The sequence below is a fragment of the Rattus norvegicus genome, chromosome 7 (assembly GCF_021556685.1).
Source record: "Rattus norvegicus strain SHRSP/BbbUtx chromosome 7, alternate assembly SHRSP_T2T, whole genome shotgun sequence".
In the NCBI taxonomy this organism is placed as follows: domain Eukaryota; kingdom Metazoa; phylum Chordata; class Mammalia; order Rodentia; family Muridae; genus Rattus; species Rattus norvegicus.
The window spans coordinates 131159920-131448277 of NC_141540.1; the positions used below are offsets into that span (position 1 = coordinate 131159920).

The 288358-nt window shown below is 41.1% G+C and overlaps 1 protein-coding gene across 4 annotated transcripts; it reads right to left on the reverse strand.

The window, feature by feature from the left end:
* Positions 1–62309: 62309 nt before the first annotated feature.
* Cpne8 (copine 8) lies at positions 62310–236333 on the reverse strand. Of its 4 annotated transcripts, NM_001108750.1 has the most exon segments (20): positions 62311–64016; positions 71666–71739; positions 73308–73365; positions 74790–74892; positions 82977–83104; positions 91397–91578; positions 96644–96690; positions 106334–106395; positions 107335–107388; positions 118049–118124; positions 132068–132109; positions 133487–133591; positions 135951–136054; positions 148932–148995; positions 165596–165672; positions 178867–178906; positions 186257–186360; positions 205237–205283; positions 205910–205950; positions 236068–236333. In NM_001108750.1, coding segments are annotated over 20 exon segments (1734 nt in total). In that variant the 5' UTR covers positions 236205–236333; the 3' UTR covers positions 62311–63827.
* Between the last annotated feature and the right edge of the window lie 52025 nt (positions 236334–288358).

Genomic DNA, 288358 nt, shown 5'->3' on the forward strand with positions numbered 1-288358 from the left:
TCTTCTGTGTGCAATACACTTCCCAATGTGGCACTCAGTGACATTGAGCTGAGTCTGAACAATTCGATCAGAATTTGTCCTAACATAGAGACAACATGACCCAAAACAAAAGGACAAACAAGTAACAAAACAAAGCCGTCCACTCTCTCACAGTCAGGCTCTAATTGCTTAGTTCTGACCCAGTGACTTGAGGAGTACAAACTACCATAGCCTAACTCCCATCGGGCCTTTGGGGCCTCATCCCAAATTGCTAATATGGGAGACAAATGATGCTATAAAACTGAAGGTACCAAGACAGTGTATCTCTATGACCCCTTCCTCATAGTCCAGGAAGCAAGGCCAGCTAACTTCCCTTAACAAACCCATTCCCTTCCTTGTTCCCCTCCCATTCCCCTCCCCATCCCCCTCCTCGTTCCCCTCCCCAGGGTGCCTATTCACATTCTAAGAATGTTTCTGCTGTTTGTGTTCACAGCATCTGTTCTCTATTAAGACATTTATAAGGGCTGGAGAGATGGCTCAGTGGTTAAGAGCACTGACTGCTCTTCCAGAGGTCCTGAGTTCAAATCCCAGCAACCACATGGTGGCTCACGACCATCTTTAATGAGATCTGACACCCTCTTCTGGTGTGTCTGAAGACAGCTACAGTGTACTTATATATAATAAATAAATAAATCTTAAAAATAAAAAGGCAAAAAAACAAAACTAAGTCATTTGGGGGCTGGAGAGATGGCTTAGTGGTTAAGAGCACTGACTGTTCTTCTAGAGGTCCTGAATTCAATTCCCAGCAACCACATGGTGGCCTGCGACCATCTGAAATGGGATCTGATGCCCTCTTCTGGTGTGTCTGAGGACAGTGACAGTGCACTCATATAAAATAAAATAAAAGTCTTTGTAAAAAAAGACATTTATTGTTAGTTCAGCCCTGGTAAATACTTTCCCACCTCCCCTCCCCTACACACACATCCTGTAGGCATGGCATTTGGTGGTCTGGGCGGGGAGATTTCTCTTTTCCTATCTTCATCTCGGTGCTTGTGATGCTCAGGCAAGCAGAGTATGGACAACTGAAAACCCGTGGCTGGGGCAGCAGCTCTCAGTGAGTCTGAAGGTCTCTTGGCTTGGATGGACCATGTTTTCCTGTCAGAGTACAAGCTAATGAGTCCTTTCATCTCCTCCATAAGATTAAGACACTCGGCATTAGTTTTGTCAGGGAGCCCCACTCACTGTCAGCCTTCGTACAGAGAGTGACAGCTCATACTGTGAACATACACTCATCTCTCTCCCTTCCATTGTCCCTGAGTGCCACTTGCCACTGCTCTGCAGAGTTTCCATTCCCAGCCAGACTTCCTGGACTGAGGAAACCATGGACAAGCAGGTTTTAATTCTCTCCAGGGCAGAGAGCTTCCTTTACTCTCATGGCTGAGCTACAGCCAATTCCAATTAGAAATGTCCTTTCTAGGTCAGTCTAGTTCAAATAATGGAGCTGTTTGACTCCAGAATTAAGCTTGGTTTGTCTCCAAAACCGGGGAAGTCTATATTATTGAGAGATAACTGAACTCACAGAACACCTATGTCAAGTCATCCATAAAAAAAGAAGCTTTGAAGGTAATTGTGAACTTCTTATAAAATTAATGATGGTCTCATGGCCTCTGTCTCGTTCCACTCTGGCTAGCATGCATTTAGAGAGAGAGAGGGAGGGAGGAGAGAGAGAGAGAGAGAGAGAGAGAGAGAGAGAGAGAGAGAGAGAGGATTCATCTAAGTTTGATTCACAGAATCTCAAATATTTCCCCTTGTAATAAAATTGGGCCTTTACACCAGCTCACAGACCATTAGCTACCTGATGGCATATTCAAACTATTAACTGTGCTCTATAATTAGAACTCTTTTTGCTGTACTTCAGGAAAGAATGTCAAGATTCTTATATCTAAGCTTTCATGTCCCTGTCATGGAACCTTCAGCTGTGGGAGGGGTGTGGTACCAGGTCCCCTCTCCATGCTCAGCTCCAGAAGACTTCCTTCCACTCCAACCTCTGAGAACACACAAGTCCCTGCTCAGTCAGCTCCAGAGCTCGCACCAGTCACCTCTAGCCACGTCTCTGTCTACGAATGCTACTATTGTCTTCCCCTCTCTGACCTTCCCTTTCTTTGGGCTCCCCTCTTTCCTCTTACCTACAAGAGCTTTCTTGTAGAGCTCTCCAACTCTACAGAGACACAGCCTCTTCACCTCACACCTTGTCTGGGAATTTTGTACAAGGGAGCTCTATGTGGATAAAACAGAGAGCAACTAAAAGTCATTTCTCCCATGAAAAACAGCCCCCCCCTTCACATGATGGAGAATATTTGAAACACTCCGAGTAAATTCTTTTATTTCTTTCACGTCTCGCTAGCCCCGAATATAATCTAGGTAGTGTTGCTTAGCCAGAATCTCCTCATCTTTATTAGAGAATTCTAAGGACTCACTGTAGCTTCTGACCTAACCTAGCAGTGCACGGATGCCATCCTGACATCTGCTGCACACTTGAGGAAAGACACCAGGAGAGATGAGATTCACACTCACAGTCAAATACAGCCAAACACAGGGGCTTGCCGGCCATATCAGGCCATTAAGTTGATAACAAAAGATGAAGAGCTTACTAGAATGATATGATTATACTTGTTTATTAGAAGAAAGGACAAAAGACATCATTGACCTAAATAACGATAATAACCTCTGAGAAACATGCAGGGGGTTCCTACAACCCTGCTCTCTTTCCATCTAAGCCAGCTGAAGCATCAGGCAATTATACCAGTCTGGACCCCAAGAGTACAGAGGGCCAAACCCCTGCATGTACAATTAATAAGTCAAGCCTTCGCAAATAGTAGATGAACACTTCAAATACATGGCCTTCAAGGTCCTTAGTGATTTAGAGGAGACCTTCAGAGTCAAAGGGACAAACCAGAAAATGAACTAGAGATGTGTAATACTTTAAGAAAAAGCAATAGCCTCTTTCCTGCCATTCTCAGCTATATCTTGCTGCTCCTCTAGTAGCCACCCAGGCTGGTCTAAGGAAACCAATCAAACCTTAGTGGATAAGACTCCTTCCTTCTTATGCTGTTTCATGGAGCAGATCCAAGGCCTCTTCCAAGACCACATCCAATCCTAAAGTGAGGTTGTCTGGAAGTGAGAAAATCCCTCTTTCTATGAGAAGGGAAGGACAGCACCTATCAAGAACATCAAATTCAGATCAAACCTGAGAAAAAGCAAATGCACCAGGCTTTATTTATGGGCTATTGCAGATGGAAAGGGTCTTGTGGGTAAAGAAACGTACATCTTTTCTACCTCTATGGACGAGACTTAAACAACACTACATGTGAGAGGGAACAAAATTCTTTTTCTTTGGTACAATAGGAATAATTTTTCAGCACTTACCACCTTCCCTACTTTGGACTTTCACCTTTTAATACCCCTTTCCGGTATTGATAGCACACCAAATTAGACTCATTTACATCTGTTTTAATATGTATGATAGACAAGTATCATTTTCCTTATTTTTTTCTTGTTCCACCTAGTTTCCCCACTCTATTTCTAGGTAGAGATATTACCTCTAAACTGCAGACCCATTTAATTTTCTTTGAGACCCCAGAAGGACAATAATGGCATGGTTAACACCCAGATCCCTGTCTCATTACAAGTCAGAGAGATCTGGAACCTCAAAGATCTTTGGCATAGACCCCGAATCCCCTTACAATCACCTTGAGGTATAGGACTGCTGTTTCTAGGTTCTCACCAGAATCCTCTCCTGTCACAATTCCACTAAGGACCCAAACAATATTCATGGAAGGCTCTATATCCCTTAAAACTCAAGGCGTTGAAAAATTGCAAACTTTCTTTGTTAAATTTCTGGCTATTGGACAGGGTTCTACACATCACATCAGTGAAGCCACTGTGTCACAGACTTAGGGTAGATGCGCGCCCTGCACTCGTTGTCAGGTAGCAGAGAGCAATGGATATTAACGCTCAGCCTCACTGTTCCTTTTCCTAGTCTTGAATTCCAGCCCAGAGAATGTTGTTACTCACAGTATGTCAGACCTCTCATCTCAAACAACATCATTAAGATAATCTACCCAGGGTTGCCTAAGAGACCTATCTCCTACACATCTCATAGAGTTGCCAATTCATGTTAACTATGACAAATCTACCTCTTGTCAACTTGATTCTCAAACATACCCCTTTGACTCAGAACCTTTGACAACTAGACTCATTTTAGAAAAGGGAATGTTAATTGTGGAAATGACTTTGCCGCACTGGCTTGTGGGCAAGCCTGTGGTGCGTTTTCTTAGTGGTTATTGATGTGGGAGGGCACAGTCCATTGTGGGTGATGGCACTGCTGGATGGTTGTCCTGGGCGCTATTAGAAAGTACGATGACCAAGCCATGATGGAGCAAGCCAGTAAGCCAGCATTCTGTAGCCTCTGCATCAGCTCCTTCCTGCAGCTTCCTGGCCTCTTTTAGTTTCTGTTCTGACTTCCCTCAGTGATGGATCATGTCTTGTATGGACTTAGAAACTAAAATAAACCCTCCCAATTTGCTTTGTGTCACCATGCTTATCATACTAATAGAATCCTAATTAAGACAACAGCTGTGCACCAACACATCTGGCGTGTTCAGTGCTGAAGACTGAACTGTGGGCCTTGTGCCTGTTATGCAAGCACTCAACCAAACCTCATTCACACCACTCAACTCTGTTGGAAAAAGTGCTGTTATCATCTCTATTTGGATGGGGGAGGGTGGCTGCCTGGATCTTCCTCACACCTTATAATTTCCTAAAATGAATGCCAGGGGAGTCTGATACAGCCAGAAAGCTCTCTTTAAATACAGATCTTTCCACTCTGTTTCTCTATCGAGCTCGATTTAGCCTCCTTCATTTCTCATAGCTCACGGAATTTGCCTGGCTCAATTGGTTTTTCTCATCTTGCAACTTATCAGGAAACACTTTCTCAAACCTGTTTGCTAAATTTGCCCTTGAGACTTTTAGATAAACGAATTCCTCAGAATCCTCTGCAAGCTGTGTTAGACTTCATAGAAACTAACCAAAGGGTCTTTTTTTTTTTTAAATACATTTAACAAAAATTACATATATTCATGGAGTAAAATATAATTTTGATGCCTATGACATGTGTAGATTATTGAATGCCAAATAAAACAATTATATTATTTTGTGTGAGTGTTGGTGACACTTTTAAAACTAACTTTCTGCAATTGTCAAGTATACAATATATTGTTATGAACTACAGTCACTGTAGCATAATCAGTTCAGTTGGACTTATTCCTCTCAACCAATCTGCCTTTTACCCCCAAATTAATTTTAAATGCATGTAAGACAATTTTGAACGTGTGATCACTCCTACAGCCTTATTTCCCTAGAGATAGCTATTAAAGTAGATGCATTTTATGTAGGAGGTAGGGTGAAAAGTGAGGTAAAATTAAGCAAATGAAAACAAACAACTTGGAGTTTAAAGAGGGAAAACTCTTCAGTAAGCATGACAGATGACAGAGAGTAAAGCATATGCAGGAAAACAGACACACACCCCAAGAGTAACATATTCTATGCATAAGATTCCTATGACCCTGGGATTTAAATCCCTTTTCCTTTGCAAGTCATTGTCTTTGAGCCTTTGATCATTCCCTATTTCTGGTCCTCATCGACCCTCCACAATGCTTAGCTTTCTTAGTAGACTAGATCTTCTTTTGCTGTCACTCATATGTATCTGTCCAAAACCTCCCTCAGGGTCAGAAGATCTTGGAAATCCCAGCATATACCTCCCACGCTCAATTCCCTGGTTCCTCAAATCGGTCTCCTTGACCTGGGTTGAGTTGTTCATAGGTTTCAAATCTGTAGTTGATGTCTATATGTTGTTGTGAAAATATAAAAATAAAAGAGTATTTGTTGTCTTTTACCCTGCTAGGTCCGCACCGCGGTGCCCCAAGATACCTGCTAGATATCTTGGCGGAAACACATCCCAGCTGCACACTTTCCTACACTCAAACCCTCACATAAAAGAACACACAACACAATAATCTTAGATCCAACTGATAAGATATAATTGCCCACTTAAACATACAAAGCCTGGTACCATCCATCCCTTAGGAACATTGATAATAACCTATAAATACACAGAACAGAATCCTAAGGTCACCTGCCATATTGTCCTGCCACGGCCTCTCTGCCTCTCCTCCTCCTGTCTCTCCTCTCTCCTAGTCTCCTCCTCTTCCTTCAAACTTATCTCCCGCCCATCCTTCCTTCTCCTCCAATGACAGGCCTCCTTCTATCCTGTACTTGCCTCACCTGTGACATCATCCTATATCTATATGCAGGTGAGGGCAGGCACAAGATAAGGCAAGGCCTGTGATTGGGCAGTGAAAAAGAAAGGCAGACAGAACTTTTCTAAGACGGGAGAGAGGAGAAAAAGAAAGAGAAGAACCAACATGGAAGGACAACCCAGATCTATGTGGCCTTAAAGGGCCACAGGTAGTTATGAACATTTCATAAAGGATGGATCTTTATTGGCCAATTTGTCTTATCCAGGTGGGCAGTTTACATTAATATTAATTGGTTTAGAGTGTATTGTGTGGACTTTTTATGGAGTGAGGATTTATTGAAACAAATTTGATTGCTAAAGTACAAGCTTATTGAGTTTTGATTTTAACGGGTTACTGGGAGTTGTGACCATAACCACAGGGGGCTGATGCTGGGAATGTGCACAGAGTCCTTAGCAAGAAAGTTGCAAGAGTGCAGCTGCTGCAGGGCTCAGAGAGTAGCCTGCAGCAGCATGGGATGGAGATTGGGAGCTTAGTGTTCGAGAGACTTTGCTGATTGAGATGAAAATACCCTACAGATGCCATGTGGCCCACCAGAGCCAACACTAGCAAGGGGTGGTAGGTTCCTTTTTAAATTTACTGTAACATAAATCATTTTGGTTCCATCCATTTTGTTCTGATTCCCACTTTCCCCTCATTTTTATATCCTGTGGAATAGCCTGTAATCTCAATAGAGTTGAATAGGCAAAGCATTCATCTCATATCCTTAGTTGTCGCCTACATAAAATGGCAAAAATAGGTTCTACCTTGAGGGTTATTATTCTGTTTTAAAGTTTACTTTGATTTTTATTTTGGGGGTTGGAGTTTTTGGAGAGGGGAAAAATAAAGTTGGTTGGTTAGGGAAGTAGGGAAGATCTGGGGGAGAACTGGAAAAGGGGAAATAACTTTATCCAATATATTATATAAAAGTATCATAAATAAAATGAAGAATATAATTTTCAAAATCAAACCTATGATAATCCTCATGTTGGTAGGAAAAGTCAATCTATACTAGAGCTTCTAAGAGTTCATTTAGTGGCTTGAGTTTCGATTTTGACTAAATTTCTTATTCTTTAATTGCTTTTCATCGTCAGGGTTCCTTGCCTGTTTTGATATGGAAATTGACACGATAATAATTCCATGTTTGTAGACATGATCCCATTTCATATCGCCAGCTGCTTTTGCTTCACAGGTGGTGGGTGGGGAAACCTGCCAATCTCTAACAGGAAGACTATGAGCGTTTGATGGAAAATTAAGTAACTTCTCCCTGGGTATTTTGGAGAGAATATTGAATGAAGCTGGGAACTTTTAGGCCACAAAGCACCTTTAGAATATCCTAGTTCTAAGACAGAAAATTTCCCTTATATTTCTTTCTTCGAGTTTAACTGATAGTTTTGCCTTCCCTTATAAAAAGCCCTGATACATCCCATTCTTGAATTCAGAGGATACTAGAGATGTCTCAGGATTCTGGTGTCCATCTCTGATTTCCTCATTGTTCCATGGGCTTGCTAACCACATCCCCTTACCCACTTCTGACTAATACAGCAGTTTATCTGTGTCTATCATCCGCATGGCGATTCCCACTAAGACTGTTTTAAAAGCCTCATTCCACACCAACACAGGAAGTAGAGAAGTGCATGATGGGTCAACGCTCATCTACTCAAGGCAGAGATGAATTTACCACCTCTGAGGTATGTCCCATCTCGACCTTGCAGAGATGATCTCATCTACGATGTTTGTTCCAAAGAAACAGGTTGTCCAGTTACAAAAATTGCAGAGAGAGAAAAAAGAAGAAAGAGCCAATGATGTCTTAAATAATTTTATGAGTGTTGGGTTGGGTGACATTCACAGTTGTATAGAGGTTCTGGTGATCACAGGCTGAATATCAGACATACCTGGAGTTTCTCGTTGTCACAGAACTCCCCAGAACTACACATTGTCTAAATGCCCATGTTTACTACATTAGGCCACCTTTGCTTTTTTTCCACACGTTGTCTCACAGCGACGAGAAGAAACTGTCACAAAATGTGCAATTCTATGCACATTAAATTAATAAGGAATTAATCACACACCCCAGTCTAATTAATTTTTATTGTTTGACCGTTGTTGTTGTCTGACAAAAGGGAACTCGAATCTTCAGAAAGGTGTGTGTACAGCCCCAGGGACATTTTTACTCCTGTGTGAAGTCTGAAGTTGAGCAGATGGTACTATCTCACACTAGGTTTTGTGCAAACACAATTAAATCAGAGCATACTATTGTCTACCGAATTAAATAATTATTTTCTTTACTTTAATTAGCAAAGTGACGTGCTTCATTAGGACATTTTTTATCATACTTGGTTTTGGCTTATCCTGCCGATCGGCACCCACTCCTTTCTCATATCTCTTTGCTTCCCACTGGCATTTGTACACTTTACCTACTGAGCATTAACATGTTAAATGTGTTACAGTTAAATGTCTTCCCTGCGTTCCTTTTCTAAGACCTCTTTTTATTCTCTTATGATCAAAGATATAGTTTCCTCTCCTATTTCTAATTTGGCCCTGCATAAACAAGAAGATATCCAAACTGGAAACAATGCTCTAAGCTGCCTCCAGAGATGATGCTTATTGGAGCAATCAGGAGTGAATCCTGACTGATCAAAGTGCACCAAAGGACGGTGGATTACTCAGCAGTGTGTCGTCTGTATCATGCCTCCCAAGACTCAGGAACCATCATGGCAAATGGAGCAGACAACACAGAAGAGGCTACCAAAGAGGTGTGTAACCAAAGGCGTCTTCCAGAGGTGACATGGAAAACTGCACACATGAATTCATAGCAGCTGTGATTTTCTAAACCTGATCTGCATGGCGCTGTGCCCAGCAGCGTTTCCTCAAGGAGGGGGAAGTGCTTAGAAGCTCCCATTCCTTGCTCCCTGCTGCATTTGGATTTGGCATCTTTTTAACTTTATGCGTTTTTTCAAAATTTATTTTTATTATTTTACAACCGAATCACTGTCCCCACCCAGTCCTCCCCTCACAGAGTCCCTCCCCACATTCATTCCCCTTCCCTTCTCCTCTGAGAAGATGGGGGTCTCCCTTGGGTATCCCCCCCCAACCCCTGGCACAGAAAAGTCTCTGCAGGGTTAAGCGTATCCTCTCCCACTGAGGCCAGATAGGGCAGCCCTGTTCAGGCATAGATACCATAGTCAGGCTACAGCTTTAAGAACAGCCCCTGTTCCAGCTGCTGGCGGACCCACATAGAGACTGAGTGCACATCTGTGACATATGTTCTGGGAGCCTTGGTCCAGCCTGTGTATGATCTTTGGTTGGTGGCTCAGTCTCTGAGAGGCCCAAGGGTCCAGGTTAGTTGTCTCTGTTGGTTTTCCTGTGAAGTTGCTATCCCCTACAGGGCCTTCAATCCTTCCCCCAACTCTTCAATATGAATTCCTGACCTCTGTCCAATATTTGGCTGTGGGTCTCTGCATCTGTTTCAGTCAGCTGCTGGGTAGGGCCTCTAACACGACAGTTATGCTAGACACCTGTCTGCAAGCACAACAGAGTATCGTTAACAGTGCCAGGGATTGGTGCTCGGCCATGGGATGGATCTCTAGTTGGGTTGGTCATTGGTTAGACATTCTTAGGTGCATCTGATTACTTGTTTAAGTTCTCCATTCTGTTTTTGTTGTTGTTGTTGTTGTTGTTATCATTCTAACTTTTTTTCAGTATGAATTCCACCCTAGCTAGCTTCGATTGCTGTGATAAAGATCATGACCAAAAGTAACCCTGGAGAAACATGATTCATTTAGCTTAGAGGTTACAGTCCCTTCCTGTGTATGATGGTGATAAACATGCACCATGGAGACAAGACACTCCACTGGAGAGCCAGTCTGGATCTACTAACACATTCTTATGAAAAACATACTGACCACAGACTGCTTACATTATGTGCCTACCCAATGGGAAGAGGAGTCGTCCTATTGCTAGCAGAATTTGCTCAAGAATGCTCTGTTTCCAAGACTCTTCCGCGGTGAGATACACTTTCTTCCTGCCCTTCCTCTTTTCACACATCAGATTTGATTTTCAATGTGGAGCTTCTCCTTGCTTCTGCTCTTTTACCTTTAATGGATGATCTCCCCGATAAAGCGATTGCAAACCAATTCTTCTTGTCACCTGCTTCTCAGAGGACCTGACTTAAACAGGTTGGTTGTCTGGGGGGGTGGGGTGGTCCAAGAAACCAGTCACTTGCTTTCTTCTGCTAGGTCGCCAGAGGAATCCGTTCTGTTTTCACAAGTCAAGTGTGGCTAATTCTTGGCTCAGGACTATAGTCTTATTGATGTAGAATCCCAGGGATTATGATATAAAAATTATCACAGAAGAGGGGAACAGGAAATTTAGCTAGGGAACTCAGTGTGGGTTTTATACTAGCATAGGTTGGGAGCATAGAAACTGGGTATAGGTGCATTTATCCATTCATACTTTCTAAGCCACTCATTATAAATCAGTTCTGCTGGATCCATGGAACCACAAGTGCAGGTCCTTCTAGTAGTAGTCTTGTTTAATATGAAAACTGTACATTTTAGGAGTCAACCCAAACTAGACTAGAAGGAACGAATAAAATTCCTTAGTAGGTATTTGAGAGCCCTTGATATTAATTGACCTGTTTTTATCAGCACCTTCCCTTTTGTTGACACCCACGGCCTCATGTTGTGTCAAGTGCGCATGAGTGAAAGGAAAGCAGGTAGGTCTTGGTACATGTTTACAAATGAAAATTTAATTACAGTATATCTCAGTCCCATTTAGAAGAGCCATTAAAAAGAGTGGAGAAAGAACCTACCTAAGTAGTTAGGTTCTGAGCTATGTTCTTGGAAGTCTCATTTGTATAAACAGTTAAGTGAATCGGTATCTTTAGGGGGATCTGATGTTGTAAAAATATAAAAAATAAAAAGGTGTCATTTGTCACCACTAGGTCCGGCACTGCAGTACCCCAAGATGTCTGCTAGATATCTGGTCTGAATCAGCAAAGCGTCTCACCCACTCTGCTCCATCCCATATCACACTACTGAAGGCCTCTCTCTGAGCCGTGAGCACTCTCCCTACCCATCTAGTTCCCGAGGCAGGTTTCCATGCCGGAAACACACATCCCAACGCTGTGGCAGCCCAGACCAGCTGCCCCACACTCCATTACACTTAAATCTACACATGAAAGAACACACAACACAATAACCTTTGACCCAATTGGTAAGACGTAATTGCCCACCCAAACATACAAAGCCTGGTACACGTCCATCCCTTAAGAACATTCATAACAACCTTCAAAGGTACAGCGTGGAATCCTAACGTCAGCCTCCATGTCGTCCCCACCACAGCTTCTCTCTCCCAGTTTCCTCCTCTCTTCCGTTCCTGTCTTCCTTCAGTCTTGTCTCCTGCCCATCCTTCCTTCTCGCATCCAATGACAGGCCTCATTCTATCTTGTACCTGCCTCACCTGTGACAGCATCCCACAGGGATCAGCCACTGATGTAACTTGATGAATGATTTCTATACCTTGTCTGTGTACATATAGGAAATCCTACGTTTTTTTTTTTTTTTCTCAGAAACAAATAGGAGACGTGAGGTTGGGAAATGGTGAGGGTGGGAGGTGGGTGAAGTGAAGAAAAGGTTTAAGTGGTGGATCTAATCAAGATACATTTTGTGTGTGTGTGTGTGTGTGTGTGATTATCAAAGAATAAAAAATAGCTAATAGCTAATAATTAGAACATAGAAAGTTAAGTGACTCAAAGTGACCAATTAGAGAGTCCTATGCAGCAGATTATCTTTGCCTCTTGGATCAAAGGCCTGGGAAGCGAAGCAAGATAGGAGAGCGATAAAAGATGGAGACTTCTGGTTGGAGGAACTTGAATGGGTGCAGACTTGCAACTATGATGTGACAAGGCTCCATAGAGCAGCCTCCACAATTGTGCTCTTGTTGAAATGATTTAGGAAGAAATTTTCTTCATACTATTCAGGCTGTCCTTCCTTGAGCTCAAGTCTCCCAGATATTTGGGCCTCAAGTGTGGGATGTCATGGCTACCTGGCTATGGAGCTCTCAATCTAGCATTTCATTTTCCTGCCCCTCACAGAGTCTGCTTTTTGAAACATTGTTCATCTAGGGAAATTCGTTTTGCTTTTGATGGATCACCTATTTAATTGAGAGAGGGGAAAAAGAAAGCCATACCAATGACCGCAATTTACCTGGAGGTTACTTATCTTTTCCTACTACTTTTCTAGAGCAACAAGGATGTTTCAACCTCTCCCTCCTCTTAAGAGTGGCAGTCCACAGCGACACCTTACACTTCTGTGTCTGCCCTTCAGCTTCAGTAGAGTTTTTTCTTCTGCTTCTTTCTAGATGATACAGCTCCCCTCCCAACTCAGTCTTCCTCCTTTCTCTACTCCATGTGTTTAACTGTTTGACATCTCTCTGTGGAGCACCAGAGTTGGGAAGATTTCACATCTTCTTATTGGAGATGAATAATTCCCAAGAAAAGGTTCGAAACCGACTCCTGTTACAGTATTGAAACCGGAAGGCCAAAGCATCATCCAGTCATCCATTGACGGCAGTGGTTTTCAACCTTCTTAATCCTGTGACTCTTTAATGCAGCCCCTCAGTTTTTTGGTGACCCCCAACCATAAAATTATTTTTGTGACTACTTCATACCTGTAATTAGTTACTATTATGAATTGTAGTGTAAATGTCTGTGTTTTCCGATGGTCTCAGGTGACACCTGTGAAAGGGTTGTTCAACTCCCAAAAGGGTTGGCACTCATGGTTGAGGACTGCTGATCTATGGACATTTAGTTCTTGACTTTGGCAACAAGGCTACTACTCCTTTACTTGGTTTTCTGTCGTCTTTTTTGACTCCTGTCTGTAAATCATCAATTTTGTTGATTTACTGAGTATCCCACATTATCTACTAAAATTACACATTTGAACTCTTAAAGCAGGCTTCTCAATTTTGGGAGCTGACTAGGGTTTTATCTCTGTTTCAAAGTGTTGTTCCTTTAGATTGTATTTCACCTTTTCTGTTCCTGTCTTATCTCTTTCTCAGAGGAAAAAAGGGGGAAGCAAACCAAGAAGAGGGGAATTTGCTTTCTTTCTCGCCTACTAAGTTCTCATCTCCCCTCTGGGTTCTCCTTACCCCAGAGAAAAGGAAACATTGATCATAAAAGTAAAGAGGTTTTAAAAGCCTTCATTGTTTTTAGGGAACTCAGAATTCAGTGACTGGCTTGCCCCCAACAACCGCTCCTTCACAGGAACTCATTTTTAACATCTGCCTGGATGAATATGCTGACCGAATCGCAGATTTCCTTCCCTTTTCCCAGGATTCTTCCCTGAACTTTAACCCCACGGCCGCTGCTGTTTCTAGGCTCCTCGGGCCTCCTCACTGTGCCCCAGGCTCTGATCCACTGGATGGTCTTCCTGCCTGTCAATGCCTTGAGAGCCTATCTGGAACTATTTGCTCTTAACTATTTATGCTTCTCTCTGCTTTTCATCTGGATTATTTTTAACCTGTGATTTTTTTTTAATATTTATTTCATTGCACACAATGAGGGATTTCCCGGAGGCGCTGTTTTAAGTGTTTACCACTCACCTCTGAATTTTCAATTGGATTCCCACAAGTGCTGGATTCTAATTCATTAATTTGTGGTTAAACTCCTTTGCTTCAAAAAGTCTCTAACTTTCTTTACTCTTTCCCATAAAAATTTTTTCAATTAAAAAGAAATCTTACCTTCAAACAGAAGTTTAGATGGAAGAAAAATATGAAGTGGTTAAAGTAGTTGAAAGACTTTGGACAGAGGTTCAAGAGTAATACTGAGACAGATTATAGAACAAGGGACTTATTAGAGAAGTACTAGTCCCATGGACAGACAGAAAAAAGAGGTAACAACAGTATGGGGCTGTGACTCTGAGGAATGTTCCCAGTCCCAGTATGAGAGGCAGACAACAAGGCAAGTGTTCTAGACAGAGGAAATCTGAGTTCATATGAAGGTCTACACCTTTCTGAGGATGAAGAAGGTTTCCTAGGCTCTCTGATACTACCAGCCAGGGCAAGCAGTAGCAAGCCTTATGTGTGGCCGCCAGTGTCCACTTTGGTAGAAACTCACTTCGCAGATGAAGGGTCTGGGAAATCTGTTCGCTAGGGACTCACAATGCCTCAGGAGGACAGTCTTTACAGTCTGTGAGAGGGGACGTCTCTTGCAGATCCAGTGACCTGAGCAGTGGCTGGATTCTAACATTACATTCTTAAAATTTTTAAAACTTGTGTCCCAAATTAAATTCTTTACCATGAGCAAGTTTGTACCTCCTTTCTTCTCACAGTCAAGGGTTAAGAAGGCATGGTCACTCCATCAACAAGGACAGCAGTCTCCCGGGAGGTAGGTGCTTAGCAGTGTGTGCTGAAAGGACGGAGACAGAGAGATCTGGGGTATGAAGACCTGGTGTCATTGTCCTCACAGGGTTCAGCTTGGTGAGGCAAGCACATGAGTCTTTGGGGATGTACATAAGCAAGGTGGTTTCCCCCAGATTCATGCACTGCCCTCCAAGTAAAGCTCTGTACCAGCTGGTTCTGTCAGGAAAGGCTGCTTCTATGTGGCTCAGGAATGTTTGCGCCTTTCTCATGCCCCTGCTAGTCTTTCTACAAAATACTGGGGCATTTCCTATTATCCTGAAAAGAATTCGTGGTAGTGGGAGGTATGATATTACTGAAGATGGCATTGAGTGGGTGCCCAACCACAGACCAGAGGAAGTAGATAGCTGATAGCCAGAAGCACCAAGACAAGGAGGAAATCAGCAGACACATTCGGCTGCCTAGAACTCATGAGTGCCAGCTAAACTGAACAGTGCACCAGCTTCTTCAAGTTTATCCTCTGTTCGTTGCACAGATAGAATACCCATTGCAGCCCAGAAGATGACAGGATGACCTAATGAAGTAGTGACCCAAATAAAACATTGAAAATCCCCAAGTTTGTATTTCTCTCTCTCTCTCTCTCTCTCTCTCTCTCTCTCTCTCTCTCTCTCTCTCATCTCAGAGTAAGTGAAGAGGAAAGAGGGAATTGGAGAGCTCTTTATCAGACTGAATAGATGTTCTGGAGCAACCATGCTAAGACAAATGACATAACACATTGAATTAAACACATACATAAACAGGGTTTGACTCCTTTGTGTTATCCAATTAGTGGGCGTGCTCATCGGAAAGGTCAGAGAAACTTTAGAAAACCAAGATGCTATATGACAAAGGAGGAAGCAGTACTTTAAATGAAAACAATACTTTTAGCAAGGTGATAAAAACTTAAATCTGTTATTATGAGTACATGGTAACTTTCTATGTTTCCAAAGTATGTTTTTATCAATAATTATGTTTTAGTTAGTTTTCATTTAAAAATTTATCAAATATTCTCCACATAGAGAAAAGGGAGGCACTATATAATGACCATCAATCTTTGTGCTTTTTTCACTGTGTGTATGTGTGTGTGTGTGTGTGTGTGTGTGTGTGTTGTGTCAGTGATTTTTAAGTGGTCTAGTCCCATCCTATTTTTCCCTGAAAACTGACACTTTTCATGTGTTGTTTTATAATATACATGTGTATCTCTTTCAGGAGCCCTGGTGATGTATAAGTTGGTAGATGTTGGCCTACAGTTAAGGAAGGGGAATTGGTTGGTTCGGTGGCTATATCTATGCCTGTCCTCATACCCAAAGCAAAAAGATAAGTCTCAGGATCATGCGTAAAGTTAGTTACTAACGCTGAGCTTCTCTGAATTTTCTTTCTGTTACAAAAAGAGTTCTTTCTACACTGCCTTGTCCTCTCCCCTTTCTAAAAGCTCAACAAAGTAATGCCACTTCCTTCAAACTGTGTGCATGTCCTGGAGCATGTCCTTTTGTAGTTTTTCCCTATTAGTCCAAAGATTTGGTAAGATCTTGGTTAATGTATGGCAAAAAACACATCACAGGTCTCACAGAGACACCTCAAAGCAATGATATTCTCTTTGGTGGTTCAAACCTTGGGCCACACTTATAGACAATGGTGTGACTCTTTATTTAAGAAGTGTGTCTGTGTTACCACATACTAAGGTTCAAAGCCTAGCTCTACTCTAAGGCTGGGAAACATCGCATGGCAATTCTTGTGGAGATTTCCCTGGAAGACTTTCCAGCAGGCAGGAAAAAAAATGATTGGGGTGAGGTGAGAATGAAACTCAGTATATATTAAAAAGTTAGCCCTGGAGTAGGTCTTCTAGAGTCTGACCCAGATCCTTATACTTTAGCCACAAGCGCAGCCCAAGTTTGGGAAAAAAAATTCAGATAACAATTATCTTAGACCCATGTTCACAACTATATAAGATTTGTTTAAATTGAAGTGTTTTACAAAGTACATATGACTTCATCCTTAAGATGGTTTCTTGTTGACTAGAAATGTCTCTCAAGATAAAGGTCTGGGGAGAATGACTAGGTATACATAATGCCTGTGGAAGTCAGGATTGGCTTGGTCCTAAGATAACATAGAAGTCACTTAGGCTGTTGTAAAGTGCAAGTGACATCATTCCTAAGAATGGGCTTTAAGGCCTAAACACATCGTTCAAGATTTACGGGGAAAGGATCTGGAGTAACTAAAAACAAAAATTCTGGAAGAAATGGGCAGAACCTGTCTCATCAGACAGCAAAGGATCACTAGGTTGTAAAACTGCATGATTCCTGGCGCTCCAGGAAGCACAACACACACCTTACCTCTTCAGTGTCACCAAGGAAACCATACATGTGTTAGCTCAGATCCCAGATCCTGGTTGGTTTTGTGTGTGTGTGTGTGTGTGTGTGTGTGTGTGTGTGTGTGTGTGCACAATCACCTGTGAAAGGGTAGAAGGAACTCTAAAGGATGCTTCATGAACGTCAGTTAAAGTCTAACCAAAATATATAAGCTGCACCAAATGTTAGACTATGACAGAAGTGAGATTCATTTTGGAAAGGCGTTGCTGTGGTTGTCCTCTCATTCCACATTTATTTTTGTCATCTTAGTTGCCTTTGCTTATGGATCCATACTAATATTTGTTCAGAAACATGCTACTTAAGAACTAAACACAGAGCACTGATTATGGAGTTGGTTTTGGCAGAAAGGATATGGCACCCTCAAAAAAAAAAAGACATGTGCTCATTCCAGTCTGGATTCTGTCTTTGACACTTCCTCTTACCCAAGCATAGACAAGTGAAGAAATACATGGTAAAGATATCCAATGGCAAGGATTTGTTTAACCTGTGTTTGTGGTAAGAGTCCTAGTGCAGATTAGAAGCTAGAGATATCAAAGTCGCCTAGGTGTGTTTTTTTCATTCAGTTCTCTCTCCATGGAGTACTGTGCAAGTTGCTAACAGATCATTCTGTTATTGTCTTGGGTAGTAGCATATCTGTTACACATCTCCCTCCACCAATGTCCTTGTCAGCTTCTACTCTCTGTTTTCATGGATAGAGCTCACTCTACTCCAAAATCAAACATTTACTCTTACTGCATCAGCCAACCATGGAATATGAATCTTTCAGATTCACCTTGAATGAACAGTTGTACTAAGCAGTAATAAAATCTTTGTTAGAGTGACAATGTCTGTCTCCTCAGCAAAATTCAACTTCAGGACTAATGAAGGGAGTCCTTGATAATTTGTATCTTAAACACCTGAGTTAGAACGTAGAGTTCTACTTGGTTTGTAGATTGAATGCTACAAAATGAAAGACTGTATTATCACTCCAATTTACTGAAATAACAAAGTCTCTTTTCTAATAGCTTTTCATATTCCTAAGTAATAAATAACCCATAGTAGTTATAATCTGATTATAGTTACATATGCTTTTCACATTAATATTTTTGGAAGACACAATATTTATTGAGCTAAAAATAAATTATTACAATATACTGGAAAGGATTTAAACTCCAAGAAAATCAAGTTATTACTGTATCAAGAACTGTATCGTGTCCAGATACATTAGTATAAACCTGTCAGAACCATAGACATTTAGATTTTAGGTTGAGGCTTTTAATGTTAAATTATTGTTTGTGTATTGTGTGGAGCACATGAAAACACCACTGTACCCATGTGGCTATAAGAAAACAACTTTTGGAAATCCAGTCTTTCCTTTTGCCATGTGGATCCCAGAGATCCCACTCAGGTCGTCAGGCTTGGTACCTTTTCCCACTGAACCATCTCCATGGTACAGTTGTAGTGGGTTTTAATAAATCTACTGATACATTTGATTATTTATATAAGTACAAATAGAAAATTACAAAACACTTTATGGTATTGGGCACTTACATAGCCAATAGACAGTGGAAAGTCAAAGATTGACTATAAAGTCATGCTTTCATTCTAGATTTTCTTCTTTATTTTTATTTTATATGTATAAGTGTTTTGCCTGCATGTATATGTGTACCACATACATATTGTGCCCGCCAAGCCAGACAGTGCCACTGGATCTTCTGTAACTGGAGTTACAGACAACAGTAAGTTTCTATGTAAGTGCTTGGAATGAAACTCAGGTTTCCTACAAGAGCAATAAGTGCTCTTAACCATTAATCTATCTCTTCAGCCCTTTCTCTGGATATTTAAAAGCACTAATTTTCTATCTCTTTGTCACTGTCTCTATGTGTGTCTGTCTGTCTGTCTGTTATCTATCTATCTATCTATCTATCTATCTATCTATCTATCTCTGAGGATGATTGACCATTTCTACCAATCTTTCATAAATAACTATGAAGGTGCATAGTTTTAAAAGATCTGAGAGGATACCACGCCTAGCCAAACTTCTCCTTTCTATATAGCATAGATGATTTAGAAGCAGAAATCACGAACACACTGCACTTTATCCACCAGAACCTTCACACTGTAACATCTGTAAAAGGGAGAAATCGTCAAGCATTTCAAAGCGGAAGAAAGGGGACATTAGGTTTGTCTCTAGCAATAGAAAAAAGGAAAGGGGGAGGAAGGAGTGAGGAAAATCTAACAAGCAATGGCTAAGAAAATCAAGAGAGACAAAGAGGGAGAGAGAGACAGAAAGATAGAGGGAGAGAGAAAGACAGAGACAGAGAGAAGCAAAGAGAGGGAGGGAGAGAGAGAGAAGCAAGTTTATGACAGAACCAACCACCCCTACACACACACACACACACACACACACACACACACACACACACACACACATACACACACACACTGAGGTGAGTACACAAACCCTGACTCTATAGTCTGTCTACAATTATCTTTGTGTCTGGGGTCATGTCCCTTGTTCTAGAACACGAACATCCAGACATCACAACAGATAGCCACTGGATCCTACCTATAGCTTTATTTCTGTCCTGGACAGTTACCTGTCCATTAACCAACTTTCTAGGTTATGAGGAAACCTAGATCTGGATCTTATTTATTTACATTTCAAAAGTTATCCCCTTTCCTGATTTCTGGTTTCCCCTCTGGAAACCCCTTATCCCATCATCCCTCCCGCTGCTTCTATGAGGGTGCTACCCCACCCATCTACCCATTCCCTCCCACCTCCCCACTCTGGCATTCCCCTACACTGAGGCTTCTAGCCTTCCCAAGACTAAGGGCCTCTCCTCCTTTTGGTGCCAGGCAATGTCATCCTCTGCTACATATGTGGCTGGAGCCATGGGTCCCTCCATGTGTGCTTTTTGGTTGGTGATTTAGTCCCTGGGAGCTCTGGGGGGTCTGGTTAGTTGAAAGTGTTGTTCTTCCTATGGGTTGCAAACCCTTCAGCTCCTTAAATTCTTTCTCTAACTCCTTCATGGGGACCCTGTCTCAGTCCAATGGTTGGCCACAAGCATCTGCCTCTGTATTCCTCAGTCTCTGGCAGAGCCTCTCAGGAGACAGCTATATCAGACTCCTGTCAGCAAGCACTTCTTGGCATCAGCAATAGTGCCTGGTTTGGTGTCTGTATATAGGATGGACCCCTAGATGGGACAGTCTCTGGATCGCCTTTCCTTTAGTCTCTGCTCCACACTTTGTCTCTGTGTTACCTCCCCTGAGTATTTTGCTTCCCCTTCTAAGGACTGAAGAATGCTCTGGTCTTTCTTCTTGAGCTTCATGTTGTCTGTGAATTGTATCTTGGGTATTCAGAGCTTTTGGGCTAATATCCACTTATCAGTGAGTGGTGATTTATTGAAGATTAATGTCAGGAGCACACAGAAAGGGATCTCCTAGTGAAGTCACTTCATTGCTCTTTAACACAAACTATTTAGTTCTCTTCAGTCTCCTAGGGTTTTGAATTTAGAGGTGGAAATCTATGGTCAGTACAATTCTGTAGGGTGATTTTAATCACTAGACTCTATGAAAGACTGAAGTACCCCAGATTAATCACTCATAATGTCCCCCTCAGTCATCCCACTGCTCTGTGGTATTCCTCAGTCATCCATGCTATGGATGATGGCCTTGTTACCTGTCTGTGGTACTGTCAGCTTGAAGCACCCCCTTCCCTAGCATCTCTAAGGAACTTCCAGTCATTCTTCCTATCCCATCTGTGTTCCTCAAGCGTTTTATGCAATCCCAAACTAGCCTGCTCCTACAACTTTGAAATATAATTTGCATCTGCTTTTGAGGTGAATTAGAAAGACCATGGATTACCGTGGCATGAGGAGGAGCACGGGGGAGCAGAGATGCTCACTTCCTAGGCTCAGCTGCTTCCACTGCTTAATAGAACCTCAGATTCACCGATAGGGACTAAATGGCTCATTGAGACAACCTGTGTTCTCCAAAAGGCATCTTATCAAAGATAAATAGATTGCTTTCACCTAGAGCCAGGTGATACATCTGCAGATACATACAGCCCAATCAAGGACACCAGTGACAGTGATTAGGCTGTGCTGATGTCGGGCTGAAAGGTATAACCCCATGGTCCTAGCACTCCCCTTTCCTAGACTGAAATCATGTATTGAGAAAAATTTGTTTAACTTTTTAAAACTGTTAAAATAATATTCTTTGGGTAATGTTGATAAGGAGGGCTTCTTTACCCTTAGAGATGTAAGTTGAGAGAAGTCTTCATTTCTCCTAGTTAACATCTTTTTCTGTTTTTAATTAACTTACCTCTGTTTCATGTTTGGCTTGCCCTAAAAAAGGTGTTCATTGCCTGTGTGGACATCCATGAGAAGAACTCCTCAGGCAGCTAGAGCTATATTCCTGGCTACTGGCGCACTTTCAATCAATTGTCTGCTCCTTAGGATAATGTACGGGCCATAGTTAATCTGGCTTCTCATGGCTTCCTACTGTTGATGAAATATTTAATTGATGGTTTAAGATGGATTTATTCACACCTCCAAGTGTCCAGTGTCTATGTAGAAAGAAGAAACTTGGAGAGGAGCCCAGATGAAACATACTGAGAAAGTTGATAGCTCTGAAATTTGAAGAGAGGAAGGCGTTTTCTACAGCTTAGTATCAGTTCATAAATAGTTTCTCTTAAGTTGATGAGGTCCAGTGAGGTAAAAATAAAATACAACTTGCTGTAGTCAAGGACTATGTAAGTGGGCCAGATGTGGAGTCACGCGTTTAATCTCAACCCTTGGCAGGAAGCAACTGGGGTCTCTGTGATTTCAAGGCTAAGCTGGTCTATACAGGGAGTTCCAGGGCAAGCAAGGCTCAACAATAGAACAAAAGGAAGGAAGGAAGGAAGGAAGGAAGGAAGGAAGGAAGGAAGGAAAATGAAAGAGACAAAGACAGACAAGTTGTGCAAGACCCCTGAAGATATGAGTCGGGCAGGCCAGCATCATACAGTGCTGGTGTTCTCACAGCAGTTGTGATGTAATGTGCTCTGACTACTGGCAGTGACGGATTAAGTTCTTCATAGTTCCCCCATAATTTTGTACTTCCAGGTAGACTATCTGTTGTTAACAATAACTGCGCATGGTTCTGAACCATAATACTTGATTTACTAGTACTCAAAACTCACTTCCGTGAAGAAGAAAAGAATAACTTGATACCATATGAAGTAGTGCCGGCTTATCGCTCTACCTGGTGTATGAGTTTCCTACTTACTGACATTAAAAAAAAACAAAAACAAACAAACAAACAAAAAAAACACTTGGAACTCAGAAGCTTACATGGCACATTTTCAACCTATAGTGTCTATAGTGTAGAGGTCAATTTAGGATAAAATCAGCGTCAGCAGACAAGTATGATGGTATATTCCTCCAATCGTCTTAGCTGAGGTACGAGGATCACAAATTTGAGGCTAGCCAGGTAGACTGGCCTAAAGAGTCAGAACTAGCTCCAAAACAGAAAAAGTGCTAGCAGAAACACAGACTTCCTGGAGACCTTAGAGGAGAAAAGGCTCCCTTTCTCCTGGAAATCAGCCATATTGTTTGGTTGTCAACTCTGACCCCGGTGAGATGATATCATCCCCCTCAGAGACAGTCCAGGATAATCTTTCTATTGTGAGGTCAAGTGATTAAACAACATTAACCCCTTCGAAACATTGGTTCTTCTTTGCCAAGGATCTTAACTTATTTAAATATTCTGCGTTACAAGGTGTGCAAACCTTAGGAGCCGCTATTCTATGTCACACACCTGTAAAAGAACCTTGTTTACTCTCAACAATCAAAACCGAGTGTATGGCATATGACAATATTTTGAAGTGGCCTGTAATGTTACGAAAGTGCACTTTAATATGCGGTTTCTCAAATAAACTAAAGTAGAAATACATCTTGCATTACTACTCAACCCAGCTATGCCATATGACATCCATTGTTATGAAAATAACTCTTACATTCGAGAGACTGGAACTTTTTTGTTGGACCTCATAGCCAGACTTATTAACACACCTAGATATTACTTAATACTTAAGACAGCTATGCTACTGTTTATCCAACCTGTTTAACCTGCTTTTGAGAGAACAGTGTATCAGCCAACCTTACTTGCCTAGGATTCCCAGGTAATCAACTTTTACAACCTAAGATAATATGTAGCTGTAATCTTAAATGCTCCTGGCCAAGAATTTTGTGTGTCCGTGTGTGTGTGTGTGTGTGTGTGTGTGTGTGTGTCTGTCTGTATGTATGTATGTATGTATGTATGTATGTATGCTGTATGTCTGTGTGCTATAAAAATAAGTTTGGAAACAAAAAATATAGGTTGAAAACCTTATAAAATGAATATCTATGCTATAAATGTTGAAGACAAAATATAAATATTAGTTGATAGCATTTATCTTGGTCAGTTGTTATTTGGGTCAGTTGAAGTTAGTTGAGTCAATGACCTGATCCCTTATAAAACTCAAAAGTTGGGGCTGGGGATTTAGCTCAGTGGTAGAGCGCTTACCTAGGAAGCGCAAGGCCCTGGGTTCGGTCCCCAGCTCCGAAAAAAAAAGAACCAAAAAAAAAAAAAAAACTCAAAAGTTTCTGTAAAGTATTCCTCATTTCTTCCCCCACACGATGCTTTCTGTGCTGTTCAATAAAAGAGAAAGTAAACCTCTTTGTTATAGACACCCAGGGACAGACCCACAGAAAGAAAGAAACAGGGACAGACATAACAAGACACCATCAGAAAGACACAGATAGAGTCAAACAGTAAACAAGCAAGGGGAAGAGAAGACACAAGGAGAGAGAAGTAGGGAACTCAAATATGGGCTTGCTCATGGCTAAATTATGGAAGCTGCCTTTGAATTTCTTTTCCTTAATGTGACAGTGATGTAGTTTGAGTGCTTTGAGGCTATTATTAATGCATTCAAACTGATGCAATACCAATTCTGACTATTTCCCCAAAAGATGCCAAGCCAACATATCCAGACACACTTCCACACCAATCCTTTTTGCTGCAGTACTCATCATAGTGAAATTATAGGACCAATCAAGATGTCCCGCAACAGAAAAATGCATGTCATATTATATATGATTAATATGACATATATCATATAAATGTTTATTAATATAATATGTATTCTGTTTGTATATATGATTTATATTGAATTATGTATTCTTCTAGGTATATTTTCTCTGGTGACATTATTCAAGTTTTATATAAATGGAGAATCAACCGAACTATGAACTTTGCAACAATTCCTTTACAGCTCCTATTATATGCACACCTTGTAACAAAAAAATCTATGAACAAAATAAGATACTTGGCAGAAAAATCAGTGTCTCAGAGGGGTTAAAGTTATAATATAATAAATATATTAATATGATTACATTATATATCACACATAATGTATATATAATATATACAACATATACATAATATATACTATATACATTAATATTTTATGTGAGAATCCAAGGCAATATGTTTATTATATATCATACTATATGTTATATAATATAATATTACATCATATAGTACATAGTACATACTGCACATTACATATTCATATTACACACCACACACTCATACTACATACATGTTATGTATTATATGTGTATATATATGTATTATTCATAAATACATATGCCTACATACACACATATGAACAGGCACAGAGACATATACATCACACACACACACACACACACACACACACACACACACACACACACGCACACACACATACAAACTACCCCTGAGTTGCAGGAACCAACTTCAGCTTGTTACACTCTGTGGGCATCTCAACTAGTCTTCATGTTTATACAGTTAGACTTCTCCTTAGATTCCCTCTCATTTTTTTCCTTTTAAATTTTTTCTTTCTTTTAAATTTTATCTATTTTAAAACCTATGGCTTGGTGTCTATTATATGCTAAGAAGATTGACACCCTTAGCAATTTCTCATTACTCCTCCTTTCATCCTTTCTTTTTTCCATTGGGATAAGTACACTTCACTTTTAATAATATATTCATAATTTTGTGACTGTATAAAACTCATAACTACAGATGAGGGAAAATGCAGTGTTTGTCTTGACTATCTCCATCTGTATCCATTCTTTTCTGCAAAGGACAAAACTTCTTTTATGGCTGAAAACCATTGCAATATATCACATTATGTATAATATTTATATAATACATCATATATGATATGCAATATAATACAATTTAAATAAGGGCTATAATAATAAAAAGAGCACCAATTATAAAATTATTAACTTTGAGCCATTGTTTTTTAATTTAGAGGCCACCACTATATTGTGTAATACGTAAACCTGAGTATGTTATATTTATAAACACTGTGAGCAGTGACTTTAGGCATGTGTATGTGCTAGTCTCTGGATGAGTTGTGATGTCATGAGTCTTGAGAGGTTGAGAACTGTGAACTGCAAGCTGTGGTGGATTATAATTAAAGCTGATAGCTATAATACAGCAAAAGACAAAGAAAGGGGTCAAAGAGCAAATTCTATGTCCTCTGGTAGCAATTCAAGGCTTGGAGTATCAATAAAACATGACTTTAAAATATGTGATATCTGATTCAAATAATTGCTGCCTTGTCATTGAAATGTAGTATCCACATCCAATGTTTTCAATAGATACCCGAGAAAAAATTTCAATAAAGAAAAACATTATACATCATGCTTCAAAATTACTTGATAATTACCATTACAAAGTTCATAGTTTTGTTGAGTCTCCATTTATATAAAACTTTAATATTGTCACCAGAGAAAATATACCTAGGAGAATATAATTCAATATAAATCATGTGTATATCCAGAATTCAGGCTGTACTGAGTAATACAGTGTTGTTGTGGGAAGGGGTATGAAGGAACAGATTTCAAACCTGCCTATCTAAAACACACCCAAGACTGATACAGTGACTTGAACCCCCTCTGCACCTACATGGTTCCAGAAAACCTACTCACATATTGCCAACTTCATGCTGTCTCACATGTTCTCCCTTGACTTCTACATCTTTCCATTTGCCCTCGTCTGATGACATCCTAATCATCTGTCTCTATGCCTTCTCTGTTTGTATTTCTATTCTGCCTTTATCATCCTATCTCATGCACTCATGAAACTCAGAATGGGAGCTTTGTGGGTCAGGTAGTTAGAGCCACCAGAAACATCCTCTTCTTCTGTGGGCAGGGTTCTCTCAGAGGTCAAAGTCAAGAGCTTCTGCTGTTGTTCTTAAAGTCTACTTCAATTCTCTTGTTCATTCTTCCTCTAGTTTCCTTCAAACTCTTTTTTTTTTCTATTTTTCGGAGCTGGGGACCGAACCCAGGGCCTTGCGTTTGCTAGGCAAGCGCTCTACCACTGAGCTAAATCCCCAGTCCTCCTTCAAACTCTTAAATATACAATTCAAGTCCACTTGTCACCTACTACAAGACTTCCACATCCATTACTGTTACATTTTTAAAGGATGTAAAAAATACCAGAGACCTGTACCAGGTGAACTCTAATGATCATCTTTTCAGTGACTGAAAGTTTTAACTCCCTGGAAGATGCACAGGCTCTTCATTGTCTTTGAGGTAAGTAAATAGTTTATTTAAGAGATGATAGATACACTCAAGAAATTTTCACTTTGTGTTTTCTGCAAGTAGAATCATTAAACATTTTAAATAATGTATTGATTCGATTATTTTTAATCCCGAGTTAGCGTAGTTTTAAACATGATCAAAAATTCCCTGCCTTAAGATCAAAAACTCAGGTGACAGCAAATGCTGGCGAGGATGTGGAGAAAGAGGAACACTCCTCCATTGTTGGTGGGGTACAACCACTCTGGAAATCAGTCTGGAGGATCCTCAGAAAATTGGACATTGAACTGCCTGAGGATCCAGCTATACTTCTCTTGGGCATATACCCAAAAGATGCCCCAACATATAAAAAAAACACGTGCTCCACTATGTTCATCGCAGCCTTATTTATAATAGCCAGAAGCTGGAAAGAACCCAGATGCCCTTCAACAAAGGAATGGATACAGAAAATGTGGTACATCTACACAATGGAATATTACTCAGCTATCAAAAACAATGACTATGAAATTCGTAGGCAAATGGTTGGAACTGGAAAATATCATCCTGAGTGAGCTAACCCAATCACAGAAAGACATACATGGTATGCACTCACTGATAAGTGGCTATTAGCCCAAATGCTTGAATTACCCTAGATGCCTAGAACAAATGAAACTCAAGACGGATGATCAAAATGTGAATGCTTCACTCCTTCTCTAAAAGGGGAACAAGAATACCCTTGGCAGGAATAGAGAGGCAAAGATTAAAACAGAGACTGAAGGAACACCCATTCAGAGCCTGCCCCACATGTGGCCCATACATATACAGACACCCAATTAGACAAGATGGATGAAGAAAGAAGTGCAGGCAGACAGGAGCCGGATGTAGATCGCTCCTGAGAGACACAGCCAGAATACAGCAAATACAGAGGCGAATGCCAGCAGCAAACCACTGAACTGAGAATAGGACCCCCGTTGAAGGAATCAGAGAAAGAACTGGAAGAGCTTGAAGGGGCTCGAGACCCAAAAAGTACAACAATGTCAAGCAACCAGAGCTTCCAGGGACTAAGCCACTACCTAAAGACTATACATGGACTGACCCTGGACTCTGACCTCATAGGTAGCAATGAATATCCTAGTAAGAGCACCAGTGGAAGGGGAAGCCCTGGGTCCTGCTAAGACTGAACCCCCAGTGAACTAGACTGTTGGGGGGAGGGCAGCAATGGGGGGAGGGTTGGGAGGGGAACACCCATAAGGAAGGGGAGGGGGGAGGGGGATGTTTGCCCGGAAACCGGGAAAGGGAATAACACTCGAAATGTATATAAGAAATACTCAAGTTAATAAAAAATAAAAAAAATTCCCTGCCTTTCTTCATAAGGGAAATTTCTTATTTCACAGACTGGTGTGGTCCGTGATGCTGATAGTGAAGGAGGAGACTTCATCCTAACAACAGGCAGCTGGTTCAGTCAGCAACAGGAGTGATGTACTAGGCAGAACAAGGCCTCCCGTTCACTCACTGAACACGGGGAGATGCAGAACACACAGAGACACAGAGCATATGTAGAAACAAAGAACACAGGGAGAGACCGAACACATTTAGAGACACAGATACAGGGAGAGATAGGGGATGCTGAGAAAGATGCAGGACACAGGCAGAAATATAACCCCTACTTAATATCACTCCATAAAACTTTTTGTTAAATCACACAATGGCTAAAACAAACTTTTGAAAAAGTATTCTGGACAACCATGAATCTGGATGAAACGAGAATTAAAAGATATTCCAACATATAACAAGGACACATGTTCCACTATGTTCATAACAACCTTATTTATAATATCCGGAAGCTGGAAAGAACCCAGATGTCTTTCAACAGAGGAATGGATACAGAAAATGTGGTACATTTACACAATGGAGTATTACTCATCTATCAAAAACAATGAAATCCATAGGCAAATGGATGGAACTAGAAAATATCATCCAGAGTGAGATAACCCAATCACAAAAGAACACACATGGTATGCACTCACTGATAAGTGGATATTAGCCCAAAAGCTCAGAATACCCAAAATACAATTTACAGGCCATATGAAGCTCAAGAAGAAGAAAAACCACTATGTGGTTGCTTCAGTCCTTCTTAGAAGGGGAAACAAAATACTCAAGGGAGGAAATATGGAGACAAAGTATGGAGCAGATACTGAAGGAAAGGCCATCCAGAAACTGCCCTACCTGGGGAGCCATCCCATATGCAACCACCAAACCCAGTCACTATTGCTGATGCCAAGAAGTGCTTGCTGACAGAAGCCTGATGTGGATGTCTCCTGAGAGGCTCTGCCAGAGCCTTACTGATACAGATGAAGATGCTTGCAGCTAACCATTGGTGAGCATGGGGACCCCAATGGAGGAGTTAGAGAAAGAACTGAAGGAGCTGAAGGGGTTTGCAAACCCATAGGAAGACAACAATATCAACTAACCAGACACCTCAGAGCCCCCAGGTTACTAAACCACCAACCAAAGAGTACATATGGATGGACACATGACTCCAGTCACATATGTAGCAGAGGATGGCATTGCCTGGCATCAATAGGAGGAGAAGCCCTTGGTCCTGTGAAGGTTCATTTCCTCAGTGTAGGGGAATGCCAGGGTGTTGAGTTGGGGGTGGGTGGGTGGGGAGCACCTTCATAGAAGCATGGGGAGAGGGAATATGGAAGAGAGGGGGAACCAGGAAAGGGGATAACATTTGAAATGTAAATACATTAAATATCCAATAAAATTTCTCTCATATATCCATTAATATTTTTTTTCTGTCTTGAGAGAGCATCTGTGATGTCAAGGGTCCAAGTAGTTTTCACTGAATTACCATCTTCCAGAGGTCTTAGACAGAACCAACTTTGTTTGCTCTTCTTCTAAATTAATGAAGAATAGTGGTTTAAGTAAAAAGAGAAAGAGAGAGAGAGAGAGACAGACAGACAGACAGACAGACAGACAGACAGACAGACAGACATAGGGAGAGGATCATGAGAGATGGCTCAGTGAAGAGCACTTGCTTCTTTTGCAGAGAACCCAAGTTTGGTTCCTGGGACCCACATGGCAGCCCACAACCATCCGTAACTATTTCCAGAGGATGCAACATTCTTTTCTGGCATTTTCAAGTGCTAGGCACAAAACGTGGCACATGTACGTACATGTAGGCAAAATACTCATGACCATAAAATAGATATCATTACCCAGTCAAAACAATTCAATGGTTCTCCCACAGGAATTATGCTAGGTTAATTTTCTAGTCTCCTTGTCAAATGTATCTACTCCTTCACCTATCCCATCTACGAATAAACTTAGTCAAGTATGTATTCGCCTTCAAATCACATCACTGAATTTTGCTTTCTCTGATCCAATTCGTCTCTGAGACTTGAAGAATTATCAACAGCTGGGAACGCTGCATCGATTGGAGATAAGGGAAGTGTAAACAATGGGCTTGAAAGATGTATTTTGATGTGGCATGTGGGGGTCAATCAATAAGGCTTTGAAGCGGTGTCATGCAAGCCACAGCCTTTTTGCTACTACATAATGTACTTGGTACTGTTCACATAAAGGCTGTTGATAATGTCAAATCAGTACCAGTGATCTAATGAGGATAGCACAAGAATATCTCATCAGCACCAGAATAGTTCCTTGATGAGAGCCATCATTTTACAATATTTCCTATTTTGAGCTAAGGGAAGAAATTGATTGCCTTTATTCCTTGTAAAACTCACATCTCTTTATTTGCAACAAACTCTTAGTCATCAGGGCTAGAGATGGTGGATGCAGTTCTTGACTGTTTTTCCTAAAGTAAGCAAGCAAGGGCCCGGGGCTGCTTCCTACTGTGTGTTGGTACATATTTCGCTCGTTCACAACTAATAATGAGTTTATTATTATGTTTAGATGCCATAGGTACCTACCTGTAAAGCATATATCTGTATACAAAAGTATAGAGACATGATACTGCCTGTCTTCATTGTCTGCTAATGACCTGTTCCTGCAGCCACTGAAATGGTTAAGCATCAGGCAAATATGTCTGCTTTGGGAAGGTATTGATAATTCTAGCAGAATTTCATCAGCAAGGAAATATCACATTCCCCTTTGGGTTTGCTTATTAATGTCACATCAGATCATCAATGATATACATCCTAAGGGAAACAAAAAGTCTGGAGGGCAGGATTACGTTTGGATAATGTGGCACTGACATGGATTATCCAAGATGGTTGATGCCAGACATCCAGGGTGCTCCAGGTCAACAGGAAATATGACAATCAATGTTCAAGGAACTTAAAAGCAAGCAGTCATGTAATCTGTATAGAACTATTTCTGGTAGAATGCCTCTTTTGCTTGACTCTGTATGACTAGACACTTGAAGTCAGAGGTGATTGTCTTTTGCTCTCGCCTTCTCTATCCTACTTGAATAGTGACCTTTGTAGGTCACTATGTCTACCCAGCCCTGTGAAGCCTGTGTGCTCGTCTATGTGTCCTCCTGTCTGACTGTGTATGGCTCGTATGTGTTGGGATATGCCCAAGTACCCGGTGATATCTGTCTACCTAGTGGTCTTTACCCAGAGTGAATTAAGTATGTAACATTTTCCTCTTGCAACTCCTTGAGTTCTCCTCGACCTCCTTGCCTCTACGACCCCTCACCTTTGTTTGTAGGAAACCTCAAACTCCTGAAGAGTAGCACAAGAAACCTATTGGCATCATTTTCAAACCCCTCATGGACTCCAGGAGAGCTATTCTGCACCATAACAAATGAATATATTGCTGCGTTGGAAGGTCACATGAAAACTTCATAATATAGAAGTTGTTGAGCCACAAGGAAATCTATAGAAGGGTGACTTTGAGCTTTAGCTTCTAGAAATGATTACCAGACTCCGTTTTCAGGTAGAGTTGTCTGCAAACTCCCACCACCACTGGATGTACGCTAAGTGATCATGTGATTGTCTGCTCTCGGGCAGTAGTAACATGCCAGAAGGAGGTGAGGCCTAAGTACTGGGTAGGCACAATCTTCATGCAAAGCAAATTTTCATTTGATAAGCTTTGAAAGATTCCATAAGGTACTTTATCGCATAAACACGTCCATCCAGGCTCTTCATGCCCTTGTAGACCGCATCAAAATTCTCTACCCAAATTTTTCTACCTCCAAGGATTACTTTTCATAGGGAAAAGCTGTGTTCACTTCCCATAGAATGCAGTTTTTAAAAAATGTTTTTAAAATGTTTCCAAGCTGCCACTGTTCACATTTGTCTTCTTTTATTGCAGTTTGCTCCACCTACCTGGAATTTTGTCTCATCCTTTGGTGATGAGCCAAAAGGATCAGCCTCAGAGGTGACTGACCAGAGTCAAGAATGGCATTCCATTTATGATGGGAGCATATGTGTCTCAAATGTGATGCCATCTGGGGTGTGCTTCTTGATTGAAAACCTTTGTGTGTCCTAGTAGTGGAGAACTGTTACTGTTCCGCAGTGGCACTGGCATGGTAGGACATTTGAGTGGGTCTGAAACTGGAAATCATAGAATTGGCTTTGAGCTGACCTTGCCTTTCTCCCAAGGCACTGGTTTTCAATCCATTGGTCCTGACCCCCCTTGGGGTCACGTATGAGACATTTACATGATGATTTATAACAGTATCAAAATTACAATTATAAAGTAGCAATGAAATAATTTTATGGTTGGAGGTCACCACAACATGAGAAACTGTATTAAAGGGTCACAGCATTTGGAAGGGTGAAAATCACTGTCCTTAGGTATCAAGTTCTAATTTGAAGGGCGTCTTGGAATCCTCCAAACCCTCTTCCTTACCTCTCTGTGAGCATCGCCTCTGAGCTTACCTACTCTCTTAAATTGTTTTGTTTTTGTTACTAGTCTCATTTAAAAGGATAGTTTATTATCTGATTCAGGTCTTTCTTAACTGCTATTTCATCCATCTGATTACAAAGTAGGTAACGAGGTCAATGTGATGCCATAGAGGAAAATGACATCATCAAGTCCCACTTAAGTTGCCTTTCAGTTGACAACTAGTTACTTGCAGCACATCACAGATGTTCCTGAAGAATTGAAATTATAGCTATTATATGATCCAGAGACCCTGCCTCAAGATAGGAATAAAAGAAGAAAGAAAGAAAGAAAACAGAATTTTGAAGAAATGAAAGCACTCTCACCCCCATTATATTTATAGCACCATTCACAGTAGCTAAGGTATTCAAATTCTCTAACAGATATGTACATTTGTTTAAGTGTATAGCATATGCATATAACAGAATAGTTTTTAAGCCTTATAAAAGAAGGAAATTCTTCAATATCTGACTACATTAATGAACATAGAGGGCATTATCCCCACCCCCCAAATTAAATAAGTCAATAACAGAAAGATGTGTACCTGTTTACATGAGTTATATAAAATAGATTCCCTGAGTAGAAGAGTGAGACCCTTTTGGGGCAGAAGGAATCAAGAAAGTTACCAAGTAATGAGCATCAGATTCTAGCTGAGAAAGATGAGCAACCTCTGGAGACACTGGACAATATCATCCTAGAGTCAACAATAATTTGTCGTACACTTAAATATTTAAGAAGACAGGACTTATACTAGATGTTTTTGCTATAACAATACATTTTATTTTAATTATTTTTTAAACATTTAAAATTACTTGAATCTATATTCTAAAGAAGAAGAATCAATTCAAGACAGATTCAGTGATAGATGGATATTTGGATAAAATATGTAAAACATGTTATAATAAGAATTTGTCATGTTAGCGAGGAAAGTTAATTCGGTTTTTTTTTTTTATTAATGACATTGAAAACGTTATAGACTGAGGCACGTTTATGCGTGGTCAGGATACCAAGTGGCTGATTGTATTACACAATAAAGGTGCACGGATGCTCTTTGCCTTCCTGTCTCTCTCTACATTACAAGAGTTCATGGATTAAAAGGATTCTTCCTCAACGTGAGACTAAGGATGCAGCTTACCTCTGGAAAGGAGATGGGGAGACTTGTACTGTGGGTCAGATGCCGTCATGCTATGGCACGTGCAGGATGTGACCGGCTGTGGGGCACTTGTGACTCCATAAAGGCCATGACCCCAATCACTGCTTCATCCCTAGACCACACCTGAACTTGCTTCATTTGCTTGCTTGCTTATTCTTAGTTTTGACGTTTTTATCCAATTTTCCAGGTTTTGACTCAAGACCTTAAGGCTGATCATGTGATCATTGTATCGCCAAGCACAGCCTGGGACTTCTGATCCTCCTGGCTCTGTCTTTGAGTACTAGAATCACAGGTTCTTGACACTGTACCTAGTTTAAGTGGGGCTAGGGATTGGATTCAGGGTTCTAGGCCAGCACTTTACCAAGTGAGTTATCCCCAGCCCTTTGTTTTATTGTTTGGAATCATCTTACTCAGGTATGCTTGTCTAGAAACCTGATGTCCTTGGAAGTCCCAGGCTTATATTTGCTCTGTATTTTCAACACACCTCAGCAAGTCTATCTTTTTTTTTAACAGTATCTCTTGCTGCTTAAAATTCCCAATATGCTTTCTCTTTCCTGAATGATGCATTGCTTATAGCAGTAAGGTCCTGGCTGTGTTGACCTGAAAAAGTTGGGAGTTGAAGCCAGGAGAAGGAATTAATGCACCGATAAATGTAGGTCAAGATGAACCACTTTAACAGTTACCATTACTTCAGCCTCTTCCATTTTGGTTTCTTCGTGTCTTAAGAGACCAATGTTTAAAAAAAAAAAAAAAAAACTTAGTCGTCGAGTCCACGACTTTGACACAACTATATAAATGTATAGTTTTAGGCTGATATCTGAATAGAAATGAGACTAAATGTTATAGAAAAGAATCTTGTTGGTAACTGAAGTTAATCTGGTAGAAATTTAAACTCGAATGCCTTAGCTTTACAATGTCGAACCTAATATGGTAAGCATAAAGAAAATAGTTTTAAAATAGACACAGAAGGGGAAAGTGTCATGGTTTGAGTGAGAATGGCCCCTATACGTGGTGGAAAATAATAAACAAATTCGAATAGTTCCAGACACCATGCATTGCTACTTCCTGCTACTCTCTGTCTCTGGAGGTCTCTCTGCCTCCATGGCTAGCCCCATGAGGTCACTGGCACGCCAGCCCCATGCACAGACTACCCATCTCATGGTTAACTGTCACAATTCCCAGTAACCGGCAAAATCAAAACTCTTAAAGCTTATAATTTATCAGTTAGATTTAATTCTCACTCCGCAACACATCCACACAGTAAACTCAGAGCCAATTGACATTGATATAAACTGCCCTTCTAGATAAGACAAACTCTCCTGTAATAATCCATTGAGTTGAAAAACTCTACCCAGGCCTTTCCTTTTCACTGCCCAATCACAGGCCTTGCCTTATCTTGTGCCTGCCCTCACCTGCATATAGACATCAATCCACACCCACACACTCAGGTTTGAAACCTTGGGCTTTTGTTAGTGGGACTGGTGTGACCTTGTTAAAGTAGGTTGGCTTTTTATTGGAGGTGGTGTCTCTGGAGCTGGGCTTTGAAATTTCAAAAGCCTATACCAAGCCCAGTGTTCTTCTCTGCTTGCTGATCAATATATAAAGCTATTAGCTATTCACCCATCATTCTTGTCTGCTACCCATCATGATGATCATGATGTTGGACTAACCCTCACCCTCCATGAGCCCTCCACACCATTCCCCTTCCCCTTAGTCCCCACCCACCTACCCACTCCCACCTCACCCCACTAGCATCCCCCTTTTCTGAAGCATCAAGCCTCCACAGAACCAAGTGCATCCTCTCCTACTAAGGCCATACAAGGCAGTCCTCTGCTACATATGTATCAGGGGTCATGGACCTGCCCTTGTATATTCTTTGGTTGGTGGCTTAGTCCATGGTAGCTCTGAGTAGTCCAGTTAGTTGGTACCGTTGTTCTTCCTAGGGGGTTGGAATCCCCTTCAGCTGCTTCAGTCCTTCCCCTAGCTCTTCCATTGGGGTCCCTGAGCTCATCCAATGGTTGACTGTCAGTATATGCATTTGTCTCAGTCAGGTGCTGGTAGAGCTTCTCAGGGACATCCATGTCAGGTTCCAGTCTGCAAGCACTTCTTGGCATCAGCAATAGTGTCAGGGTTTGGTGAATGTGCATGGAATGGACCCCAAGTTGGAGCAGTCACTGGGTGGTCTTTTGTTTAGTCTCTGCTCCGTGTTTGTCCCTGTGTTTCCTTTAAACAGGAACAATTCTGGGAAAAATTTTTGAGATTGGTGAGTAGCCCCATCCCTCAAATTGGGGCCACATCTATCTACTGGAGATGGTCTCTTCAGGTTTCATTTCCCCATTCTTGGGCATTTTGGCTAAGGTCACCCCCATTGGGTCCTGGGAGCCTCTTGTGTTTTCTAGAGGTTCTCCCTGTCCCCCATCCTTCACTGCTTCATATTTCTATTCATTATCCTGGCTCTCTGGGTTTCTCTCCTGTCTCCTCCCCATACCTGATCCTGCCCCCTTTCCCCTTACCCTCCCCTCTCCTACCAAAGTCCCTCCTTTCCTCTGCTTCCTATGATTATTTTGTTCCCCCTTCTAAGTGGAACTGAAGCATCCATAGTTGGGCCTTTCTTCTTGTTAAGCTTTATATGGTCTGTAAGATGTATCATGGGTATTCTGAACTTTTTGGAGAATATCCGCTTATCAGTGAGTACATACCATGTATGTCCTTTTGGGTCTGAGTTACTTTACTCGGGATGATATTTTCTAGTTCCATCCATTTGCCTGCAAATTCATGATGTCCTTGTTTTTAATAGTTTTAAAAATCTGGGGTGTTTTCAGCTTCTGGATACTACAAATAAGGCTGCTATGAACATAGTGGAACACATGTCCTTGTGATATAGCATAACATCTTTTGGGTTTATGCATATGAATAGTATAGCTGGGTTGTCAGAATTATTTCCAATTTTCTGATGAACTGCCAGACTGATTTCCAGAGTTGAAGACCCAGAAATAAACCCACACACCTATAGACACTAGATCTTTGACAAAGAAGTCCAAATAATACAGTAGAAAAAAGAAAGCATCTTCAACAAACAGTGCTGGTGGTCTGTGTATAGAAGAATGCAAATTGATCCATATTTATCACCTTGTTCAAAGTTCAAGTCCAAGTGGATCAAGGACCTCCACATAAAACCAAATACACTGGATCCAAAGAAGAGAGTGCAAAATACCTTCAAACACATTGGCACAGGAAAAGTTTCCTAAACAGACCATCAATGGCTCAGGCGCTCAGATAAACAGTTGACAGATGGATCCTCATGAAATTGTATGGCTTCTGTAAGGCAAAGGACACTGTCAACAAGACAAAATGGCAACCTACAGATTGGGAACAGACTTTTATTAACCCTGCATCTGATAGAGAGCTAATATCTAAAGTATACAGAGAACTCAAGAAGTTAGACTCCAGAAAACCAAAGAACCCAATTTAAAAAATGGGCAACAAAGCTCAACAGAAAATTCTCAACTGAGGAATCTCAAATATCCTAGAAACATTTAAAGAAATATTCAACACCCTTAGCCATCGGTGAAATGCAAATCAAAACAGCCCTGAGATTCCACCTTAAACCAATCAGAATGGTTAAGTTAAAAAACTCATGCGACAGCAAATGCTGACGAGGATGTGGAGAAAGGGGAACACTCCTCCATTGCTGGTGGGATTGCAAACTGGTCCTATGTCATTTCTATTTAACCTGTCTATATTCCCAGTCACTATACATTTTATGTAAGAGTTGGGTCCAAATGTCACTTGTCAGCTAAGTAGTACACCACATATAGAACTCACTTGAAGATTGCTCAAGTTGGCAGAAAAGCATTGTCTCCATTTGGCAACTGAATACATCCCTTTACTTAATAGTTTCTATTCTCAAAATGACCCTATGACAACATCTATTTTCTGGAAGCATTTGGAATTTAGTTAATACTTATTTCAAGTCGCTTGTTCTCAAAATTACCTTTCTTGTAAATTTAAGTTAGTTTATGTTTATTCTTTCTCAAATACGTTCTGCATCAACTCTTAAATCGCTCCTCCCGAGCTTGGCCATGTAATTATGCTGATTGCATTCCCATTTCTTTCTCGCCAAGTGCACCAGGTAATTGCAGAGGTTCAGCCAAGTCTATGCTAGGCTCAGATTCATTTACTGTGCTAATAAAAGGTTTAACCCTTTGGAGTTGGCAGCTTAGCAGCTCCCTCTGCACATGTTCCTACATTTTTGTAGTTTAAAATCCCTATCACAGTTACAGGCTAAAGTTGTAATCAAAACGGAAATATTTTTGGTATTTCTTAAAGATTAAGGTATTTAGATATGTTGCTTCTATCACACTACCATGAAAATGGTCCTCAAAACATATGTAAACAGTTCATATAGCACTTAAACACACACATGTGCATGCGCGTGCACACACACACACACACACACACACACACACATCACATTCAAACACGAAAACTGGACAGCCTTTGCTGACTTTGGTTACTCCAAGGACTTGTCCTCTACAGTCTGCTAGAGATGCCACAGCTTCCTCCTTTGCCAACAGCATCCTGGCCCCTCATTAGGGATTCTGGTCTTGTGACTTGGTGTCAAGCCTCAGCCTTTCTCCATGATATCCTTAATTCTGGGCTATCCACCTTAGTCAGTGTCATCTCCTGTCTCCTGTTTTCCCATAGTGTTGAACCTCAGTTGTTCTCCATGATCCATCCATTGTCGGGTCTCCACTACAACCGAGGTTTCCCCCCTACCCATGGCTTCTCTTGTCCTCTTGTAGTGCTCCTTGTGTGCTCTTCACGATCCCTTTGTGCCTTCAAAATGAATACCACATGGGGAAACCTTAACACATTATGAACTCCAGGTACTAGTAGGAAATGCAGCCTTGGCCCCCTCTCGATCACAGCTTCTGGGTGCTAACCCTGAGGAAGTATTTCTGGGTTTTACTAAAGTGATCTGCTCTCTTCTGTTACTGCTGATTTCTCAAAGCCAACCAGCATCAACTGTCCAAGTAAAGCAGTTTTTGGAGTATTCATCTCCTGTTAATCACAGCTGATACTTCAGCTAAGCACACACCATAGACTCTTAACTCAAGTCTTAACTCAAATATATCCATGAACTACCCTGAGAGAGTCTTTGAGCGGCTCTCAAACTTCTTTATGAAACTCACAAACCAGGCCTTGATTATCTCCCTTTCTCATGGTATCCATATCTTCCAAGCTCTCACAGAATAGCCCATCAAACTCTGCACATTCAAAAACCTTTCCAGCCCAAAGTTCTTCCACAATCCTTCCCAAAGCAGCATGGTCAGATCCTTCACAGCAATACCCCACGGACCTGATTCCAATTTTTGTTTTATTTTGCTTTCTGTTCCTGTGATCAAGACACCATGATCAGAAGCTACTTGGAGAAGAAAGTGTTTATTGCTAACATATCTGGATCACAGTTGATCACTGAGGGAAGCCAAAATGGGAACACAAGGTAAGAACCCAAAGGCAGAAACTGAAGTAGAAGCCATGGAAGGACATTGCTTTCAGCCTGGCTCCTCTTGGCTTGCTCCCCTGCCTTCCTTCCTATATAACCCAGACCCACCTGCTATCTGGCTATTTCACTCTTTGTACTTCCTATTTGGCAATGTTTCTTGAGCCTTGGTCATGGTGGGACTGATATTGATGTTCAATTTAGAGCTCAACATTCAGTCCCTTGCTATTTTGACAAACTATACATCTCTCTATTAACTGCTGTCTGCTGCAAGGAAAAAAAAAAAAACTCCTGCTTCTCTCACCAAGGTTGAGAACAGTCCAGGTCTTGGATACACATAAATATTTAGAAGACAATTTGACAAAATCGATTAACAAAATAACAACCAAAGACTCAATCAGAAAGCCTTCCAGCAATGGGATTTTGACTGAGATTACACACAAAGAAGGGAATTCCCTTCTGTGAAATCCAAGCACCAAGTGATTAGTGACCACGTAAGAGTCACGCTGCTGTTGCACCAGTAGGCACGCCTTGTCTGGGCACTTAGTATTGTAGTGTGTAGGGTCTGGTGCTAAGTAAGAACACAAATATCTTTTCTCCCAAACAGTCTGTATCCACTTTCTAGTATGAAGAAAACAAACCCTCAGAAAGGAAGTTTCTTCACAATTGATGTTTCTCAGTAATAAGGTAATAATAATAATTACCATCTAAGTTTGGTGGTTAAAAATGAGAGTGGCAGTAGCTTATGGTTTTGTTTTTGTTTCTGTTTTGTTTTTTTTGTTTTGTTTTGTTTTGTTTTTTGAGGAGGGATCTCTGGGGCCTTCCTGAACAGTAACACCTAGGAGAGTATCTTGTGCCTTGTACTGTGATTTTCATTTAATAGCTCATATGTTCTACGGGGCAACTCTATCCACACGCACAGGATAGTTACATTCAAATCCTTCTTTAAAAAGTGTTGCATTCATTACTTTCTCATTACTGTGATAAAATATCATAACCAAAAGCAAGTTATAAGAGGAATTTATTTTGGTTTATAGCTCTAATGGAGAGTCGATAGTAGTCGATAGTAGTCAGGATTACTAAGAAGACTTTTTTCCCTCTTGTCTAAATGCTATAGCTAAGATTTCTGATACTATGTTCAATAGAAAGCAAGAAAAGGCATGATTATCTTGTTCTATGTGTTCCAGGGAAGATTCTCACCTTTCACCAGTGATCACGCGCACACACACACACACACACACACACACACACACACACACACACACTGGACTTATTCTATTGGGAAACTTTACTTCTATTTGGATTATGGTCATATGATTCTAAATATAACCAGTATCATTCAAATGTATGTATGCATATATATATATACACACATATATATATACACATATATATATGTTGCTGATAATTTTATCACAAAAGTATATTAAATATTATCAACTAATTTTTCTATATCAATGGAGATGATCATATAGCTTTGTCTGCATTTTTCTAACATCGTACACCATATGCACTGATTTACTTATTTTGACCCATCCTTGTATCTCAGGAATAAATATAATTTGAGCATCATGGATAAACCTTTCAATGTGTTGTGATTCAGTTTGACAGCGCTGTGTTGGCATGTTTAATAAGTATTTTCATAAAGAATGTTCACCTTAAACTTTATTTTATTGTAGAGTTCTTATCTGGCTTTGGCACCAAGATAGTATTGACTTTGTCAAAAGAATCTGGAAATATTACTTCTCCATTTTTTTTAGAGAAATTGAAAGGGACTGGTGTTTGTTCTTTATTATTTGGTAGAATATTTAGTAGACGCTGTTAGGTCCAGGAAACTTCTTTTAATGATAAATGTTTTAGGACAGACTTAATTTTCTTAGCTTTGTTTTGTTTTTTCAGAGTTCTGTTCATTATTCTGGCTTTGCGTAATTTGTCAAGAAATGTATTTTTCAGGGTAAGAGCACTGGCTACTCTTGCAGAGGTCCTGAGTTCAATATTCAGCAACCACGTGGTGGCTCACAAGCATCTGTAATGGGATCTGATGCCCTCTTCTGGTGTGTCTAAAGACAGCTACAGTGTACTCGTATAAATAAATAAATCTTAAAAAAATAAGAATCAGACATTTCTTTAAAAATATTTTTTTCTAGGTTCTCCAGTTTTTTTAATAGCTGTCTTTTAATTGCATATAAGCAAGTCAATGAAGCACGAATATCTTTTTATTTAAATTGATCAAATGAAACCTCTGGAGGCAGAAGGCCATTGAATAGACTTCTGTGAACATCTGTTTACAACACAAATTTATGCTTTGCTGAAATCATCAGTTCTCTTGATAGTGTTCTCTTGAAGGTCCTTGAAGATAGGAAGCACACATTGTTTATCTCTGCTTTCTATGATGCATCCATCATGACCAGAAGGTAGTGCTGGTCAGTCTGGTGCTGGTCAAAGAGTTATGGTGCAATTCCCTGTAGAGGACTATGGATTTAGATCCCTTGAGAAGCATGTACCATAGGTTTTCCCAGTTAGAGTCTGTCTTAGGGTTTCCATTGCTGTAAAGAGACATCATGACCAAGGCAACTCTTATAAAGGGCACCATTTAATTTGGGTTGGCTTACAGGTTCAGTCCATTATCATCAAAGCAGGAAAATGGCAGCATCCAGGCAGACATGGGACTGGAGGAACTAAAAGTTCCACATTTCCATCCAAAGGCAAACAGAAGACTGGCTCCCACATGGCTACGAGGAGGGTTTCAAAGCTCAGTCTCACAGAGACACACTTCCTCCAGCAAGGCCACGTCTCCTGATAATTCCACTCCATGGGTCAAGCATATTCAAACCACCATAGAGTCCATGGCTCCTGGAACACAATGTGCCTTCCAGTTCCTGAGAGACTGATTCACTCCCTTAGGCAGTGAACCATTCAGGCCTCTTTATGTGTCTCTATATGTTTTGTTGGAAGTCAAGGAAGCATGAAAGCTTAGTAGGACAATTGTTCTTAGATGTTAATCTTGTGTACCCTGCTTAACTTGCTAACATCTTTGTATCCTTGCAACTGCAACTGTGTTGACCTTGGCAATTGCCATCATAGTTGATAAAGGTATAAAAAGTCTGATTATTCTCAATCAAATCGTAACAGCCTCAGTCGTCTGTGGCCCTTCCAACCTGGCCTGTTGTAGTTCTTTGTGGCCGTATGAGGTGACCTAGGCCTGCAAGTAAGTGCAAGCACTTACAATTCCCAAAGGAAAGAGAAATATTTGTATAATTTTGTTCAGTAGAGGGTCCAGCTCAATTATTTGAAGGCAGCTTAAAACCTTTCTTTCTGGTGACACTTGTTTGATTACATTGACACTTCACTGAAGTGCATATTGAATGACTACATCCATCAATGTATGAATAGCAGGAATTGGGATCAATCTATTGAGGATGCATCACTTCTCTTCAGGTATATCAACCAGCTTCTTAGCACTCTGCATGTGTTAAGATTCTACTAGACAAAAGAATTCCCAATGGAGGGTCCAATTCGGAACCCTTTACAGTCCAGACTGGGAGGTGTTATCCACTCACAAGATGTAGAATCAAGTGAATTTATTAATCATATGGGTGTCTTAATAGAACGCTGAATTTTCAGTATTTCTCATATCTAGTTGTTACTGACAAATAGACTACCTCATATTCTAGCAATAAAGGAAAATAGTGTTTGCTTAGCAATAAAATAGGGCTGGCAACAGCCTGATTGCTCTCGGTTTTTATGGTTACCATCTCCTCACATAAATTTGTCAAAGTTGACAAGTTTAAAGAGACCCCATAGGTACAACAATGCCAAGCAACCAGAGCTTCCAGGGACTAAGCCACTACCTAAAGACTAAACATGGACTGACCCTGGACTCTGACCTCATAGGTAGCAATGAATATCCTAGTAAGAGCACCAGTGGAAGGGGAAGCCCTGGGTCCTGCTAAGACTGAACCCCCAGTGAACTAGACTGTTGGGGGGAGGGCGGCAATGGGGGGAGGGTGGGGAGGGGAACACCTATAAGGAAGGGGACGGGGGAGGGAAACCGGGAAAGGGAATAACACTCGAAATGTATATAAGAAATACTCGAGTTAATAAAAAAAAAAAGATTTTTTTTTCATTCACGGGAGTTAAACGTGTCCTATTCTTATTTTCCCAAGAGGTGAATGCCCTTATAGCAATTACATAAGCCTTATTTTTGCACAGATAATCACATGAAGAAATATCTTATAAGCAAGTATGTCATTAGAGGTTCTGTATAATACGGCTACTACCTGAAAGGATTGCTTGTCTGTGCACAGAACCCTTCCTCTGCTCTGGAAAATGAATGTGCTGCAAAGAGCTCTGGGATTTATTAACCTAGAGCATAAACACAAATGTAGGAATGCATTGTTCAGTTTGACTGAGGAAAAAAATGAAATAGAACCCTTTGATGTTAAAGACAGACAATCCTTAAAAGACATAAAGCATGCTTACTTAAAATACATATATGGGAATGTCTGGAATAAAAATTACAATAAATATAATAAATATAATACTGTTTCAGGATGAAAAATCTACTAAATAAAGGTGCATTGAGAATGTGAACCTGCACGAATTTTGTTTTTTTTTTTCTTTCCCACAAAGTGTATGCTTTCTGTATTCATTTTCCCAATCTAATTAGCAAATAATCAAGGGAATCATTGATGTTTGAAATGGATTAGAACAGCAAGCAATTTTGGGAACTATGTAATTAATTGCCATTCACACTAAAAATGGCAGATGAGAAAAATATGATTTTCAGTCATTTTCTTCACCATCGAATCCTCATTGTTTTGTGAAGCTTCATGTGCATGAACAGACACACACACATACACACACACACACACACACACACACACACACACACACACGGTTCTCATTCAATATCTGGCAGTGTTCTGAGATCAAAGATATGGAGGCTAGGAGTGGAAAACAAACCAAACGCTGTAACTAACCAGAAATAGCCCTGCTCCTATTTAAGTTAGCCAAAAGTTTCAACGTGTAACAGGGGATTCTGAACATATTATATCTGCACAGTAATAATTTTGTGTTATCACTGGAAAAATGTGCATTTCCTAAAAGGGCAGCACAAAGTAATTTTATCATGGTGAATTGTAGAAGGTTATGCCAGACTCTTTGGAATAGATAGATAGATAGATAGATAGATAGATAGATAGATAGATGGAAGGATGGATGGATAGAGATAGATAGATAGATAAATAGATAGATAGATAGATAGATGGAAGGATGGATGGATAGAGATAGATAGATAGATAGAGAGAGAGAGAGAGAGATAGATAGATAGATAGATAGATAGATAGATAGATAGATGATAGATAGATAGATACAGACAGACAGACAGACAGACAGATAGACTTAATACAGGAGCTAAGCAGATGGTTGAGCCTCTCAAGACTTGTTGTGCAAGAACTGAGTTGAGATCCTGGGTACCCAGCCACATAAAACCCAGGCATGGCATCACACACCTGTAATACAAGCAGCAGACATGGAAACAGGACGACCTGTTGGGCTCGCTGGCCAGTCAGTCTAGCTAGTCGGTGAGCTCTAGGTACAATGAGTGACTTGTCTCAAAATATAAGGTGAAGAGCAATTGAGGAAGGTACTTAATGTCCACACTACTTATGTGTGTAGTAGTGGGCATAAATGTAGATATATGGGCATAAATAAAATATATATGTATGTATAATTATGCACACATGCACACTCACATATATACATATACAAACACACACACACACACACACACACACACACACACACACACATAATTTACAGAGTCAGGTGGTGTTCCTGAGAAAGAGCTCACCTTTGGTACATACTGTGACCTCTACTTCATTAATTATTTGCTGAGCAACTACTCTACCCAAGTCAGGGCCTAGGATGTTCGGCATAGAGCATCCAATTGTCTTCTACTTCTTCCTTTAAAAAGCTTTGTGTGCACTTTTCTTTTTCTTTGCTTATGCTGAAGGAGTCAAATAATCCATTTCACTTTGTCATACTGAGGTGACACAGGGCTACTTTAAGCTAGTCCAAATTTTCAGAAAGCTCCACATACTTTGACTTCTGTAACGGGTCAGTCATACTTGGAACACTGCCAAACCACATGTTGCGTGATCTCAGTAAAGCGTATCACAGAGGTTGAGTTTAAATTAAGATGTTGCGAGCAGAAGTCTTTTTGTGATGCTGGGTGAGACTATTGTAACAGTCTTTTTTTTTTTCAATCTTTATTAAATTGGGTATTTCTTATTTACATTTCTTTTTTTTTCTTTTATTAACTTGAGTATTTCTTATTTACATTTCGAGTGTTATTCCCTTTCCTGGTTTACGGGCCAACATCCCCCTAACACCTCCCCTTCCCCTTCTTTATGGGTGTTCCCCTCCCCATCCTCCCCCCATTGCCGCCATCCCCCCAACAATCACGTTCACTGGGGGTTCAGTCTTAGCAGGACCAAGGGCTTCCTCTTCCACTGGTGCTCTTACTAGGATATTCAATGCTACCTATGAGGTCAGAGTCCAGGGTCAGTCTTTAGGTAGTGGCTTAGTCCCTGGAAGCTCTGGTTGCTTGGCATTGTTGTTCATATGGGGTCTCGAGCCCCTTCAAGCTTTCCAGTTCTTTCTCTGATTCCTTCAACGGGGCTCCTGTTCTCAGTTCAGTGGTTTGCTGCTGGCATTCGCCTCTGTATTTGCTATATTCTGGCTGTGTCTCTCAGGAGCGATCTACATCTGGCTCCTGTCTGCCTGCACTTCTTTCTTCATCCATCTTGTCTAATTGGGTGGCTGTATATGTATGGGCCACATGTGGGGCAGGCTCTGAATGGGTGTTCCTTCAGTCTCTGTTTTAATCTTTGCCTCTCTATTCCCTGCCAAGGGTATTCTTGTTCCCCTTTTAAAGAAGGAGTGAAGCATTCACATTTTGATCATCCGTCTTGAGATTCATGTGTTCTAGGCATCTAGGGTAATTCAAGCATTTGGGCTAATAGCCACTTATCAATGAGTGCATACCATGTGTGTTTTTCTGTGATTGGGTTACCTCACTCAGGATGATTTTTTCCAGTTCCAACCATTTGCCTACGAATTTCATAAAGTCATTGTTTTTGATAACTGAGTAATATTCCATTGTGTAGATGTACCACATTTTCTGTATCCATTCCTCTGTTGAAGGGCATCTGGGTTCTTTCCAGCTTCTGGCTATTATAAATAAGGCTGCTATGAACATAGTGGAGCACGTGTCTTTTTTATATGTTGGGGCATCTTTTGGGTATATGCTCAAGAGAGGTATAGCTGGATCCTCAGGCAGTTCAATGTCCAGTTTTCTGAGGAACCTCCAGACTGATTTCCAGAATGGTTGTACCAGTCTGCAATCCCACCAACAATGGAGGAGTGTTCCTCTTTCTCCACATCCTCGCCAGCATTTGCTGTCACCTGAGTTTTTGATCTTAGCCATTCTCACTGGTGTGAGGTGAAATCTCAGGGTTGTTTTGATTTGCATTTCCCTTATGACTAAAGATGTTGAACATTTCTTTAGGTGTTTCTCAGTCATTTGGCATTCCTCAGCTGTGAATTCTTTGTTTAGCTCTGAACCCCATTTTTAATAGGGTTATTTGTCTCCCTGCGGTCTAACTTCTTGAGTTCTTTGTATATTTTGGATATAAGGCCTCTATCTGTTGTAGGATTGGTAAAGATCTTTTCCCAATCTGTTGGTTGCCGTTTTGTCCTAACCACAGTGTCCTTTGCCTTACAGAAGCTTTGCAGTTTTATGAGATCCCATTTGTCGATTCTTGATCTTAGAGCATAAACCATTGGTGTTTTGTTCAGGAAATTTTTTCCAGTGCCCATGTGTTCGAGATGCTGCCCTAGTTTTTCTTCTATTAGTTTGAGTGTATCTGGTAACAGTCTTTTATTAACCAATCTTTCCTTAGTTATTTGTAGGTGCATCCTGTGCCTGCTGATGAAAATCCAGGGCCATATGGTTAGAGAAGAAATAAAGTCAAACTTTCAACTAAAGGCAAGCTATTACAGAAAGCATGCTCATTGCAGCAGGCTGTCCTATCAATATGAATTCTGAGTCTTGAATGGATCATTAAGCTCTTAGATGTTCCATAAGTGCTGAAATTCCCAGTTAGGACTAGACCTTCCACAGCTTTGCAGTTCAACGCCTCAAAGGAAAAGCTCTTACACTGAAATATAATGTAGAAGTATATTGTCCTTCAGGTACATCTAGCACTGTGCTTCAGGAGGCTCCGGTGGTTTGTGAAGGCAGAAAGATTTCCCCCAAACAAACACTGTATGAAAAGAAGAAGCCAGACAAAGCGAGGGAGGCAAAAGCAAGCCACACCTACAGACCTTAGAATAAACTAGATCATCAAAGGAGTAATGTGAATACAGGAATTGAAAGTGTGGCCAGATTCTGTATCAAAACCACATGTCATTTGTGATACCAATGTAGAAACAAAGGTTTTCTAAAATTATAGGTAATGGTGCAGGCATTTAATCCCAGCACTCAGGAGTCAGAGACAGATGAATGTCTATATGTTTAATGCCAGCCTGGTCTACATAGATTTTTCAGGCCATCCTGAATTACATAGTGAGTTCCTGTCTCAAAAACAAAGACAATAAATGTATTTACTTTACCAGATTACATTGGTCTTCTGGAATATTTTCATGTGAAAGAGATCTTCAGTACTGCTTTGACTTGTTGTAATATATGTCCTATAAATATTAATACATTAAAAATACAGCAATGGGTCTTCAGACACACCAGAAGAGGGCATCAGATCCCATTACAGATGGTTGTGAGCCACCATGTAGTTGCTGGGATTTGAACTCAGGACCTCTGGAAGAGCAGTTGGAGCTCTTAACCTCTGAGCCATCTCTCCAGCACTCCAGCTCCCATTTTTAGTATGTTAGACAAGGACTTACTATGTAGCCTTGGCTGTCCTAGAACTTGCTTTAGCCCAGGCTGACCTCAGACTCAGATCCCCCGGCCTCTGCCTCCCCAGGGCTGGGATTGAAGTGTTCGTTTTCTCATTTAGTGATCAACTCTGGAGGGCCCAGCCCTTGGTGGGTGGGGCCATCCCTCAGCTGGTGGTCCTGGGTTTTATAAGAAAGCAGGGTGAGCAAGCCAGGGGAAGCAATCCAGTAAATAGCACCCCTCCATGGCCTCTGCATCAGCTCCTGCCTCCAGTTTCCTGCCCTGTCTGAGTCCTTGTCCTCACTTCCTTGGATAATGAATATGGAACTTTAAGCCAAATAAACCCTTTTCTAACCAAAAAAAAAAAAAAAAATACAGCAATGGTTTGATGCTCTGTGTGTGTGTGTGTGTGTGTGTGTGTGTGTGTGTGTGTGTGTGTAATGGAAATTACAGAACACAGGACAATGACCTACAGCTATGTTAGGACTCATGGGCCACAATTACAAATGCAGACTTTTTCTGAGGACAATAGGGTACCTCTGGAAGGTTTAGTGTAAGAGGAGAGCATCTTCACACTGATAAAGGTCGCTCGCTGTAGTGGGGAAAGGGTTGCAGCTTCTGAGAGAGAAAGAAAGGCACTAAGAGAGACTGCTGTCATCTGAATTACAAATAACTCATGTGGGAGGAGAAAAGTTGGTAGATTTGGAAGGCATTGGAGGCACAGAGTAGATAGAATTGAGAAAGTGACCGGATATGGAAAAAAAAGAAGGTTTAGAAATGAGTGGTCACTGGGATTATATATATACACGTAACATGATTCAGATTTGAGTGGGTTGAAATACATACAAGTAACATGCAGATTGAACAGGATGTATTTAGCAAGGTGGTGTGTGTGTGTGTGTGTGTGTGTGTGTGTGTGCATGTGTATGCGTGCATCCTGTGCATGTATGTGCCTGTGTGTTTGTGTGCATACGTGCTCGTGGATCCCCGTTTACATCCCGGGGTATATGTCCTTCAGGTAAACAGTGTAAAGTTATAATTAGACCTTGATGCCAAGAAAATGTCCCCACAGTCGTGTTAATCTCAGACACTGAGGGAAAGCACTGAAGGTATAAGGGAAGCTTATTAGGTCTTTCGAATTTAATTGCCTATGTGACACATTCGCATGTGCTACTTTCTCCAGTGTCTATCTTGCAATCCAAAAGGCTAAGCCGCTAGGCTCGATTTAGTAAGGCTTCGGGCAAGCTGTAACTGAGAGATGATGAAACGCTTTAATAATCACAGTGGCACTTGGGTATCCCAATGAGCTTACTTACCTCCAATGTAGGCTGTATGCTTATTGACTCAATGGTTTCTAGTACTCCTATGATTTACTCAAGAAAGATGTAAGTGTAAGAATTTGAAATTTTGTCAAAAAAATTCCTAAGCAAATATTATCAGGTGAGATTGGTTTTAGGTGAATTACTGTGAATCAAAAAAAAAAAAAATACACGTGAGAATTGCAAATAGCTCATGATATCTTTTAATCATTTTCTGGCTACATCTGGAATACATCTTCTGTGTATTGATGCTGAGGACACATTTACCAAAAGACTTTACCTCAATGATGTTGGTCTCTGCTTCGTTATGGCTGACGACTCAGACTCAGCTGACCAGCATCCATTGTACCAGCAAAGCAAAACCACTTTAGTGGTTCTGGTCTCTTGGTACTCACAAAACATTCTTTAGCTCAGCTTACCAGACACCATAGACTCTTCACATGAAGGACCCATTCCAAGCTAGGCTTCCCTCGTCTGCATTCTTATCTTCCAGCCCACTGACCTCTCAACACTCAATGGCTCTTTCAACCCCATGTTCCTACTACAATCCTCCCCTAAAACAACATGGTACCATTTTTTTTTCTTTGTCTTACTTACTTAGTTACTGTGTGGTGAAACACCAGAACCAAAGGCAACTTGGGGAGGAAAGAATTTATTTGGCTTATATTTTCAAACCATTGTTCATCCTTGAAGGAAGTCAGAACAGTAACTTAGCCAAGTAAGGAAGCTAGAAGCACGAGCTGATGCAGAGGCCATGGAGGGATGCTGCTTACTGACTCGCTCCTTAGGTAAAACCCTAGGTTACCAGCCCAGGGATGGCACCATCCACAATGGGCTGATCCCTCCCATATAAATCACGAATTAAGAAAATGCCTTGTAACTGGATCATACGGAAACATTCTCTCAGTTAAGGTCCCTCCTTTCAGATGATTCTAGTTTATGTCAACCTGACATGAAACTAGCCAATGCGGGATGATAATTACAATTTCAGAAAATAAGAAAACAGAACAATAGAAATCTAAATCAAAATGATGTGTACGAAATTTTCAAAAATAATGAAAACTTCAATCTTTACCATCCAAATAAAGCAAATGAAAATAAACACAAGGAAAGCCATAACTAAGTATGACATAGTACTTGGCAGAAAACCAAATTAACATTTGCTAAAGAATGAGTATAGATTTTATGAATCAAATGTAAATTCTTGAGCCTTAGGTTTTTAACAGTGGGGGTGGGAACAAGATGAAATGGCGGCTCCATTAGCTGCTTTCCTTCTTCCAGAGACAAAATACTTGACAAGAGTGATTTAAGGTAAAAGGGGGTTATCTTGGCTCATAATTTGGGTAACGTCATGGCAGGATACCACAGAGGCAAGAGCACGAGGGAGTGTCACAATGCACTGCAATCAGGAAGTAGAGAGAAATGGATAAGCTTAGCTCGTATTCTCCTCAAATTCTAGACAAACCTTACCTCCTGGGATGGTGCGGCTGAATTCAGGTAAGCCTTGTTCTTTTAAACGTTTCCTAGTAGCATCTTCACAAACACACTCAGGAGTTGCGTGATGGTTATCAGGCCCATCAAGTCGAAATAAAGATGAGGAACTGAGAGAGAGAGAGAGAGAGAGAGAGAGAGAGAGAGAGAGAGAGAGAATAAATGCTAACTTAAAGCATTTGCACAGAGCCATGTATGAAACACGTTTGCAATCCCAGTTCTTGGCAGGGTGAAGTAGGAGGATCTTTTCGTGCAGGTGACCATACTGGAATGCCACAGCCAGACCCTGTCTCAAGGATGGTGGAGGGTGGTACAACATTGAACTTCTTACCAGTAGACTCTTCATAAGGAAAGAAGGGAGGGAAGGAGGGAGGAATGGAGGGAAGAAGTAGCAAAGGAGGAAAGGAGGAAAAAGCTTTAAATGCAAAAAAAAAAAGATCACAGATGGAAAAAGAAATACAGGAACTAATGTAGAATAATATAAATAATAAACTGTGGGTGTATTGTGAATTAGTATTAATTTCACAAAAATAAGAACTCTATCTTAAGGAGTTTGACATATACACAGACTTGAAATACATCTCAACACAACATAATGTTCTTCTAATATCGTCTGTGATCTTGGCATTGCCTAAGAAGTATTACATGTATTAAAATTTAATAAATTAAGTATATAACTATAATGTCAATATAGAAAGGCAACAGATGATGAATAGGTTAATAGATTCATAATCATAGCAATTAAAATACTAATAATAACAATGTCAACTAAAGAGACAAAATGAGTGATTTGATGAATTTCAGAACTTACTGAGATGGGTAGACATTACTGAGATGGTAGATATTACCTTATTATATTAGTAATTACGTCAACTTTTTTGGACAAAGACATAAGTTTTATTGTACAAAGATAAGGGTATCAGACTTAGCAAGCAAAATCATAGACTCTTCAGCTGAGTGTTAATCTTAGCTAGAGACCTCATAATGTTCAATGTTCTTTATTAAGCACTGTGTATTTGGAAGTAAAATTTAATCAAGTTTGTACTTGATTTGGCAAACACTGATGACTTAGGCATACTTCTACCATTAATAATGATTGCCAACCCTTATGTCGAGAACATAAATTTGGCAGCAAGCTTACTGAGTTCTTTCAGAATGGGGCATGTTGAACCCAAGCACGATGCTAGCTGTAGTTGTGTCTGGAGAAGCAGAAGTTCACAGTCCACCCAGTTCTGTACCTAAAAGAGACAGAGTGGTGCCTTTCCCCAGGTTAAATATGGCTTTTCGGACTGTGCCTTGCCCAGAGAGTGCGTTTTGCAAGGGTCTTTGGCTCCATTTTGAGTCAAAGAGTGGCTCTGCCCCTGGATTGACATATGAACGATGTAGCACCACCTATCCAGCGCAGACCGATGAATGACTTATTCCTGGGAGTTAAAAGCCTGCCTCCCAATACATTTGTTGGGGTTAACTGAAAGCCAAGGAGTTGATTAAATCATATGAGGAAGATCAGGAGGAAGACGTTGAGGGCACAATAGTCACATTAAAGGATGTGACCCTTTCATCTGGACCCCATGGAAATACGAAGGGTGTGACCCCACATGTCCTATGACCATCTGGTGAGGACATCAAAGGACCGTCAGGCTGAGAAATCCTGACTCTCCCAGGGACTTTAGTTTGGCTTGTAGTCCCCGCTGATGAGGACCCTAGAAGTGACATCTGCCATCATGACCACTCTTTTTTCTCATTCACCCACCTGGATCTATCCAGCCATTAATAGACCCAGAGCTGCCCCCCGCCCAGCTGTGCACACCTGGCACGACCTTTCACTTGACTTTGTCCCTTCATCTTGACTCAGAGCCTGAAGCCTGAAGCTACAACGTGTAGTCAACAGCCTGAGCAGATTCTCCAGCTTGGCTTGATTTGCCATCTGACCCTGCAAAGAATATTCACTTTGTCTAGCTCTAGCTTCATTTACCTGTTTGAAATTGCTTGCTTTGGGGACTTTTGGTCATTATCCTGTAACTTGCATATATAAATAAGATATGAAGATTGTTTTAGATTGTGTAAATACCACCATCCCCAAAAGCAAACTGAAGAAGAGAGGGTTTGTTTCATCTTGCGTATAACGATCCACCATGAAGGGAAGCTGGGGAAGAAAGTCATGAAGGAACCTGGAGGCAGGAGAGGATGCTAAGGCTGTGAAGGGATTCTGCTTACTGGCTTGCTCCTTGCGGCCTGCTCAGCCTGCTCTTCTATACACTTCAGGGCATGCCGAGGCACTGGCGAGGTCCTCCCAAACTAATCAGTAATGAATAAAATGGTGCAACAGGACTTTCCCATGGGCCAATCTTACGGTGGCAATTTATCTATTAAGATAAATTTATCCCACACGTACCTAGCTGGATGTCATGCTGACAGAAGCCAAAGCACACAGATACATTTACGGAAGGACGTGAGACTTAATATTAGTGGAACAAAAGAGCCTTTGTTTACCTGGCCATGTCTATCAAGGAAGGTAGAAGTATCTGGCAAATTGCTGCCAGTGAGACACATCCTAGAGAAAGCTGGCTTTCTGTCAGCGAGCCCTTCTTCTATATCGATTCTCAGCATCAAAACCACCCCGTGCAAAAACCACATCAGCTGTCCCAGAAAAGGCTGAAAATATTTCTATTCAGATTTATGAGAAAGAGCAAGTGAGTGGCGAGAAAGCCGTTTCGTGGAAGTATTCGACTTGGAGCGTTGAAAAAAGTCACAATGTGGGGGGTTCTGTGTGAAGTAGCTTTCCCCAAGCGATTAAGTACTAACGGTCTCGATTATTTTGCTGCTTAGGAGAGACTGATCACGTGACGCGGGATGTGGGCGGGATTTAGAATATTTATTTGTCCTCTGTCAGAAAGTTTAATGGGATTTAGTCTTCAATAGCATGTGGGTGGGTGGAACGCTGAGCTAAAATGTCAGTGTATTTAATACCCAAAGTCCTCTACACCACAGTTAAATCCACAGGCATTAACTACTTCAGCCTTGTTGCTAAGCAAAGGATGCAAGAACACATTAAAAATAACACACTCTGACACAGTGGAATATAAGAGTGACCGCATCCTGTTATAAATACATCTGTAAAGTTTTATGCCTCAGAACTGTGGCCCACACTCTGTAGAGGTCACACATATTTCCCCCAGGATGGAAAAATCAAGAAACATAGGAAATAGGTGTTAAAGAGCCTTCATTTCCTCAGGTTCCTATGTCTTGCTTACTGGGTCCACTTTTCATGTCACCCTCCCACACATTGTGGTGCAGACGCACCAGGGAAGGCATGCGTCTGCCCCATCTACACAGCCGTCACACGTCAGGTAGACAGAAATGAGGCAGAGAGCTGAGAATTTACTGCCTCTCTGCTTTGCCACATAAAATCTTGAAATTTTCAGTTTTAAGCAAGGGTCTGGGTTTTCGCTGAGCGCAGCCTCTCACGTCTTCATCCCTGTGTGCTTTGTGTTGCTATTTATTTAGCATTTTGTCCACGAGAATTTCCGGCAGAGACGAGATAGAATAAGTCGGCATCTGGTGAAGGCCTTGGCCGAGTCTCTGCTAACCTAGGTCCACACAGCCTTCAGATCATGTCAACGCTTCCAGAACTCTTCCCATCCCGCTCTCTGCCTAGCTTTTGACCACTTTCCTGCCAGTGTCTCCCAGAGAACACGAGCAAAGGGATTAAAATTGGAAAAAGTGAGAAATGGGGCTGCTTTAAATTTGTCGCTGTTGATCTTTAACTCATTTCGTTCCATTTTAACAAATTTGCCTACCATCAGCTTGAATGGGAAGCTCTCAAAGCATGTCAGGTGTTGGTAACGGAAAGCCTAACACTTTCCTTACCTTTCACCCTCCATTAGCCTGGCGTGAGGCCTAGAGAGGATGATGGCTGCTGTTAAAAGTAGTCCTGATGTTCTCTCCTTCCCTTTTGGAAAATGGGATTGCCTTACAGCTGGTTTTGTGTGTCAGATTGGCCCAAGTTAGAGTCATCAGAGGGGTTGAGCAAATGCCTTCAGCTGTAAGACTCACTCAGTGACCAGTGGGGGCAGGGGCAGCTCACAGTGGTTGGTGCCATCCCTGGGCATGTGTCCTGTGTGCTCTAAGAGAGCAAGCCGAGAAAAGCAAGCCCATAAGCAACACTCACCACACCCCATAGCCTCTGCATCAGCACCTGTATCCAGGTTCCAGCCCTGCTGAGTTCCGGTGCGGACTGCTTCCAGTAATGGACTACGGATGTGGACGTGCAAGCCAAATAAATCCTTTCCTCTCCAACTTGCTTTTCGGACATGGGGTTTTGTCGTGGCAATAGAAACTCTAACTAAAACTAGATATTTATTCTTTGAATTTTATATGTATGTTCTGTGTTTACATTGTTTCAACCCCTCTAACCCCTCCGATGGCCCTGTACTCTCTCACAAATTAATAACCTTTTTATAATAGCTATGTATGTATATTCGTATATAGCCTACTGAGAAATTAAGTTTTGTTTGTATGTAGGGCTCACCAGTTGCGCTTACGTAGCCCTCTCTCAGCGTCTAATGGCTAAGCACATCTCTTCATCAAGGCGCAATGTCTTAAATTGTCCTCATCCAGGCTGGCAAGTCAACTGGTATTGTCATTAAGCAGGTCTTGTTTATGCAACCACATTGTTGAGGCTCCATGGGTGTAGCTTTCCAGTACTGTCTAGAAGACACTGTCTCACAGCAGACATCCTGGTTCTCTGGCCCTCACGGTCTTTTCCCTCTCTCTTCCTCACAGTCTTTTCCCTCTCTCTTCTGAGATGTTCCTCAGAGCCTTAGGCATAGCGCTTGCATTACAGATGTTACAGATGTATTGATTGGCGTTGACCCGTGATGATCACTTACTCTTTGTATCTTGACCACTTGCAGATCTCTGTAATGATCTCCAATTTAAAAAGGAAGCTTCTTAAATAAGGGGTAAAAACTATACTTATCTGCAGGTATAAAAGTAAGTTTTTGGTATGTAGTTAGAAATGATATCAGCTTAGGAAAATGGCAGCAGTAGTTTCTCTTCTAAGGTCTATGATCCTCCCACCCATGAGTAGTTGGCTAGGTTGATAGTACTAAACATGTGTTCCCTACCAATTAGCAAACCTTTTAGACCTTAGACATCCAGTCAGAGTTTATAGATCTTCTCTCTCAGTCTGAAGACTCTGAATAACGGCTCACTTTGTGATAACAAATAAATAAATCTAACAGTTTTAGTAATCAGCCTTTTATATTCAGTTCACGTTTTAATTAACTTTTTAAAAAATGATTATTTATTTATGTGCATCCCAAAAGTTGCCCACTTCTGGGTACCCCCTCCCAGAGTTCTTCACCCCATCCCCCTTCCCCTTCTTCTCTGAGAGGGTGCTCTCCCTAGGGGGGAATCCCCCTTCCTTGGGGCATCAAGTCTTTTTAGGTGAGAGACCAGATCTTTTGGGTTCAAACCCCATCTTAGAGAATCTCACCTAAAGTTGAACTCAAGTTAACTAATAAGCCAGCACCTAGCACCAGTTTCCAGAATACTCTCTAACAAATCTGCACCCCCATGTTACAAGTCTGCCCCTGGCACTTCACTTCCTAAAAAGTTTATGGTTTGGCTCCCAGCACCAGCCAATTATGTTAAAGGTCATAATGCCCACCCCCAAGTGTGTGGAAGGCTAGAAACCCCCTTACTTGTTTGCTTGTTTGCTTGCCTCTATAAATGCTGGCCTAAAATTAGGCTTCCTGTCCTGCTGTGTCAGGGTTGGCAGGGAGCCTAAGCTTGAGCTTGTCATAAAAAGACTCTAATGGGATTGCATGGGAATCAGCTCCTTGGTGGTCTTTTTGGGGTTAATAAATGCTTCCTGGTACAACATAGGATCATCCTTTCCCACTGAGGCCAGACAAGTCAGTCCTCTGCTAACAACTAGGCCATGCGTCATGTGCTAGAGATGGGTGAGTGAATCTTGCTTGCTTCTTTCTTTCATAGATTTCATGGAGGAAGTAGACAGTGAAAGCAGGAGAAGAGTCAGATGCGACAAAAGGATTGTTCCAGATGTCATTAGAGGAATCTTAGGAGAGGGTTTGAGGTGCAAGGGAAGCAAGAAGTCAATGTAATTATAACCAAAGTGCCAAGGACCAGCCTTGGCTTGGAGAGGGGTTCTGAGAGAAGGGGTGTCTGGGAGCAGTGAAGCAACTCAACATCAAATCCTGGACAAGCTGACGGCCTATATTCTGCTCAAGACAGCTTCCCAGATGACTCTCTTTGTGTTCTGATTGAGATCGTGTTCTCTTACTATTCTAAAAACCCTTTGGATATCTCTTCTCTTGAAAATCAAAAGCCAAATGTTTTTATTTACATATCAATTCAGTCATTACCTCAGGCTCCCTTTGGATTATCCCATGAATCAGCATTCTTGATTCTTATAAAGAGGCATCAAGCATAAACACAGGAAATAACATAGCTGGGTAAGACCCTGCCCTAAAATTACCATTCCTACCAGAGTTGAGCCTGAACCTAAACTCCCTCTGTCTCAGGCTGACCTCAAACTCAGGAATCTGCCTGCCTTTGTAAGCATAAACAAAAATAAATTATCTGTGTGATGTCTTGCCCTGTTCTTCCTCAATCTCTTTATCTCATTCCTTGATATCTTTCTGACAAGCTGGCTCATAGGTGCAGCTGCCACTGTTCCTTTAGATCTGTGAAGCTCCTTATACAATTTATATTGCATCCTCACATTTAGCATAGTTGACAAAATATAATTTTTGATCTCATGCTTTCAGATTATTTCCCACAGCCTTTAGGGTTCTCCTGAAGGTCATAACATCCTACCATTTTGCTGAGACATTAACCATACCCTCACCTATAGGACTTTTGCTGTCTCTGGTTAGCCTAAAGTCATTAACCTTGACAGAGAGGACATTCCTCAAAGAAGGAACATGAAAATATGTACACTATTAGACAAACAAGCCTCACGCCCACAGCATCAATCAATACTTGTGGAAGACCATGCCCTGCTGGCTCTGTTCCAGGGGCAGGAACCATGTCGTTCTGTCCCTGTCATAGCCAAGCAGGACCCAGTACCAAAGTAAAAGTTTGATAAAGGGATCACGGGCCTGGTAAGTACAAGATCCTAAGTGAGAGCTATGAATCCTCGCACAAAGGATCCATTTAAGGTTTGAAGATCATTTGGGATGGAAAAGATATATAATCCACCAATTTGACTTGTTTGCTTTAAGCAGCCAATTTTGTTCAAACCACTCCTTGAATATAGAGAAAGCACCTTATGAATATTCACAAGATAACCCGGAATGTGTGTCCAATGGTGATCTTTGTGAAGACAGGACACATGCACATCAACTTGAAGACCTTTCCCCTTCTGTCCTGTATCCTTTGAGCTTGGACATGAAAGAAAAATGGTGACACCTCTGCTTTTAAAACTGAGAAGTTGAGATTTTCCACTTGTACAATGCTTCAGAGGGTGCATCTCAAAGCTAAGTACTCAAGTTCATCCAGTAACTCAATATATCTATCTGGCTCTTAAAAGAGTCATGCTTCAGGAATGCAAAATCCGTCTTTGAGAGGCTAGCATAAGAATTCTTGAAGGATCCTTGAAAATATAACATCAAATGAATAAGATTTCTAGTCCATGGAGATGTTAATCCAGGTCTTTGACTACCAATACGTGGCATCATGGTAAGCCACACTCTCTTACTGAAACCGGTGATCAGTCTCTAAAGACACCAAATATAATAAGTCATTCTTTAGCTTTATATTTAAAATCATTGATATGAAATACCAAATGGCCTCCCTCACAAAAAATGAATGAAAATTAAAATGACTTATAATTATTTATCTTTCAAGACTTCCATTTGTTGACTGACCTCAAGAGCTGACTGATAAAAAAAAATTTAAAGATGTATATGCAGTCTCTGAACAAAGGAAAAGAAGACTCTTCTGTGATGTTTTCTGTGTCTTCTCATGGCCACACTGAGAACTCTAAGTGAAACCCCAAATAAAGGATTTATCTCTTCTTATCACTGGCAATGATAGGTAAATAAGTTTATTACTTTGAATATACTAAAATTTAAAAGGTGTTTTAAAGATTTGAAACTTTAAAGTCATCTTGTAATGCAACCATCAAATAGTGGGGGAGACAGAGTCTCAATTAGTTACCTCTCACCACCAAATAAAACCTTCAGTGCCGGGAATGGCTGATAGCTAAAGTTGTTGGTGAAAAGGGCCCTGTAGAAACCCCAAAGAACCCATGCTTTTGCCAAAGCTATTGGTTGCTCTGCACAAAATGCTGGCAAGGCCCTAGTGCTGGGGACAGTTCCTTCGCACCTTATTAAACGTGGAGAAGTCAAGCTGATGCTTATCTAGATCCTCAACTCTGCAGACTAGTCTTCATGGTACTGTAGGGTACTCTGCATCTTACCGGAACAGACAGGTAAACACCAACTCAGGAACAAAACCTCCCATTTATAATGGTGACCCGCCTGCCAGATATACCAATCCAATAGTGGCACCGAAGTTGTGAGAGCAAGAAAACACTATCTTCTTGGATTTAAGGCCCAGTCCATAAGTTGAAACCCATGTCTGACACTGGCCGGGTAACCAAGAACCTATATAGTCCATATAGTTTTCACAAAAGTCCATGGACCTTTGAGGAAAACAAATATTACAGTTCTGCTAAGGAAATGTAGCAATAATATAACTCCTAACAACATTCTGCTATACTCATAGATCTGTGTCTTGTTCAGCCATCATCAAAGAAGCTTCCGCCTGTAGTATATGGGCACAAATAAAGAGAGCCACAGTGGACAAAGTAAAGAGAGTAAAAGTCCTTGGAACATTCATTTCTAAATGGGATGTCTCCTTCGCCTGCTTCTAGGGGTCAGGGATTTGATGTGGAAAAGGAGGCAGAAAAACAGTAAGACCCAATTAGGACGAAGGACACCCAGGAAACACGGCTCTCTAGAACAACAGGACTGATGCGTATCTGATGCGTATGTAAACTCAGAGAAACTGTGGCAGCTTGCACAGGGTCTGCCAAGATCCAAGCCATAGTTCCCCCATGCTAAGAGGGGAAGTAGACACGAACCCCTACCCCTAACCTAGAAGCACTCTCCAACTTATAACTGCTTGTAAAGGAAAATTTAGACCACCCGATGGTCTTTAACTGGGTATGGAAACCACTAAGCATTTTGCTTATCTATCATGGGTTTCTGGTTCTGTGTCTTTATGGGACTTCTATGTGTGCACATGTGTGAGTCTCTGAGTCTAAATGTGTTACTTAGGCCTTTGCTTTTGTGCCCAACCCCCTTTTTAGTTTATTTTGTCCTATTCAGGTATGGTTTTATTATATTATTACTGTTTTTCCTCCTCTATTTTGTTTTTAGATGCCCGTTTGTCTTCTAATGAGATAGGGCAAGAAAGGGTATGGATTTGGTTGGGTGCAGAGGACCCGGCTGTTGGGAGAGCAAGGAAGAGACAAACACCAAGCTGTCTTATGTGAAGAATTATGAAGGTGACTTTTTGTAAGCACAACTAAAGCGTTCTTATAATTTACTAACTCATTTGTTTTGAAAGGGGAGGGAGAGGGGGTGTCAGTATTTTTAAGTCAGTTCTAAGCACCTTTTTTTTTTTCCTCCACCTGTCCTCCTGAGTTATAAGGTCAATGCTGTGTGTGCCTTCAACAGTGAATCTTATCTATATGAAATAAGCTCAGCTAAATCCATTATGAATGCCCAGCAGTCGCACTTTATGGAAATTATATCAGTGAACGACTTCCTGATGAGAAAATCATGAAGTCCTGGCTGCTGTTGCTTTAGATTTAAATATACGGAATTTTATATAAGGTTCCATTTTCCATGGTGAAATGTAAAATGTCTCCAGAGCCTAGGAAATAAGTGTGTGGTGACTTGTGGGGATTAGTGGTGCACTATTGAGGAAGTGTAGGGTAGGCAAGCAATTCCTTGTGTCATATCAATGACTGTATATAATTACAAATGAGATTCCCTAAGCCAGACTCAAATACAACCCCTCAGAGGCAGTCTGCTTGCTTGCCTATTCACTGGCCATCCTATCCATCCCACTACCTAGGGACCAATTGACATCCTAAGCACACCACCCACAGGAAGCCTTGGAGACATCGGTCTGCCACCTGTACTGTCTGAGAAACACATGACATCCCATGAAACTCATGTCAGGAAGGGACCCCAATAGCCAGGTTATCTGTGGCCTGAGAGCCACCTTGACCAACATACATCCTAGGAACATGTGGCATTTTTGACTTCTAGCCCCATGTCTGGAGGGTCAAGCCTAGCTTCCACTTACACACCTCTTCCATAGGACAGCTAGGCATCCTGAACCCTACCTCCAGGGAGCACCACCCACTCCCAAAGTACCTGCCATCCAAGTCATATTCCCTAAGGAAAGGGTAATAAGATGCTCTAGTAAGTAGTTATATCAATGATACAACTTAATTATGGAGAGCAGTACTATGACTGGGAATGCGGACCTACTGGATGGGTAAGGAAAAAGCACAGGTCTATACAGGTTTAATACTCTTTTGGGAAGCAATAGAAATGGATGGCACATAACTTGTGCATCTGAATGGTAAAAATAATGGAACAGAGGCCCGAGAGTTCATTGTGCAGATAAAATGGCGAGTAATGTAAGAGTCGCAGTTTGGTGGTTCGGTTCTGACACTTCTCTCAGCACACCCTCTGTCTAAGGCGTAAATTGCCTTGAGGTGCAGTTTGTGCAGCTGTTGACATGCGTTTGAGTCTGTGTAACATGCTCCTCAGATTTCCCACTGCCCCACACCTACTAGCAACTCAAAACATTAGGTGGTTACAGCAAACGTTTCACAAGGGCCAAGAGCTTGAGCCCAGCTTTGAATGAATCACGGTGTTCTATTATGCATTCGGTCTTCATTCTCAATGAGGAGATGAGACTTTCCCAATCTTACATGGAGACTCAAGGCTATATATTTTCCCCAACTATTCTTCTCAGCCACAAGGACGATGCATTAGAGAGGTCATTTCATCCCTGGAGTCCAGTCCCACACTATGGAAATGCGTTATCGTTTAGACAAGAGGGCATACTCTCGTCAGTACAAGGAAAATAACGTTGATGTCTTGATGTTTGACCAGAAGGAACAAATAGTGATTGTATTGACTGTTGTCTTTTGGGCTGAAGAATGAAGGTAAACAAAAAAGAAATGTGTTGGCTAATAAAATAGACCAGCATACACGTTTAGGATCAGTAAAGGTAATTATGAGACTCCGCCACTCCCAGGAAATACACAGAAGACAGCTATCCTTTTAAAGATTTTTAATAGGTACTTAAAAATGGACAGTTCATATCACAGTTACGGAACTGTGATCCTGTTAGCTATGAGGAGTATGCATTTTTTTCCAGTAAAACAGTTTCATGCTTATAAAAGTCACCGAAGGTCAAGTTGTGGCAAGAGCACGTACAATAGGACCAATCCAAGTAGCAAAGAGGGGGAGGCAGAGAGGTTAGAAAGCAGTCACACCGTTGACACGAAAAGAACAACGAATACACATTTCTGTATTTTGAAGGCAATTCACAATCATTTCCAGGAATTCTGTGAGAATTTAAGGCCATTTGTTCTAAAGAAATGTAGACATGACTTCACAAAACTGTAGTTTGTATAAAAACTGTACATTGAAAACTATTTAGAATTGATTGTGAGCAGGCAGATCAGGGCGGAGGGGTGGGCTATTTCACACACAGGCAGGTCGGGCCACAGGGGTGAGTTTATTTCACAAATGTGTTGTGCGCTGAGTCACGGGGTCGTGTACGTGGAACTGAGGATTCACAAGAGACTTCAGCCTGTGAAACCCGTGAGTCGAGGTGGGAGGGTGAGAACGCAAATCCCGAGCGAGAGAGGCAGTATCCCTTTGAATTAAAATATCTAGACAGGATACAACGTAATACAAGGTTCAAAATACCTGCTACATGGTTTGGAGTTACAGTCTTGGTTTTACTCATTAAATGATAGCATCGTAAGGATGGTGGTTTTGATACAACGTGTATTCTGTGCATTAACAGTTCACAATGTTTGCCTGTTTGTTGCTTCTAGTTTGCATTGCGAAAGACAAATTGACCGCAGTCTAAATTTAAACCCAAAGGCCATGAAAAGATGCATATTACAGGGCCTCATCTGTTTATAAATAGAAACTCCCGCTATTGGCCAAAACTGATGACGGGTATTAATCGTGAAGGAGATTGCCTTAGTGATCTACCTCCTTCTCTTCCCTCACTCATACTGCAAGTGTCCAGACAGTCATTCAAAGAGATATTGCTCCTGTGGTTATAGCTATTGCAATTTAGAAGACAAAGGATTCAATATTTAAAACTTAGTCTTAAGAACAGTTATAAAAGTATTGAAATTTAAAAAGTAGTAACGTGTAAACATCGACACAGAGACTGCCGGCCTATATATGTAGCAGTCAAGGACAACATTTGTGTTAAAAACGTAGCTTGTGCTTTTTCCCAATAATACATTGGAAATGGACTATTCCGTCGAGAACAAAACAAAAAAAATATATTCAAAAATTAGAGAAGACATCTCTACTTCGCTTCAAGCATTTAAACCATTATTTCCCCGGTTGCTCATGCAACAACCATATTTACAGTTTTGGTTTAGGAAGAGAATTAATTTTGGATCCAAGAAAGCACATTTTCCCCAGTACTGCTGAAACCACGCTGAGAAAGTCCCCTTCCCTGGTTCATAGCAGAGCACCAGGATCAAAGAACAGGCTTCGCAGTTCTGACTGGCGTGTGAGGGACGTCGGCATCAGGATGCGGTCATATCTGCGTCTGCAGCACGTGTGTGGGAGGGGTGTAGGGCGGAGGTGCGGGCGATGGCTTAATTCCTCTGGCTCTCATGTAGGAGAGGAACTGCTCAGGGATCTCAGCTAAGACATCTTTGGCCAGTCTAGCCATGCTCAGGATGTGGTTTCCACTTCGGTCAATATAATCCCTGAATGGCACAAACTAGAACAGAGGGGAAAAAAAAATGATTCTTACAACTTTCAGCTATTAATGTTGACAGACAGAAAAACGGCACGTGCGGATAGTTAAATTTCTTTTTTCAACATTTTACTTTTGCGAGTGGTTTTCGAGACAGGATCTCGCTAGCCTGGGATTCTCCCGCTTCAGTTTGGGGATATCAGGTGTGCATTACCATGTCTGGCTTATTTTCATCTTCGGCTGCCAATTTGACTCAATCTAGAGCCATCTGAGGGAGTCTCAAATGAGGGAATGCCCAAATGAGATTGGCCCTCGGCCACGCGGCCACGGCTGTAAAGGAATTTCTTGATTGAGGATTGAAGTGGGCGGACCCATCCCACCGTGGGTGGTACCATTCCTAGGCTGTGTGGGGAAGCCGGTTGAGTGACCCAGACACTGAGCCAGCAAGCAGAATCCCTGCTTGGATTCCTGGCCGGACTTCCATCAGAGACGAAACTGACCTGAAATTATAAACCCAACAAATCCTCTCCTCCTCATACTTGCTTCGTGTCAGAGTATGTTGTCCCAGCAACAAGGAGAATCCCGAGTGCCCCGGATGATCAATACACATCCTACCTTTAAAATATATTTGTCACTACATCTGACTATCACAGCAATCAGATCCTCATAATGTGCGTTTAGCAAAGAGGATGCGATTCTCTCCTTGTGCCTTGCTTTGGGGCACTTCCTAACTGAAGCCCAACATCCGGGGACATTTAACTTCTACGGAGCCTATTTTCCTGTCAAGTAATGCTAGCCCATGCCTGATACGGTTTTGATATAAAAGTTAGCTAATGTGGAAAATGGAGAGATCTTACATTTTTCCACATAGAAAACAGCACACATGACTGAGGAGTCCTAAACACATTATATTTAATTGTAGTGAGAACATCACACCCTAACTTTTAAATAGGAAAAGCACACAGTACCTACGGTGGGAACTTGGACCCCAGGACAGCATACACTCGTGTGTGATTTGTGAACGCAAAAGATCTCAGCATGACATACTGGAATCATTCTTACTGGAATGATATGATTATTTTCATATTTAAATGTCATTGCTTTGCCTTTATCTAACCATTATACAGCAGCCCTTATCAGTTCTACACCTGTGTGCTCGGCCAAGGGACCGTCCGGGTCCATTGTCATTTGGAATGGTAACTTAGTTAATAAACACAGTAGTGCTGAGTACAGCAGTTCAATTTCTCTATAAGGAATAATTCTGGAAGCAGCTTGGAAATGTTGAAATAATTCAGGATGTGACTAGTTTATAAGCACATCAGTCTTCGGCCTTGAAATAAAAAGGAGAGAAGACGTAATTAATTTAGGATGAGAATAATTTCTGCATATAGGATTTATGTATAAATGTGTGTGTATGTATGTGTGTATATATAGATATGTGTGTGTGTGTGTGTGTGTTTAAATAAATGTCTTTCTTTCAGAGAGACCAAGAACATCCCCTTTTCATATTGTAGTGTAACTTTGACAAACGTGTTCTGAAAACTCTCTTTGGATGGGAGCCATTATTCAAAGCATACTTCAAGAATTCAACTCTTATTTGTGCACTCAAAACAACCCAGCTGCTATGAGGAAAATGGGTTAAAAAGAGAGAAGACCGAATAGCGGGTGTAATTTTGATGGCACGAGCAACCGCTTCTGCTCCGTTCACTTTCTACAGACTCTAACTCAGCTTTCAGACACGTGACAGACAGAAGGCTTCGCTCACCCCTGAAGGCTGCTAAGCCAGGACAGGAGAGAAAGCTCACACTGTGTTCAACCTTAATGAGGAGAGCGTGGGAGGGCATGACTTTGTAATTACTTTGTATAAGTCCCATTTCTTCACTAAAGGCCAGAGGTCACTGTAAACAAAAACTTGGAGGTGCAAAGAAACAAGGCAAATTCTGTTTTTCTCTCTCATTTAATCTAAATCAATAATTAAAATAATTTAATTTTTTAATTTAAAAAAACATTTAAGCCTTTTTAGCGAGCACTATAAGACAGGCTTATTCTCTCTCTCTCTCTCTCTCTCTCTCTCTCTCTCTCTCTGAAGATAAAATTACTTTTTTATTAGCATGGGCTTTCTTATGCATGTCCTATTTGTTATATGTGTATAGACATGCATACAACTTAATTCACCACATGCTTTATTGGCATTTTTTCTACTTCTGTTTTATTAAAAATGTATTTTTTTTCCTCATACGATGTATCCTGATTACTGTGTTATCTCCTTCTGCGCTTCCTCCTGCTCCTGCCCACCTCTCCTCATTAACTCATAGAGACTGTGGGCACACGCACAGGGCTTGCACAGGTCTGTACCAGGTGGTGTCCTAGAGCAGAGAGAAGACGTGGACAAAGGCTTCCATCCTTAACCTAGATGCTATCCTCAATCGTTAACCACCTGCAAGGAAAAAATTTGTTTTCCTCAAGGGAGTCTCAGTGGGGAAACAAACTATGCTTAGGGTAGGCTGTGTGCCCAGCAGTAGATGCCCCCCCCCCAAAAGGAGCTCAATGGTATCTTTGGTTCTTTGTCTCATAATATTATGTCAGGGATTTTTTTCTTTTAATTTTATCCTTTTAATTTTTATAATTACACACACACACACACACACACACACACACACACACACACACACCTCTCTACAGGTCCTTCCCATATATATCTTGGCTTCCGGCTTTGCATTTTAACCGGCTTCCAGTTGGAGCATGCAAACAAATGGGTTTCCTGTCTTTTATCAGTTTCTTCTGTACTCTTAAGCTCTTTTACTTCAGCTTGGGTTTTGAGAATTTTGCCCTATTCTAGAAGTATCAGAACTCTTAGGAGCCTGTTTATAAACAATGAATAAAACAACAACAAAATACACGTAAGATTTTTATCCCTGGATTAAAATTCATCCTTTCTAACTCAAGTTTCTTAGATAGCCACTCCCTTTGATATGTCACCCGAGCCCCAGTGGAGAGCCCTGTCAGAGAAAGTCATTGCTACCAATAGGGTTTTAACTCATCATGAAAGTATGTCGAGAGTAGGAAAAAAAGCTGAGAGCTTTCTACTTGCTAATCCTGAATTATCTCAATGTTTCCCCGAGGGGCATTTGTTCTTCCATCCCGCTGCCAGGTACATTGTCAGCAAGCAGGGAAATGCCAACAGCTCCCCACTGTCATTACCTCTTGTCACATCAACTTGACAGCTCTCAGGGCAAAAGATCCTTTAGTTGTTTTGCCCATATCCTCCGACCCTGACATTTCGCTACTCAGATCACCCTCTATTCTATGATCTAATCTCTCGTTTCCGAACACTCAGCTGGGGACATTTGGTTAAGAAAATAAATAAAGCAAAACCAATCCCCACATATGGTAAAGGCACTCCACCATCTCTGAACTCAGAGCCTTAAACAGGTACGTTAAGAAAGCATTGTCCACAGTGTGCTGACATAACCTATCGGTACAGCGAATACAGTGGACGTGGGTGTTAAGTATTCTGCTCTGCAGAAAACATGACATGCGTGGGGTTCCGTGTCTTCTTTCGACTCTTCCCCTATGTCATGTCCCCGGTGTGGAGGGACATTCCTCACAGCTGCTCCGGATGAATGTGTTTGCCTATCTGTGAGAACAAATTTGAACGTGTTCAGGCCAGTTGGCTTTTAGTTGATGTCTACTCAATTGCGTTTGATTTGTCTACAGGGTAGAACTCCATTCGTGCGTTTTCAAGTCTAAGACTTCAAGGCTCTTATGTCCCTTTTAGTGGGAAATATAATTTAATTTTTTTTAAAGGAAACGAAAGGCTGGCCGGCAGCTTCATGCAGCCAGGAAAAATGGCACTGCATGTAATGCAATGGACAAGTCATAGCACAACAAGCATCCTCTGTATCTACTGAACTATGAAAATAAGCACTGCAGGAACTCATCCTGCCTACTGTAAATACAAGACAGAGTCTCCCGGTAAACGGGATACGATCTCACGCAAGACGGTCAAATCAAGGCACAGCTGCTATAAACTAAAGACCGGCAAAATGCCTGCCCTACTGACACTGTGCTGGTACCTAGCAGTGAGATGGTTTCTGCTTAGGGATTAAATATAATATGTTATATTAATTTGACTGAAGAGGAAACTGAAGCTTAGAAAACTTAACTTAGGGGCTGGAGAGATGGCTCAGTGGTTAAGAGCACCGACTGCTCTTCCAGAGGTCCTGAGTTCAATTCCCAGCAACCACATGGTGGCTCACAAGCATCTGTAATGGGATCCGATGCCCTCTTCTGGTGTGTCTGAGGACAGCAACAGTGTACTCATATCAATCAATCAATCAATCAATCAATCAATAAAAGAAAGTTTAACTTAGCAAGGCCAAGCACCAGTCATTGTTGCCTCTGACTCTGACATGTCAGATTCTACAGTTATGTGGAAAGATGGCTGCTCAGAATTTTATGTTAGTATAGAGATATATTATGATAGAAGTCAATTTTGGAATCAGAACTTGATTTATAGTCAAAATAACTCTGTGTGGCTTACTTAATTCTCCCTCTTGGATCGTAGTTGTTTCATATGGAAGGGAGTGGAGCGAAAGAAAGGGGGACGGACACAGTTCAAGGCAGAGGGCTTCTACCTGCACCAGCGAAAGGTGAGCGACCCAGCTAAATGACAAGGCAGACTAGAAGGAAGTGTGTGCTGTAAAGACAGACAGGATGTGGCTTTCAGTGTGTTTAGCAAAAGAGGAAAACTGAGGTCAGGCTGTGGAGGATTTATGTGGCCCAGATGAGCAGTAAAGAATTGTCTAAGACATTTTAGGATTGCATCTAGTTTCTGGCTTCTGCTGGTCAGCTGGGGATTATGGGCAAGAAGTAACTGAAATGAGATTTACTTTTAAAAAAATATAGTAATCAAGTGTCGGTCATAATGTTAACTAAGGGGTCAGTGATGAAATGCTACGGGTCTTAGCCTGCTTAGACCTATGTAGAGCATGTAACAGACTCAAATATTCTGCGCAAATGCAGAAGCTGCTTAATACCTGACAACATAAGAAAACGTCAAACTACTGTCCCCAACTTCCAGCTGAATATCAGCTACATTCTGTAAGATATAGCCTTCATTTTTCCAAACTGAGAGACCTGAGGATTTATTAGTAATGTATCTAATAACTTGATCAGCTTAAGAGTAAAATAGTCTGCAAGAAAACCAGAGCCTACACAGCATTTATTCTGCCTTCTGATGCTATTTTACTGGCTTGTTCAGACTATTTTTTTGAACAATGGAAGATACAAAATATTATCCTACTGTCGGCAACACTCAATGTTTCCATATAAATAACCGATCTACAAATATTTCAGCAGAACATGGAAAACTTTGAGAGCAGATCCATAATGTGATTCAAGGTGGTAAGGAGAGATGATTCATGGATATGACTGGAATGCGTTTTGCAAAGGTGAATTTAGGAACTTGTCTGTGAAATTAGAGGAGTGTATAAAGTCCCCTCCCTGTATTCAGAAATGTAAGAAAAGACGTTTTCATCCAGGGGCTCCTAATTCCAGGGTACATGTCAATCTCTTGTTTAGTATCTTTAAGACTCCTTCATTCTTCTTAAAGTTGGGGTTTATGTGGCAAATCTTGAGTCTCTCTCAAGGTAAGTTTGATTTCTCAGTGCCACAGTCGTGATAGACTTGCCTCAGAAACGGGTTTTCAAAAAGAGGAGATTTCCCTAAATACGTAACTTGTATCTGAATGAACTTAGGCCAATGGATCACAGAGTTTTATGCATACTACAACCTCAGAGAAAAATCAAAGACAAAGGAGCTTGGACTCTACCGACAATAGACGAGGCTAGAAGAGCCTACCCACTGTGCTTTCATGGACCATCTGGGCCTAATCTCAGTCAGTATCCCTTTGCCACCAGTCCATTGGGAGACATGGCAGTTCTTATTTTCACAAATGTCAATAGGTATGGTTTTGTGGTAACAGCATAAAGTAATGGCCCTTTAAAAAGAAGTTTTGGTGAGGTGACCAGCCTTGATTCCTCAGGGATAACGTTGTGTTGCCTCTCTCAAACACTCATTTTGACAGAACAAGCTATGAGATTCCCTTGTTGATTTTATAAAGAAGCTTCACCATGGCAACAGAGCACATCCTGAAGTCCTTCACATATGAGTTTCCTCTCAGTGATTTGATTTTTGGAAAGTGTGGGCTAGACATTATGTAGGGCTTTCAGATAAAGTAAAATAACTTGGACCCATCATTATGATGATGAGGTTAAGGCAAATAATTATGTGTCTAATTATGGAGATGAGCACCGTGAGACACTTAAATGATGCATCCCCACGGCCTCTTCCTCAGCTACTTTTGGCTGAATTATTCACTTTATGTGTTTGTGCCTTTTACCTTATGCCTCGTAGAGAAGTTGAAATCATATTTATTTATCTTTTAGAACAATTATAGTAAAATTGTCTTGGTGTTAAGATGTAATTTTATTGATTTGGGAGGAGTAATTTACAATCCTTTTAGTATTTCTAATTAGTACTATTAATGATTAGGAATTATTATTTCTTTATTGCATTGCTGCAGATCAAACCCAATAGAGTTTAGCATCAAGTTCTCTAGCACAGAGAGACACCACGATCCTGGTATTTATCAGCTTGTGGCATTTTCTCCCCATAATCATACTAATCATCATTTTGTTTGGCTACTCCTGGGATGTACGTCAGGGACACATTTTATGTAGATTGTCTCACGTCACTTCACAAGGCTGCTCATCGCTCAGAACATAGAAAATTAGTTTGTCCAAGTTATCACAAGTTAGAATTTGCATCCCGTTCTATGGGATGCCAAATTGTAGTTTTTACAGTAGTTACACTAGGAGTAAGCATACAGGAAATTATTTAGAAATCATATTGGTGACCACTGTTTGTGCCCATAAAATGTGCATACCACGCCCTTAAATGGACTGAGGCTTGACTGCTGCCTCCTTAAGAAGGCATATATCACAAAATCCTTCCTCTTTTGCATCTTAAAAGACGCACACACTCTAAGTAAAGCATGCATAGATTTGGTTGTACTAACTCCCTTCTCACAGTGACAATTGTTAACTGATCGTTTTCTTCTTCTTGCTCCCCAAACAGCAGGCCATACTTAGTTAAGTAATTTTCTCAAACATTTTCTACATGTAAAATTTGTAGATAATAAATCATTTATATGCCATGGACCATAAATTCATTTATGTACAGCTCATTTCTATATATAGTTTTAACACGCATGTTTTCACGTTTCCAACCGTAATCCTAGAAAATTCTAACAATGGTTATAATTTTTTAAATGTTTTATTAAACAGTTTATTTTTGTATATAGCATGTTTTTAAGTGGTCCATCTACATGAAGACTAATATGTTTACAGCTTCCTGTTTTACTAAAGATCATGATCAACATTTCTCATAAGAGTAGATTAGGAAAAGATAACTATTGATACTTGCTCTTTACATAGAGTGAACCTGAGACAGAAGAAAAAGCAATTCCATACAGATTCTAGTCCCTGATGTTTAAGGTATACCTCATAGACAAGAGACCAACTAAGCTAATGGAACCCAGCATTCCTAATTGCCATTCAAGTTGCTTCTTCTCAACGAAGGAGACAGACAACGTTTATTTCAATCCTTACCTGTACAATGTCTCTTTCGGCATATTTCCCTCTGGAGGAAACTCTCACATCATCCCCATCCAGTTCAACCATTGCTTGAAAAGGAAATACAGTCGTTAATTGAATACAATGTAGTGAAATCAAACTGTGAACCAAGAAATCACTAGGTATGTGTGCAGCAGGACACCCCTGTGACGTCCCAGGAAGGGGCCGACAATCTTCATTTCTTTAACCATTGTCTCCAAACAGCCTATGGAGTACACCATCTACTGCTGACGAGAGCCATGAGTATGAATGACTCCCTGGAAGTCAGAGGAGTCAGTGCACTGGGGAGAGCGCTCTGATTCTATCTTTCCATCTCATTTAACAGCCCACAGGATCTAAACCTGGGCTTATGCTTAAATGATCAAATGGGCATGTGGCGCTAAACCCATCAATTTTAATATTTTTCTAATCTGAGAAACAGCTGCAATTACTATCTTCAAGTTGAACCTCACACTTGCTGACATTTCAAGCCCACACTGCCCACGTTTTACTTCATAGATCACTGCAAAAACAAAGTGGCATTTATTCGGGTCCCAGATAAAGTATGTTTTTTTGTGAAGGATGATAATTCTGCGAGTTGAGAAATAATTTCAACATTGGCTGCCACAGCTGGTATTCACAAATCCTGTCCAAAGAGAGCAGCTGCTGATGTCTGATGCTGCAATTAGAAAGATCTCCCAGAGTTTATTAAGTTTGCTGTGAGAATTCTCTAAATAATTAATTGTATGAGTGAACTGGCTTGGGCTTGAAGTGTAATTCTATTACTGAAAATTCATTTTTCCCACACAGGACAATCAACAGACTCCAAAGAGGCCCCAGAAATTAGAGCACTGCTCAGCTAGAGCCCCATCTTCAACTGCAATCTTCCCTTCAGTCCCTGTAATGAATTTAGGTTGGGAAACACTGTTTTTGATTTATCTTTCTACATATGTTCATGAGTCAATGTTTTGGCTGAAGCACTACTAGTAATTATAATTAACAGATTTGCCTGTATACACAGTATATGCCTTAATTCTCGAAAATGTGTGTGTTCTACCAAGAATAATGCCAATACCTTATTCTTGGGTATGCTCACATATTTGAAACAAATAATTTCCAGTATCATCTGGGCTCATTTTTATAGTCAATCAGATCAGTTCCACTGCCATTGAATTTTGTTCTTTCCCGTGGTGGGGTTCTCTGTTTATAAAGATAATTCTATCAACTAACTAGAGGCTGGGCTCACATTCAATTAGCATATTGTGCTCATGTTAGTGTTTCAGCTGGCAACAAAACGATCCATCAACTTATCGCCGTTCTTTGAAAGTTGCCAACATTCTTCACCCACAAAATGTGTGTCCCTAGAATGTTCTTGGCCTTACAGACCAAGTCTCAATTTCTCTGTCAGTCTTACATAGTATTTTGAGGTACAAACTTTAATAAAAGGTCAGAGGTGACTGTTCAATTAATGTACAAACTAGAGGGAGGTGTCTTACTCAATGGTGGTCTTTTAATTTGTGCACGAGCTATACTTATACAGATAAGGACATTATACATAAACTCAGCCATACTCTCCAGCACAGGTCAAGCTGACAGAAGTGTAATGCCACAAGAATACCACTGAAATCTTGCCACTCACCATCAAATTCTGCAGGGCCAACACCTACTATAATTATTGACATGGGGAGCTTGGAGGCCTTTAGGAAGAAAACCATAATTAGATTTTAATTAAGACATTTAGTTCTTAAGAGAAAAAGAAAAGAAAATGCGTATAAACATTTCTGCAGACTTTGAATCTGGCTATTTTTACTTTTTATTTGCCAGTCCTTGAAATACCAATATTTTAAAAAAAAAGCTTAAAAAAAAGAAAATCATTTCCTGATTTTTCTGACATTTTCACAGATGCTCATTAAGACAGTTCTTAATGACATATTCAAATTGTTATCTGAAGTAATTATCAGGGTGAATTATTATCAGAACTAACTCGTACAGCGAATTAGCAAGTGCAAACACATGGTAACTAAGCTATGTTTAACGTTATTCATTTATGCATTCAATATCGACGAGCTGTTGAGACTGAATATTTGATGTTACAACACGGGTTTCACCATATAAAGCACTTAAATTAGATTCTATTTAAGGTCCTGAGATGGGGCTGGGAAGATGGCTCAGTCCTAACGGCTCTTACTACAGACCCTGATGGACGGATGAACCCAGGGACTCATGATAGAAGAAGGAACTGACTTTTTCAAATTGTCCTCTAACCTCCACGTGTGCACTGTAAATGCCTGTCCATACACATATACACAAATAATACATATAAATGTTATTCTTTAAAACTTCAACACTCAGAATCAGTAACAGGCGCATAGCACACACAGAGGGGACATCTTGTGCTGGGAGTTGGTGGGCTATAAACAACTCTTTCTTAGTGCTGTGTCACTTTTTACCTAATTATGAATCATTAAGTCATTAAACCAAAGTGAAAACTAATAGTGCTCACTAGAAAGGAAACAGAAATTCAGCGTATGTGTAGGCAAAAAAGTGTTCCCTGCATGTACTGATTTTTTTTCTCCTATATATTTCTCTGTTACTAAAATTGTGAGGTCTGACAAGCAACCCATCTATTCAAATCGCTTTTAATTAGATATTACTCTATTCCAAACAATGCCAATGGTAGGCACAGAAAAGATTGGTAAACTGACGTAATTTTAAGCCTAGACTTTATAGCTAATTTTTGAAAGGAGATAATAACATCACTAACTAAACACCCCCGGGATTTTAATGCACAGGAGGCTTTAAACCAAGTGCAGAAGGAAAGAGTGACTACAGCATCTCCAAGGAGCCAGAATATTAGGACACGACAGGTCCTGCTCTTAAGAGTGTGCATGAGTACAAACCAGTCTACTGCTTAGAGAACAAATAAATCTTATGAGTGAAGGAAATCTCTCCCCTCCTGTCCTCATGTGCTGGTCTAAGTGTGTAATTGTTTCTGGATAAGTTAAGGATGGCATCATCTTCAATGGTGTGGCCATTCTGTTTCTCGGTGAAGTCAACCGAGAAAAAATAGGCTTCATTCTCAACCCAAGTGGTACTGTGGGGAGACCCCGGCACTACTCACGTTTACTATGGATTCTTTAGTCTGAGCCATATCTGAGATGACGCCGTCCGTCACAATGAGGAGCACAAAGTACTGGGAGCCATCTTTTACAGAGGATGCATATCTACAAAACAACAGGAAGATAAGAGCAGCATGTGAGACACGAGGACCTCCAGATGTGTACGGCGTAGCCAAACCAGCCTTCTACTATCGAGAAAATACTTATGCCTACACTGGAAGCCTCTGGTATACACACTTATGTACATATTTTTCTGAAATGACAAACAAAATTAACTACAGTGTTGGTGCCTGTCAGGACACCGAAACATTTAGCTGTCTGCCTCAGAAGTGGTTTCATTAACAAAGGATATCAGAATTTTTTTTTTTTGGTAAAAAGTAATATTTGGATATAGGTTTGAAAAAAAGACCTATTCTGACAGCAATGTATAATGTTTAAGCTCTTCAAAAATTAAGTCATCAGAACTTGATTTTCCTGAAAATTGTCACCGTAATATTTAATGTTAGCATTTGTCATTATGTGTATTAATTGTATGCATGGTACTCAGTGCATATGACATCATTTTGTAAATTTAAGCAGTGGTTAAATCATTACTTTGAACTGCACACAGGTCATCACCTGCTTAACACTGTGAATACATTAAATGTCACTGACGTGTACACACTGAAACAATCCTTTTATACATCACTGAGCCTTCACCTCAATAAAAAGAAAACGCCTTCACAGTTCTAAGTGTGCATGTGTGCACAAGTATGTATGTGTGTGTGCGTGCATGTATGTACAAGTATGTATGTGTGTGCATGTTTGTACAAGTATGTATGTGTATGTGCATGCATGTGTGCACAAGTATGTATGTGTGTGTATGCATGTGTGCACAAGTATATATGTATGTGTGCATGCATGTGTGCACAAGTATGTATGTGTATGTGCATGCATGTGTGCACAAGTATATATGTGTATGTGCATGCATGTGTGCACAAGTATGTATGTGTGCAAGTTTGCACAAGTATGTGTGTGTACGTGCATGTGTGCACAAGTGTGTGTGTGTGTGTGTGTGTGTGTGTGTGTGTGTGTATGCATACTGGCACACATGTGCGGGCTTTCTCTCTGGCCTAGAGCTGGCCACATAAACTAGTTCATGTCCAGTAATGAGTGAGTCTTCCAGAGCTCTTAGGAGACAGGGAAGGAAACAAGAAGACCTGGGCCTGCGTCTCTAAAAAAATTAACCAGACCACAGAAAAAATGATTTAAAAGATGTATTGGGTGGCCAAAGAAATTACTCCCACCATGAAGGACCCTAACTGACCTGCTTGAACAGTTTGGATGCTGACAATCTATCGGAGCTGATTTGGAAATCATATGACTAAGAATATTTGCGAGTTTCTTAGGTACAAAAGAAACTAGTATCTACTCGTGCTATTTATAAGTGGGTGTTGACAGAGCTCACTCACTGACACTCGTAGAAGCAACTGACCATGAACACCAAGGATTCCACATCGGTATGGCAGCAAGACAAGCAATGGAGAACCCCAAACAGAGAAACCCATTATCCTTTCTACTTAAAAAATGAAACAACAACAAAAAAAAAAAAACCCACAATCTTAAAATTTCCAGCTGGAATTCAGTATTTAATATCTGAACAGTCATATCTTTAAAAAAAGAAAAAGCATCTATTACCAAGTATAATTCAAGTTTTATACTTTGTGTGATTAGTGTGAGGTATAATGTGATGGAAATAGCAATAGGAAAGCTTCTAGAAGCTCACTTCTTTCTATTTTAGACAAATCAAAGCTGCTAAAAATGGAAGCCTGCTAGCACATTGCAGAAGTGGAGTTTTATGAATGTAAACTCCAACTCTGAATGACTTAATCTCACTCAGCAGACAGGCTGTGCTCACGGGATGAAGAGAGGGGGATGACGGCCGAAGCAGATCACAGCAAACCTAAAACGTCTCTGTAGTTTGTCGTCCATCTTAAAATCCATAGAAACCCAGCCGTTTATAATACTTAGAAAATTTTAACACTTTATAACTAATGCTATGAAAGTGCGAGCATGTTTGAAAGGCTTGGTAAACTTAAAATTACTGTAAATTATATTTTCTATGAGAGCTGACCAATTTATTGTAGCACTTAATCAAAATACTAACTGAAAATTAATGTTTTGAAAACTACTCTATTTCTGTGTCATTTGCTCTATAATTGCGTCTTTTACTTGAAGAGTAAGTTTCAATTTCAGACAAAATCAATCTCATACTACTATTCTTTTTAATTTGGCCTCTTTGTAAAATACTTAGGATAAAAATAATTAATATATTTACAGGCGGTATGGAGAAGGAAGTTTCTGGTGAGCCACACTCCAGGCTCCTTTCAAGTGACAAGGAGACATGGGCTTGTAGATAAAATTACATTACAGAAGTTTCCTTCCTAATGGAGCCTTCAGTGAACTGGATAATTAACTCTTATTAAAGCCCATATCACTACCTGTTCTGGAGTACAGCCAATGTATAATTTATATGTTAATATGACTATGATAAATCTGAGAGGAAAATTAACTTTGTCAGAGTTACGGAGTTTAAGTATATCCATCTGACGTTTCTTTCCTGGTTCCTGGTGAATTTTACATAAAAGTTCAGAAATGGCTCACTCAGATTTGTGAAGTATTCTTCTAGCTTTTTGTTAGCTCCAAGGAACGCAGCAGGCATGAAGAAAAAAGAAATGGACTAGGGCACTTTTCGGTTGAGTAATTAGATTATCATATTTTACAATGGATTGGGCCCTCTTCTTAATATTGAGTAAAGGGAGACACACATTTAAACGTTTCATAATGAGAAAATTCTACATTGCAAAGTTGCCACCCAAAACTGCCTCTGTGATGAAGTGAGCAAGAGACTGTGCAAAAACGGGGAAGCGCGCTTTGTTTCCATCTGTGTTTATTGTTTTGTCTGTCTGTCTGTGTCTCTGTCTATGTACACATCTGTCTAGTGTGTATGGATATTTTGACTGTCTATGTAAATCTGTCTGCCTGCCTGCCTGCCTGTCTATGTACCTATCTATCCAATGTGGGTGGATATTTTGACTGTATGTGTACATCTGTCTGTCTGTCTGTCTGTCTGTCTGTCTGTCTATGTACCTATCTATGTAATGTGTGTGGATATTTTGCCTGTCTGTGTACTCTGTCTGTCTATGTAACGTGTATGAATATCTTGCCTGTCTGTGTACTCTGTCTGTCTGTCTATCTATGTACCTATCTATTAATGTGTATGGATGTCTTGCCTGTCTGTGTACTCTGTCTGTCTGTCTGTCTATCTATGTACCTATCTATTAATGTCTATGGATGTCTTGCCTGTCTGTGTACTCTGTCTGTCTGTCTGTCTATCTATGTACTATCTATTAATGTGTATGGATGTCTTGCCTGTCTGTGTACTCTGTCTGTCTGTCTGTCTGTCTATGTACCTATCTATGTAATGTGTATGGATGTTTTGCCTGTCTGTGTACTCTGTCTGTCTGTCTGTCTATCTATGTACCTATCTATTAATGTGTATGGATGTCTTGCCTGTCTGTGTACTCTGTCTGTCTGTCTGTCTATCTATGTACCTATCTATTAATGTGTATGGATATCTTGCCTGTCTATGTATCTATGCACTGAGGATACCGACAATAGGCATCGTCTGTACTGGGACTGGTGTGGGAAATGGTTTTGAGCTACCATGTGTGTGATAAGCATCAAACCCGTGTCTTCTAGAAGAGCAGCTAGTGTTCTAACCACCGAGCGACTTCTCCAGCCTTCTGCGTGTTTTTAACCTCCGTGGCGGAGCCTAAAGTCAAAGGTGCAAGATATAGCAACGCGTGTTTTTTTGGGTCTGGTTATTGTGGTTACTGGGTTTTAGTCCACATGAATGGTCATTGCACATGTATGTTGTATCTGCACAGCAATGCTGGTGCCTCCTGGAGCTCCAGTGAAGAACAAGAGTCAATCTGTGCTACGGCACGGAGGCTGTTGCCAGAGATGCCATCGTCTCAGCAACGATTCCTGATTCACTCTGATTTCACTGTCTGTTCGCACAGATGGAAGGGATCAAAACAGGACGCATTTCTCAAATGATTTTGAGATTAGTTATGGAAAGCCCCGAAATAAAAATGTCAGCATCTAACAAGTGAAAAGTAAACTTAACTGGTTATCTTGATCCTACAATGTTCTCACCGTTGAATACAAACAAACAAACAGAGAAAGATGATGGATTGAAAATGGAGCGGGGTTACAGGAATTTCACTGTGAACAAGTGTGGGGGACGTGGCAGAATCAAAGCGATGACAGTGGTTCTCTGTGAGGGGAACGGGGCTAGACTAGTGGGATGGTAGCTAGAGGCCGGAACCTTCTGATGTCGGGTTAAGGCGCTTTTATTTAGATATACGTAAGGCATCAAGAGATGTTGAGATGTATTTTTTATGGTGTATGAAACAACCTTGAAATTTACTTTGTAAAAACCTCTGGGCGTGCATGGAATTGGAAGCAGGGCGCGTGAAGTCCAAAGGGACACAGAACCATAAATGCTGTGAATTTGATTTCTTTGCGCTTTCCTATTTTGTGTTTTTGACAACCCATTATTATCTCAAATCCAATTTGATACCTAGAAATCGGTCAAAAACTGAGCAATTGTACAGAATTGCTATTCCTCAAAAAGAATTAAAAATGCCGACAGATATTATATTATAACAGCCAAGCTTTCGCTCACGCAGGGAACTCCTGAAGGATACCGCAAGCAAACAGACGATACGGATACGTATTTGCTCCGACATAGGTACAAACAGGCTCGAATGGGGACATCTGATACTAGCATATCAGAAATCAGCCAGGAGACACCTTTCCCCACCTCTGGAGATATGGTGTATTGTATCTCCATTGGCCTCAAACTCGCTATGCACCTGAGTATTAATTACCTAAGCCTTCAGAACTATTGCTTCCTCTCCCAAGAGCTACGATTACACGAATGTTCCCCATACTCAGTTCGTGGGATGCTGGGGATATACAGAGGGCTTCGTGTATATTAGACAAGCACTCTAGCAGCTGAGTCCATCCATCCCAGTTGCCACTTAGCCCTTGCTGAGTGTTAATTTTTGGTATGGGATGCTGGGCCTATCTCCTGTTGAAATGCATTCACTAGAGAAGGAATATTCAACCTTTACAGGAGTGGAGCTTATGCACACGTTAACTAGGCTTTGAACAAAAAAATCAAACAGTTTTGTCTTTCAGCGGATGAAGCTTTTGGACAATGATTTTCGATCAGCCAGAAATTACCTATCTTAAAAAAGTATTAGAACTAAATTAAACATAATTTTAAAGGTAAAGAAAATGGGAAAAGCATTTTAAGACATTTATATTAAAAAGTGGTGAGATAGGAGTTCTTACTGTCCTAGAAAGAAAAGGTCATAAAAATCTACCTTTGTCTGTTTTCTTCCATTTTAAGTATAACATTAAATAATGATTAGATTGTGGCGTATTTTTAAATACAGGAGCTGAAACATTTTGCTAACAGTAACTTCTGTGTTTGAGATTTGGCAAGTGTCGAGCTTCACGTAGGAATGACAATAGCTTGTTGCAGAAACTGTAGAAGCGTTGTTTTATTGTGTTGAACTTTAATCCGTCTCATTTTGCTTTGCATGCATGTGGTGTGTGTGAGCGAGGTGTGCTCACCTGTGGAAGTGGAGTGGAGGTCAGGAACTGATGTCACGTGTCACCTAACTCATTTGGCACATTTCCTCTTTGACACAGAATCTCTCACTGAGCCTAGAGCTCACTGGTCTAGCTAGGATGCTGCCCAATGAACTCCAAGCATCCTCTAGTCTCTCAATCCCACCCTTAGCACTGGGGCTGCCGACACGAATCATGGTTCTAGAGGTTAGAACTCAGGCCCACATATGTACATGAACAGCAAGTACTTTATATCTCCCTAGTCCAGTACTATGCTTTAAATAGAAGTGGAGAAGCATATAAAATTTTTTTATATCTAAATTTAACTTTTGTGTTACCGGGACAAAAAAACACAGAACTGATTCATAAGTACTGATTAGCATATTTATAACAGTGGGCATGAATCCATATAAAATAAATTCTGTCATAAATTTTCACTGTTTCTTTTATTAAAAACTTTTGTGCGTGGTTGTGTCAGGGAATTAATTAAATTTCTTTTCCCTCAGTGTCTTTGATCCTGTTTTTCTTGGCAGCCATCAATACACTAGGATGATTTAAAGTGAAACATTCCTTCTATCAGCAACTTAAATTCAAATTATAAATAATGACCCAATAGTTGATTGAGACATGGATGGCTTGGGAACAGAAGGGTATGTAGCACACCATGGAGAAACAGAGAAAAGGGGGCAGAAATTAATTACCACTCCATTAAAAACCAGTGTTTGTTGTTATGAACAAATGAGGCCGAAATGCAGATTTTTTACGTTAACAGAAATCATTGAAGGAAGTGTTTGAGAAGTCCCCGACAAAGAGTCACCACAGAGAAGAGTCTCGTACATCTTTAGTCACTCCCGGATCAACCCTGACTGCTGAGATAGTCTGCGTATTTTTCCGTACCCCATGTGAAGTAAAGCGTGCTCATTTTCTGGTCACGTGTAGTGAAAAACCAAAATTCATTTCCATACTAATAAAACATCAATATGTATAAACAGAGTTTATGTTTTTACATTTTTTTTTTTCCGGAACGGGCAGTCTGAGTCACAGGCAAATTCTTCTTTCAGTAACATGTACTATCTACCGGCAGAGTTCTGGGAATTTATAAAATTAGCTTCTACATTAACACCAGCGAGGTTATAAGAACATGCCCCACATATCTCAGAAAGAAAGTGCTTCACATCTTAATGGGATCGTCTCACTATTTTTAGGCCACCACAGGACGTGACACTGATATGAACGAGTTAGACATTGTGAGACTGCCATTAAATGTGTTTGCAATTCACATGTATTTTCAAAGAAAGCACTTTCTTTGGTTGGAAAGGACAGGTCCTCACACAGCCTGGTGCACGTTTCTCCTGAGTTAGAGGAAGGGAGGGACCTAGGTGAGGAAGGAATGGCCAGGGCATTAGTGGGGTGAGGTTAGGCGGGGTCAGGGGAGAGACAGAGAGTGTCTCAGAGGGATAAGCGAATAAGTAGAAATATGTAGCTGCTGGATGGGGTGGAGGACGGATGGGAGATTCTCTAGGACGTTCCAGAGATCCTGGATGAGGGAGACTCCCAAGAGTCAATGCAGGTGATCTTAGCAGATACGCCCAACAGTGGGGATAGGGAACATGAAGAGACCACCTCCGGTAGCCCGACAGGGACCCCTAGTGGAGGGACGGGGACACGAACCCACCTACAAACCTTTTAACCCAAGATTGGTCCTACCTACAAGATGGAGCGAAGACTGAAGGAACAGTTGGCCAGTGACTGGCCCGCTTTGAGACTCATCCCATCAGCAGGCACCATTCCCTCACACTATTAATGGCGCCATGTTGTGCTTGCAGACAGGAGCCCGGCACACCAGCCCTCTAAGAGGATCTACCCAGCAGCTGACTGAGACAGACGCAGGTACCCAGAGACAAACATTCGAGAGACGTCTGGGACCCTTGTGGAAGAGTTAGGGGAAGACTCAAAGGCCCTCGAGGAAATGGCAACTCCATAGGAAGACCAGCCATGTCAACTAACCTGGACCCGTGGGAGCTCCCAGAGACAGAGCCACCAACCGAAGAGCATACTCAGGATGGTCCAAGGCCTCATGCACATAGGTAGCAGAGGGCTACCAGGTCCTCAGTAGGAGAGGATATGCCTAATCCTGCAAAGACTTGATGCCCTAGGGTAGGGAGATACGGAGGAGAGCTACTCTCTCAGTAGTGAAGGGAGAAGGGGTTGGGGAAGAAGCTCTGAGATAGGGGACCGAGAGGGAGGGGCAACATTTGGAATGTAAACGAATAGGCAAATAAATAAATAATTAAAAAATGAACTTGTGTGAAGTTCTCCGTAAAGTATTACTGATTACTTGGTGGTGACCACCTCACATCTACCCCTTACCTTTCGTAGAGGCACCGAGCAGTAAATACATTCATTGATCCTGGAATTTTGAAGCAGCGATGGGGTAGTTTCCACACAACCCTGAACATCAACCTGCACTAGCACAAACCCCTCCCCTGCTCTCTACTCACCTTGCTACGTGGTTTATTACGGGAGCAAAGTTGGTTGGCCCGTACAACTGCACAGATTTCAGACTTCTATAGTAAGCTTCCATGACTCCTTCAATGCCGTCACAGTAAGGATTCTGAGGGTTGCCATTCTTGTAGAAAGTTATGGGCAAAAAAGTTAAAAAGCAAAAACAACAACAACAAAACAATTAGTCTGCATGAAAACCAGCTAAAAAGATAAATTAATACACAATGACATGCAGAAAGATGATTTGAACTTAAAGTTTTCTAGTAGCAACCCCCTGTCACTAGTGAATTAATTTCTCAACAATAGATATTACACTGATCATAATATTAAGATCTAACACACACATACACACACACACACACACACACACACACACACACACACACACGCACGCATACACACACAATTTGAGGAGAGGGTGTAAAATTCAAAATGACCAGAGAAGCACATTAGACATTATAAAATCAAAGGTATCTCACTTCCACATAAATTTTTGCACACATTTTATTTAAAATCTAAAGGAGAAAATTGATAATTGCATTTATCTCTGGATGGCTAGGTATCTAGTCATTTTTCACTCCATATCCTTAACATAGTCTATATTTTCCCAATTTAATATAGGTAGTAATCATGTATTACAATCAGGAAAAAAAATAAATGTTATTAACTTGGTTTCCCTTGGAAACCGGAAAAAAAGCAAAATATTTGCTATGTATACAGTTTTCAGGGCACAGCCATCTTACCATGCCTAGAGTAAGGGTCATAAAAAATATAGCTCGAAATGAGAAATAGAAAAACAAGAAAAAGATTCAAAGAGGACATCCATGTAGTTCAAGTGAATGGAGCTGGTTAGTAACAAGTCCTTACTCCAGGAACAGTGTCTGTATGGAGACCACATCCTTCCTTCCTCTTATATTTTTGGTTGTGAGCTTAGCCTTTAACGGCTGAGCCATCTCTCCAGTCGAACATTCTTTCTCACACTACCCGTGCCCAGGCAATGTCGAAGTTAATTCCTGGTCCACTTTTCAAGCTATTCAAGTAAGACCATGTTAATTACTGATTTCTTATCTATTGGGTTTCTAGTGCTTTCCCGGTTGAAGTTTGGTCTTTTGTTATGCATTGTAATGTTAAGTGTGTGGGCCCCAAGACCTGGCTGTCCCGGAGATGAGAAAGTCCCAAGTGACACTATGGACCTTGCCCCTAAGTTATTTCTGATTGATGAATAAAGATGCCAACAGCCAATAGCTGGGCAGAAGAGATACAGACAGGGTTTAGGGTTCCCAGGCTTGGGGTTGGAGGAGAACCAAGAAGAGGAGAAGAAGGTGAATGGAGGAGGAAGCATGGCCATATGAGTGGGTCAAGAGCAGCCCAGAGGAAATGAAGCAAATGTTCTAATGGTATCATTGGCTGGGAAATAAACACAATAGCATAGAGTGTAGATATCTGCCCAGCTCTTGTGCTGATTAAGGCTTATTGTAAATATAAAAGTTGTGTGTGTGTGTTTTAACTGGGGTAGAAACTCCAGATTGGGATTAAAAGTTTCTACATCATTTACTCCTTTCTATTAAACAGAAATCTCCATGGTCTCCTATCTATGCAGAATTCCAGAGCAGCTGAGGTAACCTGTTCTGTAGCTTGTTCTGGAGTGCATGATGCTGTGCCAGGTAGGATTGAAGCCGTCAGAAAGCCTGACATGAGCTAAAGTAAAAAGCAAATGGATGCGCCATAGGGGTGTTTCCAATGACATGGCAGCCAACGTCCCCAGGATGACTAACCGAAGAGAGAAGGACAAAGCCTCTGTAGCTTCAGCGTGGTTTGTCCTCTACCCTATCTGCTAAGACTGAGCCACAAAAGAACATCCTTCTCAAGAAAGGATATTTTAGCTTCATCTCTGAAAGTGGGGTATAGTGTACATAAAATTATAGATAACAACTATAATTTTAAACATTGATAATTTAAACATATTAAACATCAGTAATTCTAGTATTCATGCCTATTTCCTAGACTATCAGAATAAGTCACTGTTGTAGATAAATGATAAATAGATCATTTACAACTGAAGTTTATTCAATTTTTTTATACTGAAGGGTTGGGGTATAAAACGTTAATAGTTAAAATGTTAGCAGCGTGCTGTTAAACTTAACACACAGAGAAATGGAAACACGGGGTTGTTAGCTCATCCAAGGTCACACAACGCCAGGGAGATAGAAACCGTGACTCTTGGGAGTCTGACTTGAGGACTTGATCCTTTAATCCCTTCATGTCACCGTTTATGACACAGCCAATGTTTTGCAAAGACGGGGAAGCTTAGACAATAAGTCAGATGTGATTAACACCTTCAGTCTTGTTATTTATGAACAAAGGGATTTATTCTCACTCTTCCCTCTCGGTTTTATGTTTCGTTAACATTTTAATTAATTAACACTTATACAGTATTTTAAAACTGCAAGGGTTTGAATAAAAATGTCCCCTATAGGTTCCTATACTCAAGTTCTCAGTCCCCCATTGGTGGCGCTGTTCGGGTAGGCTTAGGAGGTGTGGCCTCCATGTTGGAAGTATGTCACTAGAGGTCGGCTCTAAAAGCCACACGCTATTCCCATTTTGTAGTCTCCTCTTTCTGTTTACATTTTAAGATGGGAGCTGCTATAGCATGATCCTGCCCGCTGCTATGCCTCCCCACCATGATATAGTGAAGGACTCCTTTCCCTCTGGAACTGTAAGGCCCCCAATAAATCTTTTCTTCTCTAACTTGCCTGGATCACGGTGTCTTTTCACAGAATCAGAAGCGTGACCAATACAGAAAGGAAAAAAAAATAAACAAACAGAACTAATTTAAAACCACCACCCAGTAAAACAAATGCTACACAGTCTCTCTGATAGGGAGAACCTGGCTTTGACCCTTTTGGTTAGTTTTTTTATTTTGTTTTTTGTTTTGTTTTATATCAGAGAGTGCAAACACAATCTCCCACTACTATCTGGCTGTGAACTCTGCAAGCTACTGTAACAATGGGCTTGATAAGATATACCCATTGATGTAATAGTGGTATTACACTTATGGATGTAACCACCTACTTTTTGATTGGTTATAACCCATAGGAAGAACAACATCAACTAGCCAGATCCCCAGAGCTCCCAGGGACTAGACCACCAATCAAAGAGTATGCATGGAGCAACTCATGACTCCAGCTGCATATGTAGCAGAAGATGGCCTTGTCGGACATCAATGGGAGGAAAGGCCCTTGGTCCTGGGAAGGCTCAATGGCCCAGTATAGAGAAATGCCAGGGCAGGGAGGTGAAAGTGGATGGGTGAGAGAGCCCCCTCATAGAAGCAGGGGGAGGGAAGATAGGATAAGGGGTTTGCGGAGGGAAAACCAGAAAGGAAATAACATTTGAAATGTAAATAAATAAAATATTCAATAAAAAAAAAATAAGGCCTGCTCTGCAGGAGGGGACTTCATACCTGCTGCTACAAACCTGGTCCATAACCCAGGAAGGTCACAGGCCCTCAGAGAAAGCTTACTTCCCATTATTTGGTTAAATAGACATAATATTAAATTTCCTTCTAAATATTTATCTTTATCCCCACAAACTGGTGCAGCTCTCAGTCCTCATCAAAGATGCTTCTTCTCCCACCACCCGCACACCACAGAGGACAGTGGTTGATCCAGAGACTGTCTACTGGCCAAAGTGCAGAGAATAAGGAACTAGAGATGGCTCAGTCCTACGTGAGACATTCACATCAAATATCCTTCCCCAAAGACTAAGGTAACCAAACAGAAGAGGGGTTGAAAGATTTTAAGAGCCAGAGGTTAGGGGTGGGAGGGGGCAGGACTTCTGCAAGACAGTATTCTCTGTATTTAACAGGACCACTACACTCCTGAACTCAGAGCAGCTGCTGTTGCCAGCACAAGACCTTCACAAGGTCAAGCCAGTCAACATTCCAGCATGGAGGACAGAGAGACCACAAAGCTCACCGAGGAGCGATTGGCAGTGATTTCTGCTGAGGGAGGGACAGTCAATTTTCTTCTATGTTGAGAGGGACATGTTGATATGGGGGGGATTTGAAGAGGGGAGTGGGTGTGCATATGTTAACATATACTGTAAACATGTATTTAAATATCAAGGAACAAATGAAAAGATTATAGTAAGATAATAAAAGGTATCTTCATTATGACATTAACATTTAGCATATCTAAAATTTAAAACACACAAGTTTACCATTTAACACAAAATGGTGGTTTGGATATTAATTGGAGGTTACCTAGATTGTGCGAATGTGTGGCTGTGTGTGTGTGTGTGTGTGTGTGTGTGTGTGTGTGTGTGTGTGTGTGCGCGCGCGCGCGCGCGTGCATGCGCATGTGTCTGGGTCAGATAGTGACACTAGTTATCTTCTACAGTAGCAATGTGCCTTCTTTCTTGTGACAGGGTCTTTTGAAGAACCTGGAAATCACCATTCCTTGCTAGCTTGGCTGGCTATAATGTCTCAGGGATCCTTCAGTGTGTATGGGCAGTGCTGGGATTATGGGTATACCCCTAGGTCCAGCTCTCTGTTAGTGATTTTACTTACATGGGGGTCTAGGGATTTGAACTCAGGTCCTCGTGATTTCACAGCAAACGCATTTCTAACTTAGCCATCTGTCCAGCTCTGAGCTGACCTATTTTATCTTCTTTTAAGTAAGAATTCATGATGCTCTTTTCCCTTGGAAGGGATAAGCTAATTAAAATTAAAACTCATTACTGATTTTAGGCATAGAAGAAAGTGTATTATATATCTGCCTTAAGGGAACACTTACAAACTCGGATAGTTCTAAGCTACTTTTTATGATCAGTATTTTCACCTTTTCACGGGGGCTGGTATTTCTGTGGAACTCTTTCTTCTTCACCTCTGGAAATGAAACTACAAGGTCACAACCTTCCCTCCTTTGGTAGTGGAAAGACGGCTACTCTGTGTTCCGCTTATCATGGTGGATTGACAAATGACTGTTTTCTGAATTAGTCCTCCTGCCATAAGAAGTGGCAGATTTCCTCACAGCCCGGGATGATAAGAATGCTTTGGAATGCAAAGTCTTATCTTTTTAAGAATATACAGTTTGGATTAATCAGATTAGTTAAAACATTTTAGCTATTACAAAGATTATATTTCCCCCTTAATGACTAAGTTGTAAGAAGTTATAAAAAGGATTTTAAAACTAATTTCTTCAACAAAATTTGCGGGAGATCAAGTTTCGTCTCTTAAAATCGACTAGAGGGATATTGTATGCGTGCTAATATTATCTCAGAGAAGACCTATTAACTAGTGTTTATTTTAGCCAGGAAAACAAACTGCTCTGAAAACAGAGAAGGTAACCATTGGGCAATACTGACTTTGGTTTACTACCATTAGAATCAATGTTACTCCTGCTTCTTTAACAACATACAGGGCCATTTTTTCCCCTAGATTTCACAGGCTATCATGGCTGTCTTGGAAATTTTGATAAATTGGGTTTCAAGAAGAGCTTATAGGTCAAATATAATGAACAACTCATTCTTAGCAGTAGATACTTTTATGGCTTGGGTTTCAAGGATGAAGAAGAGTAAAAAAGAAGCAGAAAAGGAGATAAAAGGCAAAAATTTATGCACAAAGGTGAGAGCTATGTAGAAAGAAATCACCAACCTCATTTAGTTGAACACAGTCACTCCTTCTCTGGGCTTTAGAATAGATCCAGGCCTTGATGAGGCTTACTCAAGTGATTTCATGACTTGTTAAGTTTCTTGAAGATTTGAATTCTCTGAGACGCATGAACATCCCAAAAGGTACTCACTTTTAAATGATGTTGGTAGTGTGATGTGTGGAGTAGTTCATGAAAGAAAACAATGATTCCCTCCCTATAGTATCTTTTCCTAATATTGTGTGGATGATGTAATGGAAAAGCACTCACTCTGTGGGAAAAGACTAACTCTGTTCATATAAAAGCTTCCGTGGGCGTGATATATGTATCTGTGTACATATGACACATATGTGCATATGTAAAGATGGGTGTGTGCAAGCATTCTCTGTGTTTGCATATATTCATGTATATATATGTATATGTGTGTACATGTATGTTCATGTGCGTATACGTACATGGTTCCATGCACATGTATGTGCACATATATGTATGTATTGGTGTGTGCATGTGTGTCTATGTGTTTGCACGTATGAATGTATGTGTGTGCATATATATATACATATATATATATAATTCATGTGCATATATTGAAAAACACATCATCTTACAGAGGCCTATGGGGTACTCTTGTAAGCTATAGTTTAATAATGGTTAAGAGCAGAGACACATAGGCAAACAGTGGAGGGAAATGGGAATTCTTTTGGAAGAATAGGAGGAAGGATTGCAGGGCTTGAGGGGGACTCTACAGGAAGACCAAGAGAGTCAACTAACCTGGGCCCTTGGAGTTCTCTGAGTCTGAACCACCAACCAAAGAACATTCACATGCTGGTCCTAGGCTTCCCCCACTCACATTTAGCAGATGTGCAGCTTGACCTTCATGTGGGTCCTGAACAACTGGAGAGGGGGCTATCCCAAAAGCTATTGACTGTCATATTATCCAAATACTACCTTAGAGAATGCTGTGAAAGTTGGAAGGCCCTTGTTGCATTATAAAAACTCATCTTCTTCAGTCAGAGGGCAGAAACTGCTAGATAATCAAGATGGCAGAAGGCAGGAGCCTAGCATGGCTGTCCTCTGAGAGGCTCTACCAGCAGCTGACTTAGACAGATACAGGTACTTTCAGCCAACCATTGGGCTGAGGTCAGGGACATCTATGAAAGAGTTAGGGGAAGGACTGAAGGAGCTAAAGGGGATGGTAACCCCATAGGAAGAACAACAGTATCAACTAACCAAGAAGGGAGCTCCCAGAGGCTAAGTCACCAACTGAAGAGAAAACAGGGGCTGGTCTGTGTCCCCCCGCACATATGTAGCAGAGGATTGCCTTGTCTTACCTCAGTGTGAGAAAGAATGTGCCTATCCTGTAGAGACTTGATGCCCCAGGGAAGGGGGATGTGGAGGCGGTGAAATGGGGGTGGGTGGATGGGTAATGGAGATGGGTAGGGGAGCACTTTCTCAGAGGCAAAAGGGAGAGGGAATTGGGTGAAGAACTCTTGGAGGGGACACCAGGAAGGGGGGCAATATTTGAAATGTAAATAAATAAAACAATTAAAAGAAAAAGGAAGGTTGGGGTGTGATCCTGTTAAGACTCTGGGCTGCCATCTCTTAGTAGGTTTGCCTCTTAGCTCTGTCAGTGCTGGCAACACTAGAACTTTAGACAAGATGCATTCAGATCACAGCAATCTCTGTCTTAGGATAAAACTGAGTTTTAAAGAATCGGATTTAGGTGTAATTTTCCTTAAGCCATCTGAAACAGTGTATAATAACATTGCTTTGATTCCATGGTATAAATGTAAAGATGGGGAAATCAGAGGAAGCCAGATGAGAGGGAAAGAGAAATGAGTAATAATGCACAAAGGGGGAGGGGACCTTGGCATGGAAAATTAATAACTTCATTTAGTTTAATACAATTACGCCTTTTACCGGGCATACAGAAGGATAATCAGTTAAAGATAGCCACACATCCCATGATAGTCTTTCCACGGAGAAGTCAAAATTAATTGCCCTACCTTGAAACCTGTGCCGGCATTAGTAATTCACTTAATTGAAATAGTGTAGCATTTTAATACCTCTGAGCTTGTGATCTAACGGGGCTGGAGTTTCTGTCCCAGAGTTCAGAACACCCAAGAAAACTACATGTGGGGGACCTGAAGACCACGAGTCTGCTACACCAGAATGAAGCCAGTGATGCCCTGTATGTAAGAGGCAACTCCAGCTACTTCTGCCATCTCATCTCAGGCATCAGATGAAGAGCCCAGGCAAAGAACCCATCATGCCGTACATCCTCCACAGAACACGTGATGCAGACAGGACCTGAGAGTCTGAACCAACATCCAGAAGGGAGGCTCAGACACACCACCTTAGGCAGATCATTCTTGAACTATTAAAAACATCTAGGCTGAGGCTTGATACTGAAAACAAGCAAACAAACAAATGTGCTTATCCAATTACTTTGTGATCTCCGTTCTGATGCGTAGAGCATGTGCTTAACACACCTGTGTTATTCCACATCTCTTCACTTCAGGGATATTTGTCATAGTGATGAGTACCCAGAATAGACCTACTGTGTGTGATGAAGTTTCTTTAGCCAGACTTACTGATAATCTGTCATTTTTATACGAAGGTCATCCTACTAAGAGAACTACTATGAAAACGGAGAAGTTTGTAGTCAACAAGACTTCCCACACAATCAATCACAGGAGAAACAGAAAAATCAATACTGAAATATCTGGCCCGTTAGTTTTTGTCAAGTTCTTTCAAGGCATCATTACCAAGGCAAACTCGTGAGATATCCTTCCATCTGGAGGGAGCTTTGCACCGAAACCAAGGGCTGGGAACATCTTGTCGCTGTCATAATCTTGGACGATTTCTCCTACAGCCTTGAGGGCCATTCCATAGGCATTCAGTTGATAAGGGTTCATGTAGTGGAGAGAAGTGGGCTGGGCAGGGTTTCCTAAGGACAGGAAATGGATTAAAAGGTTAAGTTGTCAGGCCACAGATTTGTAACAATATTGCGGTTTTTTTATTTCAGATTCAAATGCTCACAATTATCATTTCCTGCCTCTCCTTACACAGCATCTTTGTCCAGACCTGGATCCCCACTCTGTATCATCTTTTCCCTCTGTACCTTTTACCCAGTCCTGAATTCACTCTTTTTATAGTTATGCCTCATACACAGCAAGCATTATTTCTTATTTCTTTTGGCTCTTCTTGCCTTTCCTTTCCCTGCCCTCGTGTCTCTTTTGTTCTGTTCCACAAAACTGGCAATTAAAAATACTCAGCTCCTCGAGTCAGTGACCTTGACGGAATCTGCCCTGTGCCTTCAACAATGCCCACAAAGACGCAAGCACTCGTTGTTGGAGGACACCGAGCTTCACTAGTAGCAGAGATGATGATAGTGGGCAAGGAATCGATCACAGACTGAAGGTCTGACCTCATGTCCCCCAAGCTTCTCACCAAGTGTTTTTCTCCCTACATCTTGACTTCTAGCTACCATGCTTCAGAGACTATTCACCTACATGTGTTCTTGCTACATGTTTCCATTTCTCTTGGTTACATATCGTGGAGTGAAATTTCTGGTTTATACAATGACTCTGAATACTACAATTTGAGTGCGGGCCAAATTGTTTTTTTTTGTTTTTGTTTTTGTTTTTGTTTTTTCCGAAGCAGCTACACAGCCAGCACCCACAGTTGCCAGGGGTCCAGTTGCTCTAGTTCTCAGCGACAGAGGTCATCCTACTGTGATTTGTCGTCTTCATGGATGTGGAATGGTATCTGTCTGTAGTTCTGGGTTATGTATCCTGAAGTCTAACTATGCCAAGGATAAATTCTTATGGGCTGGAGAGAGAAGAGCACTGACTGCTCTTCCAGAGGTCCTGAGTTCAAATCCCAGTAACCACATGGTGGCTCACAGCCATCTGTAATGGGATCAGATGCCCTCTCTCTTCTGGTGTGCCTGAAGACAGCGACAGTGTACTTATATATAATAAATAAACAATTCTTTTTAAAAAAAAAGAATAATTCTTATATATCTCATTTGGAGCAAGAGTGTGTTCAGCCTACTCTTAATTTATCTTATTTTAATTATTTATTTATGTGTTTGTGAATGTAACACTGTGTGTGCATGCACATGTGTGTGTGTGTGTGTGTGTGTGTGTGTGTGTGTGTGTGTGTGTAGGCCAGATGACAACCTGTGGCAATTGCTTTTCTCCATCTAGCATTCAGGTCCTAGGGACTGAACTCAAGCTTGGCAGGAAGCACTATCTACTGAGCCATCTTGCTGTGTCTATTTGCCTATTTTTTAAGTTCTGAGTATCTTTTTATTGAATTTCTAAAGGTTTTATGGGCCTTGCTTGCTATACTTCTGGCTTGGGTAGTATCGCTTGAAACATGAACATTGTAATTGGGATACCAATTCACTTTATTTTCCTTACTTTGCTCACTTCATTGCTGTCATGTGTAGGAACTGGATGCCACACCCACAGCCATCAAGGCTGTTCTGCATTTTGTCATTTTGTTTTGTTTGTTCTTTTGTTTTGTTTTTGGTTGTTGTTGTTGTTGGTTTTTTTTCTTTTCTGAAGATTTTACCATCACAGTTTGGAGCCTGTCTGTCTGTTCTGTCACCCTTTTGTGAGTGGCTAACTACTTGACGCAGAACTGCTCAGGAAAAGACCATTATTTTTTCCCCATCAAATCGCATTTTTTTTTCTTTCTCATTTGTTTTGACTTTTCACAATCCTTGTCAATACCATATAACTTTATAAGTTAAGTTTTCCTTTTCTAAAATAAAACCTTCTGGATTTGGATATCATATCAAATCTGTCAATCAATTGGAGTAAAATGGTCTCACAATCCAAAACAAAAATTTTAAATTTTGATATGTAATTTCTCTTGACATCTTATGAGATATAAATTTGTATATTCTTGTATGTTTTTATTTTTTAAAATATTAGCATAGGTGAAATTATCTTCCTATTTTCATTGTGTGATTTTTGTTTTCTTGATGAGGTGTAGGAAAAGAATTGATTATGGATTTATCTTCTATCCTGTGGTGTTGCTGGACTCATAATGTTTTCAGTGGATTTATCAGTATTTTGCATACACAGGTTATCTGCAAAGAGTTTCATTTCATCCCAGCTCAATATTTTAAATGATTTTTTTGTATCTAACTTCCACAACAATAACATCTGGTACAACGTAGACAAGGGGCTGCCAGAGACCTCATTTTGTTTCCCATCTCAAGAGTAGGTTTTTCACAGTTTTTCTCCACAAGGTTAGAAAGTGTATGCCACAGACATATAGAAATATATCAAATGATTTCTCAGTTCCATCGGAGAGGTTCATTTTCAAAATTTTAATACTTAAAAATCAAGTAATATATTGTAGTACTGTGAGTACAAGAAAATTGGAAAACAAATGAGCGGACGGTGTATCCTCATACGTCGCTGGCTTCGGTTGTTTCGCTATTTTTATCTACATGTGTACATGAAAGGTGGTTTTCTTTTTAGGTTTTCTTCTTTTATGGCGTTGTTGTTTTGTTTATCCTTTAAAGAAGTGATGACCTCCCAGCAGGAATGGGCAGATACCCTTCCTTCTCTGTTTTCTGGGACAGCTTGTGACAGGCTGGCATTAACCACTGTTTAAATATTTGGTGGACTCTCTCCAAGAAGCTTCTTGGAACCAAGGTTCAGAGAAGGTAGATCTCTTAAATGCTAATTGGGTTTCTTGTTACACATTGTTTGGATTGTCATTGGCATGGGTGAGCTGTGTCTTTCTGCTGCATGGACAGTTGATTCTCTTAGTTGGGCTAAAATCCACAAGTAGAACAATGGCCAGTTATTTCACCTCACTGGACTTAAGTGAATTACTTGCATGGGCCATGTTTGATAGACATCAGTGAACATCACTATCTAAAGGCATGACGCCGAAGACTAAGTTTTCAAACACAGCAAGAAGGGAGCTGGTAGAATTCGGCCTTGTGAACTGTAGTTCTCGCTTTGTTATGAATAAGTCACCATGCATTATTAGTAAAATGTGTTCTAGAACTAGGTTCACTCAATTGTGTCTGAGGAATTGGATTCGGGGGCTTTTTGGATGCTGATTGGTCCCTAAAAGGATGATTTGTGAGATGTGGGTCAATGTCAGAGAAAGGTAAAGAGACAATAGGAGAGCTGTAGACACAATGAGTAACTAGAAAAAACAATCTGCAGAAGGCCCCTCAACATGCACTAGGGCATCGCGATGCTTTGGTTTAGGTCAACCTGACCCAAGTTAGAGTCCACGGAGAGCAGGGAGCCACAATTAAGAAAATGCCCCCTAAGATTGGGCTGGAGGCAAGCCTATAAGGCATTTTCTTAAAAACTTACTGATGTGGGAGGATCTAGCCCTTTATGAGTAGGTATACTTCTTCTGGGCTGGTGAGTCTAGGTTCCCTAAGAAAGCATGCTTACTGCAGGGTGCTAGAGGCACACCTTTCATCCCACACCCAGGAGGCAGAGACAGGTGAATCTCTGAGTTTGAGGCCAGCCTGGTCTACAGAATGAGTGCAAGGAGAGTTAGAGCTACACAGAGAAACCCTGTCTTGGAAAAAACAAAAGCAAAACAAACAAACAAACAAATGCAAACTGAAAGAGCAGGATGATCGGGCCATGAAGGATAAGCCAGTAAGTGGCACCTCTTCATGGCTTCTGCATCAGCCCCTGCCTTGTTTGAGTTCCTGTCCTGACTTCCTCCAATGACCACAGTGCTACGGGAGAGGAAGCCACATAAACCCTCGTCCCAGACTCGTTTGGATGGTGGTGTTTTATCAGAGCAATAGTAACCCTGAAACAGGTATTATAACCACAACAGAGACTGAAGATACAGTAAATCCAAAGTACACTTAGCATTCCTAAACCTGCAGCCTATCTCAGCAACTCTACATTGCACAGGGCGGCATCAGCCTTCCCTGTGAGTCTATGTCCCAGGGAACTGCATTTTGCTGCTGCTGCTGCTGCTGCAGCTGCTTGATGTCCCAGAAGACTATGGCAGAGCACCACCAAGTTCAAGATAAAGGGAATGAAACATCCTGAGCAGAGCCTCTAATGAAACCTCACCGCCTTCTTGCCTCGTAGAGTTGAATGGTTGTAAGTCAACTATGGTAGTCTGGAAACCACCTGTAGGTAAGTATCAACTAATGGAAGCTTTTGGCATAATTAAATGAAGAGGGCTTGCAAGATGACTCGGTGGTTAACAATGCTTGGCGTGTTAGCCTGGATCTCACAGCTGACTGACAGAACTGAGTTCTAAGAGTTATCCAGTGACCTCTGCCTGTGGGCTCTGACATGTGCCCACTCTCTCTCTCTCCCTCTCTCTCTCTCTCTCTCTCTCTCTCTCTCTGTCTCTCTCTGTCTCTCTCTGTCTCTCTCTCTCTGTCTCTCTCTCTCTGTCTCTCTCTCTCTCTCTCTCTCTCTCTCTCACACACACACACATATGCGCCATACACATGTACACACACAGTGATGGGCGAAATAAAAGATGATAATGAGGGGCGTGGTTTTAGGGTATAATAAAACAGATTCGAATAGTGATATCATTCAAAGTCTTGGTTCAAGATAAAATTAAATTTCTCTTCTTTAAAATATTTTTACATTAATGTCCGTACCAAAACATTAACCCTATTTAGGGAACTAGATGTAAAGATGTTTAAAAGTGAGTTTAAAAAAATATGGCCGAACCCCCTTTACAGGAGTAAGCACACATACACACTGAGGGGGAGCTACAGTGAGACGTACTTCAGAAAAATGTCTCGGATACAGAAGGGGGTTAACTCCATCTAAAATATTTATTCCTCTGAAAGAAATGTGAAACAAGATGGATCAAGACGTAATTAACTTGTATTTTTTATAGTTTCTGTGTATCTTCTCATGTCTAGACCGTTGCAGAAGGCTAAAATAAAGAAGAATTATATGAAATCTCAATGAAAACAAAAACTTGTCACTTAACTGGGACATCTACCAGACACTGGTGGTAGCACTCACCATTTGATGCCGTAAAATCAATGGCCACCGTGAAGTTGATCTGTGTCCTAGAATGCGAGCAAACGACAACGCCAAGTTAGCAACCGTACCAAGGAGGTCATCGTCTATTTGTGTCACACCTGTAGTGTCACAAATCGTCTGAACAAACAGGACAAATATTAGGCCACATCACATAGGCAGATGTACCAGGCGAGAGCGTGTTAGAAACAGCCTTGTTGTCCTAACACTGTGAAATAAAAACGTCCTGTCCGTTGGATTAGAGTAGTTTGGTTTTGAGTTCAAGAACCTTGCAAGTGGCTGAGTGGAGAGTCCACACAAGCAACTGTGAGGTTTCAAGGCTGGCACTCATCTGTAATTGCTGTCTTAGAAGCCATCATTAAAGCTACCTGTAGCCTTGTAACACCTCTACAACACCAGCTCTGGAGATGGGACCCTCCTCTATGTTCCTGAAAACTGAAGTACTTCAAGTGGCATTCTATAGCAGGTCGACATAGTACTCTCCACATTCATATATATACACACATATACATATACACATATATATATACATATACACATACATTTATATATACATATACACATTTATATGTATATATAAATATATATTTTCAGCAGTTAGTCAATACATACATTTATTTCAGTTGGTCAGTTTAATTTCTCTTTAAATGAGTGAGCTATTATTTCTTTCTTTCCCTCTCCTCTTCCTCCTCCCCTCCTGCAATTCTTTTGTTCTCTTACAAACTAAGTGGGTGGACATTTCCCTTTCAGATACACGTACGCTATTTACGTTTGTGACACCGTTCCTTTCTTTCCAATAGCATAGCCATAGTCAGAGGCAGTCTCATAATCACAGCGACCTGTTACCGTATCTGTGAGTCTTGTGCTATTGAAGTAGCACTTTAAAAAGGAAAAAGTGAGCTTGTGTTTTAAGAACATAGCATATTTTAACAACTTATAGCATTTCTTGTAAAAAAAAATACTCTTGGCAAACTGAGCTACTCAGTAGCTAGTCTGGAACTGATGATGGTGGTGGTGGTGGTGATGATGATGACACCACCTATCATGATATCCCTATTAGTTGGGGAGAGACTTACACATCCACGGTCTCTGACCCTAGAACACCAGGCCCCACATATTACCCTAACACGCAGACCTTGCCTTCTTCGGATTCAGTATCAAATCTCCTGCATACACTTCTGGGATTGAATTAAATTCATACCCCTCCCAGAGGAACGATCAACTTTTCATATTTAGATAAAACAAAGTCAATGCGGATTCCTTTTTATAGCCGCACAGTAACATTTCACTCAGAGCAGAAATCAGGTTTAGAGGCTAAGAACACAGGCTTCCCGGGAGCTTCGTTCTGATCAGCATGAATCAAAATGAGTACAACTTTTAGAGAAGTAATGGAGGGAGACATTTGGGAGAACATTCCAGAAAACCGACTCCCTGTGAGGGGCTGAGAAGAACACCACCCCCAGCCCAGTGGTATGTCACAGCAAAAGTCTGTAATGCAGGGTGACAAGGTGACACGGAAGGAATAGGGCTGAGTCTGAAAGAACTCGATTTGAGTCTCAGAAACTCACTTGCGACCTTGGGCAAATTTCAATACTGGGAGGGCAGGTTCCCAAGAATAGCACAACAACAGAAAGAGACAATACCGTATACATAAAATATATTCCATAAAAGTAACACACACATTAAATGTACACATTATGATGCCCAGTTATATATGCTATCTAACATTAATTTGCAAAGGAATATTAGTTCTTTATTTTTTTTATACATTTTACATGTGAGAAAAATGATGCTCACAAAATTCAATAGTTTTCTATACCGACAACAGAGGCCAGCATTAGAAGTAAATTAATACCTTCCCAAGGACAGATGTCCTCAATAACAAAGATATTAGGACATTATCATATGCTTAATGTAAATTTGCCCTCTACCAACTATGCTGTCAATACTAATCTCAGAAGCATCTGCGTATGTGTCTGTTATTTATTCAAATGGAGACTCGTTAAAAATGAAGTAACCCAGGACTTTGAGAACACATCGTTTTAGCATATTTTAAATATCAAATTAGAATCCCACGATTCCGAACAACTTCCCCTAGATTTTTAGGAACAGACAGCTTCTGCTGATGCTGATCTCAATCAATCAATCTCTCTCTCTCTCTCTCTCTCTCTCTCTCTCTCTCTCTCTCCCTTTTATTTTTCATTTTTCTGTATGTGAGTGTGTCGTGTGGTGTGTGTGTGTGTGTGTGTGTGTGTGTGTGTGTGTGTATGTGTGTTGTTCACCCATTCTGTGTGGTTGCTACTGATTCATTGTTTTCCACTTCATTTTCTGAGATAAATCCTCTCACTGAACTTGGAGCTCACCATTTGAGGTAAGCCAGAAGCCAGAAAATTCCCCAGGATCCCCCTGTCTCAGTCTGACATTGTGTTACAGGAGTTTGCAACCTACCATGCCTGGCTATTTTTATGAGGGTGACCTCACTTTCTCACACATGCGCAGCAAACGCTTTTCCCACGAGCCATCTCACCAGCCCTGTAACTCTCTCTGCACACTGGAACCTCGCTGTACTTTCACACCCATGAGTAATTTAATTCTATGGTGGTGTCTATTCGTGGTAACAGAAGGCACGACACATAACAGCTTAAATTACTCTCAGGACAGAAATTGCAGCAGTCACGGCAAGAAAGGTCCTTTCAAACCAGTTGCATCTACCAAGGCTACAAAGAAAAGCTGTGACTATTGGCTTCCTGGGAGCTATAGAATTAAAGCAACTTACCCAAACACGAAACAGATTCTGTATAAAACACTTATCAACTGTTAAAAATAATTAGACTAAAAGGGAAAAAAAGAGAAAGGAGAGAGGCACATAGGGAGCGGGTTAGAGAGAGAGAGGGAAAGACAGAGGGACAGAGGGAGGGAAAGACAGAGGGACAAAGGAAGGGAGGAAGGGGGAGGGAGAGATGAAGGGGGATAGAGAGAGGGAGGGGAACAGAGAGGGGGATAGAGAGAGAGGGAAAGAGAGAGGGAGGGAGAGAGAGAGAGAGAGAGAGAGGGGGGAGAGAGAGGAAAGAGAGGAGAGAGAGAGGAGAGAGAGAGAGAGAGAGAGAGAGAGAGAGGAGAGAGAGAGAGGAGAGAGATCTTACAGGTCAGTTATTTAGACCAAAGATTCCTCCAAAGACTCCTCTAAGACGGATAAAGATTGATGCACTTAGTACTAAATGCTAAGCAGGGCACCTTGCTAATAGTCACGGAGTAGCAGAGACACAGGAGGAATCCTTGATGTATATTCACTGGCCGATGGATGATGGGGTTTGACTAATTCCTGCTTCCCTCAGACTCCTTCCCATCATTTGCCTTGCTTCATCAGTGCGTTCAGGTCAGAAAAGAAAGACTATGCCTGAGCATGCAAGTCACCTGGTGACAGTGACGTGACACCTACCATTATCTTAAAGATGATATCAGAGTTAAACAAGACAGAAACGCCCTAAAGTTTAACACTCATCTCTCAATGGCCAAGAGCTGTGTGATGTGACGGAAAGGCCTGGAAGCCAAGGAAAAGCCAGCTGTGAACTTACCAGGCTTACGGCTCCAACATTACTTTCCTAAACTCAACAACATGAACTGTCCAGCACCCATTCCCACTGCTTCTGGGTGCATGTGTGCATATCATAATGTACGCTTAATACGCCGACGTCACAGTCTCCATGCTTACAAAACAGTAACGATCCATTTCTTAAGGATGGCGGATGCCTTTACAAGCAAGAGGTCTTGAAGGCTTTAAGAAATGATCATTTTCTTCCCCGTCAAGTAAGGCAAACCGTGCTGTCAATGACTGCACCACGGTCTCCACTCTTCACCATTGCTCAGAGCATATCAGAGAGGAAGAATCAAACATAAATTCATGCATACAAGATGCCTCCTTGTGGGATATCCGTATGAGGACCCTGTCTAAGTATGTGAAATACTTCATGGAGCAGTTCTGTTTTAAAAACAGACACGAGAACGAACGTGAGATTTCAAGGACTTCACAGGGTTGTGCTGTTCTGGAATGGAGGGTCCTTGGCACAGGGTGACTGTTACTAGGAACACCGTCTACTCACTCTAGCTCTGTGAGGGTATACACTTGATGAGCATCCCTCTTTTATTTTTCCCACCTTTCTGAAGCTGTAGATGTCAGAAGCACCTGCCGGCATGGTGGGCAACGGAAAGAGCTGTGAGCATGACCCAGAGTGACAGCCTCTCAGATAGCTATAGCCGTTATTATGTACTAGCAATCACAGGCCGACATGGGCACGTTCAGGACGGTTTGGATCTATTCACCAATTAAAAATCTTCAGTGACACAAGCTAAACATTATGAATCCTGGAGGTGGACTCTCTCATCCTTGTTTAATTGTGATAAACACATTCTGTAGCTGTTAGGATCTACCCACTGCCTGTAGTTATCCTAGCTGTGAGACTGTCAGGACCGTGCTTCTGTGTGGATTTCCTAACACGCTCTCTAGCATATACTTTGCTTCCATTGCCTGCTCTGACCCTTAAGCACTAGTATGCAGCCTAGTCCCTGATCCGATTTCCTCAGCTTTCTCCTTTTCTTTAAATTAAAAGTAATTAACTGACAAACAGAAAACTGCCTGATTCAAACAGGGCTTCATCTTTAAAACTCTTGCTTTGCTTTGGAGGACGGGAGAGAGGGTGCAGTGTTTTGGAGCGCAAAATGCTCTTCCAGAGGACCCAGATTCAGTTCCCAGCACCCACACGGCATCTCACAATCACCTCCAATTAACTCCAATGCCAGGGCATCTAATGAATGTCCTGTTCTGTCTGCTGGGGCCACCAGGCATACCTGTGAGGGTCAGCCATACAAATGCTCCTTCGTACACATAAAATAAAATCGAGAACCCCTGCTTAAATAAAATAAAATTGAGAACCCCTGCTTAAAATGTACTAATCACAACCAGCCGGACAAGAACAGGTTTTCTGTACAAATGCAGATTCAAATGTATCTCGGGAAGACAACTTCACCTTTGAGTATCCTCCTCTAAGAAGGCATGAGCTCTCGTAACCACTCTCGAAAGGAGTGAGTTTTACATTCTTTAACGTCCCTGTCATTGACTCTGACTTCCAGCGTCCGAATCTAACACATTGCGGTGAACACTAGAGTGTACTGTGCTGACCAAGCTACCGAGAGCCTCAGAGATTGTCCTTTAGACTTTGACAATTTGACCTCCCATGCTAGATTTCCTTCCCTCCACTTCAATTACTACGGACGGAATCTGCTCGATCCAAGATAAGGCCAAAAATTCTCTGTAAGACACCCAGGTGCTGCCCTCGACAAATGAAAGCAGAATGAGCAGTGAGGGATGATGTCATTCTCTGCCCACAAAGACACAGTCTCGTAAATGAACAGATGCCATGCTTTTTCTGGACTTTGGGAGTTGAACTCACTGGGTTTGTTTTTTATTTTTAATTAAAAAATTTTAATTGAAATATAATTATATCAACTCCCCCCTTCCCCATCCTCCTTCCATTCCCTCCCATGCTCCCCTCACTCTCTCAAATCAACAGCCTCTTTCTGATTATTGTTACACATATGTGCGTATGTATGCAAAAATAACCTGACAAATCCCTTAGTGTGACTTGTGAGAATGCGATTTCAGAGGTGACAACTTTATACTGAATAATCAGTTAGGAGACTCATCCCTGGGAGGGGTTAATTGCCCCTCGCTCAGCTCTCAGTAGATACCTGTAGTTCTTGGTCTAGGGTTTGAGACCTGTGAGCTTTCCCTCTCCTATCTATTTTCTACCTAGAATATCTATTGATCTTATGATTTAGGTCTTGTTTAAGGAGCCCTACTGTTAGGATTTCCTACTGTTAGCTTCCCGGTCATTTGTATAAGATTGCAGACTTCCTGGTCCTCTGGTTCTTCCAGTCAGTCCTTCGTCCCCCTCTTTTGTGATAGTAACTGAGCCTTAAGTGTTGGGGTTACGTTGTAGAGTTACATGTTTTTGAACACATACAGGGACGACAAAGTATAATTTCACAAAGTAATCCCCTCACCTTTTTTATAACCAGTAGAAAAACAACAACAACAACAGCAAAAAAAACCAAAAAACAAAAATAAAAAAAATTCACAAGTAATATCAAAATAAACCAAGTAAACACTTGTTCCAAAATTACAAGCACTGCTCAACAAACAAATTTGAAATGAAGTAGGCAATGGAGAGAACTCTTTGTTTAGTAGCAGATGCTTGATTGAGCTGTTCGCCAGAGAGCCTGGATCTCAAAACCACAGCAAACTAGGCAGTCGTGAGAACAAATCCTTACCCAAACTACTGTCTCCCCCCAGGCGCCATTTTCTCATATAATAAGTAGGTACCAATTCCTTTACAGGGAACAATAATGAGAACCTGTGTGTGATAAATCGTCCTACAAGTCCAGGCTTCTCCAGGCTCCCCCTAATCCTTTCCTCTCAGGACTGAAGGTTCTTTTCTTACTGCCTCAAGGTTTGTTTTTCTTTATCCTCCCTGTATTTGCTGGCTAGTGTACAGGGTCAAGCAATGAATTACAACCACTGCATTCAGCGGAGGATGAACTTCAAAACAGCACACCCGTGACCCACGGTCCGCACTGTGGCAGCCAACATACGCACATCAGGCACTAGAGAGGACACATTTTCTGCCCTCTTCTGCAACCTGACCTTCATGAGCCCCCCAACCCCCCACCCCTTCTCTCTCAATTTTACCTCTCAAACTTCTAATTGCTCTCCAGAGTGAAACTCTTTCAGAGATAGAAGCAGGCTTCCCACAGCTGCTTTTCTTTTCTTTTTTTTCCCCCCAAATCCATGATTGCAACCTTCTCTTCAGAAGCTCGGGCACTTCAAAGAGAGGAGGTGATTGACCCCAATTAGCAGAAGAAGGTTTCCAGTGCTTTGAGAGCCCTCTGCTGGATCTGCCCTCTTTTCCTTTGCTCTTTAGTTCAGGGGCTGTCTGCACTCTCCTTATGCACCATGACTGAGAAACTGCCCAACATAACTGTGATTGGCAGTTAGGATGAAACACTTCCGCTGTTACCCTGAGTATGGAATGGACCATGTTAACTGTGGAGAAAGAGACAGGCTAAGGGTGAAAGACCACTCAAAGCCTGAGGCTGGATATCTCCTGACTTCCAATCCCATATCATATTTATATTTTGTTACCTCTACATACTTTGCACTTGGCATGCAAAGAAACAAGACTTTCATACAGGACTTTCACATATATGCTTGCTTGACACTCTCCCGACTTGACCCTTACACAGACTTAGAATTAAGCGTTAACGAAGATAAGTTTTGAGATTGTCTTTTAACGTGTGTAGAAGTCTCTTTCCCAAGTGTTGACCTCGATGAGCTATGAAAACCTTCCCTGTGAGTTTATAGAGGGCAGACTGCTTTTATTAGATTTCTATCTCCATTCCAAGCTGCCGGGTTTGGTTTTCTACCACTTTGATGGATACAAATCACTTGGATGCTCCTACAAGGAACCCTATTCAAAGGGGGAAAAAAAGGCCTAGGCATGCATATTCAAACAAGAAATCAGATTAAAAAACACTTATAGTGTTGCCTGCTCTGGCGAGGTGTGCTCCCCGAGGCAATCTGCAAGCTTGCACCACGTATTTTGTAAAACCAAGGTGAACGGTTGACTGCATTTGTGAAACTGCTTTAAGAATATTTGGGGGGGGGGACTATCACGGGGCTGATTTGTCGATCTTTAATTTTATTTTTTATTCTATTTAATGATTTTTTTAAAAAATTTAATGTGCATTGGTGTTTTGTTTGCATGTCTGTCTACCTGTCTGTCTCTGTCTGTCTATGTGAAGGTAGACCCCCCCCCCCCCGTACCTGAAGTAACAGACAGTTGTGAGCTGTCATGTGGGTGCTGGAAATTAAGCCTGGATCCATTGGAAAAAACAGTCCGTGCTCTCAGGCCCTGAGTCATCTCCCCAGCCTTCATGTGTAAAGGCTCTGACACTCTGCTGGCTTTTCAAACTAGCAAAGTCGAGAAACTCCCATTGGCCTTTAGAACGAGCTAATGACCCATGGGTACACTGTCTGTCCTCTCTTCTCCCATAAAGACTCTTGTGTTTCCTTTAACTGGGATAGAAATCCTTTATCTACCTATAATCGGTACAAAGGCTTAGCATCCTAATTAAGATGTGGTAGGGCGAACAGTACTGTCTGGAAACAACAGTTACCTTCAAGTGGACCTTAACCAAAAGATGAACTTTACTGACTTTATACATTTAAATTTATCCTTTCCTTCCATTTCTTTGGGAACTGAAAATTACCACTGCTAACATTACGGGAAGCCAGCGTGGTCAAATACTGGTATTTCGAACCCATCGAAGGTTTCAGACAACAGTGGCTGATATTCACTGAAGGCTGGAACTGTGAGAAATCTAATCACACAGCTCCTTTAAGGCAGACAGCATCTTTATCCCTACTAATTGGAAACAGAAATAAGTTACAGGGGGGAGAGGCAGGCCTACTGTTTGAATATGCAGCTAACTTGAGATTTACGACTATAATATTCACGGCCGTAATCACCATCACTCCTTTCTTAACTCTCTGAATGATTTAAAGTCTGGCTGTCCCAGAATTTATCCACGTAATACCTCTCCAGTGACACTCTCTCCCACTCTTTCTATCACCAGAAGAAAAGCAACACTTTACGCTCCAGTTTCAGTATCCCTTCCTCCACGCAGCCTTAGAAGAGAGGTCCAGTAACAGTGATTTCTGGTAGATGCAAGAAGCATTTTATACTTTAATATTTAATGATCTCATTGTAGATGTGCACAGAGTTCTCCAGGAATAAATTTAAAAAATAAAAAGAAATTAAAACAGACCACAACCTACTTAATTTGTAAATTTGCAAAAATAAGAAAGAAGGGAGGCTATTCAGTAAGGATTTGGGTTTGATAAATGCTTATACACAGACGTTACTAGTGTGAATTAGTAGAGCTTTGTAGCAATGGAATAAACGTGAAACAAATGGTAACAGCCCATCCCATGTGGTCTGGTAGCATCTATTCTACACAGCGAAACTGAAGATGTGCTTGTTGAAATGTAGGAAATGCTGTTCACCAAGGTTTTACATTGTAGCCTCATTATTATCTTTTTTGAAATAGATTTCCTGTAAGTATCTATCCTTGCTAATTTTATGTCAAGCCGACAAACGCTAGAGTCACTTGAGAGGAGGGAACCATAATAGATAAGGTCTTCATAAGACTGGCTATAGGCATGCTCGTAGGACATTTTCTTAATTAGTGATCCATGGGGCAGGGCCTAGCTCATTGTGAGTAGTACCATCCCCGGGCAAGTTATTGAAGTAAACATATGTATGTATATATGTGTTGTATATATGTGTGCATGTAAGTATGTATGTGTGAATATATGAATGTATGAATGTATGGATGTGTATATGCATGCATGTATGTATGTGTGTAATATGAATGCATGTGTGTGTATATGCATGTAAGTATGTATATATGTTATGTATGTATGTGTAATAGTCAAAGGTATATATGAATGTATGTATGTATGTATGCATAATAGTCAAAGGTTGTCCTTGGTTGGTTCCATGGCAATGGGAACAATCTACATACACAGGATGCAAGTTTTAAAAGATGACTTACCCTCCTTTAATATAGTCCAGGAAGGAGACTTCTGTTTCTACCAAGAAGGACAATAAGGTTACCTAGAGAGAGGAGGGAGAGAGAGAGAGAGAGAGAGAGAGAGAGAGAGAGAGAGAGAGAGAGAGAGAGACTATTACCTGTCAGTATTAACTGTAATCCCAACATCCCAGCATGGAATGGGTACAGAGAGTTTTCCACAAAAGAGAATGTGATGTTCCCTTGCACTTCATAAATAACCACAGACACCATTTATTGAAACCTGCCAGGATGCGCATTTGACATTATCAGAGGGGAAGGGATGAAAGACAGCATTAATTATCTACTTCTTCTCTGTGGCTATGAAGAACAGTTTTGCAGTGATCTGCGGGACACTGTGCTGCTCCCCACTCTATATTGGGAAAGATAAAAGGTCTGGAAAGCATCAAAAGGTACATATGGACTCTCCAAGCTGAGCTGTGCGAGAAATGGCCTTTTCTGGCCCTGTGCTTGAATAGGGCCAGCTAGTATTTGGAATGTTACGATGAGTGCAAAACTTTAAAAGAAAACCACAAAAACAAGTTTCTTCCAAGTAAATTACTTTTAGAATTTTTTTAATTTGTTTAATCTGAAAACAGGGTGGCCCTGATTATTTTCATCATCCCACAGCTGATATTTGATATGCCATCTGTGAGGACATTGATTCCCAAGGTCAGCGTTAGGAGCCACTGAAGAACGTAGCCATTCTGAGTTTGGTCTTTGCCAGATTCGCTGCACTGAAGTTTGCCGAAGAGAGAGGTCAGAACAGTTAGTCAACCTCCCTTGGAAGAAGCCAGCAGCAAACCATCCAGGGCCTCCATGATCTCTTCTTCAGTACAGCCCTCCCTAGGAAGGTACGTTTCCAGCATATGCCTTTGTTTCCATGTTTGGAGTGAAGTAAATGTCTTTGAAAGATGATGTATGCTCCCAACCATTCAGCCATTTTGAATATGAGTCTTTAACAAATATCATTAAATATGACTTACTGTTCCTGAATTAGTGTACTTTTTCTTTTTTCCTTTCTTCTTGGGATTCACCACCTTGAGAAAGCAAATACAATAATTAAAATGCTAGGTAGGCTTCGGCAGATTAAAAACACGTGTATTCCAGCTTGCTACATTCGCTTCCTGCACACTCTCAGGGCAGCCCATTACTGCTTGCTTCTGAGATATGCTTCTTGCCTTCAAAAACCTTGTGCTCTGGATACTTGGGGCTAAACCTGGGTCCCTCAATACCTGAGTGTGGTCCCAGCCATCTGGAATAAAGATTTTCAATTAACTGTGCCAGAGTGGTCGTCTCTGGTGGGTTCCCCGTATCAGTTGGAATGTTGCAAGTCCAGAGACAAACTACCTTGGCTCAGTCTTTAGTCCTCTCCATAGATGTTTATTGGCCTCCACTGAATTTGACCTAATAGCTTTGTGACCATTAGGTAAATCATTTGGTATGTATGAACAAGCCACCGTTTAATCCTTTGGAATGTGTTAACTCCCAGATGTCTGCCTTCCAATAAAGACAAAAAACTAAGAGTTCCATCGACTCATCAACTCTGTCTGAGGCCTAGAATGCAAATGTCTCCTGTTTACTGTACTCTCTGATGCTTCTGTTGACATATTTTCTCTTAACCGTGCATTTAGTGATGATACAAGCATACACACACACACACACACACACACACACACACACACACACACATCACTAAAGTTACTATTATTCGGCAGGCCAACCTGCAACTGAGTTTTAGTATATGGTGGGAAATTCAATATGGTGCAATAATAAAAACTACATCTACAGAATTTATACACACATTACTTAACATGCACACTACCAAGTCTACCAATGTATTCTTTTTTTAAGTCTTTGTTTATGACTTTTTTTGTTTTTATAAAAACTTCATGAACTGTCTTCCGCCTTAGAGCATAGAATCTGGGCTAAGCTGAACCTACGTTTGTGGGCTACAGTCACTTGGGCTTGTCTCCACAGTAAAGTATCTCCTTTCACTTTCAGGTGGCAGCTGTGCGTTTGCAATGGGAGTCCTCACAGAGACAAGAAGAGGACATGGCATCCCCTGGAGCTGAAGTTCAAGGCAGTTGTGGGTGCAGGGAATAGAATTCAGTTTCTCTGGAAGACCCTCAAGTGTTCTTAACCACTGAGCCCTCTCTTCAGTCTCATACATATCTTCTGGATTTAAATGAAATCTTTAATATCAAAGTACCCGAATAGTAATAATTTTCTTGGAAAGAACCATGAACTTCAACTCACTGGTGGCAGCACGCACCTGAGGAGGACAAGACAGGGGGATTGGGAAACTGAGGCCAGGATGGGTTACAAAAGGCGGGACATGGCCCCTCACCAAAAGAAAGAAAGGAAGAAAGAAGAAGAAAAAAAAGACAAGAAAAAGAAAGGAAGGAAAAAAGAAGAAAGCAAGGAAAGAAGGAAGGAAGGAAAGAAAGAAGGAAGGAAACAAAGGAATAAAAGGAAACCATAGGTTGCTAAAGAAAGTAGACCTGAGAGTCATAATTTGCCCTTTATTAAAACATCACTAGCAAATGAAATGACCTAATGTGTGAATATTAGGAGACATATCAACAAAACTTCTGTTTATAATGCTAGGAATCACACTGCTACCCACTCCACAGTGGCTGGTAAGGAACAGACATGTGGACACATTGTGGCAGGACAGCAGAGTGAAAGACTGTAGCAAAGTAAAAATGAAGAAGCAGCAGCAAAAGACAGGAAGCATCCCTCCCCCGACCCAGCTAGTTTCAGGGAAAGATCCAGAGCAGCCCCTCCCCACCTGGGTTTCATCTAAGCAACACACCGGGCAAGAAAAACGCCTTCAGTATACACAGGGTTGGCTGGAACTGAGAAAAGTAAATGTTCCGAGCTGGGGCAGACCCTCGGTGGCCACACTTTTTGGGTTTTTGTTTCACTTCATTGTTCCAATCTAACAAAGTGTTGACTAAAAATTTCTGTTAAGTTTCCCTTTCATGTGAAAACTAACAGAAACATAATTGCCATAAGCAACAATGTTCGGAATCTTGGTTGACTAAAGCATACCTTATGATGATTTCGCATACAGTGTATCTGTGCACAAGGGTCTCTGGTTTGTTTTGAGCACAGTGTAGTGAGAATTTGACTTATAAGTAAGCAGTCTTCTAAACTAAAATAGGTAACTTGGCCCAGCTTCCTTTTGTTCAGAGTAAAACTAAAATTCAAAAACAAAACAAGGATTGCCTAATCAGAGATGGTTACTGGTCCTGAGTCTTTCTTTCAATTAGTTTGAGTTTTTAAAATGAAAATACTTAAGGGCATGACATAAGTAATCATACAATTCTGGGTCAAAACAGGCTTGCTCTCCTTGATCCTTATCCCAATTCTGGCTCCAGAACATGGCCCCTATTTCTCCATGGTATAAATTAACTTAATTGACTAATTAAGAAATGACTGTTCCTACTCTAGGAAATGCTTTCCTATTGGACAATTGCTCTCCGTTTGGATAAGAATAACTTCTGTCTATGGCTTAAAATGGGTTTTATATTTAAACGAATTCATATATCAACATAAGCATGTTGAGGATTTTAAGGAAATCTTTTGAAAGCTATAGCTTCCTTCAAAGCAAATAAATGGGTTTTTCAAGAAATCATACAGAGTCACCATCCTATCTTCTAAGTTAAATGACTGTCAGTGGCATGCCTGCAACTGCCCTGGCCTAATAGGATCACAGCAGGGCTTGTTAAATGCGAATACTCCATAGGAAAAAGAAGAAATGAACATGCCAACATTACATATAGGTATACTTATATGCAAACATATACACATACATATATACATATACACATACACATATGCATATGCATAAACACATACACATACACATATACATATATATGATAAGAGATGAATGTATGTATATAATGTTTATGTGACTGTAAAATGTCCTCATACTGAATGAAAACGTTAAGCTTCACTGTTTCTGGACCACCACCCACAGTCCCATCATCAACCGCTTTAAGTCCAGTAAACTTACTGGTTCTTCAGAGTGAACTTTAATGAAACTGAACTTTGATTTATCATTGGGACTTGTACTGACTGGTTTTGTGTGTCGACTTGTCACAAGCTGGAGTTATCATAAAGGAGCCTCCGTTGAGGAAATGCCTCCATGAAACCCACCTGTAAGGCATTTTTTCAATTAGCAATCAAGGGTGGGAGGGCCCATTGTGGGTGGTGCCATCCCTGGGCTGGTAGTCATGGGTTCTATAAGAAAGCAAGCTGAGTAAGCCAGGGGAAGCAAGCCAGTAAGTAACATCCCTCCATGGCCTCTGCATCAGCTCCTGCTTCCTGACCTGCTTCAGTCCCAGTCCTGACTTCCTTTGGTGATGAGCAGCAGTGTGGAAGTGTAAGCTGAATAAACCCTTTCCTCCCCAACTTGCTTCTTGGCCATGATGTTTTGTGCAGGAATAGAAACCCTGACTAAGACAGGACCTTACAAAAAGAGATAGACATTGCTTAGTTTCCCCTCCCCTAGGGAGGAAATTCTCACAGCAGATAGAAAATTCACTGTCAGTGCTTCTGTGTCTCAGGGCATTAGGAAGAAAAATGTTACAGAGGTGTAAAGATAGAAGTTGGGTGACTGAAGAAGGATTTATGTATGAAGATTAGGTAGGATGGATATTTACGGAGTGGTAAAAAAAAACCTAAAAAACCTTTTGTGTGTTAAAGTCTGAGTAAGTTATTTAAGGTACGTAAATGAGGAGACGAGATGATACATATGATATTGAGGTTTCTAAGGTTTAAAAATCAACAATCACTAAAAGTGGCTAAAATATATGTCAAATCAAAGTGTATTTAAGAATATTTGTCTCTTCAAATAGTATATGCTTAGTTAAAAGTACAGGACTGGTGTACTGATCTTCTGGGTCTTTAGGAACCAGATTTGGATGCTGTTCCAATGTGGTCAGAGGGACTAAAGGGGAGAATATTTTCAATGAGGTCAATGAACTTCCAGGGGACTGGGGGCCATCTTTAGAAAAGTTCTACAACTGTTTAGAGTCTCTTGGTTTTTCTTCAGGAAGGCCATGGAGCAGGCCCTCAAAATCATTTAGAGAATGCAGGAAATCAAGGAACGATATGATTCCAAACAAGAATTAATGATTTTAAAATTGTGTCGGCAATGCTGTGACTAAAACCATCCATCTAGCATCCAGCTTTTAATTTGGGAGAAATGGGTTTCCCTAGATTAAGGAAGTAGATAAGAACCTCCAGTCAGCCTTCAGTGGAATGCCAGGTACATACATCTCTCTGGCTCCTAGGACATCATGACTAACTTCATTACAGAGGGATTAGTTCAGGTAATGTGATTTTGTGATTAAGTTCAACAAAGATTTGTCATCTAGGTCACATAGACAGGTTCGACAGTCAAGAGAACACCTGATATTGTATGTAACTATGATCACATTTGTTACTTCAGACACTGAAATGAACTAGAGAAGCTCATTTAAAATATGGGAAAAAAGGCACACCATTGTGTGTGTGTGTGTGTGTGTGTGTGTGTGTGTGTGTGTGAGTGTGTGTGTGCAAGGTTCATTCATTCAAGGAAAAAAACAAAACAATCTCTATGTACCACTTTCCCCTTTCTCAATCTCCTCTTTCTCAGATTGGTAGCACAGAAAAGTCAGCCCTGCAAAGAGAGTAGCAGAGAAAAACAGAAGTCTAAAAAGCCACTAACAGGTCAAACCCTCCTTCCTCAGAAGGTGTTATTTACAAAGAATTAGCATTAACAGACTTGTCTAAAATCTCTCAAAGAAAGCTTCTTTAAACAGCGTTTGATTTGTCTTCATCTGACCTAATTCAAAGCCTGAGAGCTGGGAAATACTTTATCGCCCAGACATTTATTGAAAACAGTTGTGGTAACTGTTAGCCCATGGATACCTGCCAAGGGAGAGAAGAATGGGGCTGATGTGCAAACCAAAAGGGAAGATCTGAGATACAAGGTGTCTTTAGAGAGTTGAGTTTTTAATATATATTGTTTTATTATGTATACGTGTGTGTGTGTGTGTGTGTGTGTGTGTGTGTGTGTGTGCGCGCGCGCGCACGCGCGCACGCACAACAGAGTTCTTCCCTCAGCTGGAGCTGAACACAGTTGTGAGCTGCAGGATGTGGGTGCTGGGAACTTGGATCGTCTGCAAGAGTGGAATGCTCTCATAACTGCAGAGTTATCCCTGCATATACAGACATTTTTACAAAATTCAAGCGGGATGGAGCAGGAATTGGCAGCCTGGCAGTGCAGCTCTGGGACCTGTAGGCTTCCCCTGTGTTTGCCACTGAACTCCTCAGGAAGCTGAAGAGAATGGGCTGGGGAGGAGGAGCCCAGGAAGGAGCCTAAGTAGGCCAGGATGGAGGCAAAGCAGGAAAAGGCAGGGGAAGGGATAAATTATAAGAAAAAAAAAAAAAAACAGCAAAGGGGAAGAGGGGAGCAAAGGACAAATAGATACCCCCTGGAACATTTTTAAAAATCAAGTATTCAGTAAATGGGAGGTTTTGGTAGCTCTTAGAAATACTTTTGGATTGGGGGGGGGGGGGTTGGGAATCTACTTCATCTTATTTTTTAAGTATAATTAATGGGTATTTTTGTTTGTTTGTTTTTTAAGAGATGAAACCATTCACTGCTTGTTTATTTTTTGGAACAACCAGGAGATAGGGAGATACTGAATTAGGAAAGACTGCGCCTACCTCCGGAAACATTCCATATGTAACATTCCACGGAAGCGGGGGGTGGGGGGGTTGTTTTAGACCCTATGATACAAAGCAAACTTAACTGTATTTTGGATCTCAGTCATGCACTTACACCTGGAATATTTTCAGTCACATCTGGTCTCCTGTTTCTAGTAGAACAGAAACAGGACTACAGATCCACAGATCCACTCCTGGGTTCTTGCCCTGTCAGCGCTCTGATGTCTCTGGTTGTCCATTTTCCTGACAATTGTGATGTGTGCTCTGAAAGATGGGAAGTTTGAGTATGTGCTGCATACGGTGTAAAATCTTCAAATCCGTGGAAGATCATTTGTAGACACTGAAGTATGAAGCCTTATCTATTCTTCTTCTGGCTCCCAAGGAATTGACACAAAAACCCATTAGGTTTACTAAGATTTCAGCACTGGGACTGGGCAGACAGCCATCTGTTCTAACCAGTCTACTTTCCAGCCACAGGCTCCATGTTACTTGCAGTCTGTTTCTTGCCCTTGCTTGCTCTGCTCCATGTGTGTCCTCATGGTGAGCCCCTTGGTCTCCCACCCATCAGGACTCCTCCTGGATCCTGTGCCTCAGGGCCACCCTTCTCTCTTCACTTTCATTCTCTTACTTCTCTCTAGCTGGGACTCCTGGCTGGGATTGGAAGTCTAATCTTCCTCTCTCCGCTTCAGAGTCAAAAGCAGCATCAGCCCTTTATTGACCAATCAGAGGTGATGGAACACATTTTTGACATGACACTGAGACTGGAGATGATTGAGCATACTCATTGTCTGGACTCTGGACAAATGTCTGAGCATAGAAATCAGCATCTGAATGCATAGTGCATAAGACTGACCCCCAGCAATCATTAGGGGTTGGCTATGTCATGGGAGGTCTTAAGGGAAACTTGCTGCCATGTTTGAGGCTGAGACATCACTGGGATAACTTGAAAAAGAAATGAAACATGGCTCTGTGGGAGGGTTCTGGTACCTGAGCACAACGCGTGACTTCGGAATTTTGGTAGTGTGTTAAGACTGTGGATGAATTGGAACTTCTGTATTCAACCAATGAAATATCAGAAAACTCAAGCTGGATGTGGTGAAACACAATCCTAACTCTTGGGAGAATGGAGGATTGCCACAATGCCGAATCAGTCTAGGCAACTGAAGTGAGACACTGGGGGGGGGGGGGGAGGAAGAATAAGAAGAAGAAGAAGGGGAAGAAGAAGAAGAAGAAGAAGAAGAAGAAGAAGAAGAAGAAGAAGAAGAAGAAGAAGAAGAAGAAGAAGAAGAAGAAGAAGAAGAAGAAGAAGAAGAAGAATGAGAAGAAGAAGAGGAAGAACAAGAAGAACAAGAACAAGAAGAACAAGAACAAGAAGAACAAGAACAAGAAGAACAAGAACAGGAAGAACAAGAAAAACAAGAAGAAGAACAAGAAGAACAAGAACAAGAAGAAGAAGAACAACAAGAACAAGAAGAACAACAAAAAGAAGAACAAGAACAAGAAGAAGAACAAGAACAAGAAGAACAAGAAGAACAAGAAGAACAAGAAGAACAAAAACAAGAACAAGAACAACAAGAAGAAGAACAACAAGAAGAACAACAACAACAAGAAGAACAAGAACAAGAACAACAAGAAGAACAAGAACGAGAAGAAGAACAAGAACAACAAGAAGAACAAGAAGAAGAACAAGAAGAAGAACAAGAACAAGAAGAAGAACAAGAACAAGAAGAAGAACAAGAACAAGAAGAACAAGAAGAGCAAGAACAAGAAGAAGAAAGGAGAGAGATAGACATAGAGACAGAAATAACAACAAATTATGAAGGAACTCCCAAGGAAGAAAATGTGTTATTAAGCAGAAATCTGCTCATGAGGGATGTATGGATAGTCACATGTACCAGAAAGACCAGACAGGCTGATAGCCCAAGTCTCTAATCAGAAAGCAAGAGAAAACTAAAGCAGTATTTTATCCTATTGGATCATTCAATGTGTGTCCTGATATACACAAAATCATCTACTGATTGCCATGCTAGAAAAACAAAGATGTCCATAGACCACAAAAAAATTATTTTTTAGGCTTTATAGAGCTAAATGGTCAAACTCACGCAATAACTAACAACATCCACCCTCTCCACCCTACCCTCTCTCCTGCGTGAGTGTGTGTGTGTGTGTGTGTGTGTGTGTGTGTGTGTGTGTGTGTGTGTGTGTGTTGTAGATGGAACTTGGGATTTTTACTTGCTAAGTTAGTCCTTTATCACTGAGGACATCCTAAGCACTTGCTTTTTAAAATACAGTCTCACTATTAAGAACAAGTTAAACTTGAACTCATGATTCTTCTCTGTCTCTTGGTGCTACCATAGCCAGATGTCAGCTGAGACCTCGGACTGAGATCTTAGAACTACTTGTACACATGCACCATGTTTAACTTCCTTCAGCCTGATATTATTGACAGTGCTTTCTTCATAGAAAGAAAACATGTACACTGAACTAATGCCACCAACATCATCCCAGGACAAATGATGATGATGATGGTGGTTGTGGTTGTGATGGTGGTAGCAGCGGCAATGATGATGGCGATGATGATGATAAATCCCTATTTAACTTCTTTGTCATCTGATCATAGGTCACACCCCAGGCCTCTCAATAAAGCTGTCTTCCTTATGTAAGAGAGAATGATAACTGGCTGAAACCAATCTAGATTGTGTCGATTAAGAAAGTTCAGAGTAGCAGATCTCTGCAGAAAAAAACCTGGAAAGGGCAAGCAGAAGTTGTGTGCATAATCACTCCTCCTCAGCCTCGAGGTCAGAGAGACTAAGCACTTACGTGTGCACAGACTATCTGATACTTCTTCCATTGCCTGTATAGACTTAATAACATTTTTTTGAAAGATTTAAATAGAAAAGATTATTATTCAGTCTAGACTAGAATCTTTCTTGGCTGAGTTTAGCCTCTATAATTCCCTAGGTCAATCAGCACACCATGGCTTAGAGCTCAAACTAAGGACAACTGCAAACACTATGTCTGTCTTGCTTTTACACACTGAAATTGTCATTCGTTTCTGTGTGCCCAGAGGGATGCAGAGCCCAGTAAAGAGCATGGAGTGCAGAGTGATGAAAATATGAATGAATTATGAGTGAATCGCAACTATTTCAGGCCAGTGAGAAGGTCAAGGAAGAGGAACCTTCACTCTCAAAAGAAATCAGCTTTAATGGCCTCTGGTGGAGAAGTGGGGCACCATCCACTACACTGATACACGCTTTGGCTAGTCATAGCCATTAAAATTTTAAAAGTGTAGAGAGCGAGCAGATAACCGTGATCAAGGATCAACAGTGCTAATTCCAGATTTGGTGGTTGAGGGCAGGTGTGATTTCAGTACGTGCTGTAAATCTGTGTTTTGTTACCGACTGCATAGTACCCGGCTTTCCTTTCTGTCTCTACCTAAACGAAAATGAATGTGCTCAGAAACACTATGCAGGCCGACAGCTTACTTAGCCTATGTTATGCAAATAGTAGAAAAGCAAATTAGTAGTTTATTAGAGGTGGGCAGGAAAGCAAAGGATTGCAACTGAAGCACAACTGCTTAGGATTTGTATAGAAAATAAGAAAACATTTCCCAAGATCTGAACCGGAACTGCATGGGCAGACATGCTAAAACAAGTGGGGTGCTCTGCCAAAGCCTCAATTCTACAGAAAAAACTGCAGGCAACAAAGGAAGACAGAGGGCAGGAGGAACAGCCTTCCTCAGAGAAGAGGACCAAGACCCAGTAGTCAGCCCTGAAAATATATGCATACAAGTAACATTATGCACATCGTAAAGACTGTATTTATATATTCAAGAACACGCACGTAAAAAAATTAAAGAAAAAGAAGCTGGAGGTTACAGATTCGGAAGAGAGCAAGGGTGAGGGCGTGTGGGAGGGGTTGGAGGAAGGAAACAGAAAGGAAAAAATAGTGTTAGTTATAAAAGTTCCTGAGGGATGCAGAGATGGCTTAGCACTTAAGAGCACTCCTGCCATTCTAGAGGATGCAGATTCTGTTCCAAGCATCCATATCCGGCAGTTTGCTACCACCGTAACTGTAACCACAGCTCCCAGGGCTCTGAGCTCCTTGTGGCCCCTAAAGGTACACACACACACACACACACACACACACACACACACACACACACAAACATACACTTAAATATAAATTAAAAATAAGTAAAATAAAATGAAAAGATAAAGCTTCCCAGGCAAATGTTAACAGTTCAAAATCAGTAGATCACGTGACTCTAGAGCAAGAATGAAGCTGATCCAATTGCCTGTAGCACAGTAGAGCTTTAGACGCTAACCTAACAGGGGATAAGGGAATGAAGGAAGGACAGACACACAGACATTCACGCAGAAAGGCTGGGATGAGGTGGGTTGTACTTGCTCTGATGGAGGACACCAAGTGAAGCACACACGCGCACACACACACACACACACACACAGAGAGAGAGAGAGAGAGAGAGAGAGAGAGAGAGAGAGAGAAAGAAAGCTCAACAATTTACTTCACACATTAGAATCAAGGTATACCCTAAATAAGGAGGCAGGTGCAGCTAACCTCAGTGGATTGGCTGTGGGGAGCAGTCTCAGGCTGCAGTCCTTAGGGAAGGAAGCTGTGTTGAAAGACTCTACAAACACTGTCCACATTTGCACCAGAGGAAGGCTTTGCTGCCCCTCGACAATGCATAGTCACTCACAATTTCATCTACTCTCCATAAATACCTTCACTTAGTGATATGCCAAACCATTTGGTTAATGAAAGAAGTAAACTACTACTAATTAAAGGGCTAAGTAAGTCAGTCCAAATGTAAAGATTATAAAGGTATGGTTCTATATACTTTCTCAAGCACATGTACGCTTATAAATTCCTGCCATCTGGCAATGATACTCTGAAAAGAGCATAGATCACACACTGCAGGAGGTTAGTAGCAAAGGTAGTTCTTTTTACCTCATAGACATTGAATTGTGACTGTCCTCTTGAGAGTTCCCGATAGCTTGTTGTAAATTCCCCAATGAAATCATGACTGAAAATGAGAGGAGAAAAACGAGTGCAGCATTAGCTTTGTGCAATTCTCATTCATGTTTCAAAACATTTTATAAAGGAAAAACTTGCTGATTATGAAAAATGTTTACTATATTTATAAATAAAACTTTATGACTTAGAAGATCCCTTGAGAAATATATTTTATTGTATTATATTAATCATATTATATTAATAAATGATTTTCCTTAATCTAAATTTCATAATCAACAATCTTATTTCATTAATATTAATAATTCATCAAAAGAAGGACATGCACATTATAAGAGCTGGAGAGGTTACAAAGAGCTTGACAAAGGTTAGAAACACTTTTCTTTTCCCATGCCTGAGGAGGATTATCTTGATTGTGTGGCTTGAGATGGGAACACTCGCCCACTGTGGGCAGCACCATTCCCTAGGTGGGATCTGGAGTGTAAGTAGATAGGGGGAGCTGTGGAGCAGCATGAATTCCCTGCTCAGTACTTCTGTCATTGTAACTAAATCAGCTGTGCAGCAATACGCATCCACTAATACTTCTGTGTCATGTGACCAGCTGCTTCAATTCTGCCACCTTGACTTTCCTGGCATGATGGACTGGCTGTGCCTTAAACTGTGAACTAAATTAAATAAGCCTTTTGTCCTTTACGTTGCTTTTGTCAGTTTTTTTTTAAACCACAGTAACATGAAAGGAATCTAAGACAGAGCTAAAATATTAGTATATCAATATTAATAAATATCAATGAAAGGTATGCCACAGTAGTTTTTGTGTCACGGAACTTGCAAGCTGTTCGTTGTCATAAATGGATGATAAACCTTATCAGAACTTAATGTTTAGCTGTGAATCCCTTAAAAAGTCAAGAACCTTCCCTAGTGAACAGTATTAAGCAATGAATACTTTGTGTTTAACCAACCGTGTTGTTGTAAAAATATAAAAAAATTAAAAAAAGTATGGTTGTCTTTTATCCCCCACTAGGTGTACACCTCAGTGCCCCAAGATATCTTCTAGATATCTTACTTCTCAGTCAGCAAAGCATCTCACCCACTCTGCTCCATCCCAAGTCACACTGCCAAAGGCCTCTCTCTGAGCCATCAGCAATCTCTCTACCTATCTAGTTCCCAAGGCAGGTTTCCATGCCAGAAGCACACATCCCAACTCTGTGGCGGCCCAGAACAGCCGCTGCACACTTTCTTACACTTAAATTGCTAAATGAAAGAACACACAACACAATAACCTTTGACCCAATTGATAAGATATAATTGCCCACTTAAACATCCAAAGCCCTGTACACATCCATCCCTTAAGAACATTAATAACAACCTGTAAATACACAGAGTGGAGTCTTAATGTCAGCCTCCATTGCTGTCCTTCAGCTCCTCTCCCTGTCCCTCCTGTCTCTTCCTCCTTTCCATTCTGTTTCCTCTCCTCCTCTTCCTTCAAACTTTCCTCCTGCCCATCCTTCCTTCTCGTCCAATGACAGGCCTCTTTCTATCTTGTACCTGCCTTACCTGTGACATCATCCCACACAACCAAAATCCTAATTTCTGAAAGTAAGGTTTTTGGAGAAAAATAAAGCCAAGTCACAAAGAAAAAGTACATAAACATTTTATTACAAGAAAATTGTTTCTTTATAAGCACTTGAGGCGCAATTCATTTTGATGTCCAGCATCCCCTTATCTGAAAGGTCCTGCATATACAACACTCTATTTTATATATGACAAAACCCTTGGAGCAGTCTAATCTTGACTCTACACTCTACACAGTTACACATGGAAAGGAAACCTTTACTACTGGCACTTCAGTGTTTTTACATGTCTTAAGAAATGTGGAAACATGAATTTAATCAAGATACACAAAACAATTCTTTTGAACATGGGAAGCCCACCCTCACATCCACGATGCCTTTTAAGAAACCTTGTAACTCTCTTGAGTCCCTAGCGATTCTATGTAGAACCTTGCCTCTCCCTTATGCAACACTCAGGTGTCTTAACTAGTAACCATGGAGATGATGAAAAGCTGTATGTACTGAAGCAATTCGACTCTGCTCTGAAAGATGCCACACGTTCTAAAATGCAGAGAGAATTTGTGATTTCTTCCTAGCAAAATGCAGCCTATGCTATTTTCTACAGAATCCCTTTTCCTACCCTTACTGTTGGAGCCCAGGGTCCTGACCCTACCTCTTGGTGTTGATGCCCCTCTTTAAGATGTAATTGTTCAGAACAAGGCAGACCATGAAGAAATGAAACAGTGAATGTAGTATTGTTCCCCGTGTTAATATGATTCAAGACAGCCATCTTACAAAAACCAAACGCTTGTGAAACTGAAACATCCTTGTATTGTAGCAGATAACATGCATTTAGTCAAAACTTGCATGGCAAACCCACGACAGTGATATATAGGGAAGAGAAAAACATTATTTTACCAATGTAGCCCCGGAGAAATAAGAATACAAGACTTGTCAAAAGTTGCTCAACCTAGACGCAAGCAGATAGTCTCAAGAGGACCAGGGATGCGATGAGAGATGAGTGGATTAGTGTTAATGCACAGATTTGCTTTATCATTCCCAGGCTTTATGAACGGTACTATTTCAAATACTGCATATTAAACTATACATACTTCAAGAACATGAAAATTGTTCCGAATTTACTTTTTAAATATTTGTGGGTATGTGCATGTGTGGTTGTGTGTATGTGTGCCAAGTGTGTGTGTGTGAGCACATGTGGTGTGTGTTATGAGTATGTGTGTGTGTGTGTGAATGCAAGCATATGTGTGATAGAGAGAGCGTGTATATGTGCTTCAGTGTGTGTATGTGTGTGTAAGTCGTGTGCATGCAAGTGTGTGTGTGTGTGAGAGAGAGGATGTGTGTGAATGTGTGTGTGTGTGTGTGTGTGTGTGTGTGTGTGTGTGTGTGTGTGTGTTTAGACACATATGCCTGGGCGCCCACACTATGGTTGCTTACAAGGGTATGGAGTGTCCACCTTTATTACTCTCTGCCTATCCCTCTAGGTAGTACCTCTCTTTGTACTCCAGTCAAAGCTGGCACTACAGGTATCTGTGGAATGCCTAGACTGTGACACAGATGCTGGCACCCAAAGTCTGGTCCTTATGATTGCACAGGTCCTCATAATTGCCATCTCCTTACCATATATGTGTATGTGTATGTGTATGTGTATGTGTATGTGTATGTGTATGTGTATGTGTATGTGTATATCTGATCTCCATTTTTTCCTATCTACTATTACTGGATTCTACTAAAATAAAAAGGACATTAAACTTGCTTTAATAATTTATCTGTTTGTTATGTTCAATATAATACTGAAAATTTTTGCTACATATAGAAATATGGTGAAAATCATTTGAAATCAAATCATAAGCAACAAATTCCTTGTAACTTTAATAATAATGTTCTCAGTATGTTGTATTGATTTGATGGTAACTAAATACTTTGTTCTCTGAACTCATTTCCAAAGCCAAGTTCAGTTTAGTGCCTTCTGTATGAGTTACATCTCTTTATGTGATTATTGCTCACGTTTTTATAATACATATTGACCAAAGGTGTCAATTGTGTTAATTCCTGAAGCCCTACAATCTGAACACAACTCTGACTGCTACCGCCCCACAGGTCGTGGGGCTGTTGGATTATACTGAGGGCTCTGTCTTCTGGGGCAGTTCTGATGGTTTTCATGCTTACTTTCCCAAATAAGAACTTTGTAAAGGTGTAACAGTTGGTTGATACATCCCATTCCTTTCTCTACCATGCTGTGGGCCTGAGTTACTTTCAATTTCAAGACATGTATATATACATACATACACATATGTGTATGCCTTCACCTAAAACAATGTCTGTCTTATTTCAAAATTAGATGTTCATTTTTTTGAAGCCCTTAACACAGTGCTTTCTAATTTTTTCCTATAGTTCAAAACACCTATATAGGTAGTCAGTTAAAATGGTTTAGTCATATTAAGCATATGAGTTTGAAGTGTCCAATAATATAGCATGGCATTTTGAAGTTATATACACAGATGAGGCCTGCATAAATTCCAGGAGGTTCACTTCTGCAGTCCTTCTCTTTGGGTCAATGTCACACCTGCAAGCATTCCCTTTAGGGTACAGCATGGTGTGGAGTCTTCAGGTCTGAATCCACACAAATGGGTAGAACTTGTTAAAACCTGAATATAAAAATGTTCCCCAATGGGCTCACGTTTGCTTGTTCCTAGGCTGTTTTTCCTATTTGGGAGGCTGTGGAACTTTTAAGAGATGATCTGGGTCCTGGCTGGCAGAGGTTAATCACAATCCAGTGTCAGTTCTGTCAGTCTGTAGGCTGATCCTCTGGGATATACAGGACAGCATCTTCACATGGAGATGGAAATGGACGGAAAGTCCCCAAAACCCTGAGCCAAAAAGAAGTGCACCCTCTCTTGTTTCTGTTCAATACTTCAGTCACTAATACATCTTCCCTACGAGGGCAGCCTCTATCTCCACGTCTTCTCGCTCCATTTATATGCCCCGTGTTTTCCTGTCTTACTTAATTTCTGCCAGCGGCGGCAAGCATTGTATAGTCTTAGGAAATAGTAAGGACTTGAAATGTGAGCGGCCGCGGCAGAGGCCGTGGCAGACCTCTCCCACTCAAGTGCAGGGAGCTAGACACACAGCTGCAAACACTCCTCCTGTATAAACCCATGCTCACAGAACGACAGTAGTCTTTGTCCCCAAGTGTTGACACCAAACAACGACAAGTCACGTGCACGTCAGACTCGAGGTTGCCAATAACCGAAGCAAAAAGCTGTCTTTGTAAGTCCACGGGACAATCTTAAGGCTGCTCCCCATTTTGCTAATGGTCATAACACCTCTGACTTTAATGCACTCACTGTTGCGTAGTTCAGATACCCTTACGGTTCATCACTTGGTCTCCAATTGTTGGTGCTTTGGGGCTAGGTTTAGGAGGCGTGGCCTTGATAGAGGAAGTACGTCACTGGGGGGCGGGCTTTGAGGTTCCAAAGCCTAGAGCATTTCCAGTGCGTTCTCTAGTTTGTGCCTGAGCTTCAGGTTGTGAGTTCTCAGCTTGTTGCTCCAGATGCCCTACCTTACCCGTGTCCCATCATAAACCCTCAACATCTGAAACCAGAAGGCCATATAAACTCTTCATTCTACATGTTGTCACAGTCATGGTATTTTATCACAGCAACAGAAACACTGACTTTTTTTTAAATGCTATTTAGACTCTAATGTTTTTTTATTTTTTATTTTATTTTATTTTATTTTTGTAGCTTCCTGAAATTCTGGAAAACACTATCTAGAGCTCCTAAGAAGTCCTAGAATGGATGTGAAGCATTCCCGGGCTATATGCTGGCCTTGTGTTGTTATCTGTGGAATAAGCATACATTTCGTGGAGATGCCAGAGGTCCAACCTAAATCTGTGTGCTAGTCAAGCACTCTGCCACAAAGCCACAATCTTAACCCATCGTCCGGGTCCTAGATTATAAGTATATTCTGATAGAAGTAAAATTGTCTTCATAAGGTATATTTTACCTAGTATGATAGATATACAAATATTGAGGATAGAAACGCTGGGCAAACATTAAGTGACCCTACTGCATCTCTCATCTTCGCACCTCTGTGTTACAGGTGAGCTTCTCCGTCTCCATGGAAACTGGATGGATGCTAACACTCTCATTAGTGCAGCAGAACTAGCCTAATTTTATCAGACTTGCCCATACCTGCCCCTCCATACATTTCTAAACAAATACAAATTGTAAAGGTATATTTAATACACTTGTAGTATAAACAAATGTATAAAGATATAACTGTGCTTTGGAACTTATATATAATTAGATGTAACATATTTAAGTAAGAAGAAGTGTCAATACTTACAATTTACTTTTAACATTTATTAACTATTTTGTTTATAAATTTGATTTTACCTTATTATGTCCACACAAAGACTTGGATATAATCACATATTTTTTCTAAGATGAAGAAATCGTTTTCACACAGTTCATCACGACATGTAAGTGTCACACAGAGGCAAAAATTACATTCCTCTACTGTCACAAGTAATTTTTTTTGAAGAGAAAGTACACAGAAATGTTTGAGCATTTGTTTCATGTACACCAGATATAATTCAAACTTCATACATTACAGACAAATCTAACGTTTTAAAATACCTTGAATTCCTTGCCAATGGCCTGTATCTTAATATAGTAAAAAAAAAAAAAAAAAAAAAAAAAAAAATCAAGCGAAGGCATTACACTCCCATTAAAACCTCCTTGTTCAATAGCAAGTATGTTATATATCAGGAGCAAAAGTCTTTGATATGAAATACCTTTCTAAAATAGACTTTAAAATATCACTTTTCTCCTCTCTAGGACAAAATACCTGAAATACAACATCTACTAAGATGAGGAAGACGTGGCCCCAGAGGGCTTTAGGATGGCAGGAGCTTGTCCTCTGCTCCTCCCATCACAGAGGGGCAGGAAGGAGGAAGGGGAGAATGCTAACAATACTCAGGCTTGCTCCTTTCCCACCTTTTATGCAGATGAGGTGCCTCTCTTCTGGATTCTCTTAAGAATGCCCTCACTGAAACCTCTGAAAATGGCCTCACAGACTCAAAGGGCTTGCATCCAGCCAAGGTGGCATCGACAGAGACCTAGCAAGCTCTCTGTTACAAAGCTCTCTGCAATACAGAGAGCTCTGGTTTTGTTTGAACTGCACCAGAGGCCCTGGGTATTTGCCTAGGATTACACAGATTAGAAAATTGTTGAGAGAATATCTGAATTTAAAATCTTTACCAACATCATGGGCATTAAAATATTCATACTGTGTATATCACTTAAGTTTTTCGCTATAATTTGAAAGTAATTGGATTCTAGACTTAAGCTCAAGCATTAATATATAGAATATTGAGTTTATGAGATTTAGTAAGCACATGGTTACAAAAGTTGACACTATCGGCTACTGATAATGTTGTTATAAAGGGCAAAACAAAATGTCATTAGCGGCTCTAATAAAAAAAAAGACAATTTTAATTTTAACCAAAGGACTGAAAAATGAAATTAAAACAAACAAACAAATCCGGATACAGCCCCTGTTCAACTTTTCCATTTGTTCCCCTGTCTGTCACTAGTAGATAGCTATAAGAATTCAATTCTATGACATCAGTTCCTTTCTCGAATACTTGCAAGTAATACATTTGTTCAAGAATAGATAGATAAAGCAGTTTCCGTCGTGAAAGGATAAATGATTCAATATTTAATCATTTTCACCTTAGCTATGCCTCATGCATTTTACATATTGGAATATTTCTGACTACTGTAGCATACAGATCCACTCTTTATTTTGTGTGATCAAATTTGTGTGACTTCATAAAGGTAGATTTAATAATCTATATGTATGTGACATTTGATTTCTAGGTTTGTCTTTTTCTGTCAAAACACACTACCTGTACCTCATTAAAAGACAACGATATTGTTTGAGTTTAGTTTTGTGTTCACAGTGACTAACTGCAGAATGAAGCAGTCCATCACTTCTCAAATTACCATTCATATTTTGGTAAGAAAGCCCAAGGGGAAGGAAGAAAATGTAGCAAGAATACCATACAAACAAACTTACATAACAGCATTTCCAGCCTGAAGCAAGAAAGGAACTGGACCATTCGAACAAAGAATATGAAAATAATTAAAAACATGCAAAACCAATATGCGGGAAATTTTTGCAACATCATTAAAATAACAAATCAATGAGTTGTAGCCAAAGAACAAAACACACTCAGACAATACAAGAAGCTCACTAAACACCAATTAAAACCAGAACAGAAATTCCCTATAACATATTACAGTGAAAACACTCAATAGTCAGAACAAAGAGAAAATAATGCAAGGTACAAGAGAAAAAAAAAATACAGAAGCCATAGATAAAGAAAAACCCAGTAGAATCATAGCTGGCTTCTTGATCAACACTTTAAAAGTGCAAAGAAACTGGGGCAAATTATTACAAGTTCTAGAAGACCCAGACTACTACACCCAGCTAAACTGCTTGCCACAGTAGAAGGAGGAATCAAAAATCCACCATGCTGTAAACAGGCTGAGAGAATTCAAGTCCACTAAAGCAGCCCTCCAGAGACTGCTGGAAGCCATACATGGAATGCAGAGAGGAAACAGCCAAGAGAGAATGGGACAAAATAATTGAAAATGTAAAGCCTCAAATACAAGACAGAACACAAACAGCAAAACGTCAAAGGTCAGATGACGTCAAAGGTCAGATGACAAAAATAGCATCAATAAATGCACACCTCTCCATGATGACCTTAAATATCAGTGGCCTCAGTTCACCCATCAAAAGACATGGGTTACTTAAATGGTTTAAACAAAAGCTATCTGTTTACTGACTATAGGAAACCCATCTTACCTTCATGAAAGGACCGATCTCCAAGTGGAAGGATGGGGTTGGGAGGGGGGGTGAGGAGTACCCTAAGAAATGAGGTCACCGGGTCTCAAACAAGCAGGTGCCGTCACCTCACTATCTGACAAAATAGACTTCAAATCAAATTCATCAGAAGAGATAAAGGGCACTCTGTTCTAGTCAAGAGAACAATTAACCAAGAAGATATTACAGTCCCAAGTAGATATTCACCAACATCTCAAACACACAGTTTGATAAACAGTATACTTCCAGACTTGAAGTCACAGGAGAACACTACTCAGTCACACACAGTAGGGTGGCTTCATTCCACCCTTTCTCCAGTAGATGGATCTTTGGAACAAGAAATAAATAAATAAGGGGCTGGGGACTTAGCTCAGTGGTAGAGCGCTTACCTAGGAAGCGCAAGGCCCTGGGTTCGGTCCCCAGCTCCGAAAAAAAGAACCAAAAAAAAAAAAAAAATCCAAGAAATAAATAAATAAACAGAGAAATAGTCATATTAAATGACGTCACATATCCAACAGATCTAGCTACAGATATCTGGAAATATTTCACCCAAGCATCATTCTACTCTGAAGCCCACAGAAAATTCTCCAAAACAGACCACATAACAGGCACTAAACAAATCTCAACAAATACAAAAAAACCAAACCAAACCAAACCAAAAAACCCTGAAATGATTCCATGTATTCATCTGACCACAGTGAAACAAAGCTTGGCACCAACAAGCAAAGAGTCTCTAGAAATTACATAAACTCACAAAGATTAAACATCATACTACAGAACAATGAGTGGGTCAAGGGAGTCAAGAAAGAAATGGTTCCAAAGGTGCTGAACAGGGAAGTGATGGGCAAATTAATTACAGGTGAAGTCTCTCTAGCGCTCAGACTCTAATGTACTAAAGTCATTTGAGATAATTTCATATTTCAAGTGAGGAGATGCCACTAACACCTGTGCCAGTTGAATGCTCACAGGGAAGACATCAGCTGCTCCTTCAAGGTGTTCCTTTCAGCTGTGCAATGGATACAACCACTGGGTGCAAGCCTGCGGGGGCACCTGACTTGCAAGTACTGTGTGAGCAGTAAAATGCTCACATAAACCCCGTGAGCTTGCCTTAGCATGGAAACCCAGCAGAAAGAATTCATTAAGTATGCTAATAAAAAAAGACTTGAGTGGATCCAGGTGTCTAAAAAGCTTTCCTGTGGTTAATGACATTTCAACGGGGCCTGGACAGAAAACCTATGATTAGCAGAGCATGCCTTCTCAGATGGGGAAGATGCTAGGAAAGTTTTGACAAGGCAGGGTACACCAGGACACTGTGTAGTTGAAAATGGCTGACAAATTTGCTGACACGTCTCAGAAGAGCACCCATGGGAAATGCTTATGTAAGTTTCTCAAATTTTTTATTAAGATCTAAAGATTCCAAAATCTTTCAAGGTAGAAAGATTAAAAAGACAATTAAAAATAATTAAAACGTTTTACATAAATATTGGAGCCCTCAAGTGAAGCCACTATAATAGGTCAACTGTTCAACATACAAGTGCTTATGACAATTTATTGCTAACCTAATTGAACAGATTTTTTTTCTTAACTCATTCAAATAAGTGAAGGTACTCAAGAATTAAAAATTGATTAAGGATCTAATAAACACATAATTAAAAAAGCTCGTCTTGAGCATCATAATTGCAAATTAAAAGGTCAGGGGACAGAAAGTCACATGCTACTTTGAAAAGAAAAAAGTAAGTAGATGGAATTAAAAAAAATAGATTTGCCTGAATAACACTGTTTGTACAATTCCATTTACAACATTAAAATTAAAACCTCAAAGCTTGTGGCCTGCATACACAGGGCAGTAGGATTAACTGCACGCAAATAATGGGCTAATTTTAGGGGAAGATTAGAGACAGCGAACGAGGAAATTGAAAATCGATGAGGAAGTCATGAAAGGTTTATAAAATGATCTAAATGAGGTCTCACATCTCACGGTAAGCACAGGAAAATTCTTAAGCCCTGGGCTTAAGATGGCAGAGAATGAATCCCAGAACCGCAACCTTCAACAAGCCTACAAAACTTACCAAAGGGAACAGACTAGAAGGCCTAGCATTTGTGTAGCATTTCACAGAAAAATAAAGTTCGTGCTTACTTATGATAAGTACCATTATTTGACATGAGAATGCTGGGTAGCGTGCAGTGGTCCTAATGTCACTTATCATCCCCTACTTAGCAGTCTGAAGCCGGGATGTAATGACTGGCATTTCACTGGCTCAATCTTGTCATCAAATCATCATGGAAGTGACTGCCTACTTAGTCACCTACTGCAATCAGTCACACATTACAGCTTTGCAGATTTTATGCAGAACTATTCCATTAATGGGCCCCTATTTTAAATCAAACCAAATTCAGCTGAGGTTACTTCTAAGAAATTGAGGCTTTTCAAGGACATCACCGTTGATGGTTTTATGACCCTGACAAGTCTGCTCCTTAGCATGTTAACTTTCATTTTTTAAAACGAAGTTTTAAATATTCTTCCACGTCCCTTAAAGACATGACAGTTAGGAGACTAAAAGGAGCACTATGCTGAGTTTAACTTGCTATAAATTGAAGACATCTGAGTTGATTCCATATCAACTCATATAGGAGATGACATAAGACAATTCCCCTCTCAGGCCATTGTCACTGTGCTTGAATAAAAAGTCCAGATAACTACATTTCTTCTAGACGGGATCAGGACAGGACATTCAATATGAACTAGTAACTGCTGGGCAGTATTACAATAATCTTACATAGACTTCATACCCACAAGGCTTTCCTCACAGAAAGAAATCCAATGTCACATGACTGTTTGAAGTACCCATTCTTGTGACATTATTATGACTGCAGTCAACTCTAACTTCCTTATGAGTAAAACATGGGTTTGTGAGAAATCAAAAGAATCTTCCACATTTTTTTTTGAGACAGGGTTTCTTCATGTAGCCCTGGCTCTCCTGGAACTCACTATGTAGACCAGGCTGGTCTCGAACCAGGAGATCCATTTGCCTTTGCCTCCAAATTGCTGGTATTAAACATGTGCACCACCATTGCCTGACTTCCACTTAAATTTTCAGTTGAAATATTACCTCTCAACCAGTGGTTCTCAACTTTCTTAATACTGAAAACATTTAATATAGTTCCTTATGCCGTGGTGACACCCCCAAACCATAAAACCATCTTCATAGATACTTCATAACTGTAATTTTGCTACTTTTATTAAACTTAATGTAAATATCTGTGTTTCTTGATGGTCCTAGGTGACCCCTATGAATGGGTGGTTCAACCTCCAAAAGGTTGTGACTCACAGGTTAAGAAATTCTACTCTGTACTATATAAACTAATTAGTCTTGTATGGTTAAGTAGCCACACAAAGTAATACAGACAGAGAGTGTGTTTATAATAGAGGTTATTAGTCTCAGGGTCTTATAATTAGGGAATTGCTTTATTTCTAAGCTATATTCCAGACGCTTTATTTATTTTTATTTTTAGACAGGACCTCATTAATCACCTAAGGCTGGCTTTGAAATAACTGTATAACTGAGACAGGCCTGGAACTTCGCTTCTTCCTGTCTCGGCCTCTTGAGTATTGGGATTATGAAAATGGACACCATGCCCACGTGGTATAATATCTCTTACAATTCACATCATATAGATGACATCATAGCCAAAACAGTGCTATGCAATGACGCATCCCCCGCATGTGGTTCTATTAGTCACTTGAAATATGAGTCTGAACTGAACTGTGTCATAAGCAGAACACATATGTTGGATGTTAAAGTTGTGTTAAAAAGTGCACTTGCTACCTTAACCATGGCTATATAACTCTGAATTAAAAGGTAGCATTGTATGTACCTAAGAGTGAACCATTGGTACAATTAAGCCTGAACCACTGTTACATTGTATGTACCTAAGCCTGAACCACTGTTACATTGTATGTACCTAAGCCTGAACCACTGTTACATTGTATGTACCTAAGTGTGAACCACTGATAATATTGTATGTACCTAAGTGTGAACCACTGTTATACTGATGTTGTTGGTTTACTTTCACTTCCTAATGTTGCCAAAAGAAAATTGAAAATTATCCATCACCTGACTTGGATTATTTTCATTGAGCAATGACAGTCCGACTGTTTAAAACAAAAAGATGATCCACTTGGCTGAGCATGATGACACAAACCTTCCATCTCAGTACTCAGGAGGCAGAAGCAAGTGAGCCAGAACTATATAGTGTTTCAAAAACAAACAAAACCAAAAAAAAAAAAAAACCCCACTAATAATCCTTTTATTAAAAGAAGCACCAATAGTTCTGGCTACAGGAAATGGAAAATGAGAGAGATATAGAATTTCACACATCAAAGATGGCAGAGAGGAAACAGCCATGTACTAGAGATCTTTACACTGTGTTGTAAAATGTGGAAGTCATACTGGGAAACTGTTCGTTAACAAACACATATGCAGTACCCATGTTATACAGAACATAGGCTATCTATCAACTGGCATAATGATCGATTTCGGTGATTATTATTAAACTCTAAAATTAGCATTAAAATTAAACACTAAGTTTTATTACCTGTATTATTTTATTTTAGAGCCTAGCATGCTCTTTTCAAGTCTCATTGTTTATTCAATTGGGCATGTTACTGAGACTTTTAACATCAATAATTTAATTTAGCTTTTTATAACTCATCCATAAATTGAAAACATAGTTAAAATTTAAGCAGCTACGTCTGGGCACATATATGATATAGAATTATGTGTTAACATTTTAAATCAAGATGCTGATCTATATTTTAAATGAAGGCAAAGACCCATTGTCCTAGAAGAAAAAGGAATCCACTAAAGAGATTGCAACCTTACTGACCAGTCTGTTCACACAATTCATGTCCAAGGAATATTTAAATTTCTCCCTAAACATCTTTTAGTTTTCTAACATCATCCTTTTTTTTTTTCAGTCTTCTTGGGATCAGATATTTTCTTTGGCTCTAAATCTCTCAAAAGTCAATGATTGGCTGGGGATGTAGTACAACAGGGCCCATAATGGGTAAAATTCAGGTTTTAATGCCATCATCATAAAAAATTGTGTGTTTTTTAAATTACTTTTTAGATGTTGTGATGTGATATGTGTGTGTGTGTGTGTGTGTGTGTGTGTGTGTATGTGTGTGTGCATTCCCTTGAGTATCATATCAAACAGTTTATAGGATTCTCCACAGAACCTCTGAGCTAGAGCAGTGGAGATCCCTATTCTATCGCAATGACAATAGATGCCTCTATGTTGAACACATTGACAGAGCATCAAGACCAAGCGTGGATCCTCATATAACTTCACTTCACCCCAAAGCTGAAGAAAATGCACGGCCCTTAAAATCACATGTAAACTCATCAGTAATGAATTTTTAGAGCAGAAAACCATGAAAGTAGAAAAAGATCACAGACATTTCCATGCATTCTGAGTAGACTGCATGGCATATCAAGAGCTGGGATGGCGCAGCACGAAGACTCACCTTCCGTCTCGGTCCCAGTCATAGACCTCCACTTTGATTGTTCTACCGGGAGAAAAATACACACATGAAAGCGGCTTAATAAAATGATACGATCTGATAATACAATATGAAAAGAATCTGATCTTAACCTACAAAATAAAATTTAGTTGCTTATTTTTAGAGCATATATGCTTACAAGTTTCACAAAGTAAATTGAAGGTGATTAAGCTAATTTTATCACTACAATTAAATTTACACGTAAAGTCGGTTTCAAGAATCTATATTGGTTCTTCAGTGTCTGGAGAAAGCATGTGGACTACATAGTTCCTCAGTGGAAGGTAGACAGACCCTCATCTCCCCTCTTGGAGGCAACTGTCTTGGCATGCATTACTTCTTGCATTCACACAGATTAGAGTTGCCTGAAGAGCTCATCGCACTGTGGCTTGCTAGACCTCTTTCCAAAGGCTCTGGTTCAACGGGTCTGATTTGGGGCCTGGGAACCTTAATTTCCCAAGGTGACTAGAGAGCGTTGATGTTCCTAATCAGAAAACACCTAAGAACTGCTTTCTTACAGAAATAATAAACCAGTTAAATAAAGTTAGACTCATCCCTCAATTACCATAGGAAACATGATAACACATTGCTTACAGTTCGTAGTGGGATATTGGTTAATAGAATAACCACCCTTGGCTGTGGTGGTGCAAGTGATGCTGGGTCAGCGACATCAAGCATTCTGACCAGCCTGGGCTCCATAGCAAGGCCCTGTCTCAGCACTACCTAAAAGTAGTTTTAATTTTTTTGCTAAATACAAGTAGTAAGACTAGGAAACAGAAAAGAGATCGGAATTTTATTTTATTTATAATTCTAGTTTTGATTCTATAGAGGTGGGGTTTTTTTTATAAAAATAACCTACAATAAGCTTCCAATAAAGAAAAATTTCAGTATTATAAATCTTCAAGTGTGCTGGAAGGATCACAGGTTAGACCTTGTTAGCATGCCTTCTCTGTATCTCTGGGACCGTTATGGGCACAGTTATAGCTGAAATGCTTTTGAGGGCATCTAAGAAGTACGCTAGCCAATCAATGTCCTGCCCATAGTGGGCACCATGTGCTGCACTCTAGTAAGATAGAGGTGACGGCAGCTTGGGTCAGTGAGAGTTCATGAACCGTATTTAAACAGGAGGAGGTTAAAAGTTAAACTAGCATTCAATCTATTTTTAGCACTTACCACATGCTTCATGATCTTGAAAACAAGTCTAGTCAATCAAGTTTTAATTAGCTAACATTATGTCTATGGATTATCTCTAATCATTAGGGATTAAAATCAAGTTTAGTTGGGTGAAGATGTCACCTTCATAAAAATACAGTGCAGACTAGATCCGAGTTCCATGGACCATGAACATTCCCCATGCTCAGTCTGCATATGTCTCAGCTGTCTTACCTGTCATAATCCCCATTGCACAAGGCTCTCACTGAGATCTTGAAGGCTTGCCACACGGGGTTGAGAGTGTTTTTGACCACTTCTGTCTTGTGACAAATTGTAAAGCTGTGAAAAGAATTTTCAGTTATGAAGCTACATAGATAGATAGATAGATAGATAGATAGATAGATAGATAGATAGATGTAATGACACAAATTACATATGTGCACATGTGTGTGTGTGTGTGTGTGTGTGTGTGATTCAGTTATGATACATTATTTTTTTAGCCTTTCCTCTCCATTGGCAGAGTTAGTGTTGCACATTCTGGGCTGCCGCCACCTGTTTTAATACACAGACAGATTTACAAAATTGTGGGATTAGTTCTTTATAATATAAACAATGAGACATGTCAGTGTCTACCCTAGATAAATTTCTACAACTTCAACAAATCCCAATGCTGTTTTATAAAACCTGGAGGCACACAATAATCATTGGCTTTTGCAAATTTGCTTAAGGGACAGTCAAAGTTGATGTGACAATCCTAGAGTCACCAGAAGTGGAATTAAACAGCTTCACATTGGGGATTTTTCCTCCAAAGAAAAGTCTCGTCTGTTCAAGGAGACATTCATAATCCAGGAAGTGTTATGTTTTCTTTTAGTAATTATGTTCATTTATAGCACACAGTGTGTGGTTGTAAACATAGAACTCTCACTAGTTCAAATTCCACTGCCAGCAGAATGAACAACCTGAGCAGACTCTGTGTGGTCAGAAGTCTAGTCATGTAAGTGTAGGGCTGTGTACATGTGTATATTGTAGACAGAGTCCTACAAAAACATTCTGAGTAAACAGCCTGTCAGGACGCCTCAGTTGAAGTTCTGTATCAAACACACTACTTGGAAAGGGAAATTATTACCTAGTTATAAACAGAGGATAATGAAATCAACAGGAAATCAAGAAAATAGAAATTTGAATTATATACTGGAAAGACTTTTAATTACTGTTTCTGGTACTGAGTGTTCTGTTAGCTGAACTAGCAAATTTAGAAGTAGCTTCACATTTAAATAATCATAAAAAAAACAAAGAAAAAGATCTTGCACGGGAAAATAAATGTAGAAGTATTTAAAATTTACTTTCACTGAACACTTATAAAAACAAAAGCTATACATATAAATGTTTTCTATGTTCATTAACACATGTTTTAATCCACATGATAAACTAGTTTTCTCTAAGTATAATATGTGAAACTACGTCTGAAGTGAGATTTGTCAATTTTAAGAATTAAGTTTTAATAATTTGCACATTGGAATGGTTTTACTTCTGAAAAAATAGATTTAATTTTATTAAAAATATCCTTTGTCTAAGCAGAACATTTTTTCATTAAAAAAGCACCATTAGATGTGTGATAAGCTGAAATCTTATGAATATAATTTTTTTTTTTTAGAAAAATAAGAGAACTCAGGGAACACACAGATCCATCAGAAGGACACAAGACATTAGGACTGACGAAGTTCTGTCTGCCTGATAACTTCTTCCTCACCTGGGAATAACTAACAGTTATGTTTAGAATGCCCTTTAGAATTTCTGTGTGGATAAACGATGTTCAGATGCAAAGTGCACACAACACTGACATCTCCAGCCATCTCTGTTATAAACACAGAAATAGTGGAGCAGGCTTAAAATTCATTTCCTTTGCTTCCAATTTCTAAGTAATGTTTTTCTCATTAACTAATGTTTTATTTTGTACTGTTAACAACAAACAAAAATAATGAGTAAAACAATATTAAAACTAGATAACAGTTAAGATCTCCTCACTCTTTGAGACTTAGGCATGAGTTCTTATCATAAGTTGCTCCTCTCAGGCCTGTGAGGTGGATCACCCCATTGATAGATCAGGAAACTGTACATGTTACCAGAGCCATTAAGTATCACATGATTTATTTCTTGGCAAGGGACTCTCAAGCATCTTCCTAGCTAGTAAGTTTTCTTGTAAATGCAGACAATACAATATCTATCACAGGAACCCAGAATCAAGCATTGATCCATAAACACACTCTGGACACACTCATCTAGTCATGGCTGGCAAACACACCACACTGAAACACTTCACTGAGGTGTAGACCCCAAGGACCTAAGAATATCATGGTAGGGGAGAATGCCATCCCCTCCCCCTCATCCAAAGCAAACAGTTTCCACTCAGTTCTATAGAAAATACATTTGTTAAGTCGGGTTTCTAAAACATGCCATTATCCTACGCTGTTGGAAGAAAAGCAAACTTTTATAAAAGGCAAGGAGGAAGCAGAAACTAATTCATATATTAAACATAAAACACAAATGGTTATCAAATTAGTTTTGAAATAGAACATCACACCCATCTTTAAAATATCAAGTATCGTATCCCATTGACTCATTTGAAGATCTCTGAAGGAAATAACAGCACAGAGAAGAGCATCAGCCGGACACTGAGTGGAGTCGAGGACACACCTACCTTCCGTCCTCATTGCTTCGATAAAATACAAGGAAAGGATCTGACTTCCCAAAGAAATCCTTCTTATCCAATTTGTTTGCACAGAACTGCATCAGGACGGCATCCTAAAAACAGAATTAATAATGCAGCTCAAAATCTGAGAAAGAAATAGCTAGAAACTACAGATCACAAACGAGGTTTGACAAGAAAACACATTTGTTACTTGGATGCCAGCAGCCAAGTGTCAGGAGCTGTAGAGGAAAGGCCATTACTTATTGAAGGAATAAGAGGCATTCAAACGTCCTGGAAACTTCATTCAAATGCCAGACAACTAGGATTCAGAAAGCTGCCCTTGCTGCTACCCACACCCAAATGATCACATGCCAGATGACTCCAGGTTTTCACTGTCACACTGCCCTGTCTTCAGCCACATACATCATTACAATTCCTGATGACTCAGGACCTATTTAATGATCATCTGTGACATGGGAAATATTTAGTAAGCCGCTCTTACAGTCTAGTTGGGAGAAATTAGTTATAATACAGAAGCAGAGCACGATGTATGAAAACTACACTACAATCACTTCTTTGGTGCTTGGGTTCAAGAAAAACAAAGCACCTTTCTTCCAGTGTGCAACATACTTATACATTTGTAACTCTTCCAGGCTGGACATTGTAAGTGTATTGCAAGCACTTAAACTCTGAGTAATCTCAAGGTACTATCGGGCTATCATTCGGAGGACATTAAACACCATTAAATGGAGCAGACTAAGTGTTTTTTTTTTTAATGGTAGAAAATCTATAAATTTTAAAACCCAAGTCAATACGTTGAAGGCTTTAGTTTTTTGTGCATGTGAACTTCATATAGAAGCATTGAATCTATATGACTCTTGTTCTTCCCTCCTCCAACTTCTGTGTCCTACCCCTCCCTCCCCAAATATATATATATATATATATATATATATATATTTTAAATTATTGTTACAAGTATACACAAATGTCCTTACATGTATAAAAGCACATGCCTACGCATTTATGTAGCTCACTGGGTCTATCTTGCATTACTCCTTTGCACATATGCTCAGGGGCTGACCACTTGAAAATAGACAAAATATGAGGCAACTCATCTTGAGGAGAAAATAACTCTCCTTCTTTTACAGCTATTGATCGCTGGTAGCTCTTCCTCTAGCTGGCGCCCTGACTGGTGCTATCACTAAGACAGTCTTGTTTAGGTTACCATATTGTTGGAGTCCCAGTATTTTTCGTATGACACCCATTTACCTGAAAATTTAGTGATTTCATTTATTTTTTAGTACAACTAAGTAGAGTTTCATTATGCATTTGGATCACGTTTTCACTGTACACCGTGGGTTGAAGGACGGGCGAGCTATTTCTACTTCCTAGTTATCGCGGACACAGCAGCAATGAGCATGGCTAAACAAGTGTCTGTGGAGTAGAGTTCCAGGTCCTTCGGGTATGTGACAGGGAGTCTTGTAGCTAACTCATAGGCTAGTTCTGCCTTTAGGCTATTGCTGAAGTTTACCTAACATTAACAATTGTGTTAGAAATTTTATGTCAACTTGACACAAGCTAAAGTCATCTAAGAGAAGGGAACTTCAATTAGGAGATGGCCCCAAAAGATCATGCAGTTAGGGAACTGTCGAGCATTTCTTAATTTTTGAGAATGCTCTATGCTGATTTCCATAATGGCTGTACAAGTTTGCTCAGAGCAAATGAGCATCCCTCCGCCCCCGATTTCCTCAACATCCATGCAAACATCTGTTGTCAGTTGTTTACTTGACCTTGGCTATCCTGATCAGGATACGATGAAATCTCAAGGTAATTGTAATTTTCATTTCTCTGCTAAAGGCGACTTGCACTTTTTGAGATATTTCTTAGACATTTTTCGCTTCTCTTCTTGGGAATTCTATTCACATCTATTTCCCGTTTTTAATTGTGCCATTGATTTTTCTTGAATCTATGTTTTTTTGAGTTCTTCATATAGTCTGGCTATTAATCCTTCATCAGATGTATAGCTGGCAGAGATTCACTACCATTCTGTGGGCTTCCTCCTCAGTCAATTAAGAGTTCTCTTTTGGTTTTACGTGGTCTCATTTGTCAATTGGTAGCTTTAATTCCTGTGCAAATAAAGTCCTATCCAAAAAGTCATTTTCTATTCCTTTTGGGTATTACATTTTCCTAGCATTATCAATTTTGCTGGAAATTTTATTTCAATTTGATATAAGCTAAAGTCATCTGAGAGAAGGGAAGTTAGAAGATGCCCAAAAAGATCATGCAGTTAATGAAGCCTGTAGAGTATTTTATTAATTAGTCATGGATTGGGGATAGCACATCCCATTTGTAGATGGCGCCACTGCTGGGTTAATGTTGCTTCTGGATTCTGTAAGAAAACAGACTGAGCAAGCCAAAAATGGCATGTCAGTAAGCAGCACTCCTCCATGACTTTTGTATCATCAGCTCCTGCTTCAAGTTCCTACCATGCCTGAGCTCCTGTCTTGACTGCCTTCAATGATGGGCAGCAGTGTAGACGTTTAAGCTGAATAAACCCTTTCCTCCCCAACTTGCTTTTGATCGTGGTGCTTCACTCTGTGCATAGTAACCCTTAACAAATATGCCAGTGTTTCGGGTTTCTCAGAGAGGCCTTTTATCCACATGGGCTGATCTGTGTGTAGAGTGTGAGATATAGCTTTGATGTAATTATTTTCAATGTTTGCCTTCATGGCCAAATACAAGATGGCTGCAGTTACGTGCACTGATGTTTGGGCCTTCTGTATCGTTCCATTGATCTACATGCCTATTTTCGTGGCACTGCCATTTATTTTATTACATACTATCTGTAGCGTAGCTTGGAATACGGCATGGTGATCCTCTAGCATGGTTCTCTTGGCTCAGAATTGCTTTATCTATCTAGAGTGTCTTGTGCTCTCATGTAGAGTTTAGGACTTTTTGTTTCTTTATATGCGGAGAATGTCGTGGGAATTTTCATTGGGATTGCACTGAATGTATAAAATGCTTTTAGGAGGATAGTGGTTTTCATATTAATTATACCAACCCATGAGCATGTGACCTTTCTATCTTCTAGTGTCTTCCTGAACCTATTTCTTCAGAGATTTAAAGTTTCCCTTACAAAGGTCTATTGCCTCATTGGTTAGGATTATTCCTAAATGTTTCTTTGTTGAGGCTATTAGGAATGGGAGTATGTGCACCATCTCTCTCAGGGAGATGATTGTCTGGATATGAAAAGTTTACTGACTTTTGTGACTTGAGTTTGTATCCTACTACGTTACTCAAAGTGCTATACATAGTTTCTGAGGTAAACCTTGGGTTTTCATATAGAGTTATCTAGAAATAAGGATAATTGGACTTCTTTTTTTTATTTATATCCCTTTATTTCCCTTCTTATGGCTGGTTGCTCTACTTAATCATTATACTAAAAATGAGTGAGGATAGTGGACATTCTTGTGGACATTGTTGTTGATGAATTTTTTTCATTTTATGATGATGTTAGCGATGTGTTTGTCTTATATGGCCTTATCATGTTGAGTATGTTCCTCCCAGTCCTCTTCTCATGTTTACCATGAAGGCATACTGATTTGTTAAAAGCCTTTCCTGCATTTATTTAAGATGATCATGTGATTTTTGTCTTTGAGTCCATTTATATGATTTATTGCATTTTTTGAGATACATATGTTGAGGCTTCCCAATATCTCTCCAATAAAGCTGACTTGGTCATTATGGGTGTGATCTTTTTCTGGAGTTCTCAACCAGTAGGTTACAACCAATTTGGGGGCCACATAGATAATCTATATATTAGATATTTACATTATGATTCATAACAGAAGCAAAACTATAGTTATGAAATAGTAACGAAAATAATTTTATAATTGGTGGTCACCACAGCTGATGAAAGGCATTAAAGAGTTGCCGCATTAGGCAGTTCACAAGCCACTGTTAGACATTGACTGGTATTTTCAAGTTGTTTTTTTTTTTTTTATATATTTGCAGATAGAGACCCACTGTTTTCCTTTTTTTGTTATACTTTAGCTGGTATTATTATTAGAGTGATATTTCATAGAAAAAGTTTGGAAATGTTCTCTCTGATTCTTTTCTTTTTCTTTCTCTCTCTCTCTCTTTTTTTTTTTTTTTCTTTTTTTTCTGAGTAACTGAGTAAGTGTTGTTTGTAGTTTTTGGAAGTTTGGTAGAAATCCGCTTTGGATCCAGCTGGGCCAGGCTTTTTAGTCAAAAGGATTTTATTGTTGCTTTAATCTCCTTTTTTTATGGGTCTGTTTAGGTTGTTGATCTAAGAAGCCTTGGATGAATCTACAAGTTTTTCACCTCTTTTATATTTTCTATGTTACCAGAGTGTAGGTTTTTTGAAAGTATTCCCTTAAATATTCTGAATTTCTCTGGCATCTGTCCCTGTTTGTTTCTAATTCGGTGAATTCAGGTCTTTTGGTTAACTGGGCCAAAGGGTCTGTCGATCCTCTTAATCTTGTCCAAGAAGTAGCTCCTAGATTCACTAATTCTTCATATTGTTTTATTTGGTTTTCTTTCATTGACTTCTGTTTATTATTCCTTGCTGTCTACTGGGTTTAGGTTTGGTTTGACTTGGCGTTGGCAAAAATCTTAGGTTGCACCATTAAGTCATTATGTGCGTGAGTGCATGCATGCGCATGTACACACATGTTTATGCGTGTGTGTGTGTGTGTGTGTCTGTGTGTCTGTGAGAGAGACAGACAGAGAGAAAGAGAAAGGAGAAGGGGGGTCTATTTTCAATTTCAGGATATCTCTTTCTTTCTTGACTTCTTCATGGGCCCAATCACCTTTCAGTGACGTGTTGTTTAATCTCCATGAATTCATGAAATTATTACAGATACGTTTGCTATTGATGCTTTAAGCCCTATAGCATTATGGTCTGAGAAGATGTGTAAAATTATTTCAATTTTTTTAAAATTTGTTTTCTGTTTCCATCTGTATTTATTTTTGGTTCTTTTTTTTTTTTCTTTTTTTTTTTTTTCGGAGCTGGGGACCGAACCCAGGGCCTTGCGCTTCCTAGGTAAGCGCTCTACCACTGAGCTAAATCCCCAGCCCTGTATTTATTTTTGGAAAAACCCCTTGGGCGGATGATTAGGATGTACACTCTTTGGTGTTTGAGTGAAAAATTCTGTAGATTTCTGTTGGGTATATGTGATGAATGATGTCACTTCATTCCAACTTTTCTGGTTTTTTTGGTTTTTTTTTTTTGTTTGTTTGTTTTTGTCTAGATAACCTTGGTGGACATTGGAAGTTGGGTATTGAGGCCACGTAGTAACAGTGTCTTGAAATTGAATATGCCTGATTTTGGTCCATATATATTTAGTATTGTAATGTTTCTTGGTTAATTTGGCCCTTGATCACAGTGAGGTGTCTTTCTTAATCTCTTCTAATTACTTGTAAGTTGACAGCTGTTATCTTTGATGTTATGATAGTAAGACCTGCTTGTTTCAGTATTCCTTCACATCTTTTCTCTATTGTGACAATCCTTGAAGGTGTTTTTTTCATATTCCTTTGCTTAGGTGATCCAATTCCTCTACTGTATCTTCAAGTCTTGATGGTGGAGGTGCTATTTCTAAAAGCAGCTAATTCTACTAGAGGGTAGCCATGTGGATTGAGTACATTGGAAAACCTGTCGAGAGATATCAGGAGAGCAGAACCACTGCTTTACATTTTAAACTTTGGTGAGGGACAGCAGGTCAGCTGCAAATATGACTAATTTTGCTATTTTTATTAGAGTGCTGATGACAAATATGATGCCACCAAAAGACTGAGCTTTTCAATATTGTTAGAAAGACACAAATAAAATTATTTACAAAAAGTAGTAAAGATGTGCTAAAGTGATTTATTTCTCCCCTGTCAATACATCTGGTAGAGTTACCAGTGCTGCTCCAGTGATCGCACATAAAAAAGTGGGCTTGTAAGATAGATAGAAGAGAATGTAATTGCCACAGAAAATCCAAGCTGAATTGAGCATTTTTGCATAGTACATTGAAGACCTTTTATGCCGAAAAGTCTTTTAAATGCACAGAATCATGTAAATCATCAACACTGATTTTCCGAAGAACCAAAGGATTAAACTGTCACCAATTCCAGAAATTTCTTTAAAGTGTTGGCACTCACAATTATCACATCATATATTCGGATGCTGGAAGATGTCTAGGTAAGACCAAATGTGGACACTATTTAAGATTTATGACTCGTTAACAAATCATTTGAAGTTCGAAAGAAAATTTCATTTTATTATCAGAACTTGACAATGAAAACTAGCTTCAAGTAGTTTGCAGTTTTGGTAGAGTAGCCACTCATTTGAGTTGAACATGAATCTCCTCAAGATGAAGACTTGTTGAAGAAAAGTTTGACAAGCTCTAATGGAGGCAAGCAATCTTAGGCACATTGGGAGGTTCACTAAACACCACCCTATGAACAGTGGAAAAGATGTTGCCTTGATTGATCCTCTAAGCTTTTAGCTTCTCCTTCTAGGCGATCTCCTTTCCTTTGTGTTGGCTGCCAACACCTGGAAACACCTTCTACCATGTTTTCCAGTGGTCACACTAGGCTTGGACATGGGTGGGTAATATTCACTATTCTTCCAGTCCTTCATGATTCTCTTTCTAGTTTTCCCCTCAGCCTTGTAGCTTTCAGGTAGGTGTCCCTGCTCATGCCCTATGGATTTCACTTCTTGTTACAGATACAACTTAGCTGTTTCCCGGAGATCCTCTCAGCCTTCTCTTATGGCCATATCTATTCCACCGATACCCAGAAACACATTCTACCTGGGACCCACAGAGACTATGGTGAGCTGGGACTCAGGTGGGTGATTTTTGCTTTCCTTCAGTTTCTCCAATACTCTCTGACCAAACTTATGCTTAATTCCCATAGCAACCTGATTCAGGAGCTCCTTCTCCCCCAATTCCATTCCCTGGAGTCCCCAGCTCTTGTTGTATAACTAGAATCCCCCTGGCCCTTTCATTCTTGACTCACTAAACTTATTCCTTATCCTTTCACACCCTACATACAGGAGTTTCTCCTCTCACCAGGCCTCTTCCCTGGGGACTCTGGCATGTGGTGTGTGGACCCGTTACCTCAGACCAGTTCATACCCATAACCAATCTCACCTGTTCCTCTTAGCTCGTTTACATTCCTTCCTGCCATTTAAGACCTACACATAGAGACCCCACAGCCTTATCTAGGATTCAGAAAGGGCATCAAGAACCAAGGATTGGAATGCCCACCCAATAAAACAAGACCATATATAAACACCTGGAAATACCTCAATATTTAAAACACCAGAAGCCTAGGCCAAAATACAAACACAGATACATGAACAAGAAAGACAACATGCCTTACCAGAACTCAAGATACCCTATCAGAGGAGACCTGGGAAAATGCAATGTCCGTGAAGCACAAGACAAGAACTTCAAATTAAGAAATGTCCAACAACCTTAACAAGGATATGAATTTATTACTTAATGAAGTCCATAAAACAAACAAAAAGGCAAAAAAGAACAGTTGAATAAAATAATGAACATGATTCAATGCATGAAAATAGAATTTAACAAAGAAATAGAATCATGAAAAAAAATACCCTGAAATTGCAAATAAAAGAAAGAAAAAGAAAAGAAAAAAAATGAAGTCACACAAAAACACCTGGAAGTAAGCCTTGTTTATAGACTACAAGAAATGGATACCTCAGTCAAAAAAAAAAAAAAGTGCTAAATCTAAAATTACCCAGCGCAAAAAATTCAGGAAATCTATGTAGGATGCTAAGAAAGGATCAAATCTATGAATAATAAGAGAAATGGGAAGAAGCCCAGGTCAAATGCACAGAAAAATATTTTCTACAAAAATCACAGAATCAAGTTTTCCAACCCAAGGAAGAAGGTGACTATCAAGGTACAAGAAGCAAACAGAATACCAAATAGACAGGACTAGAAAAGGAAACTTCCCCAAACACATAATAATCAAATCACTAAATGTACAGAACAAAGAAAAGGTATTAAAAGCTGCAAGGGAAAAGACCAAGTAATATATAAAGGCAGGTCAATTAAGATAACAGTCAGTCTCTCAGTGGAGAGTCTGAAAATCAGAATGACCAAGATGGATCTTCTACAAACTCTGAGAGATCAAAAATGTTACCCCAGATTACTACATTCACCAAAATTATTGGTCACAATAGATGGAAAAAAATAAGCATTACAAAATAGAACCAAATTCGAGCAGTGCCTGTCTACCAATAGGGCTCCACCGGAGGTACGGAAAGCAAAATCTCACTGTGGAGAGGTTGACAGCACTCAAGAAGACAGCACAAATAAATAACTCCAGAGCGCTAAAACCAAAGAGAAGAAAAATCATAAAAATAAAATAATAGGAATCAATAAACACTGCTCATTGACAACTCTCAATATTGACAGTTTCGTTGTCTTGTTAAAAAGACACAGACCAGCAGATAGGATTTAAAAAATAATCTATGTTTCTACTGCATCCAAAAAAATACAACTTACAATCAAGGAGAGGAATCAACTCGGAGTAATAGGATGGAAATGGTATTCCAAGATAATTAACCCAAGAAACAAGCAGGTGGAGCCATTTTAACATTTGAGAAAATAGACTTAAAACCAAAGCAAATCCAAAGAGAAGGAAAACAAAAAAGATGGGAAAGTGCACCACATCTCATCAAAGGAAAATCACATAGGATATTGTGATCCTAAACATGTACCAAACACAAGGGTACCCAAGTCCATAAAAGAACCACTAAACCACATATGGGCCCTCACACAATGTCAGTGAGTGATTTCAACACCTTACTCTTGCCAATAGACGGGTCATGCAGAGAGAAACCAAATAGAGAAATGTTGGAACTATATGATGTCATGAATCAAATGGACTCAAGCAGAGATGCATAGAACATTTCATCCAAACACAAAAGAATTTACCTTCTTCTTAGCCCCTCATTAAACTGTCTCCGAAACTTACCATGTACCAGAGCAAGTCTCAAAAGATACAAGAAAACTAAATAACACCCTGCACCCTATCTGTCCACCAGGAATTAAATCTGAATATCAACAACCACAGAAACAACAGAAAGCTTACCAATTCGTAGAAACTCACTATTGAATAAAAAGAAAAAAGAGAGAGAGAGAGAGAGAGAGAGAGAGAGAGAGAGAGAGAGAGAGACCAAACAAAAGTCAAGGAAATTCAAAACATTTTAGAATTGAAAACACAGCCTGCCCAAACCCGTGGAACATAATTAAGGCAGTTTGAAGAGACAAGTTCATAGCACTAAGTGCTTATGTCAAAAAAATGACGAAGATCTCGTTTTAGAAATTTAGCAGCACACCTGAAAGCTCTAGAAGAGTATGAAGAAATAACACCACAAAGAAGCAAATGGAAAACTCGGGGCTGAAATCAATGAAACAGAAACAAAACAAGCTAACAAAGAAGCAAAAAGGAGTTGGTTCATTGAAGAAACAACAAAATTGACAAACCCTTAGTCAAATTAACTAAAAAAACACCGGGAGAAAAATCCACATTAATACAATTATAGATAACAAGCAAGACATTACCATAGATACTAAGGAAACACAGAGGATCATTAAGGCGTTTTAAAAAATCTGTACTTAATGTATGCAGCCTGTCATATTTAATCAAGATCAAATAAGAAATTTAAACAGACTCATCACCACTTGTGAAATCAAAAGTCATTTCCACTAAAAGTTTCTCAACCAAAAGTAGGAGAGAAGAAAAAAAATTATAAACTCACATCCATAATTAACACAGGTGGGAACATTCTCAATAAAATAACTGCAAAGCAAATCTAAGAGCACATCAAAAAGATCAATAACCAGGATGAAAATGGCTAAATCCCAGAGATGACTCAACATGTGTAAACAATTACACACAACCCCATAACCTGCCCTACGAGTAGACGAAAGACGAAAGTCATAGGACACTAAATTTTATAGAAGAGAAAAAAAAAAGCCTTTGAAAAAGATCCACCATTCCTTCTTGATAAAAACCCTAAGGAGACTATGAACCAAGGGACATACCTCAACCTAGCAAAGGCAGTTTACATCAAGCCCACAGCCAACATCAACATAAAACAAGAGAAACTCTTGAGGAATTTAGACCAAAACCAAGAGATAAGGATGTCTACTCTCTCCACACCTGTTCAACATATTACTTGAAGTCTTAGCTTAGAGCAATAACACAACTAAAGAGAGTCGAAGGAATTCCAATAATAAAGGAAGAAGTAAAAAAATTATTTCTACTTGCAGATGATAGGATAGCACACATAAGTGACCCTAAACATTCCACTGGGAATCTCCTACAGCTGATAGATATTCTCATCAAAGTAGCAGCGCCTTTCACAATCATCTCAAAAGTAAAATATATTTTGGGATAAATAATTCTAACCAAGCAAGTAAATGACTCATATTAAAACAAACAAACAAACAAAAACAAAAACACTTAAAATTGAAAAAAAAAATTAAGCCATTAGACTGTAGAACGATGCCCATGCTCAAAGGTCAGTATGATAATCATTGGGAAAATGATCATCCTAATAAAATCAAATACAACTTCCATGTAATGTCCATCAAAATTCCAACACAATTCTCAGAAATTAAAAAGACTATTTTTAGTTTCATATGAAAACACCCATACACACACACACACACACACACACACACACACACACACACACACACACACAAATAAGCAAGCAAACAAACAAAATCAATTCTAGGATAGCTAACACAATTCTAAAAGATTAAAATAAAAGAAAATGACCTTCTGTAGGTAGTACTATTCAGATTTGAAGCTGCAGTACAGAGCTAATAACAATAACCTGAATAAAACAAATCATCTTTAAAAAAAAAAAAACAGATGTGTTGATCAATGGACCTAAAATCCATCCAGAAATTCCCAAGTCTATGAACACTTGATGTTTGACAAAGAAGGCAGAAATACACCCTGAATAAAGAAGATCATCATCAACCAGTGGTGCTAGAGAAATCAGATGATGGACTGTATAAGAAGGCAAATAGATTAATACTCATCAACCTGCACAAAACTCAACCCTAAGTGCATCAAAGACTTCAACTAACAGAAGGCCAGATACCCTGAATCTGACAGAAGGGAAGGTGGGGAACATAGACGAGATCTGAGATGGCCAAGAAACAACTAAGAAATGTTCAACACCATTAGGAAAACACAAATCAGAACTACTTCGAGATGTCATCTTATCTTGTTCACAATGGCCAAGATTAAAAAAAAAAAAAAGACACAACAAATGACAACTCAGGTTGGCAAGGATGTGGGAAAGGGGTGGCATTTATTCATTGATAGGATGATGCCAACTCTTATAGCCACTGTGAAAATCAGTGTGAGAGGACCTAGGGAGTCTGGGAAAGGGTCTATCTCAAGATCCAACAATACTACTATTTGGAGAATAAGCAAAAAGCTTTATATCCTACTACAAAGACATTTGTTCACCCATTGGTGCTCTATTGACAATAGACAGACATTGGAAACAGCCTAGATATCCATCAGCTGATACATGGATAATGAAAACATCACATACATACAAGGGGATGCTATTCGGCTATTAAAGATGAAATTATGAAAATTGCAGGTAAATGAAGCCAGGAAATATCACCCTGAATAAAGTAACACAGGCACAAAAAGAAAAATACTGTATGTTTAGCTTTTAAATCTTCAATATGTTTGCTACAGTTAATATAACCATGGAGGTTAGGTGCATATTAAGGGGCTACGAGAGATCTCCTGTGGAAGAAGAAATAGAATATATATTTATATAGAGAAAGGCAGGAAACTGGAGTAGGAAGGTTTAGAAGGGGATGGAAAAGAAGGATAAGGGAGGGAACATGAAGAGAAACATCTAACGCTAAAGACCCCTTGAGGGGCCACATGGAAACCTGCTCCTAAAGAAACTTCCTAGCGTATGCCTGTATATGAAAGAAACACAAACAGACTCACCAAATAATGGGAGAGACAATGCCCAACCTCGACCTCTGATGCCATCAAGTGAAACTTTCCGTATCAGGAATGAGTTACAACTAATTGAGTTGTTGGCCAAAGGGCCCCCCCGGAAACTTAAACATCACATGCTCGTTCCGAGGCTATTGGTTGCTCTCCGGATATGGATGGTAAGCCGGATTACCAAAGACAGCATTTGAAAATGGAGACATTGAGCTGGTGCCAAACCAGAGGTTTCACTCCTACTGACTAGCATTCACCATACTGGGAGGCACCTTGTACGCTACCAGATGAGAAAGGTAACTATCTACCTAGCCGCAAACCAATGGTGACCTGCCTGTGAGATATACTAAGGGCAAGAGTGGCACAAGTGCTGTGGGAGTAACCAACCACTCTAATTGGACTTAAGGTCCATCCATCTACAACTCATCCCAGACACTGCTAGATCAGACAAGAACCTGAGCCAGGAGAAGACTACAAGGAAACGGTTCTCTGGACAGAATAAGGCCAGCTTCACCTATGAGCTCACATTAGTTGTGACAGCACGCACAAGACTAAGACAAGCTCAAGCCAGAGAAAATCCGGCGTAGAGATAGGAAATAGGTATAGAGTCTAGATGAGGAGCTATGGGTGATGAATAATCACTGGGTCGGGGACAGTCATTTATCTTTAATAGTGTGACTGCCAGCAGCTCCACCACCCACCAGAGGACAGACCACATAAACTCAAAGTATGAGGACAGCACAGACTGGACTCATGCCTTTTTCGGTTCGCCTTTTTTTTTTTTTTTTTTTTTAATTTTAAAGTGGGCATAAAATTGGTATCTAAAGAGAGCAATATGGAATCGAGGGAGGGAGTATGATCAAAGTACATTATATGGAATTAAAAAAGAAAACAGTAAACTAGTGGCAAATAAAGAGAATTTTGAACAAGAGAGTGCTTGCTTACCCTGCAGCAGTTGAGCTCCTCCGCGGTTAGTATGATTGTTCCACATTTCCTGCCTGGAATTCCTCTACGACAATAAGATCAGAGTTAGCCCATTCAGATTTATAATAAGGAATTATATTAATTAATATAGCTTTATTTCAGATAATCATATAACTAGCCTACTACTGTTATCGGCTTCTTCCCTAGCAGAGTACATTCCCGGTCTCACCATTTGCTTCATCCTTGGACCCATATTTCCTAATGAAGGCAATGTCTTAACATCACAGGCCTCTGAGCATCTTCATGTTTTATTGTCATCTAACATACAACATAATGCAATACGACAACGCTTTCTCCTGCAATGTCTATGTTGTATGGATATACATGAGAAGCCCTGGTTCGTGGCATCTGTCCCTTCATTCACCAAATGCTTACTCGTTGTCCTTGTCTCTCTGCCTGCTCGTCCCCAAGTCGACACACTACGGTTTGTCCCTTTCAACTATTTTGCTTCAGACTGCTTACACCCTTCAATGAAGTCCCATATATTGCATTTATTGCAGGACTGCCATTACTCTGTTACGTATTATGAAGGTCTGAACCATTAGAATTAGCATTTAATCATCCCTAGGTAGTTTGGAAAACAGTTTTTGTGCTTTTTCTTTCGAAGTGGTAAGTCTTCCGAGAACAAAACTCAACTCGAAGTTCTTGTCAACTCACAATTTAAGAGCTCTATGTACCACCAGGTTCTCAATATACATTATCAAGGATAAGATACATACGCTAACTCAGTAAAACAGTGTCTCCACTCAAACTGTCTCTCTACAGTTCTGTTTTATTTATGCTCGTGTACTTTTAAAGACACAGAGAGAAATGCCAAATAGGAATGCACGGGGTGTGTACATGGCTCCTGCTATGGGTTGGAGAGATGTTCCCCAAAGCCCAAGTGTTACATTCTGATCTATGGGGGTTACCACTGGGAGGTGCTTTTAGAATGCGAAGGTGGGGAGAGAGTAAACATCATAGAGAGTTCATATACTGAAAGGATAGCGGGACCAATGTCCCTTCTAATCTCCTCTGCCTCCTAGCTAGTGAGATGTATGTTACAGGTAAGGGATTTTTGGTTTTGGTTTTGGTTTTGGTTTGGTTTGTTTTATAAGACACCCCACATCCATTGTCTTTTTTTGCCAGAGGCAAAGTACTAAGACCCGAGATCGAAACTGTGTGCCAAAAGACACACTTTCTTTTTAAAAAGTAATTGCCTCAGCTATTTTGAGAAGTAGCTGATCTACACAGTTTTCGGCCTAGAAGCAAACTAAGAGGAATCGTTGCCAAACCTCCAGAAAAACAGGTGTGTCCTATGACACACCATGCAGCCAAGGTCTTTCTGGGTGCCCTACCCACTACACAGGTAGCCTCAGCCCGAGGATCGTGTCCTTACAAACACAACTCATTCCTGATAGTCACAGTATGTATGCCACCAACTGGAGTCTTCTTATCTTCACAGGGGGAAAAATGTGAGGAAGAGGGCAGTTAAAATCTTAAGAGTTGCACATATATCAATATAAATTATATTCACTCCAAAAGTCTTCTGTGCTTTCTTCCTGTTGGCAAAAACCATTCAGAGAAGACTACTCCAACTTCTTCCAATGAAGGTGTCTCACTGCTTCTACAGGAAGCTGCCCATGCCTTACGCCCCATGAAGTGAAATATATATACATATATATGTATGTATGTATGTCAGGATGGTGGCATCCATCATTTTAAACATCCTTCCTTTTTTTTTTTTTTTGTTTTTTTGTTTTTGCCCATATGTCTTTTGAGACACGGTAAGGGTTAACATCAAAGTCACTGTGCACCTAAGAAAGTGTTTTAACCCCTGATCCTCCTCTCTTCGTTTCCCACCTGCTGGGACTGCAGGCTGGTGCCACCAAACCTGATAACAGCTTCCATTGTTCCAATCCCTTGTTATCCTTTTCTACTGTGAACCCCAAGGTTTAAATATCCAGCATAAAGGCAGATGAAGTAAGCCTCCTCTCTGGAAATGCCAAGTATCAACTGTCTTTACAGACACACATTCCTCTCTGTGTAAAAACCAAAGACAAGTAGACCTCAATCCTAGGGACAGGTTCACAGCTCCTTCACTAGACCATTCTTTCTTCTCCATGCAACACAGCAAGAGGTTGCACCTTTGTCTTGCCCACAGGACTCAGAAGGCTACCCGTACCACACTTGTAGGCCTTGTCTTTCCTTCTTATCAGTGTTATTCATTTACTGAAAACCCTGGTGGCTCTCCCGCCATTTCATAGGCACGAGGTCCCTGACCAGATCCTTCCTAGATGAGTCACAATTATTACTAACAGTCCCACAGCAAGTGACTTCCAGAAGCCTTTTGTGTGACTTTTTATTGGGAATCCCGATCACGCCGAGATTTTATCTGGAGGGGCACGCCACACCCCAAGTCTTCTTGCATAAAGTTGCCTGAAACTGAGCCTTTTCTAGCACTTCCTATTGCTTGAGCAGAATGAGAGCTTCTCAACTCACCAAATCTGTTCAAAACACTCTAAGGGTTTCGTTGTTCTTCAAAATGCCCCTGTTCTTCACATCCTCGCAGACTTAGAAGCTCCTATCAAGCAACTACCTTATTACAATAGTCCAAATTCCAGCTAGCAAAATATGCTTTCATTTCCTGTTGCTTTTATAATGAATTCCCATCAACATAGAGAGTTAAAATATCATTCACTGTTGAACAGTTCTGTAGATCAAATTTTCAGCAGGGGCCGGTAGACACTCTGTTTACATTTCCTCATAGCTGAAGCAACCTGTCAAGCCAGCAGGCTGGGCCTTATCCTCATAGTTAGAATAGCTGACGTTCCAACTGGGCATCTCTGACTTCGTTTTCTGCGTCTCCTGTTTTCAAGGGCCCACATAATGGCATTCAGTGTAGAGAACTGAGTACACTGTTGTCAATTCATGATAACCTACACACAGCAATGTATTATGACGTTTACCCCCTATGAAAATTTCCCCTGGTGACATGCAAAGTGGCATCACCAACTCAGTTTAAACTCAGCTGACGGTTACCCCAAGTAAGCTACCTGATCATGTTGAAATTCAATTTATTTGCTTGACAAATCAAGGTAATGAAGTCATGTTAAATATCACAGGTATGTCTATTAATCATGGTACAGAATAGGCAGTGCAACTCAATGTAAGTGTTGCCTAGCATGTGCAAAGGTCTGAGGTCAAACAACAGTCACTACTGAAAACAATGAAAGGCAAACCAAGTCAAACAATGCACAGGTCAAGCATTCAGGACATTATAGTTCTATTGTGTGTTCACGTGATTTGTTTAAAGCCATCTGTTAATTCCAAATGTGGGATTGAAGTAGGAAATGTTAATCTCAAATAGTGTAGGGTCGAAGTGAGAAATCAAGTCTTCTTCTGGATTTAGGACGTGACACTGAATTATCTCCGACCTCACTCACCGCATCTGGTGAATGACTGCACCGTGAGGAGGATATAAACGCTCAATGTATATTACAAACTTGTCTGAAGTCTCTTTCTGTGTCAGAGTACTATCTATGATGAGCGTGTGCAGGGAACTTGTATGATAGTTAAAGGATGCAAAAGTCCGAAATGTTCAATGCATGTAAAGCTCTTAGCACAGCGTGACAGTAACAGTAGGAGCTGACAATTATTACAATGAGGGAGATGTGGAAAAGATGTGCATATGAAAGAATATTTATGACCGAACGGTGAAATAATGACTGTCACAGCCCAGTGTGTAGGAATGGTGGCCTTGAAATCGAAAGAGTCTACAAGGCTCATGAGGTAATTAGAATGTCGGTGATTATAGAGACTTGCAGTATCCCCGGCCTGGAGCCAAATTACCTCCAGCTCTCATCAGGTCCCTTTATAAGTCATTCCATCCTTCACTCACCTCAAGAATCTTACCTAACATTCTGTGACTATCAGATAAATCCTTTGGAAATGAACTTCCACCAGCCCTAAGGCTAAGGATGCCATCGGATAACATTTGAAGCCTCTAACAGATCTCCCAGGCTGGCTGTAACCTGCCTATCTGATGCTTCCACCAATGTATTATAAAAGTGCCTTGATTTTATTTTTAACTCTGTTCTGTTACTATAGAAACTGTATGAAACAGTTACCATGTTGGAGCGTGGAATTCGGGTTGACATGAATCAGTATTTCTGGGCCACAACCATTCTTACTCAGCTCCAGAATAAACTAACTTGTTCTTTTAGAGGTAAGGGTGTGATTTGAGCTAGGCAAAATCTGTCTGATCTGCCCTTGTGATTGCTATATACTATGCTCCGACCGCTGTTAGGAACAGAGAGGGTGACAAGGATTATAGTGCCTCGTGGAAGACACTAGGGGCAAAAGACAAATCAAACCGGAGGTTCTAACTGGACAGAAGTGGGAAGGGAGGGGCAGAGTACGTCATAGATACATTAAACCTCATCTTGTCACCTTGACCCTCTGTTGAAGCCCTAGTAAGGGTTGTGACATTCCGGACAGGTTTTTCTGTCTTTTCCTGCTACGTGACCTTGATTCCCTGGCTGTCAGATTACCAAACAAGAACAGTAAAACAAAGAAGCCCATATGACTAAAACTTTCCAGGCCAGACAGATGGCTTGGCAGGTAAGACTACTTTCTGGTTCAGTATGACGGTCTGAATTCCAATGTCAGCCCCCATGTAAAAAGCAGAGTATGGCCTCTTGGACCTGCTGTGGAGACAGGAGAGTTGCTTCAACTTGCTGGTTGGAAGCCTAACTCAAGTTTCAGTGAGAGGCCCTTTCTCAAGTGAGTAAGGCAAAGACAGAATAAAACACTGGTTGTCCCTGGCTTCCTTGTACATATGCACACAGATGCCTATACCCACAGATGTGTGGTGTGTATACACACACACACACACACACACACACACACACACACACACACACACCAGTCTGTTCAAACTTTCTGCAGGAGCCCTAGGCTTGGAGAAGAAACTGAAAGGCCTCAGCACGAGGCCACCAGCCAGAAGAAGTGCCTGTCTTTCAGGAAAACACTTCCCACCATTCTCAGAGCCCATCACAGGTCACCAGCCCTGCATATTTCCCCGCCTTGCCTCTTCTCTTCTCTAAAACTGTAGCACTGTCACAAGCAAAAAGGAGAAAAACTGTGGGTTGTAGGGGCTAGGGATGTCCTCTCCTGGTTTGGAAAAACTGGGATAAATCTAATTTCTATTTCCTAATTTCTTTTAAAATACATGGAAACTAAGTGGCATCCAACTTGGTACCAGTGTAACTCAAGAAGCTAATACATGAAAATCTGTAGAGGACAGAGCATAGGAAATGCTGTTGTTGCTATGCTCAGTGTACCTGAACTTTGGGACAGAACACAGAGGTTACAAAATGTGTACTGCTCAGGACTTGTACTGGTTGGAATAGGTTTGGCACCCAGAGGCTCATGTATTTGAATGCTTGGTCCACAAGGGGTGGCAATATCAAGAGGTGTAGCCTTGTTAAAATAGGTGTAGCCTTGTTGGAGCAATTGTGTCACTGTAGAGGTGGGCATTGAAGACGCCTAGTGCTCAAGGTCTGCCCGGGATGGAGGAGTCTCCTCCAATGGAGAAGGCCATGGAGAGGAGTCTTTTGCTGTTGCCTTTGTATCAAGATACAGAACTCTTGGCTCCTCCAGCACCATGTCTGCCTGGATGCTGCCATGCCTCCTGCCATCATGATACAGGACTGGAACTGAGTCAGCCCCAATTAAATGCTGTCCTTTATAAGAGTTGCCTAGGTCGTGGTGTCTCTTCATAGCAATGGAACCTTAACTAAGACAGAATGAGTAGCTATGAATGGAATCTGCCAGAGCGACCAGCACCACAACCTAATTGTGGTTCAGTGAGCTCTGAAGCCCTTCTAACACATCACAAGAGCACATCCACACAAAAGTCTAACAGGTGAGAGCATGGGAGAGAAAAGAAATGTACTCACTGTGTATCAGTATTTCTTAGATGTGTAGTTATGGGGGCAAATACATCATTGCCAAAAGAGCTGTACAAATGCAATGTTTTAAAACTAGTGACAGATTTAACTTAATTGTCATACATGTATCTTTTCCTGCAATATACTGTATTACCAACAAAATTTCGGTTCCAGAAATTATAGCAAATTGGTTATCAAAGCGAAAATAATACTAATTTTCACTTTTAAAATGTATCATATGCCTGACAACTGAAAGTAAAACATTCATTTAAATTTTGAACTGTTGTCTACATCAAAAAGTTCATTTGTCACACTGCAAATTTAATATTGGAACAGCTCATGACCTTGTGTTATAGACACAATGTCAGTGTTGAGATTGAAAAGAGAAGACACTGCAATAGTATAGAATGGTAATTCGTAAACACCTCATATGCCACAAGTGTCTAAGAAGTTATTTTATGCGACTTTGATGAGCTAATCTACCTATATCTTTATAGAAATCTTAAGCTAATAAATATTACTGAACCCTACTCCCTGTCTAAGTATGATAGTTATTGCACTTGTAGCAAGGATTTGATAGTATAAAACTGGCATTGTGATTCCTGAGAACCAAATGTAAGGTTTTTACACGCACAAGAAACACTGGAGGTGTGGTTCACTGGTACAGCACTTTCCTAGCATGGACAGGATCCTGAGTTTAATTCCTAGCACTAAAGAATGTAAAACAAAGTGAAATACTTAACCAAAGACTGCATATAAAGGTGACCATCATTCTACATTATTCTCTTTAGTAAACATACATCGAATTACTCCTCTTCAAAGACCCGCAGGTCTCTGTAATCGCAGGGCTTTGGTGCTCTCCTTTTATAGCGTTTGGCAGTTGTTATTTAGGGCAAAGATGGGAGCTTGTTCAGCCTCCAGCCTGTGCTAAAGGGATGCTCTTGTTTTGCCCCAGAGAGCTATAGGCATCCTGCTCCATGTAAGAATGCAGAATACTGAGACGAACCATCATTGATTTGTCCTGTTTGATTTCTCTGTTGTCCTGTTTCATTCAGAGTTTGGATCTTTGTGCTTAAGAAAAGGCAATAGAGAATTTAAAGCAAACAAGCAAGTAATCAAAGATGATACACCGGGAGGGGAGAGGACTTTAAAAAGATGCTCGGAGGGGCCAATGCTGTCAAACAACATGCTTATTATTAAAACTACTACAACTGAAACCATTTGTGCAAAGGTCTGAAAGTGCATGTTGGAAGGGATTTTCCTTGGAAATGCCAGTTTGCTCTGCAGTTATTTGTGTCTGGAACCCTGCATCTGAACTTACTCAATTTGAATTAAGATCCAATTGCTCTACTCCTGTGATGACAGAGGGCGGGATCGATACTACTCTCAAGGCAGACAAAAGGCTTTCTGGAATATTGAAGGTTTTTACTTACTGGAGTGTGGGCTCACAGACTGATATCCTGTGACTCTTATCCACTCCTAGAAATGACAGTGCACCCCAGTGAAGGCTGATATACAAAGTCCACGAACCAAACAAACAAAACTTAACCTCATGTTCGATCTCCTCCACAACGGAGGAGGGGTTGCTTACTAGAAACTTTGAAAAAAAAAAGAACATCTCCTGATGATTGTGGTTGAAGTTAAGCATTCCCTACTCTTTTAAGTTACCCAATACTGTATAAAACGTCCCTCGTTTGAACCAATCTTTTGCTAACAAACCATAATCAGTGTCCCAACCAAGGTGAATGAACCTCTTTGAACATCAAAAGTCGTGAATTCTCTTCCACCTTCCTAATAAAATGCATACTACTAAAAATGGCCTACACACACCAGTCTAAGCTAACCTAACTCCCACCTAAAGAGAAGGATGGGGCTATGTACTCAGTGGACAAGCAGGGAACTTGGCAAGATCAGGAGTGGCTGTCAATCTGCTCCATTCACACACGGCTCTCGTAGTTTCTTGACCATAATTAGTTTCCAATAAAGTTTTTTAGGTGAACTAGTATTTTATAAAAATCCCTCAGACATTTATCAAACCAATATTTTACCTAACAGAGAAATAAAACCTCTCACCGCTCTTTCATTTTTCTCATAGTAGAAGGCCCACAGGAGGGGGTTGGGGATTTAGCTCAGTGGTAGAGCACTTGCCTAGCAAGCGCAAGGCCCTGGGTTCGGTCCCCAGCTCCGAAAAAAAAGAACCAAAAAAAAAAAAAAAAAAGAAGGCCCACAGGAGTTACAGCCAAGCCTCATGTGATCGAAGGAAACGCCACATCTCTGCAGAATGAATGACAGACTAACCGTTCTGGGGTTTGTCTCTGAGGGTGACAGGCAGAGCCACTTTGATGCAAGTGAATTCATTTTGTCTACCTTTTTCGCGACTCACCCTGTGGTTTCTGCACCTCTCCATCCAGAAGAGCTCATCTACCTACGTGACACTAGCTGTAGCTGTGAGAATCTCAGACTAGCACAAAGCACCGAGTCAAATGTAAATATCCGGCTGTTTGGGAACACATGGCTTTTTTGAAATAAATAATTACGCTTGTGGAGCTCTTTCCAGAGTTTATAGAGAACACTGAGCAGAAGAAACTGCTTCAGCTAACTGTTAACCTTCTGTCATAATGAGGTTCACAAGGATGTAGCAGACACACAGGAATTGACAGTAGAAATTACCACCCCCTACCCCAGAAGGAGACAAGTTCTGTTTACTCTATGCAGCTACAGCATCTAATGTCCCTCTGAAATGCACTAACTTTTAATATATTGGGTTACATTGTTTTAGTTTCTTTTGTTGCCCTGATAAAGTCTCCTGACCAAAGCAGCTTAAAGGAGAAAGTGTCTGTTTTGCTCACAGGTAGGACTACAACCTACCATTTCACAGACTTCAAGGCACCAGGAACATGAAGCCTCTGGACACAGTCCATGCACAGAGCACTGCACTACTGCATGCTTGCATGCATTTCCCATCCCCCTTTCTGTATTCATACAGCCCAAGACCTCAAACACAAGGTATGGTGCTACCAAGAGGATCTAGGTCCTTCTACACCAAGGACTAGGATTAAGATAACGTACCAGCCATTCTCAGAGGCCCTCCTGCTGGGTGATCCTAGAATGTGCCACATATAAATATTACTAATATGTACATACACCCGTGGGATCAACACAAACACAAAGGTTCTTAACTGACACCAAACTGGAGACTGGGTTTCCTTGCCATTGTATAAGAGCATAATACATGCATCTGACACTGTAGGACACTTAACAGCAACCAAGCTGCGGTATAAAACACAAATAATAAAATGTGCAACCCATCTCATTGCCCCAGCATGACATGCAGGCACACACACTTAAACCAGACAACATAACTTCAGTACTTAAGATAACATTTACATAATAAAATCAAGGTTGGTTTCCTGGTGTCCTTTCCCTAAATTGGCTGAATTTCTACCTTAACGCAGAGAAAAAGACAAAAGCAAGGGAGAGAGAAAAGGAAAGAGAGGAGGGTAGAGGGAAGAGATTAACCGATTGAACATTAATGAGTACTCTGCTAAGTTACTGGATACTTTTAATAAAAGTATGAACAGTAGCCACTAATTTAGTGTTTATCAAACCCAGTGTTCTCCGAGACAAATTTACCACACAACGCATTGCTATTTCCTTCAATAACTATCCTAAACGTGTATTATTGGGGTGTTTCAAAATAGGAATTGGACCTAAGGAATTCAGAGCAATTTGCTCAAATTGCAAACCTGAGAAATCGTGAAACACAGTTCTGATTACCTCCAAAGTTTAGCTACACCACCCTCCCTTGCAAGAGCTGTATATTTTCCCCTGCGCCAAATTAACTGTTATGTCACTAATTTAACCCAAGGCAGTAAGATTATAATATGTCACAGTTAAGATCTGGCCTGCTGAAAGTCTACTAGTTTAAAAGGCCTGGTTTCTAGGGAGCACAGATTAGAAAGTGAGACCTACTAAGGGTCTTCAGGAGGATAGAAGAGCCTTGCAACTGTCCTCTCTTTCTTTTGTTTGTCAGCTACACGCTAAAGGGCTCTGCATTCCTGCCACAGTCTTCTGCCTTTGTATAAACCAAAGCAATTCAGCCAATCCATCACGCAATGGAACTATGGCAGAGGAGTCCAGTATTTACTTCCTCGGGTGCTAACTGTAGTGATGGTTAGGGGTGGTGATGTAGAAACACGAAATTATGCACCATGCTTGTACAGCTCTGACTCTAGTACAGTGTACGGGCCACCAAAGTAAATTACAGAGCATAAAAATATTGAATTGGTTTGTTGAGCTTACAGTCAGCATCTTGGTTACTTCCTACTGTTAAAAGACACCATGACCAAAGTAATTTAAACAAGGAAGCCTTTGACTTGGGGCTCATGGTTCCTGACGGGAGTGGAATTCATGACCTTCATGGTGGGGAACATGGCAGCAGTCAGGCAGGCAAGACATGGAAGTAATAACTGAGACCTTAAATCTTTTCCACAAGCACAAGAGAGACAGACAGACACAGAGTAGACAGACAGAGACAGATGCAGAGAGATACAGAGAGAGACTGACAGAGATAGACAAAGACAGACAGACAGACAGACACTGGGGACGTCGTGGAATTTTGAAACTCAAACCTCACCCCCACTTCCCCAGTGACATATACCTCATCCAACAAGGCCGCATTTCCTAACCCCTCCCAAAAAACTCCATCAATAGGAGCCAAGAAATCAAATACATGATCCTATGGGGCCCATTCTCATTCAAACCACTCACATCAGATAATACAGTCACGGATATGTTTGAGATAATTTTACAGCATAAACTATGTCAAAGCTGGCTATATTTTAACATGCAGAAAATTACACAATAAAAATGTGGTCTTTTCTTACTGTAAATTTTTCAAAATTCACCTTCTAGACAAACTGTCCTTGACTTAGCCCTTCCTCCTCTTCTTCCTCGTCCTCCTCCCTGTTCCCCTTTCTCCTCCCTCTGCCCTCTCTGCCCCCTTCTCCTCCTCCTTCTGCCCCCTTCTCCTCCTCCCTCTGCCTCCTTCCCCTCCTCCCTCTGTCCCCTTCCCCTCCTTCCTCTGGCTCCTTCTCCTCCTCTTCCTCCTCTCATAGTGATAGGTGATCTCCACAGGCATTCAGACAACACAAAGATGAGTCCTCACTGGAGTCAGACCCACATGCCCACACTGACGAGCTGAACTTCAGATGCTGTCAGGTCCTCTCTGTGTCTCAGTCTTCTCATCCCTCAGCTTCCCTTCAGCCTTGTTCTTTACCCATCCTTCCTTCAGCACCCATCTGTCTCCACCTTGAGGACTATGCAACAGTTAGGAACCCTGTGTCTCATGGATAGCCTCAGTCTGGTTTTCAAGCCCCACTTGCCTCAGGGTCCCACCCTGTGCCCTCCACAATTCACTTGCCGTCCTCAGAGCCTCCCTTTATCCTCCACACAAAACCCACCGCCTAGACCACAAGTCACTACTTTCCATGACCTTTCCCCTCTACTTCCTTCAGCTAAAAAGCAACTGGTCCATTACCACAAGGGCTCCCTTTCCTTTCCAGATCAAGGACCTGCCTTCCTGCCACTGACCTATGCATTCTGGTCCCATGTCCTTAACCAGATGACCCCTGTTGTACCCATGCTTGCTATGAAAGGGACAAAACCAGAAAGTCTATTGCTTGAGGAACACAGCCCATCCTTTCTCCACAGAAGACAACGGCATTCCTAAACTGGAGCCGACTCTGGTGTTTTTTGAGACTGCTGAGTCCATCTCTGCACTCCTCGCCGATAGAAGCAGGAAGGCTCTGAGACCATCATGAAGAAAGTTGGATCCAATCTAACAGCATAAAAGCAAACCAAACAACAACAACAACAGACCACAGAGCTAAGTGGAAGCAATGCTTATTAATTGCTAATTAGCTGCTAATGAAAGGGGGCAGGAGTCACAGACACACAGCAAAGGCTATAGACAAGCAAACATTGCATCACCAAAAATGTACGGCAATAGAACATATATATATATATATATATATATATATATATATATATATATTTATATATTTATATACATATACATATATATGAATATAGAATATAGCCTATCCAACAAAGAAAAAAAAAGACTCTCTGGGAGCTGCAAAAATGCAGAACTGCTAATAAAATGAAAGCAAAAGTTTTGAAATTTCAAATCACTTCACTTTTGTTCTTAGAGACTATTTTTTAAATAATCATTTTTATTAAAAAAAAAAAAAAAGAGCTTAAGGCTTCCAATAATGGCCGTAACTAAAGCCCAGAAATACAATAGCTAAGTCGAAATTCAGATCCTGATTGTTTAAAAAGACGCGTGGCTACACACAAGTAGCCTTTTCTGCCTTTGTGACAAAGCTGGCTTAGTTGTCAAAGGTTTGATTAATGAATAATTTAGAGCGCTACTTCGTCTCCTCTAAATCCCCCAATTCTACGGTTATTATTCATTTAAAAGTGCTTGTCTTGGGAGGTAATGATAACTCGGCTACAATTAGGAAGCTGGCAAAGAGTCCTCTGAATATTTTATCAGCACACAAACCAGGCCACTTAGAGGGAAGAGAACAAGAGGGTACTTTGAATAACGTAGAACACGAACGGGAAACCAGAAGCTAAATCTCTGATCCAAATGAACTAGTAAATAAATGTTAAACCCATTTGGATAATGCAATGCAAGATAAATAGCACATGAGACACAGGAAGAATTTTAACATTCGGGATGAATCAATTCTGTTTGCTGTGGGAGTATTTCCTACCCCAGGAGGTACTTTGTGCTGCATTTCAAAAGTGTGTGTTCAGCAGCGCCCTTCGCCAGAGCCCTTCACACAATTGCAAAGGAGCTGCCTGCAAGCAGGAGCGGGCACAGACCCCATCTCCAGCCCTAGCCGTGAGGGACAGCCTGAAACACTGTCCATTTTGAGTGGCTGCGTGGCCAGGGTAGAGAAAGGTGGTCCAAGAGGGAGGGGACTGTGGAGAACAGATACTCACATCTTCGCTTCTTAGGAGTCTGCCATCTCCTGTGTGAACCACATCATCTGTGGCTCACTTTGTAAATTCCGGTTTTATATACCTCATGATGAGATGCACGCATTCTGAAATCTGCACGTCAGATTAGAGAGGCAGCTCGATGGTCAAGAGCACTGGCTGCTCTTCCAGAGGTCCTGAGTTCAATTCCCAGAAGCCACATGGTGGCCCACAACCATCTGTAATGGGATCTGATGCCCTCTTCTGGTGCGTCTGAAGATAGTGACAGCGTACTTATATGTAATAAATAAATATTTAAAAATAAAAAGAGCTGTGTGTCACTGAACTTCCTATGGGAGAAGCACCTTTCTGACTCCATATTATTAATGTTTTCTTACCTTTGTCCTTCCATGCACAGCCACTCTCTTCTACTAAAAGCAACATGTCCACTATCCTCAGTCTTTTTCATCTCTAGGGGATTTTTTTTTTCCTGTTAGAAGGATTCATGGGAAACAGTAAAATACATAGAAATGGTGTCAGTGGGTCAGCAAGGACGGGTATGAACCTGGGAGAGGATGTGGAAGGGCCAGCTCCTTTGGAGAATGCCTTGACAGTACAGGCGGCCCAACGGAGCTCTCAGGAAAGGTGAAAGGTGTGTCCCTGGCTTTCTAATACAGCTGCGCTTTTTCAACAAGAAAACTTTCATTTGCAGTTGACGTAATGGAGTAAAATGTCCTGTCTAGAAGCTGCATTATTGCCAGAAGACCCTGAACTTCTAGAGTAGCCTGTGGAACTCGTTTCTGGTCTATTCGTGCCCTCCAGACACACATGCACAGGTATAGATTTTCAGGAAAGCCAGTTTCTGAGCAGGAGGGCCCATGACTACATGTAATCACTCCAATCCCTTGCTCACCTGAGGGGAAGCAATGACTGAGGTCACAGAGCATGAGTGTTACCTGGTACTCCTCTGACAAAATCTAGCAATAGTAGCATTCCACTAGCAAGCCCATCCAACGTGCCTTCACTCTGTTGACTGGCTGTGTCTCAGCTCCCTCGCCTTCCTTCTGCTCCGTTTGCTCAAGTACTGAACGAACGCCTTCACCTCAGACACTCGTTACCTTCCTGCAATCTCTAAAGTTTTATTTCTTGTCATCTTTCTTTATTTCTTATCTTTTGTGACCAGTCTCTGTGATATTTGAATTCTGGATTTCATCACCCACTTCTACTGGGGCTCGTTGCCCACCGTAGCCACTTTCTTAGAGACCTCTCAAATTCTCACACTCAAACAAGAAGAAGCCTCTTGTGGCAGCATTTTTCTGAGTGCTTACCTGAGAAAACTGTTCAGTAAGGACGTATGTATATTTAGACATTTGAGTAAACTGTACTGTTTTCTGTAACATACATGCGACATCGAAACAATGAAGTTGTCTACATTTTCAAAAACCCATAAAGCACAATGAGTGGAATCCACCCTCATGGTATCAGTGGTGATAAGACTCTGTCTTATTAGCTGTCCAGCCTCAGAAACCACTTGGCAAACCCCATGGACAACTCTGCAAAGCCAATACAACTCAACTGCTACTGAATTCTCTCTACATCTGAATCGTGCGCCAATCGTTACCCTACGTCCTGTTACCTCTTAGCACACACTGACATTTGTTGGTCTCTTCCTGCTGAACCAAGGGTACAATCGGACGCTCCGCAATTGCCATCCCACACCCCGGTGAGTATAATAATCCCAACTTCTAAAAAGATGTCTAAGAATTCATAAAAACACTCTGTCATTAAAGCGTGTTTTAAAACTGGAATTATGGTTGCCTCTTGTGGAGGGAATTAAAGCAGTTAAAATTGTCCGATAAGATCACCAACTTGATAATGTGATCGCCGGCTTAGAAGAAACACCATTCCTAGTTCTCTCATCAGAAATGAAAACTTGATGCTTCACTGTGTATGCTTTCTCTTGAAAAGTACTAAAGATATATTTAAGAGAGCAGAGAGGGTAATGGAATTTTTTTTTTGATTGAAAAAATAAAGTTAATTTCATGCTATTCTAGGAACCCTTAGGAATGTCACTTGGCTAGAAAATGGCACAACAATTAAAGGCACTTAGTGCTATTTTCTTTGAACCTTACTTACAGCTTACTGTTCAATGACATATTTGGTGGTTTTATTTTGTAAAAGGATCTCACATTATACATGGGCTAACCTGGAACACGCATTACATATCCTAGGCTAGTAAGGAACACAGTCATTATGTATCCTAGGCTAGTCTTAATCATTGGCGATCCTCTTCCTCCATTAAATGCCATACCTGGCTTTATTAAGCGGACTAAACTGAGAATAAATAGGTTTTCCTACTAAGCACTGAAGTTCTATAACTATGTGGAAATGTATTATTCATAACAGGAATGTTTAAAAGGGAATAGCTGAATCGAAGTCCTCAAACTGTTATTTGGCAATTATTTCAATGAAAATCATGGTAAATAAAGGAAGTTAAAATGAATAGTCCCCCTAGTTTAGTAGCTAAGAGGTTTCATATAACACTGAGGTACACACGGAGTTAAATTTTATACAGAAACACGAGAAATAGGAAGTGGCACTTTCATGTACCTGGGGCTAAAGAAGAACAGATCACTTTGACATGTTTATCTAGTGAGTTTGAGAATCATGAAGATAGGGGTTAAATTTTTCCTAAAGTTTAGGCATCGTGGCTAGTTCTTAGTTCTTTAACTTTTTTTCCTACATCTCCTGATTTTTAGAAATAAGATAAGTGAATTGAAGTGATCAGAATGGCACACTGCTCCCTCCACCAACTCTCACTAGCAAAAGCAATTATGGAATTCCCATGTATTGGGTGCTGGGGATAGCAGGGCTGGTAGCCTCTCCAATTAGAATAGCCATTGACAACATAGAATCTGACTGTTTGATCTTCCCTCATGGAAGGAGGGAACCCCATAAATGTAATCAGAGCTTCACTTGACAGGCCAGCCACTTCCCCTGGCTCCACAAGTGACACACTCTGCCTTTCCAACTGCTGTTGTCTCAGGAGGTGCTGGTCACCCAGGACCTGGAACAGCATTCAGAAGTCTCACGCTGAGGTAGGACTTCTCATTGCTTTGGCTGTTTGGGCCTCAGTGGAAATCTAGTAAGTACCACCAGCCCATGCTTCTGTAAGCTCGATAAACTTACTGGTTCACTGGCAATCGCTTCTTTGGTTTGTCGTTGATGCTCTATTGGAACGAACAGATTGTTTGCATCCCCACACCCCCCAGCCCCCGGGAAAGTCACATAGCAATTAACTCTTAAAATCTCAATAATCAAAAGTACACATTGAACAGTTTGAAAGCAGCGTCACACATACTCCCTGACTTTTGTTTTCCAAACCCCCTGACTTAAAGAAATATTTTGTTCTTCTGTAAAAGTATGAAACCTAATGACGTAAGCAAAAGGAACAATGTGCATTTCCTTTCAAATCTGACCAGTTCATCATCTGACTATGATTTCTTTTTTTTACATAACATATGGTAGCTGGTTCACATTCTTCATTAAAATGTCAAAATTGGTCACTGGAAGAGAAAAATCCCCATTAAATAAACGTAAAAGTCTCTTTTGTCCCTCACCCATCTATATTTATGAGTTCCAAACGGCTAACACAGAAACGCCAGAGTTGACATGTCACTGTCTGAATTAAAATGTACTTACACTATTGGCTTTTCCAGACGACTTCCCTGTGAACCAACAATCTCCCCCAATGTACAAAACACTTGTCCCAGAAAGTCCTAAAATAGATAAGAGGATTAAAGCTCATAAGTTCCCACACTGTTGTGTAGTAGATATTCCGCGCATCACTTTTGCATAACTTTTCAGTACTGAAATACAGAATTCTCAGTTCCAAAAATAAAACAAGCCCAACAGGAATCGACTTAAGCGTGCCAACTCTCCTCCAAAGCTCGCACGTTATGTCATACTTTAGTCACAGAACCAGCTTGCTGTTTTGAGCTTCAGGGTACTTGCAGTGTCACAGGACCACAAAACAAGGGCTCTGTCAAGAAGCCCCACGCTCCGGGATAACCTGGACCCTTTCGAGGTCTCGCTATCCTAAGAACTCTGCAGGGCGGAGCTTTGTGTACTGAATGGCCCAAGGGAAGCCCTGAGACTGATGTGCAGACATCAAATATGTTTCTTTTTTTTTTTCCGGTATAGTCTATAAATCTACTTGTTAAATGTGCAAGGTGTGATACCGAGTTCACTAGAGTTTCAGAGAAAGAAAAATGACTTCTCAAATTAAGAAACAAAACAAAACAAAACAAAACAAAAGAAACCAACTCATGTTACAGATATCTAAACTGATGTTTGAAGGAAGCGATTGCTTGGAACCACGCTGAAAACCCAGAAGATGAATTCGAGGCTCCAAAGGGTGCTGTGTCCAGCCCTGCTGCTGAGAGTGGGAGCTCTGGACTCAGGGACACAAAAGGGCAAAGAGCCACAGAAGTAAAATCCCTCATTGTGCAGTGTGGGGAAAGCAGGAAAATGAGGCTGGATAGTTCTAAGTCCAAACCGGAGAAAAAGCCCCGTGCAGATTAGGAAGAAAGCCTTGAGAGGCAGTCGGGGTCAGACTGAACCGTTAATCCTAAAGGAAAGATCAGGCTACAAGAGTACAAAGAAAGTAACTCAAGGAAGGAGAAGTGGAGGTGAAGGGCCAGAACTCTCTAGGCTGGACAAGCAGAAGCAAGCCGACAGTGTAGGCCAGTGCAGGGACGCCAACAGAGCGGAGGATCGGGACCATTCGGCTCTAGTACCTGCTGGGACCATGGGCTCCTAAGAGGAACGACTTTGCACTCAGGAGACTACAGTTGCTCATATTAAGCAAAGATCCGAGCCAAGGTCTCAGTGAGTGGTGGGAAACAGATTTGGTGAACTGGCCCCGTGTGTGGCAGGGGCTGGAGGCAGAGGGGAGCAGACCAGAGACCGGAAAATTCACTCTAAATCTAGACCGTGGTAACACATAAAGGGTTGTACTATCTTTAAATCGCAGGTCTTTAAGAATTCGTTTGTAAATGTACAAAACAACTTAAATCCTTATTTGTAAATCATTCATCGTTAAACTCATTTAAATCGAAAGTCATTAGCACACTGTGTCAACTTCAACACATGTTTAAAATACAGCGGAAGTGGAATAGAGCGGAAGCTACGTAGAGCTGAAGGCTCGACCTTCCATATGCTTGGTATTTGGAAAGTCAGCGCAGAAGGCACTTTATGGAGTACTCCGGAACTGTTTGCTGAGAATATCAATGGGCGACTGCAAACACATGTTAAACGGATTCTGTCAATGGAACATGCAGGATCTGCAAAGGCTGCAAGCCACTGCACGAGAGAACACAACAGGAATCGGTTTACACACCTACCAGCACACAGGGGAGCACCACTGCGTAACAGACAGAAAATTCCACAAGCTAAAGCAATAAAACGGATGCCGCTAGTTACACTGTGAATCTAAGAGAATCCTAGTTTCCTTATCCTGTTGCACATCCACAGCATCTGCCCCCCCCCCCCGTCTCTTCTGCATTTCTGAGTGTGTGCATTCTATATCAAGCAACACTTTCACTACTCAACACACGGTGTTTACTAAGCAGTCGCGGTGTGGGAGACTTCTAGTTGCGGTCTGCTTTAGCCGGCTTGCTGGCTCGAGTCTGCTATGTATTTTTACAGTACACTCATCTGTAAACAATTAGTGTCTTTCGGTGGGTATTTTTAGGTCTTTCTGGCTGGAGGTAGAGAGGGAAAAGAGAACAAGCTACCCCATAAACTGTCTCACTGCTTCCTAGGCTGGTGCTGTGACCCACTTGTGGAATTATTATAATTAGATCGTGATGATATTTCCAGGAATAAATGCAGCCTCTTCTACAACCCCTACAGGCCAGATGTAGCCTCCTGGAGAGTCTGAGACAGCTGAGAAATGCTTTAAAGTATAACACAAAAATGGCTACTGGGTTCTCCCTAAAATGGCCATGAGAACGGTAAATATTTATCACGCTCATTTCTTTATAGTTTAAATAGGCTCATACTATATGAAAACCATTCCGCTCAAACCTAGGACTCATTGAAACTTAAAACTATCCAACTATTACCCTCAATATGCTGAGGCCAAAAATAACCAAGAGATTAAAACAAGGAGAGAAGAGAGCAGCAAGGACTAAGGACAAGAATGAGAAGCTATAGCCAGCCAGTAGGGGTGCTCAGATTATTCCCACAGCAATCTGCATCGACATTTGTGACAACTAACTGACTCTCAGTCCCTGCGGTCCGAGCCCTGAGGACTACACACAGCACACCGGTTCTCTCTTCTTAGTCTAGACACAGCTTAATAGTCGTCTTCTTTGGGCTTATCGTTTTAATTGTTTCTTCAGGATGGATATTTACTGATGTGTTCTGTTGCCTGCATTGTATTTTACAGGGTAGCTTCATGCTTGTCTGCATTCTCATTTCACGTCTGCCCTGAGCTTTAGAAATTCTACACATATGAAAAGAAAGCTCTAGAAACAGTGAGGTGGCTCAGAGGGTCTATACTTGCTGCCAGGAAAGTGCTGGGACCCACATGACAGCAAGAGGGAAATGATGCTTTTCAATTATCATTCAAGCTCCACATACATACTACGGTACACACACACACTCACACACTCACACACACACACACACACACTCACACACACTCACACACACACAGAATAAATACATAAATAAAAATATTTTTAAATGTTAAGGGGAAACTTTGTAGTAAAAGAACCAATTTGAGTTGTGTAGGTACAAATACTAATGGTTCCTATGTATGATTTATTTGACTCTCTCTCTCTGTGTCTCTCTGTGTGTCTCTCTCTGTCTCTCTGTCTCTGTCTCTGTCTGTCTGTCTCTCTCTCTCTTTCTCTCACACACACACAAACACACACACAGACACACACAGAGTGAACTTACAACATAACATACTACCTTTGAATGGAATCATGAAGGTCTTTGCTATTTGCATCCATACACAATCTAACCATAAACCAATGTTCTTATACCTCAGTAGTCCAATCTATAAAATAGACATGATAATTCCTGCCTCATGTATTCCTCAGAGGATTATTTAAGAAAATATCTATAGATAATATCTGCAAAGCACTTGGAATATAAGTCTGGAACATAATCCTCCTACCCCCTGGGCTAAAAGCCTTATTCCATACTCACATTACTTGATCCAAGAACCCAGTACTGGAATACTACTCTACCTATCTAAAATACCTTCAATTCCAACTCCCCTCTGCAGTCCTGGGCGATCACTGCAAGTGCTGTATTGCCATGTATGTGTGTCTTACACACCCACTCACCTTTCATGTTGTACACACATATACATACATGTGCAGAAAACATTCTTAAAGTGGTGGTACAGTGAACCCAGAAATATCATCTGACTTTTGCTACTAATGCACCTAGCATATCACGAACCTAGTACTAGGCAACTTCCTAAGCATCTCACAGCATAATGTCTCTCCACAGGTCTAATGAGAACTTTGAAATGCTTTTCCTACCTTATCAATGACTGATGTGTATCTGCATAGGTAATTTTCCTAACTAATCAGTGATTTAGGTTAAAAGTCATTCAGTGTTGTGTTGATAATCCACTTTAATTCAACTGGGGACAGTCAGTAGCTCATGACTTGACCATTAGATTTTTTCATGTGAGTTGTGATTTTCTGGTACCCTTTATTGAGATCATGTAATTAATTTTTAACACATCTATACAAATAGTCAAAGAAAAATGGATGTTAAAAATGTCTTGCATTTGGAGTATTTTAACTCAATGCATTAAAATTGAGAAAATGATAATTTCTATCCATAGAGATCATATCACTGGTGTTGGCTGCTAACATTAACCTGTGAAATGTCTTTCTCATGTTTCATAATTCATTTCTATTTATTTTATTTTATGAATTGTACAGATTACAGTGGAGAATGAGCTGTTAGTTATCTAATACACTGCATTTAGTATGGCAAGCACTTTTAATAGCCAAAGTGCTACATTGTTTCAGTAGGGATTCTTAATTTCTAAATGATCATTAGCACAGTCCTATCATTTGGGACATGAGAAAGTTCACCACTGAACCAATGAGGTCAACATTTTAATAGAGATAATTGGTTGTAGGTTAACAATAAGGTAAAACAGCTTTTTTTCTTCATACCCAGGGTTTTTACCTTTAATAAAAGATCATTGCTGAACAACAGTAGTTAATTCTCTTTCCAATATTCTAACAAAAACTTCTAAACTAATTTACAGAGAAAAATTTGAAAATTCCCCCCAATTAAATTTATCTATTTACCCTCTGGACTGATGATTTTCAATACATTTTTGTCATTTTAAGAGTCCAAATTAAGGTAGTTAATTCAGCCACTGACATAAAAATTAAGGTTTCAACAAATTGTCAGTCACTGATTAAAGTCAGTTATTTAAAAATCATCACAAATATATAACATGCATTTTAAAAAGCAAAAAATTCACACATAGCAGAGCATTTATGCATAAAGTAGTACACATGGAAATAGTGTAAATATCACCTCTTGGAAACATTATCTTCAATAAAACACCAATTCCCAACTAAGCTATTTGAAAAGTCACCTTCTACAGTCCATTTTTCTCACAGGCAGTAAGTAACAAGCAAAGGACTAAAACACTAAGAATACTAGGAAATATTTACTGATAATTGTTCAGTATTAAATACTTTAGTGTTACTAAGTAACAATATTAAATATTATATAACATTATCAGTAGGACCTCTGTTGATACTAACTCCTAAATAAGAGCCAATTTTCCACATAAACTATGCCAGCTCGTTCAAATTAATGAGTACTTGAGTAACAATCATGCGGCTAAGACCAGATAGTAAGTAATTCTACGTATGACTCAAAAGCATAAGGCAGATTCTAGAAGACTGTACTAACAGGGGATAGGAAACCTGACCCACATACAGAATAGCAACCACAAATACTTCAGGTATGTTAATAAGACTAGATCTCATAGCTAACAGATTAGAAAGCCTTTATCCCCCAGACATCAGAGGATAACATGGGGAACAATTACACAGAGACTATTTTAATGGTGCGCATAAAGAACATATCTGAAGGCTACACTCATGTAAGGTGTAAGGTGTAGTTAGGAGTTGCCCAGGTTTGGGGAAATGACTGCAGTGTGCTCACTCTCAACTCTCATCAAAGAGGTTTCCCTCCCCAGTACCAGCAGACAGAGACCATTACAGAGAGCAACGATGTCAAAAGGCAGAGAACTGACCATGCGTACCTGCCCCAACTGATATTTCTACAATCCCTACACCTAGGCTCAGAGAACATTGCAGAAGAGGGGAGAGAAAGATTGTAAGAGGCAAAAGAACAGGAAGCCTGCTGTGAGATTGTGTCTTCTGTATATGACTGGGCCAATACACCCATGAAATCTCAACAGAACAGCTACCTAAACCATGACAAACCTGGAAAAGATTAGTGATGCCCAGAATAAACCTCTTCAATGGATACAATACCAAGTGGTAAATCCTAAAACTATATGCATACAAGACACATTAAACATACTCAGCAGCGTTTATTCACATATGAGGGTACACATGTACACACGTGCATGTACACACATGTATGTAATAACTGAAGAAAAACAGGTCATGAATTTGAAAGGAGTGGATACAGGGATATGGGAGTGGCTGAAGGGGGGAAATGAATCATTAAGTACCTATCAAGTATCTGAGAGGTTGGGAGGACCAGGAGGAGTTAGAGGGAGCAAAGAGAGGAGACAAACACTGTGGGCTCCTGTAAGAAATCCTCAGAAAGTGACTGATGAAGGCCAGGGAGAAAACCAGACAAATATCTGAGAGGAGCATAGGGTAGAAAGATCACAAGAGCAACATTGTTCCTGAGACAACAGTGCATATGAGGCAACAGTGATACCGGAGGGAAAGCAAGCAAGGGGGTGGAGCAGAGCAAACAAGGAAGTAGAGTGCTCCCTGGCCTGTGTGCAGAGAAAAGCACTGGGTGGCTTGGAACCAGGCATGTTGCAACAGGCTTTGGAAAATGATGATTGTAGCTAATCTTCCTCGACAGAGTTTCTAAAGGCTTCCGTTCACTCAAGAACCTGTCATCTGGTTTTCTCCATTTGTATTCTCTTTAAAGTAACCTAAGCCCTGGTACTCTTGATTGGTATTTTCCAAAACCCTGACTCTAGAGTCTCTGAGCATCACCTAGCCAATATGTGCATTTGAAAGCTTACTGGGTGTCAAGTCAAACCTAGCATCAACTTGTCCTTACCACATGGGTGGGCATCAGTCCGCATCCCTGGCCACAGACACCTCGGCGGTAGACCTCACTGTTTACCCAGGTACTCCCACATACACTCAAGAGAGCCAAGCAACTTCTCTTATTTCACATCCAACAGGGAATTCATCTGTAATCAAACAGCCATAACGCATTCCAGATGGGACTGCTTCTTCCCGTTCCAGTGACTTTAATTGTCGTGTAACTCAATGCAGTCAAATGACAACAGAGTCGTAACTGTTATCCCAAGTTCTGATTTTGCTCCTCTGACCACACTCCTCACTTCAGCGGACACACATCGTTTAAATTTGTAAGTCAAATCACATCGCTCTCTCCGGTAGCACTCAACAACAAAAAAGTAGAACCCTTAGAGGCACGGCCTATAATCTCTGCCTCCCGTATTTACATGCCCATTGCAAATGAACCACCAGGCTCTCATCAACATTGTCACGTGGCCATGGTACGCTAGCTACATCCCTTCCCCGAGGACTTCATCATATTGCCTCTCCCTTTGGTTTTGAAATCCTGCCTTGCTAAGCTTTTCAATAGCTCCCCTCCTCCGTCCTGTAAACTATATACTCAGTGAGTGCATACTCAGGAGAATGACAGTCCTGCCACATTGCTTGGTAAAAGGGAATCTCAAACTGTAGCGCTCTCTGTCCCAGTCTCTTATCCACCACCCCCTATTCTCTCCATTTCAGTCCTCAGTATTATGCTATCTGTGGCCATCAGTGTATGTGCTATAAGGAAAATAACTCATTTAAATCATGTGTTTGTATCTGTCTTCACTGAATACATCTGCCCACCCTGTCTCCTCGGTAACAGAGGATTAGATGTTGGAGACAGGGCACACTTCCCATTGGTGACCTCTCTCTCTGCTCTCATGATGCAAGAGTTGACTCAAACATGTTTACTGCTGAGCTGACTGTACGGATACATACACCACAATTCAGTTCAGTCATATGCAGGTCAATTTAGTAGTATAGTTTTAATATGAAATTCTCCCCCATGGTCTCACAAACCTGAACACTGGTCCCCACATAGTGGCTCTGTTTTGCTAGGATATGAAACCACAAGGGGCTCCCTAAAGTTTCCCTGGGGATGAGCTTTGGAAAGGACTAGCCTGTGCTTGTTTCTCTTCAGGGTCTCAGAATCCCTGTCCATTGCCACGATGTAACTAGCTAACGGCCACTGCTTCCTACCCAAACATCCCCACACTCTCTTCCTTATGTTACTTTATTCACGGATTTTGTTTACTTTTGGCAGGCGTTTAGCCTCAGAAATGAGAAAAGGCACCACGGTACTTAGGTTTACATTCTAACGGAAGAAACTTGTCCTGTCTGTGAACCCTGTTCCTAAGAAAAAACACACATTTCATGGCCCAAGCATTTCATTCTCAAGTGAAACTGAAGAATAAAATTAACGCACGGGAGGAAGTTCATAGGCAGAATGGTTAGGAAATGCAAGAAAGACCACGGAAGCCTACACTGGAGGTTAGTGATGTTTGGCAGAAGGAAGCCAGTGAAATGCTACCACGTCTGAAACAAGAAATTCAGTGCCACCTTCTGAAGTCCAGCAAGAAAGGAAAAGTCGTTTTGGCTTGCCTCTTGGCTACACATTGTTACAGTTTTAGTGGCCTCTAGTCTGGCACGCCAACGAGAGTCCTAGAAACATCAACTCTGAGCCCATTCTTAACTCTTTTGTGTCTTGCTGAGCTGATAAAAATTAAATAATGTAAAAATGTGAGATGTAGTTCTGCCAAGAACATTTAAGATGGATGGGTTTGCTAGTTCCTCAAATAACGACACCCTTCATTCACACTGTCTAACGCCCTTGGAAGAAAATATTTTAGTGGAAGTATTTACTTGGAGAACTATTACAAGAATCAATCACATGATGAAGTGAGAACCTGAATTTCATCGCCCTTCACTTGGAGCAAGTATTTCCCCCACTGAAAGCTTTCCAATTGCCAGAGCAACTCATTAAAAACCCCACCTCTGTTTCACGTGACAATATTCCAAACCAAAGCTACAGGTCTACTTTCTGTCTCCATTTTCCCTGATAGTATTATGACTTTTCTTGTTTGGGGGGTTAAGAATCTCACTATGTAAACCCTAGCTATCTTGAAACTGCTGGCCTTTAATTCACAGAGACTGTATATATGTTGGTCTTAGATCCCCCAGAGACTGAGGGCTGAAATGTCTGTAACATGTGCCACCACGTCCCGCTAAAAGAGATGTATAACCCAAGATCCTAACGATCAGATGACAAACACAGTCATCCTAAAAAGGAATTCCTCCCCAAATCATCAAAATTAACATTTCAAACCCAACGATTTTAAAATCTGCTTCCAAGAAATGATTTGCAGCCAGATCCTTTTTGCAAAAACAACTAAGTGAATTCACCCGCATGGGGATTTGTGCACTTAGCAGTGTTTTCTAAATGACTCTGGTTTGTATTTCACTCTGCAGGGCTGGCAGGTAGACAGCTCTGCTGTTAAGAGATTGCCTCTCTGGGGATAGTGCTAGCTTGCAGATTGGTTCCTCTGATCTTTGAAATGCATCATGAATCGCTTAGGGTTGAATGCCCTATGTACTTTTTAACCTAAAAATCTGTACTTCGGAGCTTTCAAATAACAGTTTGTGCTATTATTAATTTCTAACAGAACCTCAAGGTAACAATCTTCACAATTCTTACAATTATTCAACGCGCGCATTTCCCCCTTTGGACATGCTTTGTCCTCTTAGAAGTTTAGGCGTTTATTAACTCATTTGTATTGTCTACTGAATGTACGGATTTTTAATTCTTTATTAGACTGACTTTGTGTGGGTCCATGCACATGCACAGACGCATACATATATGTGTATGTGTGTTTGTGTGTGATGTGTACCCATGTGCACGTTTGGGTATGCAAATGTGCGGGAATGATGGAAATCAGAAGACAATTTTCAGGAGTTAGGTCTTTCCTTCAGTATCTGGGTCCTAGGACTCAAGTTCAAGGTATCTCAGGCCAACATTGGGAATTTTTCCCTGATGAGCCATCTTGCTGGCTCCAGGATATATTTTAAATATATTTATTATACAGTAATGGGGATGATTTAGATAACGTAAACTGTGGGGAAGGCAGTCCTTCAAGGAGAACCAGCACGAGAGGTAAGAAGACAGAAATAATTCTTCTGGTGTGAACAAGAGTGACAATCTGTTGAATGTGTGTGAGTTGGAAAGTGTTTAACAGTGCATTACGGATTGTTAAAAAAAAAAAAAATGAAGAGGGATTGGGCTCCCAGAGAATATAGGCAGCACAAGGAAGATAAGGAACCAGACATTTTAGTTTTAGGTTTCGGTAGACTGTCTACTGGAAGATATTTAACAAGCAAATGAAAGTTGGGTTTGTTTAGACACTCTGGAATCTCACCAGACACGGAAATAGGACAGCTATCCAGAAGAAAGTGTTCCACAGGGAGCGGGTATAAAAATGAAAAAGAAAATGCGAGAAACAATATTAAGATCAAGGATGCAGGAAAGAAAAAGAAGCATCGCACTGTGGAAGTAGAACGTCTTGGGGAGGAGAAGGGGATTCCCAGGCAATTTAGGGAAAATATGTTATTTCCCTGAAGAAAAGGGTCAGTTCTCGCCAAAGGAAAGAAGATGCTTAAGATGAAAACTGAGGAACGGTCATGATCTTGCTTACATCCAAGTAGCACTAGGAGTAAAAACGAGGGTTCAGCTCCTTACAAAGAGCAAAGCAAAGGAAGTTATGAAGATGAATGATTAGAAACAGAGGGCAGAAGAAGTACTATGAGGGCAGATTGGTGTCACATTGAAAAATGGAATTTTAAGGATTCCTACTTTTAATTACACATGTATGTGTGCATGCATGCATGCATGTATGTGTGTGGAGGTGTGTGAATGCCAGTACAGACACCACAGAGAGCAGAGGATCTTTATCCCCAAGGAGCTGGAGTTACACGGGGCTGTGAGCCACCCAGTGTGGGTGCTGAGTTATCTGCTCCAGCCCACAAGTCGTGCAAGAGAAGCACGAGACTATTTTGTGAGGTGAAAACACTCTTCTACCAAAGAATTATTTGAAAAAATATATATTCAATGCCATATTTTGGAAGGCATGTGTTTTATATCATAAAGTCTAATGATAACCGTCAATTGAAGGGAAATATTTCAGCCAGGTTGGAGGTCCATATACCTCACATACTTTCCAATTAGAAGGGAAGGCAAGTGCACTGATAGGGCCTACATGTCCTTCCATACACACCCTCCAAACATCGTATAACACTCTCTGAAGAGCAGTTTGAACTAAAACAACCAAGAAACACAGAAATTATTTCCCAGGTAAATGGTAGCCTATATTATTTCCAATAAAGGGGAGGTGGGCTACTTTGCCAGGCATATGATGGGCAAATGTAGACATGTGGTCTTTGGAGAAGAGAACCTTAGAAGAGGTGCTGAACAGAATGGTCACATGACCTCAGAAGAAGAGAGAGGAATAGGATAAAAAAAAAAAACAGCCCGGTCACCATCCACTCTCCAGTTCCCAGCTTTGGACCAGATAGCCAAGCTCTGCCTCACGTCATTGAGATGATCCCAGTCTATGTGAATGAGCGGGTTCTACTCTCTATCATCAAAACAATCATGCCTAGAGACTGTAGTTCTTTTCCTCATTCTTCCCAAGAGCATTTAGAAAATTTCTAATAGCCAGGCCTACAAAACACATTCACAAGGCCCCTTCACAATAAAAGCCTATTGCAAAGAGAAAACCTCCTCAGTGCCCATTCACAATGCTATTAACCCATCAGAGAGAGGAGCACATTCTCGATGCCCAGCCATGATGCTATGAACCTTTCACAGAGAAAAATATTATTGATGTCCAGTCACAAAGTCATAAACCGTCAATGGAAAGCAGCACATTTTCAACGCCCAGTCACAAAACCGCGAACCTATCCTAGAGGGAAAACATTTTCAATCCCCAGGCTCCCCACTATGGAACTACCACAGAAAGCAACACATTCTCAATGCCCGCTCACAATGCTACAAAACCACCATAGAAAGCAACGCACTCTCAATACAAAGGCACAACACTATGAACCCACAAAAAAGAACAGCACATTATCACATGCTCTGCACCCATCATAAAGACCTGGTGGAATGTCCACGTCAGTAACCTCTACTAATAGGAAGGAAACAGCCTATTATAGCCTTGTTTTAGTTTATAGAAAAGTCATTGTGTACATAGTTCTTTTTGTATTTCTTCACCTAATTCTACTATGCTCTTTATTATATAATTAAACAGTATAGCTCCTTTGTGAACTAGAGAAAATGTTTTTTCACTGCCCAAGTCCATCTATTAGATTGTGATTACCTCATAAATTCTTCTCTTCTTTGAATAAAAACATCCCTCTCTGTAGGCTACAACAGATATTGTATGGCCAACTATCCTGTTGACGGCACAGAACAAAGGATGAGTCTAGCTGCCCTCCCAACATTGGTTGCTAATTCTACATCTGTAGACGCAGAGTTCACTTTGAACCCTGCTGAACCCTTTTCAGAACATTACTGTATCTGTTCCTCACATAGCTCCTCTCTTATGGTTTGAATGTGAATGTCCCTCATATGGTCATGTATTTGATCAATTGGTCCCAGTTGGTGGCTTTGTTTGGAAAGGTGATTGAACCTTTAAGGAAGCAGACCCTTACTGAAGAGAGTGTGTCACTGGGTCAGCCTTCAGGGCTTACAGTTTGCCACCCTCCCTCATCTCTCCTCTCTTCCTGTGTGTAGGTGAAATGTGACCACTCTGCTTTCTGACTGCTCATCCTACCTCAGGCTCTTGCTCCCATGTCTTTGCTGCCATTCCACATAGAACTGGAAGACAAATCAAGCCCTTAGTTTGCTGTTTGTCAAAGTTGTCTATCACAGCAGCAGAAATAGCCAACAGACCCTGCTAATTGGTTTGATCGAATTTTAGTCATTCACACCAGTAACAAGCAGATAAATCAGTATTTTGCCAGAGTACCGTCCACTCATCTTCTCCATCTATCCATGGAGATATCATGCCAAGCTCTGACACTACTGCTCCCCGACTGCGTGCTACTACTGCTGGAAAATGCCATGATCTAGATAGAGAGAAGAGACTGGAGAAACAGGCATAGCTTGACTTGAGGACAAGTATACCTTGTACTCATATTTTTGGTTGTGAACGTATCCTTTAACATCTTGCACTCTAAAGAAACTGACATGGGAGGAAATTCTGCTGAAAAACTGAATTACAGGAGGTAGAATAATGACTTGGCCTAGAACTCATGCATCTCCCAATGTCTCTGACATGGAGCCTACTAAGACAATCTGACTCACTCTCCCATACTATTCAACCTGATAAGACATAAAATAGACCCACATCTTAAAAAAAAAAATGAGAACGCTGATCCTTTCTACCAATGGAAGGTACTGCCTTTCAATAAGCTCCTTCAAAGTGTGACTCCAGCATTCCTTTAAAATGTTACTTGTTTTCTATGAAAAATCACATCACATCAAATATTATTTTTAAATTATCAGTTGAGCGTTAATATACAAATAAACATATTTTAAAACAATATATAATAATAAAAATATGAACTTACATGTTTGGACAGGTTGGGACTCTTTGAATCAACATCATACCTAAAAAAATTAAAAGTATGAAATTTAAATTATTTTCACAAAAACGCAGCTAAAAAAATAATGTTTCCTAGAACTCAAAATGTAAAAGTTGATTTGAACAGTAACCAATGGGACATTGCGAGTAACATATTTTAAATTCCCAAGCATCCAGAGATAGACGTGACACCTCTGGGTCACTTGAATTCCACATAACCAGAAGTATAAACTCTGCTGTTTGAGAAGTTGCAAATCGATCTGTTCCTTGAATCAGTAGTATCCATGTGCCACTCAAATGACGTCAAAATCTCTTTAAAATAGAATTTTTTCCTCTAGATATGAAAACTAAGTGTGTCTTTTTCACAGCACATGTGTATTAGGTACATTATAATTCTTACCTGAGAGCTTAAATGCTACTGTTAAGGTTGAAAACTCACTGGAGTTGCAGAAACTACTTTCTTTCCCAACCACGAGGCATAGGGAAACTGTTTTATGTAAACAGGAATAAATTTTGTAAACAGGAATTCACACTGGAATTTGATAAGCCTTGGTTTTAACTGGTTGCTACTGGAAATAGATGATCTCCTGGAAAGAATCCAAGATGTCTCTATTGACTGGACATGACCAAAATAACATCAACATAGGAGGCTCTCTGATAAGATAATATGGTTCTGGGACTAGTCTTTCTGTAAATCAAACCCTTTCTAACTCACGCATGACTTTTATCAAAACTCAAGGCCGTCTTTTAAAGGTTAAAGTTTTCTCTCTCACCTAAATAAATCATTTCGCAAAACACCTTAGTTAATGATAGGGGAAAAAAGAGATAAAGGAAAAGAAAAGCAGAGTTCATTGTTTGTACTAGTATACGCAGTATACTCAGTGTTCCCAGTATACTCAATGTTCCTGGTTATACCCAATGTGCCCAGTATACTCAGTGTTCCCAGTATACTCAGTGTTTCCAGTATACCCACTGTGCACAATACACCCAGTATACCCAGCTTTCCAAGACCGGGAAGGGGAAGAATTACTGCCAGATGAAAATTAGTTTACAACCTCACAATGCAAACCCACTCAAAAGAATAGAGTCCTGTCCTCCATGCCACCATATGCCTATTACTGTGAACAGCTGTGGTCCAGAATTTAAATCAGCGAAACATTAACCTCAACTACAGGGCTATAAATGTTAGCACAGAGATACTTCTTATCAAGACTTTTAAAGGGTAACATTAAAACAAGTAAGCGTAATATCACCAGACATGAATCAAAGCGGTGCTCTTTCTCAACCTCAGAAAAAATGTCTTCTACGCTACTGTAAACTGGGGCCACGACGCATGGCATGTTCGAGTAAATGAAAAAAATAAAATAAAAGTCCATGTTCTCATCATGACATTACCTTAAAAAACAATCTTTTTTGCCTACTTAACAAAGCTTTTTTTACTATATTATCTCAAAGTCAGGAGACTAACGTAGTCTCTCGGTAGATCTTAGGTCATCTGTGAATTTGTAAAGCATAAAAAATGGCTATGATTATTCTTTTTGCTGTTGCTGTCGTTGTTGTGGTGGTGGTTGTGGTTGTGGTTGTGGTTGTTGCAGGACCAGAAAATGAACCCAGAGCTCCATGTATGTATATATTAGGCAAAGTACTGTCGGACAGAGCTGTGTATCCAAGACTCTACTTTTTCCCCATTTAATTTTTTGTTGGTCTGAGTAAAATCTCAATTCCTTGCCAGGGCTGTCCTTAAACTTGAGCCTTTTGAGAGGCCGTATCCAAGCAGGAGCCACCAGGCCCAGCTATGTTTCTTTTTTAATGGAGTTTTCCTCCTAAGTTTATTTTAAAAATAGGAAGACTATCTGGTCCTCACAGAATACAAGCAATGCACCCTGGATGGCCACAATGTTGCTTAGTGACTGTTCTGCCCATAGAAGACAATAAATGACAGGCTAGGAAGCCCAGCACTCATGCTGGGAGGTCACTCCTCTGGGTCCCAGCAGGAATTTTATTGAAGGTAGTTTTGTCAACGACAGCTTCTAGATATCAAAACTTGAATTATGAGAGTCATGAACATTCATGCATTCAGGGTATACTGGACACAGTGGGAATACTGGACACACTTATAACAAAGGGAATATTGGGTACAGTAAACACATGGGGCATACAAGCCACACCGATACACTCAGTGAATTCCACTTTTCCCTTCTTTATCCCTATTTTTTTCTATCATTGATTAAGATGCTTTCTTATGCAAAAAGATTGTATTTAGGTGAGAGAGAAAGTTTTAACCGACCGTCTCGCATTTGGATACATCTTAGAAGTTATAATTCTAACTAAGATGGGCAAATGCTAGCTACAATCATTTCTGTGTTTCTTCAGTTGAAACTATCATCCCAGGTGGAATCTTGTATCCCATGATGCATAGCTCAAAAGCTACCAATATCCTTGGATACCATGGCCCAGTGACCAGTTGAGTATTCCTCAAAGGACAAACCATTCCCTACTGTGCAGGGTCAAAGGGGAATTTTCTTCTACTCTCCAAGAGCATGGGTGGAGTTAGCTTCGAACCTGAGCTGCCTGTCTTTGCAGAAGACAAATCTTGCAAACCCGCCCTATGGAAAAGAACATCAGAAAAGGTTCTAAAAAGGACTTCTGTGAGTCAGGACTGCTTTGTCACTCACTAGAAGATGCTCTCAGTGTCTCTAAGCCTGGTACTTAGGGAAGCTCTACATTAAAGCCCACACCTTTGCCTACCAACACCCTCTTCCTTTCTGTGCCCACTTCTTTCCTGGATGTCCTGAAACAAGTGAGCGGAAAGCAAGAAATGTTTAAAAGTAAAGAGCCCCTGAAGAAGGAACAAGATGATTCTGTTAAACAAAAGTGACCGGAAGTTCATGAAATGAGGGCTTCACACCATTGTTAGGCAAGGGAGACGATCGGAATGGACACATTGGAGCAATCAGAACAAATGAAATAATTTATTTACACCTCAAAAATGTTGAAATCCTTCAAAGTAATTGTGTGTTAATGTATACATTTAGTGATTACCACCGTCTGACTAATCAAGAAATATTTTACTCTGGGCCAGTCAAATCTAGACTCATGAATCTCTTGTGGGGTTCAGTCTCCATGGGAGATCCTATCTCCTCTCTTCTGCACCCTTGTACATCTCACGCAGTGACTGGGCACTACCATGCCTTACTCAAAGTCACTGTCGTACATACAGCCTTTCCTGCCAACAATAAAGTTCACAATTACACTAATAGTATATTTATAAGTCATGGTGAATTATTTGAGTGCTGGGAGTAATAAAGGAGAACACCAAAGGTCCCAGAGACAAGGGGAGACCATGATACAAAACTGATAAAATATTCAAGACAACCAGAAAGGCAAAGGGTACGTGGGATAATCAGAATGGTAACAGTCTGGACCAGTGGCATTAGGAATACAGGCAGATTCTATCTGTCTGTCTTTCTGTCTATCTATCTATCTACCTACCTTCCCACCTACCTGTCATCTATCTTTATATTTATTTTTATATCTACGTATCATCTATTTATCTACATACCTATCATCTATCTATCTTTATATCTATATATCTATGTATGTATCTATCATTCATCTATTTATCTACATACCTACCTATATCTATCTTTACATCTATCTTTATATCTATCTTTATACCTATGTATATATGTGTCTATCTATCTATCTATCTATCTATCTATCTATCTATCATCTATCTATCTACCTATCATCTATCTATCTAAATATCATCTATTTATCTACCTACCTATCATCTATTTTTCTATCTACTTACCTATCATCTATGTATCTCTATCTTTATCCATCCTGCCTTTCTTTCTTCCCTAAATTTTCCCCACGAACAGAAAAATGGAACTGTAAGTCTCTCATAATATGCAGTTGCTAACATAATATGCTTTCCTTTGCAATGTTAGGCACTAAACTCGGTGCCTCCAGCACACCAAGCAAGAATTCTGACACTGAGCCCAGAGAACAGGTACTCAGGGCTGAGTTTTACTTCCCTTTCTCTGGTGCTTGTGAATCTTCTTCTCAGTTTTCAGTCACCTAAGAGACACACCTCTTCGTGCACCTTTGAGGTTTCTAAGTTTGAGGCATAACTGAGGAGGGAAGAAGACCTTCCCTGAATGTTTATGTCCTGACTGTGAAATAAATTGGAAGAGTAAAAGGGAAACTGCAGATAAACACTGGCTTCTGCCTGTCTCTGCTTCCTGGTCAGCATCACAATCAAGCTGCCTGTACTAATGTGTCATCCGAACTATGACATACAGCTTCCTCTGAACTGGGAGCCAAAATGAACCATTCCTCCCTTAGCTGCTTTCTCAGTTACTTTGTAACACCAATAAGCATGAATCAGTAGAAATCAACAAATCAGAAAGTCATTTGTGTCTATTTTCTGGCTACTTAACACAGATGTACTATGAAGGGATGATCCTGGAAGCCATTTGCTGGCCACTGCTCACCGATGTGCTGTGGATGGGTATCCTTTACACAGTGGTCAGTGTCGGTGGGTTAGAAGAGTATTCTCGGCTCTCTAAGAGATGGGAATTGGAAACTACACTCGATTTTTCATAGTATGGTTTGTCTGTTTATTATGTTTTGAACTGTCTAAAATTAGCATACATCCGTTTTTTACAAGCTATGCACTTACAAGAGAAATTTAAAAAGCCAACCACATGTATTCTTTGTGTGTGTGTGTGTGTGTGTGTGTGTGACTAATGAAGTAATGAATCTTCCTTCATGTATTTTACTTACATAATAAAATACACCACAGTATAGAAAGTAGACTACTTACTACCAATAGAAAGCATTATATGAGACAGCTCAACGAAATAAAACAAGGGGATCAAATGCCTTCAGAAATGCACATGAATGTGTGGCTTGCTTTCCTTGAGCTCTGCAGTCAACCCTTTCTAGTCCTTCTTGTTCCAGCTTTTAAAAACATGAAATTGAGATCTTATTTGAACTAAAATTCTGGAATTTCAGTAAAGTGCTATTTAACTCAATCCTGCAGAACACTGTCATGGTTCAAGGATGGATGTGGTTTCTGTGACACCTGTAGTTTCTAGGTTACAGGGTATAAGTCAGCCTGCCTGGGTTATTTTCCATTTCCTGACACATTGATATAGCTGTTCCTGAAACAGACTGCAATGAGTACCGGGGAGGTCATGAACCCAAAGAGCCAGTATAGGAGGACAAAAGGACAAAAGGTAACAGCAGAGAAGAAAACGTAATAGCTGTCACCTGGCCAAGGTGTTTGGTGCCTGTCAGCAGACAGCAAACAAAACCCCAGGGAAATGGTTGCTAACAGTCAGAGCTAAAGAAGCAGAGTTCAGAGTAGTAGCAAAGTCTGTATATGCATCTCTAGGTTTACTGTCAACAAACCAGAATACTCCATGGGTGAGCTTGTGTGCTTCCTTTCATAGTAAAATTTCCCTTTCACTACTTTATCCCCCAAAATGCAGATCAGAGTAATAATAAATGCCCACTTAGTAGCAAGCAGGGACACTGCCCCAGGTTACTTGCAGCGGAAGAGTGGAGTCAATGAAAATGAGTGTGGGTAAATGGTAAAATGCATTATATTCCTGCAATAATTGTCATGGAGCCCTAAAAATGAATGAATTATATTTTGTGGCATAGAAAAATATGCAAAAACTTAAAGATAACAGGAAAATACATTTGCCACAGTTGCCACATGCATGTCACTGTTAAAGAAGCTCGGATGATTGACACAGTGAACTACTTAAACTTTTTTTTTCCTTAAATTGGAATAACGGAATTCTTATTTTTCAAATAGTTATATCATTTTGCATTTGCAATGAACACCTATTACTGTTAAGTGAAAGAAAATCCAGATAGGTGTGAAAAGGAGAAAGAAAAGGGAAAACGGAACAAAGAATCATGAAATGGTGACTGGTTTTAGGATAAAATTGAATTGAGTACCATGCTGTTGTGCTCGATGAACCATTTCAGAAACAGTTGCTATCAGCGCTGAGCAAGGCTAGCAGTGAGCTGCTTTCCCACAGTTCTTACCAAGTGTTAAGTAACAATGTTGCAGCCTCCATGGTCAAGGGTGGGCAGAAGACACTTTCGTTCTAGTTTGATTATTTGGAAAAATGTTTGTGGGAAATAAAAGCCTATTGTGAATATCATAAAATTTGCTTCCTAAGTCTGATGAACATCTAGCACCCTTGAAGGAAAGCATTATGAATTATTTTGTTACATATATTTCAGCATAAAAGAAAGACCATTAGTAGCAGTAAAGAACTTATTTTATACTAGGAGAAACACCGGGACTTGACTAAATAAGATATTGTCATCTTTTGTTATTAAAGAGTATTTATAGGTACCAATAGGCTGGCATGATTGTTCTCAATGATTTAAACAAGGCATTAACCTTTTAAAATACTTTTGAAATTCATAATCATTAATTATTTTGATATACAAGGCAAGCACTATATTATATTACACAGAGTATCTTGAATACAAGTTACACATTTCTTTCTGTGCCCCCTCCCAGGTTTCCTTCCATGAATGTCCAGACCCTATTAATCCCCAAAATTTGCCTCTGTGGAACAAGGACTCATTTATTGCTGACAATTAAAACTGTTGCCTGTCTGTGGATCTGGTTCCACTAACTGGGTTACCTGGTCTGGCCCCAGTGACAAAGGATGTGCGTAGCCCTGCACTTGATGTGCCAGGGTGGGAATATCCAGGAGGGGGCTCCACCCTCTCAGAGGAGAAGGGAAAGAAGGGTAGGGGATGGAAGATGGCAGAACAGGTTGTGTGAGGGGGGAGGGTGGGAAGAGGGGGCACTGACTGGGATGTAAAGTGAATAAATAAATAAATGGAGAAAAGTTGGCACCATGCTTTCTTTGGTCAGGGACTTAAAATTGTCAATAGTACTTTACAATAGTGATTTAGTGTCAAATCCTTGGCCTTAAAAGCATGAAGTATATACCTAGGAAAGCCATTGGGAGACAGAAGTACAGTACTAGGCTAGCATGCCATGGGGAGAAGTGAGCCTTCTGGCATTAGTCATCATGCTGCATGTGCTCCCTTATAGTCCTCTGAGATTGATGAATCCCACTGGGGTAGAGATAGGTTTGATAGGAAGCCCGCTTACACTTCCCAGCATAACTAATCTGTCTACTCACCTATTCGAATATTTCAAAATAGTAAGGGAAAAAAATATGTTCAGTACTGTGCTTCAGCCTCTGAGTGGATAGAATAAAAATGCCTTTTTATGGGGCATCCATGTATTCAGGGAAATCTACACAGTCCAGACTGCAAAGTCCTTAAAAATCATGTTTTTAATGTCATGTTTTAGTAGAACTTACAAGTCAAAACGAAGATTCTCTCTTTCTTCAAAGAAATAATCCAGAATAAACTTTCTTACAAAATCAGGATTCAAAGTATTATCAATCACTTCAGTTCTTCCAAACTATAGACAGAAACAGAAGAGGCACAAAGGTTAAAAACAAACCTTCCATGGTGACTTCAAAGTGTAGCATTCAGTATCGATATTCCTTTAAACGATGAGCAATCAATACCCAGGTGATTTGATCAACTACAGCTCCAGAGAGAAGTGCTTAAGATCAGACCACCGTTCAAACTCCCTCAGGAAAACAAACATGAACTTGAGTTCATTCTAAACTCAGCTACAGGTTGCAATACATCACCCTCCCTTCTAACTTGAAAGACAAAGCCCTTTCTAACCTAAAAAATCCATGTATGCAGCATATTCATTTTTTAAAATAAAACACTTTTTAAAAAGTCAAACAGATAATATGTATTCTTAATTAGAGGGCCAAATATTCATAGTTCTCATCCTCAACTTTTATAGGAACTGGCCCTTCGCACAATAAAGTCTATTAGTCATGTTTTCAGCAGAAGTTTCTTCTAATTATTCCATACTTACGGTATAATTTCATCCAGATGGACACATTATAATGACATATACCAGTCCTGTATGCTTCTTAAAAATGGATAGTACTTCAGCTTAGTAAAACATGTTTCTCTATTTTGAGGGAGTGGAAATCAGGGAACAGAAGTGCACACTGGGCCTCTCTCCTTTACATGTGAGGAAAGTCACTAGATGATGCTCCGAAAGTCAGCACAAACACACAGGACACAGTGCTTTAATCCTCAGCTAATATTCTTCACCTCCAGTTGCCAGTTTGGTGAGGGGATTTTAACCTTAGCTGTGAAGTCGTCAGTCAATCAAGCAGGCGGGCTGTCTCGCTGGAGAACCTATTCTAACTAAAGTTCCAGGAAGTAATATCTTTTTAATAAGAAAATGGAGAACCAAGCTTACCTATTCAATGTGAAGGCCAGGGGCTGCTTTAACCTTTATGTGTAAATGATTATATAAGATACTTATAATATGTGTGCGATATGGCCAACTAATCACTCCTTCGCAAAGAAATAATTTGCCACTGAACAATACATTATTATGGACCAATACCACTTGGACAAACTAACCCTACAATTAGCATCTGTATACAAAGTGTGTCGCTACAAAAGACTTATACAGTTAGTTCTTCAGCTTGTGAAATCATTTTGAAAGGTTCTAGAAAATTTAGGAGGTGAACCTAGTAGACAAATTGAGTCACTAGAGTTGGGGTTTTGAGGATATTTATTCCTAGTCCCTTCTTTTTTTTCCTGTGTCCCTTTTATCTGCTTGCTGGCTACCATGTAAACTTCTTGCTTCACATGACTTCCCACTATAATGTACAGAATACCAAAGAAACACATTCCTCCTTAGGTTGCTTCTATAGGGAATTTTGGACACAATGATGATGTCAGAGAACTAGGCTCTTGCTGTGACTAAGCCTTATATACCATGCTTAGATCTTTAGAACTATCTGGTGTGTGGGAGAAACATGAAAGTTTGGAGATGTATGTTAAAAAGACTCTAGAACATCAGTCTAACCTGTGTGTCACAGGGGTCCTCTTAGACCATCAGAAATATCAGATATTTACACTACAATTCATAACAGTAGCAGAATTAAGGTTGTAAGGTAACACCAGAAATGATTTTAAGGTTGGAACTCACCACAACTTGGGGAACTATATTAAAGGGTTGCAGTATTAGGAAGGGTGAGCACCACTGCAGGAGAGTATTGTAAACAGATTAGTGGGTGGTTCTGGTGGGAACTCAGAAGACCAGGACAATGATCAGAATGTGGACAGTAAACATTGCTGTCTGGCATGGAACTCATGGAGATCTGCTGCTCAGAAGGTTATAGACACATGTCAGAACTACACTGGGCATTGGATGAGAGGCCATTCCTGCTGTATTCTAAGGAAAAACAATCTATGTTTCTGCAATAAATGAGACTGAATTTTAAAATAACAAGCTAATTGATTTGGTGGATAAAATTCCAAGACAGCATAAATTTTGTCAGGAGCCATCAAGGAGAAGCTAAAAATTAGCAGGTGATCTTCCTGAGAGGGTCCGCCTTGGATTAAAATCTATGACGGATTTGCTCCTGCATTCAAGGCCCAGGAGAATTTCATTTTAGGAAAGATTTCTGCTATTAATATATTTTTCCTATTATAATTAAATATATATAATAATCACTAGGTATTAGCCCACCCTTTTGAGCAGATCTCTTCAGAGCAATGAAGAATGCAGTGATGCTATATAGGCAAACAGATGATTTCTTAATTCTTACTGATGATCCTATAAGAATTCCTAAAATTAGAGTAATTACTAAGCTATTTTATAATAGGACGTCTATTAAATCTTTTCTGACAATCAAAACTGCAATCAGAACTCTGCCAGTCTTCAAGTGTCATGAGTTATTTGCTTCTGAGATAGCAAGCAGGTATCTACTACTCAGAGCATATTGCAAGAGGTTGCAAAACCATTAACCAAAGGTCATAAAAAGGGAACTAATGGTTTACTATAGGTGCAAGGACAGAAGATAAAATATTGACTGGGTTTATCTATACAAACTTCAATAATTACTTAATTACAAAGTGATGGTTTTTAACTCTCCATGAACATATAGCTAGTGACATATGATAAATGTTTAGCCAGATAATTACTCCTAATAGATATGCATGTAAACATTCTCTGTTGTAGACTTCTTCTTCAATTTATGATTTGAATTTATGTGTAAACTTGTGGTGAACTTTTTATCATGTGATGATGTATTCTGAAAGATGTGTAAGTGCTGAAGACAAAGAGAAGAGAGACACCTTATCTCCTTTTTCTTACGAAGGTCTTTCACCCCTTCTCTTAGAGAACGTTTTAGCCAGGACTCAATAACTTTTTAGACAGAACTGAACTCAAGAAAAACTTAGAAGAAAGGCATTGGGAGTAATGGTATTGAGAATAAGGGTTTCATAGTGACATAGAGCAGGAGGAAGAAGCAAAATTAGAAGAAGAGAGCAGAGAGAACTTTTTAGAGAGAACTTTTTGAAGGAGAACTTTTGTAGAAAGTCTTTGTAGAACTGAAGAACTTAGAAATAAAGGCTAAAACCACTTTTCAAGGTGTCTTTTTTCCCCCAACTTAGACTAGCAGGCTGTGAGTTAGAAACATGCAGTTCCTGCATACATAGAACAAAGGCTTATTCCCCTCCTGTTTTATGATGAGGTACTAAACAGTTTCTAGACTCAGAGCTAGCCCTGACAGGCAGGTCATCTCCAGAAGCAAAGTGGTTTAGATTTAAGATAGGTATATGTTTTATTATTATACAATAACTCTAAATATCTGGTAAGACCAAGTCTTATCCTACAGATGCTCTTCTTCCCCCTCCACTGTCACAAGAGGAGTCAACAAGAAAGAGGAATCACAGGGGCTGGACTTCCGGCCACATTTGTGCTATAGCATGGGTTCTGATGGCTATTTGAAGCCAGATTTATAGTGAAAGTCAAGAGTGAAAAATGTCCACGCAAATAGATTTGGGAAGGCCCCTTATCAGAAAAGAAGCAAGCTAGAAGCAAAGGTCATGCTAATGAGACACACACCACTGAAAAGAAGTCAAGTATCCAGGAATGGTGGAGCACACCTTTAATCCCAGCACCCAAGAGGCAGAGACCAGTGGATTTCTGTGAGTTCCATGCTGGCCATAGTGATCCCTGCCTCAAAAAGTAAAAAACAAAACTAACAAAAGCTCTAAACAAACAAAAAAGAAAGCCATGCACTTTCTGTGAGCCCCCACAGGGATGTTGCTATAAGACCATCTCAGAAACTGGCCAGAAGTCACTCACTGGAGGATATACAGTCATAAGTTCACTTCAAACAAGTTTGCTTGAGAAGAGAGAATCCATAGGGTACACTGTTCATACACGGCCACCTGTGGATGATCCCCGTGTTCAGGTGCACACACACACACACACACACACACACACACACACACACACACACACACACTCAGAAGCACCTGAAGCCATGGTCCAAGGGAGTCCGGACCATCACAGTTTCCAGTTACTGGGGCTAAAAGAGCTTCTAAGCTGAAGTGGGAAGCCTTGAGCTGGCAAAGCACTACACTCAAAGAGAACTCCGCCATTCTCCATGATTCCCAATACCCATCCCTTGTTTGAACTTCAACCCAAATCTGTACTGAGAACACTGGAAAATAAGAATGAATTATCTTAGCAGAGATTCCATGGGATCATCAGCCCACAATTCCTCAATTCATTAGCCACAAACATTCTTACTATTTCTTGTTTATAGCAGTGAGGGCTGATATACTATGCTATTTCTACTGAAAATGAATGAGCAGCTATTAAAATTCTGCCTTTAACTAGTCATGTATAAATCATGACTGTGTCTGTCTCTGTACTTCTTCAAACAAATTGCCCTGACATTGCCATGGCCTTCAAGATGCTAAATTCAGTGTGAGTTTGGGACCCTGGCCTCACAAGGTCCCTGGGTCTATCTGACATAGCTGATGATTCTATTCTTTATCCTTCCTGAAGCATGCTTTTTCGCTTTCTGACTTCATGGTTGACTACATTTTTCTCTAGGGTCCTCGGGTATTCAATTCCTTCTTTACAGAGCATACTTCTATTTTCTGACCTCCTAATAGGCATGCTTTGACTGGGGCGGGGGGTGTCATTTGGGCTTTTTTCTATTCACATGTGTCCTCTCTAAAACTGGTGAGGATGTAAGGCCCCTAATGTTTCCACCTCTGAACATGGGATTAAGGCTTATCACTTGCCCACCTCCACCTTCTGCCATGTGAGAACCCTCAAAGGAGAGCCTCCCTAAAAGGTACAGGTAAAGAACAACCTTGTGGGTGAAAATTAATTTCGGTACTTCATAAATTACACCCCCTGGTACTCTTTCATAGCATTACAAAACAGACTAAGGCTATACATTTGACTTTACAAATCACCTACTTAATGGTAACTTCTAAGTCTATGTGACCAGACCAGAGTCACCTTAGTAAAGGCTTGTGCACACAGCTGTGAAGTCATGCATATATCTGTTTTCTTGAGTTACATACACATCTAATAGTCTTACAGGCCCTTCAAAATTATCATCCAATAATAAACATTACCCCATTTCCCCTCTCTAATCCTGGCACTTTGGCCTACTTCTTACTAAAAAGTGATTGTATACTGTGCTATATGCTAACCATATAGGTAAGTTACCTATATGAACAACTTCCTTTTTACCCTACCAATGCCTCTTCATCACTGCTTTCTAAATTATCAATTTTTACTTCAAAACATATGGCCACAATGGCCCACTTGATAATTTCATATTACAAATTTAAGTCAAGATTTCTGTCTTATAATGGATGAATTCAAGGGTTTTCAACTCTGTCTCTCCTATTTTCACTATAAATTCCACAACCAGAGACATATTGAAATAATGTAAATATTATGCCTTTTCAGAAGACTAAAAGAGAACACATCGGACAAACTCTTTTCAGTCTATAGGACTTGGCGCCTCTAAAAGAAAATTAATATATTTTTAGATTTATTTTATTTCTCTAATCTGTGTCTGATCACTTTGGTATGATTCTTTTCCATTTATTTTCTTACTTTCATGAAATTTTCATTTTTCTTAATAGTTCGATGAAATTCCACTGTGTGTATTGACCATATTTTCATTATCCATTCATCAACTGATGGGTATCTGGACTGGTTTCATTTCTTTGCTATTGTAATAGAGGATTAATGAACACTGAAGAGCAAGACACCTATGTAGGAGGATACAGAGCCCTCTAAGTATGTTGCAGATGGTTCTCATAACAGACCTATTTTTACATTTTGGAGAAACCTACTTATTAATTTCCAGAAGTTCTATATCAGTTTATCCTCCCACCAATAAAAACAAGGACTCATTTTTCCCATATTTTTGCCAGCATTATAATTGCCATCCAGATCTGCACCCAGATCTGAACTGAACCCGTCAAACAGCTCCCTGCACCCAAATCCCATAGGGGAGGGGAAAGAGCTAGACCCTTAGAAGTGCGGACACTCCTGAAAAATCAGAGGAGACTACCCTCTGCCCACATTCCCGACTCAAGAGGAAAATTCCTAGGGCCCTCTGTGCCCCCTGTATACAGGACCTAGAAGCAGTAGGGGCAGGACCCTTTGGGTGCTACCCTTGCAGAGAGCTGAAAGCCAACCACTGGGAGCAACTACATGCCTGAGAGCTGAGGTAAGGCCAACTTTTCCTCTCCAAGTGACCTGCATGGTGGACTCAGGACATGCAAAGGCAGAAGTTCTCTGGGACCAGGCACTTCCAGTTTCTGGCTGTGGCAGGAACTTTTCTGATCCTGGCTCACAACTCCCTGCTTCCAAATCCCGTGAGAGAGAAAGAGCTGAACATCCAGAAGTGTGGGCAATCCTGAGACTGCCGGGCAGGACAGACTGCCACTTCTGCCCACCTTTGCCCACATCCCTGGCCCAAGAGAAAACTGCATAGTGACTCTGGACACAGGAATAGATGAGCAGTCAGCTACAGGAGCCCCGCAGTCTAGGTCTGTGCCCAGATCTGAACTGAACCCTACAAACAGCTCCCTGCACTCAAATCCTGTGGGGGTTGGGGGAAGCTAGACACTCAGAAGTGTGGACACTCCTCAAAAAATCAGAGGAGACTACTACTACTACAATCACTATTACTTAATATCTCTCAACATCAATGGACTCAATTCCCCATTAAAAAAATACAGATTAACAGACTGGATATGTAAAGAGGACCCAGCATTTTGCTGCCTACAGGAAACACACCTCAAAGACAAAGACAGACACTACCTCAGAGTCAAAGGCTGGAAAACCACTTTCCAAACAAATGATCTGAAGAAGCAAGCTGGAGTAGCCATTCTAATATTGAATAAAATTGGCTTTCAACCAAAAGTCCTCAAAAAAGATAAGGAAGGACAATTCATATTCATCAAAGGAAAAATCCACCAAGATGGACTCTCAATCTTAAATATCTATGTTCCAAAACAAGGGCACCTGCATACATAAAAGAAACCTTACTAAAGCTCAAAGCACACATTGCACCTCACACACTAATAGTAGGAGATTTCAATACCCCACTCTCATCAATGGAAAGATCATGGAAACAGAAATTAAACAGAGACGTAGAGGGACAAAGATAGAAATAATCCCATGCATCCTATCAGATCACCATGGACTAAGGCTGGTCTTCAATAACAACAATAAGGAAAGAACGCCTACATATACATGGAAGTTGAACAATGCTCTACTCAATGATAACTTGGTCAAGGAAGAAATAAAGAAAGAAATTAAAGACTTCTTAGAATTTAATGAAAATGAAGGTACAACATACCCAAACTTATGGGACACAATGAAAACTGTCCTAAGAGGAAAACTCATAGCTCTGAGTGCCTGCAGAAAGAAACAGGAGAGAACATACATCAGCAGCTTGACAGCACACCTAAAAGTTCTAGAACAAAAAGAAGCAAATAAACCCAAGAGGAGTAGAAGGCAGGAACTAGTCAAACTCAGGGCTGAAATCAACCAAGTGGAAACAAAAAGGACTACACAAAGAATCAACAGAATGAAAAGCTGAATCCTTGAGAAAAATCAACAATATAGATAAACCCTTAGCCAGACTAACCAGAGGTCACAGAGAGTGTGTCCAAATTAACAAAGTCAGAAATGAAAAGGGAGACATAACAACAGAATCTGAGGAAATTCAAAAAATATCATTAGATCCTACTATAAAAGCCTATACTCAACAAAACTTGAAAATCTGTTAGAAATGGACAACTTTCTAGACAAATACCAGGTACCAAAGTTAAATCAGGAACAGATAAACTATCTAAACAACCCCATAACTCCTAAAGAAATAGAAGCAGTCATTGAATGTCTCCCAACCGTGTGAACCAACAATGGGTTCCACCTCCAGACCTGCCATAGAGTGGGTTTGTGGCACAATTTCCTGTCCAACTGTTCTGGTCCCAAAGCCATGAGATTCAGCTATGACCCAGTTTTATATCAGTGTCGGGGGCAAAGGACTATCCTCATCATCCTTCCCTAACCTCAGGCTGTTGTGGTTATCGTCAAGAGGGTTAACAGCAGCAGAGTTCTAGATTAACCTTAAATGTCTAATGAGACACACTCACATTCTGTCCTATATTGCTCCTAGCTGCAGCTCGGGCTAAGGTACACCGCTGAGACTAGAGGTTCTTACAGCTATGGAACTAGGGTATGACCCACTTTGGTGTCTGCTCTGGAAGACAAAAGCCAGGCTTTTCCATGCCACCTCAAACTTGCAAGGCAGAGTAAAAGCAAGGCTACTCACTCACTGTAGGCCAGGGTAACAGGGTAGGCTTTTACCCAGGAACCTATGACAGGCCACAGAAACCTAAAATTGGGTAGAGCCATTCACAGGCCAATGTCCATAGTTGGGACCTTTGGAAGAGGACCAGCATCAAGGAAAGATGTCACTTTAGTCCATCAGACTTTTCTTTTTGCCACATTTTGTGGCAGCAGTATCTTGGGTCAGAAATCTACCTCAGCACAGAATAGGCCTTGGTCAGACTTGATACTGCATAGTACTTAGTGAGCAGGCTATGGTACAGTTTGCTGACTTAAGTTTATGGATTTAAGTGTGACATACAATTCTGCAGCTGGTGATCCATGGTGATCATGTCACTATCTGGACAATTAAAAGTCTTAACTGCAGGCCTGAAATTTTATAAGGCATGGGGTCTATACTCTAGACCCAACAAGAGACTCATAGAGTCAGATTACCCTTTTTAGATTTTATCCTAATAAACTAATACGTAGTGAACAACAGCCAACCACAGATCTAGAGCAAACCTGAGCTTAGGTCACTTTCTAGTGCTGAAACAATCATCACCCAGACTAGCAGGAACACTGGAGACAGAATTTGAAGAATCTCTGAAAAAATGAGCAGAAAGAGAAATGCTTGTGTTTCTAGAAAAACAAGAACAGATAATGCCTGACTACAATGACTAGAATAAATCCTTCACTCTTTGATGTGCAGAAAATGCACCCCACACCAAGAATCAGAAAATTTCAGGGAAATCATGATGTCACCTGATGTCACCTAACAGTTAAAATAAGATGAAAGAAATCAATGAAATAATATCTATAAGGAGAAAAGTTAGGAGAATTGAATCAGCGGTTTTAAGGAAACTCAGTGTGGTTCAAGGTGAAACAAAGAAATGATTCGACCCACTAACAAAGAAACTTAGGGAGAGGGAAGAAAGTTAAAGAAAAAAATCTACAAAATTATTGAACTGAGGTGCAGAGGGAGTGAAAGTAAACTGTAACAGAAAGATATCGCTAGCACAGATTAAACAGAGAGAGAATTAGTGAATTCAAAGGCAGGCTATTTGAAAACACACAGAGAGTGTCACAAAGTAGATACTCTGGTAACAGGCTTCAGAGAGACAGAAGCTCGGGAAAAGAGAAGGAGGGTTTTTCAAAGCAATGTTAACAGAACTCTTTGCAAACCAGAGAGAAATGCAAATATCCAGGTTACAGGAGGTCAGAGGTTGTCATATTTAACTTGGACAAACCTACCGCAAAGCATATTCTAATCAACCACTCAAATGTAAAATAGGAGTATTCCCAAGGCATTAAAATAAAGAACAGGTAGGCCTGCCCTAACTCCTGAATGCCCATAGCATGAGAGAGACACATGAAAATAATGAGAAAAAAAAATTAACCACAACCAAAAAGACTAGCAGGGATATCCTTTAGAAATACAGGACAGGAAGCAAAAGCTGAGATCACATACTTCCGTAAGGCCCATCCTAAAAACAATTGGAGGGAATTATCCAAATCGAGAGAGATGCTAACAAGTGAGGACATGTGAGAAACTACATCCATCCAGACTCTGCTGTCATGAACGGGGTGATAGACCTTCTCAAGCTCCACGTACTGAAGACAAGGGGTTCAGTCTGTGGCACTGTTGGGAACCTTACAGAAGGAGGGTAAGTCTGAGAGCATGACCATGAATGAAGTATTGGGACCAACACTGTTTCTCTTTCTTGCTACAGTGAGGTGAACAGGCTTCGTGTGCCATACATTCCCATCTAATGTACCACGGGACCCCATCCAATGTATCATGTGGTCTTACCCAACATACCATGCGACATAACAAAACAAGGTCAAAGGACCACAGAATGAAACCTGAGAAATCATATGCTAATAAAACACAGAGTTGGTGTATTCTCCGTGCTGACAGGAAGCCAACACAAAATTTAAAATACTTCTGTCAGTATATAAGACAGCAAAACAAATAGTGTGACATATATAATTACAAATTCCTTCAAAATTTGGAGTACATCTTTCCAGGCTTTAAAGGTTTCTGTAGAATAATCAGGTGTAATGCCTTCATAAGTGACTTGCCCTTTCACCCTTGCAACTTTTAATACTCTGTTTTTATTATATGTTTTTAATGTTTTAACTAGAATTTCATTGATAATTTCTTTTCTGGTCTTGTGTATGTGGTCTGTAGACTTCTTATACTTAGATGGGGAATCTCAGTTTCTGGGTGATTTTTCTGATGATAAAGGCTTTTTTTTTAATGATGCCCAAGAATAAGTCTCCTATATTCCATCTATCTATCTATCTATCTATCTATCTATCTATCTATCTATCTATCTATCTATCTATCCATCCATCCACCCACCCACCCACCCACCCACCCACCCACCCACCCACCCACCCATCTATCTATCTATCTATCTATCTATCTATCTATCTATCTATCTATCTATCTATCTATCTATCTATGTGTGTGTTTTAATGTTTCGCTGAAATTTACTATGCGCTATAATTTCTCTACTTTGTCTTTAATCCCTGGCTCTCTGTTTTTGGCACGGTCCAGTCTGTTGGCATGTCTTTCCACTAAAGTTTTTAATTGGCTTGCTGAGTTTTTCATTTCAGTTTGGGTAGTTATTAATCCTTTTTAATTTTATGTCTTGGAGTAACTTCCTTACACCACCGATATTCTTAGCCTTTGTCTTCTTTGAGTTAGTTGATCACAATTCTAATCATTTTCTTGAGTTCATTTTTATATATTCTTCCAGTCGCGTTCATTAGGGGCCATTATTATGAGTTTGGTAGGTTTTGGAGGAGATGGTATCTTGTTTTTTCATGGTGTTTTTATTTCTGCATTGGATTTGTGCATCATGAGTCAGTACGTTGGTTGAGTTTTTCTTTTTTGTCTTTTTGTTGTCTCTTTCGGCAGAGGTATTTACAGAATTCAGGATGAGGTGGATTTGTGGTAGAGTTGGGACCTTGACTTCCTCTTTTTTCCCCCCTGGGTTTTGGGGAATGCATCCACTTCAGGTCTTCTGTTTCTCTCCTAGTCTGGTATAGACTAAGCAATTAGTAGGTTCTGGATGGCTCTGGCGTGAGCAGTCATTGTTGTACTACTCTACCTCCTGTGGTACTCAGCTGCAAGGACCATGTGACCATTGAATTCTCTGTCCTTCAGATGTGTGACAGCTCTGGGCGTTATTTCCTAAGCTGATTGTGTGTGAGAGTGTGTGTGTGTGTGTGTGTGTGTGTGTGTGTGTGTGTGTGTGTGTAATTTGTTCTATAGGTTCTGTTTCTCTAGAGAACCCAGAGTTATACAAGTACCAATGAAACATAACAAAGTCTGATATTTATGCTACGAAGCGAGCAGTAACAAGAACCATAGTATCATTACAGGATTTCAAGGGTACAAGCAAAGAAGCACATGTGTCTCGTGGCAGAAATCCTATTTGTGAAGTTAAGAAAGCTGAGCTGTGAAGAATCCCCCAGTGATTTCTAAGTAGGTGTTATGCATTCATGATTCACCGTGGAGATGAGTAAATGTTGAACTACTAATTGGGCATGAAAGAAAGCCCACCAGAGACAACTCCAACGACGTTAATCTTTTTAAGCAACAATATTTGAAATTTATAAACAGCTGCAGCTGTGTGCTCCCCTCGCATTGAAACATATGGACTCCATAATTGACTTTAAATGTTTAAGAGTAATTCACAAATGGATTCATTTTAAAGAGCTAAACTCTAACTCACAGAAGTTAACGGTGTTTTCCAAGTCTCTATTGGCATGCAACAATCTGGGGGATTCCTTCACTAAGTCCATTACCTTGTTTTTTGCATTTTCATAATTTATGACAACTTTTATTCTTTACAGCTCTGAGAGTACTAAGAGATACATTATTTCATGAGTTTTCCATAATGCATCATCACTAGATAAGAGATACTGAAGAAAATATAATTACACTAGTGTCAGATACAATTTAAAATCAGGGTTTGGACTACAAAGGGTTTTAAGATGATCTTGTATTTATCTAAACTATGTTGCTTCTCATTTAATCATTTTGCCAGGTCATCTCTGCAATCTAAATGCTATGCATCTCAGAACATGAACTCATAGTAAGCTAATGCTTTTGATAAATCACCCTTAATTTAGACAGACGAACAACTCTAGTGGAGTAAAGTTGGTATCTAAGTCAGTAAATTTGGTTATAGAAACAAATTAAAGTTGCTGAGAAAACTAAGTATCCCATACACTTCCTCAGGCACACATACTCCATTTTCATACTGTAACTGCCACACCAGCTACACCGTTAGTGCTCACTACACGCTGGCGAGATTAATAAGTGATTAAGCTTTTGTGAAGTTATTAAAAGTGCCCATATTTTCTAAGTCTGATCTGAAATAGCTAGATAAATACTTCTCACCCTGATAAAACAATGTTCAGCACTTAATGTTCTCGGAAGAATTGATACAGTTACTAGAAGTTTTGTTTTGAAGCCCCTAACAATGTGAATCCACAAACGCACAAGAATATTAGTGCCGAAAACAAGCTTTTCCTGCTGAGCCAGCACAGCCCTCATTGGAGGTTTCCCGCCATAGACATCCACGGTGACTCTGCACTGTTGCTAGGAACTCAGTCTCATGTGACAAACTCTAATGTTGTAAAGGTCTTCCTTAGAGTGCCCCACTCTACTGCTTTATACCCACTTCTGGATAAAAATATTTTAAGAATCTGAGGACAGTCATTGTGACTATCTAGCTTCCACACAGTTTTCAGAGTAACAGGGGCTAGCTCTAACATCAGGACAGAGGCCTCACACACATACCTGCCCCTCTGGGTACTAAAGCATGGACAGCAAAAAGGAACATTTTGGAATTTGCTCCCAGGGGACTAAAGAGCAATAGTATTAGGCCCAATCACCACAAATTGCCTAACGACAATCGCTTTTTACTTATAAAAATGGCAATTCTATGCAGTTCGATGTAAATGCATCCTTTTTCTTCATAAGCACTGCGCATGCCTGAGTGTAGCTTCCCCTTGCGTCGGCTGTTAGCAGCTGTGTAACACCACATTTACAGATTGAATCTGAAGCCAAGTAAACCCCTTCATATGCTCTCCTATCATATGCTCGGCAAGTACCAGGAACAGAATTTTACAGTGTTGAACGTTATTACCTGCTGCTGGGCAGTGTTTTGTTTTGTTTTGTTTTGTTTTGTTTTGTTTTGTTTTGTTTTGTTTGAAGAAAAGTTGTCTTCCCTCTTATCATCCCGGTGTATCCTTAAGTGTACGGTACTTATATGCCAGCTATTGCTGCTAGCAACTAATATTTCATTGCTCGAACAACAGTAGGAGCTGAAATCATCTTTTCTCCTGTTACACATGCATGCGTAGTCAGCAAGAAACCAGGCGCTTCGTTACCCTGGGAAATGTGAGGATACACTTACCTTCCTTGAGCTGAGGAATCTGCCCTCCTTAAGAATCGTCATGGGGATTAAGTATCAAATGGGGTGTGTTTTGTTGTTCAGTTCTTTAGTTGCTAAGGGCTAAGTTATGCTTGTCTCCTGCATCTGCATTTCCTCTTATGCTAATGCCCCTCTCTCTCTCTCTCTCTCTCTCTCTCTCTCTCTCTCTCTCTCTCTCTCTCTCACTTGTTAATACTGTCAGCTCTTTTGTGGAGTTTACCTGTTGGATACCTTATCCCCTCATCCCCTACAGCAGGGCTGACTAGAGGGCTTTGAAGACGTAATGCTGTGTGCTGTTCTCCTAAGGACCTAATGGCTCTTGCAGGGGAGCAGCCTCCTGAGAAGAGAAAGCGGGTTACTGAGATAAGGACGCTTTTGTGAGCTCATCCCAGCCCCATCCTGGCCCAGTCTTCTTTCTACCACTGAATGATGAGATAAAGCTTCGAAGACATGGTCCCCTCGACATCTGTACTAAATTTCACAGCTTCCAAAGTGGGAAGAAATAAATACTTTTCTCATAATCTATCCAAACATCGGTGTTCTTTTATAGAAAAACAAGCAAGCTAAGACGTCCACTGCCTCTCAGTCTTCACCCACGGCTTCTTCCCATCCAGGATAGCGCCGGGTCCTGCTTGCTTATCACATTGCCCTTTGAATGTGGTTTCCTGTAACCACCATTTTCAGTTCTCTCAGTGACAAACAAGAGAGCAGCAGAATGTTCTATTGTGCCTCAGCATTTTATCTTAGTAATATGCTACCTAAACAGTAAGCCTCAGCTTCATATATATATATATATATATATATATATATATATATATATATATGTGTGTGTGTGTGTGTGTGTGTGTGTGTGTGTGTGTGTGTGTATGACTTTGGGTTTTGTTATTTTTGTTTCTTTAGATTTAAGCTTCAAAATTAATTACACCATACCCCCAATGACATGAAATGTCTTTACCTTTATAAAATCAGAAGGTAATAGCTTGAATTGGATATTAACTGTATTCACCAGAGTAGTCTAATAGCAACAGTTTCAGACAGCCATGGTTCAAAGCACCATTCTAAATACTTTGTAACCGAGTATCACTGGTCAAGGTGCTTATCCATTTGTCCTTCTGCTCCCTAGACCAGTGATTACAATAGCCCATTCTTAAGTTTGTTGTAAAAACTAAATTACTCGATAAATGAGACTGGCTTAAAACAGTTGTTATCCATTCTTGTGGTAAAAGAGCCTGCAAACTATATTTTTAAAAAATCACTTCACTAATTGTGTGATGATAAAAAGAAAAACCTAAGACTGATTTTAACCAAACAAAACTTGAAGTTCAGTTTATTAACAGACAACAAGAACACTGCAGTGCAGCTCTGAACATTTTACTCCATTGTTTCTCAGATTCCCCTGATGTAATAAATTTTCTGACTGTCATCATTCTGCAGTTGCACTGGCTAAGTGCCTGGTTCTGTATTTACCACGGTTCCTTTATTAGTTATTGAAGCATACTACTCTTCAGCCCTGTGTGGCATTTATGGTCTGTCAAGAGTTGTCTACTGCATAAGCAGGATAAGAAAAAGAGGAACTGAGAGTCAGGGGATTGCAAAGGTATTTAAGAAAATCAAATTCAAAACCAAATAAAAGAACAAACAAGAGGGAGGGGGCAGACTTGAAAGAACATTCCAACAGGGAAAATAAGAGCTGACCCATGATGGGGGAGATGGCTCACTGGGTAAAAGAACTCGATTTGTAAGGAAAAGGATCCTAGTACAAGTCCTCAGAAAGGGCTGGATAGATGGCTCAGGGGTTAAGAGCACTGGCTGCTCTTCCAAAGGTCCTGAGTTCAAATCCCAGTGTTCATGTGGCAGCTCATAACTATCTGTAACTCTAGTTCTGGGGATCCTACACCCTCATACAGATATAACAGGCAAAACACCAACAAACATGAAATAAAGATAATTAATAAATTTTAAAAGAAAAGGAAGCACAGGAGAAAAGCAAACCAAGGCCATGGGCCTGTAACCCCAGAACTAGGGAGCAAAGACGTAAGGCCCCAGGGGCTCACTGGCCAACAAGCTTAGGCAAGTTAGCGAATTCTGACTCAGTCAGATCTACAAGGAAATATACTTGATGGCTTCCTCATACACAGGCACATATTCCTATACACACACACACACACACACACACACACACACACACACACACACACACACAGAGAGAGAGAGAGAGAGAGAGAGAGAGAGAGAGAGAGAGAGGATGTGAATAGAAAAGGTAGCAAAGCAGTACGTTGTTGCTCTGTTTGTGAAAGAGAATGATGACTCTCGATGACTGATTAGGTAATGAGGATATGAAAAGAAGTCGGAACAATCGAAAAAAAGCAATTATCTATATATTTATAGAAACTATAATGCAAGCATGGGGAAATGGCAATGACTTGACATTTAGATAGGATTGGTTTTGAGGTAAATATGAAAGACCCATACGAACCTATGTGGCCATTCCCACTCCCCACCATGAAGGCACTGGAAGGATGCTGTTGAAGGCACTGCAGACTGTCGCCTTCTCCTAACCTTCTCTTGATTCCTAGAACTGAGGCGAACCCCTCTGAATCACTATGCATTTCTTAGATACCGCTTCAGCCAAGGAAGTCATGGACTCAGATCTTTGCAACTGTCAAACTAAACTTGCACTGCTACATTTCTCAGATGTGTACTTGTCACGGTAACAGAACACCGGCTGATACAAAACATCGGCACCAGGAAGCTGAGTGGTCTTGGTGGCTGTTGTATGCCAACATGATGCAGTCCTGTAGAATTTACAGGAAACAGAAGAGTCAGGTGGAATAAAGCCTGAAATTCTGTAAGCGTTGCTGAACGCAGCAAGGAACATGGACTACTGGTAACAGTCTGCCATGGGATTTCAAACAAAAACCAGAACTCCACGAGGAAACAGACCAAAGGCCTTGCTTCTTATACCCTGCCAACCAATTTGAGGCCTTTTTTGCCGTGTTGTGAGACTTTTTGGTCCTTTGAACTTGGAGATAATGGATTTGTTTGTCTGACAAAGAAAATGTCAAGACAACAAAGGACTCGGTTCTCAGCATGAGCATCATTGGCTGCTTTTAGTCAGATTTAAGGAAAGAATCGGGATCAAAGAAAAGAAGGCAGCAAGGCTGGGGAATGCTACAATGAGGCTAGACAGAGGGGCATGTACAGTTCAGTTAAGTCAGAACTGCAGAGACAAAAAGGAGCCACATTCCAGGCATCCACAAGAGGATGGACACACTGTGAGCACCTCAGCTTCCACTAATCGAAGCTCCAGAGGGAAGAACTGCCAGTTTGGTTTGAACACTTAGGTCAGAGGAGAGGCTGTTGGGTGTTCTATGCACCCAGGACCTACGCAAGAATCATTTCCCCAAGTTTAGCCATCCATGACAAGCTCATTGTCCCTAGCTGGGATGAGGTAGCTTAAGCCGTAAGTAAACTTCAGTGCCTACTACAATTCTGGCTTTTATAGGTAGGCAGACTATAAGACTAGATAGAAAGGGAGTCACGACTGTTCCCATGCAGATTCAAAGGAATACCTGGCCGACCCACTCTGATTCCCAGAAAGGAGAATGCAAGCACAAATGCCTCCTTGGGAACGCTGTGGGCAACAAGCAGAGCCAGCTGAAGGGGCTGGTCATACGGGCCACAATCAAGAAGACCATAGAGTAAGGGTTACAGCAGCCCTTCAAGTCCGCATCTGGTGACAGTGTGCTAGAAGGCCACACATGAGAACTATTCCCTGCTGAGTTTCATTCTTGCTTTGATCTAACTCCTTTCTGTGGCCTGAGTTCTCTCTATGTCTGTTACGGGACTGTTTCTGGTATGTGTGTGACTCTTGTCTTTCTAGGGCTCACCCTTCAGATCACCACTGTCACAGTCTTTCAAGCAACACTGAAATACTTGAGGTTTCATGACTCTTAAGGGTGGAGTGAATGTGCATTCTGAGACAGCCATGAAATTTGGAAGGATGGCGGCTGAATACTCCAAGTTTGTTATTACCCAAAGCCCAAAGAGTCGATTTCAGAAGTGTTACTATGAGAGGATGTGAAGCCTGGGGAGAGATTCTGAAGTCCCCGGGGATGTCACTTTTGATGGGCACTAGCCCCAGGCCCTCCCTTCTCTCATTAGCTTCCTGGCATTGGAGGAACACCATCTCCCACAATGTGTTTCCTCAACCAAGGGAGGAGAACTAACCAAGCATAGACTAGACTTCTAAAACTAAACCCCAGGAAAGCTATTTTACTTTATAAAACAACCCAAGCTGTGTTGGGTATGTGCTATAGTAATGAAAAACTCACTGAAACACACATGAGCGAAACCGCCACTCAACATCACATTGGGCTGTCCCTCCTTACCAATGGTTACAGGGTTGTTTTTAGCCCAGTCCAGCATAGGATACATTGGTCATCTCTTAACCGTCTACCTCACCATCGAGGCACTTAATAAAGTGATTAATGAGAAGCATTCTACACCAGCAAGGACAAGAACAGCACCAGGGAAGGCTAGCCACACACTGTGACCCCATTGAAAGGATCTGTTGCCTTTCTGAGACAAGCAGCAGAGCCTGGGGAAGTGAGAGGCCCCACTCTCGGCTGCTGCCCTCTCCTTCAAATGCGTGCATTCTCTGGAAAATACGATAATTGGATTCTTCATCTGCTTTGCTTTTGTTCGTTTAACAATGCATATCTGCGCGAGGAAAGTGAGTCTCTGTTTTATTCCCAAACAAGTCACTTTGTAACAAAATGTCAATACATAAAAGGCAGGTGATATTTGCCAATAAGTACCTCCACTTAAGATCCTTTGGTCTGACATTTTATAAAAACTCAACCATTGGCTTCTAAAAGTGAGATTAATTCCTCAGACATAAGGCACAGAAGGAGTCAAGTCAACTGGATAAGTCTCGGGGCTGGAAGACTACATGAGAAGCTCACGAGTGCAATCTAGTAAAACCAAACATGAACAAATCCAATCTTTGGGTTGAGGAACACTCAAAATAACTTAAAACAACCAGGGAAACATCTCTGCACTATAACCCATGCTGGATCTTCTGCACAGTGACTTTTGAAAACATGGTTTCTCTTACCTCTCTCCATTCTTTGTTTCCAACTGCTTGTGTATATAAGACACAAACTACAAAAGATGACAAAGACACACACATATGTAAGCATTTAGTAGGAATGTACATGACTTCTATTTCAACTTCTAAAGAATGCACTTAAGAAAAAAAGAACAAGCGAGCTTAATTCCAGAGCTTAAAATCACCAGAGTTTAATATGACCATTTTATAGCATACAGAGAATAGTACCATTGGTAGATAATGCCTTTATATCCCACTATAGATGTATACATTTTAAAACCATACCTCATAATTTTAAATATTGGTATTTTAGTACATGTGTAGACTGCTTTTAAAATACTTAAATTGCTCAGGGCAACCTCGGAATTGACAACCTGAGGCAAAGGTACTCTGCACTTACATCAGTGAATCGTCGGCCCTGTTTGTAAACAGGAAAGGTGTTCAATTAATAGATAAAGTCTAAGAAGTAAGATTAAAGACTTTACACAATGATTATGGGTTGAAGAGAATCTTATCACTTGTCAAATGAGGTGCAAAGAAGTTTTACCACAAATCACAATGTCTTTCCTCAGTTAAAAAAAAAAACAAAAAAAAAAAAAAACAAAAAAAAAAACCGGAAGTAGTAAATTTGACATGACGTTTGCAAGATTTAAGTAAATACACAGAACACTTCACTTACTTGGATCAGACTTAGAAAATGTATCTCTATCAAGAAGATTTCTGTGAAATAAAACAGAGAACGCTAGTTAAGCCCCAAACCAAACACTTAGATGTATATAACTTCAGAAAATATACATAGGCCAGCACATACATGGAACTAGATGTGAACTTCCTACCCCTTTGCTTATTCAGTTGGTCATCCGTGGACTCATTTCCTTGACCTGCATTACAGTTGAGCAATGATCTGACTCCCCACCCTGTGAAACCACAATGTCTGTACCGATGTCGCTACTTCAGGTTTCCTTTGAACTCATGGTTGAGACCCTGCAGGTGCTTGAACCAACTTCCCAAAGTGAGAGTCAGTTACTAAGACAAACACAGCAAATCAGAACTTGGGGCCACATGGACACATGTAACAGCACGCAGTAAAAAGCTCCTTCTATGGACAGGAATTTTTGTCAGCTCTAAAGGGTTGTGGTAAACGACTTTCTAATCCAGTGATTTATTACTGATAAGCACATAGATCTTGTTTAAGCAGTCTTTCTAGTAGGAGGATAGAAAAGACTGGGCAAAGCTAACACAACTACTGACTTAGATTTGTGCCTGTATTTTCACATCTATCACGGAATAATGTGAAATCCGAAAATGGGCATCGGGCTATTCTGTTATCTTCAACAGCAACAATGCAATCATATTTACTGCATTATATATCGTATAATCCTGGATTATCATTAGAAAATTAAGTTTCGGTGCCAGGAGATGGCTCAGTCAGTAAGTGCTTACTACACAAACCTGAAGACCTGAGGTCAGGGCCCCATCACACATGTCAAAAGCCAGGTAGTGCAGCATGTGCCTATACACCCAACCAGGGGAACAAAGATAGGTAGGTGCTTGAAGCTCAACAGCCAGGCAATTTTGCAAAATTGGCAAGCTTGTGATTCTGTGAAAGACCCTGTCTCAAAAAGTAAGGTGAAGAAAAATGGAGGAAAATGTTAGTGTTGGTCTCTGGTTTACACACAAAAACAACATGCGCGCACGCACACACACACAACACACACAACATACACGCGCGCGCACACACACACACGCACACACGAACAACAAAATACAAGAGTTAAGTTCAGTACTTTATGATTAATAAGGTAGGCAAGTATTAGAAAAGTCACATCTCAAAAGCTACCCCTTCCGTTGTCACTGTCACTAAAAACTAAAGACAGCCAATCAACATTCCAGGTGGCAACCTGAAGCCACCTCTTGAAGTAGTCCCAGGAAAAAGAAGACACATTTCTATTTGGAATTAAGTGAGATTTCAAAAGGCCCATGCTTCACAGAAATCGAATGAAAACAACCCTTCCTGTCCCCTATGCAGACACCCAGACTCCAGCAGCGGTCGGCAAACAGTAATTCAAAAACATTTCCACTTGAGGAGGTACTAATATTCCATCTGCAAGTAGTTTTCCACTTAGTAATAATTCCCTGGCCCTTCCGGTGGCTCCAACTTCTGCCCATGAAAATTCTAAAACAATGTTAATTAAGTTACTCTGTTCAAAGTTCACGGAAACAAGAGAGGCTGAAGCAATGTGCTGATACTCAGAGTGCGCCACATTCAGATTTCAGAGACTATAATGTAATTCTAGTGCCTTGCTCATTTAGGACTAGCTACGATCTTTAATTAAAAATATAAAAATGTCCTGGAGAGATGGATCAGCGGTTAAGAGCACTGACTGTTCTTCCAGAGGTCCTGAGTTCAAGTCCCAGCAACTACATGGTAGCTCACAACCATCTGTAATGAGATCTGATGCCCTCTTTTGGTGTGTCTGAAGACAGCTACGGTGTACTTATATATAATAAATAAATCTTTTTAAAAGTTTGTAGGTAGGTAGATAGATAGATAGATAGATAGATAGATAGATAGATAGATAGATTTTTATCCCCAGGAAGCCTAAAACCCCAGAACTTCAGTGTTCTCTCCTGTGACCACGTGACTAGGATACAGAGAATTTCTGACTTTCAGTTGCTATTGTGCTTGCACATTTTGAAAATTCATAAAAGTCAGATTTTCAGATTATGGATAGAAAGCCAATGACCAACAGTGATCAAACAGCACCTCTACCTTAAGCCCACTCAGAATTCGCACAAAATATTTGACTTTATATATACTTTGTTAAAAAGAAACTCCACTCGTGTTAAAATGTGGGACTAGAAGTCAAATTGAGTGAGGTAACCAGACCCAGGCACACTGAGTTGCACTTCTTTTTAAACTAAGGTTCCTCACTCCCAGTCTTCAAATGTGAGTCCATACCCTTCAGTAACTGTAGAAACCAAGAATGTACAGTGGAACCATTGCTAGGGTGGGCAGTGGGAGTGCACTAGGAGAGGGAGTACAGGGTACAAGGGGTTTAGGGAGGTAAATGGAAAACAAGATCTCTAGTTAACAAGGGCAAGTGGGCATAAATACAAAAGGAGAAGAGAGAAAGACAAAGCAGCAGTAAGGATGTCTGTAGTCATAGGGAATCATTCAATATCTACCTAAAAGGAAAACCTGTAATACACAAGTAGACGTGTATAGTTTAAATGAAAATTCTCATCTGAGTTGAGATTGCTTTCTCGGGGTTGGGGATTTAGCTCAGTGGTAGAGCGCTTGGCTGGCAAGCGCAAGGCCCTGGGTTCGGTCCCCAGCTCTGAAAAAAAGAAAAAAGAAAAAGAGAGGAAAAAAAAAGAGAGAGATTGCTTTCTTTTAGAACCAAAGGCGATCAAAAACCCCAATATCAACCGTTAGAAGCCCTCTTTTGAGTTGTGGTGTCAGGGATTCCCAAAGATTACAGGCTATTGCTACTGCCCTTCTTGGCTATACCCTGGCTACACGCTCCCACCCAAGGTAGAAGGATAAGTTCCTATTTTTGAAGACACCATGAACTTCAGAAACAGGGCTCAGAAGCCACTGAGCTGGAACTGACTTAAATGCCTCTTCCCTGAAGAGTCAATGGGAACCAGAAGGCACCATGCAAACTTCCAAGCAAGGGAAGCAACAATCCTATCCTATTCGACTATGACACCTCTGAACCATGACAGTGAATAGCACAATAAACCTCTGGACCCAGTGGTGGCCCACACACCTTGGTGGTCACCAACGGCTTTCTAACTAGATTTAAGACCCATTCAACAAGAGGGAGATCCTGCCTGGTACTGGAAACATAGCCAACTACCTAGAGTTAGCGAAGTCATGGAGCTTGGAGAAGAACCTACAAACACCGGTTTCCTAAACCAATATAATCTGCAACTACATCTAAATATACATCCTTCAATTCACAGGTAAGGATGGAGTCCCCGTTCCTCAACCAAAAGTTTCATTGCAGCAAACAGAGACCATTACAGAGAAGCATAGCCAATTCTAAGCCGAGCTCTGGAGACTAGCTAGTCTCGGAAGCTACCTCTACAACACAACTCTTGCGACCAAGGCTTAGGAACGTTGATGAAGAGAGGCTGCAGGACCATAAGAGCCAGCAGAATCAGAGAGTGTCCTGAGAGACTGCAATATCAGAGGCTGTTCACTTAAAGTCTCACCAGCATCTGTACTGACGCATGAGCTGAACGAGGAAGGCAACAACAGACACATCAAATTGGAAAGGGGAAAGCGCAGGCAGCATCAACCCTGCACAAAGAACTGCGGACACTAAGGATGGTGAGAGTGAGACTAATCTTCCCCATGGGAAAGCACGTCAATTGTCTCTTCGATTCTAAATGGTCAGCCCTGAAAACGTACATACAAGTAACATGACACAGACTAAGCAGATCATATTTAGAAATATATATATGTATGTGTGTATATAGGTATGTGTATATATATGCATACATATGTGTGTAAAATATATCATATATAATATATAAATATGCATGGAACAACAACTAATGAGGAAAGAGGCCATGGAGGGATAAAGAGAAAGTTTAGAGGGAGGAAAGAAAATGAGGAAAATGATTTAATTATATTATAATCTCAAAAATCAAAGGAACAATTTTTAAAAGTCATTTTATAAATAAGGAAACTCAGCCGAGGCCCAGAAAAAGTAAGTTAATAAACAAGACACACAATTCCAGTAAGAAATGACCTCATGGTGCCAAATTCTCCTGACTGTAGTCCCCTGTTCTTTATAGACTAAAACACTGTCTGGAGAATTCCAGAACAAACAACTTATTTTCCCAGAAGTGTCAGGAATGCGCAACTTGAGCCAAATAGAGTAAAACAAAACAAGTTCTCATCAGAAGGGCAACTTGAAAGGCCTTGCTTACAGAATGAGAGAAATAGATCAAGAGGCCAAAGAAGATTACATTTGTCACAAAGAAGCATCTTTGTTTCCTGTGCAAGGCACTTTAAACACATGCGCACGCTCACACATACACACGCATATACACACATACACCACGTGCACACACAAACACACACATGCACACATGAAAACACATACACATGTACACACATGCACATATATTCACCACATATGCACACATACACATGCCACATACATGCATGCACACACACACATGATACAAACACATACACACATGCATGTACACATACATATATGCACCCACACACACACACACATGCTCACACATATGCATACATGTATATACACACACAGATTCACACATGCACACACACACACACACACACACACACACACACACACACACACAGGCTCACACACCATCTAGATTTGACATGGTAAAGCTGCTCTCTCCCAAGGGTTGTCATTAGCTTGAACTAGAATAACAAAAACTCATGCCAATAGTTGTATGATGTTGAACTTCAGCATTAAGCTAAAACCACTCAATCTTCTGTCTTTTGGAGATTTAGTTACAGCCAAATTGAGGAAGAGGGTGAATTCTTGAGGAATCATCTAGAGAATAGAGTACACTAGACATACTGCCCAGAGGAATGTGGTACAGCTAAGTAGTAGAGCCCTTTTCTAGCACATGGACAGCTCTGGGTTTCATGCCAAGCATTGCAAATTTACATTATAGAGTCACGTAATATCCATGCATACACTTACATTATCTGAAGAACGGTGTGATGTTTTATATTTATATAGGTACGGTTATGTGCGTGTGTGTGCACGAGCGCCTGAAGAAATGCCAAGTGTAAATTGTACAAGAGAGTGCCCACATTACTCTAACGTTCTCTTTCTTCAAGTTTCAATTAAAATACTGCTCTCCGCCCTTGAAAGATGACTGAATGGTACACTGAACGTCAGGGCCAGCCAATATATTACAGCCTGCATGAGGACAGTCTGAGTTCACAGAGGAGGTGTGTTTTACATATCAAAAACGGGACAGTAGATAATCAGGAAGTCATCAACATCTCTTTAATGTCGGGTGGTCTTCATGGTGGGGATCTTTTACTCTCCAGTCCTCGTGAGTAGAAAAGCCCTGAAGAAGAGGCAGAAGCTATTCTCCCGGAAGACGGTAATCAGGCGTCTAAGATTGTCAACCCGCCTGCTGACTTTATGCGCGAAACCATTCCATGACGATAACAAGGCTTCCAGAGTTCTTAGCCTAGCAGTGTGAACGGCAATGGGAACAGCAGTCTCCTTGCCTGCTACGTCTCTCTATCCACGGCCATCCTGAGTTCCTTGCCTCTAGAAACAACAGCTGAGGTCATCTTCTTCTCAATGAAAAGTAGCCACTTCCTTTAAACTTTCTCGTAATTCTGCACGCATTTTACAAGCATTGGCCCCTAGTTGCGCACAGCAATTACGCAACAAACATAACAGACGTGTACTAGACGTGTCTTGAGCAGCACCAAGAAGACAAATGTGTAGAACCACTAACCAGCCATATCCGGTGCCCCGTAAAGTTAGCAATGTAAAGTTAGCAGTATAACATAGAGCAACGAAAACGGTCACACTAATTCAGCTGTTAGTTAAAAATCCAACTAGCTCTCAGCTCTATCCCAGCTAGCTTGAGAAATGTACCATAGAAAAGATAGGTATGTAGACATGAAACAGTACACATAAGTACATCCGTAGTGAGAATTTTGGCTGTCTCTTCAAACCCTGTTACGTCACACAAACATATTTTTGTTTTAATTTCCTGGTGTGGGATGTGGGGCTGCTTCAGATTGTCCGCCCCAGCAGACTATTAGCCTCGTGCTTGTTCTGGGAGGGGCATGATCTTTGCCAGCTGCAGATAGTTTCATTCTAAAGACTCTTGGAGAGGGAATAAATGCCAGAGGGGTGGGGGGGGGGAGAGAGAGAGAGAGAGAGAGAGAGAGAGAGAGAGAGAGAGAGAGAGAGAGAGAGAGGTGGGGGAGAGCACTCTGAAGAAGAAAGTAGCAGTTGCTGCTTCTACCTGCTCTGCTGCTGGCTTATCCTGCTGCTGCTGCTCCATTTATTATCACTGGTTTGTTGGACTGCTGGATACCCCAGTGAGGAAGATTGGACTTGCCCCGAGGAACTATGTCCCTATTTGTCAGGAAATAGCATATAGAGGTCTATGTCCCCTTTCCCTCTAATCTTGTTTCTCTCCTACCTAGGATTGGGGGGTTAAAGGGGATTGCAGGTGAGAAGGGTGGTAGATATAAGAACCCAAATAAAGTAGCCCAGAATAATTGTGCCTACACGTCTCAGAATACGAGCTGTCTGGAGAGCCAGCAGAACGGCTTAGCTGGCAAGTACAAGCCTGTTGACCTGAATTCTAGGCCCAGAACCCTCATAAATGTGGAAGGATGGGACGAACTCCATATACACACCACACACTCAACACACACACACACACACACACACACACACACACACACCCCATATACACAGTAACACAGAGCTACAAGAGTCTTTTATTACTCATTCTTTCTTCCTCAGTAAGTGATACCACACGATAGGGAATCTTTCTGTAAAGGGAAACAAATAGACACCTATCCGATCACAGGTGCAACTTGAGTAGAGGAATCCAGTAGATATCCATATAAATTTCAAAGTCAATATTTTTAAAAAAATCATAGCACTTTGAGAGCTTTTAAGTTCTGGAAGTGCTGACTTAATAAAGCACGCACATGAAATGCTTGCTTTAGGGAATACATTCTCAAATTGAATGCACAGTAGAGGGGGAGGGGGGGCTGCAAGATGCATTATTACCAAGTGTACCTGAGAGAGCTTGCTCCAATAATACAAGTCTCCATGGCTGAACGAGAGGAACAGTTGTGTTAGCTTTTAATAGAAATAGCTAAAAAAATAGGACAGAAGCATATATGTGTGTGTATATATATTCCCTTGAGGACAATGGTAAAGAGCGAGCCAGCCAATGTTTCACGGCATTATCATTCCATTATGATAAATTCTCTGTTCAATGGGGCCTCGCCCAGAAATTGTCCTGTTCCTACCAAAGAAGAGGCTGTGATTAAAAGCTGGAAACTGTTGATTCTTGTATTTGCCTGCCATTTAGTGTGGGTTCTGGAGCGCTGGAGGCCTGCCAGGCTGCTACCAAATACTGCTCAGACAGCTCCAGGAACTGGCACAAGCTTGCAGAGAGCAGGGCCCACAGACGCTGCATCACACAAGCGAGTTATTGTTTAATGGGAGACATCCACAGCCCTCATGTTAGCTGTGGCGAGGTGCTTTACCACAGGCACCAGAGCAGGGACAGGTGGCATGTGAGGTCACACAGATTCACCGGGCCAGGCCTGGGCCTCTGTGTTTGCCATTACAGTATCACACAGGCTAGAATCAGGGAGCTCTAGATTAAAAAGATATACATTTTTCTTAAATCTAAAAAAGTTTTTCACATTTTTTTTTATAAAGGCAAGGGAAAAAAACCCATCTTTGGAAGTGATCTGACTGCAACATTTGATTCACCGATTCTTTCATTAGCTCTGAGAATTTTACACGCATGTTTGAGGAAAATCTCTTTTCTCCAAGCTATGACTGTTACAGCAAAAGGAAACAGATTGTATACAGGCGAAAAGATAGGTTTCCAAGAGAAAATAAAGTAATTATGTAAATAAAAGTATAAACATTCTGAGGCTGAAATTATGGAAAAGTCAAAGTCAGCTTGCATGTTAGGCATAAGGAATTCTGAAAAGCAGGGTCACTGGGTAGCCCTCACTAAGACTTCCTGGCTTTCAATACAGGAGGACGAGGCTCTTAGATGGGGAAACTTGACCACCATGAACATCATGCACCTACCAACAATCACTGGGACCGCCCAGAAATGACCTGATCATTTCAGTTGATGATGAATTAGGTTACTCCAACTATTTATTTATTAGTATCCTTGGCATTAAAAGACCAGCGGTGCATAATTTCAACTCTGCTTAGGGAATATGCTTCCGACATCCAGGGATATCTACAAAGATCACTGTGAGGGAAAATACTGAAAATATTTTTTCATATTTCTTCTGAATCACTCTTCTACAAGTGACACTGTTGGAAATTACACAGAAATCTAGTGTCTGATACCTCTCCCCTGCCTGGTAGACTTGAGATAAGAACCTGTACAGATCTGAAGAAGCAAAGGGTTAATTCAACTTTCTCAGGAGAAATGGGTGAGAACACAAACTCTGTCTCCTGAAACAGAAAAGAAATATAACCATTTTTTTAAAAGATGACAGTAAGGAAAAAAAATTGATATGACTGATTGAAAAGAGAATATGTGTGTATTAGTTTGGTTTCTGTTGCTGGGTTAAAACCGTGACCAAAAGCAATTTGGGGGGAACAGTTTATTTCTCTTTATGGGCCACCATTGAGGGGAGCCAAGGCAGGAAGCAGGAAGAATGAACTGAAGCAGAGGCCATGGAACGACGATGCCTAACAGCCTGCTCAATCTGCTTTTTAGACAACTGCAGACCGTTTGTCCAGTGGACCGGGCCTTCTCACATGAATCATTTATCAAGAACATGCCTTACAGACATGCACACGCACAGGCCAGTCTGACGAAGACAACTCCTCGACCAATCAAGGGTCCCTCTTCCCAGGTGATGTTAAATATTACCCGTTAGTGGGTCTCCCTAAAACACAGATCTCAGGGTTACAATAACCAACTCCCTAATCATTATCCTTCTGGAATTATACACCTCCTATATTCCTATCTCATTGAAAGACAACTGGAAGAGCTGTCCGGAAGATGCCAGGTTGTGGTTCCTGGAACCGGTGAATGTGGCCTTATCTGAGAGGAGAGGAGCAAGCTTTAGGATGTGACTAAGCCATTCACTCAGTGGCAGAGATGAACCTAGGTTCTTGGGTGGGGCAGAAAGGTTATCACATGTATCCTCCTAAGAGGAAAAAAAAAGGGACTGTGGACACTAGCAGGGAAATCAACAGATATGTCTCCTGCAGACGGTTTTGTAAATTCTGGTCTCAAAGAGTAGATCAACCCCAAGTTAAGCTTGGTGGGGGACACTGGACAATCCAAACAGACTCTGCAAGAGAGGCTGTGGGAGGAGAATGACTTTGCCCACAGCAGGGCTTCAGCCCAGCCATACTGATTTGAATTCTTGGGTTCCAGAGAGAGAGAGAGAGAGAGAGAGAGAGAGAGAGAGAGAGAGAGAGAGAGAGAGAGAGAGAGAGAGATATTGAGAGAGAAAGAAAAAAATCAATTCGTGCCTGGTATGCAACAAAATTGTGAAATTCTCTTAAACCTAGCATGAAAACCACCCATTTCTCTCCCTAGCCCTGAAGTCTCCATCACCCTGTCCCAGCACTGCCCTTCTTTATTGGATTTTCTGCCTTCCACCACACAAATGCAGTCACCAAGATGCTGCCAAGAGGGACCCATTCCCTACAGAAATGCAGCGTTTGTCCTAACCCTCATCACCCGCCACATCTCTGTCTTTACATCTCTGGGCACCTCTCAGTGGTTGTCAAACTGCGGTCACAACCCCTTCGTTACTAGCATATCAGATACTGGATATTTCCATTTCAACTCAGCAGCAAGATGACAGTTATAAATCAGGAACCAAATAGTTTTTGGTTCGGGGGTCACCACAACATGAGGCACTGTGTGTGTGAAAGGGTCACAGCATTGAGAAGGTAGAGAACCACTGATCTGGCTGCAGGTAATTCCGCTTCATTCTCTGTGTCCATGTTTTCCCACGGCACTCTCTTTTTCTGGAAACTTCTCTCCTACCTGCTGTTGTTCTAAACACTGCCCACTCCCTCCTATGTGGCCAGCACAAAATGAGAGCCCACAGCACAATTTCTACTCCTACTCTGTTCATCAAGCCTGGTACCAGGCTGTGCTCAGCTCTCAGATAAGCCATTTCCTTATCCCTCAACGTGATCCTGACAAGTGGCAATTATTAATAAGACTCATTCTCCAGATGAAATTACAAAATTCAGAGATGTTCAAGAAAGTTGCCAGAATCACAAAAATGTAAGATACATTTGAGGTATCATTTTAATAACTGATTTTTAATTTTGATTTTAATTTTAATATATACATATATGTGTGTATATATTATATTAACAGGTTGTATCAATGAAAAAATAAAATGAGCTATAAAGCCTTTATTGAACATAGCAGAAAATTCTAGGAAATATATAAAATAAAAATGAATGTTAGAAATAGAAAAATTAAATTACTTGGCAGAAAATTCAATTTTGCACATAGAAAGCAAGCAAGAGAATAACAAAATTAGCAAAATAATTCAATGAACTTATTAGGATTCAATGACTATGTAAAGGTTAATAATTTTTCTAGATTTCTATTGTTCATTGTTTCATAAAATTCAAGATCTGGAAATTGCATTTGCTTTCATATTGAGTTCCCGAGGACGGGGCAGCTTTTTGACTATAACTTACTGCCAATGAGACAATCACTCTTTAGCAAGCAGGACCCCAAACACTCATATGGAATGCCCCATGGTTTTAATCCACTTTCAGCTTTCAGTCCTTTTGAAACACTCCAAAGGGCACTCTCGGGCAGCGATGCTGACGTATATTCTAGTGGCATGATCTGACAGAGCATCAGTGCAGAGAACTCAAGGGCCGTCTGTATCTACGACTTAAGGCATCTCTCAACCTAGAACAATATTCTACACAGTATAACCCGTGAGACTTACTAGACATGTATGGCTAACATTCCTTCCCCAGGACCGATATCAATAATGTCTACCCCTCCTTCTGAGGTCTTAAGGATGAAGCAAGGTATGATTTCAAAGTTCACCTGGGGAGCCGATGAGTGTATTAGTTTTACTTACAGAGCAATGGGTGAGGGGTCAAAGACAGAAGTGTAGGTGACCTTAAAGCAGTCTTTAAATTCTGATAAGCCATTCCTCTAACTGTGGTGAAGCACTGACAACAGCCTAAGCTTCCCCATCTACTCTCTATCCCTCAGCGGGAAGTTGCAAATGTAAGATTTTTCTTTAAGGTCCTAAACTTTAACTTCTGCCCCTAGTATTGATTTTTCCTGGCTGATTTCCACTAGGACTGATAGATACTATTCAGGCATCATCTGTGGACTACAAACTGCTCCAAAACCAGAAAGAAGTAAACTTGCTAAAAGCCTATGTAAGCCAGTCCAGCCATTGTGATTGATTGCTGTCTCTCCAGCTGGTTCAAGGAACCAGATACTTCTGATGAGTGATCCCCATCAACTGAATTCCCTCCTGGCCTTTGACCAATATTCTAGCCTCCCTGGGCTCTGAAATGGCATCCTAATTTCAGCTGAGAAGCGGTTACAAAGGTAACACATCTCCTCTCATCCTCAACAAAAGACCGAACTCTTAGGTCTGAAGGAAACTAATTTCCCTCTACCAGAAGGTTATTGTGTGGCTTTTTAGAAATGGGAACAGGTACCTGCCACAGAGTGAAAGACCTGACCAAGGATACAACTCAAGGTGGGAAATTTAATGATTAATATTACATTTAAAGTTTAAATGTACTGTGCTGGACAAGCAAACTAACAAAGGAAAAACAATTCTAAAAATGCCTCTACCATCTAAGACCTTAACTTCGTACAGGCTGGTATACCCTAGCAGCCCACTCTGCCCTTCTTTCCTAGCATTGAAGACTATTCTTGGATTGACTAATCTTGTAAGTTTTTCTATTCTTATAAGATAGTAGATCAGAAGACTGTTTTCCTTTTTTCCTGATTTTGTAATCCAACTTGCTTACTCTGCTCAATGACTAGAACAAATATAAGACATGTATGTTGAGTGGAAACCCTGCCTCCATGTAGAGGTAAGCAGAATGCATATAATCTTATGGGTTTTGCCTTTACAAGGTCTGGGGTGATGTGGCTACGTGAGAACACTGTTAGGTGCAATCTAGGCCCCTACAATAGGTGCCAGCACCTAAATAAAAAGCCTCTTCTTGTTAAAGTTTAATTATCATCATGGTGAATCTCTGAGTAACCTCAGACCCATAATAACTGGAAGGTCTAGACCCAGCAAGGAGAAGTGGCCTCTTCAAGACTTCATAGAGGGAGAACCCTCTCTCCCCATACTTTCCTACCTACAACCCTTAGCCCCTCCTAGATCCCCTAAGATCATAAGCAATTGTGGCAGAATTGCATGCAACTGGTTGTAGGGAGAATGACTCAGGAGAGGGCCCCATAACCTTTCTTGTCCCCTCATACCAAGAGGAAAGGTCAACAGTTAACCTTAGTTGTGATGGTCTTCAGCAAGTGGGCCCAGCTGGACTACTGAAGGTGGAGGCCTTTGGCTCAGAGGGTAGTTCTATAGAACAACGAGTGTACAGTTCTGTAGCTCTGGAAGTACGGTTAGATGTCAAATAATGCATCTCATTAGCTATAGGATAGATGGGCCACAATTGTCCTATGAAGTTTTCACAGAGCTGAAAGTCTCTTACCCTCTACTCACACCACGTCATCCTAAGCATTGCAAAGGCACAGGTACTCGCTTGTTTGTGGTGATATAGTGATGCGGCCAGTCACGTAAAGGTATCTAATAGTTGATTATAAAGAACTATGCTACTGGCTTAGATGCTTACTAAATTTCTTGCCCTGGGTGTTAGAGCCCACTGTATTAAAAGCGGTGTACTGCAGTTAGGATGATGGCAGACTCATGCACGCTATCTGTGGCCTCTATGAAATGTATCGTTTTCCCTTGATCTTGAATTAATTTCAGGCTGTCTTGTTCATCACAACCCTGGGAACAATAGGCGACATGATATATATTCACCGTAGAGCCCGGGCTATTCTATCTAGGGTCATGTTCGGTAGATTCTGAATATAATGTTTTCACAGTGGTGAAATTCCCTGAGGATGCATTCTTCAGAACATCCCCATGTCTCTCTGTAAAGATCTACACGCGCCCTTTGGCCACCGCTCAATTCAGATGTAATTCATGGAGCATGGGATTTGCCTTCTAACGTTGCAGCTTAGTCTGCAGTGTAGCCACACAACTGCTTAACAACCATCACCACAGCCTAGTTCTTCGAACATCTTTTAACTTCTTTTCCACCAAAAAGTCACTGCCCATTAACAGTCACGGCCTTTTCCCATTCTCTCTCTCTCCAGCCCTTGGTAACTATGGATAAGTCTGCTTTCACATACATCCCTGTCCTAGGCATTGCGTGTAAATGGAGTCACACACCATGTGCCCATCACATTTTGAACTTTCCTGCATTTTGCAGCAACAGTCAGGGTTTCACTTTTCTGCCAAACAGTAGCCCATTGTACTGTCAGACGGACACTTCAGTCGCTCTGGGTGTCCTCCATGAGTGTTGGGGGCCATTTCTCCCTTGAACGCATGTTTGATGCAGACCCACGGCTGCCTTTCTAGTGAGAACATAATCAGTAACACTGCTGAGCACTGCAGATCTGCCAAACCATTTTCTTCAGTGGATGGCTGCCCTATTTTACGTTTCTGTCAGCGAGGTAGGAGGGCACCCATTCATCCAAACCCTGTGTTTTTATAACTAGATAATAGGGGAAATGCCAAACTACTAATATACACAAACCCCATACATCTTATTGATAAGAGGAAGGAAGTCATCCGTATTAATAAGGTCAACTCCTCCTCGGATGCTGATTAACTATAGATGGTATAGCTGTGACCACCCCGGAATGTGAACTTTTAACTACATATCACACATCTCCTCACCACACTCCAAGTAGAGACCTGACCCGGAAAGTTATAAAATAATTAAATATATATCTATATCTATATATCTCCTAAAGAAAACACAGGCTAAAAATTTTTGCTTTTGAAACAGCATCTCACTATGTAGCCCAGAGTAGCCTGGTCTGAACCTCTCTGTAGACTAAGCTAGCCTCAAAATTATAGCGATCTACCTTTTTCTAAGCTAAAGAATCTATCAAACCTCTCATAAAAGAAGAAATACAGTGGGGTTGGAGATTTAGCTCAGTAGTAGAGCGCTTGCCTAGGAAGCGCAAGGCCCTGGGTTCGGTCCCCAGCTCCAAAAAAAAGAACCAAAAAAAAAAAAAAAAAAGAAAGAAAAGAAAAAAAAGAAAAGAAAAGAAATACAGTAACTCCGTGAGTATATCACGTAAAGTTTATCGTCAGTAATCATCTCTGAGATCCACAGGAGACACATGACGGGCCACGGTCCTCCCGTAAAATGGATGAACCTTAGGTGCTCTTGAATAAATACCATATTAAATGCATATTTTGCTGTTACAGAAAACAAAGAATGGGCGATGGAAATACAGAGGTGCCTTCTGCATCCCAGACGCAGGCACTCAGTCCACTGCCTATGACCAAAGCTGCCAGCTGTGGTAGCTCACGCCTGCACTCCCAGCACTAGCAAGGCTGAGGGAAAAGCAGTACGTGCACAGGATGCCAAACTCAGCTACACGATGAAGCCTCCTTCAAAGAAACAAGAACCAGCCCTGCTGCCTGCTGCCTGCTGCCTGCTGCCTACTGTCCAGCTACCAGCTCAGATCTTAAGCTACAACTCCTTATGGACTGTGCTTTGCCTGTGGTGGGGAGAAGGTGACTAGAGTCCTTGAACATCCTACTTTATAACCCTGGCACCTAAGCCTATCTGCCACCCTTCCCACCCCCTTAATCTCCATCGTCCAGTTTCATGGATTCACTCTGGCTCGGTAGCATGCCCACTTCTGAACGGCTGGAGAATGCCCTACATTGAGCTAAAGCACCCTAATCAAGGTTAGACCCATTCTTCCTTTCAATCTGCACTAACTGAACATTTGGTAAACGCCAGCCGGTGTCCGGGTACCATGTAAGAACAGTATAAAAGACTGGAGAAGCCCTTATTTCAAGGAGTTTATTTTACAGAGGAAGGGGGAAACGCAGTCTGTAAACAGATGAAAGGTACACGTTTCAGGTATCGCTCAGAAGAGAAGACAGGGCAATGGAGGACACGACTCAACAGTACAGTGACTGATGGGCTGGAGAGATGGCTCGTTGGTTAAGAGCCCTTGTTGTGCAAGGGAGCAGAATTCAGATCCAAGCGCCCACGTAAAAAGCTGGGTGTCGGAGCTGGAGAGATGGCTCAGTGGTTAAGAGCACTGACTGCTCTTCCTAGAGGTCCTGAATTCAATTCCCAGCAACCACATGGTGGCTCACAACCATCTGTAATGAGATCTGGCGCCCTCTTCTGGCCTGCAGGCATACATGCAGGCAGAACGCTGTGTACCTAGTAAGTAAATCTTAAAAAAAAAAAAAAAAAAAAAAAAAAAAGCTGGGTGCCCGCAAACACCAGTAACAGCAGCGCCCGCACCCACACACGTAAACAAAAGGATAAAACAGCAGAGTGGCTGCTTGCGATATGCCAATCTCTGGACCCCATCTTCAACACCACGGGAAGGGGGGTAGGGAGAAGGAAACAGGGAGAGCAAAGAGAAGAGGGACAAAGTGAAAATACTGGAATCGAGCATGTGGAATTGCTTTCAGATGTGGTTTAGAAAAGGGCTATCCAAGAAGGAGCCACCGACAGAGAATGGAAGAAGAGGAGGCAGGTGTGGAGAGGCCTGGCTGTACGGTGTTGTAGACCAGAAGAGGCCCCGAGCCAGGCGTAGGAAGTGAAGGTTACATGAAATACAGTGGTGAGGGAGATCGCGCTCACTCTCGTTTGTGGCCATGGTAACACAATTTCGTGGTGAAATCTTGTTAGGGTTATGGAAAAAAAATTAACATGCTAGAGAGGGAGGTTTGTGCATTTAGGAAGGAAAAATGATCTCGAGTGTGAGGGAACTAATCCTGTTCCAAAGAACAAGACGGAGATGTACCTGGGTACAGCATCCAGCGGTCAAAACGTGATGCCATCTCTAAAAGTGGAGGATCTTTTAGTCCCCGCCATCTCCACACTGCGAGCCACTGCTCTACCTCAGCTCAGTGGGGGCTTGGAGATGAGCTGTGTGTCCAGTCTTAGGGGCTTTCAAAGCCTTTTGTGGACATTGTGTCACATAGTTAGAAATTTAAAAGAAAAAAAATGCATTCCCTTTGCTGTTCCCACCTATATCTTGATGGGAAACACAGTCTAAAATGCCAAGCAGAGAAGCTTTTTTTTTTTTTTCAAATATGCACACATTGGCATCCTTCTCAATTATATAACTATATATTACATATTACGTGCATTACCTGCTACAACATAATCACAACTGTTGCTTATAATTAAGAACGCTTGGTGGAAGCTAAATCATCATCAAGCAACTGATTAAAGAGATGAGATTTCAATCAATTTAATGAATGATTTCAGTCAAAATTTAGCATCAAAGTTACAGCCGGGTCCTATCATGACGTCACCGATTTCCGAAGCCTCCGTGTGGGGACACTTCCTGGCTGGCTGTTCATCCTAAATCCTGTGTGTTTCACCCACCTTCTGTTAGAAAACAAAAGGGGCTGGGTGGGAAAACATAGGATGATGCTTGCTCCACACAGGGTGTTCTGGGGAGTAAATATAAGGTACCTACACCAGCCCCCAGCACACAGTAGGAGGGAAAAGTGGTGGGGGAAGGTGGCCATCATGACGTAGAACTTCATGCTCAGTACACTGCGCTTCAAGTTCCAGTGTGCCCCTGTTAAAGTTTAAAAGGCTACGGACACCCCTGGAAACATGAAAAGGAAAGCCCGTGGGTTCCCTGTGTGATGTCCTAATTGGCCCCAGCTGGAACACGAGGGATGCCTAGAGCAGCCACCCCCTAAAGAGTGGAGCTCATTTCTGAAACCCAAGCTCAAAGACAAGTCCCAAGCCACACCACCTGCAGTCCAGAGCTGTGTGATGTGAGCACAGACCTAAAATCTGTGAACATGGGGACCGAAAGATCCGACGACGCCCAGGACCGAAGAGGCTGCCAACTTGAACGTGACCCTCGAGGGGCACGTAGAACCACGGGATCTGGTAAGTGAAGAGTCATGCACCACAGGCAATGTCTGGAGTCACAGTAGAAGTGGCAGCAAAGCCCTGTGTCAGACTCCACGGCAACAGGGTATTCCTGCCACTCTCGGTGGCAGCATCCACAGAAACATGGCAACAGCATTGGTCGAGGCCTTGGCATGACAGACAGACACCCCCACGGGTTTCCTCAGATCACAACTGAGGACTCTCCAGGCGAAGACCCACAAGCCTGCCAAGAGGGGCTGAATTAACACAACCACAAGAGGGTGTGGTCTTTTCTAAGTCACTAGAACATGGATTTGAATGAAAACATTGTGTGTGTGTGTGTGTGTGTGTGTGTGTGTGTGTGTGTGTGTGGTCTCTGCTCCATTCTTTTAAGCACAATTCAGTTTGGGTTTTCTCTGCATTTTTACAGTGATAGATTATGTAAAACTTATCTGAGTCTCCACTATCTCCCTCTGGGAGCCATCCTTCTCCTACCTGGGTTGAATGGCAACACCAATGATGGGTGTGCTAAGTTGCAGGTGCTTTCAAAGCGCTTCATTGCTATGGCATCACTCCGTCCGAATGGCAAATGTATGAGGAAGACTTTCTACCCCTTTTACATACAGAAGCCGAGACCAGCGAGCTTACTGAATTCCCACCGTTAAATACATAAGCTGTAATCAAAGTCACGCCTGTTGGGTTGAACTCTTCTCTGATTCTTACACAATTCCCTTCCCCCGTCACAACACCGAGGTTTCCACACCATCCTCTTCCTCCGTCTCCTCCTGCCCACTTGAATGCCGTCACCACGTTGGAACTCAACAGCAGCTGAGTGGCCATGAGCCGCTCCGTATTTTGCACGATTTGCCAAATTAGTCTGTGTGGTCCACCCGCTCCTACCAGAGTCAATGTGTGATGCACGTCTGTTCCAAGAAGTAGTGCTGATGAGGGTGGCTGGTCCACAAATCACCACCCAGGAGAAAGTTGAAGGCAAACACTCCCGTAACTCCTGGCATCAGTCCGCAACCCCTGGCATCAGTCCGCAACCCCTGGCATCAGTCCTGCTGACTTTGCCTTCCAGGCACTTTAGATGCATGAGAAATATAGGAGTGTATTTCCCAACTTTTTGTTTCCTTCTCCACTGGTGGTTGAGAAATCGGTTGCGATTTCAACCACTTGCAAGTTCGATATCTCCACATTTCAAAAGAAAACCTGTACACGTGGGTCAACTTTTCTTACGTTTCCTCAGTTAGCATATATTCTTTACCAATAAAAACAAGCTTATGAAGAAGGCATAGCGAGATCGGCAGGCTTTCTTTTGCTTCAGCTTTTTGGATTTGGTTTTTGAGATTACAATAATAATTGCACCATTTCCCTATTCTCTTTCTTCCCTCAAAGCCCCCAATCCCCCACCCCCATAGACTCCTCATGGCTCTCTTTTTAAATTCATGGTTCCCTCCAGGTTTTCAACTATTTTCAGAAATCTGTTTAAATCAATGAATAATTCAAATTGCACTTCACAGCAATCTGAGCTTTGCAGAGTCCCCTAGCGAGTTTAAACAGAAGACAGACTCGGAGTTTGAATGTTAGCACATGTGACCAGGCGACCCAGGGACTAAAGATAACTTCCTAATGTGGCGGTCACCTCCACCATGGGTGATGCACCCCTGAATCACAAGGACTCGCCTTGTTAGGACAAGTAAATAAATTCGGGGCCAGCATCTACAAGCCCACTGTGCATTTAGGTCTACAAATCCTAAAACAGGAGTGGATAAGCTCCTGTCTCCTTCACCCTTTCTTTATGACTGTGTTTGTTTTTGTTTCAACTCAATGGAGACTGTTTGTCCCTTCTGTCTTCCACTTGGAGTTCCCAACATTGTAAGATACAACAACCTCGTGCAAGTAATCATTAAGCAGTTTCTCCTCAAGATGCTAGACGTAGTACGAGTCTTAAGCCTCAGTTGGTGTTTGACGAGATATAATTCCAGGCATATCTGATAGCCTTTCGAACGTTTCTTCAGTAAGCATTAAGTCATTGGGAGCCAGAGGAAGGACGGCGTGTGAGAGACTCGCTGTAAATGCCTGTTCCTGCCTCTGTATCATTTGTATAAGGGGAGAGATGGGCAGACAGTCCGGTGAAATGCAGAACATGCACCACAAACAGTAAATTAGAGGATGTGTCAACGATCAGCAGCGTCCAGAGGGACACTGGGAGGGACAATCCTGGTTTGCTCCTGATCCAGCTCATCTGAAGTGGCTTGGAACCACGAAGGCTCTAGATGCAGGCGGTGGAGAGAAGGGAAGCAGGGAACCGGAGATGTGAAACGAAACAGGTCAAGATCCCACTTATGAGGCAAAGGCAGGAGAACCAGGATTTCAAGGTCATCCTGGGCTACAGAGTGAATTCAAGGACAACCTATGCAGCAAGCGAAACTAAAACCAAGTCCGTAATCAAAATATCTAAAGGACCTTAATGCACTGGCAATTGGGGAGTCGTAAACAAAGCTGTAAGGGTGTAAGTACCTGCCATTCCCTACCTCCTAGGAGTCTTCACACAGCCCAGATATGTCAATGATGGACAGAAACACATTCTCATGAGGACTACTTAGTCAATTATATCTCTTACTCTCTATTTCTTTTTTTTTTTTTTTTTTTCCGGAGCTGAGGACTGAACCCAGGGCCTTCCGCTTGCTAGGCAAGCGCTCTACCATTGAGCTAAATCCCCAACCCCTTCTTACTCTCTATTTCAACCAGAACAACTTCATCAGGACCCCAAAGATAGAGCAGGGCTGTGGGTGTGGGCAAGGCAGGTCACTGGAATCTTTACGTGTTCCTCTCACAAGTGTGGCCACATTAACACGTTTCCTTTCTCTGCTTCCTTATCTCTTTAAATTGGCGTGCTGAGTGGGTGGCTGAGCCCACTGCGTTGGGATTGCCAATCTCATGACTCTGGTAGCACTTGTGCCCCGGGACAGACAAGCACCTAACCAGCACCATAGTCAGCCATATTGAAGGGTAGGTAGTGAAGTATCCAGGAAGTGAGGGCTTAAATGCCAACTGACAGAATTTTTACTAATGTAGTAAGGAGGTTTTCAAAAACTAGAAGGGAATTTAGTCCCCTGTGAAGACGGAAGCTAGCATTTTGTAGTGGGCCCATATGTGGTCTGAAAAGTCTCTGAGGAAACACCAATGACAATTCTGCCGAAAACAGCGGGCTTGGACCATTTTCCTCCCATGAGAAGGAAATGATACAGGCACACAATAATTGCACGAGAAAAATCACAGCATTCCCTGTGCATCGGGAGCTGCTGGGCGCCTCCACACTCACTAACGAGACACCCGTGGCCCAGCTTTGTTGAAAAAGAGTGGTGTTAAGTTTTGGGTTTTCCTGACTTTATAGTTACCACAATTAATGAGGTCTGTACCTTAAAAATACCCCATACAATCAAGCATTACTAGAGTTTGAGCTAAATAGAATCAACAGAGCATTCAGACCTGTCTGCTGTGTTGGAAGCACGTTGGATATTAGAAGACTCAACGAAACCTCATAGCCAGACGAAGGAAGGAAGTGCTATGATTTATGGTCAGCGGCTTCACAAGTAAGTCTGCTTATTTTAACATAAATATCATACACACATATATAAATATTGTACATAAAGATCAGCTCTGCTTTTCTCATCTGAAGAGACTGTTTCCTTCTGTTGCTCCATTCTTTTGTTTTAAAGAATTATTTATTTTATATCTATGAGTACACTGTAGCTGTCTTCAGACACACCAGAAGAGGGCATCAGATCCCATTACAGATGGTTGTGAGCCACCATGTGGTTGCTGGGGTTTGAATTCAGGACCTCTGGAAGAGCAGCCAGTGCTCTTAACCACTGAGCCATCACTTCAGGCCCCCTGTCACTCTATTCTTGTGTCTTGTTATTGTTGACTTTTGACTTCTCAAATAATTTTTATTCCCATTTTTTGTAGCACTAAATAAAATTGATTGAACAAATGCATAGAGTCTGTAAGAAAGACTCTTACACTTCTTCTCCCTCAAGGGAGAATCCATTTGAAATACCATGAGTTGCTCACTTTAGTGCTTCATCAAGTAAGTTAGTTTCTTCAATACAAAATCCATTTTGAGTCAAAGATTAAGACATGTCATATGCTTTCCTATTTAGATCCATTATATAGGATATCAGACACACAAGTTTATCAGTGTGTGTGTGTGTGTGTGTGTGTATGTATGTGTTTGTGTGTGTATGTGTGTTTTATGTGTATGTGTATGTATGTGTATATGTGTGTGTTTTATGTGTATGAGTATGTATGTATACATGTGTGTATATGTGTGTGTTTTTTGTGTATGTGTATGTGTATGTATGTACATATGTATGTATGTGTGTATATATGTGTGTGTATGTGTGTGTTTGTGTGTATATGTGTATGTTTGTGTGTATGTGTATGTGTGTATATGTGTGTGTTTGTGTGTATATGTGTGTTTGTGGGGGGTATATGTGTGTGTTTGTGTGTGTTTTTGTGTATATGTGTGTGTGCATGTTTGTGTTTGTGTGTGTGCATGTGTGTGTGTATATGTGTATGTATATGTGTGTTTGTATGTGTGTGTATATGTGTGCATATGTTTAAATGTGTGTATGTATGCATATGTGTGTATATGTGTGTGCTTGTATGTGTGTGTTTGTGTGTGTTTGTATGTGTATGTGTGTGTGCATGTGTGTGTATGTATGTATATGCATGTATAAGTGTGTGTATGTGTGTGTATGTGTGTATGCATATGTGTATGTATGTATGTATGTATGTATAAGTGTGTATGTGTGTGTCCTCAGTCTAAGACAGAGACTCCCACTGAACCTGAGGCTTGCATATTCGGCACGGTGCTGGGCCAGGGGGCTGGAGGAACTCTGTCTGCTTTCCCAGTAGACACAGGACTGAACCTAGCAATTTACCAAAGGCGCGATCTGCCCAGCTTCCCCTCTGAGTTCTATTGATTGTCTATTTTTGCTCAACATTCCTTCCAAATTAAAGAAGCAAATGATCTGTCAGTAGGCAGAAATCCTGTCCACTTCTAAAAGTGATTGTACTTAGAAACAATGTAACCTAATTCAAAAGTATCTGTTTCTTGTCTGTTCAGGTGAAATCCTTGAAGAGTGATATATTAGCTGGACTAAAAATTATCCTTTCATTAAATCCTATGGTAAAATGGGTTTGTGTTCATGTTTTTGTACTGTTTATATTGAAATTTTAAGATTGTGAAAATAATTAAATCCATGAACAGGTAGGTTTATTTTTCCAACCTATCCATCAAGCAGCAAGCATCTGCTGTATTGAAAAGGTTTACACGCAAAACACAGTTAAATTTATAGTAATCAGTAATAAAACATGTGCTTTTTAAATTGGTTATGGAAAAATACATGCAAAAATGCAAAAAATGGTAAGTCGTAAAAAATAAAACGTGAGGTAGTATTAGAATTCAAGGAAAGAGACACTGAATTATCACACTCTGGGGACCTACGTAAACGTCATGGCAACCGTCCGTAAGCTTAGCCACAGGCAAGCCACAGGGCAAGGTTTTCAGACACTCAGGAAGTGGAGATCCTACGTCCAGATGAGACAGAAAGGCAACAGCTGGTGGAATGAGGAAGAACCCTGATCTTCATTCAGAAAAAAAAAAAAAACAGTCATCCTCCAGACTCGGCCACCCACAAGTTGCCCTACCTTGCCCAGTGCTAAAAACAAATGACTGCTTCCTGAACCAGAGCCATCAAAGTATAGACAGAAAGGAGGCAGCAGACTCCAGAGTCCCAGGATCTGGGGTGGTTTAAAAGGAGTGTTCCCAGCCTGTAAAGCATATGAAACAGTATACCAAGGACTTTGAGATAGAAAAATAACACATGCACACTGGATAGCCTTGGTTCACTTCATTTCTCAAGTCAGCTACTTTTTCATGAAGCCTTCTGGTCCCCTCTGAAACCCCCCAGAGACAACTTCGGGCAACAGGACTCGCTCAAGTGAGCAAAGTTATGGCACAAGATTGACTCCATTTGCCATCTCCGCTCGAAGCTCTATTTCCCTGAAACATGACAAGCACACTTCGAAGTAAGCTGCAGGAAAGCACCCCTATTTATTGACATCAAATAGTCTGCATTTCGAAGGCAAACAAAACAGACCAGACTCCTGCTAGACTCTGGTTGAGAGGAAAATCTAGATCAACCACAGTAGAATCTCACATTGTTTTAGGAGGTGATTGAGTTAAATGAGGACATTGAAACACCTAGAAATAACCTACCATGATATCCTTCTAGAAAATTTCTCAGACAGGGATAGCGCTTAGCAGGTAAAAGGACTTGTCATACAAGTTGTACAGCCTGAGTTTGATTGCTGGAACCCATAGTGGAAGGAGAGACCATCACAAGTTGAACTCCACATAAGTGCCAGGCATGCTCATGTCCCCTTAACAATAATAATAATAATAATAATAATAATAATAATAATAATAATAAAATCTCAGACGCTCAAATTAGGTAGCCAGCAATGTGTGTTATGTCAATCAAGTTACATTGGGGGGGGGATAACAGTTTATGTTAATACTATACTTTCCCCTTTTATTTCTTCTTCATTATTATTGAAAATAAATCCAGTCAGGACTAGTGCTTCATGTCTAAAGTCCCAGCATGTATTGCTGAGGCAGGAGGATCACACGTTTCAGGCCAGCCTAGACTACAACATTTGCATGGGGAAATCCTATCGAAAATAAAAGTAGAAACACACCAGCAAAAATAAACTTCCAAGAAAAATCAGTGCATCAAATAATATCATATTTCATCCTGTTCGTACATGTGTTAGATCAAGTTATTAAAAATTATGTATTAATATCATTGTATTATAGCAGTGTAATTGTCTATTTAAAACTATTGTCTGTTTTGCAAAACATAAATTATGACTTAACTACTTTGCAAATGGCCAGTGTGAGATTTCCTTCTAATGTCAGTTTACTACAAGGTCTCATCAAAGGGCACAGAGTTAGTATCAGAGAAAGATGAGAAGCTCAGGACTGGGGCTTCCTTGCACAAAGAAGCAATAAACCTCACAAGTGACAGGCCCGGGACAAAATTCGTTAGGCAAAGCACACAAATCAAACCTACTTAACTATAAGACTAACCTTGACTTGCAAACCCACCCTTTTGTAAGTGATGCTCTCTGAACTTCTCTCAAAACTATTTTTAAATTCTCAAATGTAACTCTCTAATTTAAGAGACAAACTCACGAAATCTGATTGCACTTCCCTCCACTTTCCAAAGCCCATAAAAGTGCTCTGGATGGAAATTCTAGCATAAAAAAAAAAAATCAGTTGTAATCAACAGGCCAGAATCTCTGCTTAGTCAGAGTTATTGGATCATCAAGCCTGCAAGTTTTGGAGCACATAACCAGCACATGTGAACTCATGGGGGTAGAGCCCAGCATCACGTTCCCAGAGATGCCTCAGTAGATCTGCTGTGGAGCCCAGAAGTCTATAACCGGAAGCCTCTTAACTTCTCAAACACCAGATGACTTCATTTAAGCCTGGTGTGTTTACCGGCCAGTCAGAATACATCAGCAAGAAAGAGTCACAATGGATGTTACATTGTGTCCAAGAATTAGAGTATCCCGGTGTGATAAATTGTGAGAGCCAACTGTTGGAAGAGTAAAGAAAACTCCAGCTTAAGAAAGGGGTCATAATGCCTAGAACAAATGAAACTCAAGACGGATGATCAAAATGTGAATGCTTCACTCCTTCTTTAAAAGGGGGTACAAGAATACCCTTGGCAGGGAATAGAGAGGCAAAGATTAAAACAGAGGCAGAAGGAACACCTATTCAGAGCCTGCCCCACATGTGGCCCATACATATACAGCCACCCAATTAGACAAGATGGATGAAGCAAAGAAGTGCAGGCTGACAGGAGCCGGATGTAGATCGCTCCTGAGAGACACAGCCAGAATACAGCAAATACAGAGGCGAATGCCAGCAGCAAACCACTGAACTGAGAATAGGACCCCCGTTGAAGGAATCAGAGAAAGAACTAGAAGAGCTTGAAGGGGCTCGAGACACCATATGTACAACAATGCCAAGCAACCAGAGCTTCCAGGGACTAAGCCACTACCCAAAGACTATACATGGACTGACCCTGGACTCTGACCTCATAGGTAGCAATGAATATCCTAGTAAGAGCACCAGTGGAAGGGGAAGCCCTGGGTCCTGCTAAGACTGAACCCCCAGTGAACGTGATTGTTGGGGGGAGGGTGGCAATGGGGGGAGGATGGGGAGGGGAACACCCACAAAGAAGGGGAGGGGGGATTAGGGGGATGTTTGCCCGGAAACCGGGAAAGGGAATAACATTCGAAATGTAAATAAGAAATACTCAAGTTAATAAAAAAAAAAAAAAAAAGAAAGGGGTCATAAAAGAAGAGGGCATTTGATCTCAGTCTTGAGAACAAATAAAAATCTAATTAAGAAGAGGGAATGAGGAAAGGGAGGGAGGCCGATTACAGAGCAGCACGCAGCAGCCACACTGGTCCAGCCCAGAATGGATCACCTGGTGTGCTTTGGAACTCCTATCTCTGGATTAAATGTTGCCTGGTGTCTTGATAGATGGTAAGCATAGATTTGTTACATTATATTCAGACAATTCATGGGAGAATTGATGCTAGGCAAGACAAGGGAACTACAGTTGGGTCTGGCTTTTAGGATGCTTACCATGGTATGCACACTCAAAACATTTCAGCTTCCTTCCACATTGGTGTTTAAAATCAGTACAGCTACCATTCCGGGAGTAATTGAAAGGATCATCTAGCTTGATCTTGAACTTGAAAGCTAGTGGGGGAAGACCGGAGGCACGTCACGCAGAACTCTGACGACACTACACACTTACCATCAATAAACTAACCTCTCAGAACCAGGTAAGCCTTCCAGTGGAAGGCCTGGGGCCACTAAGCCAGCCACAAAACCTCCAATCTGCCCTGCCTACAAGATGTTCTAGGGTAAAGGTGGAGGAGAAATTATGGGAGTGGCCAACCAATGCCTGATCCAGCTTGAGAGCCACGTCACAGGAGGGAGTCCACCCCTGGCACTGTCTGGAGGGCCAGGAACCAGAGTCTAGATAGCCCAGAGAAAAATGACAAAAATGACAAAAACCACTAAAATTATGACAAAAGTCACTAAAGCATTGAGACAAATGCTCTGGGGAAAGTGATTAATTACAGCGAATTATTTTTTCCCATTAGCATTAGCATCCGTTTACAATGACGTGTTTCCAGGATAAAGACTGGAAGGTTAGCTACAGTATCATTTCAACTGCAGAGAAGTTCAGTTGGTCGGGTAACTTAGGTCTTTAAAAAAATCTACAAAGTAATAAATGTTGACCGCACACATAGCTGGTAATGGGTAGAAGAGAAGTCAAAGACCCGGAGTCTGCCTTCCGGGAACTGTAACCAGTCTGTGGTCTTCATCACTAACAAGTTCACAGCCACTAAAAGTGTTGCTGTCATCTCTCCAATCCATGCCCATCTGCCTTGATCTGTTACAGCCCATCCTCCCCCCCTACTCCCATCCCCACCCCCACCCCACTCCTGTCACATATGTTGAGTGCTCAGTTCCACAATGGCCTGTCCCAGCACATGTAGGAGCCTTATTGCAAAGTTTTATCCGAGGTTGCTATCTTATATAATGTGTATCTGCCAGTCACATTTCATGATCTCAGAGATGACAGCATATTCGTACTACTCATGAAGCAGGGTTTAATTCCTATGTGTATAAAAGACGCGTGGATACTCGATCAGTAAAGAAAAGCTATATTTAGCTTCTGGCTTCAACTGTTACCTTTCTTTCCTTCCCAATGTGACAATGGATCTTTGGATTATAGGGAGCAGAGGAAGAAGGTTATCAAAGGGGGTTCCATTGCAAGCTGTCTTTGAGGTATCGGCAGTGATCAGAGCTCGCTCAGACAACTAACTAGGCGGGGGAGGTCCTTGCCCTACCTTCCCACAGCAAGGCTGAGAGGCTCTCAATCGTGCCTTCTTGCTAAGTGAACTCCTCACAGCCATCCTGGGAAGGCTGTGCTCCAGGAACGGCTAGCTCTGTGTTCCTTAACTGGCTTACTAAGGTTAAAATAGAGTAGTTACAGAAGTCTGTTAGCAGGACTCTAAGTGCCACTGTCTACATGTTCCAGTTAGTCTCATGTCAATTTGACACGAGCTAGAACTATCCGCAAAGAGGGAACCTCAACTGAGATAATGCTGACATAACATGCAACTATATTTTTCTTAATTAGTGATTGATGGGGGAGGAGCCAGCCTATTGTGGACAGTGCAGTCCCTGAGTTCATACTTCTGGGTTCTGTAAGAAAGCAGGCTGAGTAGCCAGGGGAAGCAAGCCAGTAAGCAGCATCCCTCCATGGCCTCTGCATCAGCTCCTGCCTCCAGGTTCCTGCCTTGCTTGAGTTCTTGTACTGTTAAGCCAAACAAAGCCTTCCTTCCCAAGTCATGCTGTTTCACCATAGCCACAATAACCCTACCTAAGACACTGTATTATATTTGTAGTTCAGTATTTATTTCATAGCTAGCACTGCCATGTACTGTAACAAGCATGTTCCCCATGTCCTTCTATAAAAACCCTCCCCGTTCTCTAAAGAACATGCCACAGTTAGCTCCCTTACTGGATATAAACAAACTCAGACAAATAACAAAACCAACTTTCAGAGAATAACAGTAAATTACAAGGCCAGAATCTGCACCCAGGATACCGATGACAAAGTTCCCAGGATACCACACCCCGTAAGGTGATGAGACAGAGTTCTCAGCACCACAGAAATGAAAGGAACTTGCCTTATGCCACCAAGTTGTCAAGTACACTTTCGCCCAACGATAGAAACTACATTGAGTTTAGTAAGAAATACACAATCAACTGAACCTAGACAGCTCAAATAATAGAGATTAGGCCCGGACAAGCTTAGAAGAAATACTTGCTACTAAGTATTCAGTTCTCTTTCAGATTTTTTTTTTCTATTTGAAACTTTTTCTTTTTTAAGTACTGAAAAGTAACCCCACATAGAAGAAAGTCTCCCAGGACTGGAGTAGGAAGGTGAAACAAACTGGTTTAAGCCAGTGCACTTCAGGGTCTCCAGCATACCTACAGCAAAGAAGCATTGGAACGGTTGGTGCGTGAGACTGGTGCTATTTCTCCTCACTCCTAAGAACTATGGGACGCTCAGAGTTGTGCCACGTTCTTGTCTATTTAGTGCCCTCCCGATGCTGCAGGGTTTCAGAAAAAACGACAGAACTCTAAACTATGCTTAGATAGTGAAATTCCTGACCACCCACTGCCCACTGTGTATTACAGCATTAGGTGACAGGAGCCTAACACTAAAGCCAGCTTCAGAGAGAAGAAATGCACCTATTATGAATTGACACAGGACTCTGCCAGGCAGCTGCTATCACAAGGAGCCTAGAGGAACATTAGAGGCAGTGACCCCAATAACGCAAGGGCTTGGGTCTGCTGTCATGAACACCACTGTAACTTTCACAGTCTGAGGTCAATCATATGTTGTCTAAGGGCTTTCCCCTACCAAAGGACATGGCCACTTGCGGGATGGATGCCAAACATGCATTTCCAAGAAACTTTAGTTTCAGGGCAGTGATTTTTCAACCTGTGGGTGGGCGACTCCTTTGCCAATCAAATAACCCTTTCGCAGGGGTCACCTACGACCATCAGGAAACACAGATGTTTATATTACTCTTTGTACCAGTAGCAAAAACACAGCTATTAAGCAGCAACAAGTATAATTTTAAGGTGGGGGCGGGGGAGGGGGTAGTGTCACAACATGGGGAACTGTATTAAATGGTCGAAGCATTAGCTGAGAACCAATGTTTAGAGGCTGAGGGGGTTAAACTTCAGGCTTTGTTTACAACAAAAATCACCCATGCTTTTTTAGAGTTACAAGGATCTTTCCTACAGAAAGACTGAGAACATTTGAGGGCATTTAAAAACACGGGAGCATAGAGTATGAGTGGGGTTTTTCAGTGAGAACGGTGGAAAGAAGTGTTCTAACGCGAAGTGGGCACCTGGGTACATGGAATGTAGTATCCTTAATAGAGCCGACCATCTAATTCCCCAAAACTGGGCCAGCACGGCTATTCTACCTGACTTACAGAGGATCTGGCCCAGTGAGCGTCAGGAAAGGGGAGTCTGAAATTGGCAGTCCTTGAGAGTTGCTGGAAGCATTCTAATGTTTGTCTACCGGCGGGCAGAAAATCAGTCGTGACTTCTCAATTCTTAGGTAAGCGTCTGCCAGAAAGACTGAACCTGGAACCGCTACCGGCCTAGGGCAAACGTCCCGGAAGGGTGTAGGGTAAGGGAGCTAGACGGTTCCAGGAAGTGGGTGGGGAGGAGGAAACTGTGGAACTGGAGCAGAGCCCACCGCCAGGCTTCCCAGACGCCCAGCGGAGGGAGTCCCGGGCCAAAGTGCGTAGCATCACACACGCTTTTGGCAGGGCTGACCCTTCTGTTCCCGTCATCACTGAACCTCTGGCCCTGATTGCGGTCGTTTAAAATAAATAAATAATTTTTAAAAGGTTGCAAAGTGGGCGGCGGCTAGGGTTTCTGTAGCTGAGTCACAGCTTTGCCAACTTTCACAACGTTTCCCAGAGAGAAAGCAAAAAGACGCAGTCCCAAAGCCCACCACTCTCGTCCCCAACTCTGTGTCATTTGACCCGGGGTGGGGGTTGGGAGGGGGTGGGGTAACGTCAGTCAGTACCACAAGGAGGGTATCCCCACTCAGCAAGCAACTTCTCACCAGTGGTACTGGGAGCGCCAGTCAAGTGCCACCAAGCCCGGATAGAAGGAAGGAAAAAAAAAAAAAAAAAAGAGCCGCGTCCTCACCTGCAGGACACCGACACCTCCACGCGTGTGGCAGGGATGGCCGCACTCAGCTGGTTCAAGTCCCCGATGCCCGTGGCGCTGGTGTAGCGGCTGTCCATCTCGAGCGGAGGCGCAGAGCACTTGTCCCGAGCCCACATCCAAGCTGCGGCGGGCTGAGCGCTGCTCGGAGCCGAGCTCCGCACCGACGGGAAGGGGTGAGGGTGGAGGCAGAGGAAGGAGGCGGAGGCGGCGCGGGAAGGGGAGGGAAGAGGCGGACCTCGTCGCGAATCCCGCGACCGAGTCAGTCCTGGCCAAACCGCCACGGTCTCCCAAGTGGCTCTCCCGGCTGCTCCCTCTCCGGGGCAGCCCTCGGGCTATGACTGGGTTTGCAGCTCCGAGGCTCTGGGCGTAGGGCGCAGCGACCGTAGGTGACCCGTACAGACCCCGCGCCGTCTAGTGGGAGAGCCCGGGGCGCTGGCGATTGACCCCGATCCCCGCTGATAGGTCTCCCACTTCGGGCCAAAGGACTAATGGGGTGGTGGGGCAAGAGATGCCACCAGCCTTTGGCTCCAGGGGCAGAGGGGCGTGCCAATATTTGGGGCCAGCTCGGGCGGAGTAGACGCTGTTGGGACAATCGCTGCGTTATAAGAGAGGAGGCTTCAAAGCGTCAGCCATCCCCAGCAACTTGAGACTTTTAGGCGAGGGTCCCCTTAAGGCAAGATCGGTGCCTCGTAACGCACTTTCCAAAAGGGGGGGATTTCTGAGGCCCGGGAGGTCGTAACCTTATAATCTAGCTCCTTCTCCCCAGGTCTGCTCCTCAAGTCCTGAAAGCTGGGCAGCCTAAAGCGTATGCGCAGCTCGGGTGACCGCGGAGTTTGGCAAGCAGATCCCGGGCGGCGCGACTGGGAGTGGGCAAGGCACGGGGCGCCGCAGCAGCCTGCTGGGCAACCCCCACTTTCCTGCGCACACCTGACCCAAGGCGTCACTGCGGGTCCTTTGGCGATGGCCGCCAGGGGGCGATGGAGAGCGGAGCGCCTAGCCTCGGGAGGGAGCGTTGCTGACTTTAGTCCTAGCTCACCTGGAGAATCAAGGACTTATTACTGGTCTCTCAGGTGACATTTTAACACTTGGAGCCACCCCCTTAAAGAATCTGTGTTGCTGCAGGGGGAAAAGAGTGTAGATGCTTGTCGCTCTAAACATTTGAATCACTTTGGTCTTGTTTTCTTTCCCTGGTCGCCCCGTCCTCCACTCATCACCCCTCAAATCCACCAATTCTGATTTTCTTTCTCTTTCCTCTGTCACAAATTAAACTGCAGTTGATGACTAGAATGTTCCCTCAAACTCTCTTATTGATGCCTGAAATGGACAAGATCTAGAGGGGTTTTTTTTGTTTGTTTGTTTTGGTTTGGTTTTTTGTTTTTTGTTTTTTGTTTTTTGTTTTTTTTTTTTAGTTAACTAGAATTTTTATTTTGCAGGCACCTGCTGAAGTTCTAAATAAAAGGTAAGGACGTTAGTGTTCCACCCAAAGGACTCCTCCTAATTTTCCACCTTATCGAGGCCCATATCTGTACGTATCTTAATGCGTTTATTTACATGGACAACAGCATGCAGGTATTTAAAGTGTGTCCTCAGTATCCACCTGCTAAGCCACATCAAAATAATAAACCATTCCCTCGCCCAAAAAGCTTCTTGTGTCTCTTGTAATCAACCCCTACTTTCACCATTAAAACAACACTTCGATTTTAATGTAAAAACCACAGAATGTGGCACGGTCCATTTTTAATCCGATTTCTTTCCCTCCGTAAAATTCTTTGTTCATCTACGATGCCAGGTGCATCAATGGTGAGTAATCTTCCACTTTTAGAGACTCGCCACAAATTGGCCACCCACTCGCCTTGGTGGACAATGTACTTGTTCCTGGGTTTGGGCTATTACATACAAAATCGCTGTGAATGCTGGTATAGTAGTCTTTTGTGGATGTAAGTGTTGATCACACTGGATAAGCAGAAACAGAGTTGCTAGATGAAAATGGAATAGTGTGTTTAATTTCTTAAGAAATTAATGAATTGTTTCTACAAAGTAGTTTTACTGTTTTGTATCCTAAGGTAGTCTGTGGCTGCCAGTTGCTCCCTAGTCTTGCCAACACTTCGGCCCATTGTTTACAATGTGGACAGTCTCCTTGCAGTTTAATGACTAATAACAGACAGTACGCTTCAAGGAAATTACTTACCTTTATATATACTTTGGTGAGGTCTTCATTCATTTATACTAAAGTGTCAGTTTTAGTATTTCTGAGTTTTGAAAATTCCGTATTCAACATATAAGGCTTTTATCACACATGATTTACAATGTGTTTTCTTTCAGTTTGAAAAAATCTATATTTTCATTTTCTTGTCCTCATAGAGAAGTGTCTAATTCTGATGAGTTCAGTTTTCCAATTTTATTGGTGACAGGTTTTTTTTGTTTGTTTGTTTTTTTTGGGGGGGGTTGGGTTTTTTTGTTTTGTTTTGTTTTGTTTTGTTTGTTTTTTGGGTTTTTTTTTTTTGTCTGTTGTCTTGATTTGGTTTTTGCCCATGTCAGTGCTAAGAAATCTTGGCCTAATTTGATGTCACCGAAAATATATTTTATGTTTTCTTCTTGTAGTTTTATTTTCTGGATTTATAGTTAAGTGTGGGATTTCTTTTAAAGAATGTTTTAAAATTATCTTAAAATAATCTTTGTCAAAAAAATCAACGTAACAAATACGTTCACTGTTGGACACCACCTTGTTCTGTTGACCTGTTTGTCTCTGTTTGAACCAGAAGTGTCTTGACTACTACGGCAAAGGAATATTTTTAATTGAGTACTTAACTGATTAAAAATGATTCCTTTCAAAGGGGTCTTGCCACTTTAAAAGTCTTTGCATTTTCTTACAGAATTCAGATTCACCTTGACAATGTCTATAAAAACTCCTAAGATTTTAAATGAGTTTATATGTCTCCCAGACATAGTCCATAATAGAAGGGAACTGACATCTTATCAGAATTCATCTCCTGACTGGGAACACCGTACAATGTGCCATGTTTTTAAGGCCTTCCTTAACGCGTGTCAGCACTGCACTATTAGTCCCATAGGACGGACGAGACTGGAAGAATCAGGCAGGCAGAGGCCGAAGCAGCCTGGGAACTCCAGGCAACTGCAGCCTCTGACAGAGGCAGGAGTTTCCACTTGGCACTTTGGAGAGAGTGTGGTCCCGGGTGTCAGGCTCTGGACTTTCAGTTCTATAAGAGCACAAGCTCCATTGCTTGAAGCCTGCCAGTTGGTAGCCATATTGCATCAGCCTCAGGAAAGGTAACACTGGTGGAAACATTAATTCCACGTCGATTGCTTAACTTCAACACTAACGAGCTTGAATGACAAGACAAAGAATATGTAAAAATGAGTAAAGCTTCCTATTAGTAAATCCAGCCCGGTAAGAAGAACTGCAGTCATTAAATATAAATATATCGACGTGAACTTTAATGTTTCTGCCTGTGCTTTTCTTTAGGGAATGTATTAACAACACGTGTTAAAAACTCGTTCAGGTAAACAATGTGTGGCGTTGTGATGTGCTAAAAGCAAAGATGAATTATTCACCAGACCAGTCATTTGGCAAAAAAACTAGCTGGATGTCTCTTCAGTACTGCACACTGTTAGATCTGAAAGAGGAAATCAAAGTTAGCAGATGAGGACCTTGTAAGGTGTCTTGGTTGGAGTTTTACTGCTGTGAACAGATGCCGTGACCAAGGCAACTCTTATAAGGACAACATTTAATTGGGGCTGGGTTACAGGTTCAGAGATTCACTTCAGTATCATGAAGGTGGGAGCATGGCAGCATCCAGGCAGGCATGGTGCAGGAGGAGCTGAGAGTTCTACATCTTCATCTGAAGGCTGCTAGCCGAAGACTGACTTTGGCCAACTAGGTTGAGGGTCTTAAAGCCCACACCCGCAGTGGCACCCCTACTCCAACAAGTCCACACCTCCTAATAGTGCCACTCCCTGGCCCAAGCATATATAAGCCATCACATAGGGATTACATCAATTGAGTTGCTCGGTTTCTGCCATTTCTTTGATTACATGTCATCCATTATTTTAGAAGCTCGTACTGATAAAATAGGATAAGAAGAAGCGAGTGGGGGAAAGATGCAGTGAGATGAGGAAAACAGAAAGAAAGGGAGAAACTCCACAAACAGCAAGAGACCAGCAGGAAGGGGTGTGCTCCGGGGAGCTGGCTCCTTCCTGAAAGAGCATCCAGTAACAGCAAGCCAACTTCCATTACCTCGCCTGGAGGATACGGCTCAGCTCAGACAGAAAATGCAAGACAAATAAGTTGATGCCAAGGACCAGCCTTGGCTTCGAAAGGGGCTTCTGAGAAAGGGATGTCTGGGAGCAGCAAAATGTCAAACCGTGGGTCTAAGCTGGCCACTTGAGTTCTGCTTGATACAACTATTCCAGGCTACGTATCTCTGTGTGCTGCTTTCTCCCTGGAGAACTCTCTGTCCATGCCCTGCTTGCTTGTTTGTGTTCTCTTAGCAGGTCTCCCTTTTTATCCTAAAAAATTCTCTGGGTAGCTCATCTCCTGCAGAACACAGGTCCGGTCTTATTTTACCTATCGGTCTGGTCGTTTACTCCAGGTTTCCTTTTGAGTGTCTTATGAATTAGCATCTCATAATCCTAGCCGTTGGTTCACAGACGACAGCAAGCATACATTTTTTTTTCCTGAACATTGCAGAAGAATTCAGAGGTCTGTCTGCCTTTGTTAAGCACAGATAATAAACTAGTGGGGTGGGACCCTGTCCCTGAAACCACCATTGCCACCAGGAACTCTTAGGCCCAACCTTGCTCTCTCCCAGCCTGACCCTGAACTCAGGAATCTTATCTGCCCTTGTAAGCATAAACAGAAAACTTAGCAGGGTGGGACCTCCCACCCCTACCACTCCCTGAACCTCTTTATCTCCTTCCTTAGCCGTTTTCCAAGTTTGACTCACAGAGTGGCTTTGTTCCCTTAGATTCATGAAGCCCCTCTTGTAATTCATATTGCATCCTTATTTTCTGCATAGTTGAGAATGTATGTATTTTCCTACTCATGTATTTACAGTTCTTTCCCATAGCCTGAAGGGCTGTCCTGACTGTGTTGTGTTAAATACTAAAAACAATGCACCAACCCAGGTTAACTCTGCTGCTGACCTCTTGCCTTCAGGGCCTGCAAGCACCCATACTATGCCAATCACCAGACCGTTCTCCACCCGCCAAACCTTCAAATATCTAACTAAATATACCTATAGGCTAAGAGTCTTAAATTCTTGCCTGCCAAGTTGGACATTATCTGTTGCATTAAATACAAAAAATAAGGCACCTAAGCACCAAGCCATGCTAACTCCAGCTACGCTCTGGCCCCGGAGGTCTGTTCATTAGCATTTAAAAATGTAAGGTTAATAAAGCACTACGTAATCTATATTTGGGGGGTTTTGTTGCCCCTCCCCTTTTGCCTATTAAGCACCTCCTTCAGAGTTCGATTAGATCTCTCCACAGTCACTTGTCCTGTAGGATTGTGTGATACGCCTGTGACATGTTTTATATTATAATACACAAAAAAAACTACTTCATCTTATTAGACATATAGGCCGGACTGTTTAATTTGCATGGATGTTCCCATAGTGGCCATAACTTCTAACAAATGTGTAATTACAGAATCAGCCTTTTCTGCCCACTGATATCCTGAATATGTGTCTACAGCATGGTGCACATATTTCAGTTCACCAAACTCTGGAAATGGAGTGGAAGACATCCATTTGCCAAATTTCATTCCCGGTGTTTACCATTTTGCAGAGACAGCCACACCCTAGACTCCACGACTTGTGCTGTTTCTAATTATCATGCAGTCATTAAGGTTAACGGGGAGGACATTCGTCAGAAGGAGAGAGGCCTCCATTGCTAGTACTGGTTCCAGGAAACCTGTAAGTTATCACACAGACAAGCCTTACACTCACAGCTGCCATTGACACTCCTGGAGGCTCACACCAGGGCCCTGTCCCAGGGTGGGAACCATGTTACTCTGTCCCCACCAAGCTCACGAGGGGCTCAGCGAATTCAGCAGTTCTTCAGACTCTAGTCCCATCCATTGAGAATTCGTCTGTTGCCTCAGCAGCCACACAACCCTCAGACAAGTCAGAGCCTCCAGCTACACTGGACTTGAAAACGTCTTTGGGAAACTGAAGAACTGAGTCCTCATTCCACCTCTGCGGACAGTTGTTTCATCAGTCCCTTGGCCTGCTTTAAGAAGGCAAATCTTAACCTAAACCCGCAGGAGCAATGAACTGTCTGTTTAGTGTTCGAAAGGGGTGCACATCAAAGCCACTGTGATGGGGATAAATGGCATACTTCACTGGCAAGGCAAGGTCTTTCGATCCCAGTTCTCAGGATGCAGAGGCAGAGATCTTTGTGAGTCTGGGTCCACCCTTGTCTACAGAGCACACCCCAGGCCAGCCAGGGCTGCAGAGTGAGGTTCTTTCTTAAAAAAAAGTGAAGGGAGGGAGGGAGGGAGGAAGGAAGGAAGGAAGGAAGGAAGGAAGGAAGGAAGGAAGGAAGGAAGGAGCCTCTCAATACAAGCCTTCTCTGGATCTGATGACCGTTTGTATCTAAGCCACACAAACTGGATTCGGTCAACAGGAATTCAGACGATACTTAACGATTCGGATAGCCTATGTGCATTGAGACTGACAGCCTGAAGTTGCCTCAGTGGACAAACGTCACACAGTCTTGCCCATCTTATGTTTCACCAACTTTACAGTGACGAAGATAATCATAACAGCATCACTGTGAAAATCAACTCTAAAACATTACAAATAACAGCATGGCCAGTAGCGGTCACGAATAAATGTCCAGAGACACTAAATGCAGTATTTTAATTTGGGGTTTGGCCAGTGGGCTACATTTACCGAATGTAAAGGTAAAGCTACTGTCAGACAAAACTTTCCCCTGTCAGGTACGTAAGTTTTCTACTCAGAAAGGCCCTTGGAAGTTGGCTACTCCCTCCTCAGAATTTCAACATGCTGTCCATGCACATAAAGTAATATACGTGGTGTTGTAAAGATCTTCTAGGGCAGCCATTTGCCTCTGACCGCAGGCTACTTGGGAAGGAAACACCACACAGTGAGGGGGGTGGACGAAGAGGGGGACAGATCAAGTTACCCATCAGCTCTGAGTTTTCCGTCCATGACTGGTCTTCTAACCTTTGAACAATAGTTCCTTACCTATCTCTTCCGGTGTAACACGCCGTTCCCAAACTTTGTCTCACAAAAAGCAGTGGTTTCTTCTACAAGATGCTTTGTATCTGAAATTTGGCTACAGCTGCGTTTCTGCTCCACGGGAAGGATGGAGCCACGCCCACCGCTCACCACTGAGCACCGCCAGCTCCGGGCCAACTGCTCTGGGCCAACTGCTCTGGAAACCTCGGGTCTGAAGGCCCAGGTCTTTGAGCCATACAGCCAGGTCTGTGATTACTTCTTACTGGAGGGGAGTCTCTCCTGTGCTTTCCCTCAGCACAGAGGCTAGCTTTCCTCTTAGAAGCTCCCAAGTGATCCCTGAGGTGCCACAGTCCAAGGTAGGAGGGGGCTAGCATGACTGAGCTAGCCTACAAGGTTGAAAAACATCCCGGTTTTATCTGGCAAGGAACTAAGTGTGGGCATCCTTGTGAAAGGACTTAAAATAGTTCAGTGAGCCTCAAGGAAGGTTAAGATTAAACAAAGAAACAAAAAACAAAAACAAAAACAAAAAAACCTGATTATATTTTTTTTCTAATATCTTAGACATCTTTTAAGAAATCTGCAAACCAGACAAGAAAGCACCTAGTTCTACCCTGTAACGAGCTTGTACTGTACTGAGCTAGGCTTGTGTTCTGGGATTGCTCTGCTTCCTACAGTAAGAGGTGGAGAGGAAAAGTACAGAGGGCATGAAAAAGACCGTCCTTGTTTTCAGTTATCTTTATAGTTCTTGTGATTCTTGGCTTCAGCTAATTCCCACAGGGAAGACACTGAATGAGCCGGAAAAGAGCAGCCACTCATTGTGCAAGACGACCTCACTGACCAGTCTGAGTGCTCTCTGACGAAAGGCCCAGTCAGTTCGAAAGCCTGGTATTCTCTGTGAAAAACCACTGTTCTCCATGCAATTCTCTCCAGGTCATGTGCCTCGCTGAACGTGGAACATGGGGTTAGAGCGTGGGTATGACGGCATGTACCGCAGCCCCAACATTAAGGAGACAAAGGCAGGGCTGGAGCGATGACTCAGTGGTTAAGAGCACTGACTGCTCTTCCAGAGGTCCTGAGTTCAATTCCCAGCAACCACATGGTGGCTCACAACCATCCATAATGGGATCTGATGCCCTCTTCTGGTGTGTCTGAAGACAGCTACAGTGTATTTACATAAAATAAATAAATCTTTTAAAATAGAAAGGAGACAGAGGCAGAAGAATCTAGCAGCTCAAGGCCAGCCTAGGTCACACGGTAAGTTCCAGTCCATCCTGAGCTGTATGAGACCCAACATCCAAAAAAGTAAAAGAAGGGAGGGAAATGACAATAATGTGGTGGTAAATTTAAACACTCTGGGTTATCTTCTCGGCTAACATTTCCAGTGTGGTGTAACTGCCACTATCCGTGAACTAACGCCTATACCTGACCTGAGTAGCCCTATGCACAGAGAGCCTCGTGAACTATATATAGCTCAACTCATGCCCTCCTGGGGTAGCACGCTGTGGCTCCAGTCCTGGAAGCTTCCCACTGATTGGCTCATTTTCCCTTAGCCAAACTCCCATCCAGTCTTTACGGCTGCTCTATAATGACACTTCACCAGTCAAGCATCCCCCCCACCCCCCACTGCATCCTCTTTCGATGTGTTTATTACATAATGAAACTCACAGGGTGACCCACTTTACTTACAGGGAAAGGGCAAGGAGAAAACTTTCAGATTCTCTTGCCTGATAAAGAAAATGACAGTTTATATTTGAGAGATTGATTTTCAGCATGCCCATCCAATGGAAACTAAACTAATTTTCTAGAACCTCGCCTACACTTTTCACCAGCCTCGTGTCTTTCAAAAGGGCCCGGTGTAGGAATTTTACAAGGACGTGTTTCCGTGGTTACTGAACACAGAGCAGGATTTAATTTCTCTGTGTTCGACCTCTGGTTCTATCAAAAGCTACTTGTAAGTTGCCATCCACTAAATTTTCTAAATCAGAGAATTTCGTTGTTTAGAGCTGCCAAAAGAGAATCGCTTTTGAGAACAAGCTACCCAGGGCAAGCCCAAAGCCTGGCAAAGGAGTCCAAGCAAGCATTCTTAAAGGACTATGGACTGTGACTAGTTTGCTCCTGCCAGGTCTTTTCTAAGTGTCCAATGTAGGCTTGGTTATGGCACCTTTTATCAATTACCATCAAGAGTAGACCAATTATTTTGTGGCAATTTGCTTAATCCTTAATTCTCCTGCTATCCTTTGAGCCACAAACAGAGGGTCCATCTGTCTGACTCACAGTGAAGAGAATCAGGATACAGTCGAGGGCTGTGTGTCCAAGGGCTGCCGAAAGCACCGAGAGTCTCTGGTATATGTCGACTTCTAGTAAAAACTCAACACTCACAAGTCCAGCGGGTGTTTGAGGATGGTCAAAAAACAGGACTATAAGCTCAGAACTAGCAATAGAAGTTGAGAACGTAAGAAAACACTTGGGGCAGAGAAGTAAGTCAGAAAATAAAGACAAGGGCAAACTCTAAAGAGTTGTGAGGGGCTGGAGAGATGGCTCAGTGGTTAAGAGCACTGACTGCTCTTCCAGAGGTCCTGAGTTCAAATCCCAGCAACCACATGGTGGCTCACAACCATCTGTAATGAGATCTGATGCCCTCTTCTGGTGTGTCTGAAGACAGCGACAGTGTACTTATATATAATAAATAAATATTATAAAAAAAAAAAAGAGTTGTGAGAAGGACAGCAACAACAATAAAGGTTCCTACAAGGAAGCAAGAAGAAGCATTTGGGCAAATAAGAGGTTAAAACAACAAAACAGCCAATTGCAAAGAAAAATAAGAAGAGTAAACCAGTTTATAAGGGAGAGTCACTGTAGCAGATGCCGCCAAGATCGTGGCCCTGCCTTCATTTTGGAGCTACTCTGTGTTCCAGTTAGGTTTTGATTTGTGTGATAAGCATCAAAAGCAACTTGGGGAGGAAAGGGTTACACATCCCAGGTCACACTCTGTCATGAAGGGAAGCCAGGGAAGGAACTAAAGGCAGGAACCTGGAAGCAGGACCAGAAGCAGAAGCCTTAGGAACGCTGCTTATTCAACAAGGCTTGCTCAGACTGCTGACTTGTACCACCCACCTAAGGAGTGGTGCCACCCACAGTGGGCTGGACCCTCCCACACCAACAATCACTGATCAAGAACTGCCAGGCTTTTTCTCAATGGAGGTTCTGTCTTCCCAGATGACTCTTGAGCAGCACGGCCAGCATGTCGCTTCATTCTTTGTTTTCACAGAATCCTGTATAGGTTATGGGCTATAATCCCACACCTATCACTCAGAATCATCTCCTGTAATGAATGAGGAACTCACTGCTAGTGCAACTTCACTACCTACAATGCAAATCCCACCTGCTTCAAAGTAAACTATGGATTTCTCCGGGAGCAGCACTTCATGATCATGCTGTCTGAGGGCCTGATGCCAGCTTTTCAAGCCTGATTTAGTTCTCTGGTCCATCAGCGTATATAGGATTCATTACCTTCCCTCCCCAGAGTCTACTGTGGGTTTTTTTTTCCCCTAGCTTGGACAATTAACATGTGCAACAATGTAAAAGACCAACTGTTCCTTTGGAAACAAGCGGGAAAGAGAGACAGGAAGAGAATTGAAAATTTGGCATTTAATAACAATATAATTAGCACTCTCTGTATAACCCAGTCTTCTGCTACAGTTGGAAATAGCTCTCTTAAGTAAGACAGTAAAACATCAAATGCAGCAGGCTCTTATTGAAACTGTGCAAGACCTTTAGGCGAAACTGTGATTCACAAAACTGGTTTTCATAACTATGATAATGGCTGTTAAATTTTCTATAATTTGCCACAAGAAATGGGGAATTTTCTATTGGAAATTTAATAATTAAACCATCGTACTTCCCCAGTGAGCCCCTGGGAATGCTGTAGAGATAAAAACAAATATATATACATATATATTTGAGGGTAGTCACCGAGGGTGGTAACTGCCTTAGAAGAAAGAACTTGAACTGTTTATTCTAGTAAAATGTTTGATTTGGTTTGATTTTAATAAAAGAAAATTTAATCGTTTTTATTAATCTCATTATTAAACTTTATCTACCAACAGTGGGACAAAGGAACAATGAAACTCAGGTTTCAATATCATAAAATCTTTCTAATGCTGCCTATTGGTTTGAAGGGCCAAGCCATCATAAGTGATACACTGTCTAGACAGCAGCAGTTCTCTCAAGAGAACCACAGTAAAAAAGTGGCCACTGGAAAACAAGGCACATTTGATTGACCAGAGGCAAGTGTCTAAATTGTATGGTTTTATTCTGGAAATACAGACATCAAAAAGTAAAATGCTGAATCCAGTTCAGTCAAAACAGCTTATGGCATATTCTCACTCTGCCCGTGGAATGTCTTTACTATTGGCCTGGTCAGTCCTAACTTGTCGGCGCCAGCACCGACACGGTACCGAGAATCGGGCGAAAGCCTACAGGATGAAAGAAACACACATACACACACACACAGGTTATCGTGTCAAACCAGGAGAGGAAGAGAGGGAGAGAGAGAGAGAGAGAGAGAGAGAGAGAGAGAGAGAGAGAGAAAGAGAAAGAGTGGAAGAGCGGAAGGAAGAGTGAGAGTGAGGAAGAAGAGTGAGAGACTCCTGTAGCTTTATTCACCACTTATATACCCAAGTCTCCAGGTAGAAAATATCTGGGAAGCACAGTGGGAAACCCTGGCTCCTGACTACCTGGCTCCTGACTTTGGTAACAAAACACCGACTTCGAGATCTGAATTAATTAGGGAGAAATCCCAGAAGACCAGCCTAAATCTCAAGGATAAAGGCTGAGGAAGCAAAAGGCAGAAGTAAATTGACCACCACCCAGGTGTGGTCCAGGTGTGTCAGTTCCACATGCATCAGCCGGGCTCAGCAGAGGTCATGCAGTGGAGACACCGGGTGTTTACTACTTGGTCTTTTCTTCCTGTGCCGTAAATACATGGGAGAGGCCTCTGTCCAGCAATCCCATGACTTCTTAACTGTGGCCATGCGGTTACAAAGCAGCCAGGCCCAAATCCAATATGGCACTACACTAACTTACTGAAGATTTCCTTGGTTTACTAGGTTGATCAGGATCTCTGAGTTCCACATTCAGCTAAGCAACAGTTCTCAAATAAAGCCGTTTGAGCCTTCTTTGAACACCATTTCAGTGTGTGAAAGGTAAAATAACTTTTACAGGCAGTACTTATGTATTTTTCAAGCACCAAATATGATTTAACCTTTAAGTTAATTGCCTAAAACATAGGGGAGAAAGCAAAGGACCTGAGAGACTCAAGAGGGGAAGGCTAGTATTTCTAAAATGGGAGACGGTGTTCCATTTCATTATTTGTTAAAGATAATTGAAAAACGTCACCATTTTCTCGTAGGCAAATACTGTAAGACAGGGAAACAGGAGCCTTGATGCATATTTGTTAAGTGTAAATGGAAGAGTGTGTTAGAGAGCGACCTGGTAATATTCAGCAGGATCAAACAAGATTCAAATAGACACGTTTTTTAATAAAAAAAAAAAAAAAACTTTGACCTACAACCAATACCATATGAAAAAACATATTGCACTGGATTACAGACTTTGATGGCAACTAAAACATAAATTGTAGAGTGAAGTAGAAGAAATTATCCTTAGGACACTGGCTGGGGCAAAAAAAAATGAATAAATCTGGCACTAGAAACTGAATCCTTAACATGATGCACCAGGCTAGCCCAAACTTAGCAAGAGACAGCATCACAGACCAGGACTGAATGCACCAGAATGGCCACTATTTTAAGGCCAGCTCCAGGTACATAGCATATCAAGTCAACCTGGGCTGTATATTAAGACCCTGTCTCAAAAAAATAAAAGTTATATATATTTTTTAAAACACTGTAAAGAAAAATAAAGACAAATTACATACCAGAGAAATGTTTTGCAAAATATCTATTTGGCCAATTATTAGAATATCCAAATACTTACATAGTCTCACGATAGGAAGAAACTAAGTATTCAATCTGAAAAATCGATCTGTTAACATTTGAAGAGACACTTTACAAAAGGACAAACATGAGCACCAGAGAAGTTCAGGGGAAAAACGCTCCACTCTGTCAAACTGTGGAAGAGCGCACACTGACCTCACAGTCGGGAACCGCTATGTGCTAAGACAGATAAAACTAATGAGTCTCATGATCCTAAGTGGTGGGGGCAGGGTGTGGAGCAACTGCGACTTATGTGGGAACATGCAGTCACTTCCTGAAACAAGTTGGAATTTCTTTTTTTTTTTTTTTTTTTTATTTTCGGAGCTGGGGACCGAACCCAGGGCCTTGCGCTTGCTAGGCAAGCGCTCTACCACTGAGCCAAATCCCCAACCTCCAAGTTGGAATTTCTTAAAGGGGTGTGTGTGTGTGTGTGTGTGTGTGTGGTGTGTATGTTCCAGGCATTTCACATTTCAACACTGAATATTTTTTAAAGATAAATAAAGTGTTAGTTCATGCAAAGATGCCTACTTGAATACTTGTGGCAGCTTTACCTGTAACACTTACAATTTGGAAGCAGCTTGAATGTTTATAAAAGGACTAAAGGAGAACAACAACAGAGGGTATTTCTTTCTCTTTGATATAGGTTCTCTCTATTAAGCCCTGGCTGACTTGAAACCCACTAGGTAGACCAGTCTGGTCTTGAACTCACAGAGAATCTGCCTCCCAAGGGCTGGGATTAAAGGTGTGTTCCACCATGGCCAGGCAACAACGGCTATTCCTAAAGCAATGGTGTTTAAGGAGAGAAGACAGGGAGAGCATCGCACAGTGTGTGTTTGTTCATAGCCAAACCATAAAAGAAATGCAGCGGATTGGCATGGTGGTTGGCTAGGAACCAGCCTTGAAGGACAGGACGGTCGGCAGAGGGAGAGTAAGGAAGTTCAAGATGGGGCAGAGGTGTCCCAAACTTGATCCTAGTAGCAGTTTCTTGGTTGAATCCGTAAGTGGAAGCGTCAGATTAACCTCATGCTAAAGCAAAAAAAAGGTTGAAGCTTGGTGAGTGAGAACTTAGCCTCCCCAAAAGGTACGTTACCTGTTCTCCTATGGCAACCTAGATCCGACACCAGAGGAAGCCCCAGGGCACCACTTTACAGCTGTGTAACTAGCAAATAATCCCCCCATCCCTCTGCTATCTGAGTCCCACAAACTGCACCAGGGCTCCCAGAGAGAAAGTAATCTTCCCCCTACCCACCCACCCACCCACCTGGTGGCACAGGAGGTTTTACTTTTCTGCTCTCTTCCTGACAGGACAAACATCTTCTTGCCAGGCCTGATGCTCTGTGTTTAACTCTCACTGTCTGGGTTGTGGATCCATTGTTTAGGTGGGCACAGACAGGGGTGTGGCCATAGCTGGTCCCTCATACCTCCTCCATTTCTTAGTTTCTTCTGCGTTTTCACATCCTGTTGCCATGAAAAAGGAATTATGTTTGTTTCTCCCAGAATTCAACAAATTCTCAAGCAACCAGGATGCTGGTCTCTACCAGAAAATGCTGCACTGGACCCCAATACATCAGTCCCTGCACTAGATCATGTGAGAGAAAACCTTTGTGCAACTCCCCCAGGAACAATACCCATAATTATACCAGGAAACTCTAACTCCTTTCTTGATCTTTTGATTTTGTGTTACATCTTTGACCCTTGCTCACTTAACCTTCTGCTACCATTGATGTCTGCCAGTCTTAGACCCTGAAACTTCAGGGGTTAATGACTTTGAGGTAAGGGATAGTAGGTTATGCCTCATAGCCAACCCCTGGATAAATGGACCGTGAGCTGTCCAAGCTGCACAGAGAAACAAATAAGAAATGAACATATCTAAGTCCGGGCTTTAGAACCGTTTTCAGCATGACCCAAACAGACACGTTGTCTATATCTGGTACCCTAGAAGGTTGTACTTTCTAATCCTTGAGGGATGTGATGGTTAATCTCGACTGTCCATGAGATAGGTTCTGGAATATCTCTGCGCATGTCTAGGGGAGTTTATCTTGGTTATGGGCAGTAAGGCAGGAAGGCCCCCTCATTGTGGGCTGTGATGTTTCCTGAGCTGAAATCCTGGCTGCATGAATAAAGGAAAAGGTGTGCAGATCACACTCACCATTTTCTGCTTCCTGGCTCCGGGTGTCATGTGACCAGGGGCCTAAAGTCCCTGTGCCTTGACTTCTCCATCATGGTAGACTATATTCTTAGAGACAGAATAAATCTTTTCCCCTTGAAGCTGATCTTTTTTGGGACATTTCATCATAACAACTCGAAAGACAAGTAATAGGCAAAGTTGGTAGTTTAAGTGCCCCATTGCTGTGATGGACGTGACCATGTGGTCCTTGGGTTTGCACAAGAAATGTGCAAGAGCTTAAACTTTGGGCCAGAGAAGTCCATGGGTAAATAAGGCTTAATGGTGTATTCTTTGAGAATTTAGAAGACAAACATGCTGAGAAAAATATGGACGGTGGGCAGGTTTTAGAGGGACACACGGACTCTATTAGGAACTGGACTAGGACCATTCCTGTAGACTTTATGGTTTTTGTTTTGCATATTTCTCAAGAATGCAGTGATGTTGATTTTAAAGGTAATGAACTGATGATTTGTTTTCATAGAAAGTTTCAAGATGAGAGAAAATTCAGACTAGTGTTGAGAAAACAGCTGTAATTACTAAAACTGTCAGCACTACTGATGAGAAACATCCTGGTCTTCACTGTGACAACAGAAAAAGTGATCTGAGGGGGAAATCCCACCCTTGGGAGACTTCATTGTATAAAAATTCAAGAGCTCTTTGGGGTAACAAAGTGTAAACTAAACTTGCTCTTCAAAGAGAAGTTCTCAAGAAAGCGTCACCCCAGGGTGAGCACACGGGAACAGATACAGATGGTCCAGGAGAGACAGGTTGTATCTCAAGCTGTCAGCAGAATTTGGAAGCAGCGTCTACATGGTACTGTTTTGTCTGTATGTTGAAGGTACAAGATTGAGAGGCTCCTGGAATCTCACTCCTTGTTTTCAGAAAGCAGCTGAGGGCGGGCAACCTGCACCACAGGCAGAGTCCTTGAGAGGAGGTTTAAAAGAACGCTCTTACGCTTTACGCTTGCCTAGCAAGCACAGGGCCCTGGGTTCGGTCCCCAGCTCCAAAAAAAAAAAAGAAAAAAAAAAGAACGCTCTTAAAGTTGCAGTCTGTGTTACAATGGAGATACCAAGATATAGGAGGTTTCTAGACCATGGGCCATGGGCCGTGGAAAGCTCCAGGCATGAAAGGAGCTGTCAAAGAGGGGGGTTAGTATGGCTACAGAGGTGACACTTAAGCCCTGTGGACACAAGATAATTTCACGGCAAGCCCCAGATACTAAAATGGAGCAACAAGATTTGGTGTTTGGTCTGCCCAATTCTGGGTTGCTTTGGTCCAACCATTCTTCGATGCGTGAGTATGCTGTGCCATTCATTGCATATTCGACATGTGCAACTAACTTATTTTCTGTTTCATAGGGGATCACATTTAAGATATTGTCTTGACTCTCAGACAGGAAATGAACACTGGACCGTAGTGTTAGTATTGTTACTGACTATGGAGACTTGGGAAGTTCTATAGTATTTTGCATTATAAGACCAACATGAAACTCTTGGGGCACAAGGGTAGGAGGTTAAGATTTAAACAGATATGTTGTGTGTCGTGTTAACAAGAGTTAGAGCTGTTGCGTGATATTTTAGGATGTCAAATGGCCAAGGGATAGAGTTGTGATGGTTAATCTCAATTGCCAACTTGATGAGGTCAGGAATCACCTAGGAGATGGGTCTCTGGGCATGCCTATGGAAGATGAATTATAAGAATCTTTGAGAGGGAAAAAACCTTTTTCCCCAGGGTGGAGTTCTGGGCCATATGAAAAATAAAGTGAACTGAGCCCAGTCATTTATCATTTTCTGCCCTGTGGCTATGGGTACCATATGACCAATCACTCTAAGTTCCTACCACCATAGCTTCCCCACCATGATGACCTCTGTCCTCACACTATGAGCCCTTCTTGACGAACCAATGAACCACAATTCAAACCTTGCAGAATAGACTGGAAAATGGGACAAGGACGAGTCAGTGATGGAGGTGACCAGGACTGGTTAGCCACTCTTACCTCTTGTTTCTTATTTAACCCTATACTTCATGTCAGGACCATGGAGATTGAGGTCACTTCCGAAACACCTCAATGAAATTTTCTAAAACTCTTCATTTACTACTTGACCAAAAATTTCCAAGTCAAGAATCTATTTTACAGGGCTGGAGAGATGGCTCAGTGGTTAAGAGCCCCAACTGCTCTTCCAGAGGTCCTGAGTTCAATTCCCAGCAACCACATGGTGGCTCACAACCATCTGTAAAGAGATCCGATGCCCTCTTCTGGTGTGTCTGAAGACAGTTACAGTGTGCTTACATATAATAAATGAATAAATCTTTTTAAGAAGAAAAAGAATCTATTCTACAGAAACAATCCCTTTTCCCTTGAGTTGCGTTTTTTTTTTTCACTTTTGTTATGACAACTAGAAAGTAACTGATATAAAAGTTAATGATCTGATGGGCTAGGAGTTAGCTATGATGTAACTAAGATAAACAGTTTTTGGTAGCTACATCTCCTGCCTGTCAGAATGCCTCGTTATAATTCGACAGCCTTGACACTACAATTATGAGTTTCCTGCTATGACAAAAATTAGGTCACCAGGGCATTTTCTTACACATATTCACCAAGGGTCTGCATTTGGTTTTGAAACCCTTCTCCCCAACACCCTCTTTGTCAGTTTTTCTGTAGGGTCTAATAGGGAGACCCAATCCACTATGATTTGGAGAGAAAAAAGTCCCATTACCTCATGAATAAACTACACATCTCATACTCACTCATTAACGGCTTATTTCAGGGTCACAATACAGAACCCATCCCATAGGGCTGCTTCTGCTTTGCTTGGACACCCATTTCAATCTCCCTTTAGAGTCGTTGGTTTGCTTAGCTTTGCTAAGTAGATTTTTGTTTAAATTGTCTTTGTTCTCTGACAACACTTCTTCATTCAAGAGGACAATAGTTGGGAGACCCCAGAAAATCTGAGTACCATGAACTGAACCTACACGGTAGTAAGGGAAATGTTGGCGGTGACCACATCTAAACCAGGACTGGTTGCCACCATTTAAAACTAAATCTCACGTCATAACACTAAAGATGGAGTTAGAGGTCGTGTCAATAAAGCTTTCTAAAATTCTAATATACCATTTGACCAAGCCTTTCTACATCGCAAATCTAATCTGTAGGAGCATATAGAAATGAGTGTGAACTTAAATTATCTGAAGATATTTAGTACAGTAGGCTTAATAATAAAGAGAGAAAATAGTGAAAAGTTTGATAAATTCCATTTTACATTTGACTATTAGGCAGGTTTAAAAGCATGACCGAAGAGATCATTCACGGTGATTAACTTGGCTTCCTTTCAGAGAGGCGGGATAGCTTAACATACACAAACATCACATTAATTGGCTCAAGGACAGAAATCATAATCATTTCAATATATGCCAAATAGATTTTGAAAAAAAATCCAATATTCGATCATAATAAAATCTCTAAAGAGAGCTGGAAAGAGAAAGAACATTATCCTAGCACAATAATGGTTTAATATGGCAAACCTATAGCCAACATTACACTAAACGGGGGAAATGTCAATCTATTTCCACTCAACTGAAGAAGACAAGGATGTCCACTTTCTCTACTCCAATTAAATACAGCGATTAAAATTTAGTTAGAGCGTCAATATAAGAGAATAAAATGAAAGGGATGCATGTAGTAAAGAAAGGAATCAAAGTATCCTTATTTGATGACACATCATTCTACATAGAACAGACACTGAAAACTCTCCCAGGAAACTGTCCTGTCGAACAAACACTTTCCAAGTTATTCTTTAGTGCTGGCTAGGTTTTTCTCCTCTTAACACAAGCTCGTGGGATCTGGGAAGACTGGTCTTCAGCTGAGAAAATGTTTTCATTAGATTTGCCTGTGGAAAAACCCGTGGAGCATTTTCTTAATTAATGATTCCTGTAGGAAGGTCCGGCCCACTCTGGTGCTGCCACCCTGGGTTGTATAAAAAAGTAAGCTGAGCCAGCCAGTAAGCAGTGATTCTCCATGGCTTCCTGTCTCAAGGTTCCTGCTTGAGTTCTACTCTGACTTCCCTTTAGTGGACTGACTATAAGCGGAAAGGTGAGGTAAACCCTTCCCCTCACCCCCCAAGCTGCTTTTGCTGAGACTGATCTATACAGCGATCGAAATCAAACCAGGACATTCACACTTCAGACTTTTTCCTTACAGCAAGTGGGTTCCATAGACTTCCTAGTTGCTCCTGGCTGCTGAGACCGGCTAATGCTGCCCACCACAGTACGATTGTTCTAATCATGTGTGTAGTGCCATATTGGATTTGGGCCTGGCCGCTTTGTAACTGCATGGCCACAGTTAAGAAGTCATGGGATTGTTGGACAGAGGCCTCTCCCATGTATTTACGGCACAGGAAGAAAAGACCAAGTAGTAACACCCCGTGTCTCCACTGCATGACCTCTGCTGAGCCCGGCTGATGCATGTGGGACCGACACACCTGGGCCACACCTGGGTGATGGTCAATTTACTTCTGCCTTTTACTTCCTCAGCCTTTATCCTTGAGATTTAGGCTGGTCTTCTGGGATTTCTCCCTAATTAATTCAGGTAGTTGGTCTTTTGTTACCAAAGTCAGGAGCCAGGTAGTCATGAGCCAGGGTTTCCCACTGTGCTTCCCAGTTATTTTCTACCTGGAGACTTGGGTATATAAGTGGTGAATAAAGCTACAGGAGTCTCTCACTCTTCTTCCTCACTCTCACTCTTCCTTCCGCTCTTCCACTCTTTCTCTCTCTCTCTTTCTCTCTCTCTCTCTCTCTCTCTCTCTCTCTCTCTCTCTCTCTCTCTCTCTCTCTCTCTCTCTCCCCCTCTCCGGGCTTGATATGAATAACCTGTGTGTGTGTGTGTTTCTTTCATCCTGTAGGCTTTCGCCCGATTCTCGGTACTGTGTCGGTGCTGGCGCCGACGCATGTGTTTCCTTATTCTGTTGGTTTCCATTCTGTAAAAAGGGTTTCTTTTAAATTTCATGTGCTGTGTGTTTCGCTTGCTTAGTTGTGCAACATGTGTGTGCCTAGTGCCCGTGAAAGCCAGAAGACGGTGTTTTCCCCTAGAACTGGACTTAGTGGGGTTTGTGTGTGGCCATGTGGATGCTAGCAGCCTGGGTCTTGTGAAGAACCACTCTTATCACTGAGGCATAGCCAGCTCATAATTCCCATCCTTGTGCTTTGCTTTTTACCATGCTCTGTTTTATCTTTAGTCTTAGTCCCTTTTAGAGGGTTTGCTTTTCCCCTAACATTCTAAGTTTCATGATAACATCAATAGAAAACCTAGTTGGCCATGTTTAATACTTGTTTACTTATGTATTTTATATTATAAAACAGATTTAGGGATGGGGAGAAGGCTCGGTGGTTTGCAGCACTTGCTGCATGATCACGAAGGCCTGAATTTGGAATATCAGCACTGTGCATGCCTGGGTGCGGCCACGCACATCACGACAAAGCAGGGTCGGGAGCTCAGTGGGGCTTTCTGGCTCGTCAGTAAAACAGTGAGTTCCAGCTCTCCTACCTCATGGATGAAAGCAGAGAGTAGTAAGTGTTGACATGTGTAAATGTACACAGATGCCGCACATTGGCAAGCACACACAAAACACATTTTAAAAATTGATTCAAGTCTATAACTTTTCATGATTTATCTGTCACGCGTTTTATATATAATCATCTTATGTACATCACATACATATTTATGTTGAAAAATATAGGGATAGCGACCAGTCTTTCCTTCCTATTTTTAATCAGATTACTTCCACTTTTTCCCCATTTAGAAAGATGCTGGCCATTGGCTTGTCAGATATAGCTTTTTTATATGCAGGTTCATTCCCTCCAGACCTGTGTATATTCAATTTATTTCAAAAGATTTTTCTGCACTTATTAAGGGGAACATATATAAATCCACTTACTGACTTGCATGTATTGAACCATCCCTGCATTCCTGGGGTAAAGACAACTTGTTTGTGATAGAAACTGGGCTGTAGATTCCTTCTTGTATGATGTCTTTCTCTGGTTGTTGAAGGGATTTGGGCTTATGCAGCTCCTGTCTTCTCTGGATCTGGGAGAATATAGACAATGAATAAAATGGATCAAAGTCTCCTGCAGTAGCCAACGTCATTCAGAGCCTCAGACAATTTACACTCTGAGGATTAAAAACAATCACATGAGTAGAGTTCTCATGAGTTCAAGCTGTATACAATCACAAAGTTAAGGTGCATATGGCAAAAAAAAAAGAAACAAACAAACAAACATGCATTCTGTATCTACCCTTTCCTGTCCCGAGTGTGTGGCATCAAACTTCTTTCCCTGTGACATTGAGCTAAAGCATTGCCCTCATCCTCAGTACATATGTCTTTTACTAAGTGGCATTTAGAGCCTGCAATTTTCAGGCTGCAAATCTTAGTTTCAAATTCAATGGAACTATTAATACGTGCAGGGAAAGCAATCCTCTGCATCCAACTATACAAACTCAAACAACCTTGGGGTGTATGTTAGAAGCCAGTGTTGTGGCTAGAAGGTAAGAAAATTCAACATTCAACTTACTCAAGCATTATTAGGCATCTAACAGAACATCTCACAAAGATGTGTCTCCCAGCTGCCATTGTACCTGAATCTTCTACATTTAAGGAAGGAGGAGGAAGAAGAAGAGGGGGAAGAGGGGGAGGGGGAGGAGAGGGAGGAAGAGGAAGAAGAAGAGGGGAAGAAAGAAAGAAAGAAAGAAAGAAAGAAAGAAAGAAAAGAAGGAAGAAAGAAAGATAGATTGCCTCTCTCTGTAGACAGAGTACATGGTAAATCCAGGAAATTTTGTATAAATTTGTCCATTGTACCAGAAACAAACATCTATTAAATGTCGCCTTATTAAATAACTGTTAAGTGTCTGCTCCATGGTAGTCACAACTTTTAATCCAAAGGAGTAATTCTGTGTTGATTACTTGAAGATGTCCCTGCCTTGAATACTAATGAGTACCATACCTTCAACACAGCTATTGTACACTATTTTTAATAATTTTTCAGATTCTGCCTTACAGCGGTGGTTCTCCTCTATAGGGGTTGCATATCAGACATTGACATGACAATTGATAGCAGTTACAAAGTAGTGACAAAATAATTTTATAGTTGGGGTCACCACAACATGAACTGTATTAAAGGGTCATAATATCAGGAAGGTTGAGAACCACAGCAAGAGAAATAAAGCAGTAGAATTCAGAGGTAAAGAGGGTATAGATAATCGGGAGTGGATTATTACTCTTAATAATCACCACAAGTCTTGGACCTGAGCTCTTACTAGTGTGAATGACCCAAGGAAACACAGCACCTTGATGGATGGAGCCAAAGCACATCCCCACGCACTGAACACCAAGTTTATCTGAAATTCGCAAGATGAGATTTCTCACTCTGGATGAAAGAGGAATTTGAGATTGAAACAAAGTTCCGCTACAGAAAAAGAATTTACTTCTCAAACATGGGTTTGTTGGAGGAGAAATCTGTCCCTTCTTCTCTATGTTAGCAATTTCACACCTAGCATCTTATTTGACAAAAGTTGTTTCAATTGCCAGGCTTGGTGGTGCAGACAAGTATTCTCAAGACTCCAGAGGCTGAAACAGGAAGATCTGGAGCTCTAGGCCAGCCTCCTATGGATCCTGAGACCTTGTCTCAAACCCATCAATCAATCTCATCCTGCCAAGTTCACATACATAGTCAGTGGTGAGTTCAAACTTCCCATATTGAGCAGTTAAAATACCCCCTGGATCAAAGGGTGTTATTTATCTACAAGTATATGAATTCCTGAAATCCAGAGACTGGACCTCTTACTCACTGACTCATAGTGTCCCGAATAGATAAGCAAAAAGGGTGACAATGTGAATGGACTGGGGAGTGTGCACTCTAGCATCATGCTACTTGGGTAAAATCAATCATAATGATGGTGCTTATCACACCATCCTAAACGGTACCTTCATTGTCCACGCTTTAAAGATTCAAGACTATTTCTAAAGGGAAAAGGCAGAGGGACCCTTCTCCCCAAGCCCCCAAACCATTTGTTTTCACGTCTGAAATTCAGATGAGAAAGTGAACATGAGAATGCCAATCCGGGTATGTGGGAATGCTAGCCCAGTTGACACAGGAATGCCACAGTGAGGGACCCACTGCTCCATAACGTCTTGACAGTGTGGGATGCTGCTCTGGCTTCCTGCTTTGAGTTTTGTGTTCAGCAGCACTGAGTAACTGCCCAGTGTCAGATGAAAACCGCATATGTACATCTTCTCGATTGGATTTGATTGCAAGATGGCGGCTTGAAAGACTTCACTTACATAATTCCTACTGGGGAATTATAGGAAGTAACAGAAGTCATTTGTATTTTGAAAGGCAGGATACGCGGACACAAAGGGTTTCTAGGAAAATATGCCCTCATGGAAACACTTCATACTATAGACACACCTGTTCCACGGGACCCTATACATGTGACTCAAGGAATCTTCCCAAACAGGTAGACTGAGATAAACGACTTTGGAAACCCGAAGTGTTGTTTTCAATGTGATCCCAGGTCTCCATGGTAACGAACTAATCAGAAGTTGGAAAGCCGCTGTCAATAGCTGAACCTGACAAGGTATGATAAATACGAGACCAAGAAGGCAGCTCTCTCACCTTTGTACACAGAGGCTTTTCCGTTCACAGACCCCAAGCAGCAGCCTGCAGCCACCCAGAATAAATAGACACAGAGCACTGAAGAATATGAGAGAAGTTGGTCTTCAAAGCCGTTCATTGTTCTGGGTTTCAAAGGCATAATTGAGCTCAACCACCACAGGATGCAAATATCAATCACTCCCCCACAACCTCCTTCTCCGTTTCCATTGGAAGTCATTAATTAACACATCCTGGAGATCTTTCTTTTATGACTCAGAGTCTAAGGAGGGTCCTAAAAACTATTATTTGCTGCAAGTACTAGGAAAACCCAACAGCTGTCAGGGCAAGAAAGATCAGTAATCCATCCCTTATGGAAAGGTGCTAAGCAAGTGATGAAGCTAAAGCTTGCGGGTACAGATTCATGTCAAAAATTTTTTTAAAAAAGTCTGCCCACAATAGAAACAAAGGTGTTACTCCTTCATTCTCGAAATTGCCACTTAAAATAGACCTCAAAGGTACCACAGCGTCAATACCCCTGTGGGAGTGTCTACAGGAAACCAAAAAATAAAAAACCCATTTCCTTTCTAATCAGCTCTTCAAGGAGGTTAAAACAGAAACCCTGATTTAAGAACTCCTTGCTCGAATTTAGTAGGCACTGGGCAAATATCAGCTGCCAAGCTCTCTTAGTGCAAGTTCCTCATCCTGCCTTTCCTTGGCTTGAGCCTACTCCTTCCCTGCATTGCCCACGAGCATCTGCCAAGCGCTTACTCCTGCTTCTCTCATACCAAGTTCCACTCTGTTTCTTAATATCCAACGGAGATCAAGATGTGGGCACATCACAGACATAACATGCTCATCTTCCCTTACATGCTTCTTACAGGTCACGTGACAACCATTGCATATTCTGTCTGATTTACTTGATTCGTTTTTTTTTTTATTTCTCTTTTGTTTTGTTCTTGTTTGTCTATCTAATGCCTATGGGTGTTTTGATGCACGCATGTCTGTGTACTGCATCTATACTTGTGCCCATAGATGTCAGAAGAGAGCATCCGAACCTCCGGAGTGGCAGTTAGACCTTGTGAGCGACCAAGTGGGTGCTGGGAATTGAACCTGGGTCCTCTGGAAGAGCAGTCAGTGCTATGTCTTGAAAATGGGGTTAGGATTCCATCCTCACTCCACTATGTGCCATTTGTGCCACATTTGAATGTTAGTAAAAAAAAATAAACAAACAAAACAAAACAAAAAAAAAACCAAACTCAGACTGCCATAGCAAATAAACTGAAACTCAGCTGTTAGCACAATTAATTATATTTCAGTATGGACCATACTGCAGTCTTTTAACATATTCCTCGTGATATAGACCTTCAGCACTTATATTTTATTGTCTAAAACTAATTATGACCCCAAATAATCAAGAAAACATAGAATACATGGTGTGCTCTAACACACTGTCCAAATTCAAGTGTCAATCTTATGGTTTTTAATATCCTATATGGCAACTCTCCACAAAATGTCCAAAAAAGTTACCAGCATAATAGTCATCATAAAAGCAATCATTCTTTGACTCTTTACCAAATCATTTTGGCAAGTTCGGTGCAATTTTAATTGCTACAATAAGCCACTGGGGTGGGTATTGCAAGCTATAGTGGAACTTGGGAAGGCATGGCAATATCTATCCTAGTGCACAAAGCCCGTAAGTAGGCGTGATGCCTAATCTTGCTTGTGAACTTGACATTCCCAAGGAAGACTGAATTTAGATTGAGAATTTTCTCCTGCTAGATTGACTGGAGGGCATTTTCAGTGAGGCGTTGTCTCAATTGCAAATTGACATGGTAGGGTGTGGACCATTGTGGGCGGGGCGGGGCTGGGCTTTCCCAGGGCAAGGAAGCCTGGGCTATGTTTAAAAAAAAAAAAAAAAAAAAAAAAAAAAAAAAAAAAAAAAAAAACTAGCTGGGTAAGCCTGTCAGCAGATTCGAGTTTCTGCCTCGATTTCCTTCAATAATGAGCTAGGATACCAAAATCTCTTTCCCGCCTAAGTTGCTTTCTGTTGTGGTGTTTATCATAACAGAAAAGCAAACTAGAACAGGGTCGAACCACACATCAAGTAAAACCCCGATTTCCTATGATAACTTTGTTAAGCGACTATTTAGTATTTCCTTGAAACGCACTTACCCAAGGAGATCTTCATAAACCACAAATACACCACAAATTCTCATTCATATGTGGCACGTTGTAGAGAGAATATCTTGTGTCTTGTGTACTAGAGGGATGCATCATTTTTCAATTAAAAGGCCTATGGCCTATGGTTTAGGGAAGGAGCGAAAGGTGGGGGGCATCTGGAAGGCAGAACGTATTCTGGCATAGAGCCAGGCACCAGAAGATCCACCTGTGAAGACATGAGGAGACGGACACGTGGTACATGAGCACAGGTAACCAGCCACGTGGCACAATGTTGATTAAAATAAATGGGTCACTTTCCGTTATGCTTGTAGTCAGAGAAGAGCCTAGCTATATGGCCAAGGTATTTGTAAATATATTTTGAGTATGTGTCTTATTTCTGGGAGCATGGGGCTGAGAGGAAGAATGAGACCTTGCTCTCTGTTACCCTAACCCTAGCCTATCATAACCAGTCTTTTTAACCACTATGTTTTCACCATCCCAAAAAAATGTGATTTCAACTCTGCCTCTGAGCTTTTCAACTTCACTGCAGTGTCTCTTCCAGCCACACCTCATCTTTCCCAGCTAATTTCCATCTATTGGTCTTCCGGGAAGTGCCCTGGATACTGAAAGCTGAAGACAGAAACAAGAATTGTAAGTATTTAAGGAAAGTCTGTGAATCCCGTAATTATAAAGAACTGTTAGCATCTGAATGAAAAAAGGAAGTAAGGTAGAAACACCAAAACACACAAAGATAATGTCCTAAAGGACACTTCTGAAATTTAGTAGGCCCATGAAATGTTAATGGTCTTGCTTGGTTTTCTTTTGAGACAGGCTCTTGTATAATCCAAGTTGATACGGAATTTGATAACTTGCCAAGGATGACTGTAGATCCTGAGATTCTCAAGAAAAAAATCAGTTCCACGATTCTTAGCCAAATTTGAAGCAAGATTTAATTAAATACTAACCAGGATGGACTCTGGTCAGATCCACTAGGTGATCCCAGGGAGTAGCCATGAGTCACGTGTTGTAGGAGCTTGTGTTTCCCATCAGGTCCAATCAGGGGCAAGAATGCATCCTGACATATTTCCTGTCTACAAACTTCCTGCCCACACATGATCAAACACATCGAATACAGATCAATCAAACATATTTGAGGGAGTAAAAAACATGTGACTTGTTATTTCCAAGAACTACAACTCCCAGCATTCCAGGAATGCTTGTCCTTGGGCAGGTGGGGCTTACCGGATGGCCTCGGCTCTTACATGATCTTGAACTCCCAATTCTCTTACCTTAAGTTTATAAATGTTTCAGTTATAAGCTTGCCCTACTATGCATGGCTCGATGAATTTTTAGGAAAGATACATTTATGAAAATGCCAAGTTATTGTTGAAATAGTAAAAAAAAAAATTCAGCAAGTAGATCTAACAATACTCGTGCATCTTAGTATAAGTAAATATCACATTCTTGAGCAGCAAATTAAAATAACAGTATAAGAAAATAAAGGGATTTCCCAAAAACAAAATTTCCCGCAGGTATGCATAGTATTGTATAGGTAATCAATCCATATTAAACCATTAGAGAAGTTTGTTTATTTATTATTAGGAACCAAAAAGAACTTAAGGTGTCTAATAGTCTAATAATATATATATATATCCTCTATACTTTTTTCTTGTGACTTTTATTTGCTACTGAAAGGATAGGGTTTGTCCTGCTAAGTGTCCTATCGTTAATCCCTTTTGTTAAATGTGTTCCCACTTTAACTTCAAAGTTTCTGCTATCCTTTGTATTTCTTGGAAGTAGTTACTTTGATACAGTGGCTTGATTAGATCCATTCATGACAAGAGCACTCTAGTTCCTGACCTTAAAGACATGGTGGGGAAGTACCTATTATCTATTTTTATGTCACACGAACCATTGATTTTAATTATTCAGATGCATTTAATCAATTGTTTCAAAGTGATGATGCTTTCTTGTCTAAAGTTGGAGATGTTTGCATGCTAGAAAATAGCCTTTAATCCAGAGCGTGTTACCCCGAGGTATGGTTTACTGACATGGTAAGACATTGGCTAAATTTTCCCCTTCTATTTATTAATGTTTCAAATAATCAGTTTTAGAGCCATCTCAAAGTTAGTAAGTGAGTTTTTAGTGTTCAGTGCTCATGCTCCATGTTTAAAGAATTAAACCCAGGCTTGCCTCAAGCCACTGCAGGCGCAATATTTATTAGAAACCTTTTCTCTCCAGTTTAACTAAAGAGTCTGATGTGCCTGGCCTCAGAGCCATTTCTGACATAACTGTAGCATCATTTAAGAGCTTCTTTATTTTGTGTGTATGAGAAGATATTCCAATTTTTACATTTGTCTACCCCAGAACTAGAACTTAGCATGATGAGAACTATCTAACAGCTATGACACAAAACTATCAAATTTATTGGAAAATATAGATGAAGTCCCAAGTAAATAGATGTATTTTACTATTACATGTAAACCAAAATCAAATTTTTTAATTAGAGACTGTGTAAAATGCCAGCAGGGGGTTACACTATGAATTTAGAAGAAGAAGAAGAAATGTGTGTAAATGAATACAAAACTTTTGGAAGTTACCTATGGGGTTTATGTTATTGTCACATGCAGACAATGTTGACAAGTAACATATGTCAGAATTATAGAGCATACGGTGAATAGGACTATTTATAGATCAAATGTATAAACGAAGTCTATGGTGCTACCAGAAGGAAACAATTTATATTTCTTTTGCAGGAAAACTTTCTTAGGAGGAGACTTGAGGCCTTAAGCTGATCAAACAAATTCACAAAAACATAAGTGGTGCCAGGTACACGTCTTTAAGCCCAGCATTTGGGAGGCGGGGCATTCAGATATCTGAACTCACCTGGTCTACAGAGCAAGTTCCAGGACAACCTTGGCTACACAGAGAAACCCTGTCTTGAAAAACCAAAATCAAACCAACCAAAGAAAAGCCCCCAAATTGTCTATTAGAAGACACCACAATCAAACTTAAATAAAGACCAAAGGCCAGTATAAGAGGAAGAAAATGACTATCATGTATGCTTTGGGAAAAAGTCATAAAGACACAGAGACCCAGGTGGTATACAGGACTGTAAATGACATCAAAAGTGACCCGAAACCAGCAAACAAGGAATTAGTGGTTAATACATGAAACAGAATTAAGGTAAACAGATTGGTAGTGACTCAGATGTGGGGAACGAACGGGCCAAGGCATACTGCTTATGGGGTAAGCGATTTGAAGAAGCGTGGAAAGAGCACCTGAATAGAACTGAGCAGAACTGTAAAGTCAGTGCCCCATGAACGTCACTTTGAAGAACCCTGATGACTTCATCTGAAAACCCCTTCACAAGCCACAAAGCCGCAGGAACCCGGATGTTCACCATCGTGGGTGCAAACGCAGGAAGCAACCCGAGTGCTTGTCAGTATTGGAGCATTCTACTCTAACTCCACCCATATGTGGGTAACCACTCCAAGCATAAAGAAAATAATATGCTACTGTATGTTGTTAAGGCGAAAGCCCACAGGGAAAACATAAATACACAGTGCCTCACTTCTGTGATTTTTTTCAAAAAGCATACATGGGCAATCATGCAAAATATAAAATGGCAAGCCATCCTAAGGGGGTATGCATTAAACTATAAATAGCACATTTTTCTGAGGGAAATAATCTGGTGTTTTTTTATACTTATTTGAAGTGCTTCTGTTAATTTCTTACTACAGTCAGAACTCAGAATAAAACCTCCTGTCCTGTCTGCATGATTAAAATACACAATTATTTTATACCTTCCAATTGCTCACGATAGCAGTAGATGGTAGGATTTATACTACTACTTATAGTTAATCAATAAAATCAATTTCAATAGACGAGATGAAATATTCAATGAAAAATTTTAAAATAGCATGTGTTTGACCTGAAGTTCTCTTCCCACACCAGCCTGCCCTCGGGAGTTACTGAGAAGGAAGAGCCTTCACACACAAGGGCGCACATGGGTAGTTCACAAAGCTAGATTAATGATCTTCTTCACCGAAACTAGCAGCAAGTTGGGAATAACAAGGGCCTTGGGTAGATTGTTTAATTTCTTGCAGCCTGCATTTCATAGGATACGTTCAGGAGACATAAGAGAAAGGGAAAGTGGAAAAGCGATTGTTTGTTTGTTTAAGATGGGGGTTTTATTATAAAATACCTTTAGTATACAAACGTATACAAAGAACAGTGTAGTAAACCAACCCCCACATCCATCACATACATAGTCCTGTATGCAGTAGCAGGCTGGTGTCTCCTGTACCATTCCCTCCCAGGCTCTCCCGAGACTTATTTGGAAGCAAGCTCACAGATCACTTTGCCCCACCCCTAACTATGTTGGTGCAACCCTATAAAAGACAGATCCTGTGTTTAAAAGCAAAGACACAGGCTGGAGAGATGGCACCATAGTTAACACAGGCTCCTCTTGCAGAGGACAGGGTTCAATTCCCAGCGCTCACACAGTGGCTCAAGACTGTCTCTAACTCCTGATCCAAGGGATTGGACTCACTCCCATGCAGGCAAGATACAAATGAACATAAAATAAGAATAAATTAAAAAAGAAGCAAAACCGCAAAACTTGCAGCCTTGCAAAACATTAGCCAGGTTGTTGTTGCTATGAAAAGCCAGTCAGTGTTTTGATGTCTCTAAAATTTTCCATGGTTTATGAAGCCTGTTTGAATTAAGACCAAATTAAAGTTTACGCAACCTGTTAGCATATCCATTCAAATTATTTAAGCGGACCCTCTCTGCCTCCGTCACCTACAGCAGACATGCTCACACCCATAACCTCTGCAACCTGGAGACTGATATGTCATAGAAACAATGCCATTTTTCTCAAGACGTTCTGCAGAGTGTTGATTTTGCTGACCTCTTTTGTGTCAATTTATAAAGCTCATTCATTTGTTCTCTGCATTTTTAAATGCCGACAATTGTAAAAGTTAATCAGATAGACTCCACCGTTTAGTATATAAAACTACACGTATGATTAACTGCTTCTATCTAGACCATAGTTTGGGATTATTGCCGCTGTGATCTTAGTGGCCATTACTGTCGAGAGACCAGAATCTTGGAACTGGCCTTTTAGAATTGAATTTAAAAATGATTCTACCTTCTGGGCAGCTTGTGCCTGACTTCTGGCTCCCTTGATAAGCTCATCTTCTCTCACTCCTTCTGCTCTAAACAGTAGGTCCTGCTCTTCTTCTACAGACAGGGGATGATGCTTCTAGTCCCCTCTCAGATGAGCGCTCTCGGAGTTAAAGATCACCCACGAAGTAACAGAAGAATCCTCTTCCCAGCTCTTCCACCTGATGTCTACGATAATTGCATTATTGTCTCTTAAGGTTAAACTAATAAATCATTTCTTTTATAATTATTTAATATTAATATTAATTGCTTAATATTAATATTAATAGTCTTTCTCGGGGACTGAGGATGTGGCTTAGTGGATGAAGTGCCTGCTGTGCCAAGTTTAAGGACTGAAATTTGTATAATCAAAACCCATGTAATTGCCCAAGCGGCATGGTTACCGCCTGCCCTTCTGGCACGCAGAAGGCAGAGACAAGGGGTCCGTTGTACAGGCTGAGTAGCTAGCCCAGCCAGTTGGCGAGCTGTGGGTTAAATCAAGACACCCTGCTTCAATACATACAGTGGAGAGCCATGGGGAAAAAACAAATACTCCATCAACCTTTGCCTGCACATGTACCCAGGCATACGTGTGAACTGACACAAAAACACATCCATGCATTCAGGCATTCATATACCGCCTCTCTCACACACAGGAAGAAGAGGAGGGGAGGAGGGGAGGGGAGGGAAGGGAAGGAAAGAGAAGAGAAGGGAAGGGAAGGGAAGGGAAGGGAAGGGAAGGGAAGGGAAGGGAAGGGAAGGGAAGGGAAGGGAAGGGAAGGGAAGAGAAGTTTGAAGCTTTGCAGTCAAGCATAAAGTCTTCATGGGCAGAATTCTTCTTCCAACAAATGAAGGCTATAAGCTTGATAATTCCAACTCATATTCTGCACAGGCGACAAAGAGTTTCCTAATAGATGGCCACATGGATAGTGAGGTCCCTCAAGCTGGAGACAACTTGCCAAGTACATGAAGAATTGCAGGGAAATGTTGATGAAAACGATAGTATTAGGAAGAAGTGAAGATTATTATGTCTGCATGGGTGGAGAATTTTAACTTTGCTCTCTCTTACACACTTGTATTGTTATTCTACACATGGTTTGGGCTTTTTGTTCAGAGTTTAAAAAAATATGCATACACATTATCCCGAGTATCAGCTATTATATTACCACCTCATCAAATTGAGTTCTTTAAATATTATTAAGAGTTTTTCACACAATGCAAGTGTCTCTCAAAAGACTGCTTGCCCCGAATCAAAGGCAGAAGCTACTTTATAACTGGAATTTAAAACCTTGGAAAAATTACTGCCAGTAAATTGTATTATACTTCTGTATTGTATGTTATTTTAAAATATAATTTTCCCTACTTTCTAATGTATCTCTAATCAGTTAAATAGTTGGTACTGTCACCCAGTGCTATTTCTGACTGTGAGTAAAGTTTCCCTAATCAAATGGTTTAATTTTTAAAATAATGGAATTAAAAAAGACTCAAGAATCCCTATAATGTATTTTTAAATTTTTAGTTGCAATATAATTATGCTATTTCCCCCCTCCCTTTCCTTCAACTCCTCCCAGGAACCTTCCCTCAAGCCCCTCCCATGTCTGCCTCACTAACAAATTGATAGGCTCTTTTGATTATTGTTGTTACCCACATTTGCATATACATGTATGTGTATGAACAAATATATAAACACAATCTTCTGACTGTGTTCACTCTGTGTGTGTGTGTGTGTGTGTGTGTGTGTGTGTGTGTGTGTATGTATGGGCTCTCTCTAATCACTTAAAAAAATGGTTGTGGCTATCAGCCAGGGCTATTTCCGGCTGTGAATAAATGTGACAGAGAGGTCAGCCCTGTCTGTAATGCTTCCTAGAGCAGGGCTAGATGCTGAAGTGCAAATGATCCTCTCCTCCCACTTCTGTTGACTACACTGCGGTCATCTTTAGTCTCCTAAGAAAGCGACCACAACTCTGGAGAAAATGCTTGCCTCTTTCTGTGACCCAGTAAGTGCTAGTTCCTGTGGTTCACCAATCTCATTGGAGCCTAGAAGAATCCTGATGCACTTGCGGAAAGAAGTGATGCTCTGGTGGGTTGGTCCCTCCTCCCCTTGACGTCCTGTACAAACTTTCAAACTCCTTCAGAGAAGAATTTACTCAGCAAACCCTGTCAGAGAAAATGGTGTAGAGGTGTTTTCCTAATTGGCGGGGGGGAACAAAAAAACGCAGTTATCAAAAGTGTCAGTATGTGTCGGGGGCAGGGGGTGTGTTGAATAGCAAGAGCTATAAATTTTACTATTCAAGTGTCATATTTATATATAATACAGATTAATATTCTGCCTGTGTTCATGCCTTGCCATGAAGTCTTGTCCAAGCTGAAAGCATCTGACTCTGTTTCAAAATTTTGTGTTGTTTCTTTAGAACTGAGATGAAGCCTTCAGGGAGCAAAGAGAAAGAACAGAAGGAGCTGGGACTTAACTTCCTAGTAGCCCATTCAGCCTTGAAAACTGGTTGATCAATTGATGATGTCACCAACCTCCAATCTTTCTACAGCTCTTCCAGCCTGGACTAACCCTTTAGTAAGTGGGATTTTACAGGTTAAAATCATAACATATTTAGGATTCTTTACCTTCAAATCATTCCCTGCTTTCTTAACATGACAGAAGCATGTGAAAAATAAAGTATTCAGTGTGATGACCGGATGAAATTCACACTGCGCAATGGTGGCCTTTTAATGCAGAGATCTAATTTGATTTTCTTGCCTACAATGCCTACCAAATTCACGTAGCCCTGTATTTCTTATTTTTCTGGGTTTTGATCATTTCCTCTACCTATACGTTCATTTGTCACTGTTTCAAGCCTTCATTTACACTTCTGGAATTTTGTAATCAGTGTCATGAAGTCTTAGTTAGGAAAGAATTTCAATACACCGTCAAGTTGTATCTCCCACAAATTCTGTATTTCTCTTCATTTCTGTCATTTTCCGTCGATGTCTAGTAACAAGCATACCTCTCATTCTTTGGGTAGTTTGCTTCTCAGTGAAACTTAATTTCTGTAAATTTTATGATTGTCTTATCCATGGTTATGAATATTTTAAAGTTTTTTTCACATTTTTGTTGGTACACAGGAAAGCTAGTATCTTATATTTATATATAATAAATTTCCTGTCAAATATTATGGACTTCTAAAAATTCTAACATTTCCAGCTGATTCTTGGGTATAAATCTTAGACTGTTGTGATGTGGTATATGTTAACAATTTCTTTAGAATCCCTTAAGACACCATCTATCTGTGGATAAGGATCAGTCTTCCTTTGAGTAAACATAGTTTCTCTTTGACTCTATTATGGATTTAAAGGCTTAAATATAGGGGTGGTGAATTCCAACACACCTCTTTTTAACTTTCCTGTTTGGGCCATGGGAAAGCAGGCTGTTGAGCAGTTGACTAACACAAGCTTTAAAAAGCAGTGGCTTCAGTTGCAGCTGTTGTGACAGATGTGGCTTCCTTACTAGAGCAGATTAACACGTCTCCTGGTACCTGGCATTCAGATACTGATTTGTCAGATGTTTCGCTCTATACCTGTGCATGAAAACCACCAGAAGAAACCTTTTTTTGCTTTCAGCTGGCAAGGTCAGCAGTATAGCTTTCCAGGATATTAATCCTCCTACCCTGTGTCATAACTTACTGGGAACGGATTTTGATCTTTGCCTCTTCCACGAGAGCTATGACACAGGGAAACCATACTGAGGGCATTTTTGCTGACTAGACCAAAGAGGCAGGAAGTGATGACCACGTTGGACTCAATGATAAAGCACATGCATATTAGAAAATAGGAAATAAATCCAACTGAATTTCAAGGACCTTCTACCACAATGAGATCTCCAGGAATCTAAGTCGTGTGAAACATGGAAAGATAGTCCTTCTAAGGAGAAAGATAAGTTGTTACACTTGACTTCTTTTGCCATGTCCAGCATGGCTAGACCTTAAGCTAATCCCAGGTGATGAGGAAATGACAGACAGACAGACAGACATAAATACAAAACATCTGGGGTCAGGTGGTATGTGTGTGTTTGTGCATGTGTGTGTGGTACATATGTGTGTTACAAACTATACAACAATCTAAGACCTCAGCATGTAATGGCACAGGGGGAGGGGTTAGCTAGTCCTTGTAGATCTCTGTAGTCTAGCAGTTTCAGTCTGTAAACATCTCAGGGATGGAAGATGTAGTTGGTAGCTTCTGCACACTGGCCAATCGTTCATAAACACTCATACTTACACACACTGTTAACATTCAGTTTACACAAGATGAAGGCTTTGCCAATTCCAAGACTGAATTGTACTGGGAAGATGTCTTAGTTCGGGTTTTACTGCTCCAAACAGACACCATGACACCTTATAAAGGTCAGCATTTAGTTGGGGCTGGCTTGCAGGTTCAGAGGTTCAGTTCATTATCATCAAAGTGGGAGTATGGCAGCATCTAGGCAGGCATGGTGCAGGCAGAGCTGAGAGTTCTACATCTCAGTTCTACCAGTGGAAGACTGACTTCCAGGCAGCTAGGACTAGGGTACTAAAGTCCATACCCACAGTGACACACATACTCCAACAAGGCCACACCACCACATAGTGCCACTCCCTAAGCCAAGCATATACAAACCACCACAAAAGGCTTTAATTACGTCCCTATGGGTCTGAGACATTGATTCTTGACATGGCTGTGCCCATGTCAAATACTACACATTCACTCAGGACTCTGTCCACTCTTCGCTCATTCATTCAGAGCTTTCTTGACTTCCTCTTACCAGGAGAGAAATGTACAAAACATGCGCCTGTTTGGATTTTAGAGGCAGAACATTTCTCAGTTGCTTGTTTTACTTCAGCCCATATAGCGAATGACTCAGAAAGCAAGTCAGAATACAGGCTGCTCTGGGCCATTTGACCCAGCAGGCCTGATGATACTTGATGTGTCAGTGGTCCATGGGGATGGCATTTGGCAGACCCATAGGGTGACTCTCTAAGAAGAAGGCCCTTGGGATTTAGACCTGGCATCATCTTCAAGCAATAATCTTTTGACAGACAGCTTTTGGCCTGCTATTGTACTTGGTGGAAACTAACCATTGAACAATGGGATGTCAGGTTAACCTGTGACTTGAACTGCCCATTAGGAGCTGGATGTATGTGGACCATAAAGTCATAAGGTTGGACACAGACAGCTGCATTCCATTATCAAATGGAAGTGGTATCTAAAGTGATCAGGCCACAAAAGGACCTGAGGACACAAGCCAGTTACGCAAAGAAGTTCCTCCAGTGTTTATAGTTCCTATTCTTGCTTCAGTATCTTCTATCCCCCTGACACCAAATCCAAATAAGGCCTTCTGAGGTGCATCCCATGATTGATTCACTGAGAAAGAGGAAGGTAGGGACTGGTTTACAGATGGTTCTGTAAGTTATGTAGGCGTCATTCAGAAATGAGCACCCGCATTGGTTCCTTTCTGGGATGGCCATGAAGGACACCAATGAAGGAAAATCTTCACAATGGCAGAACTTGTATTGTATGACATGGAGAAGGGGAGAGAATACACAGGTGGGCTCAAGAAACAGCAAAATCTTTTGTTATTCCCATCATATAAGTGGAGTCACTGATCAATCAGGGCTGCTAGACAAGGACTCGAGACCTTGTTTCTTCTGGAAGCCCCAAGCAGGGGCTGAAGCAGGGGTTCTAAGCATAAAACACTCAAGCATCTAAGCTAAGTTACAGTTATGATTTTTATGAATCAGAACACGAGGATTGGATGTTGAATGTAAGGGTTTTTGCCCAGCCAGTTAAATTCATTAGTTCTTTCTGTTGTTAGGAGTGGGTATTATGTTTTGGGCAACTATTGTTGCTGAAATGGGGAGTTGGTCATCTTAGGTAAAATGGAGTTTGTGGTCAAAATGTCGGTGATGCATGTGCCTAAGAATTAAGAGGTGGAAGTGGGAAAGACTCCATCATGCCTAGTAACCCCCTAGGGAAAAAATAGTTCTCTGTTCCAATAATCTTGTGACCTGCGTGCCTAGAAGTTAAATTTTTGCTTTCTTTATGTTCCCATGATATTGTGCTCTGTGGTCCTATAAGTTTTGGTCACAAAAAAAGGAATGTTCCTGACAGGAAACATCATGTCAAACTACAAGTCAGCACTCTCCTCCTGGTCTTTTCTTTTCTTTTCTTTTCTTTTCTTTTCTTTTCTTTTTTTTTTTTTTTTTTTTTTGTCTCCTAATAACTTTCAAGTTGACTGACATAGAAAGAGTAGCAGTGTTAGAAGATGTGATTGATCCAGAAGATGTGATTGATCCAGGCTATAAGGGAGAAATTCAATTCAACTGTGTCTCCATACAGAAGTATGTCTGCAGTGCAGGAGACCTTGTCTCTCCTGGTGTCACCATGTCCTGTGATTAATGGCAACGAGAAACTAAACAACCCAACCCAGGCAGGATGATGAATAGTCCATGCAAGAAGGCATGGGTCAACTGGCCAGGAAAAGAACCAAGACCTGGTGGAGTGCTTCCTACAGGTAGAAGAAATACAGAATGGGTAGGAGAGGAAGGGATGTATACTTGTCTGCTAAGACCATGTGACCAGTTACAGAAACAAGGATTATAATGTTTTATTATTTTTCCCTTTGTTAAGAAAATCCTTATACATTCATTAAAGACATATTGGTAGGGTTTTGTTTTGTTTTGTTTTGTTTTGTTTTGTTTTGTCTTCTTCTTCTTCTTTATTATACCACACTGATTGGTGTAAGAGTTATAAATCTATAATATCAAACTGAAGTTATGGAACAATGATACAGTCTTCTATTAAGCGATCATTATATGGGAAGCAAAAGGAGGGCCCTAGTGAATCTTCTCACTCTCAAACTTCTTCTGATCTCTGCTATATCAAACACCACCAGAACAGTGCTCCTGACTAACAGACACAGGCTTAAGAGCCAAGTAGTTACTTAAAGTAAATTACTTTTCTTGCCTTAATTAACGTGTGAAGATACAAGAAAAGGCCTTTGGCTCCTAGTGTTGAAGATCTCACTGATATCAGTTGGCTGTGTTGCTGTTGGAAAGTCAGCATATCCTCGGAGAAACATGCAACAGAACAAAACCACATAGTACTTGCCATGAAGCAAAAGAGGGAGGAAGAGACTACAGTCCCATAATCCATTCCAAGGGCTCCCAGTGACCTGTAGGCCTCTATTAGTCTCCATCTTCTGAAGGTTCCATAACCTCCCAATAACACCCCAGTCCAGTGTTTAATACAAGGGCTCTGGGGAGAAAAGTAAGTATCAAACGACAGCATTCTTCTCCAGGCTTTGTCCAGACTTCTTCTGAAAATGATTCCAAATCTCTTAAAACAATCCCAAACTTTATTACATATCATCAGGCATAGTCACCTCAATGGCACTACTTTAAACTGAATTTCTGCAGTAGCAGATCCAGACTTTATCATGAGAGAGAAAAGTAATTACTGAGAGTAAATCCATTTTCTACTTTGCCATCAGACGACATGGACTATAAGATCACACAAACTGGCTTAGAGTACTTAGTAAGTCTTTTGGAATAGTGTGCATTGACTCCTTACACTTTATTATATAATCTGAAATACACATTTTTAATTTGTCAGGCATAGATGTATCATATCAGCCCTCTCTGTCAGCAGAGATGCAGCTAAGACTTGTGACTCATCAACTCAATCCTAAATGACCTTTTTCTGTAAGAAGTATTTAATATCGGGCAGAGAAGCAATATTATTATTGGAGACCGTGATGCCGGTGAAGCGGCCAATAAGCCTGCATATTAATGTTGGCACAGACAGTGTGGGTAGGAAACACAATAGTTTTAGTGCCCACGTCTTGTAAAGTCAAATTGTTTCTCCATCTATAATTGATAGAAAAAATGGCTGGATAATGCTGTAGAAAATGGGCCATATCACAAAGTGTGTGGACGTGCTTCTGGCGAGTCTATCGTTCAATAAGTGTTGAGTGATGTGCCTTCATTAGGAATCCAGGAAAACAGGAAACAATTGTAGAGTAGACTCAGGAGTTCAGGGGCCGCCTTGGAAAGGACTTGCATTGAAACTCCACTTCTTCCTGGCTTGCTTTAGTCCTCAGGGAACAAGCATAGCAGCATTCGGCATCCTCAGGGACTCATCCCCCCACCCCTGGGGCCAGTGCCCTTAGCTCTTGAAGTTCAGCCAGCTTCCTTACTCATTACCTAGTGACCTGATAAAGGGCTACTTTAGTCATTAGATCTGGAAGGCTAGGTTCCATCTGGGTCTCCTCAAGGAAGACCTAGTGGGCCAATTATCGATTCCGCACAGCAAACATATCTGCAGGAGGCTGCAATTCGGAAAAACACATTCGTTGTATTTGGAAAGTTTGCTTTTCTGGATAGTTTTATAGAAATTCCATCATTTCTTTTTCTAGACAGAAAAGAAAAAGGCAGCATTGGAGGTTCTGATATTCAATTCTGAGGGGGGTTGAGACCCATCATCAGCATCAAGTGGCCCTTCAGTTAAAAGAGACAGTGTGACTAGACGTCCCTTCCCCAGGGGACTCTGCAGCCGCTCCCACACCCTTTAAAGAAGTCTTTGTTTCAGAGAAAGCAGGAGAAAAGAATCACTGTACAGAACACAAAGGGAAATTCCAGGTGCTTGAGAATGTTTAGAATTTAGTCCCAATCTGATCAAATGTTCTTTATAAGTGCAGAAAATTTAGAAGATACTGATTAACGCAATACTTTCCCAAGCTGAGATGGGAGGGATCATCTCGGGACACACTACAGTGTTTGATCTAGTGTCAAAATCATGTGCCGTGTGTGGGAGGATGGGACTAAAGGGTTCTGAAGCTAGAGTTGATACCCTGCCTTCACATTATTTTATGCCTTTGAGAACTTGCTTGATCGCTTGAATAAATTTCAATACTTTCAAGTGGAGCTAATTATACTTGACCCGGAGTCATTGGGACGCCGTAATGAGAAAACAGAAGGGTCTTAGCTCAGTACTTGACGCGTCACAAACACTCCAAACACAGAGATGTCTTCCCTCCAGTCTCTCCTTTGCTCACTGAAACAGACTCCAACAAACAGTTCGTGAAGCGATACTCTTAGAAAAGAAATTAGAGAAACAAAACTGTGTAAGTTGCTCTGCCAGATATTTCTTTTGTCTGTAAAAACCGTGAACATGATCATCACATGTTACAGCTATGAATTGGTAGTCCACTTGCTACATGACACCAAATGTCTAACACTAACAAAGGAAATATTTACAGGACAAAGGAAATATTTTGGTTATGAGTTTTCCTGTTCATGATCTTCAGCTTTCTTGACTTTAGGGTCTGGAAAGACAATCCATCATTAAAGAAGAAGTAGCAGGGACTTGGGGAAGACTACTATACTCATGGTTAGAAGGGAAGAGACACAGAGAGGAGTGTCAAAGACAGGATGTAGGTGTAATTTTCAAGGCACATAATGAGTGCCTGCTTCCTCCAGGAAGTCTCTACCTCTTCTAGTTTCCAGATATTTCTACTGCTGGAAACTCGAACGGAGAATGAGGGAGATGTTTCAGATTAAATCTGTAACAGTAGTATATCAGCCCCTAAATCAGATAAGCAAATAGAATCAGGTAGGACAGGATCCACTTGGGAACAATCAGTGGGGAAATGGGTATTTTGTTCAGTATTGTGATCCTGAGGAAAATCTGGCACTCTACTACACCACAAATTATAATCTTGCCCTTCAACTTACCTTCTCCCATTTCCTACTACTTTTCTCAAATGATAAATCTACCACCCCACCCCATCTCTCCTTCTCCATTTCTCCCACTCACACCCTTCTGTCTTAAATATTTCTCCGAATCTTTCCATCAAAGTTATCTAAACTCCCACTTGGTTCCATAAAACACAAGGCCATACCTGTATCACCACACAAGGCTTATGCTGCGTCATGTTGTTTGTGCTGTGCTAGTGAGGTTCCTCCCAGCATGGAGGGGACTTAATCCCCATAGATACAAATAGCTTTTGTTCGGCCACTGTGGGAAATTTACAGTGGCAAAGAGACAAGACTCATGCTGTTGAAATGGACAGACAAGAGTGGCCTCTCTAGCTTGCTCTTTTCAGATTCAGGAAACAATCTGAGGATATTGAGACCTCTCACCAGCTACCCAATCTGTCTCTCCTATCACCAGTTTGTCCTAATGATGTCCTTATCAGCTTCCTTTCGGGGTCTTCCTTTCCCCCTAAGTCTATAACTTCTCTCTGCACAGATCTGCCTCTTACATAGTACTCAGGGAACGTGGTCCTCTCTCTATCCCTACAGTAGCCGGACTGCCTTCAGCTAACCACACCATTGCCTTCTCTACTCAAGAAGCTCTCTTTCTGCCCCATTGCTCATTATGCCTAAGAACATATGAATGCATTACTTTAGCCTTGTGACAAGAGGTTGCTTGTGTTATTTTTCCAAACTTAAAGAGGGAGCAAAATTAGACTTGAGTTTAGTGCTAAAACAAAAACCAAGGTTGTATGAAGAGAAAGATTTCATTTTTAGCTCAGCCTTATTCTATGAGTGTCTGGCTGGCAATACTTAAATGAAAGAATTGAAATATTAATGTAATTTTATATTTCTATTTCAATAATATTTTTCCTTGGGAAAATTCTGATTAAATTATCTTCAGTTTTTAATAGCATAAAATTCATGTCTCCGAATTTGCAATCAAGAACGTCTGCTCAGAACTTAGCAGAGTCCAGGAAAGGGCAATTTCATTTGATTATATTTTCAATTGAGATTAACATTTTTTCATGAGTTATTGTCATACTAATAAGTTCATCCAAAGTGCTCTATAGTCCATATAACCACAGAGGTTAGGTGCCTAAGAATTAAGGGGGAGTTGTGGATCTTCCAAGAAAGAGAAGATAGAATATATTGTAGGGAGATGGGGATAGACTGGAGTAAAAAAAAAATGGGGGTATATAAGAGAAGGACATGGAAGCAATATGAGAAGAGACAGGTAATACCAGGGGCCATATGAGGGACAATATGGAAAGCTGTTATTGTAAATGCTTTCTAAAGTATGCACACACCTATGAAAGGAATCTAAATAGAGTCACCAAATATGGGAAGAAAATAACACCAGAGGTTATAAATGATGTCAAGAAAACAATGTCGGGGTTGGGATTTAGCTCAGTGGTAGAGCGCTTGCCTAGGAAGCACAAGGCCCTGGGTTCGGTCCCCAGCTCCGGAAAAAAGAAGCAAAAAAAAAAAAGAGAGAAAAGAAAAAACAATGTCTTCCAGGTAGACATCTTATGTCATGGAGTGTGTCTTCTACTACCAGAAATGGATTACATCTTGAAAGACACTGAGGGCCCCAACCCCCCCACCCAGTTGGCTCTAATTGGTAAATAAAGTTGCCAGTGGCTAATGGCTGAGCAGAGAGACAGAGGAGGGACCTTAGATTTCCTGGGCAAGGGAACCATGAGAGAGGAAGAATTTTAGAACTGCCATGATGGGGAAGCAGAACCATCATCCTGAGGAGGTTGAGAAAGCATAAAACCATATAAGAATCAAGGATCAGGGAAGAATGGCTCCAGGGGCCGCTCCCCCAATTGGGTCTGGGGTAACAGAGATGAAATATAGATTTTAATAAGTGATAATTCAGAAATATAGGAGGGGAGGGTTGAACAACACGGAAGTTTAGGAGTCCCCAAGCCCTTGAGCTGCTTAGAGAATATTAAAAAATAAGGCTGTGTGTGTGTGTGTGTGTGTCTTTCATTCATGAATCCAAAACATTTGGCCAGGTAGTGAGGAGCGAGCACGCACCTGCTGGGGAGTTTAGAGCAGACTAAGAGCCTACTGCTTCAGCTCATTAGCTAAAGAGGTCCTGTGAAGTCTCCCAAACATCGCTGGTGTCATCTAGGCTATTGGTTGCTCTCCACAAACTGATGGCAAGGCCCTATCGCTGAGTACAGCATTTACATATTTCATAGAACCTGGAGAAGTCACGCTCATACCTAACCAGAGGCTTCACCTGCACTGACTAGTGTCGTGGTGCTAGAAGGATTTCTGCATGCTATCAGGGGAGGAAAGTATCATCAAATTAGCTGCAAACTCTGCAATCCACCGTGGTGACCTGCCTGCAAGATATGCTCATGCAATAGTGTGATTGACCCAAATGTTGAGGGAATGACTAACCTCTCTCATTAGACTCCATTCTACAAGATAGAACTCATGACTGCAACCGCTAGGGTACATGGAAAACCATGGCCCTTAGGGAAAGCTAAATACTAAATATTTGCTAAAGGAACAGAACAATAAAATGACTTCTAGTGACATTCTGCCATAACCATAGATCGGTGCCTTGTTGTGCCATTATTGGAGAAGCTTCCTTGTACAGCAGACAGGAATTAATACAGAGACCTACAACTGACAATGTGCGGAGAGTAAGAGACTTTGAAACACTCAGTCCTAAATCCAAGGTCTCCATCAAACCCTTCCCCTCAGGGCTCAGGGATCCATGCAAAAGAGGAGGCAGAAAGATTGAAGTACCCAGAGGTTATAGATGACTTCAAGAAAACAATGTCTTCTAAATACAAAATGGCTCGTGCACATATAAACTCAGAGAGACTGTGGCAGCATTCATGGGACCTGCACAGGTTCAAGCCAGAGGAGGCCTGATCACTGAGAGAGGGAAGTAGACACTAGCTCTTATCCCTAATCAAGAAAATATCTGCAATCCACTGGTAAAGGAAAAATTGATTTTCTCCAATAGTCTCCCTGGATATGTAAATCTCTCTCCAGATTAAGTCCTATGGACAAGAATAGCTGGCCAACACAAAAGAAACTCAATGGAAAGCTTGTAGACTTTTTGAACGTTTTTGTTTGTTTGTTTGCTTTTGTTTTGTTTACTGGTCTTTTGCTTGTATTTGGATTCCATTTTCTGGGTTTTGTTACTGTTGCTGTTGTTTGTTTGATTTGGGTGTGTTTCTTGGATTTTGTTTTTGTTTTTGTTTTGTTTTGTTTTTTTTTTTTTTTGTTTTTTTTTTTTGGTTCTTTTTTTCGGAGCTGGGGACCGAACCCAGGGCCTTGCGCTTCCTAGGTAAGCACTCTACCACTGAGCTAAATCCCCAGCCCCTTGTTTTTGTTTTTTAAAGAGTATAGAATTAAATTTTGGTAGATGAAGAGGTAGGGAGGATCTTAGAGTAGTTGGGGGAAGGGAAAAGCATGCTCTGAATATATGAAAAAAAGGGTTGCAATTAAAAATTTTAAAAGGTGAAAAACAAAGTCCACCTACTTATTAGCATCTTTGTAATTTTCAGAAGCAGTAAAGGCCTGAATATTATTTCTGGACTCTAAATTGATTTACTTTCTTGAAACGAATTCTAATTTCAAAATGGTTACTTGAAAGTTAACTCCACTCGCCAATGTGTCTTTCCCATAAAAGTCTGTTTGGGAACACTAAGAGTTGAATGATTAGTTATTCAACTATTCAAACTATGAACTGATAAGTTCAGCATTAGTCATTCTAAAGAACATACAGGATTTATTGATTTTTCTCTTATGACAAGCCAGTAGAAAGCAGCTTAGCTCTGTGCAATGGGAAACAGAACTTGTCGCTCTGTAGAAGGGCAGGATCAATTAGTTCATGTGACGAATTCCTTGTCCTTTCCTCTTTCCCCACTGATGCTGCCTAGGAACACTTTCTCAGCTCTCTCAGCCCACTCAACTTCCTCTCCCCTGAGGCTTCTCTCAGGATATTCTGTTGTGGAGAATCTGAGTGGGTGTACAATGGGGACAACTGTACCTTCAGTGAACATTTAATTTAAATTAAAGAAACTTGCAAGGGGTGACATTTCCCAGTATCCAACGACAGACTGATAAATTCTTGGCTTCTTCTGGGCTGCCAAATTCTTGTACTTTTACCGTCAAGGTGTGTGGGAATCTCAGAGATTGATCCTAAATCTCTTCCTCATCTTTTTGGACTTGATGTTGATGGTACATTGATATCTACAATACTTAGTGTTTGCATTGTGGGGAGTGACCTGGGCTTGTGCATATCTACACCCCACATATGCATAAGAGCACAGTTATGTATACACACCGGAAGGACAAGCAAAAAAATATGAGCAAAAGCATGCAGCATGTCGTCATATTTACTGAGCAGCACTAGTCCTTCCACTGGTACAGTATGTTCTAAATCTCTGACTTAGTTCTCCATGATCCTGGGTCATGTTCAACATCACCATAAGATTTGCAAGTAAAAATTTTAACTCATTCACGTTCAAGTCATTTGTAGGACTTTATTTTTAAAAAGCCATTTTCTCAGTTATCCTAGATTCCCCCTTATCCCTGCTAGTCATTTCCCTTTCTGTATTAGTATGTGTTCTCCTTATTAAAAAAAAATCTATGATAAAAGTGACTTACAGGTGACTTATTTCAGCTCGAAGTTCCAAGGAATATAGTCCATCACGGTAGAGAATTTATGACAATGGGGACATGAGGAAGTCTCACTGTCTCAACAATCTGAAGCAGAGAGAGATGAAAAATTGTTTGGGGGGGTCACTTTCTTATTTGTAATCAGTCTGGAATCCCAGCCCACACAATGGTAACATCCACATTTATCTTGTCTCCTTAGTTAACCTAATCTAGACAATCCCTCACAAACGTACACTGAGATTTGTTTCTATGATGACTCTAAATCCCATCAAATTGACCAGGCAGATTAAACCATCACAACTGCACTCCTTGTTAATCTGAAACTCAAACACATCACTTTTAAACCACAGCTCTACCATCCCCTGTGCCCTCTAAGTTCACGGTCACCTCAAGAGACAAAATTCATCCAACTTCATAAGTCCTGGTTGTCTTAAACAATTCCCAGACTATTTAAAAGCAAAGGTCCAAGTCTCAACAAATCTCAAGGCAATCGTTTTTACTGAGAGCGCCTATTTAAAAACTGTTGCATAATTTCTTTTTTTCATAATTTTTTATTTTTTATTAGATATATTTCTTTATTTACATTTCAAATGTTATTCCCTTTCCTGATTTCCTGTCCATAAGTCCCCCTCCCCTCCCCTGTCTACTCCCCTTACCAGCCCCCCTCCGACATTCCCCTGCACTGGGGGTCCAACCACAGCAGGACCAAGGACTTCCCCTTCCACTGGTGCCCAAACAAGGCTATTCTCTGCTACATTTGCAGTTGGAGCCCTGGGTCAGTCCATGTATAGTCTTTGGGTAGTGGTTTAGTCCCTGGAAGCTCTGGTTGGTTGGTGTTGTTGTTCTTATGGGGTTGCAAGCCCCTTCCGCTCTTTCAATCCTTCCTCTAAAGGATAAATATTCCCATTCTAAAAGAGAGAAAGGGGGCATAACAAGGGATGGTCTAACCATTATAAGACCCACATCTAGTGGAAGAGCACAACTGAGTCCTGCATTGTGCACTGGAAACTCATGGCATCTTTACCACTGCTGAAGTCCTGTTGCCTGCAGAACACAACACTGCTTTGGGGGACTGGCATTACCCATTGCCTACAGTGTTCCTTACCAAACATCTGTTGTGGTTTGATTACAACATGGCCCCCACAGGGGGACTCATGTGCTGTACAGTTGGTTCTTAACTATTGGTGCAGTTTGGGAAGGCTACGGACTCTTCAGGAAAACAAGTGTTACTATAGGAAGTATGTCACTAAGAACAAACTGTGAGATTTCATAACCCATCCTCACTTCTTGTTCTGTTTCCTGAATGCATATGAAGTGTAATTAGCCAGAGTCCTGCATCTGTTTCAATGGCTTCCTTGCAATGATGGACTCTATCCTTCTGAAACTGTAAGCCAAAATAAACCCCTTTCTCTCTTAGGTTGTTTTTTTTTTTTCAGGGTGCTTTATTATAGCAACAAAAAATGCCAGTGTGCGTTTTAAATAATTTACATCTCCAACATACTGGCTTCTCCACTGAAACCTAACCTTCACTTTCTCAGCTTCGTGCAGTGGCCTTTGGAGGCCTATTGTCAAAGCTCTGATACTATCACATATTGCCTTACTTCATGATCTCTCTCAAGCCTTGGTACAAGACTTCATGACCCACATTATCCTGCATCCTTTACTTAGACAAAATGGATAACATGTGGGTAATATTGTCAAGTTCTGCTGCTATCTGAGGATGGAGTTTTGTCCCTAGAGACCAAAAGTGCACTTGGCCCTTCTGTTGACTCTGGGTGATTATTTTGAGCAGAGAATCTTACCAGGGGCATTCTTCATTTTGAATGACTCCTTTAGAGTGAATGAATAAATTTGCATGACATGACAGAGCATAATGGGTAATATTTTTGCCTCAGGCACCTTTCTAGTTGTCCCGGTGCAGAGGGTCATGCCTGCCTTTAATGGTGCCAAACTCTTTAACAAGGAAAGAGGCTTTTCTCATCCTCCATATCTGCATCTATGTCTATGTTATATATATATATATATATATATATATATATATATATATATATATATATATATATATGTATATATGATATCTACAGTATATCCTAGGGCCCTAGGACATAGTCTGTGGTGATGGCATGATTGTTTGTGGTAAGCTCTTAGCCCTTCACCATCATTTACAAGAAAGCGCTGGAGACTAAAATCATGATGCACTTGATGTTGAAAATCCATTCACAGTTGGGTTTTCTCTTGTACATAATTAACACCCCAAGAAGGCTTTCTTTTGGCAAATGCATACTTCTCTTGAGGAAAAAGTGGACAGATAGGATGGTAATGTAAATGGAAAGATGATGACGGTGCAGTGAACACGCCAGTGTGCGTTTTAAATAATTTACACTGATATCCTCAGAATTGTGAGCTGGAACAAAAATAGCACCATTTCTAAAACAAAAGCTAAAACAAGGTTGAAAATTATAAGCATTGATTTATACATATGACTTATGAGATTCATCCATCTTTTAGATACCACAAAAGCAGTCATCTAAGGATAAATAGAGCCCATTCCCAGCAGCACAGTTGTTTTAATTGGCATTAATTTCCCCATAGCTTCAGGATCATTCATATTTCTCTATTTAAAAAATACAATGATATTGCTTCCTTTATTTGTCCACGGGAGAAAGTCTTAAGGGGCCTAAGTTTACTTGCAAATAAGGACAACCATTCCATAATCTATGTGTAAAATGTGTTTGGGGACATAGCCTCCGCTCCTCCATTTGTTCATTAAATAGCTGGGGCTGTCCCTGAACACAGACAATACTATTCTGCCATGAGCTATGCTTACATTTTCTATGCATTAGAGACAATCATTGCTTTTTACAATATGTTTGAAAAAATTAGTCCCATGCTTTTGTGCACGATTAGGCTTGACAACAATAATACAAAAAGGGCCTTGCTTTATTGATCTTCATTCTTGTTAAATATTGTTAATATACAGTAAAATTACCTTAATTATATAAAGGTAACAAGCCAAGCCAAGTTATCCTTATAGCCTTGTTTTGAAAGTAGATACTATGTGGAGAATTTATCTTGATTCTAAGTGACGCTAATAATTTGTAAAAGTTAGAGACTGGTTTAAACAGCCTCTTATATTTAATTATTATTAAAATAGTATATCTTCGTGATGCTGCCATGTCATGAAGTCTTGATCCCAAAAAGGAAGTGTTTTTATATGTCCCTTTAAAAATTTCAATCTTAAAATATCTCCTAGGGCCATGTTACAGGGCACAATGTTCTCTTAACAGGGAGAATGAGAAACTTTTATTAATAATTTCATATATATGTACATATATAATGTTTTTAGTACTCCTTCTATACCCTCTTGTAGCCCCATGCTTAACAACCCTGCTCCTTTCTCCTCTACAAAATAGAATACTTGATGCCTCTTCACTTGGGCATCAAAACCAGAGTACAGTTTTGAAAAAACTTTTGTCTCCTGAGTAATGCACCATTTCGAGAAACACCAAAAGACCAGAGGCCTCAGATGGTGTCTCCTACACTATGTTTCCACCAGACCACACAATGCTTGCCACACAGGAGATCAAGAGAGATACCCATCCATAGATAGAGCTTAGGTCTACCATGCTGAGAGGACCAGGAGTCACAAACTGTGAGTGTTGTGAAGTATCCCCCCCCCCCATCATATTTATCGGGCCTTTGAGGTCATGGGTCAAGCACAAATGTGAGACTGGGAGCAATCTGGATTCTAATAAAAGCTTCATTAAAATCTTCCAAACAGCTAGCGGCCTTTGAAATTTAAAAGATAATTGCATTTCTGTAATTATTTTACATCGCGTGAAACAACCAGCCGCTCTGACTGCAAGTGCCATGTTGCTGTCAAGGCAACGTTGGAGAAAGTCATAAAAGAACGGGAAGCTGGAGTGCCCAGGGCTTGAAGAGATAATTTAACAGCGAGGACAACTGCGGAGACTCAGTGCCAAATTCCAGGCAACTACGCAGACTCTATAGAGATCCCGTGTATTTTTTCTTTTTTTTCATAAACTTCAAAATTGTTTCAGATATAGTTTTATAGAGGGGTTTCAAAGATGTCAAGGATAGTACAAAGCTTCGGTGGAGGCAGCCTGGGGCTTCTGCTGGTAACGAATAGCATCGCTTCCTCATACTGCAGTCATCATAACTAATGATGCACCTTTGACGCATGCTTTATTCTCTGGTTTTCTAATACTTTCCTCAACCTAGAGTTTTAGGCTTCTGCGAGTACTCTCACAGAGGGCGGAGTGTTGTGAACACCACATAAACCCGAGCGCGTGAGCAGCACACGCCTTCCCTGATGTTAACCCTGACTTCCTGTCAGAGGGGGAGTCTTGTGTTCCTCCTCTCCCATAGCTGCTCTGTTATCCCCCTTCTTCTCCTTCAGTACTCGCTGGAAGAAAGTCACCACGCACTTTCACAGTCTAAGATGGAAAGTTCTTGATCTAGAATCTTCTATGGAAGTTGTAGCACATTTGCCACGCACTAAATTAACGCATCGCTCAGTTAAATTCATGTGCAACTGACACGAGGATAATTTGTTTTCCTCAGAGATAAATTCTAATGTGTAGCGTCTCCTGTTTTAGCCACTGAAAGCTCTTTACTTGACTCCTGTGTCCTTATTCTCTTCTCCCATCCTATTTTTTGTAAAAAAAAAAAAAAATGGTACTACATCATGACACAATTGTGCATACATATTGCCTTAGCTCTAAAAGCAGCTGCTATTCCTAGAATCTCTGATGACGTATTCTTTGGAGCTGGTCTATCCCTCTGTAGTTCAAATTGGCCTTGAACTCATGAGGCTCGCACCTCAATTTTCCAAGTGCCAGGATCGGAGACACGTGCCTCCTGTTCCTTTCCCTGAAGAATGTTGTTGGGAATAAGAATCAAGAGCTGAGCACAACAGAGGCACCGACTTTTTGAGGTTGCGATCCATCCCAGCAAAAAAAAAAAAAAAAAAAATGGGGTGGGGCTATAATGCTCAAACCATGTGGTAAACCTCTGTGACTCTGTATGATGGGTCTGAAGTATCTTCCAAAGAGACCACACTGTGTTTCATGTCAGAGTGCAGAGAATATTTAACACGAATTCTAGAAATCACCAAATCCTTACCTCCGGTTAACTGACAAACTATACATGCAGTTAACTGACAGAAAACAATCATACACTGCACATTTGTGGCCACCATGTGTCTAGTACACAGTAACCACCAGGAGTTAACCTTAAGAACCTCACGCTTCTGTGACTGCCAAGACACCAGCCCTGCCTCTCCCCTCAACAGTTCCTCCAGATCCTTGGGACTTTATTTCATTTGTTTCCACGTTAGGTCGTGGTCCATCGATTTAATCATTCTATTTTCCCTCTCAATTTCTCTGCCTTCTCTGTATTTCCCTGCTGAAATCCCCACCTCTCTGGAATCCTACTCTTCTAGTTGTAGTAGGGCCCCTGCACCCAAACAGCTGACCCTGCATGCACCTAAACCAAGCTAATACCACTTGAAGTGGACCCTGGGCACTAAGCAGTAACCACACATAGCTCTCTTATCTACATCCCCGCCAGCTCCTGTACACCTCTCTGTCCAACATCCAACATAGCTTCACCTGTCTTTGTTCTCATTAGTAACTTTTCTCACTTCTTCTTTTACTAAAAAGGAAAAGCCATTAAATAGGAGGATCCATGCATCTCCTGCCAAATCCACAATTCAGTTTCTGTCTTGCGTACACAGACATGTTCTTTCCTTCTCTTTATTTTCTGAACGTGAGCAACTTCATTAGCGTCATCACAGGGTTTAGAAGAGAGAAAGAAAGAAACGGAGTCTGCTCAGGTCACCCGTCGCTCTCTGGCTAACCACGAGATCATGCTAAGACAGTATTTCTTCTCTGAAATCTAGATGCTGTTAATGAGTATCTTATTGGAGCATACTGAGAGTCAAATGGAATTGGGTTTTGCAAAAATTGCTTTTGTGAGCTCTGAAACGAAGAACTGCCATAACAATTAAGACATTAAACAACTCCTTCAATCCTCAGAGAAAACAATTGCAATCTATGGTTAGTGTTTTTCAAATGACCTTGCTGTCAAAGATTTTTTTTTTTAACTAGAAAAAGAAACTTCAGTATCTGAGCCCATACCACTCCTCTGTAGTAGTAAAGAGTGTTTTATTATACCATGTACTGTTGGAAACATGGTGGGGACTTCAAACACTGAGATCTCCGGATGTTCCGATATATGCTAATATAGAAATACTGTCTACTAGGTGTGCTGTGTATTAAGTGCTTTGGGAAGGAGGACCATATCTTATCATATGTAAACATGTGTCTACAGCACACATACACACCTTTAAGGTCTTGTAAGAATAACTTAAGATGTTTAGATCCCAGATGAAATGGAGTAATTGGTGGCAAGAAAAGGCAGCGTTTGAAGACCAAGACTTCATCCTGCCAGTTT

Excerpts from the sequence above, each read along its gene's own strand:
- Cpne8 (XM_087558325.1), bottom strand. The coding sequence starts at position 178,904 with ATGATGTTGATTCAAAGAGTCCCAACCTGTCCAAACAT. Across the intron at positions 148,996-178,866 it reads GTCCCAACCTGTCCAAACAT|AGGAATTCCAGGCAGGAAAT; the intron begins GTAAGTTCATAT and ends TTATTGTCGTAG. Across the intron at positions 91,579-96,643 it reads TGATTTTACGGCATCAAATG|GAAACCCTGCCCAGCCCACT; the intron begins GTGAGTGCTACC and ends TCCTGTCCTTAG.